Below are 288358 nucleotides of genomic sequence, written 5' to 3' on the forward strand. Positions count from 1 at the left end.
ACGCTTTTTTCGAGCTACGGAAGCCGATTTAGTTGCTACCGCTGTGGCTGTCTCAGCCAATGAATTCCCTGCAACGTGAACGCCATCACGCTGATGACTCAGTGAGTGTGTCACGTGAGTCTTTGGTAGTTCTTTTTGTAAAAGAGCTATTTGTTCCCAAAGCAGTTTTTGCTTTATTGTTGCATCTGTGTCATCTTTGTAACCGTTTTGAATCCATGTCTGCAAATCGTTGTTATATGATTTGACGCAGTAATATGAATCGGACACTATAAGTGTCGGGAATTCGCGATCCGCATTATCTAGCGCCATTTTCAATGCTATTATTTCAGTCTGTTGTTCTGAATTAGTTTCTACTGAGTGTGTTTTTGTTAATAGAGGTCTTAGTTTACCTCCGCGCCACACTTCTTTTGTAATCTCACATGTGGGGTTGTATGCTTGTTCTCCCCAAACGGAGGGTTGAGCATGTCCGTCTGTATAGATTACACAAGCGTATTGTCGTAAGGGCAGAATGTCGATAGGCAGAGGGAATGTTCTTTCATATTCTAGATTTTTCAATTCCTTTAGTTCTGGATCAAAGTAGTAGTATACTTTGTCCGTTGTGATTGAATTCACCCATTGTATCCATTCCGGATTCAATGTTGTTGTTGGTAAATTACAAGGTGTTGTTAGTGCCTCAAAGGCTGATTCTGCTGTTCTGACTGTGATATGTCTACCGTCCGCTTGATCTTTTTCTCTAGCTATTGCGGTTTGAACTGCATGAACAATGTTTTCTTTAATGCTGAATTTCTTTTCAGCTTCTGTGTACAAGTGTGATTTGAATGCAATTGGTACCTTTTCTCCCTCATTAGAGGTCAGGTATGTGAATCCGCATCTTCCTGGGATGACTCGAATCACAAGATTGCGTGTGTTATCAAGTGTTTCTAATTTTGTTTTAATTAACATGTCTGTTTGTAAGGATCTCAAAATTTCTGTGTGTATTTGAGTCCAATTGGTTCTTTTAAAATCTGGTTTTATTAGATCATAAAGGGGTTTGACCCTTTCTGCGTAATTTGCGATGTATGTTCTTCCGAAATTTAGGAAGCCTAGAATTGACTGTAGGTTTTTTAGTGTTCTAGGTGCTTGGAGTACGGCACATTTCTCTAGGAAATTGTCAGCCAGGCTTTTACCTTCACTTGATAATTCGTATCCTAAGAACTGGACTGTTAGATGGGCAATTCTGGATTTTTTAAAGTTGAATTTGTAACCCTCTGCTGCGAACCCAAGTATTATGGTGTTCACTCTCTTCAAGTGAGTATCCAAGTCATCATCTGTTAAGTATATGTCGTCGACATAAGATAATGCTTCGTCATCATATGTTTGTAGTAATTCTGTTACTCTCGCTGAGAATACCCCTGGGCTATTCTTGTACCCCTGGGCTAACCGACAGAATTGTTTTTGAGTGCCATTTATTGAGAATGCAGACAAATATCTGCTCTCTGGTGCTATGTTTTGACAAAAGAATCCATTAGAGATGTCTAATGTTGTTTTGTATTTTTTGCGCACTATGTTATTCATTAGTGCAGCACTATGCGAGTTTTGCACTGCAAAAGTTTTGCAACATGAGTTAAGGTGTCGATAATCCAAAACTAGACGATATGAATTGTCTGGTTTGGAGACCGGAAACAAAGGGTTGTTCATTTGTGAGGTGCAAGTTTCAATCACCCCCTGGTATTCTAATTGATCTAGGATTTCTTTTACCTGTTTTTTAGCTTCTTGCTTAATTGGGTACTGTCTTTGTGCAGTAGGTTGTGATTTTAACTGGATTTTGTGAGGAGGAGATTCCTCATCCCATCCTACATGATTTTTATATAAAGCAGGAGCTTGAGCTACTGCCCACTTTGTGGCAAGTGTGTATTTTTTATGAATTGGGATATGATTTGAGGAGGCAGGCATAATTATTTCTTCGCCATGAGGGCACTCCCTGACAAACTCTGGTGGCCAGTCTTTTTCAGCTAGAAGGATGTCATAGCCCTTGGAGAGATTATCCCAAAATAGTCCCCTTATTTTTCTAGTCTTATCCCCTTCTATACCTAAAGTTATTTCATATATTTTGTGAGGTTTGCTAACTCTGGTGTCTGCAGTTTCCACTTGAAGATATTCATTCGTGTCCACTGTCTCCAGATGATTCATAAGGACTTTGCGAGCTATGCTCACTTCTGCTGCGCTGTCTAGCATTGTCTGAGCCCATTCTCCGTTTTTCAGTTGTGTCCTCAGTATTCTCGGCATTGTTAACTACCTTGATACTGGCTACCTTCTTTTTTGGAAATTGTAATTTCTTTTTTAGATGAGCAGGTTCCTTGTCTTTGGACTTGGCGTGCTCTTCTCTTTGTTCTGATCGTCCTCTTCTTTCCGATTTCTGTGAGGAAGTCTGAAAAGATTGAGAGGGACGTGTATCAATGTCGTGATATCTATCAGGCTTCTTTATATTATCCCTATTTCTAAGGTTATATCTTTTCCCAGAGGGGTAACTTTGGGGTGACCTGTGTCTTTGGTTCGGAGATTTTTCTCTCCGCCGAGGAGACCTTCCTCTGGACTGGAATTTCTTTTCTTTAGGATTGGATTGTTTGTTTCCATCCAAGCTCTTTTTTTGTGATGTTGAATTATTATTAAAAAATATTTTTTCAGGACTTTCAATCAATTGTGGTTTTACTGGTATTCCACCTAAACTATCTCTACCTAGTTCCTCATAGGATTTTTCTATAATTCTGGCAATTTCAGCTGGTTGGTCTGCTATATCTGTCTCCTTTAACCTCTGGCGGATCGCCACGTTTGCTGCTTCTCCCTTTATGTTGGCTAATAATATAGCCGAGACCTGCTTGAAGTCTTTTAGTAATTTCATACCAAGAGTTAAAGCGGGTTCTGGACCGTATTCGTCTTGAATTTGTTTTAGCACATCTGGTATTACCGAAATGGATGGAACACCGTGCGTTTTTGTGTAAATGGAAGCAAAGACTGTACCCCAAGTGTCACAGTCCTCCACGTGTGGTGCGATTCCCATTGGAAGACAGATAGTCAGAATCCTGTGTTTTTCTAACGGGGTGGTGTCTGGAAACACCGCCTCTATTTGGGTGATTTTTTGTGCTAACCAGAATGGTATTTGTTCCCGTTTAGCTGGTACTTTACCTAGGCAGGATTGTATGTTCTGTGGTGTAATTTTATTTGTGTTCCCCTGGTGAGGGGTCAGCTGTGGAATTTTAATTGCTGGTTGAATTGTTGAAGTCCGCATCACATATTGGACTAATTGTCTATGTAATTTTATTAATTGTTTTAGCTGTGTTAAAAGCTCTGCTTGAGACATCCCATTGATGTCTGGATGTGGTGTGTATCCGGCTAGGACCGGCCACGTTGCTCCTGGTCTACCTAATGGACCGAGCCTGGTGATGTGATTATTATGTTTTAGGGCGCCATTAAATAAGAGCAGATGCTCTTGAAATTTAAGTGGTACTTCCACCTCCTCGAAAGGAGTGTACTCATTAGGAGGGTCCTCTGTTTTGTAATAGTGGAAGTACTTTGTTACAGCATTTGCTGCTGGAAAGTGTATCCATGAATAATATACCTCTGTCTGCCGATATTCGTGTGCCTCAATCACGAATATGACTGTGCCACCTCTAGGTGTCAGTCCATTTTCTATAAGTTTTAAAGTTATAGATTTCCTCTTGATGACCGGGATGAGTATTATATCCGGGTCTGTGTCTTGCAGTGCATTATCAGCACCTGCGAGTTCAGTTGCTATCCTAACTGTCTCTCTTTCGTCATCACTGTCTCCCATTTTACCGACAGGAACGTTATTTAGTTTGTTTGCAGATCAGGTTTCTTATGGAAACAAAGATTAGATGCACAATATTTTGGAACAGTGTATCCTTCAACGTTGACTAAACCAAGAACCATACATAGGAGTTTCCTCCTGCGAGGTCTGACGGATATTACCTTTTACCCACTCCAGACGTCTTTGGAGTATTATGGGAAAAGGGGTCTGAGTGAAAAAGCACGACTGAGTTACTCTAAATGTCTTACGTTAGTTTTATCGCCCTTCCAAACACGTTGGGCGCCATGTAGTGTAGTTCCTATTATCCCAATAGGCTCTGCGCATTGGAATAATACCTTCAATAGTATAGGCCTAGACCAGACGTTAACTAGGTCTACTACTGTCGATATTAGACTTAAAGTTTTGGGTTTGCCAGCTAGCTCAGAGTTCACTAGAAACTTTCTCGAATAGGCAAGGAGGAGTTGAACCTCCCTGGATAGACAAGAAGGGATTTAGTTTCTGACAACCATAGAACATGACAACTTTGCTCTCCCCTAATCAAGAGTGTATCTCTAGAGTCGTGTGAAAACAAAAGACGACTTATTTTACTCAGTCAGTACGTGCATTCTTAGTCTCACCAGATTGTAGAGAAAAGGAAGAGACGGGCGTGTTCAATAAAAGATTTATTTATTGATCAGTCTCTTTTCTCATACAAGAGAAATGGATCGATATTATTGCAATACTTATGGTTACGTAGACTGCATACAATAAAAGCAGAAGTATAAAATAATACTGTAAAAACATTGATATGGTTTCTAAGCCATATGAAGGTTTAAAATGAATAAAATGAATACATACACATTTACATTTGACTAATCGTACTCAACTGGTGTTTCTAACTACGCCTACTCCGTGTACCTGACCTAAGCCTAATACGTGGGCGGGAATAGAAAGTTACAGTTTAAGTTAAGTTTGTTTTGCCAAGTGACTGACTAAAGAATTCTCTGCAAGGGGTTATTCAGTTCTGTACCTGGAATCTAGGATGAATGAGGGATAGTATCTCTCGTCTCTGGTCTCGATATTCCAGGCTGCCTGCGAGGGCTACCCGGAAGCGCCGGAGCTGGATTTCTCGGCAGGAGAAAGCAGCGTCTCGTTCTCAGCGCGTCAGGAAAGGCGGGGCTGCGCCAGCGGGGTCTGCTCTGCTCTGGGCTTCGGCAAGTCTGGCTGCTCCGATCTCGTCACCACCGCGTGTGTTTGCATAGGGCAATATCGGTAATATTTATACCTTTAAGGTGCCGAGATTGACGTAAGGATGGACATAGATACGTCAATAAGGATGTCATACGACCTGGTCGTTAGCACATTCTTTTGCTGAAGTTCTCGGTGAAATCAAAACAATGGCCGCAGGGTTTTTCCCAGGTCTGTCATAGGTTTGATTTGTTTTGAGAACTCCGTATGCCTTATCAGGGGCTGGAGGAATATCGCTTGTCTAATTAGATGGCAAGCGTTATGACCTAATCAGATAACACGTTCCTGTGCCGTAGTGTGGCTTTATCAGATAACGGTTCCTGCATCATGGGGGTTTTCTGCCTCATGGGATGGCTGCTAGTTAACTTGTTAACCAGAATAGGGTCAGGAATAGGGGGATCGATACAGAACCTATAGGAATACATCACATGATAAGTGTGGTTCAGAGAATCAGATGATATGTGAAACGTGGGCATGCGTGCGAGCATGTTTGACTCGATCTCTGAGGCCTGATTGGTACATCAACCAGACAGTGGGTACACAAAAATTGTCTTAGCCTGTATCCCTTTCATGTTTGCCCCAAGTTTTGCATGTGACTCAACAGACCTGCCAAGCACAATTTGACATTGTAATGTCAAAAAGGATGCCCACAGCCCCCAAGCTGCATATTCTGTGGAGTTGAGAGGAGTCACCTATGCCCATTCAGGTCAGCCTATGATTTGCTCCTGGGAAGCATGTCAAACTTTTTTTATCAGTTATGCAATGCAAATCGCTACTAATCATTACTGCTGCAAAGCTAATGCAAATTAGCCTTCTAAAAGTTAAATTGCCTTCATATTTGTTAAAAATCCGACCTCATCATTGAATTGGAGATTTAATAACTATGAAAACTAGAGATTTCATTATTTTTCCAGTTGGTCCTATTCCTGAGAGACAGAATCATGATTTAATGTTGTTTTCCAGTGTTTCTCTAAGGGACAGCAAGCCTTCCGACAGTGAAAATAGCTTTCGAGTGCTAGATACAGTAAGCACACGTTAATTTTAAATTTCTCCATATACTACTTTTAAATACCATGCATCCTGCCTTGTGTAATACAAGGCCTACATAGGAATGACTTATTAATATTTAAAAGAAATTATTTACCTGTCAAAAGGGTTTATTTTGACAGGTCATGGTGCATGTCTTTCACTGTTACAGTCAGGCTAAAATGGAAGGCTAAACCCATGTTTGCACTTCCACTATAGTGGAAGGCACAAAAGGTGCCCCAGACCACTAGTGGCATTTAACTTCCAGGCCAAGAGTACATTTTGTAACATATACTAGTGACTTATAGGCAAGTTAAATATACCAATTAGGAGCAGCAGGCTTTGCACTGTAGTGTCAAAAAGGATGCCCACGGCCCCACCTGCATATTCTATGAAGTATATTGCTCAGGCACTGGTGGAACCCTTCATTTATGTTCATGAATCCTATCACTTAAAGGGAGTGAGGAAATGTCCAGGGTGGTAGTTATGCTTCCTGTATTTTGTAGTAAAAATAGGATAGTCGTACATCAACTGCATTCAGCATCAGCTTCGGTTTTGATCAGGAGGAGCTTTGATCAGGAGGTTACTAGAGAAAGGTTGCGCTAGATATCAATCCTCTGAAACATTCCATTGCATCCCATGTCCATGAGTAGTACACCCTAATTTTCTTATGGGAAGAAATTAGATTTTGAAATGCAAAAGGGGTTTTTCAATAATAACATGAAATGATGTGTAACAGTACAAAGGCAGACAATTTGTGCAACATCATCACTGGCATTTTACACATTGAAGTTAAACTTCAGCCAACCGATGTTTTTGATCAGAGTCACACAAATTATTTCCAGGGAAAAACACAACCCGAAATGTTTTTCCAAAGTTTCAATTGTTAAACAGGATGAACAATGTGTAATTCTTTTACACTATCCAAGAACAATCCCAGAATTTCTAAGGGGTTGGAGTCTGATATCAAAGGAATAGCATTAGTGAGAGCCTCAAATGTAAGGGAAGCCCCAGCCTCACCAACACTAAGAAATGATATGTTCACATAATTGATTCAATACTGTTTGTTTGTTTGTTTGTTTAAAATATTGAATCGATAAGGGTACAATGCCCATTCCTAGTATTTACACAGCCAGTGCAAATTAATTTCCATTGCGGGAGCTAAATATTGCAAACTGGTTTCCATTAGTGAATTAAAAATGACATCTTTGCCGTTTCTTGTGCAAATAATTGTACTTTTCTTACCACACACAAATAGCTAATTAATAGTGGCTATGGCACTTAAACTATAATACTTTATGCCGATAACGAAAAATTTCAAAAATTCAAGCAGCAAATTTGAATACACATTTCATTTCATAAGCAAATTAAATAAAAATGTATCTCTTCTACTTGGCCTAAGCAGAGCGCATCCATTCTCATTTCAGGAACAAAACAATACTGTTGTAACTTGACGTTTACAGTTATCCATGTTGCCTATTGGTATGAACCCTCCACCCCTCCCTTTCCCGCAGAGTGTTGTTACCCAAGGTGGAACGCTCGTTAGGAGCTCACCATAGAACGTTCAGTGAGGAGGCGATCGTGCCGAGGTCAGAACCTAATAAACCTCCTCTTCATCTTCATGCGTGTGAGAAGTTATTTGTGAGCAGTTCTAACAAAGTGGCGGCGAGGCTGCGCAGGGGGCAGTGTCTGACCTTCCCCTGTTTATTCAGCACGATCCGGAGAACCTTCCGTGCCCGAGGAGTGACATTGAATTGGAGCTCTGGCGGGCTGTGAATCCGGCAAAGTGACCCAAGGCTGGTAAGCGGTATCAGCGAAATATTTTGGCAAATTGAGACGTCAACTCAAGGCGTACTAAACGAAGGGTGCAGATATATAATGAGTTATCGATGATAATATGGGCACCGGACCGTTTTGGAAGTATTGCCGAGTGATGTAAATGGCTGGAAGGATAAATACGTAAAGTACGGAAGAGAAGGAATTAACGAATATTGAGGAAAATAGTGAGAGCTTAAACGTGGAAACTTGGAAATGAAAGAGACTGTTTTATAGGAAAAGCATGTTGACAGAAGTGCGAGAACTGAACTGTTGTCGAGTTCGCGCTACATGTTTTATGCGGTGGGTTCATACGCAGTTTTGACAGGTGCCCGCGCGTGTGACGGAAAGGGATCTCGCATTGCTTTGTCAGCGTTCTCTCAGTAGACCAGTGATCGTACCGGCACAGCGTGAGGAAGTGACAGCGTTTTTCCCTCAGCTGACTGAACGGGTGTGCGCTGCGTTCTTAGCGCTAGAGGGCGATTCGTCCCATCGAAGGTTTCTACGAGTAAGCCTTAGTGCGGGGCATTGATGCACATAAGAGCTGAGAAGGAGGTAAAGACCCTAAGGTGAAGGACAATTAAAGAGAAGGCGCAAGAGGAAGTCTACACTTTTAAGTCCGTAGTTGTGTCTGCGCTGATAGGCTCAGCATTGTGCAAATAAGAGCCTGCGTGCAAGGTACTTTTAACCTACTGCCCTGACAGGAACTTTTGAGTGAGGAAGGGTCAGGAAAGGACAAAGGACAGCGAAGCTGGAACGAAACACACAACAGGGTCACCGAAGTGATTGTAGGGGCATAGTTTGGAAGTGTATGGGTTCAAGGTGTTAAGAGTACATTCTGAATAACAAAGGAAAAAAAAAACAAGCATGGTAAATTGGTAATGTGAATTTGTAACTTCATTTATTTTCTCAGCCACATATTTAAGGTGAGAAACTTTTGTCTGCAAATAGCATTTGTAGAGGGTTTCCCACTAACTCCTTAGTTTTTCCAGTTTCTCAACAGTACATAACTTAAGCTACTGCCTAACTCACCCCTTTGTTTAACTATGGCATCTTCAATGACAATGTCACAGCCACCTCCATTCCTGAGTGAGGATGGTGAACCTCTCACCCCATGGAAAAATTGGGTGAACATATTTGAGTCATATTTAATCGCAATAGGTGGCAACAGATTCTCATCAGTGCGTAAACTTCACATATTGATACATAATTTAGGAAGACATGCAAGGGAAATTTATGACAATTTACCTGACACTATTATTGAAGTGGGAACTGAAGAGGGAGAAAGTGAGGGCCCCCCTGATGTTTTCAAAATAGCTCTGAAAAAGTTAGAGGCACAATTTGGCAAGTAAATCAATGTGGTGCTTGAACACCACAAATTTTTCTCAAGGTCACAAGGGAAAAATGAAAGGGTAGCTAATTATATTGCAGTGCTAAGAGGTTTGTCATCCACGTGCGATTTTGGAACCGTAACTGATTCTCTTATATGAGATCAGCTAGTGAGATGCACATCCGACAAAAAAATACAGGAGGAGTTACTAGCGGATGCACCTGATTTAAAACAGGCGGTAGACATAGCGAAAAGCAATGAGCACACAGCGTTCTGCATGAACGAAATGAAGGAATCTGTTGAGGTAAAGCAAGTTTGCGAAGGGGAAGTGTTGAAGGTAAATATGAAGGGAGATAAAAACAGAAGTGTACATGCAGGAAGTTCAAATCAGAAATCGGAGACACAAAAGTTTAAGTGTTACCGTTGTGGTAATCCAAATCACCTACCTAATAGTGTAAAGTGCCCTGCAAGAAGTGCTTTGTGTAGAACATGTAACAAACGTGGTCATTTTACTAAAGTGTGTCATGATGCGAAAAAGGACATAACTCATGTCATTCATGAAGAAGAGGTACAAAGGGGGGATATTGTGTTCCAAGTTAATGAACTTCTTGAAAGCTCTACTAGCAATTACCCTGAATGTAAAATTTTGCTTGACAATGTATCTTATGATGTTTATGCTGATTCATGCTCACCGTATACTCTCATAAGTGAAGAAACCTTCAAATGTAATTCAGGACATAGGGAGTATGTGTTATTACCTCCAGACATCAACCCAGGGGGATACAACAGGAATTCTATACCCTTGATTAGCATGCTGATTATGCAAATTAACTTCAAGGACCGGTTCACGGTTGGAAAGGTATATATAACAAAACAGGGCTCAAACTTATTAGGGTGGAAACATCAAAAAGACCTTGGTATTAAATTGGATCCTAATGCCTCAGAGCCGGTGTACTTGGTGGAACGACTTAGCATAGGTGCTGATGTGTGTGGAGAGTTTCCTGAGGTATTTTCGAAGGAACTAGGTTTGCTGAAGGGGTTCCTCTATAAAATAAAGTTGAAAAAACATTACAAACCATCGGTGCATAAGGCCAGATCGGTACCCTTGGTAGTGAGAGATTCCCTAAAGGAAGAATTGGAGAAGTTGGAGTCTTTGGGGGTAATTGAGAAGATTGAGAGTTCAGAGTGGCTCGCCCCCATTGTGGTCGCGGCCAAGGGGGGAGGAAAAGGCATTCGGTTATGTGTGGACCTCAGGGATCTCAATGCCAACATCTGGGTGGAGAGACATCCTCTCCCCAAGATAAATGAGATGCTCAGTGTCATACAGGGAGCCAAGTTTTTCAGCGTCCTAGACCTCTCAGCGGCTTATCATCAAGTTGCCCTACATCCAGAGTCCACACACCTGACTTCTTTTATAACACCATTTGGGGCATACCAGTACAACAGGATGCCATTCGGATTGGCATCCGCAGCTGCCGTATTCCAACGGATTATGCAGCACATACTAGATGGTCAAGGAAAAGTCTTGTGTTTCCAAGACGATATTTTGATTTATGGTGATTCAGAACTTGAACATAACGAGAACCTCAAAAATGTGTTGGAAAAACTGAGCAAGGCAGGTTTTACGACTCAAAAAGACAAGTGTAAAATTGGTGTCAAGTCCGTAACTTACTTAGGACACACCATTTCAGGAGAAGGAATCAAGCCCAAGTCTAGTCTGGTGGATTCTGTTGTTTTGGCCCCGGCTCCATCGAATAAAGACGAGCTTACATCCTTCTTAGGCTTAGTGGAATACATGACCAAATTCATAGAAAATGTTGCTGGTCACACAAATGCCATGAGAGAGCTTTTAAAGAGGGGTTCTCCTTTTGAGTGGAGTAGGGAGTGTCAACAAGAATTCCAGTATGTCAAGGCAGCTATCGCCAAGGCACCCACACTAGGCATGTTTGACCCAAATGCTAAAACTACCCTTACCACGGATGCTAGCATAAAGGGTTTGAGTGCATCCCTTACTCAAGTGGTGGATGGATGCGAGAAAATAATTGCATTCGCGTCTAGAGCTCTGAAAGAAGCAGAATCCAATTATTCCACAATCGAGAGGGAGTCTTTAGCGTGCTATTGAGCGATAAACCACTTCAAATTTTTCCTGTGGGGTATCCCTTTTACATTATGCACCGACCACAAACCCCTCATTCCACTATTTTCTACGAAAAACATTGAGAAGGCCACACCCCGCATCTCGAAGTGGGTTTTGGCATTGCAGGGTTACAATTTCACGATGTGTTATGTGGCAGGTGTTAAAAACACAATTGCTGACTGCATGTCAAGGTTACCCATACCTGGCGATGATGCAACATGCAGCCCACCTGATGAGGTCATTTTGTCCGTTGAATATCCTGCCATCAACAGGAAGGAGTGGGAGAAGGAAGCAGAGGAGGATCAGGTGTTGAGAGAGTTGAGAGTGATGATTGAGAAGGGGTGGCCCAGAACTTGCAACGAGCTGCCAGATGTTCTTAAACCTTTCTGGGTTGTGAGGAGTGAACTATCCCTCACAGGGGGCCAAGTGTATAGGGGAACGAGAATCATTCCCCCAGGTAGCATGAAAGAACGAGTGATTGACATCGCACATGAGGGACACCCAGGTCGAAGCATGACCAAGAGCAAAATCAGGCAACACTATTGGTTTCCCAAAATGGATTGGTTGGTTGAAAGTACAGTAAAAGAGTGTGTTCCCTGTGGGATGAGTGACAAATCTAAAGTGGTACAAAAAGCACCCCTTATCCCTGTGGTGGTGCCGTCTAAACCATGGGATAAGCTCGGCCTAGATATTATAGGTCCATTGAATCATCTCAGCATTTCCCAAAGATTTATGTTTGTCTTTATTGATTATCATTCCCATTAGATTACTACCAAACTTGTGCCCTCAATAACCACTTCAGACCTAATTGAGTTCCTTAAAGAAATATTTTCCAAAGGAGGAGTACCTAGTACCCTCGTAACGGACAATGGTGTTCAAATTACATCAGAGTTGATGAGAGAATTCTTAGAGGGTTTAGCCATTTCGCATGTGAAGACACCCTTCTACTGTCCCAAGGCCAACGGGATGGTGGAAAGAGCTAATAGAATGTTAAAAAACACTATCCAGATGGGTGTTACTATGCACGAACCAGTTGAGGAAACCATCAGGAAAACACTATGGTCATATCACTCTTCCCCGAATGCTGTGACTGGAGTGTCTCCTTTTGTGTCCCTCAAGGGGAAAAACCCAGGATCCAAACTCACCCCTAACTGGCTCAATGGGGGCAATCCGGTATGGGTGGACAGAGATTATACTATGAGAAAGGTGGTGCGACACCAAGAGGAGTACAAAACTAGATATGACCAGAAATGGGGAACCTACAGTAGGAGATTTCGTGAGGGACAGTGGGTGGTGATCAAAAAACCAGGTATTGGGCGTGCCAAGGTCTCCTCCTTCTCCAAACCATCGAGAATCAAGAGATTTGGCAGGAACTCTGTCGTTTTGGAGGATGGCAGCACTTGGAGCATGGACAATGTGAGTAGTTGCCCCAATGTGTGTGTACCTGTACCCGATTGTGATGAAATTCCAGAGGATGTACCATCCAGTGACCGTCTGCCCAGAGACTCTAGAATACGCCAGCCGCCACGGTGGCAGGAGGACTACATAAAATAGCATTTGGGTAAATATATGCCTCTTTCGGAGGAAATGTATACGGTAACTTTCTTTTGTTTTCTTACAGAGGGAGATGTGTTGTAACTTGACGTTTACAGTTATCCATGTTGCCTATTGGTATGAACCCTCCACCCCTCCCTTTCCCGCAGAGTGTTGTTACCCAAGGTGGAACGCTCGTTAGGAGCTCACCATTGAACGTTCAGTGAGGAGGCGATCGTGCTGAGGTCAGAACCTAGTAAACCTGCTCTTCATCTTCATGCGTGTGAGAAGTTATTTGTGAGCAGTTCTAACAAATACACATTGTTTTCAGTTACTGAATACAATCGTGCATGTTCTTTCTTATTGTTGAGCAGTAGGACGTGGATTTCGTTTGCTTCCTAATAGGTATTACTCTTCAAAAGAGAGAGAGAGAGAGAGAGAAAGAAAGAGAGAGAGAGAGAGAGAGAGAGAGAGAGAGAGAGAGAGAGAGAGAGAGAGAGAGAGAGAGAGAGAGAGAGGGGGAGAGAGAGTCAGTCCTAACCACTAGACCACCAGGAAAAACATTGCTTTTCATTGTAAACGGTGGTCAATGCTTTTAATTAAAGCATAAGCAATGTCCATTCATTCTTTATAGAGAGAAAAATAGTTTATTGTGCCCGTACTATGTGCTCAGTGCCCAGGTGTTTGTGTAGCAAAACACAGTAGCATTATGATTTACTCTTCGTTGTAGGTTGGGTCTCATTCCTGTATTTTCCACAATGTTTGCGATGGGCTGATAAAGACATTTTTTAAATGACTGCTGTTGGTGGCGGCTGAAGTTTTGCAAATGCTTTAAGCGCGAAAGATGCTGCCAAAGGCTGGCTCAGCAGGGTGGCACAGGGCATCGAGCCAGGCATGAACTAATACAAGAACTACTGCAGCAGCACAATAGCTGTTGAGTGCAGTGCAAGCAAAGCATATTCAAATGTGCTTACAGTAATCGAGAAACTAATGCGCAATCTTAGAGGGAAACGGGCAGTTAATTCTGCCATCACACTTTTAGTGGGATAGACATATGCAAGGCAAATGTGACAATCAATTTCAAAACTAAAGTTTTCAAGGACATAGAGGTTCAGGTGTACTAAGAGTTTGCGCAGGGTCGTGTCAGTAAAGTGTTGTGATTTACTTTATAGCGCAAAACTTGTTCTTGCACTGGATAGTAGCCCTAACTTAATACAAGGTAGCACTATCCATCCCCTTGTGCTGCTTTGCATCAAGGGGGTGTGCCATGAGTGGAATATGGCACTCCCATGCACCCACCTATGGATTTTGATACAAATCCCTATCAACTTTCATTGGTAGACAGGGATTTGCATCAAAAAAGTATGTTTAATTGTCTCCAAACTTTTCCAACTTTGCTCATGTGCTGTACTGTGCAGCAGACATACAAAGTAGGACAAATGTTAAACGTTGTCAAAGCATAGCATGTTGTGCGTAAGGCTACCAAAGGGAGTGTGCATTGGTATAAGACAGACTAAATTGCATCGGCGCTAGGGGAAAAAGCAACAGTGCCATATCTTAATAGATATGGCACCATTCTGCTCCCTCCCTTCCAAGCAACACAGTACAGTAACTCTGTTTGCTGTATTTCATTTCATGAAAGCATAGTACATCTGCCCCCCAGTTTAGATATTAGAAACAACCCTAGGCCAGACTAAATGGTGTAAATTGGTACAATGCAACTGTTGGGGGGAGGGCGGAAATATGGCGTTGGAGGGTTTGTTAATTTGCACATTTTAAAAGTGTATTAACCAAAAGTACAAATGTATATCTTGTATATGAGTTCTGGTCCTGGGATCTAATTGTTGAGTTCCCTTCAACACTTGACAAGCATAGTGATGGTTCTTCAAAGAATGAGGTAAGTATACTCTTAGTTTTACCGTCACCAAAGCATCCATGTCTCACTGATGGAGCGGTAATTTCTTCTGGTAATTTCTCAATGAAAAACCCTCATGCTACCTCTAATTTACCGCCCAAAAGGTGTTGGGCCCTTCACACCATGTATTACCTTCAGGAGACTTAAATAAACCTGAACAGTCAAAAATGCAATTTATTATTCAAGCCAATAAAGAGAGTTGTTGAGTATTTTAAAGGGTTTTATTTTCTAGTCAAAAGTTAATTTTTCTCTGACCCTTTATTCATTAGTAAAATATCAATCAGGTTACATAATTTGGAAAACAGGAAAAATATCAATAATACAGAACACATTACAGTCTGCATATAAGCATTACATGCAGTTATGAAAATGTGGCGCAAAATATCAGTCACAAGTCTTAAAGAGTTTCTAAGAAAAATTGTCTTGCAAAGCTAATCAATAATTAAATAGTTGGCAAAAATCTCCCATTAAGAGAAATAAATGCATAAAACAAATAAATCTTTTTAGACCTAATTAATTAGTCAAAACATAAACTTAAAGTTTAGCATCTAAATCTAAAGAGCCTTTCTATCTGTTGCTGCTCATGTGCATTTCTGTGTCTAAAGAGCAAAAAGGAGGGAGACAGCCCGCCCTTCACCAGACCTCAAAGGAATGTGGCCTGATGTGCCAAGATATGACGTGGAAGCAAGAAACCTCCCCCTGAATCTCCTCGGACGCCCAAGGCTGCACCCGTGACGATCTCGTACCTAACCCATAGGATGTCTGGCCTAATCTGTTCCTTCTCTCAAGAGCTCACACACCCCCCTAATGAGCCTAGAAGCCAGCTGAGATGAGAAAGCCAGCCCCCATCCAGAGAGGACAGTATTTATACCCTAATTATTGGCAGACTACACAAAGATGTAGCATCTTTCAGGAAAAGCTGTACGTGATTGGTCAGTCATGATGGCATGAGTTCACAATACCCTGACTCATTCTAAAATCCTGACTTTAACAGTTTTAACAAAAGAAGCATACATGAATAACTACATTTATAAACATTTGCAACATTTACTAAGAAAAATGTTTCATTCTAATTCTCCTTCCTTCCTTCCACAGCGTAGTCAGATGGACACGTTAACTAACACTGGTACATTGGCAGAATCACAAGAATGTACAGTTGAAGATGTCCTTCACTTCTTGTCATGAGGAAAGCTGCCACAGTCTGCGCATGCTCCCTTCTCTTTAATGCAAGCCATAGCCTTGCTGGATTCACAGGCAGCCATTTAATTGTAGGCCCCAAAAATAAAACAAACACAAAGATAATATTAATTTCATGTAAATCAGCCCATTATGTTTCCCTCCCTCATACTAATACCCCTTATAACGGTTTACCTAGCCAAGCTATTAGTGAAAAGCAGCTTTTCTATTATTTATGACAACATGCAAAATAAATGTGAAATGTGCAACATAACATTTTCATGCTTTAGTGTAAAATTTAAAAGCACACACAATTAATATAGTGCACACAGCAACATGCATTAGTGTTTTAGATAGCTTTTCGTGCAAAAAGCATTTAGTCCCCTGTTTAGTGTTTGGTGTATTAATAATTCACACACATTATAAAAAGAGGTGTTATTAACTGAAAATATTTATCAAAATATGCAACAAGTCAAAGTCATTTAAGACAGAAATATTGAATTTTAAATTGCATGGGATGGGCTGGGAAGAGAAAAACACATTCTATTAATCTTCAAAGCTAAAAAGGCCACTTTTCTCTAGACTGTAAAAAAACACAAGTTAATTCAGCAAAAGCATTTTCAGACTGAATAGGCCTCACTTTAATGTTTTTCATATGCCATGTTTTTAACCTGCACCAAAATGTGCGTGGCAATTTAAATGCAGCCTGTCTGAAGCACAAAAATAAAACAATGCCTGACTGCAGATGAAATCTGCTCCATCAATCCACCCTTCTGATGATTCAAATCATAATAAAATGATTTATAATTAATCACACATTTCATTTCACTAGTGACATTTCGTATTGCAAATGCTGAGCATATAACAATTTTTACTTCTATTTCTAAGGCAAACACAAGTCTGGTCTGCAATCAGATCATATATAGCCAAGCTCAAATGTTTTAGTGCAGAAATCTGTAAGTAGCTTCTTGGAACAGTTAGTCTTCTGTAAAATAATTAACTAAAATAATAAAAAGAGAATTCAATAGGACAGTTTCAGCATTTCTTTGCTCATTGTCATCAGCTTGTCATCAGTATGGCTCATACTTTCCATGCAAATTGGACTACTTAGGTGCTGAGAAACTCAGAGCACCATCAATCCTTTGCACTTTTTCAACCTAGACCTTTCACTCTTATTTTCACTTTGATCAGATTCAGATGTTTCACCACAGCACCTCTCAGATCAAAGCTGTTGCACCATCCATTATGCAGATCTTGTGTAGCAGCTGCAATCTGGTGAGAAACTGCACACTGTACATCAACCACACCTACACAGCAATGGCTAGTGTTCTCCTCAGTGTTTTCCACAAGTGCATTTGCATATGCATTTTAAAGCCACTTTGGTGATGCTGAAAAACAGTCTTTTACAAAAGGTAACTCAGTGCTGCCATTGTGTTGCTTTATTATGCTTGACACTTCAGACAGATAGCTACAATCCATTCCATGTCCAATCTGTTGTTCTGCACTCATTATCTTTAAGCCCACATTATGATCTGATTTCAGAGAAACTGGCAATCTATACCTGGGCATCAGTTTTTGCAATAACACATTTGTCACTTTGCAGTTGTCATTTTTCTCAAAAACAGTTCTGATACAACCCTGTTGTGCTGCTTCAAAAACATTTTCTTGAGCCTCTTTTAATTCAACTGTGAAGATTCCATTGAATGTATATGCTAACAGAACACAATTTTGTGCAACTGAATTAGCATTTCTCTCTCCCATGACAACAGTGACTCCTAATTGAGCAGATATACTGCATGTTATGGTAAGGGCAATCAATTTCGAATTTTGGGCTGGGGTAACTACTGAAAGCCATGAAGCTTTGACAACATAATGTATAAGGAGCACAGCATGTGCTGCTTTTAATGTGTCACCTTTCAAACATGGGCCATCTACAAAATGGACATTGTTGGGCTGACTCAGACATTCATCCTTAAAGTCTGAATTTGGCTTTATGCATATTTTCATGATATTTAGACACTCGTATTCAGTTTCATCATAATCCAATTCATTTGATGACATTTCTGTGAAGTTAGGGTCAAAGGTCATTGGGCAATACATCACAGACCTTTGAACACAGTCACCTTTTTCAATAGGCAATGAGAGAGCGCAGCCCTCCCTCTCACTGCAAATTGGTGTATTTTCTTTCATATAAACTTTCATTCCTAGTGCTGGGGCGCAACATTTTTTCTCTTTCAACTCTAGGAATGCTTTTGTGCAGTTGTCCAATGGAAGCGGATCAGACACACCTGAGTGTGTCAGCCTCAGTAAAGGCTTAGCCACTAGGGAAATGTTTAGTAACCACTGTCTACAGCAGCTAACCATTCCCAAAAATGTCCTGACTTCTTTCTGAATTTGAGGTGTATTCATCTTGGAAATCATTTCCACCCTCTCTGGTGACACCTTTCTACCTCCCTTTCCAATTTAGTGTCCCAGTCATTCATCTTCTTTTTGACAGTACTCCTGACTATTCTCATGCAATGGCACTGTGACATGACTTTTGCAAAAATTAATAAGTGTAAGCCATTCTTCAGCACATGGAATGTGAAAAAATATGTTGGCTGGATTCGGTACCACAGGACAACATGGAAAAAATATGCTTTTAATCTCCTGCACTATTCTGTTCTTTTCATTTATTTTCTGTGAATCTATGATCAGAAAGTTACACACACTTCTAATCAATTCCAGCAAAAATCCTTTTATTGGTAAAATTCCTGCAACTGATTGTGTTCCTGAATACATGTCATCTTGTTCAAATTTTAATAAGACATGCTCTGCACATTTTATTAATCTGGCATCTTTCTCTGTGAACTCTCTTATTTCTGTGTTTATTATTTTTTCCAAAACAGAAGGTAATATTTCAACTGTCTTTTCTGAAAATAATGCTACAGCTGTCTCTTGTTGGGCCATTTTAAAATGTACATCCTCATCAGGAATCTGAAAATGAACATTATCTGGTGTACAGTAATCTGTGCTACTTAATTTGCAAAATAATTGTTTTCCTGCTAGGCCTGAGTCACAGACAACAGTTTTGCAATTTTCCTCAAATGGGCCTAATTTTGGTGCAAATTCTTCTAACACTGGGTTTGTAATTTCTTTGTTTAAAACTCCTGCAACTAAATCTGGACTTTCCACTGCCTTCACAATGGAATTGGTAGATTCAGAATTGTGAGTGTTAAAACTCTCATTTGCAAACATAGTAACCTGTTGGACTGGGTTCTGTTTTTGTCTCTGGAAATAATTCACATTTGCTCTGGACAACCTATTTAAATTAATATTAGCATTTTCCATATTTTGTAGGACCATCTGTGCTTGAAAATGTCCTGCCATTGGTACCTGTTTCTGAACTGACATTTGCATTTGCTTAGCTGGCACATTTTGCATCTGCATTTCTACATGTTTTTGTGCATCATGTTTAAATTTATTTTTCTTCTTCCAATGCTCAAATCTGTTATAAAGATGGCAAAAGGACACATTTTCCAGCAGTACAACATCCATACCTGAATTTGCACTAACCAAAACACCTTTACTTCCATCCTGTGTTCTTTTAATCTGTACCCAATTAACATCCTTTGCTGGCACTCTGCCCTTCAGGAAAATAATCACTGCTATGTTTTTCTCCAGAACAACAGAAAATGATGGTGCATTCATGCAAACCCTTTTCACTGTCTCCTCACCTGGCATTTGCACAACTTTAGATTCAAACCACAATTTAGTCTGCATGGCAATGTAAAATAACATTTCCAAATTAATGTACAACTCTTTTAAAATTTCATCAAATCCATCAACTTGTCGGTACCACAGCATATGTCTGTCTCTTAATTGTGGGAATTTATTCAGAAATGCTGCAAGTTGAAGCAGCATGGCCGACAGGACGTGAGCTTTACCAGCTCCGTCCGAGGACCCACTAAATCCTGCATTAAAGATCCTTGCTGGACCCTCCAAAGGAGTGCTGATGGTCCGAATCCTCTCTTGATGAGCCTGGGACCCCTACAGTGCGGGGAGAACCTCCGGCGGCCCGGCAACGCCGCCGAAGACTGAAGCGGCGATCTAGGGGCTCCGCCTGCATCTACGCGAGACCGCGGACTGGGCCTGTGCGAGGGAGTAGCGGTGCATGCGGCCCGCTCGGAGAAGGTGTCCTGCGGATCCAGGGTTGATCGCGTCCGCGGCTGATCCCCCGGTTGTTGGCGAGGAGTGGCGAGTGTCCAGACAGGCTGGTGGAGGGCCCCTCCGAGGTCCGGTGACTCCCGCTAACCCGTGAGAGGGGTTGTGGTGCCCGCCCCTCCCCCCATCGATCCTCCGCTGCGCCGGAGCTCCCGGTTGCGGCGCGCAGCCCCGGGTGAGTGTTTTCCTGGTCCCTGGGGCCTTGCGGAACTATTGGAGTACTGGGGCAGTGTGGACGCCGTGGGCTCGGCGCTGGCCTGGCCGGAGCTGTTGGCCTGGGGCCTGCACGGAGCGCCCCTTCTGGTTTCCTTGCGGCTGTGGGGTCTGTGGCCTCCGCCCCCTCTACAGTGACTGTGGCGGCCTTTGCAAGTGGGGTCTGCGGTGGGGCCGGGACCTGCGGCGGTCTGCCGTGCTGACCTACGGGGGACCCTGACGGCTTGGCGCCACCCTCTGGACTACGCACCGTCTTGCCCGGCGGCCGGGGCGGCTGCCCCCCCACGTGGCAGTGGCATACGGCCTGTGGTGCCCCTGGCCCGTGCCTTACCCCTGGAAGCTCGAACATTGCACTGGTTGCGGGGGTAGCAGTTGGTTGGTTGTTCTAGACTTGATCACCGGAGATCCTCCCACCCGGCCCGGAGAGTGCGTCCTGAAGTGCTGGCTTCCACATTTCCCCCCCCCCCTTTTTTTCTTTCGTGGTGAGAGTCACCGCCTGGACCGTGTCTGCCTGCCGCCACCTGCTGAACTGTCCTTTCTTAGCTTTGTCGCTGGACCCTGTACCTGACCGGTGGGGCTCACCGTGACCTGGCCGGGACGCTTCGGGGGGGCTGACGTCCTGCCCGCCACGATGACGACCCGCAAGGATAGGACTGCGAAGTCCTCCCAGCCCAACACCATTGTGCAGTATACCACTCCACGGCTGCCGTCGCAGAGGATCACGAGGCAGACGGGACCGGAGGATGGGGGGGATGACCCGCATGAGCCTTCCCGGGCGGAGATCCGTAAGGCTATCCAGGGATCCCATTCTGCCTTGGAGAGGCAGATCGAGACTGTGTCGATAGATGTGAACCTCCTCCGGACGGATCTCCGCAAGGTGGCGGACAAGGTTTCGGATGCGGAGGGCAACATCGCGCAACTACAGACTGAAGTGGCTTCCTTGCAAAAATCGGTCACACACCTGACATCCGCTGCCCGCGCACTGGAGAGAAGGGCTGAGGATGCGGAGGGCAGGGCCTGTCGGAGTAACATCAGGGTCCTGGGCGTCCCGGAACGCCTTGAGGCGGGAAATGCTGAACGATTCCTGGAGACATGGATCCGAACCCACCTGTGCCCGACCGGCCTGTCCAGTGTCTTTGTCATTGAGAGGGAGCACAGGGCCCTGGTCCCCCCTCCACGCCCGGGCGATCCCCCTAGAGCCCTCATTGCAAAGATCCTGAACTATAAAGATCGTGATTGTATTCTGCGGGCCGCGAGGGAAAGGGAGTTCATCACCATTGAAAATAGCCGGATTTCCATCTATCCGGACTATACCCAACAGGTGCAGGAACAACGGAAGTCCTACCTGGGAGTGAAGCAGAAACTTCGGGACATGAAGCTCCAATACATGCTCCTTTACCCAGCCAAACTCAAGGTGCTCTCCCAGGGACGCGCTCACTTCTTCGAATCCCCGGCGGAGGTGTGGGAGTGGCTCGAGATACGAGGAGACGACCTACCCCCTGGTGAGCGAGGCGGCTCCCGTGAGACCTGGGGGACAAGGCCCCCGAGGCGCCGACGAGGCAGAGGGAGACGCAGATCTGGATCTCGGGGTTCTGCCGAGCCTTGGATTACCGTGGGGGAAGATGGAGCACTTCACGTGAGAGTGCCGTCGGCGGAAGCCGCTCCAGAGTCACCTGAGGCGCCTGCCCCTGGTGAGATCCTGGTCCCGGATACCTTGCAGGAAACTTTCCCAGACATACACCCCGCTCCTCCAGTGATCCCGGAAACTGCCCTCTCCGTAACACCTCCTGAGTGAGCTCTGTCATGAGGTACTGTCTTGTTAAAATGTTGTTGCCCTCGGAGGTTGGGTGGGCCTCCCTTCTTGGTTATTGTCAGACCACGGCTATCTGCCCGGCGCTGGGAACCCTGGTTGGTTGATTGTGCAGAGGATTGATGCTCCGTTGGACGGGGTGACATGACACGGGGTCCGAGAGTTTATGGAGTACCGTCGCCCAGCATTGAAACTGTTTTTCATGGACATTCCCGGAGACTGTCCTGGAACATTGGGTCCTCGGGGAGTTGGGGGGAGGGTGGGTGGTTTTGGTTGGTTGTGTGTGAGTGTGGGGTGAGTGGGTTGTATGGGGTGGCTGTGCACGTCCTGGCACTGGCAGGGGGAGGGCAAGGTAGCTTTTTTGGTTGTTGCTGTCCTTTTGCTCGCGGGTGGGGGTGGGGGGACTGTTTCTGACGGGGTGTTGAGCCCCACTGTTTTTGAATGGCGTTGGCACGGGGAAGGCGGGATAGAGTGGTTTCTTGTTGCACCATCCCTGCTCATGGGTGGGGGCGGGGGGGGGATTTTTTCAGGGGTTGTGTGGTTGGGGGCGATGTGGGGTTGGGGTGAGTTGTGGGGGGGATTTGTTTTTGGCATAGAGTGTACTGCGGTTCGCGCCCCTGGGAGGCTGCTTGCAGAGGTTGAACTTGGGTGCCCGGATGGGCAGGACCAAAGCTTATGGGATTCAAATTTTTAACCTGGAATGTGCGTGGCCTGGGTACTTGCTCCAAACGACACAGGGTGCAGTCCTTCCTTCGCCGCCATGGTGTTTCAGTGGCGTGTTTGCAGGAAACGCATATGAATGAGGAGGGTGCTCTTAAGTTGGCGAAGAAATGGAGGGGTCAGTTGTTCCATTCCTCCTTCTCTACCTATGCTAGGGGGGTCCTGATTTGGGTGGCACCCGGGGTTCCCCTGGCGGTTCAGTATGTCGAGGCGGATGTCGAGGGCAGATATATTCTTATACGAGTGAAGCTTGATGGGAAGGACTTCCTGCTGGTGAACTCTTATGCACCTAATATGGATGACCCGGGTTTCTTTACCAGCTTGCAGGAGCTTATAGTGTCAGACTTAGATGCTCCCCTCCTCTGGTTTGGAGATTTTAATTGTGTACTGGATCCACTATTGGACAGGCATCCCCCCGCGCGGGTGCGAAGCCTCGGATGACGGCACGTCTCCGGGAGGTGATGGATAATCTGGGTGCTGTCGATGTCTGGCGCCTCAGTAACCCGGGATTGAAGATTTACACTTGCTATACCCCCACGCACAACACACATAGTCGGCTCGACAGGGTCCTTGCTGCCAATCTTGGTGCGTCCCTTGTCTTATCGGTCACGCATCAGGCCCGGTTTTTATCCGACCACTCGCCCGTGACGTGTATGGTACAATGGGTGGACCGGTCCTCCCGTCCGAGGACCTGGCGGATGCCAGGGGATCTTTTACAAGATCCGGTGGGCCGGGACCATGTGGAGACGTCCCTGCGTAACTATCTAGACTTGAATTGGGGAGTGGGTGATGTTCCTTTTGCGATCAAATGGGATGCCCTGAAGGAAGAAGTGCATGTATGGGGCTGACATATGGTGTACGCAAACAACTGCTCCGTGAACTCACGTGTGCTGAGGAGCGCCTCAGCCGCTGCCAGTCCTTACCGGACCCGGATGGGCTGACCCTGGACTCTGAACGGACGGCCCGTGAGGGCGTTCATGATATCCTGGACCGGCTGGATAGATTCACTCTTGGCCGCTATCGACAACGTCTCCACCGTGAGGGGGACAAGTCGGGCCAATTGCTGGCCTGGATTCTCCGCAGGGAATCGGCCCCTGCACGGATCGTGGCACTGAGAAACCCCGCTGGGGACCTGGTGCACTCGGAACGAGACCTCCTTGTGGTGCTTCGTACCCATCTACAGAAGGTCTATACCGCCGACCCCCTGGTAACGGAGGCATCATATCAGCCATACCTCCGTGACTTGCCTCTTCAGGCCCTCTCTAAGGAGGATGCTGAGGAGATGGACGTTCCGCTGACGCTTCACGAGGTCAAGGTGGCGTTTGCCGCCCTGCCGAGGGCTAAGACACCGGGTGGCGACGGTTTCCCCCCGGAGTTTTACCAGGCATTTGCGGATACCCTCGCGCCTCACCTCCTGCAGGTTTACCATGAGGGATTGGAGCGAGGCATGCTCCCGCCCACCATGCAGCAGGGTGAAGTCTGCATGCTCTTGAAACCGGGTGGGGATAGCTGTGACCCCGCGGTCTACCGGCCAATTACTTTAATCAATACCGACGCGAAAATCCTTACTAAGATCTTGGCCACCCGGCTGGCGCCACATATGGCGCGCTTAGTTCATCATGATCAGTGCGGGTTCATCCCGGACCGCAATACCGCCATGAATCTCCGGCGCCTGAACCACGTTCTACATGAAGTGCGCAACAGGGAGGAGCCTCAGGTCCTGATCTCGATAGACCTGGCTAAAGCCTTCGATACAGTTTGTTGGGGGTACCTGTTTGAGGTGCTCCGGTTGGCGGGGGTGGGGCCCCTTTTCTGCGCCTGGATCCGTATTCTGTACAGTGCACCCACAGCCAGGGTCAGACTTGGAGCGGCCCGCTCGGAGGAGTGGCAGTTGGGCAGGGGCACTCGACAGGGGTGTCCCCTGTCTCCGCTCCTATTCGCTCTGGCGATTGAGCCCCTAGCGGTGTCACTCCGTGCGGAGATGGCGCCCTGGGGAATACGTGTAGGAGATGGGGTACACTTGGTCTCGCTTTACGCGGACGATGCGCTGTTCTATCTGACCTCCCCTCGGGAGTCGCTGCCGCTCCTGTTACGCCACCTAGAGCGCTTTGGTGCAGCTTCTGGGCTACGCCTTAATCCTGAGAAGTCCCTGATCTTTCCCCTTGCAGGCTGCGGTGAGGACCCCAGCGTGGGTTTCCCGCCCCTGGGACTGCGGTGGGAGATGGAGGCCTTCCGCTATCTGGGTGTCCAGGTGGCAGTCTCTGATGAACAGTTGCTTGCCCGGAACGCCGACCGTGTCCTTACTTCCCTACAACAATCTGTAGCCTTCTGGAATACGCTTCCGCTCTCTCTCATGGGACGGCTGGCCATCTCGAAGATGGTGATGCTGCCTAGAGTATTGTATATCCTTCAGAACACCCTCTGTCCTCTCCCCCCTCGTATTTTCCACAAGCTTAATACGATGCTCACCTCCCTGCTATGGGCGGGCAGGCGCAGCAGAGTTGCCTTGCGCACGGTGGTCGGACGCTGGGAGGAGGGGGGACTGGAAGCCCCGCGCTTTGATTTATATTATTACGCGGCCCAGCTTCTACCTGCTGCGCGCTGGTTCGCGGGTGCGGACAATTGGGAGTTGCGACTCCTGGCTGGTAGCGCGGATGAGAAGGCGTTGCAAGTGGCTCTAATGCGTTGCAGAGGAGCGGATGACGCGCTGCCGTACATTGTCCGACACACTGCGGGACTTTGGCAACGAGTTGTGGAGAGGGTGCTGAGACGGGCCCCTTTTCATAGAGAGCTACCAGTATGGATATTAGCACCGGTCACACTAATGGAGGAGCACATGTCATTTCGGGAATGGCGTGAGGGCGGCTGTGACACCTTGGCAGATCTGTATCCAGACGAGTCCTTCGTGACCCTGGAGAGAGCTACGGAGGCCTTCAGTCTTACTGGGGGTCAATACCTTCACTATAGAGGCCTGCAGGACATGGCGAGAGCAATCTGGCCACAGTTTCCTGAGGCGCCCCCGGTGTCCCATACTCTGCATATCCTGCTGTCGTGCGGCACAGGACGGAGACTGATAACGCTGTTATATACGGCATTGCGATGTGACTCGGCCCCCCCGATATCCCCGTCCTGGGCGGCGTGGGAGGCGGATCTAGGGGTTGCCTTAGACCCGGGACAGTGGAAGCGGATAGGGGCGCTTACCAAGAAGGTGTCGTGTAATGCACGTTTTAAACTGATCCATTTTAATTTCATGCACCGCACTTATGTAACCCCAGTTGGTTTGCACCGCATTGCTGCGGATAAATCGGATGCCTGTCCTAGGTGTGGTTCAGTCGGAGCTGGATTTCTCCATTTGGCCTGGGAGTGCCCACTGGTAGGAGACTTTTGAAGAGTAGTAGTGGTACATATCCGGAAGGTCACGAGTCTGAGTCTTGACCTAACCCCGCTCCATTGTTTGTTAGCCCTGGTCCCCAGACCTAGGAAGAGGAATCTGTCATATAAAATGCTACAGCTGCTCTTGGTACTGGCTAGAAGGAGGGTGGCTATTACCTGGATGGGGCAAAGGGCGCCAGATGTGACACTGTGGCTTCGCGATGTGGGGGAATGGACATTGGCTGAAGAAACGCACATGCAGCATACGCGTAGAGATGAACGGTTACCGGAGGACTTACTTGCATGGCGTATGATGTGCGCTGTGGGGTCGGCTGACAGCGACTCCGATGCAACTAGTGCAGCATTGTTCTCCTCCGAGGAATCAGGACCTGAGGAAGGGGCGGTGGGAGGGGGGGAGGGAGAGTGGGTGGTGGAGTAATACCCTGTTGACTGCGCACAAGTCACTTATTGTCAGTGTCTATACTAGCATTGTATCCCGAGGATTTAAATCTTGCATCTCCTGTTATATCTGCAACTGTTGGAGCCATACTAGGACTGTGAACTGTATACACCTGTATCTATCTATACTGATGCCAATTTTGGGGGGACTGTATTGTTTATTTTGCTGAAAAAATAAAGTTTAAAAAAAAAAGAAATGCTGCAAGTTCACTTTTATTCTGTGGCATATGAACATGCATTTCTCCCACCTTTTCTCTCAATGAGTAAGCAAAAGCTTCTCCCTCATTCTGCTTATTATATTTCTCAATTATATCTGGTGGCTTCTTTTCCTTATCCAGTTTCCTTGCTAGGTCTGGTGGTTTCTTTTTCTTCTCATGTTTTCTTGCCCATTTGTCTCCTAATTTCTCAAATCCATTGCATTTAAAATTATATTGTATTTCTGCAATGTGCAAATGCATTCCTGAAGGACACATTTTCTCATTTGCTTCATCATCCATGTGTACCCTAAAACTTTTCTGAAATGGAAAACTTCCTGAAACATCAGTTTCATATTTTTGAGCCAAATCTGTCAGTCCATTATGTGTAGTTAATGCACATGCAGCTGTTTCCTTAATCAGGGAAATTAATTCTTTTTCCTGACACTGGTTCACATTTTCATTATTTAAACAGTAAGGACTGTTATTTTCCCCATGTTCAAATGCTGAATTTAAAACACTTGGGGCCCGATGTAGGTAGCCCTTTACCGATCGGAATCGGCCGAAAATACCGATTTTCGGCCGTTTCCGATCGGTAAAGGGCCATGGAGATGTAGGGGCACATTTTCGGTAATTTTACCGATTCGTTATCATTACCGAATAGGTAAATTTACCGAATCGGTAATATAACCGATTCGGTAATGATAACGATTCGGTAAAATTACCGAAAATGTGATGTAGGTAGCCTATGTTCCGGCTGCACATGGCTTACAGAATCGGTATTTTACCATGGAATACAAATCCATGGTAAAAAACCGATTCCTGTGTACATGCACATCTGTGCATGTACACATGTGCCATGTGACAGACAGACGTGCCCTTAGGGCATGTCTGTGTGCCACATTGCACACATGGCCGTTTTGGGGGTGCTAGAGGGTGTCAAAGTGACACCCCCTGCACCCTTGTGAATTCCTTAAATACCGATTGGGTAAATACCGAATCGGTAATGCCTAATCATTCCTATGGGCTTCAAAGCCCATAGGAAAGAATGGGCATTACCGATTCGGTATTTACCAAATCGGTAATTAATGAATTGTTAAGGATTCGGTAACGAATCCAGATGTTGGGACCTACATCCCATTTACCGATTTTAAAATACCGAATCGGTAAGATTCGGTATTTCAAAATCGGTAAATGGGATTTACCTACATCGGGCCCTAAGCTGTTTCTCTTTTTCATGGTCTGTGTTAATATGTTCTCCCATGTTCTCTATATTTTTAGTCACTGCTGCTTCCTCAAAGCAGGTTTGAAAAATCCCATTTTCAATTACATTTATTTTATTCTGGGCTGCAGATGTTGTAAATACCATTTTTCTCTCACCTTTCAGTGCTTGGGGTAATTTCTGTTCAATAATCTGTGAATTCTGAGTTTCTGAAATAAACCCTGGCAAAATCACTGATTCTGCAGCTCTTTGAAACTTTTCAGTAGGGACCATATTAATTGGGACAGTCATCATTTTTCTAGGCATTATCTGTGCATCTGCAGTTTGCTATTCTTGGAATGAATCAGGCACATTTAAAGCAGTAACACCTGGAGGTATCACTGTCAGTTCTGAATCAACAGGTGATGGTTCAATCTGAAATTTCTGCACAGTTCTTTCAATCTGTATTTCTCTCTGTTCAACAGAAGCAGTAGCCCCTGTAGTATTTACTGGTGCACTATTTTCAGTATTTTTAATGGGATCCACATAAAGTGGTGGACACTTAGTTAACAATTCATCCATTATTTCATCCCCTGAATTATTATTTATTTGAAGCTCTTTTTCATCACAAATTTTCTTCTCCTGCATCTGGTGCTTTACCTTTTTATCTTCACTTGCTTTCTCTCTTGCTGTCTTTTCCCACAGGCTTAAGGCCTCAAATTGTGCAGCTATAGATGGTGTCTTTATTTCACATAACAGATCCCTTAATTTGTCAATAATTTGCAATTCAAAAGTACCATCTTTTGGAAACCTCAAAGCACCCTCTTTTTCAGTAATCTTGCACCATTGGTGAACCCACATACATGTATTGTGTCCCAAATTGGTAGACATAAAATGCACAGGTGTTCCTTCAGGAGCATCACCAATAAAAAACGAATTTTTCACTTTACCTCCTAACAGCTTCTTTAAACCTTCAAACCGTTTCATTTTTGCAATAGTTCAATGCAATTTCTTTTCTCCAAAGCTGTCAGTCTCAATTTCAGTCAGTTTTACTCCTACCACTGACCCTCCACAAAATCTTACTGCAATATTTTCTTAATCAATAACTCTATTAGTAACAACATACATACATTCGCTACTCTGTCTGTTGTGCTAAATAAAGGATAGATTTATATTCACTGCGAGTAACACATTCCGCTTACCCTTCACAAAGTAAGACCTTCTGTTTACTCTTCAAACACTACAGGTAAATCCCTTCCGCTTACCTTTCACTCAAGCTCAGAAGAACCTGCTACTCCTTTGGACTTATCCTTCAGGATATATCTTAGTCCAAAGTTTCACCAGTGAACCCTTTTGCTGTCAATCAAGCTCAGAAGAACCTGCTACTCCTTTAGCGTGACCCTTTCTAGGTGATATCAGACCAAAGTTTCACCAATCAATCAATCAATCAAGGACATTTATAGAGCGCACTACTTACCCGTAGGGTCTCAAGGCGCTTGGGGGGGGGGGGTGCCGTTACTGCTCGAACAGCCAGGTCTTGAGCTTCTTCCTGAAGGAGAGGTGGTCTTGGGTCAGGCGCAGGTCGGGAGGGAGGGCGTTCCAGGTCTTGGCGGCCAGGTAGGAGAAGGACCTTCCTCCTGTTGTCGCTCTTCGGATGCGGGGGACGGCGGCGAAGGCGTGGCTGGCTGATCGGAGGTGGCGTTTGGGAGCGTAGAAGTTGATACGGTTGTTGAGGTAGCTCGGGCCTTGATCGTGTAGGGCTTTGTGTGCGTGGGTGAGGAGACGGAAGGTGATTCTTTTGTTGACGGGGAGCCAATGCAGGTCTCTCAGATGTCCGGAGATGTGGCTGTTTCGTGGGATGTCGAGGATGAGTCTGGCTGAGGCGTTTTGGATCCGCTGGAGTCTCTTCTGGAGCTTGGCGGTGGTTCCGGCGTAGAGGGCGTTGCCGTAGTCCAGTCGGCTGGTGACGAGGGCCTGGGTGACAGTCTTCCTGGTCTCGGTGGGGATCCACCAGAAGATCTTCCGTAGCATGCGCAGGATGTTGAAGCATGACGAGGAGACGGCGTTGACTTGTCTGGTCATGGAGAGGGAGGAGTCCAGGATGAAGCCCAGGTTGAGTGCGTGGTCCGTCGGTTTGGGTGCGGTGCCCAGGGCGGGGGGCCACCAGGAGTCGTCCCAGGCGGAGGGCGAGGAGCCCAGGATGAGGACCTCCGTCTTGTCTGAGTTCAGTTTCAGGCGGCTGGTCGTCATCCACTCGGCTACATCTTTCATCCCTTCGTGCAGGTTGGCTCTGGCGGCGGCGGGGTCGTTGGTCAGGGAGAGGATCAGCTGGGTGTCGTCGGCGTAGGAGATTATGTTGAGGCTGTGTTGACGTGCGATGGCCGCGAGGGGGCTCATGTAGACGTTGAAGAGGGTGGGACTCAGCGAGGATCCTTGAGGGACGCCGCAGATGACTTCGGTGGCCTCTGACTTGTACGGTGGTAGGCGGACTCTCTGTGTTCTTCCGTCGAGGAAGGAGGTGATCCATTTCAGTGCCTTCTCCTGGATTCCGACGTTGCTGAGGCGCTGCACTAGGGTGCGGTGGCAGACAGTGTTGAATGCCGCGGAGAGGTCGAGGAGGATGAGGGCCGCTGTTTCTCCGTTGTCCATCAGGGCTCGGATGTCGTCGGTGGCAGCGATGAGGGCGGTCTCGGTGCTGTGGTTGGCTCGGAAGCCAGACTGTGAGGGGTCGAGGGATCCATTTGTCTCGAGGAAGGCGGCCAGCTGTTTGTTGACGGTCTTCTCGATGACTTTGGCCGGGAACGGGAGGAGCGAGATGGGCGGTAATTCTTGAGTTCGGTGGGGTCCGCTGTAGGTTTCTTGAGTAGAGCGCTGAGTTCGGCGTGCTTCCAGCTCTCAGGGAAGGTGGCGGTGTCGAAGGAGGTGTTGATAATGTCCCGCAGGTGGGGTGCGATGACAGCGTCGGCCTTGTTGAAGACGTGGTGAGGGCAGGGGTCGGTCGGAGATCCGGAGTGGACGGAGTTCATTGTGCGGACGGTGTCTTCGGTGCTGATCGAATTCCAGGCGCGGAGGGTGGTGGTGGGTGGTATTGCTGCGGTCGTGGCGTGCGTCGGTTGGATGCTGAAGCTGTTGTGTATGTCCGCGATCTTGTTGTGGAAGTAGGAGGCGAGGGAGTTGCAGAGGTCTTGCGAAGGGGTGATGTCGTTGTTTCCGGCGTTGGGGTTGGAGAGCTCTTTCACGATGTTGAAGAGTTCCTTGCAGTTGTGTGCGTTGTTGTCCAGCCGGTCCTTGTATGCAGTTTTCTTGGTGGCGCGGATCAGTTGGTGGTGCTTCCGGGTGGCAAGCTTGAGGGTGGTCATGTTGTCCAGTGTTGGTTCCCTTCTCCAGACTTTCTCGAGGGCTCGGCAGTTCTTCTTGGAGCTCTTGAGTTCGTCGGTGAACCATGGGGCTTTTTTGCTGCCGGGTCTGCTGGGCGGAATCCTCAGAGGGGCGAGTTCATCCGCGCAGTTGCTGATCCACTTTGTGAGGTTGTCGGCGGCCTGGCTGGGGTTCGCTGAGCTGGCAGGAGGGTGCTGGCTCAGGGAAGCGGTGAGCTGGTCGGCTGTGATCTTGTTCCAGCTTCTTCGGGCAACCTGTTGCTGGTGGTGGTGGATCGTCGTTCTTTTGAAGGTGAAGTGGACGCAGCTGTGGTCCGTCCAGTGGAGTCCTGTGGCGTGGCTGAAGGCGATGTCTTTGCTGGATGAGAAGACGGCGTCGAGTGTGTGTCCGGCTAGGTGGGTGGGGGTGGACACCAGCTGCTTGAGTCCGAGGTTGGCGAGGTTGTCGAGCAGGGTGATGGTGTTGCGGTCGCTGTTGTTCTCCAGGTGGAAGTTGAGGTCCCCCAGGAGGATGTAGTCAGCGGAGGGGAGGGCCAGCGGGCTGATGAAGTCGGCGATGTCCTCGCTGAATTGTGTGCGTGGTCCCGGGGGTCGGTAGATCAGGGTGCCTCTGAGGGTGGTCCTCGGGTCGGTGTGGATCTGGAAGTGCAGGTGTTCGGCGGTGGTTAGGGTGTCGTCGGTGTTGGTCGTGATGCGGATGGTGTCCCTGTGGATGATGGCGATGCCTCCTCCCGTCTGGTTGGCGGTGCGGTCCCTCCGGGTGATCTTGTAGCCCTCTGGGATGGCGATGGCGATGTCGGGCGCTGAGGAGGCGTTCATCCATGTTTCCGTGAGGAAGGCAACGTCTGGAGATGTGGTGTCGAGGAGGTTCCAGAGTTCGAAGGCGTGTCTGTGGACGGAGCGGGTGTTGAGCAGGATGCACTTGAGGTGATTGCTGCTGGTGTTCGGCTTGGTGGCTGCTGGTGCAGGGCAGGTCCGGATGCAGGTGAACTTGCAGGCGTGGCAGCTGAAGGGTCCGTGGGTGTGCTTCGGGGTGGCTTGGTGGCATCCGGGGATTCCGTCGGTGTTGAGTGCGATGAGTTCGGTGGCGCTGTAGGACAGTCGGGTCGTCTTCCGTCGGTGAGGGCCAGGGGTCCTGGCCCTGGGCGCGGTCCAGGCGCGGACGGGCGCAGACGGGCTTACCTTTTGCGCGCCTTCGGCGCACAATCGGCGCGCCCGCTGCGCGTTTGCACGGTCGCCATATATGGCGAAGTGCGAGGGAGGGCGGAGCAGCTGGGAGGCGGGAGCGGGGAGGGTACACAAAGAAAAAGGGGGCGTGGTCAGCGGCGGTGGCGGGAAGTGGGGAACGGGCAGGGATTACACGGGGGAGCGAGAAAACTGGAAACAGGGACAAAATGACTATTACAGGTACAACAAATTAACAACAATGACAATTAAACAGCAGTACACAATAATGCAGAGGGGCACACGGCAGGACAGCGGGGCACAGGAGCACAGACCACGCCGCTCGGGAAGGGGGCGTGGTCAGACGGCGGTAGCTGGAGCAACGAGGCAGGCAGGCGGGAGGTGCACGCAGTAGCCGGTGGCCGTGCGGCGCGGGGGGTGTCCTAGGAAGGTCACCAGCGAACTCTTTGCTATCAATTACTTACACAGAAAATAGTCCCTAATTTAACACTGCCAGCCCTACCTAGCTTCTCAGTGTTATTCCAACAGACGAGTAAACTCAGTGCAGTGTGGCTTCCATTTACCACCCGCTATTCCTTCCCGGGATTCCACAGGTGTGCATACCTGCGTGTTCCAGACAACATAGAACAAGACACTAACTTAACATGAAGAGTTAAAACATGTAATCAATAACCCAAAAAATTATGTCATATGAAATTACCAATGTAATCAATAACACCATCAATTCAAAATGAGCAAAATGTCACCAACAGTAAAAATCCTTACTATTTTCAACACTTCAAAAAACATGCAAGCATATTAATAACATTTCACAACCCTATTGATACTCACACCACTTCTTGCATCACCTGCCAGTACTGCTTTGCCAGTCTTCAGGTTCTAAGCATTGGAGTCAGGAATCAGGACTTGGACATTTATCTAACTTGGGCAATTATTTTACTTCCCTCTTAAGGTCAATGATCCATTAGTTGAGTAGTTGATGGTGAAATCAATAATCATTAATCACCAAACTAATCAATAATGATCATCCTCTGCTTACCAAAAACTGATGGAGCGGTAATTTCTTCTGGTAATTTCTCAATGAAAAACCCTCATGCTACCTCTAATTTACCGCTCAAAAGGTGTTGGGCCCTTCACACCATGTATTACCTTCAGGAGACTTAAATAAACCTGAACAGTCAAAAATGCAATTTATTATTCAAGCCAATAAAGAGAGTTGTTGAGTATTTTAAAGGGTTTTATTTTCTAGTCAAAAGTTAATTTTTCTCTGTCCCTTTATTCATTAGTAAAATATCAATCAGGTTACATAATTTGGAAAACAGGAAAAATATCAATAATACAGAACACATTACAGTCTGCATATAAGCATTACATGTAGTTATGAAAATGTGGCGCAAAATATCAGTCAAAATTCTTAAAGAGTTTCTAAGAAAAATTGTCTTGCAAAGCTAATCAATAATTAAATAGTTGGCAAAAATCTCCCATTAAGAGAAATAAATGCATAAAACAAATAAATCTTTTTAGACCTAATTAATTAGTCAAAACATAAACTTAAAGTTTAGCATCTAAATCTAAAGAGCCTTTCTATCTGTTGCTGCTCATGTGTATCTCTGTGTCTAAAGAGCAAAAAGGAGGGAGACAGCCCGCCCTTCACCAGACCTCAAAGGAATGTGGCCTGATGTGCCAAGATATGACGTGGAAGCAAGAAACCTCCCCCTGAATCTCCTTGGACGCCCAAGGCTGCACCTGTGACGATCTCGTACCTAACCCATAGGATGTCTGGCCTAATCTGTTCCTTCTCTCAAGAGCTCACACACCCCCCTAATGAGCCTAGAAGCCAGCTGAGATGAGAAAGCCAGCCCCCATCCAGAGAGGACAGTATTTATACCCTAATTATTGGCAGACTACACAAAGATGTAGCATCTTTCAGGAAAACCTGTACGTGATTGGTCAGTCATGATGGCATGAGTTCACAATACCCTGACTCATTCTAAAATCCTGACTTTACCAGTTTTAACAAAAGAAGCATACATGAATAACTACATTTATAAACATTTGCAACATTTACTAAGAAAAATGTTTCATTCTAATTCTCCTTCCTTCCTTCCACAGCGTAGTCAGATGGACACTTTAACTAACAATGGTACATTGGCAGAATCACAAGAATGTACAGTTGAAGATGTCCTTCACTTCTTGTCATGAGGAAAGCTGCCACAGTCTGCGCATGCTCCCTTCTCTTTAATGCAAGCCATAGCCTTGCTGGATTCACAGGCAGCCATTTAATTGTAGGCCCCAAAAATAAAACAAACACAAAGATAATATTAATTTCATGTAAATCAGCCCATTATGTTTCCCTCCCTCATACTAATACCCCTTATAACGGTTTACCTAGCCAAGCTATTAGTGAAAAGCAGCTTTTCTATTATTTATGACAACATGCAAAATAAATGTGAAATGTGCAACATAACATTTTCATGCTTTAGTGTAAAATTTAAAAGCACACACAATTAATATAGTGCACACAGCAACATGCATTAGTGTTTTAGATAGCTTTTCATGCAAAAAGCATTTAGTCCCCTGTGTAGTGTTTGGTGTATTATTAATTCACACACATTATAAAAAGAGGTGTTATTAACTGAAAATATTTATCAAAATATGCAACAAGTTAAAGTCCTTTAAGACAGAAATATTGAATTTTAGATTGCATGGGATGGGCTGGGAAGAGAAAAACACATTCTATTAATCTTCAAAGCTAAAAAGGCCACTTTTCTCTAGACTGTAAAAAAACACAAGTTAATTCAGCAAAAGCATTTTCAGACTGAATAGGCCTCACTTTAATGTTTTTCATGTGCCATGTTTTTAACCTGCACCAAAATGTGCGTGGCAATTTAAATGCAGCCTGTCTGAAGCACAAAAATAAAACAATGCCTGACTGCAGATAAAATCTGCTCCATCATCACCACATGTGTTTCTCCCCCTGCCCCAGATTGAAGTATCCTGGCTTATATCTCGTAATCCTAAAGAGTGCGGAGAACTGAACAAAGTAGAACCCAAAACATAATGCCAGTGAGGAATAAGGGGAGGAAGTGGAAAAACATACATATATGTCTTCTTCAATGAGTCCTCAGACTTCTTTCCTCCTCCCTCTTGGCAAAGCAGGCTTTAGCCCCACTCACTCATCACGCTAGCTACAACTCTACAGAGTTGTGGTAGGCTGCTGTGTCTTGTCTGCCTATGCCCACCACTTTTACCAACCAAGTCTTTCTTGGTCTCCTCTGTCTTCCTGTCATCACCAGACCTCTCTGCCTCCTCGTCATCTCAGTGGTTTAGGCCATCCTCGTCCTTTTCCTCCCAGCGATTAGCTTTCCTCTGCCCCCATTGGCATCGGCGTGCAGCATTCCAGAATGGAACCTGGAAGTCCATGGCACCTCGAACAGCCAACCCGCCTCCTTTTCCAGTTGCCCAGCCCGCCCTCCTTCTCTTGAGAGGAGAAGTCCATCATCAGTGTTTGAGGAATGCTTCCTGCCTGCCATCTTTCCTCAAGTTTGTCCTTTTTTTCTTTCAGGTGCCCTTAATCATGGTATGCGGAGGATGGAAAGTGGGAGCTGCCTTTGCGTTTACCAGGTAAACACATGATGCGGCAGGAAGTCCCTTCACAACAACTTTCCTCAAACACTTTCAACCACAAACACAGGAGACCATCCAACCCTCATCCACACCCTGAAGTCTTGAATGGAATTCACTGGCAATGTCTTTCACTGGTTCTCTTTGTACCTTTCCAATCAACACAAGGGGCCCTATAACAGATAGGGCACTTTTTTCCTGTTACCGCCATATCGAACCTTAAAGCAGGCGCGCCTGGTGCAAACAGTGAAAGTGCACCCTATTAGGAAGAATGTGCTGCCCTCAGGGCATCCGTAAAGTTGTGCTGTCCCAAGGCTGCACATTCTTGAGAACTACAGAACAGCTTTTTAAAAGCTGCTCTCTGTTTCTCTGTGCAGGCAACAACCTGCCTGCACTTTCAAGAGGGGAAAGAGATCCTCTTGCTGGAGAGTGCTGGAGAGTGCAGTGAGTAACTGCACCCACCTGCCAGGGGATGGCAGGTGGGGGGGATCCATGGGACCCCTTTCTCCCCTCCAGAGGGCGGCCTATAGGAGGTGCACTGAAAGTGCGCCACCTTTTTGTGGTGTACTTTTAGTGCGCCTCCTTTAGCATGTTGGCCTTTGCGCCCACGTCGGTAATAAGACGCGGGTGCAGAGGCAAAGAGATTCCCTCATTTGCATGGGGCCACACCCCCATGCAAATGAAGGAATGCCCTCTTTCAATAGCATTGCTATTACATGTTCACTGGTGCAATCTGTATCTTAATAATCGGCACAAGCACCTGCGCCCCTTCTGTAATACTAAAGTGCCCCAGGGGTACACAAAGTGCCCGCAAACGCCCATTGTAAACCCCGGGGCACTTCTGTAATTCAAGCCCAGGTTAGACGCATGGGCACCTCCAGGCCCACAATTGTGTTTAGGTACCAGTTATGTTTCTTCAATAGTTGGTCAACGTAAATGTTAGGTCCAAAATTGCACTCTATAGTAGCTGGGAAAAATAAACTGCCCACTTGATGTTGATATACACAGAGATGCTCTTTAGCACCAGTTCACACTCTGTATGAGTATGGCCCTTTGGGCCTCTAGCCCTAGTTCACTTTGGATATTCTTAGACATTTTACGGTGGTGGGAGCAAGGAAGAGACTGGTAAACCTTTGGCATCAAATCAATATTAGGGGCTGGATGATATGTAGTCGCTAGGCAATGCTAATGTTATTTAATCTGAAAAAGCCATGTGGCCTTGTTAGACCTGGCACCATTGGCGTGGGTCTCCCTTCCATTTTTGCTGTTGCCTCATGTATTTTTGCAGGTGTTAGATGCTTTGCTTTCAACTTGTGAAGGATCTCCAAGGGCTTGGAAAAGTGCTTGCCTCCTGCTGAAGTCTCAGGGACAACAGACATCACCCCCCAGCTCCCCAGAGTTCTTTTGGAAGTGCCTACTGCTGTTTTGGGCCTTCTGAGGAACTGCGTGTCGCAAGGAGCTGGAAGCGCGACTCAACTCGAGGAAGAGTGTCGCCGTCGCTGTGCCTGCCATCGCAACTCCGAGGGAGGGTGTCGCCGCTGGAACTGTCGCACTGCACCGCATCGAAGAGAAGCGTGCCGCAACGAAGAGGAAGCGTGTCGCCGTGACTGCTGCTGCCATCGCAACTCCGAAGGAGGGTGTCGCCGCTGTAGTTGTCGCACTGCACCGCATCAGGAGAAGAATCTCGCAACGAGGTCGGAGCGTGTCGCCATCGCTGTGCCTGCCGTCGCAACTCCGAAGGAGAGTGTCGCCGCTGGAACTGTCGCATTGCACCGCATTGACCAAGAGCACCTCACATCCCCGAGAAGCGTGCAGCCGTCGGAGCTGCTGCCGTCGCATCTTGGATGTCGCAGCTGTAGTTGTTACATCGAGCAGAAGCTTCATGCATCGTGGGAGAAGAGCCTCGCCGCTGGAGCTGTTGCCGTTGCATCGTAAGGGTGTCGCCGCTGCAGTCCACGCATCGAACCGAGAACTTCTTGCATCCCCAAGAAGCGTGCCTCATCTGGAAGATCTTCACGTCTTTATTTCTTTGTATTTGAACTTTGCCGCATTTCCCATCGCTGCGACATTGCTTGTCGTGGAAGCACAACGCAGCCTAAGGTAAGTTGACGCAGAGTGTCGCATCTCAGAACTGAACTGAACTAAGCTTAAATCTACCATCTTAAAGTAATAGTATTGTGTATTTTTGTTGTTTATGGTCTTGTGGTAACTCTATATAAAGTATACTTATTGTTGATATAAAACCTGTGTGGTGTCCATTTGTAGTGTTGTCACTGGGTTACTGTATATGGTCACAACTGCTTAACTTACAACGGCTCTGAAGTAAAGCCCTTCTGCTCCTGCCAAGCTACCAAGGGGGTGAGCAGGGGTTATTTTGGGAGTGTAATCCCCTTATCCTGACTAGAGGAGAGGGTCCCTATTTGTCACAAGTACCTAACTGTGCCAACTAGAGACCCCAAAATCTAACAGGCCTCATTCAGAGTTGTGTGGGTCAGTCGCCAAACTGCTGGTTTAAGGAAACGCGGTTGCTACCACAGCAGCATTGAGCACACGGGAAGGTAATTTGTAAGTGCTTAATGGATAAAATGACATGGCTGCTTTACTGTTGTTCCTTTGCACGCCCATATTGCTTTTTACTCCGTTAGCTCCGCCTCTTCATTAGTCCAGCCCTCTTTACCCATTCATTCCCATTGGTTCTGCTTCCTTCCTGCTTCTATCCCTTGACTAATGTGAGTCTTGGAAAAGAGCCTCTAAATTTAGGGGCGTTTTCACAGGACCCACATTTCAAATGTCTCTGAAGTACTGGGAAAATTCTTTCATGGACTCTTTGGTGTTTTCGCAATGCTACCATGGTTAACAAGATGGTCTCAAACAGAAATGTTATGCCAGTGAAGAATGCATCTTAGTGATGCCCTAAATTGGGTGGCCAGTTCAATGCCATTTTAGTTGGCCACATGTTTGCTCCTATCAGTAATATCAGTAGTGCCTCCAACACTTTTTCTGTCATCATGCAGGGTATTGAAGAAGTGGGGGTACAGGGCACCTGCTGTTTTTGGAGATGTCCTATTACTGCTCTCCTCTAAACCAGCCCCTTGCTTTTTTCTCCTGAGTATAGACAGTTTCCCAGTCCTAGAAAGCAGTGGCATACAACTTTTTTGTATTGTATTGTATTTTAATTGCATTTATATAGCACTTACTACCCTTATGAGGTGTTGAAGCGCTTTATGCCAGCCAGTAAGCTGCTCGGCAACCTTAAGACAGTCCAGTGGTCCTTAGTTATCATTTTTCTTTTTTAGGTTTGGCCCTGGGCGTTGCAACTGCGTAGCAGTTGCTCCGCCCACGGCGAAATCTCATGATCCTACATATGGGGCTTTGGTTCCGCCTCTGTCTCCCATTGGCTAGCTCCATAAATGGAGGCTAGCCATTGGGAGACAGAGGCTGTCAATCACGCTTTCCCCTGAAAACGCGATTCGGGGGCGTTTCTCGGTCTTTTTTTAAGTCCCGCCCCTTTGTCCTGGGCCGCGCTGTCATTGCCTGCCGGCCCGGGACACCCCCGTGACGTCATTCCCCGGGCCGCGCTGTGATTGGCTGGCCGGCCCGGGACCTGACTTGGTTTATACTGACATCCGTCTTGGAGGTGTTTAGATCGCGAGCTCTGATTTCAGTGCAGGAATTAAAAAAACAGACACAGGAACAACCCTAAGGAGAATTGCAGGCTGCCGCCTCAGGCGGCTGGGTTGACCCGTGGGAGGAGCTTTCGCGTTTTGGGGCGGCCCCCATTACGGAGTTGGGAAGATGGTGGGCGGGTTCTTGGCGGGGCGGACTTTGCACTCGGGGCGGGCATAAGCAGTGTGTTCTTGGGGCCGGCCTGACGTGTCTCTCCGGGATTGGCCTCCTCCTTCACCCATATACCCCGAGAAGGCCGCGGCCCTGCTTTCCAGCACGATCATCTTTTCCGAGCGGCAGTGGAGCCCGGCCTAAGTGAGTACAGACCCCTGGGAAAATCAAGGACTTGAGGTTTCCTCTCCGAAGGTCTTGGGTGGGTGGGGAGATAGATAAGAGGACTCCTCGGATAGAAAGAAGCGAAGGTCACTCCTCAGGACACGAGGGCAGGAGGGGATGATCAGATCAAAGGTTAGGCAGGCGATAAGATCGGGCACTTCGGCTGGTGTATCACGGTTTTGTTATGCTGGGCAGGGAGAAGGGGGATGTACATCCACGAGGCTTGGTCTTAGGACTTGGGACCGGGTCGAAAGGTCAAGTGTAGCCGGGGGGGCGGTTGTCAGCTGAGGGGAAGGGTGTTCTTGGGAGGAAATGGGGGGTGTGGGTCAAGTAGGAGGGCTACTTTTAGAGCGGGGTCACGCAGAGGGAGAGGGTCTTGTGGCCGATGCATGAGCAGTGCGCGCGGGGAGGGGTGCCGGGAATTTAACAAACGGGCAGAGAGGCCATGGTGCCTAAAATGGCTGTCGCGTACGTGTGTGCATGGGTCTATGCTGGCGGGATAACACAGTCAGTGTTTAGCGATATCCATTCTGCTTACAACAAGGGGTACAGTGAACACAAATGAACGCCGCTTATGTACATATACATTGCCATTTTCAACAGTCGCCGCTTTTTACATAAGCTAGTTCAGTTCTAAACAGTCGATACGATTGGCAGAATGCGGTACATACGATTTTACATTTGTTGGGTTATTCATACAAGTCTAGATATCGGCATAATACTTAATTCCGAAACATTATAGAATCAAGTTCAGCCTTTCTCTCCGGTGACATCAACATACAGTAAAAGTACTCTGATACCTTCGGGTCTTATCAGTGCAATAAGAGACTTTTGGAAACTAAATACATGAGTGACCGATGAAACATTTTTAAAAGCAATACAAAATGGTTGAGGGAGGAATTCAGTTTGATACAAGCAATTAGTCAAGGGGGTGAGTAGAAAGTTCAGGAAGGGGGGGTCTTCGTCACAATGTCTTTTTTTTAACAGAGTCCGTCTTCTTTTGTTGGCGCTGTTGAGCACCGGCGGTGGAGCTATAGGTCCAGCTCGGATTCATCCTTACACGTTGCAGGGTGCGATCAGTCCTCTGCTGTTAGATCACAGTCCTGTTTCCTAACTGATCTTTTTAGGGGTGCCTCATGCTGGGCACCTGCGTGTCTTTCTTCTTCCGTGGCAAAACCTTATTCTATAGTCAAAAGTTATGCGAAAAGGGTGATGTTGTTGAATAATCATGGGAAGAGAGGGAGGAGTGGGATCAGATCTCTGAGCACACCAAGGGACCAAAGGAGCAAAGGACGACGAGCAGGCAGGCCCATCAGTCGGGCTCAAAAGGGACGGGGACTTCAGGCACGAGTGGGTCAGCAAATCGAGGGCTTCAAGGCAGCCCTTTATTCCTTAATCTGCCGATTTTGAGAGTGGTGCCTCGTCCCGCGTCTCGTTGCTCTGTGGCTCCACCTTTGGCTGAGGTCACACGTGCTTCATGATCTGTGGCCAGGCTGTGCGTCACGTCCAGCTCCTCTCCTCCGGTGATTGTATCTTTGAATGGGTACAAAACAGGTTTTAGAAAAACTGGCAGGGGAAGACATTTATACATCTCAATTCCGTCCCCAATCCTAAGTAGGTGGGGGATAGGTTCATCGGTCACAGTCAGAAGTCATCACTTATGGATCATGTAGGAGGGCATTTCCACTGAATTCGGAAGCCTATTTGGCGTTCATTTGTGACGTACGTGGAGAGAAATCGGACTTTTATACACAGTGTATTATATCAAACTCGAAATCGAGTCCTTAGGTAGAGACTCGCCCTTTTTCTTTTAACCCAAGTACTGACAATCTTACATTTCCCTTCGGGGTCAGCTAACTCTTGCAAGCAGGGGTTATCATCATGAGAGGGGGGGGTTACACATGCTTTTCTTGGGGAGCGACCGTTAATCAAAGTTATCAATTACGCTTCGGGGGTAGCTGATAGGGAGCTGGTGTTAATCGGGAGAGGCGAGGACGCTTTGGACAGGGAGCTGGGGTCAATCGGGAGAAGCGAGGACGCTTTGGACATCCGCACTTAAGTGCAGAGGGGTGAGGTAATCTGGGCATTGGGAATTGTATTTCTAACGAACTGGAAAACAGAAGGCCATTGACGTTATAGTCCCCCTATAAAAAGGCCAGATTAGGGGACATCAGTCGTCTTACCTTTCCTTTCCTTCATTACCAACTCGGGTTCTATCGTTTTGCAGAAAGGAGAGGTAGTAATATGGCAAGTTACAATCGTTTTAGTTCCTGTCAATTTATGCCGAACACCTTTGTGTTCGAAAAGACCCAATTAGGTTTGTGCCGGGGGGGCACAACGTTACCATACAAGGAAGGAGGGAACAGGTGGACTTTAGAGAGAGAGAGAGAGAGAGAGAGAGAGAGAGAGAGAGAGAGAGAGAGAGAGAGAGAGAGAGAGAGAGAGAGAGAGAGAGAGAGAGAGAGACCGCACTCTAAATGGTCCATTCGGTACACGTATGACATGGAGAGAGAAAGAGAGAGAGAGACGTGTACAATAATGGGCCATTCAGTGCGCACACAACACAGAACGGCAGGGGTTAAGTAATACAGAAACACAGGCAAAGGGATGCCGTAGATCCATACATTACGTACACACAAACTCAGGCGGGGAAGACAGTACATGTATTATATACAAAAATCCAAGATAAGACATATAACCGTTATTGGCCATAATGATCTCTTCCTGTATGCTGCGCATCCTTAGGATCCTAAGCTCTTTTGACCCTTTTCTTTTCTTTTATTGTCAGCTGCCTTTACTGGTCTTTGTGGTTGTACACACTTACGCCTTGGGCAATCGGCCAAGAACTAACCTGGTCGGGCTAATGTGTTTCCAGGCTGAGGCAACAGTGGGTGTCAGTTGGGGGAACAATAGGGCAGCTTTGAGTTTCCGGTCCATGAGGGTGCGGAAAGGATGTAGTAATTTTTAAACACTGACAACATTCCTAGTCCTCCAAGCGGGGTGTACTAGGGTAAACCTCACCTCAGAATATTCTTTAAACTTTCCCTATTCAGTTATTTGTAGGATGCTTATTCATTTAGTGCACGTCATTTTTGGTTGTATTATTCGACGTGCCAAGCGAAGTCATATTTTGTATTTTTCGCTTCAGGCTGTCCTCCCAAGCGCTAAGTTCAGGGAGAGAAATAGCCACTGTTCGCTTGTCGTGTGTATGTATCATAATCGAACCCCTTTTTCCCATTTTTGTCCGCTAGATCACCATTTTCTTTTTCGTACCTTAGTCGACGTTCCGAGGTGACCTGCAGAAAGAGGGAAAAAGAAGGGGGGGCGGGGGCAGCATTTTAAAAACACATCAGCGCGCATAAACTCGAAAAGGCTTTTACTTACTACATACTCGGGCTATCTCCACTGGACGCGGTCCTTGCCAACTTGGCGTTTGAGCCCAGGTGGACCGTTTAGTGTGGGAGAGATGATTATCGGAAGCCTGTGGATAGCATAGGTCGCCCAAGTGTGGTACTACGGATCGTATGCAGGGAGGTCAGGTGGCACTCCTTCGGGGCGACTTAGGGGCAATTTTAGCACAATTTTCCTGATACAGGTAGCATATAAAGTATAGGCTAAATACCAGGGTCTTTTAGCGGTTGCTTTAGGCTGCACAAAAATATGCAAAGTACATACAACAAAAACCTGGACCATTCATATTTGCAATATTTCTGCGTGCTATACTTTTTAACCCTTAACTAATCGAGCTGAGCCATTTCACCTGTAATTCAGTTATATCGGAAAATAGTGGTCATTTATTCGAAACTTACCAATTTACGCGTGACAACTTCGTTTGCTTTTTTCCAAAAATCTTTAATAAGAATGTCGGTGCACAAATACGGGCCTACAACCCCGTGGGCCGGCCACGGAGCAGGCTGGAACTGTACATGTGGGGATACTTATTAGTGGAAAACCTAATGGAGTCGGTGGTCGTTGATTTCATAATAAAAAGTGCGACAGGTGCAATAAAATCATATCGAAACTTCAGTGTGAGCGAGTATCATAAGTGTTGAAATTCGAACTTTCAACAATCATGATGCGCCAAAACTTAACAACAATTCATTGTCCGAATGTTCAATCAGTACCCATCTCACTTCAATTCATTGTCCGAACACATAATCAGTACCCATCCCATATCAATTCATTGGTTTTTTTTGTTTTTTTTTAAACTGTATACATATTTCATGACACCAAGGTTGAGCAATCGGGGTACAGCAAGGAGTTGAAAGTTTCATTTGTACCAGCGCCATTTTGGGTGCAGCCAGGCAGATCTAGGCATAGTCAAAATCTCCACCAACTCGTGGTTGGCCTAGAGCCTCTTTCGGCAGTCCAAAAGTTCCGTTAAAGGGCAACAGAAAGGATCGGCAGTATGAACCATCAGTCAAAAAAGGGGGAGGGAGGCAACATTTTTTCCTACCGGGTCATACTGGGTTTTCACCGGAACTGATCCGAACTGTAGTCTGCAGGATTTTAGTCATTCAAATTGAGGCTGGCGTCAGCATGGGAGCGCCGACGTCCCGCGGCTACTTTTCATCGTTCCGCGGGCAATCATGGCAGTCATTCCCCATCGGGGGTGTCTGCGGGGGTCGGGGACCCCCGCGGCTCCTATAGAATCTTCAAAGTCGAGGAGAATTTTTTTATGATGGTGGGACTCGTTTCTTAATCAACAAGCAACTGGGCCATCTCTTCACGTTGGGCCCGCTCCAGCAGGATCGTCCGCCATTTTACGAGTGGGCGAACCCATGTCGGGTGAGTGGAGCATTGGGGGTGCCGCTGGGGGCCTCCACCTGGGGAGGTGGGAGAGGCTCGTTCGCGCCGCCTCTCCCTCCCAGCGCACCCCACGCCGTTTTCCTCGGCGCTAATATACATGATGGCCGGACCAGGCGATGAGAGAGGGGGGGGGTCGGAGGCATAGGCAAGACATCCCCCCCCCGGTGGCCTGCAAGGCGCCGCTTCAGGGCCGACCGGGGAGCTTCTACCAAGCCATGGCTGGACCAGCAGATGCGAGGGGGGGGGTCGGTGGCACGAGCAAGACATACCCCCCCCCAGTGTTGTCGCAGCCATTATTGAAGAAGTGGGGACGGCCGGACCCCGTCGGCCTCGGCTCTTCTTCGGGCCCACCTTACTCGATGACCTCCGGCCGACGGCTGGCAGCAGGACCCGCCTTACATGTGCCGAAGATCTCGTCTTCCGGATGGGCGTAGCCGTGATCCTGCTGCATTTCGGGAGTTTCCAGAGTGGGGGTAGGTATCTGTTGACTTGTATCTGTCTCATGTTACCGTTATTGGGGCGTGGCAGGCGGTGGGGCAGACATGTTTGGAGCAGTGAGGGGTGACGAAGCCTTGTTGCCTCGTGGCTGCCGTGATGTCAAGCTTGGCTTCTCTCACCATTTTCATGTTTCTTATTACGGGCTTATTTCTAACGTTTCTTATTTCTAGCGAAATCATGTGTTTTATCGTGAGCTATTTCTTTTTTTTTTCTAACGTTTTCCTATTTGCAGCAAAATCAAAAAACTCATCAGTGGCCTACTGATTTTGCTTTCTTATTTCTTTCTTCCCTTTTTATTCCTATCGTGTTTCATGCTAAAGTTTCTGTTAACAGGATACGGTGATTACTTCATTATTATTGCATATGTTCTTTTTATTAGGGGTGCCCTCTGATCAAGCCAGATGATCTACCTCTAATAAATGGTCCGGGTGGAACTAGTTTACCAATCAGTGGGGAGTAGATAGGCCCGAGAGATTACAGCGGAGGACAAAGGTCCGCATTACCTACCCTTCACTACTTGCAAAGATTAGACAAAATATTTCCTTTCTATGTTATTTGCGAACAGACAATACCTCAAAAGAACTATTCCTTGAACAATGAATGTCCAGACAATCAATCAATCAATGGGGAGAAAAACAGGCATGACGGATTACAACGGGGACAAAAGTCTGCATTACCTATCCTTCACTATCTGAAAAGGGGGGCAGAATATTTCTATTCTTCCCTGTTTGCAGACAGAGAATATCTCAAAGAGCAATAATCGATAAAAACCGATAACAAACAATCAGTGGGGAGAAAAATAGGCATGACGGATTACAATGGGGGACAAACGTCTGCATTACCTATCCTTAACTATTTGCAAAGAGAGAGGAACGTTCCTATTCATCGCTGTTTGCAAATAGAAAATGTCTCAAAGACAACCAATACTTCAAGTACAATCAATCAATCAATCAGATGGATAAAGCCATCCTACCAATCGGACGTAGAGACGTCCTACTTAATCTTACCCGGACCTGGACCGTGTGGGCAATTCTTCGCCTTCCTTTTTCCAGCGCCCAATCGTTCTCTTTCTCCATGTTTTTACCGCAGCATTCCTGTGGGATTCCAGTCAGGACAGTAGGTCACTTGAGAGAGGTCCGTTCAGAATTGGTGAAGTTCATTCAATCGGCAGCCGGACGAGGGCCCTCTCAAGGCAGGTATACTCCAATCGTTTAGATGTTCTCCCCATCGTCTGGACCTCTCTTACCGGACCTTATGTCGCTGATGGGCCCCACGTTGGGGCGCCAATTGTGGAAAAGTCAGACCATAACGCACCTGATGCCCAGGCTGCTGGCGCAGGACGCCTCTTAGTTCCCATCTCAAACAATTACAAAACAAAAAGAGACGGGCGCTGGAAGCAGGAAAACAAGAATAGAGTTTTATTTCTATGAGGAGAGCCTGTCATTTCGGACGCCCGCATGGGGTCTACAGGGTGTGCTCTCTCCCCCCTACCCACCACACACACACCAGTTTCTCTGAGGCTTCGTCTTTTATACACATGTTTATGATGCACAAACATTCCTTATTACAATAGAGACGCTTAGAAGTAGGAAAAGGCATGCTTGGAATCCCAGCTTCAGGCCTATTCCCATACCAGTCGCTCAGATGTCATCCTCCCCTCCTGAATGTAACAAGAGATTGTGATCTCTCAGCTGGACATTCCTACAGGACACGAGGGCAGGAGGGGATGATCAGATCAAAGGTTAGGCAGGCGATAAGATCGGGCACTTCGGCTGGTGTATCACGGTTTTGTTATGCTGGGCAGGGAGAAGGGGGATGTACATCCACGAGGCTTGGTCTTAGGACTTGGGACCGGGTCGAAAGGTCGAGTGTAGCCGGGGGGGGGGGGTTGTCAGCTGAGGGGAAGGGTGTTCTTGGGAGGAAATGGGGGGTGTGGGTCAAGTAGGAGGGCTACTTTTAGAGCGGGGTCACGCAGAGGGAGAGGGTCTTGTGGCCGATGCATGAGCAGTGCGCACGGGGAGGGGTGCCGGGAATTTAACAAGCGGGCAGAGAGGCCATGGTGCCTAAAATGGCTGTCGCGTACGTGTGTGCATGGGTCTATGCTGGCGGGATAACACAGTCAGTGTTTAGCGATATCCATTCTGCTTACAACAAGGGGTACAGTGAACACAAATGAACGCCGCTTATGTACATATACATTGCCATTTTCAACATGTGTCCCCGAAAGATGTGTTTATGGCGCTGTATGACTATGTAAACCTAGGGGAGCTGGCTGGTTAGGAATTCTTGTTTCGTCGACTGGGGAGATGTGGTACACTGAGCTATTCACCCCACAAGTTCACCTCCTCCCGCCGCCTGTGCAGGGATGGGACAGCAGGCCACGAAGGCTGCCACATCCCCTGATGAAGAACCTTGAGGGTGGAGTGTAGCGGTTCATAACTCTAGGCCCCCGCCGCCTCCTTACTCAAATGCTTGTGCCTTCGCCTCTAAAGGCAGAGTGCTACTGTTGCAGATGACACTACCTCCTAATCCAGCAACGCCCGTTGGGAATGGCCTCTCTCAGACTGAGACAAGTGCACCTCCACCGAACCTAGGTGACAGAACACTACTCCATGAAGGCTACGAGTGTTCCTTTCTCCACGAATGGCGTTCACAAATAGCGTTATAGGGGCATTTGACCTCCTGCTGAACACAGCACCGTTGTATTAAATTAGATCCGGGGTGTCTATTTCGACCTCTACATTCTCAAGTATTTTATGATATAGTTGTTGTTCTACACATGCCCACAGAAACTGCATCACTCGCATGGAGGGCCTATTTTTTTACCTACAATGCCTGGAAGCTCTCTCCTCATCCTCCATGGAAGTAGTCTTTGGTGCACACTAGCTGCTCACCCGAATACTAAATCACTATCTCTGGAAAAGTGCAAGTTCACTCCCCTTAGAGGGCCGACCCTGGGCTATTTTCGAACTCTTGGTAGGTTAGTGTCCATGTCAAAGTCTTTCATTACCGTCCCGGAAGCTTTTTTTTGTAGTTTAGATGTGGCTACAATTCTGATTGTGACCGGGAGACGGCTCTTCCTTTTTCCGCATTCTCTGACCATAGAGACATGATAATCGCGACTCCTTCCGTGTGCCAAGGTTCTTCCGCACAATTAATGCTCGTTAAATGCAGATACGAAGCTCCATGTAAAATGACTGGGCTTTTATGATAAACCGCCTGTCCCTCACCAGTAGGGGCACTAACCCCACCATCCCTCAATAAACCCTCAGATTGAAATCCCAGCTGGAGAGAATTACCGGGAGCGAGCTGCATTTCTCATACCCCTACGAATCCCAGAACAGTCTAATTGCATTTCAAAAGTCGACATCCTTGTTTCCTGGGCAATGCAGTCACTTTGTATAATAGGTTGACTTCCAAATGGCTGCACACCAACGATGTTCCTCTTCGTGCATTTTGTTTATGGCCCCTTCCGGCGCGGGGTTGCTACTTTTGTAATGTTTGTTCGCCGACACTCTTACAGCTGAACACGAGGGCTCCGGCTGGAAGGTGGTTTCACACTCCGGTACATTTACAACGGCTTTATCTTCTTCGAACACTTCTCTTTCCGCCACCACAAAGGACTCTGGGGGAGCTCTCGCACAACTGTTTATTTGTGGGAGCACTTCGGTGCCGTCTGTGTGACACGCTGGGCATGAGAGCCACGTTCATTGTCCTTCTTGCGGGGGTGGAATGGGCTGACTTCCATTGGAGGGAAGGCGGGTGTACTTGTTCATGCGCTGCTCTTGGGCGGCTCATACGGTGTGTCCTCGGGGTGTTGCACAAGTTTTCCATGCATACTCTTTTTATTAGGTTTTGCCTGGCTTCCCTGCCGCCTGGCTTCCCTGCCCCCTGGCTGCGCTTGCTTCCCTGGCTGCGCTTGCTTCCCTGCCCCCTGGCTGTGCTTGCTTCCCTGCCCCCTGGCTGTGCTTGCTTCCCTGGCTGCGCTTGCTTCCCTGCCCCCTGGCTGCGCTTGCTTCCCTGCCCCCTGGCTGCGCTTGCGTCCCTGCCCCCTGGCTGTGCTTGCTTCCCTGCTCCCTGGCTGTGCTTGCTTCCCTGCCCCCTGGCTGTGCTTGCTTCCCTGCCCCTGGCTGTGCTTGCTTCCCTGCCCCCTGGCTGTGCTTGCTTCCCTGCCCCCTGGCTGTGCTTGCTTCCCTGGCTGCGCTTGCTTCCCTGCCCCCTGGCTGTGCTTGCTTCCCTTCCTCCTTGTTGCGCTTGCTTCCCTTCCCCCTGGCTGTGCTTGCTTCCCTTCCCCCTGGCTGTGCTTGCTTCCCTTCCCCCTGGCTGTGCTTGCTTCCCTTCCCCCTGGCTGTGCTTGCTTCCCTGCCCCCTGGCTGTGCTTGCTTCCCTGCCCCCTGGCTGCGCTTGCTTCCCTTCCCCCTGGCTGTGCTTGCTTCCCTGGCTGCGCTTGCTTCCCTGCCCCCTGGCTGCGCTTGCTTCCCTGCCCCCTGGCTGTGCTTGCTTCCCTGCCCCCTGGCTGCGCTTGCTTCCCTTCCCCCTGGCTGTGCTTGCTTCCCTGGCTGCGCTTGCTTGCCTGTCCCCTGGCTGTGCTTGCTTGCCTGCCCCCTGGCTGTGCTTGCTTGCCTGCCCCCTCGCTGTGCTTGCTTGCCTGCCCCCTGGCTGTGCTTGCTTGCCTGCCCCCTCGCTGTGCTTGCTCTCCTGGGTGGGTGGGTGTGGCTCTGGGTGGGTGTGGCTGGCTGTGTGTGTGTGGCTGGCTGTGTGTGTGGCTCTGGGTGTCTGTGGCTCTGGGTGTGTGTGTGTTGTAGTAATTGCTGTCTGCTGAGCTCGTCCAGTAGGGTAAAATAGGTCTCACATTTGCGAGAGATTAAGCTATTGGCAATGTAAATGACAATGCCATTTATTTATCTGTTTTCAAAACAAAGACATAAACAAAAAAATTGTCATTTACAATGCCAATAGCTCTAACTTTTGAAAAGGCGAAACCGTTGCATTGTAAATGCTTGTTTTAAGAGTTTTATATAGCGCAAACTAGAACCAAGACATCGGGTATCAGAGCACTTTACATGAGCACCAGTTTTGTTACAGACGGACACATTCATTTTTGTTAGGCACTGGAAGATTAAGTGATTTGCCCAGAATCACAGGATGTTGAGCGTCGTTGCCGAGACTCGAACCCGGTTCCCCAACTTCAAGGTCGACCGCTCTAACCGCAATTGGGATCAGTCTTGAACTCTCAAAGAAACCATTACATCAATTTACTCCAGTTTCTTTGTAGAACATTAAATTAATAGCTGTCAGGTGTGATGATTAGTGGAGGTATGTGAGTTCATGCAGATGAGCTAGAGAATATTATGTATTATTACGGTTGCAGGGTGTGATTTGGATGAAATAGTCAGAGCCTGGACAAAAAGCCCATTTTAAACAGTATGAGGTGTACAAAGTAGGGGGGCGTGGTTTAGGCGCCGATGTAGGTGGAAGCGGGACTCCGGAGCTCCTCCGTGCCCGCCTCACACCGCCACATATCCTGAGCCCCGACTCGCGCTCCGTCCCCCCACGAGTGCTCAAGAGAGCATCAGGGACGCGCAGTGAGACTTTGGGGGTCTGGGGGCCTCTGCAACTACCCCTGCCGCACTCAGAGCGGTGGGCACGGCACCCGGCGATGGGAGCGCCTAAGATGGCGGCCGCCGTCCTGTAACGACGTGCCTGGCGCCGGAGCCTACGAGGCGGGGGAGAGCGCCCCTAATGCTGTGGTGGCTGTGGTCTACCGAAGTTGCCTCCGGAACGCAAACGGAGGTGAGGAGAGCTGGCGGACATCCTCGCGCACGGAGCTGCGGGGCAGAGGACGACCTCACTGCCTGACCCTAAGATGGCGCCGGCCGGGACACGAAGACCGGCTTGAAGAACTGACTGCGGAGTCTCTGGGTCCTTGAGGGACTCGGGGTCGGCGCAGAGCACCTGGTCCGCCCTACTGAGGGGACTCCTGAGGGACCCACACCGCAGGGGGGGTGTACAGCTCAAGAGTGTCGACAGAAAAGAGTGCAGGGGGTGAGAGGCTGGCTGCCCGCCCCTGCGACGCATTGGCGGAAGAGAGCGTCTACCTGCCCGGGGGCGCCCGAGACCAGTGCGCCGCATTAGCACTGGAGCCCGTAGGTGCACATCCGGCCTGAGCAATCTCGACGCGGGAACCTCGTCAGGTGCCCTGACCCGGGACTATTGTGCCCCACAACCCTGGTGGAGCGAGCCCCAGCACTTGGGTTACTGCACGGACTGGTCCCCACGGGGCGAGGGCCCAGAGATCGGAGTGGGCGAAGGTCGTGGGGCGGACCAGGGTCTGGAAGAGGCACGCGACACTAACTGCCCGCCAGGATGACACGCGGCAGCAGGAAGAAGGGCTTCGAGGCACTGAAGCTGGACGACCCGGGGCACCCAGAGGACGAAGTCCCGCCGGGGGCGGGGGCCGGGAGTCCATCCCGCCCGCGGGACCCCTCCCTGGGGGACATAATGCAGGCGATAGTGGCGTCGCGGGAGGCCCTTGAGAAACGCATGGACACCATTGGGTCGGACCTGTCTCTGCTAAGGGACGACCACAAAAAGCTGAAGGAGCGGGTAGCGACGACCGAGGGTACCCTGAAAAGTTTGCCAGGAGACGTGGCGGAGCTAAAGACGACCCTGGCGGAAATGGCGCAGAAGGTACGAGTGCTGGAGCTCCGAGCTGAGGACAGTGAAGGGCGCTCTCGGCGCAATAATCTTCGCCTTGTGGGGGTCCCCGAAAAAGCCGAGGGGCGAGACGCGGTCACCTACCTGGAGGGCTGGCTACGCTCAGAGGTGGCCCCGGAGGGACTTTCGTCGTTCTTTGCCATTGAACGGGCTCATAGAGTCCCTGCGCGTCCTCCCAAACCGGGGGCGCCTCCGCGACCGATCGTACTGCGTCTTCTGCACTTCAGGGACAGAGACCATATCCTGCGGAGAGTGAGAGACATCCCGGACCTGAGCATCGACAACAGTCGGATCATGATCTTTCCGGACTTCACCAGAGAGGTGCAAAAGCAGCGGGCCTCCTTCCTGGCGGTCAAGAGGAAACTGAGGTCGCTACAGCTGCCCTACGCTATGATGTTCCCGGCGCGGCTGCGGGTGGTCGCAGGAGAGCGCACCCACTTTTTCCTGACACCACAGGAGGCTTGGAGCTGGCTGGATTCAAGAGGGGCATCGGCAGAGGACCGCGCTACGAGGACCCCCCCCAGGAGACACGCGTCGGAGACGCCGCCGGCGGGACGACCTGGCTCCCCATCGGACTGGCAACAGGAACGCGCCAAGGCGGTGCAGGCAGTGGCGACCATTAGCCAGGGGGACGCCAGCCCTTCCAGTAGTGCTTCGGAGCAGTCGAAGGCCAGTGCTCCCAGCCCTGGCTCCAGCAGTGGGCATGAGTTGTCCGAGACAGACCTGCCGGTTGTGACTCCCCAGACTGCGGATGGTATCCTGGACTGAGATGGTTCGCAGGACATCGATCACATGAGTAAGGTACCGGGATATGTGGGCGGAGGAGGGCCGCTTCAGGACGCTATGCTGTGGGGTGCGTCTGCCCACTGGGACTTCTTACTGAGACCTTGGGGACGGGGAGAGTCGGGGGACATCTCCTGTTGGTTGCTGGGGGTAGTGGGGCGGGGGCGGGGGACTTCGGGCCTGTCTGGAGCCGGCATTGCCGCCACTCCAACCCTATTTTGTAATGATACGCTTTTTTGCTAACTATGTTTGGATGGGGTTTCCATGTTGGTTATCTGTCCGGGGGAGTGGGAGTTGGGGTAGGTTGATAGTACAAGTTGGGGGGGGACAAGGGGGGGGCCTAGGCGTGCTGGAGGGGTGGCTGAGAGGGGGATGGGGATATGGTGGTCTCTGCCATGGGATCCGACTTAGGCTACAAATGTCTCACATGGAACGTCAGAGGGATGCACTCGATGCATAGGCGTCATAAAATTCACTCCTATCTGGTCAGGCGGGGCATTCACATCGCCTTCCTTCAAGAAACACATCTGCTGGATAAGGAGGGGAGGGCTCTGCAGCGGCGTTGGAGGGGACAGGTCTTTCACACTGGCTACTCTGCCTATGCTCGGGGGGTGGCCATTTGGGTACGGGCGGGGGTACCCTTCCTGTGCACGCAACAGGTAATTGACCCGGAAGGGAGATACGTAATGGTGCGGGGCAAGCTGGACGGGAGGGACCTTAACCTGGGTTGTTTGTACGCCCCGAATGTAGACCAACCTGCTTTCCTCTCCCTTTTGTCCCACAAACTGGCTCAGTTCTTAATGGAGCCCTTGCTCCTGGGCGGCGATTTTAACAGCGTGGCCGACGTTACCCTGGACAGGTCCCACCCCCCCCTACAGATTGCACCAGCTGGTAGACTTGCACTTGCGCGCTCCGCCTGGCAACGACAGTGGGGTCTGGTTGACTCTTGGAGGGCTAACCACCCACTAGACAGGGACTACTCATTCTTCTCCGGCATTCACGAGCTACACGTCCGCATTGACGCCTTCCTGAGCTCCCAGGACGTGCACGCGGAAGTGAACCACAGTGAGTATCTCACACGCTCGATCTCGGACCATAACCCCCTCCTCGTGCGGCTGCGCTGGTCGCAGTTTCGCCCGAGGATCCCGGCTTGGAAACTACGTCCTGAGGCGCTGGATGACCAGCTCTTCCGGACCACAATTGCGTCAGGCATAGAGGGCTATTTTCAGGTGAATGCGGGCACGGCGGGTTCAGCTGTAACGGAATGGGACGCGTTCAAATCGGTGTTGCGAGGCCAATGCATAGCAACGGCGTCGGGAGTGCGGAAAACGCTTCTGGACGAAATTGGGAAGGAGGACGAGACCCTGCGGAGACTGGAGAGGGAAAGACCTGAGCGGCCGGACACTCACGGAGACCTGCTGGGGGCGCGAGAGGCGGTGGCGGCGGCGGTGGAGCGCCTCCGGTGCTTTGACTACAAAGCCTACCTCACACGAGCGCACTCGGAACGCGACAAATCGGGGGCCCTCCTGGCCTGGCTGGCCAACCCGGCCCGCCGGGGCAAGGTCATCCTTGAGCTCCGAGACCACACGGGAGCGGCGAGATTCGATCAGCAGGGGATCAACGCGTTGTTCTACGACTACTATACTGAACTATACCGCAGCAGGGTCCTCCCTTCGTTGGTGGAGTTCCAGACCTTTATGGAGGATCTGGACCTGCCGGTCCTAGGTGAGGAGGATGCGAAACGGATCGGGGACAAGATCGTGGAAAGAGAGGTACGGGTTGCCATTAAGAGTATGGCAAGGAATAAGACGCCGGGCACGGATGGATTCCCTGCGGAATTCTATCTCACCTACGTGGACCTCCTTGCGCCCCGACTGACGTGGCTGTACAATGAGTCGAGGCGATTGGGCTGTCTACCCGAGACCACGAGGGAGGCGTTGATTGTCCCCCTTCTGAAGCCGGGCAAGGAACCATGGGACAGATCGGCATACCGCCCACTGTCCATGCTTAACCTGGATTACAAGATCCTGAGCAAGATCTTGGCGGCGCGTTTGCTCCCTCACATGTCCAAACTGGTGCATGCGGACCAGTCGGGTTTCATCCCGGCCCGCAATACGGCGCTTAATGTGCGGCGACTCTTACATATACTGGAGGCCGACACTTATGATGGTGACGAGGCGGTGGTGTTCGCTGTCGATATGGAGAAGGCGTTTGACAGCTTGGAATGGCCTTACTTATTCCATGTATTACGAGCGTTGGGCCTTGGGGAAGGCTTCGTAGGTTGGACGAGACTGCTCTACCAAGAAGCGACGGCGAGAGTCAGGACAGGGAGGGTTATCTCTGAGATGTGCAGGGTGGGCAGGGGCACCCGTCAGGGATGCCCTCTTTCCCCCTTACTATTTGCCTTGGCTGTCGAACCCCTTGCAGCACGAGCCCGGCTGGGCCGGGCGTATCAGGGACTGGACGTCTATGGCCAAGTACACCACATAGCGTTATACGCAGATGATCTGCTGATGTTCCTGGCGGACTCGGCGAACTCTCTGCGTGGTGCTAAGACTCTCCTGCAGTCGCTGAGCAGTGTCTCCGGTCTTCGTGTGAACTGGGCGAAATCCCACCTATTTCCGACCCGCCCGCGGGGAGAGTGCCCGCAGGAAACGGAGGGCGTGACTTGGGTGGAGAGAGGCCTACGATACCTTGGCACCACGATCTTCCACGACAGGGCCGATATCCTTGAGGGGAATATCGGGTCGGCGATCAGGCATGCTAAAGGGAACTTCGACTTTTGGGGCACGCTCCCGCTATCACTCATGGGGAGGGTGGCGCTGCTCAAGATGGTGACCTTACCACGATTGCTCTACTTCTTCGGGACCCTCCCGATCTGGATCCCGGCGAGCTACTTTCGGCAACTGCGATCGATGGTCATCGGCTTTTTGTGGGGGGCAGGCAGGCGCAGGGTGGCTCACGCCACACTTCTCCGCCCTAGAGCGGATGGCGGGCTGGCACTGCCGGACTACGAGCTCTACTACTTGGCGGCACAGCTGCAGTGGCTGACGCAATGGGTAGCACGGGCCAGGAGAGGGACAGACGGATCGGGAGAACCGGCGGGTCCAGTCCAGGTGCTGTCGCGGATCGTACTGGGTCTACCGATGGGGGATTTCCACCTCACACAGGAGTTTGCGACGGCCCGGAAATGCTGGAACAGATATCGCCGGAGGTGTGGTATTGCGATTCCGTACGCACCTGAGATCCCTCTTGGGCTCTGCGGGGCACTTCCGCATGGGGGCTCGTGGCGCGGGCTAGAAGGATGGGATCAGCAGGGGCTGTCATCCATGGGTGACCTGTACGAAAACGGGGCGATGTTACTGTTGGACCCGGTCCTTTGGGCAGGTTTACCCCGTGACTTTTTGCTTTTTCCTAGCCTGTTTCTGGAACCTGGATTGGTGATTGTAGGCCTCTGCGCACTTTGTCACTGTGGTACAGTGTAAAGTGCGTGTGCTTTCTGTGTATGGATGGTGAGTGACCTGCCCTCCCATAGGAATGAATGGGGAATATGTATGCCCATGGTAGATTCCTGATGCATGGGGAGTGCAGGGTCGAGTTTGATATGTATAAACTCGTGAGAATGAATGCTGCAGAATGGTGTATGCGGCATGGCTGTATCTAGTCCAGAAGCGCCACTTTTAGAAGTTGGCATAATTGTGTAGTGAGTCTGCTAGCACGTGATTGGCTGATGGGCCTGGCCCGGGCATGCCTGGGCCTGTTGGTAGATGGACTGTCTGGTTTGAGTAGGACAGGGTCTGCAGGGTCTGCAGGGCCCCGGAGGAGGGGGTCTGAGTCAGCCATAGATGAAAGGCCCCTCTGCTGTCAGGGATGGGAGGAAAGAGCGTCTGGTGGTGCCGGGCTGTGCCTGCCGCCCACCCTGCTGGCTCTCCATCCTGGCGGCCTACTGTCACCTCTGGCCCTGAAGCTGTCAGGGAGACATAAACCAGAAACATTCCAGTACTCAGGGCCCCTTGCACGAAAGCTTCAAAGTACTTCAAAGGCATTTCTGTGTATAAGAAGGGACGGTGTCTCCTTCCAAAGGGTTCTTGTTTTACACTTGAATCTGCCAGGGGCTGCTGCTGCTTGAGCTTGGGGGGAATCCCTGGGTTCTGCCCAGCCCTGGGCACCTGATGGACCTTCCTGGACTCCTGGGGGACCCCCTGCCTTGCCTGGGCTGATGGGGGGACTTTTGCTTAGCCCGCTGAGACTCTCTGGGACCTTTGTGCAGCATGGTGGAGCTGCATTGCTGGAAGGACTTTGGGACTTTGTGTTCTAGCGCCTTGGAAGCGCTTTGGTGCTGGCAGCCCTGGAAGAGCGCTTTATTTTGATGATAGCGCTGAGGAGCGCTTTGCCCGCCTGGCGAGTTCCCACTTCGCTTATTCTTAGTGTTATTTAACTTCGGCTGCCCACGCCGTGATTGCCGCTGCCCGGGGGCCTAAAGGGGTCCAGGAGCCGCCGTCTGCCTGTGCGCTGCCGTGGACGAAGCCACGAAGGGGCCGCGACCTGATTGGCCGTCCCTCGGCAGGAGCCGCGCTCCGATTGGCCGAGGAAGCTACGCGTCACTGGGGGCTTGCCGAAGGAGCCGCGATGGGATTGGCCCATCGCTCGTGACCTGGGGAGATGAGGCGGAGGAGAAGCATGGCGGCGGGTCGGCCGGGCTCCCGTGATCTGAGGGAACCCGGCGGCCTCTGAAGAGGCGTGTGGTCGGCTTCTGGGGCTCCCGTGTGCAGAGGGAGCCCCGAGTGAAGGAGGAGCGGCAGGCGGAGACTTGCGGCGGGGGCGCGAGGCACATTGGCGGTGCCTGCCCCACCGCGAACGAAGGAGAGCCCCGCCCACTGCCGGTGAAGAGACCCGGTCCCAGGGAGGGAGACCGGGCGAAGAGGAGCCCCCGCCGAGAACAGCCCGGTGAGTCAAGAGGGCTGGGGGGGCTCCGTGATGCTGCTGCTCCGTGAGGGAGCAGATGGGTTCTCGTGGTGCCGGTCGAGGCACCAAGGAAGGGCGGCCCCGAATGGCAGTGGGTCGCCCCACCGTGAGCACAGAGCCCGCGAGGGGCTCTTGAGGGCCCGCATTGCTTCGCGTTGGTGCCGGTTTAGAGGCACTGCTTCAGGGCGGCCCCGGATGGCAGGGGGCCGCCCCAACGGTGTGTAAAGCCCGTTTGGCTCCAGAGAGGGCCATATTTGAGAGGGGGGGGGCTTCGGGGCATATTGTCGGTGCTCGTCCCCTCCTGCCCCCGAGTGTGAGGGCTAGAGTCCGGTGAGGCTCCTGGGGGCATCATTGTTTTAAGAGCCTGGGTGGCTCCAACGGTTGGCATGGTGCTTTAGAGCCTTTGTGGCTCCAACGTCTGGGGCATGTGTGATATGCCCAGAGCCTGTGTGGCTCCAGCAGTGGCGCAGTTGGCGCCTAAGGGCCAGTGAGGGCCCTGGCGCAAGTTTGTTGTTCTCCAGGTGCCCAGCACTTTGTGGGCACCTGCCACGTTTAGGCTTTTTGTACTTTGAGACTGGCACCCTGACTTTGGACTCAGGGCGTCTGAGCCCCAACAAGGCCGTTGGCCTAGGGACTGCCACAGGTAGTGGCTCATGTGATAGTATTTGCCTAATGTGAGTTTTGCGCATTGTGATGTGGTGCTAGGAAATGTAATGCATTTAGTATGATTACGCACCGTGATCTTACACCTCTGAATGTTTTTAGACACCATGTGATTCTTGCGCTATTGCTTTACTCTTGACACCTCTGAATGTGTAGGTTTATGCATCATGTGTCTTACTTTTCCTGCGCTGCACCTCTGAATGTTTAGTCATCATGTATCTTCTTGCGCTGCACCCTTGAATGTATTTTATTGCATCATGTGCTTTATTCTTAACACCTCTGAATGCTTTAGGCACCCTGTGTTTCTCTTTATTACTCCTCTGAATGTAGGTTATTGCATCATGGGTAATGTATTCTTTCTTAGACCCCTAAATGCTGTGTGATACTTAGGTGGTTCTTCTTTCTTAGTACAGGTGGTCCTAGTAAGGTCCGGGTCCCCTGCGTGACAGTCTCCCAAGGAGTTTAGGGTTGCGTAGGGGGTACTTACCTGTTCCCAGTAGTTACTGGATGTGATCTATAACTGTTACTTTGTGTTACAGTGAAGTTTATATACTTTTATTCTAATTTCTGACAAGTATTTCTATATCTGCAAAGTGTTGATTCAGACAGTGGCCCCTGTGGCCCTGTCTTGTAAATAATCCCTTGTGAATATTGCCGTGCCAGTTGGCACAATGTACATGTGTGATTTCTATCTGATATGTTTTGACAATACAAAAGTTATTTTAATATAACCTTGTGTGGAGTCTCTTTTGTGGTGTACCTAGTATGTTGTTGCTTTTGTGCGCTGACGCAAATGCTTTACACATCGCCTCCGAGTTTAGCCTAGACTGCCCGCGCCATGCTACCTAGAGGGCGAGCAGGGGTTATCTTGGCGTGTGACTTCCTTGCCCTGACTGGAATGGTGGTTTCTGCCTGGCTTTGGCATCAGCCTTAGCCTACCAGAAATAACCGGTTTCCAACAGTTACCCTTTGATCTCCTCCAGGACCGCTTTGGGTTGGCAGGCGGGGACTTCCTCCTTCATGCGGCCCTAACGGCGGCGATCCGCAGACACTGGAGAACGGGCATGTCGGAGCCACCATTGTCTCTGGGCTGCCAGTACATCGTGATGATGACAGGGACGGTCAAGGCTGTCGCGTGCCTGTCTCGTCGCATGGTCTCGGAATCTGTCGCTCCACTGCTGGCCTTGAAGGCGAAATGGGAGGCTGATTTGGCGATTGAGATCCCCGAGGAGGCATGGAAGGGAATACTGGAGGGGGCCCGAAATAGCACACGCAACGCAAGGTTCCAGCTGGTGCACTTTTATGTCCTGCATAGGGCCTACCTGACCCCTGATAAATTGCATACATACTTCCCGGCCCACCCGGCATCCTGCCCACGTTGCCCGGCAGATCCCGCCGACTTCCAACATATGTTCTGGTCGTGTCCCGAGCTGGGGCCCTTTTGGGAGGAAGTAGTGGAGGTTCTAAGGGAGGTGACGGAAAGGGACCTGCAACTCACCATGGCGCATTGCATACTACACTGGTTCCCACACACTTCAAAAAATAAAGTCACTAGCAAGTTTCTGGACTTGGGGCTTCTCCTGGCGAAGCGAGCCATCACGTCCCAATGGAAGGCGTCCCGGGGCCCTGTGATAGGGCGCTGGAGGTCTGAACTGCATAAGTGGGCTAGATGTGAGGGTGAGGTTCGCCTGCGAGCCGCGCTCAGGGCAGGCAACGACACAGCACTGGAGAGGGCCAGGGCGTGGGAGGGGATGGTCCTGGGACTCACTCTCGTGGACATGGAGGAGGAGGACTCCCCGGGACATAGTCCGGCTCCGGCGGAGCGCCCGTCCGACGGGGGGACGGTCTAGACCTGATTTGCTGCTTCCCTACCTTTGAGTTCCACTGTGAGGACTTACGAATGATAGCTGATAACTCCTGGTACTAAGTTCCGGATCTGGTCCTGTGATTGGGATTAAGATTCTGATTGGACGATACTCTGGCACGCCTGGGGGGGAGGGGGGTCTGGCTAGGGGTGGGAGGGCTATTAGGGGTGGTCCTGGGCGAGGGTGGAGGGGTAGTTGGGGTTGAGGGTGTTGTGGGAGAGGGGAGGGGGTTTGTTCAGGTTGGGTGACAAGAGGCTCTTGGGACAGGGAGTAGAGAATGTTAGGACCAAAAGCGGCCATGTTATTCCTCCTCCGATTGGTGGCTACGGGCATGTACTGAACGCCCCTGTTAAATTTTTCTTCCCAACGTGTTATTGCCGCTCGACCTCTGGGTTGTGAGCTGAATGGCTGTGTAATACTGGGGGGAGGGGCGACACACCTCAGGCGAACCAAGGAGAGACGATGGAACATGCTGTTTGATTATATGCTCTTGCTGCAATAAAAAAATATTTACAAAAAAAAAATGAGGTGTACAAAGTAGGCCAGGCCTAATGAGCACTTACAAAGGGCCTGATTTAGACTTTGGTGGCAAAGGTACTCCGTCGCAAATACAACAGAGTACCCTGTCTGCCAAACTGACGTCCATCCTCCTCAATTTGAGTCGGGCAGTCCATAAGTATTCCGTTGATGGAGGCCCTGTTGGGTCTGCCAATGGAATGCTTTCTCTGACGGCCAGACAGAGCAGGGACCGTTGGAGGAAGGACTTTACACCATCCGCCCTATTTATGGTAGACAGTGTGCAGATTTTTTTCCTGTCCATCACCTCCAAGAACAAAACATGGTGGTAAAGAACAAGAAAACGCAATAATGATCCCACTTAGAGAGTTTGTTTATGGAAAACCAAAAACATTTGAAAAGTGTGACTACCGCCCAACATGGCTGATAGTTCCATCAAACTTTTTATACATTGACAGTAACCACCCTTAGCCTAGATTTGTTGGGCAGGGTCCTCGAGATGGCTGAGGTACTGCCATCCCCCATCCTAACAGAGTCCCCTGTGTCCACCAAACTCTAATTCAGGGCCTAAGTTCGTACCTTTCAGAATTGACAAATATAAGCTTTTCTACCATTGAAGCACTTACGGCACCCAGCACGATGTGTAACCTGGCCCCATTTTCTTAATCTCCATTAAGCATATTTTCCTTTTAACTAACCTGTTTCACTGCATTCTTATTTTAAGATTGTTTGCAGGGCTTCCATTTAAGAAATCCTGCATCTATGGTTTGCACAAAATTCTTGTAATTCTTGTTAACTGCCAAAGACTGGTGACCAAAAGAAAACAATATTGTTCCTTGTTCAGAAATATCAACCTAAACATAGTGTTCTGGGTAAGGTAGGTCTGCTATCATGTAAAGGTCTTCTTTTTCATGTTTATCTGCAAAGCTTCTCCTCTCTTCACAGGTGCATGATTTCTATGAATTCTTAATATCGAGCCTGCAAAGGCCTCGAATCCACATGCACTGGCCTTTGTTACTTATATTTCTCGTCAGATGGCTTCTTCACTTTCATTCCTAGGTTAACCAAACTCCTCCTATTGTCACTCGTAAAAGGAGAATGAACTTTTAAGGTCTGGTTAAAGATAGCCTAATTGTTGGGAAGACCTCTAGTAATTAATTCTTCATCACAATTACAATAAGAAGGAGAGGGACAGAGAGAGATATGCACATTATGGAACATTGTTTGATAGTTTAAAATGAGTTAGATTCAATTATGACCTAGCAACGGTATATGAACATTTGAGTATATTATTGTATAGGGCTGCTAATTGGGAAGTACACCAAGCCGAAGTCTGGAGTTTTATATCTTTGTTTTGCAGATTTAAGCAGCACTTTTGATTTGGTTGACCATAATTTGCTTTGGTCAACACTGATTTCCCTAGGTGCACCCAGGCCAATAATAGGGTTTCTCTCCCATTTGAATGAGAATCTATCTAGCAAAGTTCGCTTCAGACAGCAAGGTGAGTGCTCACATACATTTAAAGTAGGGCAAGGCATTTGACAAGGTTGTGTGCTAGCCCCCTTACTGTTTTATTTATTTATTATTGGGTGGATACCCATTTGCAGGATATGCAAGCCGATGCTCCCCAGGCTGACGCCCATCCTATTCCAGTATTGTTATATGCTGACGATGCTGTTCTGCTGTCTAGGACCCCAGCCGGCTTGCAAAGATTAATTAATGTTTTGGAGAGTATATATCTTCTAAGAAAATGGTGATTAATAAATCCAAAACATTCACTATGGTTTGTGTGCCTGAGCATAAACAACCTGAAACTTTTTACATTGATACTAATCTGATTCTTACAGTAAATTCCTTTTGCTATTTGGGTGTTTTATTTACAGGTAACGGATCTTGGGTCCAACATATCATAAATATTAGAGTTAAAATGAGCAGGGTCTCTCAAGGGATTTTTAAATTTTCTTCCAAATTGGGTAGCCGCTCCATTAAGGATATGATTGAAATGTATAAGGCTAGAGGGGTGTCCACTGCTACTTACTTACGAGTATCCTATGGTTATCATATATTAATTTCTATTTTAGTAAGTTGTTTAACCTGCCCATATGGTCAGACCCTATCCAGGTGCTATCATTGACTGAGAGGATGATTTAAAATACTTTTTTCCAATACAAATCTGGACAGCGACTGGTTGCTAACGATACAAAATCCTCAGTCATCCTATATTTAAAAAATTATATAGAGGGAGATGGTTACAATTATTTATCTGGTGTAACAAGTCTGCAATACTGACACTTGGTGGCTTTTCCAACCATGAAGTCCTGCCCTTCTGATCAGACTCCATGTCCACGCGATGGACGAAGTAAGCAAAGTACAATGCACTTTTTACTGTTTTGTAAATTCTATCAGAATCTAAGGAGTTTTATCTAAAACCTATCTTTGTTAGACACAATATCCGATCATACAAAGCTGCTATGAAACTTTTGATTGCTCTACGTGGACCCTTTATGTGGCCCTTTTTATTCTGAATGCCATCTATGTATATCTTCCATTTCTGTAGGGATTTTAAAGTAATGATCTTTTTAGTCAATTACTGTTTTGTAATTAAAGCTTGTTCCTTTTCTAAGGACATATTATTCAGTATCTGCTCAGGTGCTAGAACACTTGAATGTACTCTTTCCCTTCATCTAAGGCCTTGTTTGTGATCCACTTAATCTGATAGTCACCACGTGCACACTACATGAGACACAGTCTATTTACATGAGCCGCGACTACTGCGTGCTAAGCGCGTATTCACACAGAGCGACTGCAGAGACCATGCTGGTGCAAGTATGTATGGATTGACCGCATACTACTGTACTTTTTCATTTCCTTTTCTTGTGAGATGGCCCGTTTACATTCAGTATTTGTTCCTTCACAGACATATCCAAGTCGGTTTTATTGCATACTTGACGACAGGTATGTTTTTTCCGCTGTTTCCATGCAAGGCACGTCTTAATGGATTTACATTACACTGTGGTGTTTTCCTTTATTCAAGCACACTGCCCTTCAATGGACACATTTTTACCCAGTTGGAGTACCTCCCTCACTATATTGTACCCCTCCACCACGGGTTGACACTGACAAGTACACTGTCTTGTCAGATGAGCCACTGCTATGTTTTGGACTACTCTTTGATGGCAGCCTCTTTTATAGCAATGTTTCAGATCATTATGCACATTCTATTTTATTCAGATTTGCTATATTACATTCATATCTCAAAAGAAGATGTAATTGCACTGCATATTATTATCTTTGATTTGTTGAATATTGTGATTCATTAGTCAATGTGAGAACATCATTTTAATTTCTTTACCCTTAGCATTTGTCTTTATGATTCAATTTTTCTAGTAGGTGTTTACTTTTTATGTCCTGAGAAAGACAGCTTCATATTGAAACTTTGGGGTCGAAACGTCAAAAAGTTTGTTGTTTACTTTAAGAAAGTATTGCCTTAGGTGGAACCCTGAATCATTGTGTTGTATGTATTGCTGCACACTTTAGTTCACCATTGTCACACCATCCAGTAACACTGCGTCATCCACAAAGAGCACCTATTTTTGATATAGTAAGTATCTGTTGAGACATTCATATCACATGTGAATGAGTATATCCTGTGTTTGCACAGGCTTGCGCACACAAGTATATGGGTATTTATTAAACAGCTGGTCTTTTTCTATCTGTTTGAGACCACTTGCATTTTTTTTAGCCTATGATGCAAAGGCTTCTTTTAACTTCCCCCGAGAGAACCATTTTGTACATTAAACTGCAATGAGAATGCAGGCACTTGGTATTCCGTAGAAAATGTCCCGCCCCTATAGTATATCTAAGACAAGGACTAAGGAAATGCGGTCACTCTGAGGCAGTTTAACACCACCAAAACTCTCAAAGAGGAGGCCAACCAAGGACGGTTTATAGTGAAGGCCCATTTGGTGGAATTCAGGTTAATAACATCATCAATTACATGGCTGATTTGGTGCAATGGCTTAATCCATGATTGTACTTTTTCAAGTACCTTTGTTGTCCTGTGAATATTGTCCTGTGGGACATGTAGACATTGACATTCGTACATTAGCCATACAACAGCATTAAATGTGCAAGACAGTGTGGATTGCATGAAGGTGTAACCACAGTATGCTTTTCAAGTCCACATATTGATTGTGAGGACGTTTAAATGTTTACAGTGGAACTGAAGCTGTGGAGCTGCTTTCAATGGTTGTGAAGTTGTCCTCTACATGTCACCTTCAGAAACATCAAGCTATTGAAAGGGATGCTGCAGCTGCACGAATGAGTAATGTCTGTGAAGATACAGAGGAATTGTGAGCACACCTGTAGCAGCCTCTTCTCCATACATGCCATCTGTGAAGACTTCCAGATGCTCACAGTGTCTTTAATGTCTCTCATGACATGCATTACCTGTCTCCATGCTGTGTAAAATGTGCTGCTGCACCTGTGATGGCACTGATGATGTCATTGGTGATTCCATCTGTGAGGTTGTGAACAGTGCATGGGGGCGTCAGAGTAGGGAGCCGGTTGGCTCTGTGAGTTAAGTGTTTATATGGGGCATGTTCTGGGGTGTGCATGTCACCTATATAATTCCCAGCAAGACCTTCTCAGCCTTCCATCCTCCCAAGGGTAGGACACTGTAGACCATTAGAGAGGGTAATCGCAACATCTAATATTTAACATTAATAAGATATGGAAAATTGTATGAAATACTCAAAAAACTAGGTTATTCAACTGGGGAATGAAGGTGACTTTCAGTTTTAGTATTCTAATCAGCCAACACTATTGGGCGCCCTATGTGTAGCACTCGAGGAGCTAGGTCTTAAGACAGCCAGCTTGTATGGTTTTAACCTGCACTTCTTGTGATACAGTGAAGAGGTTCCAGGCCTCAGTAGTCATATCTTGATTATGCCACTGAACTGATCACAAAAGAAATCATAGAATGAAATGAAATGAAATGCCTTTAATGTCTACCTGTGAACCTCAAAGATAATGCAAGTGACTAACCTTTTCTGAGAATAGGATGCCGTGATGATTGAAAGAATCCATCATGGGGGTATAAGACTCCTCACGGACTTATTGACAATTCTGGAAGGTGCCCCCAAGCTATTATGCCCCACCTGCCAATATTTTATACTTTCCCTTTTGAATTGTCTTTATGGATTCTACTTGCCAAAGCCTATGGAGGTATTATGGGCGGAGGTGTGAGAAGGAGAAATGCTGGCTTTGATATTGATTTTGCTGGCTGCACCATGCTTCAGGAATGGAACTTAACTGCTGCACAATATCAAGTATTTTGCATCCAATGTCTTCAATGGTGCACCCTTGGACTGAGGCCCATTCTTTGTGACTCAAGTGATAAATACTTTGCCGAACCAACGTTCAGTTAATCTCATGTATTTCATACTCCCAAGTAAATCGTTTTTTGAATGGGACTGAAGTGAAGTGTAAACGCTACATACAAAAAATGGTTGAAAGTAGGCAAATAAAAATAAGCTATTATATTGTTTGTTGTTGAATTTATTGTTCACAATACGCAACTAAAAAAAAGCAGAGAAAATTTCAAAGGCAAAAAAAAATCACATTTGTAACATCATAAACAGCAATGTATGTTTTCTGTTTTCCCTCGTTCATCTATGTAGGTAGCTTATTAGTGCTCAATGCTATTCGTAACATAGTCAGTTCTGACTTTTCACCCACAGAAAGCTGCATTCTGAGATAGTTCGTTTTGTTTTCACCGCTGTAGTCACTGGCTAAAAACGTCAGTCTTGGTGAAGGTGACACGCATGACATGGGGCTTGTTAAAGTCATGCGAGCGTGCACGGGTGTCTCTGCAGGTGCGTTTTGTAAGCCTCGAGGAGTGTCTCTGGAGTTCCTGCTGTTACATGACTCTGTGTATAAATCATGATCCCTTAAATATCGTATATATCTACAAACAGCCTCAAGCTCCTCGTAGGCAAATAATTTAGATGCACTCAAAAGAAATGCTGTACATGCCCTTTGTTGTCTTTTCAAATGCCAGGTGTATAAGTGCATCTTCCCTGTTCCTAATATTTCTTCATTGCGTTCTGGCATCAGCAGTGCTGCAGTTATGAAGAACACAATACCACACTGCCCAGAATCCAAACAAAAGACCTGGGTTGGATGAACTGCGCACACCGAAAGTGGGGTAACTTCAGGCATCTTTTACATCCCCCTGTAGCCATCTACTGTATATCGATGTGTATCTCTGTTCCAGAACAGCATGTGCACACACAGTACATCACCACTCAGAGCTCCGATGCTGCATAAAGCCTTGTGCTCTTGAGCTGTCCATCACACAGGGGACCTCAATGCACAATGCCCATTGCTCACATCGTAAACCGAACCTGGTTCTCCCCAGAAGTCCTTCACTGTTGTTTTACAAGTGCATAAACTGGTCTCTCCTCCCGTGCATCACCCTGCGCCCCTTATGTGCATCACCTTTAGCCCCCTGCAGCCAATGAACCTCTGCTCTTTTGATGCATATCACGAGACTCATGCTGCATAGGGTGACGTATGACTGTGGGTCTGTGTGTGTACTGTTGTTTGTGTCTGTGCATGAGCGCCAGCATGTTTGTTATTCGCTTTTTTAAGTCGGTACATGCGTTCATGCTCTATGTCGGTCTGCAGGTAGTATGCCTCTGGGTACATGCAACTAAGTATGCCAAAGCCAACCCTCTTCACTTTGCCAATGTTTGTTTATTGGTTGTCTTGAAATATTGGTGCAAAGAAGCTAGAACAAGCATTGGAAATGCAATAGGTCTCGCATTAGAAAAGTTGTAGCTATTGGTCTTGTAAATGACAAATATTTTATTTATTTGTTGGTTTTTAAAATAGCTAAATTGATAGCTTTGTCATTTACAACACCAATAGTTATAATTTTCGCGAATGTGACACCTATAGCATTTGGAATTCAACATGTTTTGTATTTACGTGACTTAGATGGCAGCTCTGGTCGTTAGGCCACATCATTAGAGAGCAGGAGAGTGCAGCAGGGGAGAGAAGCACAGCAATGCAATAGGTCTCGCATTAGGTAAGTTTGAGCTATTGGTATTGTAAAGGACACATTTTTTATTTATGTGCTTGTTTTGAAAATAGCGAAATTAATAGCTTTGTTATTTACAATGCCAATAGTTTTATCTTTTGCAAATGTGACAATTATTGTAACACAATATGTGTTGTAGCACTGAGTGATGTGAGGGTGAGGGGTGTGAGGGTGAGGGGGTGTGAGGGTGAGGGTGAGTGAGGGCGTGTGAGGGTGAGGGTGTGTGAGGGTGTGAGGGTGAGGGTGTGTGAGGGTGAGTGAGGGTGTGTGAGGGTGTGTGAGGGTGAGTGAGGGTGTGTTAGGGGGTGAGGGTTAGGGGGTGTGAGGGTGAGGGTGACTGAGGGTGTGTGAGGGTGAGGGGATGAGAGTAAGGGTGTGTGAGGGTGAGGGGGGTGATGGTGAGAGGGTGCGAGGGTGAGGGGGGTGAGGGTGTGTGAGGGTGTGTGAGGGCGAGGTTGTGTGAGGGTGAGGGTGTGAGGCTGAGTGAGGGTGAGAGGGTTGTGAGGGGGTGTGAGGGTGAGTGAGGGTGTGTGAGGATGAGGGGTGAGGATGAGTGAGGGTGTGTGAGGGTGTGTGAGGGTGAGGGGGATGAGGGTGAGGAGATGTGAGGGTGAGGAGGTGTGAGGGTGTGAGGGTGATGGGGTGAGGGTGTGAGGGTGTGAGGGTGAGTGAGGGTGAGATGGTGTGAGGGTGAGTGAGGGTGAGATGGTGTGAGGGTGAGTGAGGGTGAGATGGTGTGAGGCAGAGGGGGTGTGTGAGGGTGAGGGGCTGTAGAAGCAAAAAAGGCAGCCATCTGGAACCTTCCAGATGATGTAAGAGCTGCGCCGATAAAAATAGGGGTATATATTTCCCCACTGACTCCTATTAAAACAGTTAATTTTAGGCGGGAGAGAGCATAAATAAAGCCATTGTTTGCTTTGAAACTCGGGAATAACCTGTCTGACTCGGGTCTGTTGAACGGTGCTGCTTTTGCAAGATAAGGGTGCATGGGTAGGAAGTAACTTGCCCAGAATCACAGTTTAGTGTAGAGGGAAGCCGAGATTACAACTCTTCTTACGTAGCTCAGAGTATGTGTCGAAACTACTCTAGGCGCATCTGGAATCTATAGCCCGATCCCACTGCCCCGGATTTGGGATCATGCGGCACTGCCATTAAATGTGAGCAGTAAACCGGATCGGCTTCCTGGAGTTGTTTACCTAGACAAGTGTGTGCGACAAGCACAGTAAATGCACAAGCGGGTATTGTAATAGCGGGTTGCTTGTTAATGTTATCAGCACGGGACGGGGCTGTGCAGTGAACAGAAGGGATACTGGGGTGTATTCACTTTGAGGTTGGTTGGAGGCTGTGGAGACTGTCTGTCGGAGATATGGAGAGGTTTGTTAATTGGGGCTTTGAGCGAGTAGCCTTCATTTTGGAGAGATTTCTGTTCATGTTCCAGCACCTGGAGGTGCTTCACGGATCGGACTGGTTGGTGGAGGCGAGCCTGTCGGCAGTGGAAGCGGGAGATTTTGGTTCAAATATATTTGTTCACACTTGACTTCGCAGCACCGTGTGACCCTGAGCAATCACTAGCACCATGTGACCCTGAGCAATCACTAGCGCCGTGTGACCCTGAGCAGTCACTAGCACCGTGTGACCCTGAGCAGTCACTAGCACCGTGTGACCCTGAGCAAGCACCGTGTGACCCTGAGCAGTCACTAGCACCGTGTGACCCTGAGCAGTCACTAGCACCGTGTGACCCTGAGCAGTCACTAGCGCCGTGTGACCCTGAGCAATCACTAGCGCCGTGTGACCCTGAGCAATCACTAGCGCCGTGTGAACCTGAGCAATCACTTTATCTTTGTCTCACAAACAAATCTGTCAATCTAGAGATTCGAGAACAAAGCACGACCAGGCATAAAGCACCACATTGTCCCTTTACAGTCGCAATGTACGTCTATTCGTTTTCGTATACCAGTGCTGGTGTTAACAGTAATCTGAAGTGTATCTGTAATGGCTGCCAGGCTCTGGATATATATATATATATTTAATAATGCCTGGCTTAGCAGGGCCTTTTCCCGGATGAGTCTTCTGCACTTAGTCATTGCACAGAGGTGGGTGTGTCTTAATGCTGGTAGGATGGGGCGGACTCCGTTACTGGTTACGAAGGACGCCTTGATTCTTGGATTGCACTGTATTCCCTGGGAAGAGTATCCCTAGACCCTGCCTGCACTGCACGAGAAGAGAGTTCCAGGCTCTTAAAACAAGACGAAGGGCATTGCTGTGGGGAGGGGGGAGGAGAAATGCGACACGGTGGGCAGGGGAGGGGGCAGAGCGGGGAGAGCGGCATGAGGGTGTGAAGCAGCAGGGGCCTTTGAGCTTCACTTCAAAGGTGTGGGAGGAGTGCGGCTGAGGCAGAGCGCACGCTGGGGGAAGCTTGTGGGGCGGAGCGGGAAGATCTGCTGGGGAACAGATGGCGATTTGATGATGTGCACGCGCATTTTAGGTCAATGCGCTTGCGCATTGACCTAAAAGCACACGAGCACAGCACCAAATCGCCAGTTGGGTAAAGTCTGTTTAACGGCATGCGCGCTAGCGGTTTTCCCGCTGCGCGCTGCGATTTCAAAAATCGCGCGTTACGTGACAAGGTCAGCTCGTCATCCGCGTAGCGCATGTTACGCCCATGACGAGCTGACCTTGTCATTAGCGCCGATGGGGTTAAGTCCCTATAGTCTCGCTCTGCTCAATGCGCATGCGCATTGAGAGGCGAGACCTAAAAATGAAGCATCGTCTAGGAAAGTATATTACACAGCCACAGGAGGGCAGCGTTGGATATAGAATGGTAGTTTCATGGCCTGGGAGAAGTTAAAATACCAGCGCTCCTTTCAAATCACAAGTTTCTCTATCATGCGCTCGGTAGTAAACTGTATTCTTCTTTATGAATGATTACTATGGTGAATTTCGTGGGAGGGGGGGGAGTTGAAACAACGAATTTTAATGGAGCATTGTTAGGGCCCGTTTTTGAGGTGGTAAGTTTCTGCGACAGTTTTTAGTGTTTAAAAAAAATAAAAATACCAATTCGTCTGCCTCCACATTCGCATTTAATGGCTCAGATGACATTTTGATGTAACAATTGAAATTCTTAATGTTTTGGTCCATTAGGCTGTAATTTTGTCCTGAATTTCCCCTTTGTACATTTTGTCCCGAGCATCTCAATTTATTCTAAAAAGTGCTTGGAAGTTGATTTTACAGATATGCACATGTGCACAAGAAAGCACATTGGATATTTTGAAGGACGTGGACACAAACATGTTCTTTATTCGGCAGAAGTAGATGCGGTATCAAGACCCTGGGGTATGGGGTGGACGTCACATGGGACACCTGGAGAAATCACTTTTGCAAAAGAAACTTTGAAACTTTGCAAAAATGCGGAAGAATATGTCTTTGTCTCCAAAGACATTGCTCGAAGACATGGATTCTTTTTCTGCCACAAACAGCCCAGCAAAGTTGTAGATATAGGTTCTCAAAATCGGGTCAAGAAGCAGAAAAGTCGGGCTTGTCAGGTCCTCTTCAAGAAATTGCAATGTTCAGTTATAGCGCCCCCTCCGGCGGATTGGGTTCTTGCAGGTCCTGATGAAAACCGGATGACTTTCTGGACAATAATAAACATGTAGACCACCCAGATGCAGAGGCACAATTGATGCTCTGTTCTATCCCCTTTGTTTTTAATTTGCTAAGGCTGCCTTTAAATAAATATTATTATCGTATCACCCTTAGCCAACTTCAAATTTTTTTCAGGGTCCCCACGACACTGGGAACCTGTCGCTTAGTAAAACCAAAGTGCTCCCTTCTAAAGTGGGGTTGAGCCCACGCGGTGGTTGTGATTATACCCGGTGATGAAGCATTCCAGACTGCATAGTGTGGGTGAGGGCCCTTCTAAACAAGGAATGAATTCCTTGGCATTTTAGGTTAGAAATAGGAGTGTGGAAATCCTATCTGGATTAGCAGGTATCCTCTTTAGTAAAGGTACCAGGGGAAGACGAGGTACCCGCCCCAACACACTCCTCACTTCTCCCTCTATTTTGGACTGGAGTCTAACTAGGAAGGCTAATTTTAAACAAATGCAATTTAATATTATACACAACCACTTTCCTTTCCCAAGTGTTCCTTAACAACACGTGCGGAACAACGAATGCGTCTGAACCATGTATTCTATTTAAAGCGCAAACCGTTACGACGACTCACCTTAAGGGGGCACAGGACTTTAGAATAGTATAATTTACAGTTCAAACTCCAGTCTCTGCAACAGTAGGAAAAGCATTGGACTTTAAAGTCCAACACCGCTTTACCAAACACATGTCGCTGTAACAACTTGAGTTGTAAATGGAATGCATGGTTCAGATGCATTCATATTTTGGCATTTGCTGTTTCCCGCTAGCAAAGGCTACATGGACCAAGTCTGATGAAACTGGGAGTATGTTTATGAGGTCTGTTTCCACCCCCAAAGAAAAAAGAACTAGTAACAGATTCCTAGATCTGGAAATGCAGTCAGTCAGAAGGCAAATAACAATGACATAGAAATCTGTGAGGTGCCAAAACTCTTGCTAATGGTGGTCTGACATGCTAAAATGGGCGTAACTTGAGAACATGATTTTACACCAAGAAATTAAGACAGGGGTATGGCCTGGAATGAGATATTGAACACAACAAAGAATTTATATACTGGACAGTACTTAGCTCTATTAAAGTAACTGAATAAGGAGGGAATACAGTGCTTAATTTGTGCCGGTGTTTGCCAATGTTCAACACCAGCACTTACTTTTTGGCAGCTGCACATATATGACAGCCCACCACATGGCGGTGTTGTCAGTCTATTTTTAAAAATGCTCAGACGCAGTGGGGCTTAATAATGTGACATATCATTAAAAGTAATATCAGTGTGCCCAGCCCAATCATATACCTTGAGGTAACCTAGTATAGTTCAGATTATCATATTTATAGGGGGGTGATGATTAGTAGGTGGCATATTTGGCAGCTTTAGCAGGACCTGTAGGTGGTGGTGGCTGCACTAACCTCTAACCAAGTCCTGGCACGTATTTATTTTTGCAAATTAAGCACTTCACCAAAGAAATTATAAATATAAGTGTGAATCGTCATGCCAGGTCTCGAACCTTTGACCCGCTGATCATTACTTGTTTTTATATCACTATCCATATTAATGCTGTCTCTACCACAGAGTCACAGCAAAAGCGGCTGCCACACACATAAAGCTATAAAATGGAGGTTTTCTTTATAAACCACCAGTTAGAAGCGGGTGGTTTATAAATGTGGTGGTTGGCAACACACAATAAATTCAAGCTTCCATAAATAAGTGGGAAGGGAATAAAGTGCGCGGAAACTGCATTCAGAAGATTGGCATTTTACCACACTCCCCCCCCACCCCCCATTTTTACTTCAAGAAATCTAGATTTTAAAGTTCAAAAGGAACTCTATTGTTGTGCAAGAGTAAGCAGTGTATAAGTAAATATGTGACTCCTATCCGCAATTCATCATCATAATCACTGTGTGTTTTGCACAAAAAAAGATAGGGGTAGTAAGTAATATCGTGCACCCCCACTATGACCTACTTATGACCTCACATATCAAAAGACACACAATTGACACACAATTGATTGACGGAATGCAGAACAAATCAAAACATTCACCCCCAGTCAAGAGATCTGGGTTAAATCCATCATTCTTTTGCTCATCATGCCACCCCAGTTTAGACCTGGCCCTATGCAAATCAGTCTTGACCCTGTGCCTCATGGGAACAGTCCAACTCGAACTGCCAAGCCAGGTCCTCCCTGGACCGGAAACAAGCATATGACATCACTCATGACATGTTCTATGACATCACTGATTACATCATCCAATGAGTGTTCTAGTTTATTTTACAGTTTACATTGTGGTGGGTAACTACCATATTCTTTTTCTACGTCATTTTGAACAGCTTGGGTGTCAGTGTTTACAAAATGCATATTCTCTTAATGCACCATAGCTGTGTAAAGTTACTGAACATATCATAAATGTTTGCAATCAAGAGTAACTATGTGTGCAAGTAACAGTTGACTGTTGCTCCACACAACGTTTTGGTTCTGCAGAAAAAGTTTCCAACAGGAGAAAGATGATAATTTACGCATAACATAGAAGACTGTGTGCACCAGTACTAACCTATGTATGCATGCTTGTTTTGATCAGAGATGGGCTCTCTGTGAAGTTTTCTCCACAGTATGAAGGGTGCAGGTTGTATGATCTTTAGCACCTTCAGATCTTGGTTATTTTGAACAAATAGTCTTTTTTCTGACAATTGTTCCATAGAATGGACACTGTTCTTAGTAGACTCTATGAATACCCTGTGGTGTATTTCTCATGAAAGTTTCACTGTTTGCAAATAGTGTGGTACAGAATGAACTCTCTCCATAAATTAAACACTGTTTACAGTACTCAGTTCTCTACTGATATCAGCTATTTTTTCTTTATGTAGGTGAATGTGTGTGTCAGGGGTTTGATACAGATAAAAGATGTCTGTAGTAGGGCATTTGTTTTGGAATTGGCATTCACTGTTTTGGTTTTCTCAGAATAGTTGTAGACAGGTTGAACACCATTGTCAATGAGGGTTTCCTATATATCTGTGGCTAGTTGTTATAGTGAACTACGCTACTTGTGAAGCCATAGCAATTTATACAGCAATATGCGGGAAAAGGACATTTTGTCATCAATGATGTCATTTGAGATGTCATCAGTGATGTCATAAGTGATGTTGTGGAATATGTCATGGGTGATGTCATATGTGAGGTCATAAGCAATGCATGGCAGGGGCACAAGTTCTAGGTATCGCTGCTAACAATAACTGGTGAATTTCTGTGTTTTATTTTTTTAGTTCAAAACAATAATGTTGACACTGACAAATTCACCTAACTATAATGTTACTTTAGTCTTTGGTTGTTTCAGAGAATTTCTAAGGTGTTGTTTAAACAAAGACAGATCTTCTTATCCCACCTAACTATAACGTTACTTTAACCTTTGTTTTTATCAGTGAATTTCACCTATTTTTTTAAGTAAAGTAATTATTTTAGTGAGTGTATGTATGGTAGAATGACTTGATAATATATGTTGTGTTCCAACATTATTTTAGTAACAAGATATGGTTCACAGTTTGCAAAATCTTTGTAAAATGTGTGTGCACATTAAACAGATAAATATTCAATAGAAAATGGTTTATTCAATCAATCAATTCGTATTTGTAAAGCACTGCTTATCACCCGTGAGGGTATCCAGGCGCTGGGGGTAGCTGTTCCTGCGTCTGGTCAATTGAGCAGCCAGGTTTTGATCCCACTTCTGAACTCCTGCAGGAATGGAGAGGTCGGGAGGTAGTGTGGAAGGCCATTCCAGGTCTAGGTGGCCAGGTGGGAGAAGAAACAGCCGCTGCTCCTGCTTTGGTGGAAGCTGAGCATGTGAGCTGGGGAGAGGTATGTGGAGAAATGCTATCAGATGGGTTGTTGGAAGTTCAGGCTGTGGTCAAGGTAGGCTGGTTCTTCATTGTGCATGTCTTTGTAGGCATAGGTCAGCATTTTGAACTGGCACCTCTTGTGGACAGGTATCCAGTGGAGTGTTCTGAGATTAGGGATGATATGACCCTGGCTGCTGCGTTCTGGATGGTCTGAAGTCTGTTCAGCAGCAGAGAGGTGACCCCAATGTAGCGGGTGTTGCCATAGTCCATGGGGCTAGTGACGGGGGCCTGAGTCACGGTGTGTCTGGTACTGATGGGGAGACACTTGAAGACTTTTCAGAGCATGCCCAGTTATTGTAACTCTGATATCAGAACATTTCGCCAGCAATCTTTTTTTGAAGTGTAATTACTCTTGCAATGATGAGTGTCGGTAGTAGGGTGTGTAGAGGGACTGATCTCTATGCTGAGACCTCTCTCTGTAATGAAGGGTGTGCATAGAAGGGTGTGGATAGGGTTTGGCCTTTCCTTTTAAACCTCTCTCTCAGATGACAGGTGTGCGTGGTAGGATTTAGGGAGGGGGTGGCCTATCTGCTGAGACCTCTCTCTGTAACGATAGGGGTGCATAGTAGGGTGTGGGGAGGGACTGACCTCTCCTTCCAGACCTCTCTCTCTCTCAGATGATGGGTGTGCACAGTAGGGAGTGTGGAAGGACTGGCTTCTCTGCTGTGACTTCTCTCTGCAATGATAGGTGTGCGTATAAGGGTGTAGGGAGGATCTGGGCTCTCCTTTCAGACCTCTCTCTAAGATGACCGTTGTACGTAATAGGGTGTGTGGAGGGATTGGTCACTCTGCTAAGCTCTCCCTTTCTGTAATATTTGTGGGCTAATATGGTGTGGGGATGGGACTGCCCTTTCCTTTTAGACCTCTCTCTGAAATGACAGGTGTGCGTAGTAGGGTGTGTGGAGGGGCTGGCCTCTACAGTACGAAGGGTCCATAGCAGAGTGTATTCAAACATCACCTACTCCTTCCTTCTTTTCACAATTCCACAAGAGTCTTGTGAGATTGTAATATATATAAATAAAAAAGATGTAACCTTGTAATCATCACAGTGATTATCTCATATACACTACCCCTCAAATACAAGGACCACAATTTGCATTCCTACTAATGGAGTGTACTGAGAACTCATCTACTCCTTTTTTACTACTATAAAAGTGGTGCAGCATGCTACATCCTTTGTTTTTCTTCTGCCTCACTGCTTAGTACTGTTACTCTCAACAACAAATGAATGAGTGGTGGACTAGCCAGTACTCAGGGTGTATCATTCTGGAATTACTTGCCCAGGGGCATCCGAGTCACAGTGAAGCACTTTTAATTCAGGAATCTGTTGAAAACTAACTGCTCATAACAAAAAACAAAAGAATCAAAAAATCTAATAATGTCATCTATGTTTCCTGCACCAAGAATCAAAATTCTGGGGAATGCAAACTCTATAAAACATTCATAAAATCATAACAAGAAAGGCCACACACACAGCCAGAGGAGAGAAAGTGGCATGAGTGTGCGTCATCTGATTTACAACAAATATATGGAATTCATTAAATCACTGCAGAGTCAAGAAGTTAACAACATATTTGTAGAGCCAATTAGCCAGGTATCCAAGATATTGAAGAGTTCTATAGTATGTGCCTCCCTCTGCCTCCTCAAGGTGACATACTATTTCTTTGCTGTAGTAATGCACAGTTATATCCTAGAGTAAATCCGATTGGCTGCTGTGTCACAAAACTACTGATATTTCATGAAATAGCACACCTTTCTCCACAGACTGTGGCAAAGTCAGCTGAGATACAGGTAATATCACAAGACATGATCAAGGTCTTACGTGCAGTGAGGTGGTACCTAATAATGGCTTCAGAGTGCCAAATTATACAACCGCACAATAATGTTGAATGATGAATTTGGTCAGTAAATATGGCTAACAATCTCCAATCAATATAAGGTCACGTTAAGCAATTATGTCTTCCTGTATATAGTAGATCACATCAATTAGGAGTTCAAAACTTCAATTTAATTAGTAAAAGTACAATATATGATGAAATAAAACAAAAACTATTTCTCAAATTGGAATACCATTTTTCTTTTTATGTATAAACATGACACTGTGTCCCTTTATATTAATAGTTAATTTCAAATAGACAAACAACATTTCTCAAATAAAAAATGGGAGTATTAAAATACTAGACTGCTCACATGATGACACCATGGTATTCAGAGGTAGTTCAGAAGCAAAATGTGCTCACAACATAAAGGATTTGTATAATCTGGCTTGTACTGTTGGATAGTGTTTCCCTCTAGCCTTCCTCAGCCAGACATTTTCACAATCTTTTTTGCAATTTTTCTGTTTGTTATTGTGTTTTCTTTTTAGGAACGTTTTTTGTTTTTCAAATGTCTATATCTGGGAGAAATTGTTTAACGGCTTGTGGTTTTCACTGCTATTCCAAATCATTCTCTTGTTCCTGCAGTTGTGATTCTAATCTTCATTACAACACCTTCTCCAAGTGATATAAAGTTTACTTGACTCTTGTTGAGAATGTGGTATATCATAAATAACACAAATGGTCTTAGTCTTCTTGAAACCATATCACCTTAAAATTCTATTTGATTGTGACACTCTCCGCATCAAAGTCCATATTTTCATTGAAGAGATGTCCTTTCAAGATTGTGGAATATAGAACTTCTAAATACTGGCTTTGGATTGTGGCCTTGCTTCGTAACACCATCTGTTCTGGAGATCAATGTCTTCTTAGAACATTCCGTCTTATTCCTTCCCACCATAAATCCAATGCGATTGGTACCCATTGAAATCTGAAAGAATATAAGATAAGTGTATTATCAATTATTCTCAATACTATCTTTATTAGAGTATACTTTTTCAATAGGAATAACAAAAACATAGCTAGCGTACTACACCTCACTTAATTTCTGGTTACTAGACCCACTTGTTCTATGACTTTGATGTAAGCATAATAGGCTTGACATTTTATGAAACACACAGGGAAAATTAAAATGTCATGGTTGTAGTACTATCAACTGGTTCAGGTTTAAGTAAGTGCTCAGTGAATCTCGGAAATTATATTCATCTGTCATGTTTCAAAATTCTTAAAATCTTTAGGTTCTTCAAATCAGTATTTAGAGACACCTCCTTCAAAAGACTGTAACCACCAGTATTGATTTGACCACTCAGTCTGACCTTCCTTTTAAATCCTGTGACATTTCTGTGGCACTTAAAGAGTAATGAGCGTTTGGTTATTGATCTGTGGCTTATTATGCAATACAAAAATAGATGGATTTCCTGTGCCAGTTAAAAGCTACATTTCAGCTGATTTTAGTACTTGTCTCCCATCTAGACATCCATGGTTCTTATGTTTTTTTTTTTTTTTTAATAATTTTTATTGCAGTCATGCCTGTACAGGCCCATACATGCGCAAGTAGTTTCATAAAATGAGCAGATATACAATATAAATTGGTGGTCAGTACACAGCCGTTATGCCCACAACCCGGGGGTCGGGCGGCGTTGATATCTCTGCGCTCACATGCCCGACGTCCAGATCAAAGGAGTAATCGGTGTCCTGATCGTGTGCATGACTACTTTTACAGTCCTACTTAACTTATGCGCTTACCCCCAACTCCCACCCCCGCGCAAAAACCTAGAACTCCCCCCCCAACCCACCCTAGTCACCACCACCCATCTAAGGCACTTATAGCGTTCATTCCTGGAGTACCAGTGCCTGTCCTCCTGTGTATCTGATGCTCTCGGGGACTCAGCTAGTCTCTGCCTCCCTTCCTGCCTCGGGGGCCTCTTCCTCCTCATCTGCCTCGTTGTCCCGGAGTGCCTGCACCGTTACTTCCCAAGCGGTCGCCGTATCTGCCGCTGTCCGGCTAGGGGACCTACGCGCAATCTGGTATCTATATGAGCTGTCAGCCGCCGCCCACTTCAAGAATTCCCGCCGCCACCTCCGCGGAGTTGGCCCCAACCTCGCCTTCCAGTTCCTAGTGATCTCCCTCTTAGCCACCATCGAAGGCTTTTTCGATGTCAACCGAAAGGACCAATTCCGTCCCAGCTCCGCTGTCCAACCCGTCCATGAGGCGGACAAGCCTTCTAATGTTGATTGTGGTGTTGCGTGTTGGTATAAAACCATTCTGGTCCTCGTGCACGAGGTCCGTCATGTGTGGCAGGAGCCTCGCTGCCAGTATGGAGCTCAGGATCTTATAGTCTGCGGTGAGCATAGAGAGTGGTCGATAGGACGCTGGGTCACTACTCTCTCTGCCGGGCTTCAGTAGTGGGACCACCAATGCCTCCCGCATTGACTGCGGTAGTTGGCCCGCTGCCTAGGCCTCTTTATAGATGGTCAACAGTCGTGGGGCCAGGATATCTAGATATTTGCCATAGAATTCTATGGGGAGCCCGTCTATTCCCGGCGACTTGTTTCGTGCCATGCGTCGCACCGCCGACCTGATCTCCCCTAACTCAATGTCCGAGCCCAGGTCTTTCGCCTGCTCTGCCTCTAGCCGTCGCAGAGGAAGACCCGTCAAGAAGGGTTCTGCCAGGCCCGGCCGGTCTCCTGGGGTACTTTTATATAGGCCCTCATAATACTCCCGGAAGCCGTCAACTATGCCCAACTGAGTGTGCCGTACTACACCCGACGTATCCCTCAGTTGGAGTATGGGAGTGTACCGTCTAGTGGGGTTCGAAAGCCACGCCAGGAGGGTGCCCGCCTTGTCGCCGTCCACATGGGAGCGCAGCACATACCTCTTGAAGTCAAAGGCTCGAAGCCTCTCCACCTCAACCGCTACCGCCTCCCTAGCCGCGCAGAGTGTCTCCTGGAGTTCAGGGTGTCCGGGCCGCTCCCTTTCCGCTTCTCTCAGCCTAGTATCCGCCTTAGCCAGATCGCCCAGCAATACTCTTCGCACACCTACATAGTCTTTGATGCAGACACCCCTCACCACTACCTTAAAGGCGTTCCATTCCATCGCCCTGGAGGACGCCGTCCCTTCATTTTCCGCGAAATATGAGGCCACCCCCTCCGCCAGGGCCGCCTCGAATATGGGGTCTTCTAAGGTCTCAGGCCGTAGTTTCCAGATCGGGATCCTGGGTTTCCCCGCCACCCAAGCCAGCCGGATCAGGAGTGGATTATGGTCAGAGATCGTTCTCGACAGGTACTCCGATCCCGTGACGCATGGCAGCACCCCCCGGGAGCAGAGTATCGTGTCCAAACGGACATGCAAGTCGTGCAGTCCGGAGAAGAATGAGTAATCCCGGTCAGCCGGGTGTTGCCCTCTCCAGACATCCGTCAGTTCCCAACTCTCTTGCCACTCCCTTCTACCTCTAGATAGCCTGTGTACCGGGGAATCGTGCAGGGGGGGGTGGGACCTATCCTACAAAGGGTCCGTAATGGAGTTGAAGTCACCCCCCATCAGGACCGGACCCGCCAGGGAGTGAGCCAGCGTTCCTGACAGTGTCGCGAGGAAAGCCAGCTGGTCCGAATTCGGGGCATAAACGCTAGCTAAGACCACATCTCTACCTTCCAGCTTCCCCTCCGCCACCACATACCTCCCTTCCTGGTCTACCCATTGGCGCATGAGCTGGAAAGGTGTGCCTGCTCTAATCCAGATTAGGACCCCCCTAGCATATGCCGAGTAGCTGGTATGAAAAACCTGTCCCCGCCACCTTTTCTGCAGCGCTGCCCCCTCCTGCTGTGTAAGATGCGTCTCCTGCAGCATGGCAATGTGCACTCCCCTCCGCACTAAATAGGCATGTACCTTGTGTCTGCGCTGCATAGTGTGTAGGCCCCGCACATTCCAGGTAATACAGTTCAAGTTATTCACATTAGCCATTGTCCCAGCGATCTGATCGACACATTTCCTCCAGTTCCCGCCCTTCAATGGTGGTGATGCCCCCCCTTAACAAAACAAAACATCTCAACAGTCCTACCCGTGGTGTACCCAGGGTCAAAAACTTCAAAAAGGGTAAACAATCCCCAACTGTGGAACCCCCCCCCCTCCCCCAGAATAGGCCCCAATACCAAGATATCAGTCCCCATCCAAACTCCCACACCTGATCGACCCAGGTCGTAACTACACAGCCGTAGCCGTGGGTGCCTTAAGGGCCTACGGAGTGCGGCCTTGTCCAGAGGGGGCTGCGCCGCCTAGCTCCTCGCTCCCTCCCCAATTCCCCATGTCCTCCCTGCTACGAGTGCCCCGGTGTGCCCCGGCGCCCACTATATACTTAGGCATGGGTCCCCCTCCCAGCTACCCAAACATTACCCATAGTCTTCCGCCAGCAGTTCAGACATTCAGGATCTCGTCCGCCGTCTGCGGTGTCACCAGCGGCCCTCCAGTCCGATGAATCTCAGAAAGGTCCGATTCTGAGCCGGAGGCCGATACAAGAGCGTCCGAGTCCATGGCCCCCCCAGAACCGGGGCCCTCCGCCTGACTCAGCTTTCCCACTTCCAGTAGTGCGGCCTGCCGTTCTGCCTCGGTCTGGGAGGCCGTTGGTCCCATCTTCCCCTGCCCTCGTTTCCTCAGCCTCCTCGACCTCCGCGGCCGCTGTGGCGAGCGCCCCCGCTCCTTCTCCCGCTCCTCCCGTGCTCTGGCGCCGTCCGTCCCAGCCTTGTATGTCTCCCACCAGTCCCAGGCCTCTGCTGATGTGTTAAAGAAGCTCGCCTTGTCGTCCACCACCACCCGGAGCCTGGCTGGGAAAAGCAACGAGTAGGCAATCCCCTCATTCCGCAACTCCTTTTTGATTGTAAGGAAGGAGGCCCGCTGCTTCTGTGTCTCGAAGGTGAAATCCGGGAAAAGCGTGACCCTGCTGTTCGCAATCTGGAAGGGGCCAGCCTCCCGAGCTCTCCGCAGGAGCAAGTCCCTATCCTTGTGATGAAGCAACTTGGCTATGATCGGCCTGGGTGGGAGCCCGGGCTTGGGAGGCCCTGAGGGGACTCTATGTGCACGCTCCAGTGTGAAGAAGGAGGAGAGCCCTTCCGGCGCCACCACTGTTTTCATCCATTCCTCCATGTAGGCAACCATGTCCCTCGCTCCCTCCGTCTCTGGTACGCCCACGATCCGCACATTGCTGCGCCGGCTTCTATTTTCCGCGTCCTCCGCCCGCCTTTCCAGGGTGCGTATGCGGTCCAGGGCTTCCGTTAGCTTCCCTTCCATCACCTTGTGAGCCGGCGCCAGGTCCTTGATCACCGTTTCAGCGTCCTTGACCCTGTCTTTCAATTTGTCGTGGTCCGCCCGGAGCAAGCCCAGTCCCGACGCCACTTGCGCAATATCGTTGTGGAGCGCGTCTCGAGTGACCGTTATGGCTTCCAGTATCCGGTCCTGTAAACTCTGCAGGTCCGTCTGCCCGGTGGGGCCCCCCTCCGCCGCATCAGACGGCTCAGCCTCCTCCGCCTTCGTCCTCGGCTTCCCCATTGTGGCTGACTTCGTCCTGCTCGGCCTGCCTGGTTGGCTGAGACCCCCCCTGGGCCCCGGTCTCACGGCCTGTCCCTGTACGCTATGGGGTCGCGCTTTCACAGATGTCGCACCCCAGCAGTGGCGCCTGTCGTGGTTCTCGGCCCCCGGGGGCTGCGGATGTTCGTTCTTTCTTCCCTCGGGCCTCAGCCACGTGGCCGGCTCCTGTGCGCCACGGGATCCCACTGCTCTGTTGCCGCACTCCAGAAGCAGCGCCTGCCGTGCAGTTCGCCCCCTGGGGGACTATGGTATACCGTCTCCCCTCTCCTGGGCTAGCAGCTCAAGTGTGGCGCGCTATCGGGAGTTTGGCGCTGTCGGGGGACCGCTGCTGGCCCGCAGGGCGTCTCCGCTACGTCTCCAACCACCATTCGCTCAGTCGCGGCGGGGGGGCAACGAGAAAAAGGAGGTGGGGGGGCGGGGGGGGCCCCGGGCCGTGCTGCAGTAGTTCCCGTACCTCGTGGCCCACCTCTCAGGGCTGCCCCCGCTCACCCGCCATCAAGTTCAGTGCCCAGGGCTGGGTCGGAGGTCGTCACTCCGCTCTCCAGGCTAATGAAGCCGCCTGGGAGCTCCGCCTGCAGTGACGTACCTGGCGGCCCTGTTTCCTAGCGGTCGCGGTCGCCGCGCACCGCAGCCGAGGGTTAAGGAGCTCCTCCCGCTGCGGGGGGTATCGCCGTTGGGACCGTCTCAGACAGCGGCCGCGCCCCCACCATGTGCTCCGGGTGTGTGGACCGCTGCGCCGCCCTCGGTCAGTCAAGGCTCCGTCGCGGCCGCCATCTTGCACGCCGCCGTCTCTCCCTTCACTCAGGCGGCCGCTGTGACCGGCGGTCGATCTCGGCGCTGCAGCGCCGCCAGCAGCTCAGGTCTCGCCCGGCCAGTCTCCTTCAGGTCCGCCACCGGCTCCGGGGCACTTGCGGGTTCTCTGGCCCCGTTTTCAGGAGTATTGTGGGGAAGGAGGCACGGAGCTCCGGGCTCACGCCGCCATCTCCCTCGGCGCTCAAGCCACGCCCCCTCCATGGTTCTTATGGTATGGTCATTTTATTTTGTCTATTGATAAAAGCCTGAATTGCAAAAGTATATCTAGCTCAATTTATAATTGAGGTGAAGTATGATATGCTGCACCAGTAAGGACATGGCTACTTCTGTGGACGGATGACGTCAAATGCAGAGTGCGTTAACAATGAGAATTGTGGGACAAGGAAGGCAGTGGGACTGAGGGAGCATACCAGTGCAGAGTGACCCATTTGCTGTGTGAGTAAAACCCCCTACTCCCAGAACCAATGGAAAAATAATGTTGATCTTAGCAGAAAAGTAGATCAGAAATAGAAGATGGATGGACTTTTTCTCTTTAAGGAAAATCCTGAAAGACACATAAATTCCCCCAAAATAACAAGACCTATCCACTTCCATAAACAAGTCTTCTGGCAGTGCTCCAAAAATACAATGGAACATACAGCTTCTAAGTAAGAAGTTTAACAAATGTCAAAAGCCTGTTGTGAGAATCGAGAAGAAATAGGAAAGGTATGTGGGGGAGGGGGGAGGCTTTAACAAAAACCGACAGATGGCATCTTCAAAAACTAAAAAAAAGCAGCAGTGCGAAAACATGTTGATAGAAAGACAGGAAAGCAAAAGACACACAACTGATGGACAGAATGCAGAACAAATCAAACCATTCACCCTCAGTCAAGAGATCTGGGTTAAATCCATCATTCTTTTGCTCACCCTGCCACCCCAGTTCAGACCTGACCATATGCAAATCAGTCTTGACTCTGTGCCTCATGGGAACAGTCCAGTCCAAACTGCCAAGCCAGGTCCTCCCTGGACTGGAAACAAGCATTCTAGGACCGGTTTCAGGGTAACACCCCCCCATCAGCCAGGCTAGCTTGAATCCAAAGTTAGCCCTAGTGGGACGGTATGCCCAGACTTGGGTCCTGTGCTCTCAAAGCTACTGGAGTCAAGCTATCCTGGCTGGTGAGGGCTGATAGCCCGAAACCGGTCCTAGGATGCTTGTTTCCAGTCCAGGGAGGACCTGGCCTGGTAGTTCAGGCTGGACTGTTCCCATTGGATGCAGGGTCAAGACTGATTTGCATATGGCTGGGTCCAAACTGGAATGGCATGGAGAGCAAAAAAACGATGGACTTAGGCCCAGATCTCTGTACTGGGGTGAATGTATGACATTGTTCTGCATTCTGTCCATCAATTGTACTTTTTGCATTTGTCACCCCGAGTGGGACGGGTTTGCCCAGACGTGGGTCCCGTGCTCTCCATGCCACTGGAGTCAAGCTATCCTGGCTGATGAGGGCTGAAAGCCCGAAACCGGTCCTAGGATGCTTGTTTCCAGTCCAGGGAGGACCTGGCCTGGCAGTTTGGCTGGACTGTTCCCATTGGGCGCAGGGTCAAGACTGATTTGCATATGGCTGGGTCCAAACTGGAATGGCATGGTGAGCAGAAAACGATGGATTTAGGCCCAGATCTCTGTACTGGTGTAAATGTATGACATTGTTCTGCATTCTGTCCATCAATTGTTCTTTTTGCATTTGTCAACCCGAGTGGGACGGGTATGCCCAGACGTGGATCCCATGCTCTCCATGCCACTGGAGTCAAGCTATCCTGGTTGATGAGGGCTGAAAGCCCGAAACCAGTCCTAGGATGCTTGTTTCCAGTCCAGGGAGGACCTGGCCTGGCAGTTCGGGCTTTACTGTTCCCATTGGGTGCAGGGTCAAGACTGATTTGAATTTAGGAAAGTTTCTTGGCTGACATCTAGAATGAGGCTTGTGGGAAACTTCTCTATCAGTCGGTTGTTTCCTTTTGCAGAACTAAACTGTCCATTTGATGATTTAAAAAAAAAAAATTATGATGGATAGTGCAGTTGTCCATCTTTTCTTGCTGTCCTGTGCTTGTTCGTCACATAGGATATACTGCTTTTTAGGTTTCGTCTAGGCAGAGCTTGCACGGTCTCTTTTAGACATGCTGTATTCAGGATATGCATAAAACACAGTTGATGGACAGAATGTAGAACAATGTCATACATTCACCCCAGTACAAGGATCTGGGCCTAAATCCATTGTTTTTTTGCACTCCACACCACCCTGGGTTAGACGATGAATTTAGGCCCAGATCCTTGTACTGGGGTGAATGTATGACATTGTTCTACATTCTGTCCATCAACTGTGTTTTTTGCAATTTTCACCCCAAGTGTGCTGGGGATGCTCAGACGTGAGTCCTAGGCTCTCCACACCACTGGAGTCAAGCTATCCAGGCTGATGAAGTCTGATAGCCAGAAACCGGTCCTTGGATGCTTGATTCTGGTCTGGGAAAGACATGGCTTGGTAGTTCGGACTGGACTGTTCCCATGAGGCACAGGGTCAGAGCTGATTTGCATATAGCCAGTGTCTAACCCAGGGTGGTGTGGAGTGCAAAAAAACGATGGATTTAGGCCCAGATCCTTGTACTGGGGTGAATGTATGACATTGTTCTACATTCTGTCCATCAACTGTGTTTTTTGCAATTTTCACCCCGAGTGTGCTGGGGATGCTCAGACATGAGTCCCAGGCTCTCCACACCACTGGAGTCAAGCTATCCAGGCTGATGAAGGCTGATAGCCAGAAACCGGTCCTTGGATGCTTGATTCCGGTCTGGGAAAGACATGGCTTGGTAGTTCGGACTGGACTGTTCCCATGAGGCACAGGGTCAGAGCTGATTTGCATATAGCCAGTGTCTAACCCAGGGTGGTGTGGAGTGCAAAAAAACGATGGATTTAGGCCCAGATCCTTGTACTGGGGTGAATGTATGACATTGTTCTACATTCTGTCCATCAACTGTGTTTTTTGCAGTATTCAGGATATGGGCATGATGATCCGTCCATCTTTTCAATTGGCTCCTGTCACTGTCCTTTGTAAATAGTGGGTTTTCCTTGGTCAATAGGCTTAGTAGTCCCTCCTTAGCACCACCTTTTCATTTCTTGTACCCTCCCATGAGGACACCCCCTGTTACATATGTTATTATTCGGTTAGTTTTAATTACAGCCTCCAAGCACTATTTTCCCACATGGCTTTTTCAATGATTTGAACTGCAAAAACAACACCCACAAATTACAGTAACAAGCATTCATCACATAGATGCAAAAAAATGAAATATTTTATTTAATTCACAAATAAATCTACATTTTAGTTTTAATGGAAAGATTGGAGCTTTTCTAAATTCAAATGAGACCAGACATCATTCATAATGTAATCTGTTTGATACACTTAAACTGCTCCTACAAATCAATCTGAGAATACTAACTTATTTTTTAGCCTCCACTTTCAAACTCCTTCCATTAAGAGAATATTTTCAGATTTTTAACTTTACATTTTGCTTCTTTATTTATATACACTTTATTGATCGTTAATATTGTTTAATTTTCTAACTGGTCGCTGACCCCCTGACTACGCTATGCAGACCACCAGAGGTCCTCAGAACACAGATTAAGAGCCACTGCTCTAAGGTGTGCCTTTGAGGGACAGTGAGTTATATTTACCTTTGACCCTCAGCAGCACCTCTGCCTCTTGGCTAGCTCCGCGGTACTCAAATATAACATGCATACAGACACACGTCTGGACAAAACTGAATATGCACCAATGGTTGATATGGAGAACTGTAGTAGCCGACTCTGCCAATTCACACCAACATTGGAAACATGCAATTAAGTCTTTCTGATGTGTACGATTGTGATACAATAAAGCATATGTGTGCCATGTTCTATGAACGCAAGATATTCTACATAATGTGTTTTGTTGGATAACAGGCCATCCTGTGGGAGAGAAACATGGGCAGAGCCAATCTGCAAGGTGACTGTAAGCATATTGATATACAACTATGAGGCATATCCTGCTCTCTTGTATGTGTGATTGTACAGTGTTGAATGAGTGCAGTAGAGTGTTTGTGTGAGCAGTGCCCTGGCAGAGAATGTACATCTGCGTCTGAGCACAGTGATAACTATAAGACCTTTCTGCGCTGGAAGTGTCTAGTAAATTCTGGCAAAGTAAAATGCTCATCTTATCCATGTTTATTGCTCCTATTGAAAATGTGTTAAAACTTGTCAAAGTCTGTGCCAATATTTTGACACACACTTGATCTTGAAGAAGTCGCAGCAATCATTCGGGATGCTTATTACCAAAGGTTTTTTTTTTAATGTTTTCTGGTCCCTCTGTAGAGGAATATATGACGTTACATCGCGGTGTTTACACCGCGATACTTTTACAACGCAGGCATTACAAGGCAAGTCATTATAACGACTTGCATTGGAGGGCGCTGGATTTAGGATAGTATGATTTACTATTCCAACTCCAGTCTACATACAGTAGGGAAGGTGTTGGCATAGTAAATCATACTATTCCTTAGGTCAGAGCGCCATCTACTGAAAGTCATTGTAATGACTTTCGTTGTAATACCGCGTTGTAAAGGTATTGCGGTGTAAACACCGCAATGTAACCGATGTTTCCCGTACAACCAGAGGTTTTATAGAGGGTTTTATGGATAGGTAGTGGTTCGCATTACAGCGGCCACTACCTAGCCATGCCGAATCGGGAGTTGGGGATCCGGGTTCAAGTCTCAGAGTCGGCGCAACATCCTGTGATTTTGCGCAAATCACTTCTCCCAGTGCCCATGGACAGCCCCTGCATACCCTCACGGGTGATAAGCTACGCTATATAAATCTACAAACTTAAAATTAGCGTGAGAATTCTGGTAATGACATTACTGAATCAGTTATAAGTCAGCACAGCATCTACAAACAAGGCATGCTTTTACTGAACATCTTCAATATCTATACTCATCAGTTTGGAATTAAATTCATCCAGAAGACTACAGTCAAGCCAGTCAAAAGTCTTTTCTTGGCATTCAGACTCCATAATCCCCAGTACTTAAAATTGTTTAAGCTTGTCAACTACCTTTTCCTAACATTGTCTAAAGCTAGCAATGCTGTATCTAAAAATTCCATTGTCATCTGAAAAAATAAGTCTGCCCCCCCCCCACCCTCCGCTTTTGAACGGTGGGGCACATTTAAATCAAATGTATTTAATATACAGTTAATTAAAAGCATTACAAAATGAAATAAATACATTCCTTCCCCACTAACCCTTTCCGAATGTCCTCCTTGTTGGCCTATGTGGGGTACATTGATGAAGGCTGGGAGCTGAAAAGTTGGTTTTTGATGAAAATGTTAAATAGGTTTGTGAAAAAATATGGTTTAGCCTTCAAAATTACCTTGATATAATTCTGGTTGATTTGAGTTATTGCAACACATAGAAGTTGTGCTGGAAACCCTCCAAAACACTGCCCAACCGACTGTAAAATAAAGCAACATGCATTAGTGGGAGGAAGGGATTGCTGCAACATAACATAACCCGACTGTATCGCTCTGAAACTAACTAAGGCATGGTGCAAAGTGTCATATAAATCCTAGAACTAGGCAAGGAATCTTCAGGAGGGTGGGAGCACCCTGCCTCATATCCCAGCACCCTCTCTACTGATGATGGAATGAATCCAGAAACATGTGTCTAGAGTTACACAGCACAGGCTGCATCAACCAGGGTGACAAATGAAAGACTACTACTGAAGTGTTATCATTCACTGAATTTACCATGATGCATTAGGGCAAACTGAGTGCTGGGATGTGGGGCAGTGTGCTCTCACCCTCCTTCTGTAAGGAATTTACAGGCCCAGCCAAGGTAGCGGTGTGGAAGTAAGCCTACTATAAAGTAATAGAAAGTCAGCAGTAGTTAGGCTGTAAATACTTCAGTATTCAAACTGACTTAATAAAATCTTTCATACCTAGGATATTCCCTGAAGATTGATTATTCTATGCAACGACTGTGCTTTTTTGGAAAGGAAATAAATACCTTGAACACAATCCTGCACCTAGTTCTTCCCCAATTCTCTTTATTCGGAGCTCCATCAGCTTGGAAAGAAGAACCTCTAGATGAAAGGTCTGTCACAGAATGAGGTCCTTAATGTGACACACAAAAGGAAGAGAGTACAATTTTCTGTCTGAATGTCAGGTCCAAATGCTCTTTGGCTCAGTTTCTCCCTGCCTATGCAACATTCCTCAGGTATACTTCTTCAGGAGGACCAATGGATTGGGGCTTGACAGCTCTAGTAACAGTGGTTGCTGGTGCTCACTCCCCCCAAATCCTCTATCATGACAGGTGTGACTAAAGGCCAGAAAAGGATTATATCAAAACCCTCTGATGTCCTGAATACAAAGCCCTATATCTGAATTGCTAAACCGAGGACAACTGTGGGGAAGCATATACCCCCTACAAGCATCCCAATTTAGCATTTTTCAAACTCCACAATGTTTCTCCCAAACACAGACATGACCATCAATTTCCAGGTCTCAGCGCGACTTTCCCACTACTAGTAGTTCTTTCCAGCATATCACTATTTCTTACCATACTTAGATTTTATGAAGACTCCCAAGGTTTATCCTGGACCAAAACCCAAAATGAGTGTGTAGTTGTTTAGCTGTCAGCGCCCTTCGTGTGTAGGTCTTGTTTCTGTTCTGAGTGCTTGCTTATAGTAGCACACATGCACCACCTATAGCAACATCAGCAATACTTGTGTCTGTGCCGTGTTGAACATTACCAAAAGACATTGCTGCCACTGTTCCACAGTCCTTTCTCAGTTTGATGCTGAGCTGCCATGGATCCATGGGTGGCTTGCACCAAACAGTGTGGACTGAGAAGAACAGCAAACAACCTGCAGTGGCACAGGGAGGATGCAAGCACTGGACAACCAGAGAAGGCCCTGGGAAAGGATGCAAGAAGACATAATTGCCAGTCTTTCTAGGTGCAATTGGTACTTATACTAGCACTGGCACTGCTACTGCTGTTGCGACCATTGAGAGTCCCCAGACTATGAAACTATATGACTTTTAGGCTCATCCCTCCTCTGCTTGTTGACTGTTTTTCCATGTATTGCACTGAAAGTCAGAACCAGATCCAGCAAGATTTGAGATTTTGAGGAAGAGGATGAAGATGCTGAGATGAACTTGGTTGCTTCTGCCAGTTCCTGGGATGGGCATACCCTCGAGGGTAAAAAGAGATCACGCAGAGCCAACCACTGCTACTGCCAGATCACAATTCCTAGAGGTGATGAGGAGGCTATTCAAGACCAGTGGTAGCCAGTAATTTTACCAGAGAATGAGGTGGGGGGGGGGGGCAGGGGCAGGGGCGGTGCTCACACGCACCCATACACCTCACTCACACCCATTCCTTCACACACACACACACACACACACACACCTGTTCACAACACTCACTAACAAATACACATACATACACGCATGCACCTTACAAAAAATAACACAAAATAGGAGGATTGTGACTGCTGCCTTCCCTCATTGGCTGGCTTTAGGTCAGCCAATGAGGGAAGGCAGCAGTCCCAAGCCTCAGAGCTCCCAGGAGGGTTGGGACTGCTGCCTTCCCTCATTGGCTGAGGGAAGGAAGGAGTCCCAATCTCATCACAGAGTGGGATGGGGTCAGTGAGACTGCTGACCCCTCACATGAGATGTCACTGAGTGACACTAAGCCCTGGGCACTTCAGGGCTTAAAAATGAAGTGCCCAGGTCCAACGTAATCGGTGATGCCCCGTTCATCATGAAAGGAAGGACCTCAAGTCACTTTAGCCAGGCGCCTCAAGTCACTTTTGCCAGGTTGAGGAAATCACACCCACAGTTCTGTGAAATCCCCTGCCTGGTAAAGTTCAGCTCAGGCAGCCAGGAGCATGCGCATTTAGGGCATGTCTAGTTCCTTTCTGCCTGACCTGAACCAAAAGAGTGTCTGTCAGCCTGGCCTTTCCTTGTTCAGCCTGACAGAAATTCTTCTTTCCTGGAATGCCCCAAACGGACGGGCTGTTGCTGTAAAAAAAATAGTAATAATTAATGGCAAATGATAGTCTGGTTGAGGCACTGTGAGCGGGCATCTATGTGGATATCTGCAGTGGACAACATGGATGGTGGCGCAGTACACGATAATGTTAGAACTGCCCAAGTGTTTCAGGAATATTATAAAGTTCTGTATACAAGATAAATATCTCTCTAGTCTAGTTCCTTCCGCCCAGAGGATGATGCTGATATCTTCTCCAGTATCCTGATGGCTTCTTGAGTGTTTGAGCCCTTCCCATATTCCTTAATTCAAAAATACAACATTTGAGATCTTACACTGGAAGAGACTGAAACAGCTATTGGTCATGTTCTGTCTAGTAAACCCTTGGCTCTAATGGTCTCCCAGAGGAAATATTCAAGTGTTTATGGGACAATATTGGTCCAAAGCTTCTATTGCTGCTGCAGGCAGTGCGGGTTGAGGGACGTTTGCCATCGTTAGGCTGATACATAAGCACTGTAACCCATTTGTTTCTTAACAATGATACAGACCCATCTCCCTTTTAACCATAAAAGTCAAAATTCTTGCTGCAGCATATCTCATTCAGAGCCTTAGGGAATATGTTCACATCACCTGCTTCCTGATGGAACTCCATTGGTTCACTTTGCTGGCTGGTATATCTGTATAACTCCCTGCAAATCTACCAAGACCAGCAACTATGACTATCTGGCTCACACGATTTACCATCTCTGGTAACCTGAAGCGAGGACTTCATTAGATTGGAGAAAAGAAGTGTAAAAAAGAAAAAAAACACAACAGGACATTTCTGTCTATGCAGCCAGGATCTAGAGCCACATGCCAGTATCCATAAGGACTGCCCAACACTGCTCCAATTTTGCAAAGATTTGGAGATGCATCTCTTTAAATAACACTACTTTAAAAAGCAGTAAGTGGTCCATTGTTTACAGAAACCCACTACTCTCCAATCGCTCGTTGAATGTATCCTTGCCTTTGTCCAAAAACAATACATACATAAATGTATATAATAGGGAATAAAGACAGCTGCTTGGTCAAGCCAGACCTAAACAAGTATTAACAATGGCAAGTGGGCTTTGTGTTGCACACCAGCCTTTTTGACTTTACCAGTGCTTGTTTTATTTTGTCGTAGTTTTGGCAAAACTATATTGCTGGTGAAGCTGTAGGGTACCCATCAATCTACAAAATGGGTGAACAAAAAAATAACCACACATTGGCATTGTTGTCCCTGACTCTGTAGGTGGGTGTTTTGTGTGCGGACGTGCCGAGAGAATACCTCACTAATAATGAATGTAGCCAGGGGCTGAATTGGGCTGACCCTTTAACCCATGCTGCAGTGGTTAGAAGAAAACTGTGAGTGACGCAATAACAGACTAATGGATTAAGAGAACTGGCTGAATGCCACTATAAGTATATTGTACGTACAATGTTAGTAAAATCAAAGTCTTGCTCAGGGAAGAGGAAACAAGCATTACCATGCCAATGGGTTTGGTTTGCGTGCCTGCAATATCAAAGTGGGCGCATGGTGGCAGCATATTACCATGCATGTAATGTTAAGAAGCTGAAAAATACCGAGCTCTATCACTGCTAACATAATAAGTGAAAAGCAGTAGATATATCCATTGTTTGCCGTGCCCTTAAGTGTATGAACCCATTAGCAGGGCAAAAACAGCTAAAGTTGTCTGTAACCAGACGCTCAGGAGCAGCTTTGGGGGCAGTCCCTTGTAAAGAAAAAGTAAAAAACGGGAAGGAAGAAAAAAATGAACAGCTCAATGGAACAGAAGGTGCAACACTGCCATCTACTGGGGGAATGGAAAACAAAATTAATATTGGATGCAACCAAAATTGTTCTATATTAATAAGCAAAGATTGGAAAAAAACATTAAAAAAGATCCAAAAATAATTACTATGGGATAATTATGCGAGATTAATGTCAGGGTAATGACTGGATCCAAAATAGTCACATGGTGCCCTCTCTACTCTCTTGTATCTTTTTCAAGCGATCTCTCCTATTCCCTCAGTTCTTTTAAACAAATACATTAATTACAGCTTCTTTTATTTGGAAGTCACAGACCTCAAGGTGACTGAAGCTTGACTCGGGAGTTGATTTAAAGATGGTATTATTTTTGGCCTCGTGCTCTATTGACATTTCACAATTTTTGGCCTATTTCTTGTTTTCCTTGGCCCCACCAAGATCGGCCATTTTTACCAGGTCTAGAGGGCCCCTTCGGGGCACAGCTTCCAATATGGCCACCAAACCAGAAATCGAGAAGCGCAAGACAAAGACGCAGGTCCGCGTGGGACATACCCAGACCAACGTCATGGACCGATACACCCAACCGATGGGAACCTCCGGTGGTACCGGCCGTATTCTTGACGACCCCAGGGCAGACTAGACCGCGCCTACGGATGTCTCTCTTCGTGAAGTCATGAGTGCCATCACGGGTATGCAGGCCTCTTTGGGACAGCAATAAGAGGCTCTTGCATCTAAAATCGACACTGTGGCCGTGGATGTCACGCTGATTAGAGCGGACTTGGCCAAAACTAATGAGAGGGTGAAGGCGTTGGATTTGAAGACCTCCAGCCTGATCACTGATGTTACGGACGCACAGACTGAGATCGGCAACCTGAGATCATCACACGACTTGATGGCCCGTCGGCTTGAGGAGCATGAAAACAGGGCCAGGCGCAATAACGTGCGACTCATTGGTGTGCCGGAAAATCCTGAGAACTCTGCTGTCGACCTCCTCGTGGAGGACCTGGTCCTGAACCATCTAGCTCCCGCCGGACTCAGCAAATTATTTGCGGTCGAGCGTGCATACCGTTTCCAGGGCGGGAAGGTAAAGCCGGGTGCCCCCCCGAGACCAATTGTTGCTAGGCTTTTTCATTTTCGAGATAGAGACGCTATTCTCCAAGCCTCTCGGGAGCATGGCCCCTTGAAGTTCGATAATACCACCGTGAACTTTTATCCGGACTTTACTCCTCAGGTCCAGAGACAGAGACTGGGGTTTCAGGGGGTGAAGAAGCGGCTGCGAGATCTGGGCCTCAAGTACGCTATGTTGTTTCCGGCCCGGCTGCGGATCGAATATGAGGAACGAACCTTCTTCTTTGACCGTCCGGACAGTGTCAGTGACTGGCTTGATTCCTTGCCGAAAAGGGATGATCAATCTGAGCACCCCAGTGGCGCCGAGAGGGGCACGCCAGATCAAGAGCGACATTATGGTTCCCGACGTCTGCTCTTTCTAATCGTTTGTCAGCTGAGTTTCGCTATTTGTTCTTTTTACTATTGTTTTTTGATGGGTCCAAGGGTGGCGGGGGTGTAAGGGACTCTTCCTCCTCCGGGGTTCTTCGTGTAGACTAGTTTCATGATTGGGCGACAGGCACACTGCAAGTTGGGGTGGTTTCCAGTTCGAATACAGGGGTGCAGGGTGGGGGGTGTTGTAACAGGTTCTCGTTGGGGGGTGGGGGTGGGGGTGGGGATTGTTTGTTTCTTTGTTTCCTTCACATGGCATCGTATTGTTGCTTAGCTCCGTCTCCTGCGGGGCTTCATGAGGGCGGGGCTCTGGTCCTTTCTCGGGATGGGGGTAGTGAGTTGAGACTGCTGTCCTGGAATGTCAATGGTTTGGGAGACAGAATAAAACGAGGGGTTGTGCTGCAGTTCCTTCGACGCCACTCCCCTGATATTGTTCTACTGCAAGAAACGCATTTAATTGGCAATGCTTGCCAGGCGTTGAATAGACGTGGATATCGACTAGTCGCACATGCCGGATTCACCTCTGGCTCCAGAGGGGTGGGCATTCTGATCAGGTCCTCTCTCGCCCTGGAAATTGACGAGATAATGCTCGATGACAGGGGTCGCTATGCTGCGCTCTCTGGGAGATGGGAGGGTAAGACGCTTTCCGTAGTCACCTTCTATGTCCCTCCGGGCCTACAGGCCACCACCTTTGCTGACCTCGGGCGGCTTCTACTGGGGCTACCTGAAGGTTTTCTGATTCTTGGCGGGGATTTTATCTCTGTGGTTTCCGGCACTTCTGATCGTTACCCCCCTCGGGACTTACCTAGATCACAAATGTGGCTCAGTGAGCTGATCGAAACCTTTGGGCTAACGGATGGTTGGAGACTCATGCATCCCACACAGTTACAATACGCGTTCCACTCCGGGGCCCATGGTAGCCTTTCCAGACTAGATTATTTCCTCATGCCTGCAGCGCAATCGTCCTCCATCAGGGAGATCCGTCACCTTCCTAGGGGCATTTCTGATCATTCCCCCCTGTGGTTCAGTGTTGAGGCTGGAGTGGGTAGCGAGGGTAGAGTTGCTCCCATAAATCCGTGGTACTTTCGGTATCCTAAGACCCGCTCCGAGCTGGTAAAGGCTATTGGCTGTTACTTTAATGAAAATGTGGGGTCTGTTTCTTCTTCTATCTCATTGTGGGAGGCTTTCAAGACTGTGGTTCGTGGGCATTCATTGTCATTGATTGCTGCTGCCAAAAAGTAAATACGAAGAACTTGTACGCCTCGAATCTGAAATAGCTGTGCTTGAGAGCAATCTCAATGGTGATGTTACCCGTGCTACACTGCATTCCCTTATTTTGAAACAGGCCGATTATAGAGCCCTTGTGACTGACGTTGCGAAAGTCATGAATAGAGAGCAGCAAGGTAGAATATATGATGTGGGTGACAAAGCGGGTAAGCTGATTGCATGGTTGGACAAGAAAGAGCGAATGAATCGGGTCGTGCCTGTGATTGAGAGGTCGACTGGTGAACGTGTTTCTGACCCAGTGGGTATTGTTGGGTGTTTTGTGGATCATTTTCGGATGGTGTATACCTCGGTCAGTGAAAGGGATGAACATGACTCTCGGCTGTTGCTGCGCGATATTGCCTTGCCCTGCCTCTTCGATGAGGATAGGGCCTTAATGGATGCGCCTATCACGGTAGACGAGGTCGCAGCTTCCACCTGTGCCCTCCGGTCAGGTAAGGCCATGGGCCCCAACGGTTTGCCCATTGAGCTCTATAAGCTGCGGCCTGACAAAACGGCGCCTCACTTAAGGGACACGTTCCTTGAGGCTCTTGATTCTGGTGTCCTCTCAGTCGATCAGCGTCTGGCTACCATCGTTGTAATTCACAAGGAGGGTAAACCACGTGATCGTTGTGCTTCGTATAGGCCCATTTCATTACTCAATGCCGAACCCAAAATACGTGCTAAATTGTTAGCCACTCGATTGTTTAAGGTGATTGGTGACTTAATTTATCCGGATCAATCTGGTTTTATTCCGAACCGGAACACCGCCCTTAATCTTCGGAGGCTCCATGGAGTTCTCGCGAGAGCTGGGACTCTGACTGAGCCGGCCATTTTAGCTTCCCTTGATGCCACTATGGCTTTTGATACCATAGAATGGCCGTATCTTTGGGCTGCTCTCACTAAGTTTGGGTTCGGTCCGACATTCATTGCCTGGGTGAAGCTTCTATATGAAAGGCCGCTGGCCCAGGTGGTTGTTAACGGGAGGGTCTCCAGCACTTTCACACTCGGGCGAGGTACTCGACAGGGCTGCCCATTGTCCCCATTGCTTTTTGCCCTTGCTTTGGAACCGCTAGCTGAGTGGCTTCGCTGGGAGACCTCGCTGAAGGGCATTCGGTGGACACCCGACTTTGAGGACCGAATCTCACTATATGCGGATGAAATCCTCCTTTACCTCATGTTCCCTCGGAAGTCCCTTAATGTGCTTTTTGATGTTCTGACCTCCTTCGGGAAGAACTCGGGTCTTGTCATCAATTGGACCAAGTCCTGTGTCTATGTTTTGGCCGGCGAGCTCCCTTCATTGCCCCGTAGATTCCCGATTCAGTTGGCTACGTCCGGCTTTAAGTATTTGGGTATTTATGTTTCCTTGGATCCTACCGTTCGATACGACCATAACCTTCAAGCCCCTCTTCAGCGGCTCAAGCTTGACGTTGTACGATGGCGCCGGCTGCCTCTGTCACCCTTGGGACGTGCTGCTCTCTTCAAGATGATGTCGCTACCCAGATTTTTATATGCACTCCAGAACTCCTTTGATCCTATTCCTCCTGGCTACTTTCATGAAGTGGAGGGCCTTCAGAGATGGCTGATTTGGGATGGGCGTGCGTGCATTGCCCTCTCCAAACTCACTCTTCCATGGTACGATGGCGGCATTGCCCTCCCAGACATCAGACGTTATTATTGGGCCTCCCAGCTGAGTGCGGTCAATCATGCAACGTATGCATCCGGTCTAACGCCAGCTTTTGCAATGGATAAGTATCTTTTGCCAGGTGGGAATTTCAACAGGGCACTATACTCTAAGGGACCCTATAAGACTCTGGCTGGACCCACTAAAATTGCTGTGCGAGTGTGGCGTGATGCAAATGCTGCTCTGGGATGGGGTGATAGATTGTCCCGTGCAACTCCGTTGTATGATTCAGATGGTTTGGGCAATTTGTGGAGGACGAAAGGTTTTGATAAATGGGACATGATTGGTATAAGCAAGGTTGACGATCTTTGGTCTAAAGGGAATGTTAAGACTTTTGAGGCGCTTAAGATTGACTATGAGCTTGACGACAAGGAATTTTTTCGGTACGTTCAGGTACGGCACGCCTTGTTGTCTGTCTTCCCCAAGGGGACGGAGGTCCCTGAATCCTCGCCTCTCGAGGACCGTATCCTTGACGGCTACGTACCTGATAGCACAATTTCACTGATCTATAAAAAGCTCATCAACAACAGAGTCGACTTGCTTGTGCGCCTCAGGGCCTTATGGACTGCTGACGGGTTGGAGTTGGACGATGAGGACTGGCAAATGGCCGTGTCCTCTCCCAAGGAGGTGGCCATCCCTGCCCACCTTCGGTTTGTCCAGCTCAAGATCCTTCATCGCGTGTATGTTACTGGTCCGCGTCTGGTACGAATGGGGTACTCTGTGGATGGTCTGTGTAAACGTGGGTGCGGTATGATTGGTACCTTCCTCCATATACTGTGGGAATGCCCTGAGGTGGCTGCGTTTTGGTCCCGAGTACATACCACCATGGAAAGGGTCACTGGGGTTACACTCCTGCCTGAGGCCAGACGCTGTCTCCTTAATGTATGGGAACCGAATGATTATAACACGGCGCAGATCTGTTGGGCAACCCTCGGTAACATGATTGCGAAAAGGGACATTGCGCAGTTATGGGGTTCCCACAGACTGCCCACAATATCGGCTTGGAAGGAAAACATGGACTGGTGCATGTTCAGAGAAAAGACGGTGTACTTGTCACGGGGCAGACCTAAGAAATGGAATAGAATTTGGTCTCAATGGAATGCTTATCGTGGGAATGTATGTACTCCCCCTCAAGACTTTACTCTTAAAATCCCCTTGTCTCCCTAGATGGCATTCCAGGTCCTCCCACCTTAACTAAATATATCGCGCGGTTTCCTCGCTGCCGCCCCTCAACCCGGAATTGATGTTTGAAATATTGTATGCATATGCTATGGAATTAATCCCCGTCCCCTCATGTTTCCCGGAAATGAATATCTGCCTTGTGAAGTGTATAATGTTATTTGTTGTTTGATTTTCAATAAAATTTACAAAAAAAAAAAAAAGAGGGTATTATTGGGCTGTAATAGGAACGCAGCCTAGCTCCGCTGTGAACTCTGTGAGATGTCTTTGGGGATGGATGCAACCCTACGGCTAGAGCAGTCGACTTTGCACCTTGGGAACCCAGGTTCAAGTCTCGGCGACGACGCTCAACATCCTGTGATTCTGGGCAAATCAAAATGAATGTGTCTTTCTGTAACGAAACTGGTGCTCGTGTAAAGGGCTTTGATATGTTACTTCGAAACCTAGATCTCTTCTCTATGTAATGGAAACCCTATCGGAAAAACATGTCTGCATAAGTTTAATCAATTGAAGCATTAAAAAATATATCTGCCTCAAAACTCGTGAGGTCTTGTTTGGAATTACTTACCCCAAGGATTTTTAAGCACCATATTTTAATTCCTTTTCACCTCGAAGGCAATCCATTGTTCTCAGGGAGTATGACTGACACTGCGGCGCACCAATGGGAATGGAGTGGTGTCGCGACACCTTCACTTGATCTTCGACAATAGTCACTTTGTCAAACTGAAGAGACTTCAAAGTAAGTTTAATATCCCAAACCTATTTTTAAAAATATTTACAACTTTGCTTTTTATCCTACCACGCGTTGTTGGGTCAACCGCATGTGTCGCTGTCTTGCGAGTTGAATTCTTGAGCTGTCAGTTCACAAAAACGAATTACTTCACGAGATTTCAAGACCATTCTCTTGACAACTAAGACCCTCGTTACACGATAAGGACTACACTTGCTCGGATCTGAGTTACAAGTCGTGTGATAATTATCACTTCTATGTGGTTTCTCCATGAAAGTTTTATTGGGCAAAAGGTATAGAAAAAATGGAAAATAGAATTCGGTGTATTAAAAACTTATTCTGCATGTTATGCCTTATTTTCCTGTTGAAAACTATTAATAGGTGGAATTTACCACATGTGGGAAATAAGTCACCCGGGAATAATGGTATGTACCATATGTGGTAAATTCACCATATTAGCACTGGAAAAATGGGTATGTACCATATATGTGGTAAATTCATCAAACTATTCAGTCCAATTTGTAATCAGGGCCTTAGATTACCTTGGAAACAAACTGTTTGAGCATTTAGGTATCAATGTGGCTAGAGCACAAATTCCCAACTCCACTAATTTATGACTGCAGCAACACGCCACCTTGTGTGTGGTTTCTCCTACACTCATATGAGACTGTGTAATGGAACAGAACTACAGTAAAATGCTCAGAACAGATACAATCTTGAAAAGTCAGTCTACTACATATGTGAACTCATTGCAAAGTAACTTCTGTGGTGGAGTAATAAGAAAAATAACATTTTCTAGACAGTCACTTTCATAACACTTGGTTCCTTGGGATTGGGCAGTCCTTCTGGCTATCTTGAACCATCAATCCTTTATGATTGACTGTCGCTTTCTTTAATTGGCAAATGCGTTGAAAGGTGACAAGGCATCCTGGATCGGCCATTTGTTTTCTGAAGTATTCCCCCTTAAGTAAGCAGCAAAATATTGTTGTCAGAATATTGTGTTCCAAATATTGTTTATAAAAATATTGCCCCATTAGAGATACTAATAGAAGAGCTACATTTTTGTAAAATGGTATTTAGGGCATAATATATATCCCAGATATTCGTTCTGTAGATGATACTCTGACATGCAAGCCTGTTACACTGCCAAGCAACATCTTAGGTAGGAGACGATGAGAACTTGTAATCTATAGAAACTGTTTCCTCTTCCGCGATATGTCAATGATTGACTCTCAACCAGTTGACAACAGAATCCGAAAGGATGTGAACTGCGAATGAGCAGTCTGGGGTCCAGATTTCTATTAGCCATGGTCTAACAATTTATTTCTGTAGTGTCGCTTTCTCGCTCACTCCCTCTGGGACTATCAATCCCTGGCACAAAGGAGACAAGTTAATAAAACTACTGGTGGCTCCAAGTTCACATGAGCAGTTCCTTGGGGCAGCGAGATACCAAGGATGTCTTTAATCACAAGCATGATGGCCCTTGGAAAAGACCCTAGCATGAAAGAACTCCAGCTAATTCAAGAACAGTAAGAACCTTATTTATTCATTTGTGCAGCACCAACAACATGCTGCTGATGCCCAAGCTTGCCATCCTTTGAACCCCAAAAGCAGGGACCAAGTCCCAGAAAAATAGGTGAGGAATAATGGCAGAAGAAGGGCTGTCGAAACCTTATTGCGCCCTCCGTTACAGTCATAGGTAAGGTAAAAATGGAGCAATATGTTTTATATATGGGTCACCGTGCATATTTTCATATATAAACCATGTGCCCTGGGCTAAGAGCTTTATGATTATGTTTTGCTTTTATTGGTGCCCTGAAGAGGCCTTATGGCTATTCGGCCACTATAAAAAAAAAAAGGTATCACACTGAATAGAAAAGTGAAAGAAATATTTAAGTTATTTTACTAATGTGACTCACATGCACGTTTGCCATCTATTGAGGAGTTGAATCAAAAGGATATTTTAAAACAAGGGTTATCCTTGTTTGACACATTTTAAAAGGGCGGCTTTTCCTAAAAATAAATTAAATATTCAATCTTAATGTTATAATGCTTAGGTGTTAAAGCTATGAGACAAGAGAGATGGCTTTGAATTGTAGTCTTACATTTCTATAATACATAGGATTCTGCAACCCTGTATTAAAAGGTTCTCTAATTTCATAATCGATGACTTGTAATGCACTCAATCGCTGATTATAAAGAAATAAAGAATTCACATCAGATGTCAACTGTAATAACCTATTCAAGTCGATTTCTGACATCACAATGCCTGCTGACAGAGCCAGCAGCCGAGGTGAAAGGCAGGTCATGGACCGACTTTTCAAAGCAGCAGTTTAAACAGCGAAAACGAACAGTTGTTTTCTTTCGAGTTGTGCAATTACAATCTGAAAGGGGAGATTTCTGCCAACATGTTTATTTTTAACACTTCTAAGGTAGTTATGGAAAAGTTAGAATGTTTCTGTATGTTTCTACTTTGCATTTCTATATAATGACTGGTTTTAAACCGCTTCTAATATATTTTTGCAACACTTATCTAGCAGCTTTTTTCATGTGTTTAGTTTTACACTAGAGAGCCTGTGATTCTATTTTCATCCTTCATATTTGCAAACATGCTCTCTTATATGAAGATCTAGGCACCAATGATTTAAGTGGTTTGTAAGAAAGCTGATGGTGTGACCATGTATTATAAGGAATAAAATACCCCCTGCAATACAATATAATGTTATGTTATGTTAATTATTTCTTCTATAGCGCTCGGCTACTCCAAGGAGCATCCCGGCGCTTTGGCGAAGAATATCTGCAGGTAGAAGGGCAACATAACAGCTGAAACGAAGACTAAAAGAGAGAAAAAAAAATGTATTTAATAAAAAGCCATGTTTTCAAGCCCTTCCTAAAAACAAGAAGGCTGGTAGCCTGTCTCAGGGACAGTGGTAGTTCGTTCCAAGCCCGCGGGGCCAGATAGCAGAACGAACGGCCTCCCATTCTGACGCGCCTAATGGCAGGAACAGTCATTTTGGAGAGACAAGTTGACCTCAGGGCCCTGCTAGGTTGGTAAAAAGAAGGAGTAGTTTCTGTCCTGTAACTCCAGTTCTGTAGTAGGGGTATCTCTGTTATAGTCATAATCTAGTGAATAGTCCCGCCCATGTGCGTGGACCCCGGAGCAATCAAAAATAATCTCTTACAGTGTCAAAAAATGCAGAAAATGCATAGACACTTAAGAGAGAATTTAAAGACAGATAATGCAGCCAAAAGGCTACACTGTCCAGTACTTCAACTAGAAATTCCACCATAAAATCCACAAAACAGCAAAGCCTGTACAGATTTCCCTTGCTTAACAGCAAAATCCCTCAGGAATGATAGAGAGAAGAACCTGGACAGACAAGCCCCATAGGCTGCCATTATGTGGCTTAATTAGGATACTGCGCCTTTAAGGAACCTTCCAGAACCTTCTCTCAGTATCCCAGAATGCATAGCAGGTCCAACTTAGCCTCAGTTCTTTTCGAAGGCGTAGAAAACGCCAGACCTGTAGCATTATGATCATGAACAACACTCCACCGGGGAGGCGGGAGGGCGCTTATGACTATAACAGAGATACCCCTACTACAGAACTGGAGTTACAGGACAGAAACTACTCCTTCTGTAGTAGGGGATCTCTGTGTATAGTCATAATCTAGTGAATAGAATGGCAAGCCCATCCCCACACCAAGCGGCGGTGGAGAGTAAAATAACGCCACTACTGTGCGAACAGATTCCGCAGCGAAGCCTGCCCAACCTGAGCGTCTGCCCTGGCATCAGAGTCCAGGCAGTAATGCTTAGCAAAGGTATGGACCGACTTCCAAGTGGCCGCCTTGCAGATCTCTGCAATGGGAACATTACGGAGCATAGCTGTCGTAGCAGCCTTGCCCCTGGTGGAATGAGCCTTAGGTTTGCCCCCTAAGGTCTTATTAGCTTTGCAGTAACACAACTGAATGCAGGACACAATCCACCTAGAGATGGACTGTTTAGAGGTAGCAAGACCCGTCCTGACTGAGCCATAATTGATGAACAATTGGTCTGACCTACGAATATCTTTAGTCTTATCAAGATAAAACTTCAGCACCCTCCGCACATCCAGGGAATGTAAAGACCTTTCCGCCGGAGAGGAAGGGTTCTGAAAGAACGTAGGCAAAGTGATAGTCTGATTGATATGAAAATCAGAAACAACCTTGGGAAGAAACTTAGGGTGAGTACGCATAACAACTTTAGCATTATGAAATACAGTATAAGGTTCTTGGCAACACAATGCCTGAATCTCACTCACCCTGCGGGCCGATGTAATGGCCACGAGGAACGCCGCCTTCCAGGACAGGTGCTGCAACGAAGCCTTATGAATGGGTTCAAAAGGCTCCTTCATCAACCTGGACAGCACCACATTCAAGTCCCATGAAGGCGAAGGAAGCCTGACAGGAGGGAACACTTTCTTCAAGCCTTCCAAAAAATCTTTGATCACAGGGATCTGGAAAAAGGAAGTCTGTGAAGGTCCTTTCCTGTAGGCAGTCAAAGCAGCCAGATGAACCTTAATGGAATGGACATTAAGGCCCGACTGCGCCAGATGAAGCAGATATGGAAGGATGACATCCTCCTTGCATGACGTAGGGTCATAGTTCTTAGACTTGCACCAGATGCAAAACCTCTTCCACTTGTAAGCATAGGAAGTCCTAGTGGAAGGTCGCTTAGCCTCCTTCAGTATGCCCATACAATCCTCTGGGAGATTCAGATGGCCATATTGTACTATTTCAGGAGCCATGCCGCCAAACTCAAAGACGAGAGGTTGGGGTGCACCATCCGCCCCCCGAACTTCGTGAGAAGGTCCGGCCTGCACGGCAGCTTCATGTGAGGAAGGAGAGATCGGTGAAGTAGGTCCGTGAACCACCACTGTCTGGGCCATTCCGGGGCAATCAGAATCATCCTCGCCCTGGAGTGAGACAACTTGATGAGAACCGCCGGAATCAGGGGAATTGGTGGAAAAGCGTACAGAAAGCTGTTCGACCAGTTGATCCATAACGCGTTCCCCAGCGTCCCTGGCTGGTAGTACCTGGAGGCGAAGCCTCGGCATTTGCTGTTTTCGGCGGTGGCGAACAGATCTACGTCTGGAGTTCCCCACCTTGCGAAGACTTCTCCCAGTACTTCGTCGTTTATGACCCATTCGTGGTTTTCCTGCACGATTCTGCTCAGTTCGTCTGCCTGAACATTCTGCACACCTGGCAGATGGGTGGCCGTAATCGACAGTCCTCGAGCCAGAAGCCAGTGCCAGATCGCCTGCGCCTCCTGCGACAGAGTGCGCGATCTCGAGCCCCCCTGCTTGTTGAGGTAATACATCGTCGTCGTGTTGTCCGTCTGAACAAGCAGAGAGTCGGTCTGAAAGGACGGATGAAAGGCCTTCAGTGCCAAGTGAACAGCTCTCAGTTCCAGGAAATTGATGTGGTACGTGGACTCCGTCGGGGACCACGTCCCTTGAATTTGCAGGTCTCCGGAATGCGCCCCCCAACCTTGGAGAGACGCATCCGTCACGATGGTCTGCGTGGGAATGTCCTTGTGGAAGGGAACGCCTCTGAGGAGATTCTCCTTCGAGCACCACCACTTCAGAGACTGAAGAGCATGTAGAGACAGTCGTATCCTGTCGTCCCAAGAACCTCTCCTCTGGTCCCACTGATCCTCCAAGCACTCCTGCAGAGGTCTCATCTGTAGCCGTGCGTGAGGAGTGAGAAAGATGCAAGAGGCCATCGATCCCAGTAGAGAAGACACCGTCCTCACAGTCGTAGACGGAGTTTTCATGAGAGCCTGAGCCTTCCGAACGAGTGATAAACGTCGCTCTTCCGAAGGAGACACGCTTGCTGACAGCGTATTGATGGAGGCCCCCAAGTACTGGATGCACTGCACCGGAATCGGGACCGACTTGGACATGTTGATGTGCAACCCCAGCTTGTTCAAGAGAACGCACGTCTTCTGGAAGTGTGCTTGAGCTTCCGAGAAGGAGGAGGCTTTGATCAACCAATCGTCCAGGTACGGGTAGACAAACACCTTGTTCTTCCTCAGGTGCGCCGCTACCACTGCCATACATTTTGAGAATGTCCTGGGTGCAGACTTCAGTCCGAAGGGTAGCACCGTGTACTGATAGTGATTGGTGCCGACTTGAAAGCGCAGAAATTTTCTGTGTTTGCATGCAATGGGCACGTGGAAGTATGCGTCCTGTAGATCTATGGCACACATCCAGTCTCCTCGTTGCAGCTGAGGGTAGATCTGATGCAACGACAGCATGCGAAACTTTTCTCTGCGAATCCACTTGTTTGCCTGCCGCAAATCCAGAATGGGCCTGAACTCGTTTTTGTCCTTCTTGCGGACAAGAAAGAACCGAGAGTACAGACCTCTTCCTCTTTGAGACAGAGGTATGTCTTCGATCGCCCTTTTCCTTAGCAGAACGTCCGCCTCCGCCTGAAGCTCGTGCAGTTGATACTGCGAGCTGACGGGAGGAATCGATGGAGGAGGGCTGGTGAAACGTAGACTGTATCCATTGCAAACAATATTCAGCACCCACTTGTCCTGAGTAATTTTTTCTCCACTCTGCCAGAAAAAATTGAACGCTTCCCCCCACCGGAGCGGGTAACGGACGAGGGGGAAGTAACAGCTCAGGGACGGGACCCGGCCGGGCCCTTGGTCGCGGTAGAGGACTGTTGACGACCTCTACCACCCTGTCGCTTCTGGAAGGGCCGCCTGTACTGCTGCTGCTGCTGCTGCTGTTGATGTTGTCCAGCAGACTGCCCCCTTCCACGACCCTGCGACCCAAACCGACGTTGGTACTGCCGGAAGGGTTTCTTTTCCTTGGGCTTCTCCAAGCCCACTGCCGTCAGGGTCTCCGCTTCGGCCTTCATCCTGGCCATCTCATCATCCGCGTGTTTCCCGAAGAGGGTATCTCCGGAAAACGGGAGATTCGCCACGCGTTGCTGTGCTTCCGGTTTCAATGACGTCAACCTGAGCCAAGCATGGCGTCTCTGGTGAATCCCGTGGCAATACCCGTGCGCGGACAGCAATGATATGTCCGCTGCGGCGCCGATGGCCTGATTAGAGACCAGCATCCCCTCCTTGACGATCTCCACAAAGTCCTCCTTGCGGTCTCGAGGGACGAGGTCTGCGAACTGCTCCATCGAGTCCCACAGGGACCGGTCGTAACGTCCCAGCAAAGCCGAGTCACTGGCGGCCTTCATGGACGAGGCGGATGTCCCACACGCCTTGCGACCAGCAGAATCGATCCACCGGCTCTCCTTGTCCGGAGGCACCGTGGACGCAGGGGAGGTGGCATGAAGCTTCCGAGCAGCAGTCACGATGACTGAATCCGGTACCGGGTCCTTCCTCAAGAAGGCTGGGTCTGAGTCCGGAGCCCTGTACTTTTTTAGGATCCTGGAAGGCACAGATTTCACCGTTGCCGGCGTCAGGAATAGCTGTTCGGCGGGCTCAAGGAGCCCCGGCACCAGAGGTAACAGGGGGCGAGACAAGTGCCTTTTGTGTAAAGTCTCAAATATCACCGAGGTAGAAGCCGTAGGTGCTTCAACCTCAATGCCCAACTTCGCCGCACCACGCAGGAGAACCTCCTGAAATGTGCTTATATCGTCTATCGGAGACACCCTAGTCTCCGGCGAACGGACAGCGTGGGCGAGTAGGAACGGGTCCCAGATGGAGAACGTGACCTGGACCGACGTCTCTTGTGATGACGCCTGGATCGTGAGGAAGATCCACGGCCACTCCTTGATCTGTCCCGTCTCCCCGAGCGAGACCTCGACCTCTTGGGCCTCGGACGCTCCTTCGGCCTCCCAGGGTCAGGAGCTCTAGGCTTCTTAGGAGTCTTCTTCGGAGGCGTCGGAAACTTAGGCATCGACACCGCCCTCGGTGGGATCGGGGGTGGAGGAGCAACCGGACGCGGGTCCCGCGGAGCCGGCTTCGGAGGCGGGGTAGGGGCCTTCGGAGGAGGACCCTTCGGCACAGAAGGCCGCGGAGGAGGTGTAGACGGCTTCATCGGAGTATCCACCCCGGAATGCGCCGGTCCCGGCGAGCCACCATCTCTTCCAGAGCGTGGGGAGCCCCCCACAGTCCTGGGCCTGTCCTTAGGACCTCCAGACGTTGAAGACCGGTGTCCAGACGACGACCGATGTCCCCTCGACGTCGAACGGTCCTTCGGCGTCGACCGAATCACACTTCTCGACGTCGAACCGTGTCTCCGTCTCGACGTCGACCCCGACCAGATCGACGAGCCACGAAACCTCGACGACGGGCGATGGTGCCTCGACGGCGACCTCGACCTCTTCGCCGTCCTCGACGTCGACTTCTTGGATCGCTTCGACGTCGACCCTTTGGACCTTCTCGACGTCGACCTCTCTGACCTTCTCGACGTCGATCTCCGTGACCGTCTCGACGTCGGTCTTTTGGAATGCTTCGACGTCGACCTCTTCGGCGCCGGAGACGCCTTCCGTCTCGACGGCGACCTCGACGACGAGGATCCCCTCGACGACGATGTCCTCGACGGCGACCGGCGGTGTCGCCTCGACGGCGAGCGCCGACGCCGGGCCCTCCGATGTCGACCACTCGACGCCGACAGCGACGACGAGGATATCGACACCGGCTTCGACGGCGGCCGGAACACGTTCCTCGACGTCGACGGGCGACGTTTTCTCGACCCAGAGCCCTGGGGAGACCTGGAACTGGCCGTTGACCGTCCCCTCGACGTCGTGGTCAGCGCAACTGACCCAGACGGAGACCTTGGGCGAGGGCTGGTCTTCCTGCCCCTGGGGAGCCCCCCAGAGGCCTCAGCATGGGTAGAAGGAGCCCCTCCTGACCCACCTCGTGCCTTCAACTTTCTCTCCTCAAGTCCCTGAAGCCTGATTTTCTTCCTCTCCTTCAGGGTTCTTCCAGAGAAGCTTCTGCAGATCACACACTCCTCAGGAATGTGGGAAGAGGGAAGGCAGAGAATACAGACCTCATGGGAGTCTGACCTGGCCTTCTTTCTTGAGCACTCAGGGCATTTATCGAATAATGCAGGCATTATGGACAAACAAAGAGTGCAGAAACACAGAAAGAAAGTCACCAAAGTACTTTAAAAGTACCAAAATTCGAAATCAGTGTAAAACACCAACAAAAACCCTTGAAAAGGGAGAGCTCAATGCTCCAGGGTCCTGCTTGCAGGAGCCGGAAAAAAGAACTGAGGCTAAGTTGGACCTGCTATGCATTCTGGGATACTGAGAGAAGGTTCTGGAAGGTTCCTTAAAGGCGCAGTATCCTAATTAAGCCACATAATGGCAGCCTATGGGGCTTGTCTGTCCAGGTTCTTCTCTCTATCATTCCTGAGGGATTTTGCTGTTAAGCAAGGGAAATCTGTACAGGCTTTGCTGTTTTGTGGATTTTATGGTGGAATTTCTAGTTGAAGTACTGGACAGTGTAGCCTTTTGGCTGCATTATCTGTCTTTAAATTCTCTCTTAAGTGTCTATGCATTTTCTGCATTTTTTGACACTGTAAGAGATTATTTTTGATTGCTCCGGGGTCCACGCACATGGGCGGGACTATTCACTAGATTATGACTATACACAGAGATCCCCTACTACAGAAAGGCGTTTCCCGATATACTTGGGACCTACGCCATGTAGAGCTTTGAAAGCCAATGTCAGGCTTTTGAAGAGGATCCTCTTAGGAGTAGGTGGCCAATGCAAGGTGTTAAGTAATACAGTGGCACCTGCTCTTCTCGGGAGTCCATAGATGGCTCGGGCTGCCGAGTTCTGTACTACTTGCAAACGGGTCAGAAGATACTTCGGTAGACCCAAAAAAAGAGCGTTTGCGTAGTCTAGTCGTGATCCAATCAAGGCCTGAACAATTATTTTCCTATGGTGAAGTGACACCAAAGGAAGGAACTTTCTCAGCATCCGCAGAATGCCGAAGCACTTCCCAGAAAGGCACGAGATATGTGGCCCAAAGGACAGATCACTGTCCACTATCACTCCAAGGTTCTTAGCCTTGAAGGGTACACTGTCAGGTGGAAACATATCCTGTGGCCACCAGGATTTCCAGTTTGGCTCGGGAGCGCATCCAAAGAAGAGCAGCTCAGACTTGTCGGAGTTGCACTTCAAGCCATGACGCCTAAACCACTCAAAAACCGCACCTAGACATTCCCTGATCCGTGTGCCATCAAACATCCCGCCCCTGTCACATGTGAACAGGAGCTGGGTATCATCGGCATAGGATATGATCTGGGCGCCAAAGGACTCCGCCACCACCGCCAGAGGGGCCATAAAGATGTTAAAGAGCATGGGGCTAAGAATGGAACCCTGTGGGACCCCCACCTCTAGCGGTGCCATATCAGCGGAGAAAGGGGGCGCCCAGATCGTTTGCCGGCGGCCGGCCAGAAAGGATTTGAACCAGTTCAACACCGTTCCACAAAGGCCACATTCCCAGAGTCTTAAAAGGAGGCCCTCGTGGGGAACGGTGTCGAACGCCGCCGACAAATCAAGCATGACTAACATGGCCTTTCCCCCAGAGTCGAGCACCTCCCTGATGGCGTCAGTGACCTCGAGTAGGGCCGTCTCCGTGCTAAAATTAGCACGGAAACCAGATTGCGATGCGTGCAAAAGGTCGTTTCCCTCGATGAAACTGGAAATCGATCTATGCACGTATCTCTCGGTCACTTTCGCCAATGCAGGGAGAAGGGAGATTGGCCTGTAGTTTGCATGAATGAGGGGATCTAGGGCAGGTTTTTTGAGCAGTGGTAGAATCATGGTGCGCTTCCATGCCTGCGGAACCACACCTGTGGACAGGGAGGAGTTCAGAAGAGGGTTCAGCAAAGCATTTAGAGCTGGAGCCACTTTTCCCAGGCATTTAGCCGGGCACAGGTCCAGCGGCGAGCCAGATTTCAAACCTGACAGAAGATCCAAAGATGTGTTAAGACACATAGGGGGAAATTCATAGAGAAAAGGGCCCTGACCCTCCAGAGAGGATGAAAAGGGTGAAGAACTCAGATCCATCTGTGGGCAAGAATAAGAAAGGGAGGCCTGAATTTTTTTGACAAAGAAGGTGGCTAGTTTTTTTATCCAGGGTTCTGAGTGTGTATGAGTAGGGGTACACATGACAGGAGATGTGAAAATCCTGAACCACTTTAAAAATCTCTTTGCAAGTATTCTCAGCCTCATCAATTCGGCGCTCTAGATAAGTCTTTTTTTCTGCCCAGATCAGCTTATGGTAGGCTCTGGTTACCGCTCTAAATTTCAGTCTTTCTGTCGGGTCGTAGACTCGCCTCCAAGCTCTCTCAGCCTTCTTACAATTCTGCCGTAGCATCCTCAACTGGGGAGTAAACTACGGGGCCGACGCCCTTCTCTCACCTGATTTAGACTTCTTCTCGGGGACTAAGATCTCAAATCTGGCCATCAGCCATTTTTGGAAGAGAACAAGATTCTCCTCCAGGTTGCCCAAAAGAGGACATGGAAAACTTATGAGAGCCTCAGATAGCATATCCGCCGAGAGCAAATGAAAAGGTCGCGACGTCCGCTTGGCATCTGTTTTAGGTCTCACCCATGTGAGGGCGGTAGAGAGCAAAAAAAAAGTAATTAAAAAGTGTTCAGACCATAATACTGGCCGTAAAGGAAATACACTGATAGGTTTCGTGGAAAAAACCTGGTCCAAGGTATGGCCTTTGTTGTGGGTTGGTCCTTGTATGAACGGAAACAACCCTAACGGGGGCCGTAATGTCAGCAAGTTTCATGGCATCAGTGTCAAGTTTGTTGTCTATGTGAACATTGAGATCCCCGAGTAGGATACAGTGTTCTGATCTAAGACATGGAACTGAAAGTGCTACTTGTAGTTCATCAAAAAAAGGCCCAGTGGGTCCCGGCGCTCTATACAAAAGAATCCCAGTGCAAGCCTGAAGGGGAGAGAGGTGAAAGGTGAAACCAAGGGCTTCGCATCCCTGAATGTTCTCTACCGGAAAGGTCGAGCAGGGAATGTTTTTATTCACAATAAGCGCTACTCCTCCTCCTCTGCCCAATACTCTATCCTTCCTGAAGATGTTATAGTCAGGAGGGATGGCATTTGCCAGGTCAGGGGCAGAGCTGTCGCCCAGCCAGGTCTCTGTAAGGAATAGACATGATACATTAGAATTCTGCAACAGGTTCCAGATATTAAGGGAATGGCAGTTCAGAGACCTGGTATTGAGAAGGAGACACTGAAGGTGAGCAGAAGTATTAGCCTGCGAGGGTCCATTGGGGTCCGAAAGACGCCAACCACACTCCGAGCAGCCTTTTCTGAGAGCCCGGCCGCCAGGGAAAATATGATGGCAAAGGCCTCGAGGGAGGCGTAGAGTAAGAAGATCTGTCGAAGTATAAGTAATCATACTTACAAACAGCACAGAAGTGCGACCAAAGGGATAGAAACCAGCCGTCCTGCCCTGTCCGCCACCGAGACGCTGACGAGCGCAGACGGGCAGGACTCTGGCGCGACTCAGGCGCAGGGAAGGCCCACTCCCGGCGCGTCACCGCTGCGCGTTGAAGAAAGTGGAGCTTTAAGTAGGCCGGCGCTGCCTGTAGGTCCAAGCGCCGAGACCCGCACCAAGGTGGCGGCGTCTGGCTTCAAAAGCTGTTCCAATATGGCGCTCCCACACCTCCCCAGAACCTGACCCGCAAAATAGCGGTGGGTATGGATGTTTTTATAGTGCAGGTGAGGGGCCGCTGCGGCACTGTTTTAAAAAACAGGGTAAAAGCAACTAAAGATGCAAAGTAAATACAAAAACAGGAGATTTTAAAAATACAGCAGAAGCGCTCGAGAAACGCGCGACTATCATGCAGCAGCAGCGCTATGCAGCCACTCTGCCTGAGGACACCTTTTCCAGGCTGCCCCCGCTTCTAGTTCCGCCTTAAGTAGGCCGGCGCTGCCTGTAGGTCCAAGCGCCGAGACCCGCCGCAAGGTGGAGGCGTCTGGCTTCAAAAGCGGTTCCAATATGGCGCTCCCACACCTCCCCAGAACCTGACCCGCAAAATAGCGGTGGGTATGGATGTTTTTATAGTGCAGGTGAGGGGCCGCTGCGGCACTGTTTTAAAAAACAGGGTAAAAGCAACTAAAGATGCAAAGTAAATACAAAAACAGGAGATTTTAAAAATACAGCAGAAGCGATCGAGAAACGCGCGACTATCCTGCAGCAGCAGCGCTATGCAGCCACTCTGCCTGAGGACATATTGCAAATCACCTTAGAGTTCCCCAATCATATAAAGCAACTCGTCCTTCGGCCTCGGTCCTCTATATAAATATGGGACTCTTCGGTGATTTACAATATCCTTATAATGTATGGTAGGGGGTACTTTATCCCATATCTAACATGCCACTTCAGCCCTCGTTAGGAATTCTGATCACTCTTTCTCACCTTGTCTTTCTGAAAGAGTGCACCTGGCCATGCACGAGTCTCACATACGCTCAGCCAGCGAGCAATGGGAACAGTCCTGGCCTAACCCTTAAGCACTTACATTTCTGGTGTGGCCCAAGCACCACAAGCTTTTACAACCAGGCTCATATCCCTGAGACAATCTTCCATATTTTCTGGGTATTTCAGGCGTTTCTTTTTTTTTTTTACACTTTTTTCTCAGCTACTCTTACAATCTTAGCCATATTGATTTCTTTATGACTCCAACACATAAATTGACGAAAGTGATGCACTGACTAGGTTTTTGTAAACATTATGAAACTTGACTGCATTTGTGCTGCAGCTGAACTCAAACGGTTATATGTTCTTACAACGCATTCCGTTGCAACGCATGCCTTTACCACGCATGCGTTACAACGGAATGGTTTTTCAACGCATAACTTTTTCCTCTAATTCTTGCGTGGTGACGTCATACGTCGTTAAGAAGAAACCGAAGTTTCTTTCCGTTTCCTCTTAAACGACGACGATTGCCTGCACATTCTGACGTGATTTCAGGTGAGGTTTTTATTTGGGGGGGAGAGCCCCCCAAAGGCCTCCTTGTTTATTTTGAACCTTTACCACATATGCCTTTACTACATACCTCGTAGTAAAGGTATGCGTGGTAAAGGCTTTCGTGTTAACCACGCATGCGTTGTAATGCATGCGTGGTTAATGTATTCGTGGAAACGGCCGCGCTGTAATGGCCGATTCCCAACTCAAACATGTATGTGGTGAACGGGCAGCCACGCTGCAAGGCAGACAGTAGCTGTGCTGGCTCCGGAATCAGTACATAGACTTTACACTGGAGAACGCGGATGCTACCATCTGGTAAGATCTTCACACAGTGTATATGGAGGCTGGGATTTGAAAAGGGGTGTGTTGGGAGCGTTAATGTTGTACTTAAACAGCCTGCTGTTACCAAATATAACTTCTTGTTCCTTGCCCATGGGACAGAAGGTCCCCTGTTCAAGCATTCTGGCGTATAGAGGCGAGAGCTGCTCTCCAGACTCATCCTGCTATAACCCGAAGAACATAAAATATTCCTACTGTCCGGCACATAACACTGCCCTGTTCCACTGCCTGCAACTCCTCTGTACACCATGCCTCCCTGTTCTACAGTCCCACCTGCCCCATAGCCCGACTGTTTCTGTCATCGCTGTGCCACATCCTTCCATGCCCTGCACCTGAGCCATGCCTGTCCGGGGACCCAGACAGCGCTCATTCCTCACTGTCCCTCATGCTTAACTATCCCACATCCTTCGAGTGGCGGCTCCTCCGCTAAGGCAGAGGAGCGTCACCCCACTGCTTTTCAAAAGTGCAAGAAAGAAAATTATAACACAATCTTATTATCATTTTGTTTTTCATTGCGAGCCACGTAAGGGCGGGGCTGTCAGGGCAGGGAGGGGGGAATACGTGCACTTAAAGGCGCAAACATTGATGCACACTTAGCATGTTTTCCACCTGGTTGTATTGCACAGCCTGAGTGGAGAACATGCACAGGCTCCCACTCCTTGTCTGATCGCCGAACCAGGTCACTCAGACCAATTACGACGCTGCGGTCATGCTGGTGACAGTATCGTGATTGGCTTAGGGGTGCCTATGTGCTTCTGTCTTTCGGGAGGAGAGACGAAGGAAGAGAGGCAGTGGAGAGATAAGTATATATTTTTTTCACCCGCCACCCCTGTTCCAGCTGCCACTGCATCCTTCTATGGCCTGGACCAACCCCTGTACCTGAACCATGACTGTCCTGGAGCCCTGGTTGCCCCTGATGCTACTCTGCCCCATCCTTCCATGCCCGGCACCATCCCCTGTAACTGAGCTCTGACCGTCCCAGAGCCTAAACTGCCTCTCATACATCACTGACCCACTACCTACCATGCCTGTACCATCCCCTGTACCTGAGGCCTGACTGTCCCCGGAGCCCCTACTGCCCCTCATTCTTCACTGTACCATATCCTTCTATGCCCTGCATCTGAGCCCTGACTGTTCAGAAACTCTGTAAAGAGAACATGATGGTGAGAATGCAGAACAATGTCATACATTCACCCCAATACAGAGATCTGGGCCTAAATCTATCGTTGTTTTGCTCACCATGCCATTCCAGTTGGGACCCAGCCATATGAAAATCAGTCTTGACCCAGCACCCAATGGGAACAGTCCAGCCCAAACTCCCAGGCCAGGTCCTCCCTGGACTGGAAACAAGCATCCAAGGACCGGTTTCGGGCTGTCAGCCCTCATCAGCCAGGATAGCTTGATTCCAGTGGCATGGAGAGCACAGGACCGATGGCTGGGCAGACCCGTCCCACTCGGGGTGACAAATGCAAAAAGAACAATTGATGGACAGAACACTGTCATACATACACCCCAGTACAGATATCTGAGCTTAAATCCATCGTTTTTTTTGCTCACCACGCCATTCCAGTTTGGACCCAGCCATATGCAATTCAGTCAACCCTGCTCCCAATGGGAACAGTCCAGTCCGAACTGCCAGGCCTGGTCCTCCCTGTACCAGAGGCTTGACTGTCCCAGAGCTCTGACTGCCCCTCTTTCTTCACTGTCCCACATCCTTCCATGTCCTGCATCTGAGTCCTGACTGTCCACAAGCTCCGATTGCAGCAGCGCTTTACTGTCTCACATCCTTCCAGGCCCTGCACCAATACCTGAGCTCTCACTGTCCTACAGCCCTGACTGCCCATAATTCCTCAATGTCCCAAATCCTTCGATGCCCTTTTCCATTACCTGTACCTGAGCCCTGACAATCCCGGAGCCCTGCCTGCCCTCATTAATCACTGTCCCATAACCTTCCATACCCTGCACTATCCTCTGTACCTAAGCCCTGAGTGTCCTGGAGCCCTGACTGCCCCTGGTGCTTCACTGTCCAACATCATTCAATGCCCTGTACCTCAGCTCTGACTGTCCAGGAGCCTCATCTGCTCTCGTTCTTTACTGGCTCACATCCTTCTATGTCCTGCACCGGAGCCCTGACTGTCCAGAATGCTTCACTGTCCCACATTTTACCATGCCCTGCACGTTCCCTTCTACCTGAGCTCTCACTGTCCTAGAGCCCTAACTGCCCCCAACTCCTCACTGTCATACATCCTTCCATCCCCTTCACCTGGTCTGGTGGCTTGAGGACTAATGCGTAAACTGTAGTGGCCTGTGTTCAAACTCATGGTCACAGGTTCAAATCCCGGTATGTCCACTCAGCCTTTCAAACTTCTGAGGAGGATAAAATGAGTACCATTGAGTTGTGTAACAATAAACATCGGTTGTTCAGTGCCAAGATACCCTTGGGTGATTGTGCGCTTTAAAAATGCACCTTATGTGATATTATTCCATGTACCTGAACCCTGACTGTCCCGGAGCCCCGACCACTCCTCATTCTTCTTTGCCCCAAATCCTTCCATGTGCTCCACCTGCCAGAGAGCCCTGACTTTCTTCCACCCTCGACAGCCCTCAACCCCCACTGCCCTACAGCTCTAAATGGCCCAGAGTTCACGATGACCCAACAACACGGATGAGCCACAGCCCCAATTCTCTCAACTCCCGCTTCCCCACAGCTTCATATCCCTTCACATACCTACGGTCCACCTCACACACACCCTCCACCTTCCGCTACCACCACCACCACCACCACCATCACCACCACATCTCTACCTACAGGACCTGCGGACCCCGGATGTATTCGAAGCTGAGTTAGAAAAGGGGAACGGTAACCATGCTGTATCTTAAAACCATCCAAGTGTGTAACGCCCCAGCCACTGGGGGTCCGCCAATGTCACATAGGACGTCATTTATTTCTACAAGCCTTCTCACCCAGTGACTCGTCTCTTAATAAACATAAATTATTACACCCTTTCCTGTATTTTCATTTGGTTTGGCTAGATAGGGATACCCTCCTTTCCTATAGAGACACGGAAGGGATAGCCCCCTTTTACCTGGATTTATATTCTGACCATAGAACCCCTGGTAGAATGCATTCAGTGAGATACCCTGGCTTGTGGAGTGGTTCAGGGGGCACATGACCACCACAAGTCACGTCGACCAGGGGCTTGAAGTGTGGCGGGTCTTACCAGTGCTCAGAACCAGAAGTAATTAAAAACAGGCAATCACATGGGTTCATTCCGGTCCTATATTCACGCCCTTAACTTTACAAGTAAAATACATTCTTGCTTGATAACGTGTGTGCAAGACCCCATCAGGATAATCCTAGTGAATGGTGCAGTCCGTGTTACCTTTCTAAAGTTTTACTTCATGTTCATGGTATATGTGCTTCTGTATTTTTATTTTTCATGTAGCATACGAGTCTTGTACAGAGCATCTGCAAACTGGGCTAATGCTGATAGAGACACTTCAGAGACAGGGTGAAGAAAAAGGTGTAAGCGACTAATATGGAGAGATGGAGCTCAGCGGGCGCGCCGCTGGCGCACCTAAGGCAAGCCCGTCTGAGCCCGTCCGTGCCTGGACCGCGCCTAAAACCAGGACCCCTGGACACCACGACGCCCGACACCGCTACGATGCCAGAACCCTCCACGCACTCAACACCGGACGATCACACACCTGCTTCCTGGCCGCGCCGAAGCGCACCCACGGAGCTTTCACCTGCCGGAACTGCAGCTTCACAAGCATCCACCTCACCATGCTGCCGACCAGGAAAGAACCCAACCACCTCAGATGCATCCTTCTCAACACCTGCTCCGCCCGAAAACATGCCGTTGAACTCTGGGACCTACTCGACTCAACCTCCCCAGACATCGCCTTCCTGACGGAGACCTGGCTAAACCCCGCCTTGGCACCCGACAGAGCCATAGCCGTCCCGGAAGGCTACAAGATCACCCGTAAGGACCGCACCAACAGAGCGGGAGGAGGAATCGCCATCGTCCACAGGAACACTCTCAGAGTCTCGACCAACACCAACGACACCCTCAGCACTGTCGAACACCTGCACTTCCAGATCCACACCGACCCCAACACCACCTTCAGAGGAACCCTCATCTACAGACCACCCGGACCCCGACCACAGTTCAGCGACTCCATCGCCGACTTTGTCAGCACACAAATCCTCGCCTCCATGGACTACATCCTACTCGGGGACCTGAACTTCCACCTCGAGAACAATGACGACACCAACTCCACCACCCTGATCGACAACCTAGCCAACCTCGGACTCAGACAACTCGTCACAACACCCACCCACTCCGCCGGTCACACGCTTGACCCCATCTTCTCCGCAAGTCCCCACGTCTCCTTCAACCATACCACCGAACTCCACTGGACTGACCACCGCTGCATCCACTTCACCTTCAAGAAACCCACCAAGCATCACCGCACCCAACAGATGCCTCACCGCTGCTGGAGCAAAGTCACTGAAGACCAGCTAACCACCACCCTCGCCCAGAGCCTACCCGCCGGCCATACTGACCCTACACCGCCGCCCGCAACCTCAGACAGTGGATCAACAACTGCACCAACACCCTCGCCCCAATCAAGAAACCCTCCAACAATCATACCAACAAGAAAGCCAGCTGGTTCACTGAAGACCTCCGGGCCTCCAAGCAAACCTGCCGAAAGCTGGAGAAGATCTGGCTCCGTGAACGAACACCGGACAGCCACGCCGCCCACAAGAATGCTACCCGCAGACACCATCACATCATCAGATCCGCCAAAAGGGCCTCCTTCAAAGACCGCCTAGACAACAACGCGCACAACAGGAAAGAGCTCTTCAACATCGTGAAGGAACTCTCCAACCCCAGCTCCTACACCAACGACGTCCCACCCTCGCAAGACCTGTGCGACTCGTTGGCCACCTTCTTCCACCGCAAGATCACAGACATTCATGACAGTTTCAACGCCACGACCGCCCTGACAACCACTGAGACCTCCGCCCCAACGACCACCATCTGCACCAACCGCCTGCTCTACTGGACCAACATCAACGACGATGACACCATCAAGATCATGAACACCATCCACTCTGGATCTCCGTAAGATCCATGCCCAGACCACATCTTCAACAAAGCCAGCACATCCATCGCACCCCATCTCCGGAAAGTCATTAACACCTCCTTCGAGACAGCAACCTTCCCGGAGAGCTGGAAGCACGCCGAGATCAACGCCTTACACAAGAAACCCAAGGCAGACCCCAAGGACCTCAAGAACTTCTGGCCCATCTCCCTGCTCCCGGCAACGGTCACCGAGAAGACCGTCAACGAACAACTGACCCGCTACCTCGAGGAGAACATCATCCTGGACCCTTCCCAGTCCGGGTTCCGCAGCAACCACAGCACCGAGACTGCCCTCATCGCCGCCACCGATGACATCAAGTCCCTGCTGGACAACGGAGAAACGGCGGCCCTCATCCTTCTGGACCTGTCAGCCGCCTTCGACACGGTCTGTCACCACACACTACGAACACGCCTACACAACGCTGGGATCCAAGAGAAGGTCCTGTACTGGACCGCCTCCTTCCTCTCCGGCAGAACACAGAGCGTCCGCCTTCCCCCCTTCCGCTCCGAAGCCACTGAGATCATCTGCGGCGTACCCCAGGGCTCATCCCTCAGCCCAACCCTGTTTAACATCTACATGGCACCGCTCGCCCACGTCCCCTGTCGGCACGACCTCAACATCCTCTCCTACACCGATGACACCCAGCTGATACTCTCCCTCACCAAGGACCCCCACACCGCCAAATCCAACCTTCACGAAGGAATGAAGGCCGTTGCTGAATGGATTAGGAACAGCCGACTGAAGCTGAACTCGGACAAGACAGAGGTCCTCATCCTCGGATCCAACCCTTCGGTCTGGGACGACTCCTGGTGGCCGACCACACTGGGAACCGCTCCAACACCCACCGACCACGCACCCAACCTAGGGATCAACTCCACCATCTCCATGACTAAACAGGTCAACGCCGTCTCCTCCTCCTGCTTCAACACCCTCCGCATGCTCCGTAGGGTCTACAGTGGATCCCCACTGAAACGAGAACAGTCACCGAGGCCCTTGTCAGCAGCAGGTTGGACTATGGAAACGCCCTCTACGCAGGAGCCTCGGACAAACTCCTGAGACGGCTCCAACGCATCCAGAACGCCTCTGCACGCCTGATCCTCGACATCCCTCACCGCAGCCACTTCACACCCCACCTGAGAGACCTGCACTGGCTCCCGGTCAACAAGAGGATAACCTTCAAGCTCCTCACCCACGCACACAAGGCACTCCACAACACCGGACCAACATACCTCAACAGACGACTCAGCTTCTACACCCCCACCCGCCAGCTCCGCTGCGCCGACCTCGCCCTTGCTACAGTCCCCCGCTTCCGAAGAGCAACCTCAGGCGGCAGATCGTTCTCCCACCTCGCCGCCAAGACCTGGCACACCCTCCCTATTCATCTACGGCAGACCCAAGACCGGATGACCTTCAGAAAACTCCCCAAGACCTGGCTTTTCGAGCAGTAGCAGCATTCCCCACCCTAGCGCCTTGAGACCCTCACGGGTGAGTAGTGCGCTTTACAAATTATATGATTGATTGATTGATTGATGTAGAGAAAAGTGATGTGAACAGAAGAATGGGAGCTGAGACTCATGTGTCTATCAGTGAATACAAATCAGTACTAACAAGCACTGGTAACACCAATAGGGTTTTCTTGTTTTAGGTGTAGGTGTAATAAATGTGGATACACTAACAGAATATACGCATCAAAGCGCTAAAGACTAGCCATCTAACACAGGCCACACACACATTTATATGGCCAGGTCTCTTGGAAAGGATTCCTTGATACAGGGTTATTGGCGCCCCCATTTATAGACACCTTCACCTTTTGTATCCCACTGAAATCAGTGGCCCTATAGGAGGCTAGCATAAACAGAAACTTCAGATTTTGGTAAGATAGTTAGTGTGTTTCTCCAAATTAAGTTGTAAGTAAAAAAATATTTTGAACTTTTGAAAAATGTTGAAGTGCATGTATCCTGGCATCATAAAATTACTTCACCGTTCACTCAGTTAGTAACTGCTGGGAGCCCACCATAAGGAGCTACACTCTACCTTTATTTAGACCCAGACGGGTTTCCAATTTCAGGCTTGGACCTGGTTGATAATGGAATTTAGTTAAACGGTATCCAGCTCAACGTTTTTACAAAAAAGTAAAATGATTTGAGTTTCATCCACATATTAATGGAAACCCACGCCCCTTGACACTATAAGAGCATGTAGGCGTTTAACATACACATTGAACACTATCGGTGAAAGAGCAAGTCTTAGGGCACCTCATATCCCATCTTTACAGAAGAGGCCCCCCCTACCTATGCTCTTAACCTGTCTGAAACATTATTCACGAACAATACAAGCAATTTCATCAATCCCCATCACCAACTCCAAAATCTCCTACAATACATAATTATCAATTATGTGTAAGGCAATGGAAAGGTCCAGTAGTTTAAGTATTGCTGCTTTACCCCATCAGATACCTCTAATAGATGCTCCCAAACTTCGAGCAGCATCTAAATCCTGATTGCCTAAAGTTTGTGAAATTCAGTGTAAGAAGGGATTTGGTTTGGTATGATGGAAGGTGACGATAGGGACCTCATCCTTTAATGACGGAAACTGTTTGCTCTTGGGGCCTTTTTCTGGTGATTTGATGTTGCCTCTTCAGATAGCCTGTCTGATCTTAAGGACTTTTGGCCTTATTTAGAGTTGGAAGACTCGGATCCTGCGTCACAAATAGGACAGCTGCCTCCTCTACTTTGTTAACAAGTGCATTATAGATGCTGGCTCTGATAATGCAGCTAATGGAACATTGTGGCAAGATGACGTATAGAACGTTGTGATAGGAATGTTAGAATGTAGAATGAGTAGAACTTAGAATGCGAAGGGGAGATAGGAATGTGCTTAAGGTTCTAACAGTAAACGGTATGTCAGTTGCTGCCAGAACGTTACGAGAAGAGGACTTAACTGGCTGTGCTGCGCCGTGGGCGCTGAAGGATACAATAAACCTTTACATTCTTGGTATGAAGTTGGGCTACTTACTTCATATTGGCGACGATTTGAAGTTGTAGTCGTTGCGCCCACCGACCCCACAAGCATTTTGCTGCTTTGTGAGGACCAGCTGTTTTCCAAGCTGACTCAAGGTTTGGCCATGCTGACCTTGGTATTTTCCTGCTCACATCAAGCTGGAAGCGGCAACAGTGCCTGTGCCGTTTGTGAGTAATTTTGCACCGCTCGGAAGTTCCTGGTAGGCTGCTTTTATTTAACGGCACACATCGGCCGTATCGGCGTGCGTCGATTACCTCGAGGCATATGCTCGCGCTTTGCTCTGTACATTCGTTGACATCATGGAGGCCTCTGCTTGCAAGGTGCATTACTGCAAAACCATGGCTACCTCTGGTACCGCGTGACATTTCTGCCATCGAGCCGCACTACACATGGCAGCCATCTTGCTTTGTGCACCGTAGCAGACCCAAGTGTCGGAGCGTCCGGCTGGAGTTTTTAAGCTGAATCTTCCGTTCTAAGTCATCAAGTTTTGTCAGTCTGCACCTCCGGTGACAGGAACGCCTACATTTTAACAAATATCTTCAATATTTGATATTATTATTGAGACGATGTTCTTCACGTTAATAGGCACACTGCAAGCAAGCAAGAAGGACCTAGTTATTACTTATGCTTGTCTCCAGTACGGTGTTGGGCACACCTGAGATACATTAAGAGCAGTATGTTTATATAGTTACCACATTCTGTCATTCATTATTAATTGTTGTCATTTTTAATCATTATTTAACAGTATGACTTTGCAGGCGTTGCCACACCAGTTTGTCCAACCACCACCTTTTCTACAGCAGCCTGGTAAAGCATCAAGTAAGTAGAAGCGGTGGTTTAAATGATTTCAGAATGATGTAGTTACGGTGGATGCTACTAGATACTCTTCAGCAAGGAAATTAGCTTTATTATATGGTAGTCTTGGGCATGCTGCTCAAGAAGTGTTTGATAATTGGGCTGTAGGAACACTGATACGAGCTGAGGCAGGCAATAGTGATGAAGAGACCGCTCAACATGAAGAAGCGATTGAGAGAATACGCAAGCGTTATTGTGAAGAACCCAGTATTTTACTTGAGAGACACAAATTTGTAAAACGAAAGCAGAACATAGATCAGAGTGTGGAAGAGTAGGTTTGAGAATACTTGCGGAAACATGTGATTTTGGGGCAAATATTGATGACCAATTCGTTTTTAATTGTTATTCACATAAGATTCAGGAGATATTATTGGCGTGTAGAAACTTGACCTTTATGGAAGTTATAGAGCTAGCAAAAAGAATTGATCGTTGTATGATTTCCTATAAAGCTTTGAATAATGTGGTTCCTGTGAATCTAGGAAACACTAACGTTGTGCAGAGGTGACAAGACACCTGTCAAAGTGAACAGTACTATAGAACTTGTTGAAGAAACAGCTTTAGAAAAGACAAGTAATGTATTTTCAACAGTAGAATGTAATTCTATAATAGATTCTAAAGTTATGAAAGGACCTTTGGTGGACACCAAGATTGCTGACTTTACCTTGCAGGTTATAGTGGACTCCGGTTCTCCCATAACCATATTGAGAGATTGTTCATTCTTGGATGTCTTGGGTGATAAGCATCAAGCTCATTCCTGCTGATATAATTCCTAAATCTTTTACTGAGAAAGACATTGATATGAATTGTTACTTTCATACCAAAGTGGAATGCCTGTGTAGATTTACCTCCACCAAAGTTCACGTTGCTGTTAAAGGGAAGAACATCATTGGGTGGAAATATTTAGCTAGGATGGGCCTATATTTGGTTCCCGGGTCTGAAGATCCAGTGAGAGTGGGTGAGTAGACGTGGATTAAAGATCACATTAATGAGCAAGCAGCTAGCATTGAGGCAATATCTCAAAACATTTTTAGAAAATGTGTGGATATGTTCCAGGAGAAAGTTGGTTTTGACAAAGGGTTTGAGCATCACATTAAGCACAAACCAGATGTTCACCCAGTTGTCCATAAGGTTCGTAAAATTCAGCATTGGTTAGCAAGTTTAGGTGAGGCAGAGGTTTTTCCCTGATAGACTTGCACACTGCGTATCACCAAATTGCTCTGACACCAGCTTCAAAGGAACTCACAACCATTTATCACACAATTTGAAGCCTTTGAGTATTGAAGACTTCCATTTGGGCTGCCATCAGCGGCAAAAGTCTTCCAAAAGCTTATAGACAAATTATTTGGTGATATGCAGGAAGTACAGGCCTATAAGGATAACATCCTGATATTTGCATAAGATACACAAATCATAATTGCATTTTGAATAGTTTATAAAGCACTGTCAGAAACTGGCATGACAATAAGAAAGAAAATGCCAATTTGGAGTGCAAAAGTTAGAATATTTGGGTCAGATTATACAGTTATCTGGAATAATGCCCATGTTTTCACTGAAAAGAGCTACACAAGAGGCTAAAGCAGTGAAGGACAGGGATAGTTTGAGGAAATTCCTAGGCCTTGCGGTGTATTATGCCAGATTTCTACAAGGATACTCTTGTAAGGTGGAACCATTGAGAATGCTGTTGAGGAAAGGAGTGAAGTTTGTATGGACTGCAGAATTGGAAGAGGTGTTTAGTGAGGTGAAGAGAATCCTTATTGAGGTGTCTGCATTGAAACCGTATAAGGTTGTGCGCAAATGCGCAATCACCATTGATGCCAGTTTAACTGATCTTGGAGCAGTCCTAAGCCAACGGGTTATGGAAAGGAACAAACAATTGGTTTTTCATCTAGGACAATTCAACAATCATAGAGGTACTACAGTACCATAGAAAGAGAGGCATTGGTTGCCATATGAGCAGTACACAAATTCAAAGTGTACATTTGGGGATGCAGATTTGACTTGTTTACGTACCATAACCCACTTGTGCGTATACTCAGAGGTAAAGGGTCCAGTAACACTTCTGTGAGGTTGATAAGATTAGTATCCAAACTTCAGGAGTACAATTTTGTAGTCAAACATCTTTCAGGGAGCAACAATTTCCAAGCTGATTGCTTATCACGGATGTCATTGCATGATAACGAGAGTGAAATAATTGAGAACACGGAATGTGTGGTTGAAGTTTTGGATGCAATTTGTGAGTGTGATGGCAAGAAAATGGAAGAGATGTGGATGGAGGAGACTCAGTCTTATGCAAACTTGTCCAAGGTTATGCAGTACGTTGTGCAAGGCTGGCTTGAGATGAGCTGTTTACCCACTGATCTGAAAACATTTTGTAAAATCTCAAATGAACTATCAGTAGTTAATGGAATAATTATGCGAGGGGAGGTATTCGTTCCACCAGAAGATTTGAGACATGAGCTGATCATATTAGCTCATCAAGGACAACCAGGAATTTCCAAAACATGTAAAAGAATTAAACAATTTTATTGTTGGCCATCTTTAAAGAGCAATGTGAAGTGTGTGATTGACACATGTCCTGATTGTTTTATCTCTGACAAACATTGGAAGGCGAAGGACGCTCCTTTACAACTGGTTCATTTCCTTCTTGTGCATGGGATAAAATTAGTTTGGACTTCCCAGGTCCATTTACCCTATTGCATTGTAAAATGAGATATTTCATTGTCTTAATAGATTTTCATTCACAGTGGATTTACCATTCGTTTATTGAGTCAGGCAGTACTAATACTGTCATTACATTCTTGGAAAATGTGTTTAAGTTAGAGGGGTCTCAGAAAAAGATTGTAACTGCTAATGGGACTCACCTTGTATCTGAGCGCATAAAGACATGTTTTAAATACTATGACATTAGACATCACAAAGTTGCTTTGTATTCACCTAGTTCTAATGGTTTAGTAGAAAGAGCTTCTATATTTCTGAAAGAGGGAATACAAACAGATCTCGCCTCAGACCAAGATGTGAGAACATATTTGAGTGACAAAGTGTGGATTATAATATTCCCCACGGCACCACAGATGAAGTACCTTTCACTTTATTAAGAGGTCTCAAGGTTCACATGAGCCTATTTCCGAGTTGGTTGAAAAGTAGAGCAGGCGGTGAGCAAAGATTACCGGCTAGTGAAAGCATTTCACGTTCAGTTGCTTTGAAAACAGCTAAGATTAAACAGCGTTTTGACGAGAAACATTATTACTATGACAAGGATTTCAATCTAGATGATTGGGTTTTGGCTAAAAGAAATTGTCAAGAAAGGACAGTCCAAGTTTACTGTACCAGTCCAAATTGTAAAAGTCAAAAAAGGGTCAATTTTATTAGAAGGGAAAGGTTGGTGGAAGAGAAGACAACTGGTAAAAATTCCTCCCACACAGGATATTATCAAAAATGGGAGATGGGCAGACTTTGTTGCAACCACAAGAAGTAATGGATAGTCGTGGTGTTGAAGTTCATCTGCGGGTAACAACTGCCAATAAGGTCTCCAGCTGTGTAATTTCTCGTTCACGAAAGATAAGAATTCCACCCGAATTTAAAGATTATGTATTATACTAAAATGTTAATTTTATTTGTTGGAAGGTGGAAGGTGTGGTAAGATGACATATAGAACATTGAGACAAGAATGTTGGAATGTAGAATGTGTAGAACGTAGAATGTGAAGGAGAGATAGGAATGTTCCTAAGGTTTTCGCAGTAACCGGTATGTCAGTTGCTGCCAGGACGTTAGGAGAAGAGGATGTAAATGGCTGTGCTGTTTCGTGGGCACTGAAGGTTACAATAAACCTGTACATTCTACAATTTGTATATAGTCTGGCTACTTACTACAGATATTCGCCATGTTTTAATGGAGTATCCCGTCGGCCAAATTTAAAAATATCTTAAAAAAATACTTGTAGCACTTGGGATCTTTTCTCAGTAATCTCTATTGATTCTTGACAGAGAATCACTTGACCAACTTCTGTGAGAAAACAGAATAATTTCTTTATTCAATTAATAACCTGCATCCAACATTCTGCTCACATGGTACTTTTTTTGCATTCTCTGTGGCGGATCTATATTATGCTCCGGTTTTAATGCCAACCGTTCTGTCATCTTTCCACTTGGTTTTCAGACACTTAACCTTGGTGGCTCTGAGCTTCCTTTAAATTATAAGATATGCTCAATACCAGTTTTGAGGAGTTCTAGCTCTCTCCCTGGCTAAACATGCTTCCAATGAGTCAACGGAGGCATTTTGACAAGAGAACACCAACACAAGTGTTGCAACTCTTCGCTGTAACTACCATAAGCAACCTGTAGAATGGCGGTAGGTTCCTAATTTTCAACACTATCAGAAGCTATGGTCACTTAGCCCAGTGAAATTTATCATAACCTAAAGTCTGTGACTACCACAATCTGTGGCTAGATTTACCAGCAACTCTTTTTATGTGCTCCATTGCTTTATGGGTCCAACACTCTTTGTGTGGTACCAGTTCAAGGCTGAACTCTAAAAAAAAAAATAGCACTTTGGTCCCTTGATCACTGTAACTTAATGCAGTCTACTAGAAAAACACTTGGTTTATGCATTGCAGTTTTACTTAAGCCTTCCTTTCAGGAATCAGCAGTGCACATAGGTACCATCTTGAATATCAGTTCTCAGGAAGGTGAAGGATTCTCCCATCTTTATTTCTACTGCTTACTCACCAAGGGTTCTGTTATCATTCCAATCTGATATGAGTGTCCCTCTCTCTGAATGACTCTGGTGCAGGAGATGTCCCCAAATGGGACATTTAAGATCATAAGCCCGGTAAGGTCCATCTCCCTGATAAAGGTTTATTAGCTTTCTTGTTGGGCAATTGCAGTGCCACTTGGTTGCTAGGTTCTGCTAATGAGGAATTCGTAACAATGTGCAGGTTCCTGGGCTTTTGCAATGGAACCTTTGATTTTACTGCATCCATGCCACCGTGGTACCAGTTCTGTGAGGAATATTACACTGCTTACCTCTGTGCAGTACCTTTTCTGTGAGAGAGGGAAGTTCAATTGTTAAGACTCTTGGTACTAGTTCTGTGTGTGAGGGAAGCTTGCCCAGATGATGCTCAAGTGGTACCTGTTCCGCTGTTGCTGCGTTGTATCTGATCTGTGAGTGACGACACCTGGCACCACTGACACCAGTGTTGTGCCTTCTTGGAGAGTGAGGGAAGCTTTCACTGCTGATGTTAACTCTTTAACAGTTGTCTTACGAAGATATGTTTGCTGTGCTGATGCAGCTCTGAAGGATGCAACTTGGACTACTGAGACCAAGCTGTAACAGCACTGTTACCATGGGCTGCCTGCCTTCTGATGCCCACAATATACCTATGTTGGAAATAAATAAATCTTGCACTGCTGAGGTCATGCTGTACCAGTTCTGTGAGGGTGGAAACTTGCAGTAGTGATACTTTGCTATACCTGTTGGTCTCTGCCAACTGGTTATACAACAAGGTGGTACACTTCGATACTATCTGCTTCATTTTTAGGTCTCAGCTAATTTATTGTTTCCAATACATAACATATACTTAGAGTGACTTTTTGTCAGTACCCTGGTAGCGATTGGTGGGTTTGTTGTCTATCTCTATGGTCTGTTATTTATTCAATGCTTTCTCTTCCAATTCTTGTGTTTGTCCCACCCAGGAGCAATTCAGTCTCAAAGTGTTCTGATAGGGTGAGTTATATCCTTCCACTGAAGACTTGAGGGGACTTTTTTATTTTGCATTCAGCACTGGTTTTACACTTTTTTTTAAATTGTTCTTCATTACTGTACCGTGGCCATGCCATATTACAATGATACATTAACAATGTCCACCACGTGAAGTAGTAGCGACAACAATAGTGTGGTTCTGTCTCAATTCACCACAGACCATAATAGGGTAATGCATATGTTAGCACATACCCGGGTCTGGGACATAAGCTAAACGGAGGGTGTCACACCAGAAGGGAGGCTGTAGAGATCCTTAGAGCAGGGGATGACCAACAGATTTCTGACACAAGTACAGCCAGTGTGGTGCTCTGTTTAGGGCAGCACCAAAGAACATGCATTCCATTAGTGAGAGACAACTATGCTCACCTAAATTGCTTTTTCCAAACCTGCTGCCCACACCATACACAACAACTTCCAGGTCCCTGGGTTGGACTGATGTTCAGTGCGGTGTGGATCAGGATAGAGATTGACTACTTTACCTCTATTAGACCGCCAAAAGTATGCAGACTGAAATGTAAATAGTCAAAATGTCACCACTCACAATATCTGACATTCTAAACAACAAATGCCTACCCTGTGGGTTGATCCAAAACGTGACTGGCAATTCAAACACACCAATGGCTGCAGGAGACTGCACATTGTTTCATTCTATGCATGTTGTTTTTGAGGTGATCCAGCATGTGAATGACCCCCGACAAAGCAAACACTGAAAGGGGCTAACCAAAGATTCCTTTAGGTATTTTTAGGTTTGGCCACAGACTACCTTTGTTGTTTGGGTGACCACAAGGCAGCGCACAACTATATACATACAGTCAGGGGCTTTGAGTCAGCACCTCCAGTCAATTAATGTCTTGGACAAACCCACTTTAGGTACTGGCTTGCTGAGTGTTTGATCACGCTACAGCTCTTCAAGGATGTGCATATTTTGTTTTGCAACTGTAACTGAAATGCTGATTGGAAAGCGTAGCATGGTATAAGCCTCTACATACTCAAATCATGGAGTTTATAGGGAGTTATCACAGCTCATACAGCATAGTATGCAGGGGTAGTGTGGCAGTGAGGTCAGAGACAATATGTTGTCTGAGTGCTTCGCAGCCAAGCATTGTGTCAATCTGTTGTGTGTGTTTACCTGAATCAATGGTTCAGGACAGGCTCAGCAACTTATGTTGTACACGCCCATCATTGTCCTTGCACCACAAGAGATCGCCCTTGGGGTTCGGAAGACACAGCTCAAGTCACACAGGAGCCAGTTGCCTATGCAGTGTGCACCAAACCATACTAGCCTGAATCCACTGTTCTGCCTCTCCGCTGTGATGTCACCAAGCCTGCATCTTGGTCGAATTACACTTCCAGCCATGATAACGTGAAGCTGCTAATTAATGAGGCATCCAACACTGTCCCTCATTTAGAGGCATCCACAGTTTGCCCACAGCCAGCTGCTACGAAAAGGGAAAAGTCAGCACATATCTAATAGTCAGGTCAGAGATGGTGCAAAACTACTGGGGGCTCCTACTCCTCGCACGTCAATGTTAGACGGAGTCCAGGATGGGGGTGCTCCTTGGGCAGGGTGATGCTGCTGCTGTATGTAGTCTGCATGTTCAGTCACATCTCCAGTCTTAGGCCCCTCTTTCTTTCCTCAGCCAAAGGGAGAAGCAGTTTAGCATCAACCCGTACAGAGCAGCCGCACAGATTTTCCTGTGGTCTTTCCCCAAGTCTCTTTCAATCGCGACTCACTCCTGAATTCAACGACTTGTCATCCACAATTCCTCATGCACACCAATCAAAGAAGACATTTTCAGATATAAGCCCTCTCAGGTTATGATTTAGTACCAGAAGGGGAAAGCTGGGAGGGAGCAGGAATTCCTCCAGGTTTCCATGTGAAAAAGAGGCTGCGTAATGGCGGGAGGCCAATGCCCACTTGCCGTCACCGCCTGCAGGGAGAATGCCAAAGCTATGTTGCTGCGAGTGAGACATTTTCTCAGAAGGGGGTCTGGTGCAGAGTCTGCCCTCTAGAAAATGTTTCCCATGGCACTTTCCATAGTTTAAAACCTATGTCATTCATTTACACAGTGGCGGCCCTTCCATTAGGGCGGTGGAGAGCCGCCATCACGCTGAAATAAAACTAATTTTAAACCCATTTTATTTTAATCCCATGGACCTGCCCCCCAGGACTCGGACGAGTCTTGGGGGTGGGACCAGGGGATGACACTGCTGGTGGGGGAGTGGTAGTGCACTCACTTCACTGCGCATGAGGGTTTGGCTGGCCATCTCATGCTGGCCAAACCGTCATGCGCAGTGTAGGTCTCTCCCCCAAGCTGCGTTGCAGGGGCGTTGTAGGGGCTGGGGAGAGCAGGCATAAGCTCCCAGTGTGTCTGGGAGCGCAAGTTTCCAGCACTGAGGCAAATTCCGACGCTGCTTTCATGCAGCGTCAGGATTGGCGGAAGTGCAGCCTGGGAGCCTGTGCCCAGAAGCAGGAAGAGAGCGATGTGGGAGACGGCAGCCTTGGTGACAGTGTTCGGTCCGATATATATATATTTTTTTAACCCCTAACCTTCCCCCCTCCCCTCATCCCCCCCGCCACTTTGACAGGAGACAGGCCACTACTACGTTTACAACAGAATCAAAATTACAGTTGACACAATAGTGGCTGTTGGTCTGTAAAGGTGCCAGTGATTGGATGAACATATAGTAAGAACACCTTTATGCCACAGTGACAGGCACGGTCAGAAACTCACACTGCCTTCACCTTCAAATCTAGTAGAGCTTTCAGTGCTGCCGCCATGACCAGCCATCCACTTCATGAACTCAACCAGCAATAACAAACATGCCAATAATGCTGTATAAATTGGTCAGGAGGAGTCTCACACTGTTTACACAGCACTATGGGCTGTCAAAAAGTGCCCAGGTCCCCTCAACTGAATGCCGGTAGGGCACACCATCACAAATTAAACACTGGACAAAAGGTTTGCAACCTTCTGATCGTGTTTGGGCTCGATCTCCTGCAGCTTTGATCACTCTCCACTTAAAACCCATGTCATTGGTCACCAGCCCTGCCAAGTGTGACATCTTTGTTACATAGTGCATTTTGATGAAATCCCTGCACCATTCTTGACCAGTCACTCAAATCAGCTCAGACAGCTGATAGCATGTTGCAACAAGCGTTTGCAATGCAATAGGTCTCGCTTTTACGTGCGTTTTAGCTCTTGGCATTGTAAATCACAGTAACTTTTATTTATGTTTTGGTTTATAAAATGAAAATAAGAGATATTGTCATTTACAATGCCAATAGCTTATACTCGCGTAAAAGCGAGACCTAGTGCATTGCAAATGCTTGTTTAGTGTACCCTCAGGGACATAATTATAATGGTCTACTAAAATGCAACCACTTAGATGTAACTATTGAATTCATATCTAATTTAAGCAAAAATCTAAATAACATGGCTAGGATAATCTTAGTGATAGAACGCTGCTTCATTTAAGCCGCATCATTTTCCACCTTTTCTGGGTTGATATTTAGAAAGTCGCAGTAAATCCATGAACTAGTGGAAAACGGTATCCATGTCTGTTTATTGTGTCTGCTGCTGTACCATTTCATTAATAAAAGTTGAATTCAGGAACATGGGCCCCTAATAGACCTGTCCACGATGTGAGGTCATTGCTTATCCGTGCCAGGGCAAACTTAAAAGCGAGAGTGGATAGAAAATTTTGGTACCATATTGTCCTGTTCTGTAGTGTCTGGAGCCAGCCAGGGTTTGGGCCAATATCAGCACGGGCCGAGAGAGGCCTATCTTTCTTTTTGCTCATTACACAACAATGAGTAAATAAACACAGTCGCTTGTGCAGACTGAGCTGTCAGTTAAATTACACGGCAGAATGTCCCAGTGTCACTGCGTTGCTCCTATATCTTTACCTACAGCTTCTGCCTCTCTTGCGCCCGGGGTGATTTCAGCCCCATTTGTCTAACTTTAAACTCGGGCCGGTCGCTAGCAGGGGTCAGGCCTGCTATGTTAACCTGTGCAGTTCCTTACCCTTGCTCTGTGCTGCTACAAAGCACTACTGCAGACAACCAATGTTATTCTTACGAGGAACGAAATCCAAGAGGCTCTTTAATCAGGGGCATTCTGAGTCAGGACGGTACAAATCCCCTGAGTCCCCCTCCTTGAGGTTAGCTAAAGAGTTTGTTATGGCTTTGTGATAAGGATCGGCAACCACTGAAAGATAAGCCACGAACACCACCATTTTGTGCCTGACCTGACCTGCATTATGCTACGGTGTGAAAGGATGTGCTTGTCAAGGGAGTACCAGCCTCAGGAGCCCGGCATTCTCATGTTCCTTTCCCGGAAGAAGGGGGGGCTTGGAGTAAGGGAGGACTCTGTGGGATTTGCAAAGGAAGGCGACAGCGTCCTCTGTGTGTGTGGGGGGGGGGGGATTACGAAAATAACGAGACACATGATAACATCCACAGAAAAATAAACCCACGAACATAAACTGAAAGCTAAGAGGAGAACACATGAACTGAAAGCTAAGAGGAGACGCCATGCACGTGCACACCACCTGTCTGTGCGCACACGTGGTTTGTCTACCTTCGCAAACCAAAGCGACAACAATAGTCTCGCCATGGCGAAGCAGCACATGCGCTGCATTCGCTAGGCGAGGCCTACAAAGGATGCCTGTTGTCAGTGTGCTCACCTCCAAGCTGCCAATACTTCTGAGGCAAAGCTGCCAATCACCTCACAGAGGACCACATGCACCCTGTCATAACCAACTGTCCATGAAGCAGCATGTTGTGAAAGTCTCAGCCACCTGTACTACTATCATACGGTGGCTGAGAAAAATAGCATGGATGCTTCCGCCAGACACCCAAAGAACTGTGGTCCAGGCTTTAGTAACCTCCAGGTTAGACTACGGTAACGTGCTCCTCCTTGGGGCTAGCAAGGAGGTAACACATAAACTACAGGTGGTGCAAAACATGGCAGCTCGCCTGCTCTGCAACCTGCCCAGAACTGCCTCTGCCACCGTTTCCCTGCGCAGCCTTCACTGGCTGCGCATTGAATCAAGAGCAAAATTCAAAGCCCTCTGCTATATGCACCGGATTAAAACAGGCAACTCCCCCCTCTACCTCTCCACTTTGGTTCACCCGTATTGTCCAGTGCGCACCCTCAGATCCTCCTCTCTTGGCACCTTCTCCGTGCCCCGTTTCAAACGCACCAGAGTTGGTGGTCGCTCCTTCTCCTATCTGGCGCCATCACTCTGGAACACACTCCCCATCTCTTTGCGCTTTGAAACTTGCTACCTGAAATTCAGGAAGGGCCTGAAAACCTGGCTGTTCTCTGCTTAATCTTCTCCCATCTTTTGTCTCCCTGCTTCTTTTCCTCTGTCAGCGCCGGGAAACCCCTGGGTATCTGTGCGCTCTACAAACCCAAATATAATAATAATAATGGTCCAGCCCCGGTTATGCTATCATTCCCCACAAACTCAAGACCTGCTACTTCAAGCACATCATGAAGAAACAATAGCTCAAAGCAACAGTCTCAGCTAGTGACCGATCAATCTCCAATGGTCCCTTTGTAAGCAAGCCTCTCAAAAGAGTGCCCTTCAGCCAGGTCACCAGTTTTTTGCCGAAAACAATATACTTTTGATCGCCACACTGCTGGCTGACCTGGCCAAAGAGCACAAATGACTCTGATCTACGTCTAGGATGATTAAGTCCACAGTCAGCTGAAATGGAGCGCCCACCATATTAACACTGGACCTGTGGGCCACCTTTCATATTCTCTTTCACCCAATGCTACGTCAGAGGCTTACATTTTTTTGCTGCAAGGGACCCTCCTAAACTGGATCTCCTATCCTACTCGCCATTTTAGCATCACTCACTCCACTGGGACAGAAGGATGGGCCAGCACTGTCCGGACTCAGATGCTGCTGGAGTAAAGATTCACAAATTGACTTTACTGACAGACTGGGGTCGGGTTTTGAGCCCTATGCCGCAAATTTCAAGGAATAGGGGCCTAAAATAGTTACAGTTTAATTGCGTCCACCACATACACTTGACCCCTTCCCCGTTACACAGGATGTTTGGCACTGTGTCGCATAAATGTCCCTAAAGCAGTTCAGATCACACTGATTTTTTCCACATGACATCGCAGTTCACAACACTGCACGCTTTCTGGACTGAAGCTTGCAACTGCATCACACAATGGGTAGACACCTTATCAACACCCCGAACACATGCCAGTTGGGCCTAATGCCCCGTCTCAAGACGGACAAGGCCAGGAGTAAATGTATAGCCTAGGCATTTGCCTTGGCACGGCGAGTAATCACGATGCACTGGAAAGCAGCCCCTTCAATGCTGACAGTGGCCTAGAAGCTTGGACTCCGTTTCAGGCAGAGGACGGATTTGATGCACCAGCTCTGCTACTGAGCCAAAAAGGGTAAACAGATCACAGGGTGGGACGTAATAACGTTGTTGATGGAGCAAGACTGCCTTGCTGCCGCAATGATCCCAGGCAGCTCGATCTTGCTTTCGGGAGCCCCGCATGGGCCTGCAACAGCGATGCCTGCAGGTGGTAGAGCTGGATCTAAACTGGGGTGGCATGGTGAGCAAAAGAACGATGGATTCCGGGAGTGAATGTTTGATTTGTTCCGCAATTCGCCCATCATTTGTGTGTATTTTGCTTTCACGTCCTAAGTGTGCCGGGTATGCCGAGACGTGGGTCCCAGGCTCACTGTAACACTGGATTCAAGCTAGCCTGGTTGATATGGGGTGATACCCCGAAACCTGTCCCAGGATGCTTGTTTCAGGTCCAGGGAGGACCTGGCTTGGCAGTTCGGGCTGGACTGTTCCCATCAGGGGCAGCATCAAGTCTGGTTTACATATGGCTGGGTCTAAACTGGGGTGACATGGTGAGCAAAAGAGCAATGGATTTAACCCAGATCTCTTGACTGGGGGTGAATGTTTGATTTGTTCTGCATTCCGTCCATAATATGTGTGTCTTTGACACCTGGGCCACTGGCAGCGTTATCCGATTTCTCCCCTCTGCCCCCCACTGACTATGACATGTGCTGGACCCATCCCAGATCCCATACATCAAGATCAGTGGTTTGCACATGTGTTGAACTCATGTTTCCTGTGAACCCTGCCTATTGCATTTATTGTTCACTACTGTATGAAACACTGTATCCTGCATTTATTATGCACATGATCCTACCCGTGGTTGTTCTTGGTATGCAACACTTTCAATAAAGAGCAATTTAAAAGAACAAAAGCATCATCTCATTCCTACCCTTCTCTTCACCTCCTGTGTCACCCAATTTTGATGTCCAAACAAGGTTCAAACATCTCTCCACTCCTTCAATCTAAGCTGTTACAAGTATGCAGACACCAAGACTGCCCTCAAGCTCCATAGTCCCATAGACCTGCAGACTCTTCTAACTAACCTATTGCTTCCAAGATCTTCACCTGTGATTACTGGGAAAATTACCACACTACAACCACAAAACTTCAAGAACTTGGAGACACGCCTTTCCCTAAACAATTTTTTGTTTTGGTGCCCTTTCTTTATACATGTAACTCACATTCTACTTGCTACTTGTGTTGCTGAAATGAGTAAACATAATTAGCACACCAAGAGCTCTGTACCTTAAAGCTACAAATAAGACCATGGTATTGCCGCTTCTAATGTACCGTGTGCCGAACAAAAGAGAAAGTTGAGGAATTTAGGATATGACGCTGGGTAGACCGATCTGGTGAGGTTAAGATGCACTGTCATGCGCGTAAGACCTGTACGCGGATGACACTCAACTCTACTTGGAAGCCACTTCGATCGCTGACATTCACAGACTTAATGCCACACTCATGGAGGTTCAACACTGGCTCTCAGCCAACCACCTCAAACTGAACGAAGATAAAACGGAAGTTCTCTTAATCTCGAACAAAGATGAAAACCCACAAATAGTGGAATGGCTCAAAGCCTTAAATGCCCTCAATGTCTCTCTTACTCCAACGGACTCAGCAAAATCACTAGGAATCACTCTCGACCCCAAACTGGACATGAAGAAGCATATCTCTAAAACCGCCAAAAGCGCGTTCATGAACTTGAAACTTCTCTACAAAATTAAACCCTTCCTCCCCCCCAAAGATCTGAAACATGCCACCCAGGCACTCGTGCTCTCAAGAATTGACTATGGCATTGCTGTACTGACTGGAACAGCCAAGTCACACCTGGGACCCCTCAACTTCACCCTCAACGCTGCCGCAAGAATGATCACAGGAACAAAGAAATTTGACCACATCTCCCCGGCGCTCAAAGAACTCAAATGGCTTCCGATTGACCAACGAGCTAACTTCCGCACAGCCTGCCTCACACATAAAGCCTTGCATACAGGCATACCTGAATACCTGGCCTCTAAACTCAAAAGGGCTGGACAATACAGAAACCTCAGAAGCTCCAACACACTCCTGCTCATCCCGCTGAAATCACAGAAACGCAAGACCTCTAATAAATCCTTTGCGGGGAACGCTCCCAGGATTTGGAACTCCATCCCCCCACATATCAGAACGACCGCCTCCTTCCCACAATTCAAAACGCTACTCAAAGCCCTCTTCCTTGAACGCTCCGGTGCTTAAAGAGAAGCCCATCTCCCAACAGCAGAAATCCGATTCCTCTACGGTACTCAAATCTAACCGATCCACCCCCGAACTCCGTCTCTTATTACGTTATTATTGCTGTTGTTTTGTTGGTGTACAGGCTTTATTCCCCTCCTATCGTCTCCGATTCTTGTATTATTTGCTTATTGCCTTGATTGCATTTCTCTATTTGCTGTGAAGCGCTCTGATACCCCCGGGTCCAGCTAGCACTATACAAAACTTCAATAAATAAATAAAAATAAATAAATAAAGATGCATATCACACTCCTAGAAGTGCTGCAAAACTGTAATCATTGCTTTTGTAGTACAGAGCAGCTGAAGATCTATTGAACTGAAGTGGTAACCCTCAGAAGATGGAACAGATTTTAGTGACCTGTAGCCAAGGGCAATGTGAGCGTTCCGGATAAGAGCTACATTATTACGCATCGCAATTCTGATTGGCCTGGCCGCATGTTGGGTGAATAAGCCTCCTAGAGGCAACAACCAATTTTAGGAATATGGATCGATAACTAAAACACTGCAAAAGTTACTAGGAAAGGGGAAATCAAGCCTTCCATACCTAGAGTCATTAATTTGTTAATTATGCAGGGAGATGGGAACATGACTGGGTCCTTATTATTTTTAGTAATCACAAAGGTCCACCTCGGAGAGGTTTATTGTGCATCCTGTTGGTGTTGGAATACACATGATGTGTTAAAATACCCCTCACACACCAAAAGGGCCCTTGGTGTCATGCTTCATCATTGGGGTCTTCCCGCTCGTCTACCGAACGGGGCAGTGCTGCGACAAGCGACTACGCTGGAGCACCTTTTGAGTGAAGGTGCTATGTGAGTGAGTGGGAGTGAGTGTCAGTAGGGTCAGGGGTGATATGGTGATATTTAAAAAATACCTGGCCTAGTGTAAAGAAAAAGTATTTATTAAGCACTGGCTGGTATTATTAAAAAACGTGATGTCGGAAAGATTAAGCTGGTTAGTGTGCTAGCTTTCCTGTGCGGGTCAACATGTTTCGGGGCACCATGCCCCTTCGTCAGGACCGGGGTCAGATCCCCCTGTCACTCACTAGATGTTTTGCCACAGTGCGTGTACGTACCCTAAACTGTAAGGTAGTAATTTTTATCAATGTGTATTTATATTTTATACACCCTAGCTAGTACTGGTATGCTTGGTTGTATGCTAGGTTGGTAGGGGATCAATGCCCCATGAGCCAAAACTGAACAGATGGGTAATTGGAGGTCCAATAAACCTCCAGCCTCGTGGTGCTTCCTCCTCTGTTCGTGGCTTCCATGAAGGCTGAGGCTGGAGGTTTATTGGACCTCCAATTACCCATCTGGTCAGTTTTGGCTCATGGGGCATTGATTTAGCGTGCTATTTTAAAAAAGTTGATTTTAAAAACTGTATTACTTGATTTTACTTGTGTGATTTGTGAAATTTGCACTCTGCTCACCTTGGTTGTTGGAATTGCCGCTCAGCCGAGTGAGGCGCTGAAGCAGGCACCAGGCAACCGCCGCGACCTCCCGGGCTCCGCCCACCGAGTTAGGCCACGCCCCCTCCCTATATCTAGGCGCGCCCTGTGACCAGCGCTGCCTAGACAGAGCTCTTGAGGCGGAAAGCCGAGAGCCAGGAATTACCGTGCTATTTTAAAAAAGTTGATTTTAAAAACTGTATTACTTGATTTTACTTGTGTGATTTGTGAAATTTGCACTCTGCTCACCTTGGTTGTTGGAATTGCCGCTCAGCAGAGTGAGGCGCTGAAGCAGGCAGCAGGCAACCGCCGCGACCTCCCGGGCTCCGCCCACCGAGTTAGGCCACGCCCCTCTTTTTTTGAATTTCAAGAATGTGCTGTTTCCGGAGGCGCAGCGGACGGGCGCAGCGGGCGCGCCGGCGGTGCGCCGAAGGCGCGCCAAAGGCAAGCCCGTCTGCGCCCGTCCGCGACCAGACGGGACCAGGGGCCACAACCCCTGCCTCTCCTACCCCCCAGGGCAGGACTTATAGCGCGACAGCCCTACACAGATTAGGAGGAACTGTCGCTGGCCGGTGCACACATATATATGCCCCTATAGAGCTTCCCCTCCGCTGCCCAGACTGTAATCACTCCTTCCGGAATACCCCGCTGGCCTCAGCTCAGAAATACAGCATGTATGCACTAAACTGCCGATCACTGCCTAAGCACTGCACACAAATTGCTATGCTGCTTGAGGAGTACAAACCAGACGTGCTCTTTTTAACAGAAACGTGGCTCACGGCTCACTCGGAGCCTGATATAGTTGCAGCCTTATCAACTGGCTATCACATTCTCAGACTCGACAGACCGGAAGGGAGAGGGGGTGGTCTGGCCATCATTACAAAGGACCAGTACCACTGCCGCACGACAACAGATACCATCCCGGGCTGTGAGAGTCTGGAATTCTGCATAGAGCTCAACGCTAATAATTCCTTCTCAGGTACCTTGATTTATCGCCCCCCGAGTCTGCAAAATCATTTCTTAGAGCTCTCCCAGAGATCTTAGCAAAAAGAATTTTATTGACGGCCAATTACACAATGTTGGGAGATCTCAACCTGCATTTTAACTCGCCATCAGACTATACCGCCACAGAGTTATTAGATGACCTTGGAGCCCTCCAACTGGTCCAGCTGGTTACTGCCCCGACTCACGGAAAAGGCAACCTCCTGGACCCTATCTTTAGTAACTGTTTGGATTTAATTACGGATCAACCCATCCCCCTTCCATGGTCAGACCATTTTCTGGTCCCGTTTACCTGGGTCACCCATAAAGTCCCCCAGCCAACCCCTCAAACTACAATGAGGAGAAACTGGTCAAAACTCCCTGTGGAACCATGGAGACGTGAGTTAGACTCCACTCGCCCGTTACCCTGCCCAGACCCCAATGTGGCATACGATAACTATGTAAGCTGGATCGTAAAATCCTTAGATCCACTCCTGCCTCTCCGTAAGTCATCTTCAAAGCGAGTGCAGAAATCAGCCCCCTGGTTTTCTGACTCGCTAAGAGAGCTGAAACGCCTCTGCAGACAACGAGAGAGAGCTTGGCGCTTAGACTTCCTCCCGGAAAAAAAGGTATCTTATAGAGAGGCGATCAGAATTTATAGAGAAGGGGTCAGGACAGCCCAGGCACTCTACTATTCCGACAAAATCTTGGAATCCAAATCTAAGCCCAAAGAAATTTTTAATATAATAAAGCAATGTACCAACGTCGTCACTGCCCCTCCTCCGATCAAGACCCAGGAGCAATGCAATGAACTGGCGGAATTTTTCTACAATAAGGTATTAAATATATATTCTACCTTTCCAGTCATGGCCTCAAATCATGAGGCGACTGAGTCATTCCCCTCGGAAAATTCCCCCCCCCCCAAGGCCAGCCTACTCTTGAGACTACGCTTGATCATTTCCCCCTCCTGGACCTGGACACTCTCAACAAAGTGGCACGCCAAGTAAAGTCGGGCTCCCCCCGTGATCCAGCCCCTCCAGGAATCTTGATGCAGGCAGGTGAAGTCACCCTCCCTGTAATCCTGGAACTACTAAACCTGTCCTTATCCACATGCACAGTCCCCATTGCTTGGAAGCAAGCCATGGTTCGGGCGCTTCTAAAAAAACCTAGCCTAGACCCTGATGACCACTCCAATTACCGCCCCATCTCACTCCTTCCGTGGGCTGGCAAGGTGTTGGAGAAATACATAAATGCCCTGCTGGGCCAGTTCCTGGAGAATCATTCCCTACTTCACACGTCCCAAACAGGTTTTAGACCAAAACATGGGACTGAAACTGCCTTGTTAGCAGTCGCCGAAGAATCTCGAAGGATACTGGATCAGGGAGGATCAGTGGCAGTGATCCTCCTTGATCTAAGCGCTGCCTTCGATACGGTCAGCCATGCCACTCTGCTGAACCGGCTCCAGGACATCGGAATCTCGGGAGATGCATTAAGGTGGTTCAGTTCCTTTTTAGCTGACAGATCTTTTCAGATCTTTGATGGCGACACAACATCTACCAGCAGGCCACTCAGCTGTGGAGTACCGCAGGGCTCGTCTTTGAGCCCTGTACTATTTAACGTATACATGAAACCTCTGGCTGGGGTAGTCGAACCGTACGGCATTAAGATCGTGTCGTACGCCGACGATACCCAGCTAGTGGTTTCATTGGCCCAAGAGAACAACAGGCAACCCTCGACTGGCCTGCTGAACTGTCTGGAGAACGTGAGGGAATGGATGACCAACTCCTCCCTCAAGCTGAATGGAGGAAAAACAGAGCTCATGCTCCTAGGTCCAGCTTCACCAGTACCCTTTACCTCCTTGTGGCCCGATGGTCTAGGCGCACCCCCTACTCCCAAGGATAGTGTGAAGAGCCTGGGAGTATGGCTTGACAACAAGCTCTCTTTCTCTACTCAGGCCACCAAGCTGTCTGCCACCTGTTTTGGCCTACTTAGATCACTGAGGAAGGTTCTTCCACTTCTGCCCCTAGATGCCAAGAAGGTGGCGGTACAAGGCCTCATCCAGTCCCGTCTGGACTCAAATAATGCTCTTTACCTAGGGGCACCCGAGATGACCCTTCGGAAGCTTCAGGTGGTACAAAATTGTGCGGCACGTACCATACTCCAGATTCCACGATCCCAGTCGGCCAGACATGGCCTGAAAAGCCTACACTGGCTGCCAGTGAGGCAGAGAGTGGCTTTCAAGGCACTGTGCATTACGCATCGGGCCTTTTGGAAGACCGGTCCAGCAATCAACAACAGTCTGGTCACCCCCTATCACCCTAACAGGAACCTCCGGTCCACGGGTGCCTTTCTGGCAGTTGTCCCTAGAGTGAAGAGAGCTAGGTCGGGAGGTAGGCTGTTCTCGCTGAACGCTGCCAAGCTTTGGAATGCCCTTCCCCTCACTCTTCGGTCTACACCCGACCTGCTCTCATTCCGTAAGAAGCTGAAAACAATCTTATTTGCTAAATCCCCCTAGTTCCTGCATCCTCGGCCTCGTCACATCTCTGTTTAATCTCAGCGCTTGGACGCCTCTGGGCAGCAATCGCGCTCAATAAATCGATAAATAAATAAAATAAATAAAAAACTGGGAGAATGCTGAAGCCCAGATTGGACAATTGATGTAGGAGGGGCTTGGTGGTGTATCAGATAGGATTTCCAAGAAGTGGGTTTGTAAGTGGGACACCCATGAATAGCGCTAGTGGTTTATCACTGAGAAACTAGTCAGGGTGCTCTTGAGAGATCACCAGAATGTAAGATGATAGGGCAGCAAATCAAGTAGTGCTCTTTATCTCTGCCTGTCTGTTTGAAAGAAGATTTGTCATTGAATATTAAACCAACAACGATCATGTATTATTTGCAAGGTCTTCAGAAAACCATATTTTTTTCTGTCTATATTTATTTTTAAATCTGGGAAAAACTGAATAGTTCTTTATTTGAGCTATTTTCAATTATGTCGATCATGATCGTGTTGCAAACCGACAGAAGTTCAAAAGGGTCAGTTTTCCAGCAACGTTTTCAGTAGTTGAAGGAGTGCATGTGCTCATACTACAATGCATCGTATAGGTGATCTTTTAGCACTAAAACCGATCATTCATCCATTTGCAGCAGGCCCCTTATAAGCTATACTAGTTTAGGCCTTGTTTTTATTAAAAGCCCTACTATGATGACCTTATGTATTTTATGCTCTATTTTTGACAGTTGTTTTCCTCCTTGGAAAGGTCACTATTCAGGACGTCTGTTTTTCATTCCATTATCACTTCTTACAGATTGCAATCACCACCATCTTCCACTATGTATGTTGAAGAGATTACATGTGTCTTCAAATATTTTCCTTTGCAATCTCTGGAAAATGTTGTCCACCTGCTGATCACTTTTCAAATCATGTTTCAATCATTCCCTATTCACTCTGATATTCACCGTTAATAATCTATTCGGATCGCCCAATCACCTTCAAACTTTTATTGTGAAACCTAGGATTTACTTTAGGTTTCGCCCGATACTATTCCATCCACCCTTTTTTTCTAGTCTTGCATTTCTTGCTCAATTTGCTACCCATACTGCTGATTCTGCTACCAATATTTGTTCTTCTTCTGTACTTAACACACTCAATACTCTTGATCCTGCTCGTCCATGTAAACTCCCAGGAAAGCCCAGCAATCATCTGTTACCTTCTCTCTGTCTGTTAAGCTTCGTAAAGCAGTGTCTATGGCATTAGCATAACTTTACAATTCTTCTTCAGTCCTTTTTTCTATTTTATGCCTTTTACAATCAAGCTTGAAAAGTTAAAAGGGAGGACTATTTTTATTCCTTTATTCATTTTTCTAGTTCTTGCCCATTTTCTACTTTAAAATATCTTTTGCCTCAATCGGCTGATCATTTTCTTTCCTTTATCTCTCGATCTTCTCTGGTAAATATTTCCCTGCTTACTTTGTCTCTACAATTGCCGTTATTTTGGTCTTATTTCTTTCCTTTTCATATCGTTCTCTTCTGAGTTAATCTGAATAGCTTCTAGTTAAAGAAAAAGGTAGATTAAAAATCTGGTACTCCAATTACTTTGAGAGGGGGGAGAGGTTGACCTTCAAAGATTGCGTATGCTGTGACCACAGCCAGAGAACCCTCCGCCTTCCCTTGCACAATCATCTTGGAAGTTGGTTCGTGGTGCCTGGAAAAGGAAGCCCAAAGTTGTGCTCTTGCCCAGCGGGGCAGGGGGGGTGGGTAAGGGCAAGAAAGTAGGGAGCCATTGGGTGTTTTATTGCCTGATCATAGCCTGTAGCTGGATCAACGCAGCCAGGCCTTGGAGTAGAGGCAGAGTGGGGCCTCTGCAGTCCAAGTGCATTGAGACCTGGGGCTTGATCGGTATGGATGGCTAATGACACCACCCAAATGGTGGCAGAGCAGATTAATTTCTGGGCACCTCATCAAGACCGAAGCAATCTGTCTGGCCACCAGTGAAAATTAATTTGTTTCATGACATCTTCCAAATGATGCACGCAAAGTATACCAACCAGGTGGAAGAGACTTTTGCTGTCACAGTTGATTCATTTGGTACTGCTTCAAACCGATGTTAGAAGAGAAATGTCTACCTGAGTATAATCAAAGGTTTAAAGGCTACCAGGACCCTCTGCTTTCTTGAACCGAAAACGTATTGTGTTTTCTCTTTCAGGTGGGTTGGGTCTTGCGGAACTGTTGGGGTAGTGATAATGCTCTTTTTATGGGCCCAGTTGGTCACTATAGCTGTAGAAGAACCTACCAGATGCTACAATCCTGTCGTGGATTCCTTGGTACTGCTGGCACTAAGTCTAGCACTGCCAGATATGGTAGTCACTCTACATTGAAGTAAAAGTGGCGCTGCTAAGCTGGATAGTACTATTGAGCCACAGAAAATGGGAACGCAACCATGGACAGGTGAAACTCAATGTTGCCAAGAGACTCACAAGTGCCTCAAACAATGACCTGGCTGTTGAGTAGACAATGAAGCGTCCTCACTGGAGCTTTCTGCAATATCCAATGTGCATCCTCCTCTTCTAAACATGAAACTGAGCCTTTTCACTTACAATGGCAAAACTAACTCCATGATGTAGTAAATGGATCACATGAATGTAAAGTGTGATAATCGGAGCGCTCAAATAGACATGACAGATCACGGATTCTCAGGCACACAACATGAAACTTCAACTCACTATAAAAAGCGACTGAAGATGGAGAGGGTTCGAGAGCTTATTTCATTAAAACAAAGAAAGATAAGGTCCTGGTACAACAATATTTGAATAGTCAGGGTTTCACATACTATGGACACAGGTTGCATAGACAATTTTGCGGAGCACTTGCTAGTAACTCTTTTTAGCAAAGCAAGTTTCGCGCTTATATTCAATGTAGAGTGTTTGCATCAATCATTGGGGCCAAGCACTTTGGACAAGCTAATCATTGTGCACATGCTAAACTAAATGGACTGGGATATTGTTGTTCGACTAGCCCGACAGAAGAAGGGACTAATCTAGTCTGTTGCTTAAATTTCCCTTTTACTCAAACCGCCCAGGAGAGCTTTCTTGAATATCAAGAAAAATCTCCAGGAATTCACGATCCTATATGCTGTGCTCTACCCGGCCCACCTGAAAGTCATACTTTAGAGAGAAACTCGTATGTTAAATGATCCTCAGTATTTCTGAAGAAGATGGGAATAGGGAGAACACTCTTAGAATCTGGCAGTGGCTAAACAGAGACACAGTGCCAGTGATTGGGATTTACCAAATGATTTGGCCTTATAGTTTTGTTTGTTTGCAACTGCTATTTATTGTCTTATATGTTGATTCATCTGCTTATGTCCATGTTGCTTGTATTATTACCAAGTGGGAAATTTAGTAACAGTGCTGCACGGGTGGGACTTCCTGTTACGGAAGTTAGCAGGCAGATATTGGACTGAATGGTATAACCAGGCTTACCCGTTTTAAGTTTTTAGTCATTGTGATTTCCGGTGGAGTATTTTCAGTGTTTTTCAGTATTTGTATAACTTGTAAAAATTAGTCAGCGTGTTTACTTTATTTGAATAAATCAAATTAAAGGGACAGTGTTTTTTCAGTGTAACAGGACTTTCGCTTTTAATTACTTCATTCCTTCTCCTTACCTCCTCAATGTGATGCTTTACTTGAATAGCCTCTTCTGTGCAACTTGTCATTATTTCTCTCACCTCCCGGACGGTCTTGTTTCCCAACACTCAAACTCGTCTTCCCAGCAGATCAGTCCACCCAATGCCAAGAATCTGCATGACTACAGATATGTTTGCACCTCATTAAGATTTGGTTGCTGTAGATAAAGCGTTACAGGTAGGCATTTAGCACACATGCTTGCTGCTCTTTTCTTTAGTCAAATGGCAGCAATCAGCTGAAAGATGATTTTCTACTCACGACTTGAGCTATATCTTGTGAGGCTTTCCTTGCTCCATTACTGCAAGCCACTGTTATCTTTACTACTCTTGGTCTCAAGATATGAAGAAAGAAATGGGATAATAAATGTATTTTACGGTTTGATCTGGCACTGTGCCTGCTCTCGCTTGTCACAGGAGAAAAGACTGCTAATGAGCTAATAATATATTATGCATAGTGTGTGCCAGATGGTATGTTACCTTTATAACGCAACTTTTACAACGCACTACCATTACAACAAAACTTTTACAACGCAAAAACTATTACAACGCATGTATTTACAACGCATGTTTTTACAACGTAGGTACCTTTACAACGCATACCATTACAACGTAAGTATTGGTAAGTATATAATTATAATTAAAATGTTATATGTTTGGGTTTTTTTAAGGGGTATATTTAGGGTTCAGGGTCAGTTTTGGGTTTTTGGGTAAAGGGGTATTTTTAGGGTTCAGTGTGAGCTTTACGTTTTTGGGTAAAGGGGTATTTTTAGGGTTCAGGGTCAGTTTTCAGTTTTTGGGTAAAGGGGTATTTTTAGGGTTCAGGGTCAGTTTTAGGTTTTTGGGTAAAGGGGTATTTTTAGGGTTCAGGGTCAGTTTTGGGTTTTTGGATAAAGGGGTATTTTTAGGGTTCAGGGTCAGTTTTGGGTTTTTGGGGTACAGGGGTACAGGGTAAAAATAAAGTAAAATTAAATTTAAATTAAATTAAGTAAATTAAATTAAATTAAATTACATTAAATATTAATTTCAATTAATTTACAATTAAAAAATTAATATATGCTTACCAATACTTACGTTGTAATGGTATGCGTTGTAAAGGTACCTGCGTTGTAAAAACATGCGTTGTAAATGCATGCGTTGTAATAGTATTTGCGTTGTAAAAATTTCGTTGTAAAGGTATGCGTTGTAAAAGTATGCGTTATAACGTCATACATCCGTGCCAGATGCATTGTAGTGACAGAGAACTGTGCTGCTGTTTGAAAAACCTATGGTAGGAAAGAAACTTCATAACCTGCAGGTGGCCCTAGGTCATTCGCCTATGTAGGGAACACTGTGAATTGAGTAGACATAGGAGATCAGCTGCTACTAAAAGTAGGAAGATCACATAGCAAATCGGTGTTTGTTCGTGAATCTATTCTTTATATTGTTTACTGTGCAAGTGCATCTTGTGTTTACTTGGTCAGTCAGAGGACCGCTAAGCAAGGATTTCTGAAAGGCCCTAAACTGAAAGCAGTGCCAGTGCTGCTGTGTCCCCTTTTAAAGCATGGGAGACTTACACTAGCTATTTTACCTTTGGCTTCTGTGCAGATGTTGTCCTACATGTATATGTTCTCTGTGGGACGAACAAACACAACTAAATAAGCAGTCATTAAATGAAGAACACCAATTCTAGAGAGCTAAAGCCAGATGGGGTGGGTCATGAGCCCAAAATGAGATGGTGGGGGTTGGTAGAGGGTCCTGGGGCCCAGAAAACGTGGGCAGGGTCCCAATGGCATTTTGGGAGGTTTACCATGGGCCCAAGTGCAGTATTCACCACAGAAAAGAGTTTAGAGATAAAGTAGTGAGTAGGAAATTAGCGTAGAACCGCGTTACTGATCACTATTCACCAAGATGAGATGACCTCCTACTCCCTAATGGTTTGGTGCTTGCTTCTTATTAGCACATCACTACTTTTATATTTGCCCCTTGTGTGGATTGTCAGGCAGTGCAGCATGACCATGTGACTTAAACATGCCAACGCCAATGTTGCACGAATGGATTGGGAGCGGTACTGGCTGCCTCATGTGTTCAGCCCATTTGGATAGTTCTATATGCTCTAGCGGCCTGCTGTTGAGCCATAGCAGATGTGGGGAGAGATGTGGCGCCGCGGCCAGGGCGACTGACACTGGATGCTGGGGATCACGGTTCGATCCCTGGCTCCGGCGGCAGGGGTCTTCCCAGCACCATGCGACTCAGGGCAATAGTTTGCTTAATCTTCCCAACGGCCCCCAGCCCCGGGATACACCTTCGGGGGGGATTTGTGAGCTATACAAGTACTGGATTATTTTACATTTATAGCAAATTCTCATGCGTTTTCCATGCTGGCTATGGAAGGTAGCGTGAGACGGAAGGTGCAGGCAGGTATAAAGCGGTGCTTTCTCAACTGGAATGTCTGGCCTACACAATTCTCAGATATATAGGTCTCTCTGGTAAGAAGAGCAAATATCCCTCTACCTCAAGAGAGCCAGGTGTCCGAGGCAAATGGAGGCAGTATTGTGGGCAGATTTATCTTTCTGGGGTATTTTGCATTCTTTTCCACCAGTTATACAGAGGTGGTTGTGTATCAGGAGGGGTACTCCATTGCAGCATTTGAAATCAATGATGAAAGTTGCTATTTACATGTGTATGGTTTCCTCTGGAACAAGCACATTACAACAGTCAACACATACGGACAGAACTCAGATCGTCCTTCATATTTTTATTTCAAGAGGTCATGACAATGTAACCCAACCAGGACCTGCACTGTACTCTGGTGTAGGAATTTCAACTTAATCCCGGATCCTAAACTAGATAGATCAAGAAATGTCTATGCCTTCAACTGCAGCCAAATGCTTGTTCAGTTGATGTATCAATACAAATTGGTGAACATAGGCAGTACTTGATATGCCACTGAAAAATCCTTCATGTTATTTTCCTCGGTGCATCACTCGTCACCTAAAATAGATCAGTTTGAGGACCATGAACTTAAGTAATTGGGTCTTAAGGTTTCCGTATCTGGCAAGACCATACTCTGACCACTACCCCAGTGGTACAAATGTAGTTGCCCCCAGTCTGCCGCTCTAGATTTCCTAGTGGGGCTCTGCTGGATGTAGGATTCCGGGAGGACCGGAGTGGCTCCAGGAGAATTTTAAGAATAAAGCGGTCCCAGTAGCTAGCTTTGCTGTAGTTTGGGGTGGCTGTAAAGTGTTCATCCAGAGCAATCATGTGTCTAAGCATTATGTGATTCTGAGACAGGCAGTCTGGGGACCAGCGCGCATAAAGGAGGACACAGGTAAGTAGGTTTATGATGCAGATGGCATCAGTATGATTTTTTATTTGCAACTTTGTGCCTCCCGCTGCCAGTGACAATTGAACAATACCATACAAGCACCACACGTGCATGGCTGGTAAATGATAACTAAAAGAAATTAGGATCACTATTGCAAAAATTAGGGCCACAATCAACAGCATGTCAAAGGGACACTTGGGTAGTGATGTTCAATTGTACAAGCCATACATAGTATTCCTCCACCCCCCCTACCCCCAACGGCATCCAGATATACCAGGAAGCCGTTAATTCGGACTTTCTACTGCCTTCAGATAATCACCTGAAACAAGATAAGTTGATTACATCTGGTAACTCCAATAGGCTGTTATGCCTAGTCATTATGGGCAAAAAAGAATTCTGGTCAAAAAAATTGCCTAGTTTTACTGGATAATTCTGGCTTTATATTGGCCCACTACACATCAAGAAACCTTTGCAGTCTTTTCTATCCTTCATTAGCTCTGTCAGAAAATGAATGCTGAGGAGGTCTTACTTGACACGACTCAAGCATTCAACTCCGTGAAATAAAACTTTCTATTTAGGACACTTCATATGATGCAAGTAAGGCTTTAAAAAAGAGAAACTGTTATGCTTGCAGCCCAGCGACATGTGTTAAGTTGAATGGCCTAGAGACGCTACTCTGATACATATGGATACACGGCAGGCTTGCCCCCGATTGCAGATTAATTGCCTTGGTCATTCAGGCACAGGCCATCTTATTCACAAGCTCCATACTCATCGTATGCATTCATTATAAATGGATCACATTGTGCTTTAGGTTAAACCTTTCTTCCATTAACTAGGAGGTCCTCATATTTGAAAATGTGAGTAGCCTAGTTATGAACTGGGCTAAAATCGGTGACATTCCACTTCACTACGACAACTGAGCAGTGTGGATTGGACGATCCTTTGATGTGGCGTGGAGCTGCTACTTGTTAACTGTGTGTCCAGGTGCACCAGGATGCACACATGTTTAATGAAGGAAAACTATAAAGTAGTACACTATAAAATTACTGATCAGGTGAACTAGTCATTTATTGTTCCCTTGTGGGACGCGTTATCCTAATGAAGATATTGTATGATCCTTTGATGTGGCGTGGAGCTGCTACTTGTTAACTTTGTGTCCAGGTGCACCAGGATGCACACGTGAAGGAAAACTATAAAGTAGTACACTATAAAATTTACCGGAGTCCCAGTTCATGTCTTTATAGACTCTGCGGGACAGGGCATCTTGTACTCCCTAAACATTTTTTGGGGTTGTACACAATACATTATGAAGCAAATTACCATGTTTTCCTTAGGAATTTTGCTTTACTCATACTAAGAGCATCTCTCCTAACAGTATGCATTGCATTTTGTACTTCAAAACTCCTTCAAATAATCATCTATACTTCTAAGGGTTTCAGCGATATAGTGTTAGAGGTTCAGAGAGCTTGCAAAGGATGCAGTTTCCATGAAACAGATTTTCTTCGTCCAGCTTAGAGATCTACGTATATTGCTGACTAATGGTGTAAGAATTTGGCCAACTTTGTCATTGTAAAGCTGAATTTGCAACCTTGCACCTAATTGGCATTACTGTGATATGAAATTTGGTCATTATGAGGGAGTGGATTCATTGTGCTTCTCGTCAACTGGCTGAAAAGGCATGTTGGGGGTGTGAACCAAGTCCCAGACTGTGACTTGTTAAGTGATTCCCATCTTCTGTACTCATGCCTTCATATTCTAGACCAAGAGCTATTTGTCAGCCTTTGGATGTGTAACTGTCACCACGTTAAGACATGGCAAATGCTGGGTAACACCTGATGTTCCTGCTTCTGGAGCAGCACATTGACCAGGGAGGATGAGTCAGCAGCAGGGGATTTGCAGCTAGCTTACTGGCAGTCAGATTGTTTCATAAGTGCGGTTTCTACTGTAGCACCAGGACTATTTAATTCAATCAATATCACATGGTGTGTGCCTTGTTTAATTGTATTAAAGAGCTATGACTTTCTAATTATGTTATGTCTGACTACTGTAGCTGATGGCAGAGATGACCATGTGTGTTGCATTAATTTTTTTTTCAATTAAGTTTGGGGGGTGACTTAATTAAGACTTCAAACATTGACGTTTCTAACTTTATTTCTAGAGCACAAATATGATAGATAGCCTCGTCTTCAGATCCTTTACTATCCTTGCGTTTATCTCATCTCTCCATTTTGTTTACATTTTCCCTGATCACATTTTCTTTACTTGGTCTATTGTTATTTTACCCTTCCCTAAATAGCCTAATTGATGGAAATAACCATTCTTTATACTGCGCGATTTTTGGCTTGACTGTTAATGCTGGTTATAGAGCTCTGTGCACCTCACCCCTGCTAAACGCGATAAAAGGGCTTGTGCTCCCCCTTTCCACATGAAACTGCGATACCCCTTATTGGCAAATTTAACTTACTTAAAAGTCCCTAGTATATAGTACCCAAAGCATACCCAGGGCCTGTTAGTTACAGGTCATCAGTGGGCAGCAACGACCATAGTGCCACCTGCTGCAGTGACAATGCAAACAACTGCACACCTGTCATGTGTAGCCTAGCTGTGCAGGTTATAATTGCACATTTGACCTAATAAAATAAATCACTTTGACAGTCCTAATCCTTCCTTTTAAATATTAATAAGTCACCTCTAAATAGTCCTACAGTCCATAATGCAGGGTGCATGGTACTCAAAATTAGGACATGTAGAAGCTTAATGTAAAATGTCCTTAGCGTGAAAAGGTTTAAAGAGCCATTTTCACTGTAGTAGGGTTACTATTCCATAGGAAAATGTTGGGATACCATATTAAATGTAATGTTGCTATATCCCGCTAGTAAACAGCTAGAAAGCTCTTGTTTAGACTTTTTGAAATCTTTATTGCAAACTCAATTTACTGTTGAAGTCAGATTTGTAGTAAATATTTTGTAAAGTATACTTTTAGAAAAGTTACCAATTCTCTGCCTAAAGCCTCCAGAGGTTTACTTGCATGAGCTGCAACTCTCACCTAGGAGCGGAATAGCTCTAATGATGTGGTGTGAACTTGATCCCCAGAGCTGAGACAAAGGAAATGGGTGTGGCGAAGTGCTCTGTTCTCTAGTAGGCTGACCATCTGCGTTGTGCTCAGGAACTTAATTAACTTTAAAGAGGCCTATCCTGTCACAGATAGATGCAACTAACACCTGGGACAGACCCTTCTTTTGTCCGTCCAGTCATCCAGGCACCAATCCCATTGTGAGATAAGATAAACCCCCCCTCCAAACCTCCCCCCAAGGATTCGACCGTCCCATAGATGAGGTGTTGCACATTTCCCAGGCCATACCTCTAGAGTGGGCACAGGAGCTCTTCACAGGGAAGAACCCCCATTTGTTAGAAAGTGGACAGGAGCTGCCCACAGGCTGGTGCCAGGTGTGTGGCGCCCACAGTCTCCTCTTCACAAAACAGTTTAGACCTGTAAAAGAACTGAAAAGGATTGGACCATCTGTCTATGACCAGAGAGACATCTCGTACTCAGATCAAAGTAGTGAGCTTCAAAGGCCATAAGACTGACTTCCTGTCCAATCTACAGGGACATAAGAGCTACTATTCTCTAGTTGGCCAGTTCCACCTGGACCTTTCCAGTCCCCTGTTACTGGCCTCTGCATGAGTGAGCTTTGACCCCCTGGTTCTGTCCCCATGGTCCTGGATCCTTGGCTGGTGTTAACATGTACTCCTCCTACAGTTGCCTGAAACCTGGGACTTAGGAACCTTTTGGCTTCTAAGACCTCTGGAGGGCAAGTATCAACCTGCCAAGTCGGTCTGAAAAAGGTGTGTTGCCGCCTGGCCAAAGATCCAGATTGCTCCCGCTTGGAACTTTTCTATAGCAGCACATCTGAATCTGCATAAAATCACAGACATGGTATCCAACTTCGTGGAGCGCTCTTCAGCTACAGCCTGCAGCTTTGCCCGGATCGAAGAATACAAGCTTCAAAAAAGCATTAATCATCACCGGGCAAAGGCATGAAAAGCATCTGGCGGGAAAGGGACCTTCTCATGCCAAAATCAAAATTTTTTCACTCTCAGCTTTCCCACCAAAAGTCAACAGTGTCACCAAGAACTTGGTCAGCGCTATCTGACTATGTGGAGCCCTCTTTGCTGCCCTGACCAGCTGAGTATGTTTGACTTCCATCTCAGAGACCAAGTCTGAAGGTAGACATCCAACTGGGTCGAACATGGTTTCTGTACCCAACCTGCATTCCACTGCGGTCTGCCTTAACTTGTGCCTAGGGACCGGTCAAGCGCAACAAGATGACAGCGATTGTTGCTTATGGCTTTTTGATGCAATTTGAATCTTAAACTTGAAAAATTCATAACTCCAGTGTCCCTTATTGGATGTTTGTTGTTTTAATGTATATATATTTATTAAAAATTACTCTATTTTTCTAAATTAGTTTGCGATTTTTCTTGTGTTGTTTTGACTTTATTAGTGTTTGAGTACTGCATAAACACTTTACACTTTGCCTCTCAGTTAAGCCTGCCTGCTTAGGGGTTGAGCTCAGATTAACTGATTTTTATGGTCAACTCTGATCAGGAATGCTGTAATTTGTTTAAAGTAGATATTCACCCATCTCAAGTAATACATCAATTTTGTGCAGTAATGGAATTACTTTATTGAGAGAAAAAACCTTCTATGAAGGCCTCACACTACCTTCTAACCAGCACCTTTTTTCTCTCTTGACAATCTGTCTGAAATGTGAGTCTCTTTTTCCTCCCAGGGCACTCCACTTAGACTGCCTTGCTTTCTGTGCATTTATTTCTTTTTTTTTCTTTTTTTTTATTAATCATCATCTGTACATAATTTCATGATTTAGTTATACACAGAGTGAGTACTCCGTCAAGATTTCTTGTCAAACAAAAATAAACAAATGTAAAAAGGAGTGGGAGACGCGAAGCAGGAAATCAATATTTACAAAATTATATAGGGATTTCAGATAGCCTAGATAGGTGATCCAGCCTCTTGCCCGCCAAATGTATTCTAAGCTGTTGATGCTAGCCTTAGCTTCCTTCCATCCTCTCTTTCCACTCTATCATTGGGGTCCAGATACGTTTCCCCAGTTGTTTTGCTTTCCGACCCTTCTTCTCATACAGTGCTTTCTCAAAACTATACATAGCTAATAGCCGTGAGATCCATTGCTGAAATGTTGGAGGATTTGGATCTTTCCATAAACAAGCTATACATATCCTGCTACTAGCCATCCCTAGAAAAATAAATTCTTGGTGATCTGTAGGGACACCCTCCTTTACAACGCCCAGTACCATTACTTCATTGGTTAAACTTATAGAAATCCCCATTGCCCTATTCAAAAATTGTTCTAAAGAATTTTTAAATAGGTCCAGGCTTGGGCAGGAGGAAAACATGTGTATTGTGTCAGCTTCAATACTTTGGCATCGTGGGCAGGTTATACCACTTGTTCCCCCCCAGCAAGCTATTCTATGTGGAGTATAATAAAGCTCATGGATAGTTTTAAAGTATTGTGCTTGAAGGTTTGCTACCTTTAATACTGTGTTTCCTAGCTGGAGCGAGGTTTCATACTCGCTCCCTTCTAGATTCAATTTTCTTCTCCATTTCTCAGAGGTTTTCCCTCGATCATCTTCTGAGTGCTGGCTCAGTTCTTCATATATGTATGAAATTGTACATCCCTCATCGCTCCGTACTTGTTCCATGACTTCTTCTCTATTAACTACCATACTTCCCCCTTGTTTTTTTATTAAGACAGACCTGATCTGCAGATACTTAAAGAAGTCTCTGCGCTCTAATTATATAAGTGCTGTGCCTTATCAAAAGTAATTATACCAGTGGAGTCTGTAAAATCCCCTATAGTCTTAATGCCAAGCGCATCCCACCGTTTCATTACTTTGTCATGAAACACCGTCGGCAATGAAGGATTGTTGAATAGGGGAGTGTAGTAATTCATCCTGCCGGTACCTAGCCTTTTCCGGACCGAGGTCCATACTGCCACCGCAGCCCCAAGTGTCTTAAATGTAACTTTCTTATAATAATTTGCCTCGCTATACGTTAAAAGCCATCCTTTTGCCACAGTTGTTATGAGCTCATATATGTCCGGAGTGCTCTCGCTGCCTCTCCACTTATCTTCGGTTGTGCCCCCCAAAAGACCTCTTGCATATTGAAGTACTGCTGCCCAATAGTATAGCCTAAAATCTGGTACTGTCAGACCGCCTCGCTCTTTTGACAAAGACATACATTTTATGGCTCCTTGTGTTCTGCCTTTTGCCCAGATAAAGCGATTCGCAACTCCCTCCATCTCTTTAAACCAATTACCCTTGAACTTTAGTGGGATCGTCCTAAAAAGATATAGCAGTTTTGGGAGGAACAGCATTTTTATTATGTTGCAACGGCCAATTATTGTCAAATGTAAATTATTCATTTTATCTAGATCTTTCCTTGCTTTCTTAAGCACTGGGGCAATATTCTTCTCTACTAGATTCGTTAGATTTGGGGTTATCATTATTCCCAAATAAACCGCTGTGTCTATCACCCTTTGATCTACCATTGTAATCTTCTTATTAGCCACGATTTGTGTCTTCCCTTGATTTAATTTATATCCAGATAAGGCCCCAAAAATATCCGCCTCTTTTTCCATTTCCAACAATGCAGACGTTGGTTCGGGTGAAGTAATCGCCAGATCATCAGCGTATCCAAGGATTTTTGTCTCATACCCATTTAATATTATCGGCAAGATATTTCTATTGCGGTCTATTCTCCTTATAAAGGAGTCAATATAGAAGGCGAAGAGAAGCGGGGAGCAGGGACAACCCTGGCGGGACCCTCGCCCGATGTTTATTGCTCCGCTTACCGCGCCCATTACCCTGAGTCTAATCTTAGGATTTGTATATAATGCTTGTAAGGCCCTTATGCACCCTTTGCCGACATTTACCTTCTCTAGCACTAACCATAGGAAGCCCCACGAGACCCTATCAAAGGCCTTTTCCGCATCTAATAAAATAAGAGCCATAGGGTCTCGTGAGGCTGCCACACCATCAAAGAGTGTGCAGACTCTTCTAATGTGGTCAGCAGTACCCCTACCTGGGATAAACCCATGTTGCCTGGGCGAGATTATCTTCCCTATCTTAGCACTCAGCCGACCTGCTAATATCTTTGAGTAGATTTTGGTATCACTGTTCATTACACGGATTGGTCTGTAGGAGCTCGGTTGCGTAGGGGACTTGTTTTTCTTCAAAAATACCACCATTGTAGCTTCTCCCCAAGATATTGGTGGTGCTGCGCCCTTTTGAACTTGGGTCAGGAGATTATGTAAATCCCCCTGTATTACCGGGAGGAATTTTTTTTATAGAACTCAAGTGGGATGAGGTCAGGACCCACCGCCTTGCCGGCAGGTAAATCATTGACCGCTCTCTGTATTTCCTCGATGGAAAAACTCGTCTCCATATCCTCTTTTTTAAATTTTTCCATAGCTGCCGATTCCAGATACTGCTCTATTTCTTCTCTGGGCGCCTCCCTATCTGCGTTGTATAATTCTTGATAGAAATCTTGAAATATCAAGCAAATCTCATTAGGTGTGGTAGCTTTGACCCCTGTATTTGATATTATCTCTGAAATATCCCCTCTTGTGGCCACTTGCCTAGTTCCGATTGCTAATAAGCGCCCGACTTGCTCGCTGTACTCATATTGCTCTTGTTTCTAGGCTAGGAATTTTCCAGCCGCTTTAGAGGCGATTGAGTCCCCTACCGCTGCCTTAGCTAGGGCTAGTTTCTGCAATATCTTTATTAGTGTCCTCTTTGCGACTGATGGCCTTAAATAAATCTTCCTCCAGTGTAGTGACTACTCTCATCTTCTCCTCCATCCCCGCCTTCTCTGCCTTATTGCGCCTGATGGCATAACTCAGAGTTTCTCCCCTTATACCTGCTTTCAATGCGTCCCACACTGTCCCTAGTTGTGCCGACCCTCTATTTATTTCTAGAAACTCTCTAAGCCACCTTTCCATATGTGTGACATAATTCCTGTCTTCTAGCAAGGCTCTCTCAAATGACCAATTAGTAAGTTGTGCCTGATTGTTTGGAACTTCTACATCTAATATTAGGGGATTATGATCAGACATAACCCATGGCAACCTATTTATTTTAGAGAGTGTTATCAATGTGGGCGAGACTAAAAAGTAATCTAGTCGAGCTCTGGCCTTGTGTGGGGCTGAATAATATGTGCTACCTCCCCCAACTGAGTTCTGTTGTTCCCACATATCTATGAGGCCGTTATCCTTCATTATTTGGATTAGGGCTTTATGGCTTTTTCTCTTTCGACCTTTAAATCTGTCCGGGTCATCTTTCCAGAGGCCATTAAGCCCGTTAATATTTAAATCCCCACACATTATTATTGGGAGAGGCCAAGATGCCACCCGGATTATTGACTCGATTGAAAACTTCCGGATCATCGGTTGTGGGTGCATATATAGAGCATAGAGTGAAATTCCATCCCTGTACCTGACATTCTATCCAAGCCCATCGCCATATTTGTCTGCTAGTTATTTTTTTACTGTGAGCACCTTGGCTCGTGCTCGTGTCGTGGTCCCTTGCGTAGTATATGTTAAAAGTTGGTAGCCCAACTGTTCCAATAGGGACTTACGGGAGGCCTCAACGTGTGTCTCTTGCAGACATATTATATCTGCGCGTACTGTTCTCAAATACTCTTTCAAATCCCTGCGTTTCCTTGCATCATTCAATCCACATATATTTAGTGTAGCAATCCGCATGTAATTTGATCAGATTCCCCTTCATTTCTCCCGTACGCCTCACTCTGATTTACATTGTAAACTGATGATGATAATTTTCTCTCTCTTTTTACCCCCCAACCCAACCCTAAGTCCCCCCCTTCGCGGGCCCCTTTCCCCCGATTTCCCTCACCCACCAAAAAAGGCAGGCAGACTCGAGGTCTCTGTGATGGAGCCTGGCAGTCGACCTCTAGCTGCCGAGCTTCTACATAAATATATTCCTTCCTTTAAGGTGTGTTTATCTCCAAATCACCCTCCTGAATTCACCCTCTGAATCAATAGTTCCTGCATTAAGTGTTTTACTGTAATGACTTCCCTTCCCCTCCAACACCCCACTCTACTCTATTCTACTCCTTTTAGCTAACCATATTTGCCATACCGTTTCGTAAACATATCAGTGTCAATATCAATATCCATATCAGTAATAATGGCTCGATAGAACCTCTCCCTTCTCATTCTCCCGGGGCTTAAGCATTTCCATTTCTGTTTCATGATTTCAGTGTGTCCATATAGGCTTTAGCTTGAATTTCAGATTGAAATACTCTGGTAGTGTTTTTATGGATGATCTTGAGTCTTGCCGGATTCATGAGATACGCCTGAAGACCCATTTGCCGACAGGGTTCTATCAATTCTCTCAGTCGCCAGCGTCTTTCGACAGTGTGATGGCAAAAATCAGGGGTGGTGAAGAATGTCTGGTTGTCATAAGATCGTTTAGCATTCGGGCGAGCCTTGGAATATACCTCCTCTCTCAACAGATAGTTCCCAAAATATATCAATATTGCTCTTGGTCTCGATACTCCGTCCTGTGGTCTGGTGTGTGTCTTCTTGAGGGCTAGTGGGAATCTATGAACTCTCTGCATTTCTTTTTCCCACTCCCACTAGCTTGGTTCCGGGAAGGCTCCTCTCATTAATTTCAACACAAAGGCCCCGATATCGTCCCCTTCCGCCCCTTCTTCTATTCCCAGGACCCTAAGATTATTTCGTCTCCGACGATTCTCCATGTCCTCCAGTTTCCATTGTATATCCGAATACTGTTTGTCGTAAGAATTAGTCTAGCTGAATCCGTAGCCTGACAGTCCTCCAGCTGGCTTGTGCGCTCTTCCAATTGTGCCATCATAGTATTTGCATCAGTACAAATTTTTGCCACCTTCCTCACGGCTCGTTGTAAATTTTTTGTAGCCAGCCTATACTTTTTCCCCTCTGACCTTGTCTCCTCCTGGAGTTGCTTTATAGAGTCCAATATAGAGTCCAATATAGAGTCCAATATTGTTCGTAATGAGGGGGCTTCCTCATCTGTCCTTGTTACTCACTGTACCATGGGCTCTGGATACACATTCCTGGTGGCGGAATAATCCCAATTTAGAGCTACATCTGAGTGAGTGAGCTCTACTAGCCCTAGGCTGATCTGCTTTTTCCTGGGAAAGAGAGTCCCTTTGTCTCCTTGTTAGCCTTTTTTTTTCTTATGACCGTATCTTTATCTTTTGATCCGGCCCCAACCCCCGGCTCCGAGCTAATAGCTGTGCTAGCCCGTGATACACTTTCACTGCCCTCCGTCTCAGCTTCTGAGGGGGTGGGTTTTGATCCATCCGTTACTGAGTAAAAGTTATCTCCAATTTCTTGAGTGTCCTCGGCCCCACTGATTCCACTACTGGCAGCGGCCTCCTGGACTAAGACATTCGTAATCCTCTGACCCTCACTTAAGAGCTCTTCAGATGCTGCTTTAAAACCCGGCTCCATTATAATCTGTTGGGCTGGCAGTTCTTGAATTTGTTCTGAATTTTGAGCAGCAGGACCCCCCACTCCTTTCTCTGAGCTAGCTTCCATAGACTCGAGATCTATTTCTATATCTGTATCTGTATCTCCCCATTCTGCTCCTGGGGTGATTATTTTTGATCCTAGTTCAGAGGGGACTGCAGTGGGGTCTTCTATGATTAGGGTCTCTTGGGTGGCAGCTTCCTCCCCCTTTGGGCTGTGCTATCTTTGTCGGGAGTTAATGTGCTATTTTTTGCCTGGTCTGTCTGTTTAGCTGGGGGGAAAAAAGTTAGCAATACTCTTTGGACCGCCATTGTTTTCTTCTCCTGGCTTAAGTCCTCGCCCCCTTGTATTGCTCCATGTCCCTGTATCATTCCCCTTTCTTGCATCAGCCGGCTCACCTGAGGTATTCTTGGCGCCCTGTCCCAGCTCTTTTTCCAGGTCTCTCGCTTGTGTGGCTGTCTTTTGGGGCGCCCCCCCTTGCTCTGGATCAAGGATCTTCCCCCGACCTCCACGAGCGTTCTTTGGTGCCATCCTATTAATCTTTGGAGTTTCAGACGCAGCCGCCAATTCAGCCGCAAGCTCAGCTTCCACAGCTCTCGGCGTTGAGCGAGGTGCTGATGGTTCTCTGCTGTCAAGACTCTGAGCTCCGTTGCCCTGACTGCGGCTGTCTCCGCCTCCTGCTCCACCTCCGCGAACTCAGCCGTCTCTCTCTCAATGCTCTCGCAGCTCCACCAGTGCTGCTAACACCGTGTGCAGGATCGCCGAGATCAGCCTCTCCACGGCCACGAAAAAATCCTCACCGCCGCCGTCTATCATCAGGTTTGTGTTTCCCGAAAATCCTATCGAGATTTAACACATTTGACACAGCTTATCTCTTTCACCCTCTCGGCATCTAGCGCGATCTAGCCGCCGCCGTCAGCCAGACGCCATCTTGCATTTATTTCTTTACAGATTCTGGCCATCACAACCTTTTTCTATACTGCTGATTTCGCATCTTTCCACTTCTTTTGACCGTGTTAGTCAATCCTATTGAGAGGTTTTTAGCAATTCAGATTCAGTTCTTTTCTCCTTTTCTTTCTAATTTCTGGGGCATTTTTTCTGGGGCAGTCTTCTTCTACCTTACTGATGCAGTGTTCTTCACTGTTCTGTGTTTGGTCCCTATTTCTCTCACCGACTCATAGTATATCCTCTTTCTAGATCATTGACAGAAGTCTACTCTCCATTTCCAATATTCATGCTTTCCTTCCACCCATCTCTAATCCACTGAAACACATGTAGCCCCTTCTATCCGGTCTAAACATCTTGAAGAGTGAAATCTAGTTCATCCCTGCATGAAATTCCTTTCTTCCCCACTTATGATTAGGGCTCCCGGTTTTATGGTTTTTTTTTTTTTTACATTTCCGTCTGTATTTATCCATATTTTTTTTGGGCCATTTTATCTGTATTTATCCATATTTATTTTGTGTATTGTGTATAAATGACGTTGTAAAACTGTTATGTTATGTTATTCGGAATTTGTCAAGCGCACCCAGAGGTTTCATGGCGCTAATGTTGAGGAGAGATGACAATCAGTGACCTAACCGGACGCTTGCTTGAATAACCAGGTCTTCAGTGCACCCCTGAATTCCATGAGATCAGTGCATCTCCGGAGTGACAAGGGAAAGGAATTCCAGATCTTTGGAGCCAAATGGGCAAATCGACATCCACCAAGACGTTTCCTTTTGAAGGAGGGCAGAGTGAGGAGAGACAAGTGGGCGGCGCGAAGATTGCGGGTCGGCTCATGTTTGGTTATAAGTTTATTAATAAACTTAGGGCTTTTACCGTGGAGAGCCTTGAAGGCCAGGCAGCCTACCTTAAATGTTACCCGTTGGATTATGGGTAGCCAGTGAAGGGTGGTCAGTAGTGGTTTTGCCGAACTCCTACCATTACTTTTGAAGATTAATCTGGCCGCCTGATTTTGCACGATTTGCAGGCGTTTAGTCAGTACCAGGGGAAGGCCTAAATAGATGGAGTTAGAAAAATCTAATCGGGAAAGGACTAAGGCGATCACCACCTGAATGAGCGCAGGGTGCGTGAGTAAATGAGCGATTTTCTTAATCTTACGTAGCTGGAAGAGGCTGGACGAGATCACCGCTCCAACCTGGCTTTTTAAAGAGAGATCAGAGTTGATGGTGATCCCTAGGCTTTTCACCGATGGAGAGGGAGACGGAGGAGATCCCATTGATGACGGCCAGAATTGAGGGCCCCAGCTGATTGAACTTTTACCCGGGAGTACAAGCTCGGTCTTTCCGGGATTGAGTTTTAAGTGATTCAGCTCCATCCACCCTTGGATGTGCAGCATGGTCGCCTGAAATTCCTTGGCGGAGTCAATTGAGTCTAATTTATTTATTTATTTAGCTGTTTTATAACGCGCTCTGTTACTACCAGAGTATCCTGGCGCGGAAGAAGAAAAACAAGCAGGTGGCCAAAGAAAACAAAGAATTTAAAATAATCTAATAAGCATGTCCAAAAAGATGAGTTTTCAGTGCCTTCTTAAAAGGTACAAAATTCTGAATTGATCTTAAGAACAAAGGCAGAGCGTTTCAGGCCGAAGGCGCAAGAACAGTAATTGACTGGCCTCCAAGGCGCACTCGCCGAAAGCGAGGAACGCTCAGCAAATTACAATCCGCTGAGCGTAAAGGGAAAATGGGAAAATTAACTGCAGGTCGTCCGCATAGTTGTGGATTGTGACCCTTCTGTTTTTTAAAGAGTGTAGTAGGGGTTTGAGGTACAGATTGAACAGGAGTGGGGACAATGATGAACCTTGCGGGACGCCGCAGGTGGTGGACAATTTAGGCGCTGTGAAGTTCCCAAGCTTGACTGCCTGGGATCGGTCACTCAAAAAGGACTTCACCCAGCAGAGGGCCGCGCCTTGTAGGCCGGCTTGTTCGACACGGTGTGATCCACCGTGTCGAACGCTGCCGACAGGTCCAGGAGCACCAAGGCCTGATGTATGCCCCTATCGGCATTAAACCTCATTGTGTCCAGGACAGCGTGGCTCACTGCCTCGGTAGAGTGAGCCTGGCGAAAGCCGGCCTGGTTTGGCTCCAGATAGTCAGAGGTCTCTATAAAGTTAGAGATACAGCTGGTCACATGGGCTTCTAGGATCTTTGCACCAAAAGGGAGGAGGGATATGGGCCGATAGTTCGACAGATTTGATGGATCGGCACTTATTTTGTATAATTTTCAATTTCACTATGAATTGTTTTCAAGTATATGGTTTGTGCTTACTTGTCTTGTTAGTTTCCTTAGTCTATCATCTAGCTCAGAATTTACGTTCAGCGGGACAAGGATTCTTCTTCCCGCTCCAGCTCCTTCTTCCAGTTATTGCTGGTGTTAAAAAGATATCTTAACAGTCACCTGTTCAGGCTTCATATTCCATGCTAGAGTAATTGAATGTCCTGTCTTCTTACTGTCATACTCGATTTGCTTCTTCCTGAAATGTATACACTTTTTTGTACCAGTGCTTGGGAGGAAAGTGATTCAAAAATTAAATAAATAAAATACTTGCCAGAAAAATTAAATGAGGAGCGAGGCATACGGGTGGGGTAAGTGTGGATTAATGCAGGACTTCACTACATACAGCTTATTTCTTTGGTCCCATTTTAATGCGGGCCTATTCCCACGTGTTGTGGAGGAACGATACATCCTATCAGAGTTGCTATCCTAAAACCTCTGGATACCCACAAAAAATGGCATATGTTTAACATCCTGATGCACAGATCTGAATTCTGTAGAATTTCAAAATCACAAATGCACTTCTAAACATTCATCTACATCGTTTTCCACGACTGTAAATTTAGGTATAGGGATGACAAAGTGGCATTGCATGGAATGAGTGCCATACACTAGGGAGTCAACACCCAAAAATTATGACTTTTAAGGTATTCACAAATATTTAGCAGGTAGTTTTCCACTCTGAAAAAGTGTTAAAACTGCTATAGCCAAGAGCACAACAAGTGACTTTACAGGGTGAGAGAGTGAATTGATCCTCCCATATTGCTCAGTGGTATTGCATAAAAGCACATTTCCACCCGCTTTCACCTAACGGAGTACATTTTCCAATGTTTAGCACGTCCAGAAATCAAGGACTATGGAAGATTTCTACGAAATGCTTCTGAAAACCCAAAAGATCTGATATCTCCTACAAACACAGGAATTACCCCCTACAGGCTTCTTTGTAGCCTGACTTTCTTAATTCAGGCCCTGCTGTGTTCTCTTGCCTAAGCCTGCTTATTGTGAGTGAGGGGTGGAAGTGAGTCGTAATTAAAGAGAAGCGTTGCAATATCCACAACAAATAAAGGAACTGTGGCATATCCTAAATTCAGGTAAAGAGGGATCACAGTTAAACACAATTCTAATCTACCTGTAATATCATATTGCTGTATACACTGAACTTTTTTGCTAGTAAAACTAAAACTGCATAAGGATAACATTATAGAATTCTACATAGTGCTTGTAAAAGGAAAGAGACATCCTTTCGTACACTGCATGCGGCAGAGCAAGAGTACAATATCTCAGTTCTACAGTCACAAATAATGACCCGATCTAGGTGATCGTACTCTTGCCCAGAAGCAAAATTATTTTTAACTAGCGCATGAAGGTAGGCCCTTTGGTTTATGTCAAAACATTAAATAAACCATGGGGTCTATTTGGATGGCGAGAGGCCCTGTCCGACCTCCTCCTCCCCCACGCTAGCCACCGCCGGGGTGATCCGCCCGCCATCCATGCCTGAATAACCCCCCCCCCCCGCCATATTAGGATGGCTGGGGGGTCCGCGGCGGACGGTAAGACCATCCGCCACTTTTACGCCCGTCGACGAGTTGACCAGGTGGAAAAGGGGCTTGATATGGTGGTGATGTCTGCAAGACAACGCCATCCATATTAACATGCGGGCGGAAAGCAGCCTTTTCATGGCAGCTTTGCCGTCATGGAAAGGCGTGCGGTTTTCGCTGTTGGGGGCCAGTAGCAGGCCCCCAGGATGTTGTGGGGTGGGGGGTGCACATACCCTCCTGCATTGGCATGGACAAGGTGGCAGGCACTGCGCAGTGCCTGTTACCTTATGCATGCCAATGCACAACGTGCATTCCCAACATTGTGGCAGGCGGTGCTGTGAGCATCGCCTGCCACAATGCTGGGAATGTGGGGATGCCGCCGTGGCATCCTAATTGCAGGTGCGGGCCGCCACACCCCTGGGGGACGGTCCTGCATACCGTTACGGTGGCGGGCGGACAGAATAGACTCCAAAGTGTTTAAAAAAGTAATTGTCAAAAGTGAACAAGTCTTATTCATCTAACTACAGTGAAAGGTCATACTCATGTAGCTAGAAAACAGCAGTACTTTGTGTTTTGATCAAAGGTGCTTACAGTTTATTTTTATATTGCACTCATTACCCGAATGGGTCACTGGGAGCTATTGGCATACTTGCATGTGCAGTTGCAACACTGTCAAATTTTCTGACATAAGTCGTATAGTAACAAGTGCAGAGCAGCTCATTGAGCAACAATGGAAAAGAGGATTACTAAAACGGTCATGTGTTCCTAACGCTTATAAGAATATAGCATACAGAGCATGAAAATCACACATATTTTATGGTCATGTACGTGTTCTCCATTTCAACCATACTAAAACAGCACTTCCTTTCAAGGCCACAATCCAATATAGAAGAGCACATAATACAAAGGCAGGTGCACACAGCCCTTGTGACTACAGTTTGAGATTAAAGGCTACTTAATTAAAACTCAAACTGTAAAGGATTCACAACATATTTCTTGGCAGCTACTTACCTGCAGTTTTTGCCATAAAATATTAAGTATTAGCGAGTGAAATATGTGCCCATTCAGTAATGCACATCAACACCGTAAACCCTATTACAGAACACACAAGAAGCTTAGTAAAGCGGGTACACACGCTGGTGCTCACAAAATACCCAGGCGCCTAACTTATTCAATATATGCTCATTCAAGCTTCAAAAGTGATGAGTAGGCAACAGGAAAGACACTTTGACAATCTTTTATTGTGAAATATTGGATATAGAAAAAATGTACAAAAAGTAAATAGTTAGATGTTTGCAAGTACAGTATTTCGGGAATCTATACATGTATACATATGGTAAAATTAACAGCTTCTTTGTACAATGCATTTTGAGACAAATATACATGTGATCTAGAAATGACTGCAATGTACATTAGCATAAAATACACAAACAACGTGAGCCTTAACAGCTCAGTGGCCAATGCAAACTAAAATTCCTAAGCAAACATGAAAATGATACAGTGCAACCAGCTCCTTGCATGTACACAAAAACATATGTTGTCTGTTTGATGCTCATGAGCATCAAGAGACCACAATGTTCAGATTCAAAGTTACAACTTTATACAATTAAGCTGGAAGCAAATGAGAATTGGGGGGGATAAAGATCGGATCATTAGGATTGAATACTGTGAAGCCCCTAAAAGATTTTAGTTTTGGTACTATGGTGCTCAAAATCAATTTAAGACCTCTTTGATGAAGCAATTTTAAATAAATGTTACCATGTCAGTTTATAACAAGGGACAGTCCGTTTACTATCGTAAAAAAAATAATAATAAAATCTTTTCAGCATGAATGATTTGTGAAATAACTCCAAATTGTACTGTGCTGTCATCAAGACAGCAATGCATGAGCCAGATAACCAAGACATATAAAAGTAGACAAACAAGAAAGCATATCAGCTTTTAACAAAAGATGGCTGACAATAGTCACTTGTCTTAATACAAGCACTGCATTATAAGAAAGCAAGTAGCGGTGTGTGTGTGATACAAAACTCAACTTCAGCATATACTAGCATGATAACAAAAAAAAATGTACAGACTAGGTAAAGCAACAACCTCAACAATGGCTCTAGAAAAATCCCAAGAGTTTATAGTTGAACTGCTGGTTTATTTTGCCACGAAAGTGTCAGAAATTGTAACTTAAATCAGGATGCAATTACACGGAAGACTTCAGTATTTAAAAAAATTGATAGCATATTTAAGTTCTTTTGGTATATTTCAGTACACCAAAGTAATATAACTTCTGACAATGTGACTTGCTTTTGACATTTTAAGAATGCATTTTAACCGTCAAACCAAATATTATTTAGAACAGGCAGGTGGTATGTCATGTGAAATAATTTGGCCTTTTTATCAATGATGACATGGAACAACCACATTTCAAAAATACTAGTGGCATCGGTATGAAATGTACTAATGAGGCAGAAAGATACTAAATCAATCGTGATCTTCATAGCACCCAACATCAAATCCACAAGATAGTCTACATTGCAAAAGCATGTGCCTGTAAAACGTGTGGACTTGCCCATTACTTCCGAAGAGGAAGTGTAAAGAAAGAAACATTATCTCCTCTATGAAATATACTCTGCTCTTTAGCATTAAATGATCTTGGGGTCATGCCCAGCAAATCAAATCTAAAAGTTTAAGGCCTTGTTTGAGAAAAATTACCAAGATACAAGCTACAGAGAGCTATTGGATGATGATAAAAGCTAAATCTCTATTAACATAGCAATTTCAAAAGAAACGTTAATAGTCTGGTCTCGAGATTAAATTATCCCGGCTGAACCCACATTAGGTGGGGATGAGCAGGTCAACATTTGCAGATTCTTAAATAAACTTTTTTTAGCAAAGTACTGTAAAGTCACTTGGTGGCACTTCAGATCCAGTATAAAACACAATAGTGCCATATACATCTCAATCAGTGATCAACGAGTCGGTCTGACTAGCAAGGAAGGGCCATCTGGTCTGTAGAATATGATCGGTTTGATAGAAAAACACTATTGCAGCAACTAAATAACTGGGGGAGCTACTTATCAATGATCACCTATTCCCTGTTTTAAAAGCACCCATCAAAGACCGCTTGTCTCCCTGGATGGGTTAGTCCCAAATGGAAGCTAATGGTTCAGCAAATACAAATAATGAATGACATTTTCAAAGGTGCAGATGTTTCTAGTTTATGTGAATGCTGCCTCAAGGGCAGTTCGATGATTCAGAACCAAATAAATTGAAACCCTGATGGACTAACACCGTATGTGGTTAGTTGGAGCTTAATTTGAAAGTATGAAAATAATTAACAGGGTATAGCTACTCAGTTTTGAAGATACACTACATTGGGCATGTGAAAGACTAACTGCAGTGGTCAACGGATCGTGAAGCTGGAGCGGATAGGGCTTCTCTACATTTAGAGGCTATAGGACCGCATTTTCTTCACCAGAGAATCACACATTTGCATTCATGCCAGTTGGCTGTGGAAGCACCTGCAATGCAGAATTCGCATTGTTACAGGTGAAGGAACTAGTTGGAGCAGAATGCCACTGATAATGTTATAGTGTATTGGTTTCTTTGAGCACCGAGTCATGATGGGTACATAGCTTGTCTGTAAATATTTGCAAAAAAAGACTGATTCCCAAATAGGAGGAACTTCTAACTTAAAACACTCCACTTTATTTCGCTAGAATCAGTCATTCAAAACTGCATGTGCAGGGTTCTTAATTGCTGCTCCAAAGCTTGAGTCTTGTACCTCAAGAGGTTCAGAATACACAATGTTCTGTGCTTTAACTCCCAACGCAAGGATTCCTTTTTGAGCTTACTGCACCCCTCTCAGCATATTTTATGTTGTGCTAACTATGTTCATTATAGTGCCATCTTACTACAGCTTTATGTTTTAATGCAAATGACTAGCAATTAACCAGTTAATGGAAGCCAGTGTTATTGTTGACTGAACTAAAGCAGTGAAGTGGTGCCTAAATGAACAGAAACATAGCTTGGTAAAGTACATATAAGAACATAAAAAATGGTGAGTTTAGGAAGGCTGAATCACAAGGCAAACACTGCTGTAATCTCATTCATACATCCATACAGAAAGTTTATGTCTGGCAACGGGCATTAAAGGACAACACAACCAGGTACCATGTTTACCAACCTGGGCATAACTAAGCTCCTGCTCATTCAGCACTGCCAGGGAAAAACTAGTAATAAAAGAGTGACTCAACAATCTGATTTGGAGTTCTGCAATCTTGGTTCACCCACGCTGCAGGTTTATCTAAACACAACAGGACAGCATTTGCAGTTACTTGGTAAGTGGTGGTGTAAAGCTCATAAAGCAGAGTATCAAAGAAGAGTAACTCAAATATGTAAAATCTTAAAGAAAACAATATGCATGTCTGAAATGAAGGTGCTATAACTACACTCAGGCAGAGAGCAGACACCAGAGCATAATGCTCATCTTTCGATGTTTACATGCGAAAGAGAACTTGCTAATAAAATGGAAAGACGTATGTTTCAATTATTAACAGACAACCCAATACGAAGATAAAAAAAGAGCACATTGGTAAGAACTGCACAATGTAACATTAGTGTGCATTCACTTTTTTCAGTACAAGGTTTCATGAAATTCATTGCAAACAGCTATCTTTGCGACATTCAATAGTTGCTAAGAAAACCAACACTATATGAAAACAGGGGGTAACTGAAAAAACAAAAACAGATCGGCATGGTGATAAGATAAACTGAAATGACCACAGACAATTTGCAAAATACCCCGGGTTCCTACATTACACAAGATGTCAGATTCCGAAGTAGCCTTCATACATGTAGAACCATCAGTGTATTCTCGGATCACCTCAAAATTAACACTTGATCACCATTTTTCAAATAAATTAATCAGTAACCATGCACTTGAAAAGATAAACCAAAGGGAGACACCAGAAAGATTCAAACTGCAGCAGTAAGCGTATAACTATATTGTGCACTAAGAAGCCCTGCACACAATATTAGTTTACCAAGATGACAGCTAAACAAAACCAAGCCAGCAACCTATATTGCATTGGAACTAATGTAAGTCAATCCTAATTCAAACTATGCTCAAAACCTTTTCTAGTAGTTTGATCGTTTGCTCAGATACATGCTTCATTTACTTTAAAACCGAAAAATTCCCATGTTTTAAAACACAAAATATTTACAGTTGGACTAAAAGCCAATAAATAAAAAGGTAAACTGAGAAAAAGGCACTTGCAAGTAAAAACCTACAGCTGCTTTTACATAAAACCTTTCACCCACGGGCTCTGTACAACACATGTCAAACCCCTCAATAACTGATATAGGAACTAACATGCTAAAACCCTCATTGGTTTATAACTTTACATAGGTTCTGAAGTTTGGCTCCTTAACACAAAAGCACCGCCATTAGACTCATACATGTACATTATTGTAATAAATTAAAACAAATATGTACTTTTTGTTAAAGAGCAACATGAAAATACAAATCATTAAAGCAGGTCATTTTATAATGTTAAAAGCTATGTAGCACTTTTTGAACACGCCAAAAATTGGACAACATTTATTGCATTTTTTTATATAGAATACTATTTTAGTATGCTTGCTCTCAAATGTTTTAATACAGTTTCAGGAACACGTGCTCCTAATGTAAAAACATATATAACCTCCAAGCCAGCTGAAGTTTTGTCCTTATAAAGCTGCATATTACGGGGAGTGCAGGACAGGGTGCAGACTAAATCCAGGATGCAAGTCTTCACAAAACAATTTAAGGGCTTCACAGAATCTCTCAACTTACACTGAACAAACACTAATGGAAGTGAATGTTGTGGTTTCTCAAGTCAGTATGCTTCCACTTTTATCAAACTTCTTGCCCTTGGACAGCCCTGCAACTTGCTTCAGAAGTTCTCGGATTTTTATCTGAAAGAAAAAAAATAATGAAAGAACAATTTAAACATGTTTGTCAATATAATTTCAATACAATTAGAACACTGACAAACCTATATATTCTGAGGCATCAAGTATGTATACATTTGACAAAGGTTATGAGATTTAAAACAAATTAATTTTGCCTACTAGATAAAGATACCAACTGCAGGTAGCAAAAAATTATTAACATATGAGCGGGCAACCATTACACTACTACTGATGAGTAGGCATCATGGCAGGGGAATTTCTGTAGTTAGTTTGCAAACAAAACAAAATAAAAATGATTTAATTAAAAACAAGCAGCTGCTAACTATAATCACGTGATATATGTAGTTCTTCAGGATCAATGCTTTAACCATTAACGCAACACTCCCTGCTTCCTTTGAGGAGGATCTGTAGAAGGCAAAGTGCATACATAACCTCAATCGCGGACACTTAGCCTCATCAGTAATCTTGAGGTTTACTACAGGTGCCAGGAAAAGGAATACAATATCTCACGTTTTTGCACGATATAGGCCTGATTCTGTCGAATGTCTCTGGTTGTTAACTAGACAATTCAGTGGGATCCAAATCTCTTGGTAAGTAGCCAGTAAAACATACAAAAATAATGTAGTCACAGTCTCAAATAAAATTGGCACTAAGCAGCAGACGCCAATAAGTGGATTGTTTGATCATGCAGTAGATCAAGATTTTATTACAAGGCCGGAGGCTACCATTATGCATTATACCTTTAATGCCACTCCTCACAGCACTTGAAACATTACATCAGAAAACTAAACACAAACTAGAATACAATATTCATAGCATATAAGAAATCTATGCACAGAGCCATCCTCCTCTTTAAAATGCCACTCGCAGATAAGTAGCTTTCTGTTTTATATACTCTATGTTATCGTTACTGATTTACTTGACTTTTCCATTTAGTTTGGTTTCTAATCTATGAAAACACCTACCTTTTTAGAATTATTTTGGTTTATCTTACATTAGATTTGGTGCCTTTTTCTTTTTATGCAGGGTTTTAAAGACAATCTGCCCCCATGTAGCGAGTCTTGCTGCCTTGATCGCGGACCGTGGGGTCTGATCCTCGGGTGCCGCAACCTGCCTATCGAGAGTGCCACTGTTTGGAGATGGCGAATTGAGGATCCCCTACGCAGTCTGCACTGTTCCAAGGCGCACAGGCAGCCGATTTCGGGGCTACCCCTCTCTAGGCTGGACCCACCTGACGTGTCTTGAAGGGCAGGGCTTCGAGGAACGTGTTTATCAACGGATGAGCCATGAATGCATGCCGTCAAATTTGATTGGGCTGAGTCATTTATTATCATTATATTAGGATGCAATTGAGAGATACTAGAACGTGTCACGTAGGCAGTTTCAGTATCTCCACGAACAGCTGACCGGCCGGCACATTAAACACTTCTCTCTCTTGTCTATTACGGACCATCAATTGGTTTGCCTAGCTCCCCTAGTTAATACATATGGCTCCATAGTAGATTTATGTATAATATGAGCCCTTTAAAGACCTTGATCTATTATCCACAGCAGCCCACCCCCCCTTTTCTAGAGCCCCGCTTCAATTCTGTCATGCCCGATAAGGAGAAACAATTTTTTGAGATGGCAGATGGGAAATTTAATGAGGATATCATAAAAAAAAAATTAATACAACACGAAATGCGTACCTGCATACACAAAGCCATTGACCAAGTCATGAGTAAGAAAGAAATAACCGGGGCTCTAATAACAAGTAGTGGTCTATTTCGGAGGGAGACTCCAATACTGGGGGGTAAAGGAGGTAAGAAAAGAAGGAAGTGCAAACACATTGAGGAAGGGTTCATGCCCTTAAAGAGGATGGCAGATTGAAGCACCTCAAAAAGGATGAGCGGTCCAAGTACCTCAAAAGGGAATGGTGTCCTATTCGGCATGAAAGTGAGAAGTGTCTGATGCAGCACAATGGAATTTGGTGACCATAGAGCCACAAAAATCTAGGACACTCAAGAAATTGAGTCTGTGGAAGAGGAGCTCCAGGGTGATGAGGAGCTGTTAGAGTATGTACTTGATCTCGATCAAGGGGATATTGATGGGGATGATCTCTTCACTGAGAACGAGGCTCATATCTTTAAAAACGTAGTCAAGAACCCTCTAGGAGAAGAGATGTTCTTGCCATACTATGTTAAGCATCCCAGAAGTGCAGAGTGGTGGACCCTTGAACCTGTGGGCAGTTTCACGAAGAGGTAGATCAGGAATTTACTGAAAAAGGAAGTGAGGAATGTTGTTAAAGATAAATATTTACTGCCTTTCATTCATGACAAAGTGTGTCTTACACTGAACTTGGACCCAGAATGAATTACCTTTCTCTTCAAGATGGCCAAAGATATTGGGATTTGAGAGGTTCTTCAAACTATGTCACAATCACCTCTTCGACATGGTCGTCAACTGCTGAGAGATGGTAGGCAGTCCTGATGAAAATCAACCCCAACCTGGGGATCTAGCAGAGAAAGAAGCCTCAGAAAATCCTACGGGCCAACTCTACTGCAAAGATATGGTCAAGTCCCTGGGCAAATACTTCGCAACTTTCAGTACCCATGACAAAGCCCAGTACAATATGCGTAGGGTCTTCAGTCCAGGTGTTTTTAGCCGGGCCGGCAGAAGGGGGGTTCATACCAGCCAGGGCTTCTAAAGGTACCAGTTCTCTAACTATAGACATAAAGGCTAAAGCAGAGACTATGAAGCTGGTGAGGCTCGACCTATCTACAAAGAGGAAGTTATCAATGCGCGAGAGGAAATAAACCTCAAGGTGAAAGTCCTTCTGGATACTAGGGTGAATACAATGTTTCCGCCTCAACATTTTTCCATGTCTAGAAAACCATTACTTGGGATTCATGGGTATTAAAAACCGTCCGGGGTTTCAGACAGACCCCCCAGGATATTGCGGCATAGATTTGCAAATTTAGCGGCACACAAATTAAAATTTAGCGGCATTATTGCGGCACTTTATTTTACTCAATCATTCCTTTTCAGTCTTAAATTAATGGAAACTGTTTCAGCAGAGTATTCCACTTTCAAATAGGCATGTTTAAAGTATTTGAGAGTATTTGTTTGCTATGCTAAGTCCCAAGACATGTAATGGCTGGCAGCAAAAAACAAATTTGCATCTCTTAAGCACCTGTGAAGAGATAACAAGCTGTGTTCTTTTGTTTCCCCTCCGCTGTATTTGCATTCAAGTGAGGTTCCAGGCCAAGTCAAGACAGGATTCTCGATCAAAATGACACGCCTGATCAGTGCTTAATTTGAGTTGGTGGTTTCCGGTGCTCGGCGCAGCACTTAATTTTCAACACCGCACTTAGTCTGCCACTTGGTGGCGCTACTCATCTAATGTGGAGATGAGCAGAATAACGTTGGTTTATGAATGCAATATACATTACAAATTATTAATTCCTGCCTCCCCAGCCGTTCCTTTATTTTTGGGGACTTGGAATGATCTGAACTGTGGCAATTTTAGGCGAGAGATATGGTTAGTAGTTGTTTTGGCAGCGATGGCAGGGGTGATGGGTGGTGCAAGTTGCAGTGGCCTCCTGGTCATGGCCCTGGCACTTATTATTTTAGAAATTAAGCACAGCGTCTGATGGCCCCTTAACTTGGCCTTTATCTTTGACACGGCTGTAGGTGACAATTAAAACAAGCACTGGCGTTGCCAATAGGTCTCGCAGTAGGAAAGTTGGAGCTATTGGTTTTGTAAATGACAAAGCCCTTTATGTTTTTAAAATGAAAAAAAAAAAAAGGCATTGTTATTTGCAATTGTAATAGCTCAAACTCTCGTGAATGCGAGACCTATTGCATTGCAAATGCTTGTTTAAAACTGCATTGTCATAAAACGTTTCAGATGCGTGTGCTTGCTTATAAATGTTAGAGGCACATAATAGAAGCTGCACTGACACTTTGTCAAAGACCACATGAATAAAAGTGCTGTAAAAGCGTCCATTTAGATTGAGAGTACAGGAGAAAAACTAACTAATAAACTTGTTTCTTCAGCTAAACAAACGCGTTTTAAAACAATGCATGCACGTGCTTATACTTCGGCAAACACTAGATGAGTAAAAGCGCTGTAAAAAATTTTTTAGATTGCGAGTACAGAGAAAAAAAGTAACTAATATACCTGTTTCCTTCAACTAAACAAACGTGCTTTAAATCAATGCATGCTCGTGCTTTTTGCCGGAAACTGTCATAGGGCGGGACTTCCGTTCTCTAATAGAAGCTTGCGCTCACGGAATGCTAAGCTAAAGAAGCAGTCGTGATACAGAAGTCTAATGCTCGAGAGTTAGCTCAGTGGCTGTGGCTTAAGTGTAAATGTGAACATATGTTTTCGGCGTAGGAAGTATGTTCTGTGCACTGGTATATGCATAGGAAAAGGGCGCGTGTTTGCTCCTATGTGTGAAGGCTAGGTGTATGCAGGCGCGCGTGAAAGCTGTGGCCGGAGGGAAGCCGGATGGGGGCGGGAGAGCCTGGTGGGGGGCGGGAATGCGAGCGAGGGGAGGAGAATGGAGGGGGAGGCAAGACAGAGGCAAGGAGTGTGGCAAATGGCCGGAGGGAAGCCGGATGGGGCGGGAGAGCGTACGAGAGAAGCACACAAGGGAGACATGGGGGAAGCTGAGTAAAAGCGCTGTAAAAACATTTTTTAGATTGAGAGTACAGAGAAAAAAGTGAACTAATATACCTGTTTCCTTCAACTAAACAAACGTGCTTTAAATCAATGCATGCTTGTGCTTTTTGCCGGAAACTGTCATAGGGCGGGACTTCCAGAGAAAAAAAGTAACTAATATACCGGTTTCCTTCAACTAAACAAACGTGCTTTAAATCAATGCATGCTCGTGCTTTTTGCCGGAAACTGTCATAGGGCGGGACTTCCAGAGAAAAAAAGTAACTAATATACCGGTTTCCTTCAACTAAACAAACATGCTTTAAATCAATGCATGCTCTTGCTTTATGCCGGAAACTGTCATAGGGCGGGACTTCCGTTCTCTAATAGAAGCTTGCGCTCACGGAATGCTAAGCTAAAGAAGCAGTCGTGATACAGAAGTCTAATGCTCGAGAGTTAGCTCAGTGGCTGCGGCTTAAGTGTAAATGTGAACATATGTTTTCGGCGTAGGAAGTATGTTCTGTGCACTGGTATATGCATAGGAAAAGGGCGCGTGTTTGCTCCTATGTGTGAAGGCTATGTGTATGCAGGCGCGCGTGAAAGCTGTGGCCGGAGGGAAGCCGGATGGGGGCGGGAGAGCCTGGTGGGGGGCGGGAATGCGAACGAGGGGAGGAGAATGGAGGGGGAGGCAAGGAGTGTGGCAAATGGCCGGAGGGAAGCCGGATGGGGGCGGGAGAGCCTACGAGAGAAGCACACAAGGGAGACATGGAAGAAGCTGGTAATTAGGGGAGGAGAAGCCGCAGAGCGCACGCTGGGCGAAGCCCTTTGATGTGCTGTGCGGCCGTGAATGCGCGTGCTTGTTTGGTCACGTGATTCACGTGAACTTAATGAAAACCGCAGCGCAAGAAGCCCTTGGTTTGACGAGGATTTCGAGCACTTGAATTCTCGCTCCGCTCAATGCGCTTGCGCGCATTGATAGGTCGCGAGACCTAAAAACCTTGCTGCCTGCACATTGTTGCTGAGACACTGCATTGGAGGAGCTGAGCGAGGCCTAGTGAAGGCACACTGGATCACTGCACTGGAGGAGCTGGAGTGAGACCTAGTGATGGCACACTAGATCCCTGCATTGGAGGAGCTGGAGTGAGACCTAGTGATGGCACACTGGATCCCTGCACTGGAGGAGCTGGAGTGAGACCTAGTGATGGCACACTGGAGGAGCTGAAGCGAGACCTAGTGAAGGCACACTGGATCCCTGCACTGGAGGAGCTGGAGTGAGACCTGGTGATGGCACACTGGATCCCTGCACTGGAGGAGCTTGAGTGAGACCTAGTGAAGGCACACTGGATCACTGCATTGGAGACTACAGTTGAGCTGAAGAGAGCGGACACACTTGATCAATGCACTGGAATCCACAGTTGAGCCGAAGAGAGCCATTTTCTTGGCACACTGGATCACTGCACTGGAGGGGCTGAAGTGAGACCTAGGGAAGGCACATGAGATTCGCCTGCTCAGTCCTAATGAAGAAAATTGTCACAACTGGAAATCTCAACTTTCAGTTAGGAAGAGATTCATGAGTGCCGTTGAGGGTCAGGGTTAGCGAAGCAGAATGAGGGGAGAAATGTTGCCAGTTTAGCTTCAGCTACCACTAAGAGAGGCACACAAAATTGGAGTCTGCAAGTCTGTATTGCCTGCAAGCACAGACAGCAAAAATAATGAGGGCTGCTGGGCAGTTTCTTAGCATAATGAAGTGCTCGTCTGACCGTGTTGTTTTTCAAATTGTGCACACAAGTTCCAGAGGATAAAAATACAAATCAGTAATTGGTATAAGTGCACAATTAAATAAACCATCCCATATATAGCACATTATTCAAGGAAAAGGAAATAATAGGAGGGGGAGCAGGCAAATGTTTTCATGTATTAAGGTATTAATCCAGGTTGTTTTCCTTATTTAGTATTCGGTATACTGTGCACATTCTTGCATATGGTTTCCGTTTCCCACAAATTCACATATTTTCTTTTATTGTGTGTGAATAACATTCACCTGTTCGTGCTGTCCCCAGATCCACGTCCTCAAACTTAATTTGATTTTTCAACTTTTCTTAAATCTGTATTTTTTAAACTCAGCTTTGTGGAAAGTAAGGGTTTCCATTTTCTAGCATTTTACATCAAACAAGAGGCTCTCTGCAGTGTCAAATGGGCAATCCATCCATTCGCTGACTTTGATGGATTTGGGGAGGCAACAGAAGGCAAACGGCGCGCGACATCTGGTTTCACCGGCTCCGTGGGGAAGTTCGACCTTTAACACACAGAGGAGAGACAAACACTACTGGAGTAAAAGAAACACTTTTTTTATGTAATATATGTAATTTAACACCTTAATTTCTTTGCTGAATTCAGATCCTCCTCCTCCACTATCAAAAGCATCAGCGTTTTGTTTACATGCAAGGAAGAGGCCAGCGTTCTATTGAGCACCACGTTCACATTCTGACACAGAATGGCTATTTTATGGCTGTAGGCCGGCACAGCACGTAGTGACGTGTGCGCACAGCCAATACAAAGGCACAATCTTTTGCCTTTCTTCCCGGAAACCTAATTTCGCAGCCAAAATAGTAAATATTGCGGCCATCGCGGCAATCAGCTGATTTCGAGATTTTTCCGTGAATCGCGAAATGCTGGAGGGTCTGTTCAGAATAGATTTCATGGAAAAGCCCCTCTGAAGTTATCCCTCAAAGGGAGCTGAACTTGAATGCAGATCAACAGAAAGTAGTAGACAAGGAGATAAAATCCATATTGGTGGAAGGGGCAATTGCAGAAGTAAATATAGAGAGCAGAGTGTTAGTAAGTACTTTTCCTGGTAGGGAAGAAAGACAAGGGATGACGACCTGTTATACACCTAAGGGAAATAAACCGATTTCTGGTGTACAGTGAAGAGATCCATTTATTAAGAGACATGTTGCTGAAGAACGACTGGTTGTTGAAGTTGGATCTTAAAGCCTACTTTACACTCCCCATGGCATGGGCGTGCCAACCTTAACTTCAATTCATCTGGCGGGGGTCAATTTTACCGATTCTTCTCACTCCCTTTTGGCCTTTCTTCAGCACCATGGCGCTTTACCAAGGTAATGAGAGCTGTAGCTTCCTACCTGAGACAAAGAGGCATCCGAATGATCACTTATCAGGACGATATTCTGATCATGTCCCAAAGCCAATCTCAAGTTTTGAGGGACTTGGGCAGGGTCATGTCCCTTCTGGAAAGTTTAGGTTTCATAGTGAACAAGGAAAAATCCATTTGTGTCCTTTCGCGCGCTCATGAGTTTTTAGGGTTCACAACAGTCAATGTGGTTCTCCTCCTTCCCTTAAAGAAGATAACCAAGATTTGGAAAGAAATTAGATGTTCTCAAACAGGAGTCTTTAACTCGGAGGGAGCTAGCAAGACTTTTAGGTCTACTGTCCTCCTCCATTAAAGCAAATTTTCCTGGACCCTGACAGTATCAAGCTATACAAAGGAAAGGGCCTTTCAGGGAGGATTATGGAACGAGGACAAGATATCTCTAAATCAGAAACCGAAGATGGAAATGGGGTGGTGGTTGGAGAATTTAGATGCCTGAAATTGCCAGGCAAGCCTTTGGAGAAGACGGTTGGAAGGGCGATGTTACCCGACTCGTAGATCCACCCCTACGATCATCACACATGTAGAAAGTGGATGAAGATTGAGGATTGATACAGGCGAGCTGCCCATTTATGTGCTTAGAGTTTCTACATTTTGATATAGAAACACCGGTTTTTACCACCGTCAAAAAGGGAAGACGTGGGTCTCTCTTATACATCGGCTAGACTACGTGGGAGGACACATATCCCCCAAGTTATTGTACCAATTTTAAGAAGTGCTTTGGAGCCCCAAGGCGTCCCGCTTATTTTTAATACTTTGGAGGACTAATCACCTTGTATTGATCGTGTCAGAATCCAGTAGTGTTTGGAGCCCTAAGGAGCCCCACTCAAAAAATACTTAAAGTGTGAAAAAATTGTTTCCTGAACCACCCGAGTGACTTCGTGAGGATTACCTGGTGTTTTGTTAATTGAAAGAGAACAGTTTATAAACCTTGTCCTGAAGAAGGTGGCTTACAGTTATAAAAGGGCCATCGAAACGTTTTGACGTACTATATGGTGTTACATCCAAGAATCTGATAGGGTGGCGAATATATGAAATGATTTGTGGACAACCATAAGACATTATCATAATGAATTCTATGTGGAGTAACGAATTAATGATGTGTTTATGATTATACACTGTTGTTTGTTCTCTTATATCTGTTATTTTTTATATTGTCAACACATTGGTGTTTTTTAATTTTTAAATTGTATTTGTATAAATTTGTTCACGAACGATTTTTAAATTACTGTGCAAACTACATTGAGTGTATTAAAATTTGTTTACTTTTGCATATCAGTTGTTTTTGAGTATTGTTCTACATAATGGACTACTGGGGCCCTGGATGAATCTTCTTTGTGTTGTTTTTGGTGATACTATAGTTGCTGTGGACATATGTGGTTGAGTGAAGATTCATTAATATTACTGAAATTTGTTTTTTATTTTTACCTGTGGTACCCCTTCTCTTGGGTGTGGGGTCGCTCCCATTCTCTTTTCAGAGCAATATTTGGAAGTTGACCGGATTTAATTCTAGAGTCGGATGCAAGTCTAACTGTTTGGGTTGTACGCTTGGGTGTACAAGACACTGGAGGATTGTGCTCAACCACAAAGAGGTCATATCACAAACTATTTTGAATTGATAAATCGCCTAGGAGGAACAAGATCCTTAGACCTGTCAGATTTAGCCAAGAAACGACAGCTATTTTGCGTAGAACGCAAAATCAGCTTGAGAGCAGAGTATTTTCCTGGGAGGACAAATGTAACTGCTGACTGAATTTCAAGGTTTTTAAGGGATTACAGCAATCGGAAACTAAGCAAGGAATTTTTCAAAAAAACATCTCAGGTTTGGGGTCCTCTGGAGATAAATCTATTTGCAAGCAGACTGACATTTCAACTGAAGAAGTGCTACAGTTGGATGGCAGACCCGGGAGCTCAAGCTGTGAATGCATTCCTTCAGAGTTGGAAAGGGTTCTATGCTTATGCGTTCCTACCCTTTGCAATGATTCAGAGGGTCCTTCGGAAAGTGAGAAAGAAGAGAGACTAACTTATTCGGATAACTCCGTTTTGGGCTGAACAGGCATGGGTTTCATGGAGCTCACTTGTGTCATTTTTTTTTCTCCCTGCAGTAGAGGGTCTGCTAAAAGACGTAGATGAAGAGGAAAATCCTCTGGTGCACACAGGGACTTTGAGCCTTCTGTATGGAAAGTAGCATGGGATCTACAGAGAGGTCAGGCCTTTCTGTAAGAGCTGAGGAGCTCCTTGAGGAATCTTGGGCTCCAGGAACCGGTTACAGGTAAAAGGGAATTTGAAAGACCTGCGTACCTAGGTGCAGAGAAAGGGACTTTGAGTCTATGGGGGGTCCTATAGTTGAGGTTGTTAACTTTCCGGAGAAACAGTTCAATAGGAGGCCACCGAAACATGAAGCCTTGTGGGGGGGTCAATTTGGTTCTTCTCATGGCCAGGTAATAGATATTTAGATCTGAAGAGACTTTCTATTAAACTGGCTTCCTGGCTCGGTCTAATCTCCTGTTGGACATTAAGGCTTTGGAGGTAAGAAACAGATTTGATGATCCCTCTGGGGTAACTTGATATTACTAAAAGAACGAAAACTATGTCCCATACCATTACCATCTTTTATCCAAGATTTGACTCTTGCAGGACATTGAATATAGTGGAATGCATAAAGGAATAGGATTCCTGAATAATTGAGTTTTCACCTAATGGTACCAAATAACTATTTATTTAAATTGTTAAACCCTTTAAAGCGGTTACCACAACAACTATTGCAAGGTGGGTGAAATGTACTATGCAGGAGGCTGGTGACAATTTACAGAAATGTCACCCTCATTCTATGAGAGGTGCTATGACTAGTCAAGCCTTTTGGAAAGGTGGAAGTCTGGAGGACATCATGAGAGCTGCTAATTGGCCAAATGCTACCATGTTTGCTAAACATTATTGTAAACCAATTGAGCACATATACAATGTAGTCTTAGAGGGCTACCAATATGCATAATAGTAGCCTCCGGTCTTGTAATGAAATAGCGATTCTCCAAATTAAATTCCAAGACAATCTGAATTTCATTAAAGACACAGGGGCTAACATGATCCCGCTCTCCTGTCCCAGTGTGTTGGGATACATTTCTTAAAGCATAAAAAAAAATTAAAACATTTTTTGACAAAGAGTAATTGTTAGACCTGTCTGGGTTTTTTTCGTAGTCCCTCCAAATTAATATTTATTTTGTCCCCTTTTTGCCCCTCATACCCTTAATAATTTTTGTGTCTACTAGTTTTTATAGGTGTTGGCCAAGGGGATAGGTGTTCTTTTTCCTCTCATAGTCTTTCACCTCAGGCCCAGAGGCCTATTCTGTCAGGGAAAGTTGGAACCACACAAAATGGTGGATACCAACTGCCTTAACTGCCAAACTCAGAACTTGCCCATAGCCTAGCATAGGGCGTTCCAGAACCTTCTGGTCCATTCTGGACCACTGAGGGGCAGCCTATATAAGGCGGAATGCGGGGCAGCCATTTTGTCTACCTGTGAGAGTCAGCTGGAGGACAGGCTATCTTGGAAGGTGGGGAGAGACTAGTGCGAGGGTTGATCTCCTGATCTGGGAAGCAGCCTAATTAATCCACTCCTCTACTCCTCCTTTAGGATCCTTGTCTTGTCCCCGCTGTGGATGTTTAAGGGAGACCCTGGGCGCCTGACTGACCCCTAGCTTGGAAATAGTGGGGTGGGAACAGGAGAAGGAGACTGTGGCGCTGCGAAGCGCAGTCCTCTGCCCAGTGAAAGAGACTCATGAAGAATAACCCTCATCCCTAGACACCAGCCTCCATCCAGACTTGAATAGTAAAAGGACTTTGAGAAGTGGGGAAGAGGGAGCTGAGGTACAAAATCAAACCAGCGCTGTTCCTACCTTCCTGGGTGCTGGGGAAGGCTTGTGCCCTTGTGTCCTGAGAGGCCCTGGCCGGACATGCAGTCGGCCGATCCCTGGATTTCCTGGTGAAGGGTGCCGGGTTCTCTGAGGTAGCGCCGCCTCAACTGTGAGCGGGACCCCTGTGGTACTGATCGCGCACTGAGATAGCGCCCCCCCCCCGGGATCCACTGAGCCTGAGAAGCCTTGCGAGGCTTCCCTTTGTGAGCGGGACCCCAGGGGCGCCTTCCGCGCTTCTGTCGCGTTGCTGAGTAACGTCCCGGTTATCAGGGGAAAGCCAGGGCGAGACGCTACTGAAAGGCGCCTTCACGCATGCCCAAACCGCTTCTGTCATTCCCTCAGGAGGGGCCTAGGACCGAGCAGGCCCGTGGGTAGTGTGTCCTTCCTAAGAGCGGGCGCAGTGAAAGGAGGCACCGGAGCGAGCGCTTCTGCGCATGTCTGAGGGATTAGCGGCCCTGCCGATCCACGCGGAGGAAGAGCACCGGCTGCCGCCAGAGTGAGTGTCCCGCCCTTTTCCCTCTTCTCTCGCGCCACGCAAAGGAGCTGGCAGGGAGAGGGAGCGTAGGGACTCGGTGGCTCTCTGGGGGGTATTGTGTCATCGGCCCTGCCCTCCGCTCGAGTGCCAAAGCAGAGGAGCTGGCCCGAGTAAGGAGAGAGAGCAGGGGAGCTTCAAAAGAGCCTTTTGCCACATTCGATTGCTTGGCCACCTCGGTGGTGAATTTCCCCCCTGCTTCTGACACAGAAAAGGACCCAGCAACGTTGTGGATACAAGTAAGGAGGTGGATTGAAGGGGGAAGTGGCGCTAGTGCCTACAGTGGAGCAAAGTAGACACTGGTCGTTCTCATCCCTTTTTAATACAGGTTGGGGAGTAGCACGAAGGAACCTGCTGGTAAAGTGAAGGAATTAATTCCTCATGGAGATTGCTGGTTTATAACTGAACTTCTGGTTAAACTGGAATTCCTCATTGAAGTCAAATCTGGTTAATGCTGGGATCTGATTACATGCATTGTTAATGATAAATACTGAGAATAAGTTAACATCCCTGAAAGTAGAGCTACTGTTGACATGACATCTAAATGTAATGAAAGATACTATTGATGTGGATTTTAATGCCAGTTAACCCTGCTAAAAAGATTGCTATTAATCCCATGACATCTGCTTTTGCTTATACTGAGTGGTAATTTTCTCTCCCAAGACTTTAGCGGATTGTTATTTCACTGGATTGATTGTAAGGTACTGAACTGTGAATCCTAAAGTATAAGAGAACAGAATATATATTATTTTTATAAAGCAGTACTTATTTTCCTATACTTTGGTGTAGTGTTGTTTTTGTGTGCTATTGCGTGGATTTACTATTGGGCGGTTTGCAACCTCACACTGTGCCTCTAGAATTGTATGTCTTACCCCTAGGCCAGGCTACCCTAGGTGACCTGACATCCCAGGTTCCAACAGTAATTTAGAAGGCATTTAGTAACTGACAAGTGTAATTACTGAAATAGAAGTTTTCTTCACGCTTCAAGCTTGTATGAATCGAACTTTTAACAATTCTTTTTCCTTTCAGTTAACAACTAGTATTTCAGTTCTTCTAAGGAGTTTTGCATTGGCTAACTTCTTACTCTTTGTTCATTCATAATAGAGGAAGCAAGTTTTGCACTTCAAAGAGAAGGATAGTTCTGTGCAAGAGTTATATGCTGTGAATGTTTTATTCTAGATTGTTTTTATTTTTATGATGTAATGTTCTTTCAAGTGCTGTGATGAGTGGCATTAGCCTCCGTGTCTTAACTAAAATGGATATTCTCTTGGGATTTAATTTGGAGAATCACTATTCTCATTTGCGTAAACCTTTTGAAAGTATATATAAAAATGCATATGCAGAAATGGCAAAATATACTTACATTTTAGAAAATCCGTTGCCAGCAGCAAATATATTGATAGTTATCCCAAAACAAAGAAATATGAATACACAGAATATGCTGTAGATGGTATATGATACCGTATAGATTGAATGGGATTGAAGATGGTGCCACTGTAGTATCTGGCGACCCGTTTCACATTTAGTTGAGCTACTCCAAGGTCAAGAGTAGATGTAAAGATACTTGGTGACATTATATAGTTGGTAAAGGGTTATTTCTCACATTGACCGATCTTAATGGAACCAAAATTCAAAATATAAGGCAGTACTGTGCTATGATTTTGGTCAGCTGATTTTACAATTAACATCCGAGTATGTTCCAATAGTGCAGCAGGGCATGTCATACAACTCTTTCCCAATATCTGTTGGTTTCACTGTATAATACAGCAGATATGTAAGACATTTTCAATAACAAAAGTTGACTGTGTAAGATACAGCAGCATACGGACTACTATTTTCCCCAATGGTGAAAATTATATGGCGAACGCTGCTACTCAGTCCAGGAATGCTTGGCATTAGGTTGAAAGCCTTAAACCTCCTGGACATTTGGAACTCGATTACAAAAGCTTGAGCAATCTTTTAACAAATCAGTTTAAGACCAGTAGTTGGTACGAAAGTGGTCTGCACTCATTTAGACCCCTGTCCTTTCTTCTCCTATATGTGTTTTATGGTATGCAATGTTTTTTCAATAAGGTGTAAACACAGTCATGACTTTATATGGAAGAATACAAGGTCAATTGTCAGCGGTTAAGCTTATTTTTAACTTTCTGTCACAGATTTTCCGTCACAGATTACAAAGGGTAGCGAGAATGGCTGTGGAGGCAAGAACGGACAATGAAAGAGTGAAAGAAAGGCAGCAGTTTAATTACATTTGTCCAGCTTGAGTTATTTCTCCCACTTGCATTATGTTGGTATTATTCACACAATGTGCACTAAACATTTAATAAACTGAACAAAACTAACTAAAAAAGGCATCTCATCTACAAATTCAATGGCAACTAATTCCATTCATTTAGAAGAAAGCACTTTCTGAAAGTGTTCTTCTACAAATCTAACTGGTTCAAGCTGGCCACACAAGAAGACCAATAAACAAGCTCCATCAGCCATAAAACTGGAATGAAGGCCAAAACTAAGTTTTTTCCATTATGCCATCCCTTACCTGAAGCAGTTCAACAGATTCCTTATGAGCCTTTTCCAAAGTGTTCATCTTTGTCCTCAGATTAGATTCCTGGTATTGGAAGTCTGCCTTTAACTCAGTCAGCTGTGAACACACAAAATTCCTCGGATAAGCCCACTAAACATCTCAAAATAACGTAATTACTTCTGTGAGCACTGACATTTTACATCACTTCTTCTACAAACACATAAAATATCAGTTCTTCTTTGTCACTGCTTTTTGTTACAGAGATATAACCACTGCAGTACTTGAAAGGTTGTCTTATATGAACTATTCAGCAAGATATTGTTAATCAGTGGTGTGATAAATGTGGATTCAGTTCTGACCCGTCCCTTTCAGAGGCCGACTATTCTCATGAAGTGGTGTGGTGGACTCAGAAAAAGGATTCCGTCTCTTCCAAGGCAGAAAAAAAGGAGCCTTCCCTCTTCAATCACATAGTATTGGCCCTGGCTATCGTAAATAGGTCACTGAATTCTCCAGATGGCCTATTTGCCCAATGTTTCATTATATTGCAGGGTACACCAGCTAATGTGTTTGTTTTTTTAGCCAGTTAAGTAAGGAAATCCGATGTTTTAGTCTTTATTTTGACCAGAATGGTCATAAAAGACAAGAAATATTTACATAATCACATAATACATATATAAAATCCATTTCACATCAACACTATACAAATACAAGTTAAAAGACAACAAAAACATCTGCTAAAAAAGTGAATATAGTTCCCTTGCAAAAGTTTAAAAACCCCTATACAGATATACAAATACAAAATATTTATGAATATATGTAAAACAGTGTGTAACCGAACTAGAAAACTAAGCAGAAGACAGAGCGTTAGTAAATACTGTCGCAGTCTGCTTGATTTCGGTCTTTTGGCTTATTTTCCAGGCCCATCCCAAAAACTTTGCTATAGCAATCACAGTTGCCTCTTGGGTGCTAGTCTTTAGTAATCTTAGTGTGGTATCTCTCAGCCTAGTACCAAGATTCTGACAAATTGGTTTGAGCCACTTTCTCCGTGCAGAACAATATGCTTGACAAGCAAAAAATATATGGGGGATGGTTTCATGCTTACTCTGGCAAAATTGACATTTGCTATCTGGGGAAGGGTGCCAGGACTTGGTGAAAACTTTGGTTGGCAACGTTCCTATACGGAACTGAAAATAACATTTTCTATCAACAGGCTTAGTTATAAAATCTTCATATAGTGGTTCCAGCTTGTGAACCAAGAAGGTACTGTTCAATGATGGCGATCTGGAAGAACTCAAATACCAAGCTCCAAGAAGAACTGCAGAGCCCTCGAGAAAGCCTGGAGAAGGGGACCAACACCGGACAACATGACCACCCTCAAGCTTGCCACCCGGAAGCACCACCAACTAATCCGCGCCACCAAGAAAACTGCATTCAAGGACCGGCTGGACATCAACGCACACAACTGCAAGGAACTCTTCAACATCGTGAAAGAGCTCTCCAGCCCCAACGCCGGAAACAACGACATCACCCCGTCGCAAGACCTCTGCAACTCCCTCGCCTCCTACTTCCACAACAAGATCGCGGACATACACAACAGCTTCAGCACTCAACTGACGCACGCCACGACCGAACCACCGCCCCCCACCACCACCCTCCGCGCCTGGACTCCGATCTGCACCGAAGACACCGTGCGCATGATGAACTCCATCCACTCCGGATCCCCATCCGACCCCTGCCCTCACCACGTCTTCAACAAGGCCGACGCTGTCATCGCACCCCACCTGCGGGACATCATCAACACATCCTTCGACACCGCCACCTTCCCGGAGAGCTGGAAGCACGCCGAACTCAGCGCCCTACTCAAGAAACCTACAGCGGACCCCACCGAACTCAGGAATTACCGCCCCATCTCGCTCCTCCCGTTTCCAGCCAAAGTCATCGAGAAGACCGTCAACAAACAGCTGGCCGCCTTCCTCGAGACAAATGGATCCCTTGACCCCTCACAGTCTGGCTTCCATGCCAACCACAGCACCGAGACCGCCCTCATCGCCGCCACCGATGACATCCGAACCCTGATGGACAACGGAGAAACAGCGGCCCTCATCCTCCTAGACCTCTCCGCGGCATTCGACACTGTCTGCCATCGCACCCTAGTGCAGCGCCTCAGCAACGTCGGAATCCAGGAGAAGGCACTGGAATGGATCATCTCCTTCCTCGACGGAAGAACACAGAGAGTCCGTCTACCACCGTACAAGTCAGAGGCCACCGAAGTCATCTGCGGCGTCCCTCAAGGATCCTCGCTGAGCCCCACCCTCTTCAACGTCTACATGAGCCCCCTCGCGGCCATCGCACGCCAACACAACCTCAACATCATCTCCTACGCCGACGACACCCAGCTGATCCTCTCCCTGACCAACGACCCCGCCGCCGCCAGAGCCGACCTCCACGAAGGGATGAAAGAAGTAGCCGAGTGGATGACGACCAGCCGCCTGAAACTGAACTCAGACAAGACGGAAGTCCTCATCCTGGGCTCCTCGCCCTCCGCCTGGGACGACTCCTGGTGGCCCCCCGCCCTGGGCACCGCACCCAAACCGACAGACCACGCACGCAACCTGGGCTTCATCCTGGACTCCTCCCTCTCCATGACCAGACAAGTCAACGCCGTCTCCGCATCCTGCTTTAACATCCTGCGCATGCTACGGAAGATCTTCCGGTGGATCCCCACCGAGACCAGGAAGACGGTCACCCAGGCCCTCGTCACCAGCCGACTGGACTACGGCAACGCCCTCTACGCCGGAACCACCGCCAAGCTCCAGAAGAGACTCCAGCGGATCCAGAACGCCTCAGCCAGACTGATCCTCGACATCCCCCGACGCAGCCACATCTCAGGACATCTGAGAGACCTGCACTGGCTCCCCGTCAACAAGAGAATCACCTTCCGTCTCCTCACCCACGCACACAAAGCCCTACACGACCAAGGCCCGAGCTACCTCAACAACCGCCTCAACTTCTACGCCCCCAAACGCCACCTCCGATCGACCAACCACGCCCTCGCCGCCGTCCCCCGCATCCGAAGAGCGACAACAGGAAGGTCCTTCTCCTACCTGGCCGCCAAGACCTGGAACTCCCTCCCTCCCGACCTGCGCCTGACCCAAGACCACCTCTCCTTCAGGAAGAAGCTCAAGACCTGGCTGTTCGAGCAGTAGCAGCGCCCCCCCCCCCCCCAAGCGCCTTGAGACCCTCCGGGTAAGTAGTGCGCTCTACAAATGTCTTTGATTGATTGATTGATTGATAGATCTAATCATAGTCCAGTACGCATCTTTAAATACTTTTTGGGAAGGAAAAGTATTATGTGCTGGGTCCTCACAAGATGTCTCATGCCCATGTCCAGCAGGGGTTTTTTGACCTGTTGTAGCCATCTGATCTAAGGAGGAAATCCATTTAGAACACATTCTCAGCCGCAATGAATTAGAAACTGCATTTTTCTGCCTTATTCAATCTGAAATACATTTGCTGAATAAGTAAAAAGGCTGAAGCGTGGTCCCTAAACATTTTACACCTCCCCATTTAGAACACCAGTAAAAGAAAGAGTGTCTGACCTACATAAGGGTTTTATACCAGCTTAATTAGTAGTCAAAGACTGGAGTAGAAAGAAATGCATGCCTACTGGAACCCACAAGCAATAAGCACTAAATCTGCTTAGAAGCAGCACACTTAACAATTGGGATTTGGTAGGAAATTGTAGTTTCACAATATCTGTATAATGGGAACCTAGCCAAAGACAGTATAATTTTGTACAGGGTTAACGACAATGATATGGTCAATGCGTATTTCTTTCCATTTAGCTTTCCATTTACCAGTTTACTGAAATCAATATTCCAGCTAAGTCTGCATTAGTTCTTTCAAAATGTAAGCATGCAAAATAAACAATAAAATATATACCTTTTTATCCTTTTCCAAAATGGTTAGATCTCTTTGTTGCAGAAGACGCTTCAAGGATAGCACTTCCTCCTTCAACTGACTTATAAGAACGAAGTTGTCGGTACCACCAGTATCCGTTGACTGATTCATTGAGCTACTAATGAGACAAATATATTTCAGGGACCAATGCAAATGGACACAAGAGACATTCACATTTCTACTTGTCAAGAATTCAAATCTCCTCTTGACATACTACGGTTACATTTAAGGGATCCTGCCGATGAAAATAAAAAAATGAGACTGAATGAGTGCCAACAGGAAGTGCCTCATTGTGAAGGATTTACTGGGAAAGAACAGGTTGAAAAGGTGTCAGTCAAAGATTTCACTTGGTTTTGGGAACAGGCTTCACTGACCTCAAATCGAGACCGGTGTAAACGTATTTAACTGCAGTTTTGTCAGCAAAGAAACTCACTGATTCATTCAGTTTCCTTTTTTGCCAGTTCCTAAACCTATCCTGCATATTTTGTCTGCTGGCAAAGTCATACACATTTTAGAGGGACCTGAAAGTTACTCCTCACTGTAGCAAGTGAAAAAACTTTGTGAGGGTGTGAAAGGCTGAATGTTTTGAAAAGGTGCTGACACTAAGGTTCAGGAATAAGAATTGAGGGATTGTGGACAAAACTCAAACCCTAGATTTGAGAGTTCCAAGGTTCCCACCAACTATGGGATGCAGACAAAGTTTATTTGCTTTTCCAAAGTAGTCCCAAGCCCCATATTCACCAGTTCCACAAAAAGGCAGTTTTGGCACAGACACCACCTGCTTTCCTGCCAATATTCCAACAATAGCAAAACCCCAGAGGAGACCAAATAGGCCAGGAACCAAGCTTTGGATAATAACAGCGATTAATACTCGAGGACTTAATTCACATAAGCTAATGTCAAGAACACCTGTCTCTCCATCCATAGTACACTGTTCCAGAACTACTGCAGTATCTCTATTCTTAACATTGGGTGCTTTGTAATTTTTTATTTCCCCAACAGTTTGGGATAATATGTACTTCAAAGGTAACTAAATACTTCACAGTAGCAAAGGTTCAGCAATGTAAGACACTTGGCAACAAGTGCAGAATGACCATGGATGTGGCTAATCAAGGTTTCCCTGAGGTTTCAGGGACTGGAGAGTCAATAATACAGATAGACAGCGGACTATCTCCACGTTAGCCCATAGTTTCAGTGAGAGTATTAGGCCGTGACCTCCAGCAAGAGCGACTATTAACTGTAAACATTGGTTTTATTTTTGAAGAAAAACAAGCTGGTAGAAACCTGTTCTGGGGAAGCGTTTTCCAAACCATAATTTCCAATAAATTAAAAAAAATTCATGACATTCAAAAGTTGACAAACCCAAATGGCAGAAAGATTTCCATTGCAAAAAATCCTCTGAAGCTGTATTCTGTTATCACACATATTCAGTTTGTAATTTACAGTGAGGACAGGGGAAGATGATAATGGAAACTCGTACCCTACCTACCGGCTCCACTATCTCCAACTTACTCAGGGTATACTGAAAGATCCTTTCCCGCCCTTCTTTTCCTCTCACCTCCTCAAATCATACCTCAGTACCCCTAGTTTCACTTTCCCCCACACTAGAACGCCTACAAATATCCTAGTACCTTTTTACCTTCATGGTTATTAGTCTTGCTTCTAATGCTGAGGGTTGTATGTTCTTACAACGAACTCCGTTGTAACGCATGCCTTTACCACGCATGCGTTACAACAGAATGCTATTTTCACGCTTATCCTTCTCCACGTATTTTTCCGTGGTGACGTCATACGTAGTAAATAAGAAACGGCCGTTTCCTTCCTCTAAGATGCCGATTGCCTGCACATCTCGACTAAAGGTTAGTGGGTTTTTTTGGGGGGTGGAAGTCCCCCACCCACCCCCCTTTTTTTTTTTTAAATGTACCCTTTACCACACATGCCTTTACTACGTACCTCGTAGTAAACGTATGCGTGGTAAAGGCTTTCGTTGTAACCACGCATGCGTTGTAATGCATGCGTGGTTAAGGTTTTCGTTGAAACGGCAGCGTTGTAGTGGCAGTTTCCCAATGCTGAGCAGTATTCTACTAATGCCATTTGCCAGTGCCCCAGGCCTTTGAACACCTACTCAACTTGCTATTATGTAATTTACAAAGCAACGACTTCTCTGGCCCTTTTTTCTTCAACCATCGCCAAACAATGCTTCACTCAATTTCTTTTTTTAAACTCATCATACACTGCCAATTATAAACCATTTAAAAAAAGGTTAGTTTGATTTTCTTTCAAACTAAAGATTATGTGCAGAGTGCAAGTTGATGTAAACCCTCCTTGTGTTGTCAATTTTTGTTTTCCATAAAATTAAACTTTTCAACTGAGCATAGCAGAATCATATGAGATAGATGAAAAAATAAAGTTCACCACTTACACTCTTCTTTACACTCAAAGATTAAATAAATCACAAATGGAGCAGGTGTTCAGGGTTTAAGGCAAGGGACATTGACAGCACAGTTGGGGAGGGTGGACCAGTTCCTGGATATCATGAAAAGCAGGACAACATTTATTCTGGTGACTGGCAGCATTCAAAACATATCTAGAAAACCAGTCCATGGTAACCTTTCAACAAACCAAGCCAATAAATGGTGTGGTACAAATAATTTAGATTGCAAGCAAAATCCACGAGTGTGGTTGTCTCTTCCCCTCGGATGGGGAAAATGGACTGGAGCTACGTTTGTATACGTGTCAGATTGTCACTAATCTCTTCAGCGGGGAGAACCTACCATCATAATGGAGTAATGGTCTTCATATCCATGGCATGGCAAGTGGCCGGCTGGATCTTTGTTAAAAGGATAGAGAGTTCCCATAGGGAAAATTGAGGTGTGACTCCAGGCAGGAGCGGGTTACCACCAGTGAATCCTCTAACATTTGACGTCTCATAGGATCACTGGTTGGTTTCGTATATATATATATATATATATATATATATATATATATATATATTTATTTATATCATGAAAATAGTCTTTTTTTATTTGAGCACTGTGAGCAGCAGCACTGATATGAAGGCTCTGAAGAAAGCCACAACACCTCTGTTGAGGGTTATAGGCTGACATGTCAACCACATTGATACTAAAAAGCAGGTTTAATTACTTTCACAGTGCCCTGTTTTTTAATCCTGGCCCAGAGATACTCAAATAAAGATAGTTACAAGGCCTGTAGCTAGTTTTAATCATCTCACTTGCTCTGTTGCCCTCCCCACCCTGAACTCACCATACCATAGTACATCTCTCTTTTTGAAAAACATCCCAGAGCTTCTCCCGCTCAGTGAGAGGGTTGTAGCCCGTACCATGACTAGGCATCGTGGTAGGAGGAGGTTCTCAATGATGAAGCATGCCACCTGGGTGAGGGAATCTGTCCTTTAAAATGGTCACTCCACCCTTGTTACTTTCCCAGCTATGACAGCAACATTGATAGACCCAAGGTTTCTTTTTGTGGTTCATATGTTGAGTAGAGGAGTAAACCCTTGCAGGTCTTTAAATCTCCTCTGGCCCTCCTGTGTGTTATAGTAATGGTCTTTAAACCTTGAAAGGCAGAGCTCCCCTACCTTGAGCACAATGTTAATCTGTAAGGTTCCCCTCAACATCGGAAGTGTGAGGGAGATACAGGGCGGGTAAAATAATGAAGTGCTGTCAAGTGCAGATTGCACTGAGTGAAGCTTACTGAAGTGAGTATAATGGGAACTGTACTGAGCAGGGGGAGGACAAAGGAGGCCTTCCTCTTATCTTCCATGCATTGTTATATTCTCTTGCAACCAACTTTCTCCTGTTAGTGCTTCCATGGCTTCTCTCCTGTCACAGCTCCCCCTAGCATTAAGACACTCATTTCCCTGCTCATGTCTCCCATAATTGACCCTCCTATCACTATCCACTTCTCCCATCACTGCCAACCCATTCCTGGTGGTGTGCCCTTCTCGTCAGTGTCCCGTCATTGTCTTCTCTAGACTAAGACCAGCTCTCTCAGCAGATACCATTTTCTTAGCGCTTTACATCATAGATTCCTTAGCAAAGTAAATCATACCTACTCTTCTGTGGCTCCATTCACTCCCCACCTCCATGTTCTTGCTCCTCTCTCCTACCAATGCCTCATTTTTATTACTTCTAACTTCTCCGGACATTAACAACTTTTCTATTTCATCTCCTAATATCACTACACTCGTTTGCATCACCAAAAGGTGGTGGGGCAGAAAAGGCCCAACATATCTTTGACTCAACGTCAGCACGGGCAGCCCATCATAAAGCCCATGTGGCATTATGCTTGCCCAGTGCCTCTACCTCCCTAAACCCCAGATTCATGAGTTGCAGACTATGCACTTACTTGAAACTTATAAGAGCTGCAACACGTTATCCCCTCCTGCTACCTCAACTCAATCCTTGCCACTGAAATCTGCTCTGGTAGCAAAACTCTTTCCAGTACAAGCACAATTGCCTATGAAAAGAAGCCAGAAACAAGTTTAACCCATACAACGACAATAATACAGCTGTTAATCTTTGCCTGGTTCTTTGGCATGAATATGCTGCCTAGCTCCCCTTTAAACACTATGCATTGTGCTTAATAGTTGCCGCCAACTTGCCCAGTATAAAGTAGACAATTTAAATACAGACCACTGTTTCCTATTCTTACACCGATGCTGCCTCTGGGTTGCAAAATGGTTGTTTTTCAGCTCATGTTGCATGATTTGCTCAAAATGCAAGTGGGAAAATCTTTCTCAGCAGGCTCACATATAAAATGTTACTTTCAGGCAGAAGATGTCATTTTTCGCACATTACAGTTAACTTCCAACCCTCTCTCGCCCAGTCCCCTGCCAAAAATGGCAATTTAGTTATAAGTGTTTAGTACGCCTTTGCTGCTTTTAAAGAATGCAAAAACAGCAGCCTTTTTACAGTGTGTAATCCAAAGAAACAAAACTCCACAACCGACACAACAGTTAAGAAAAAAAAAGGACAACTAGTTACCTATCTCCATTTGATGGCTTGGTTTCCAATTTCGGTTTTTTCTTTGGAGTTTCATTCTGAACAGAAGATGTTATGTGGCTGCAAGAAGAAAGAAAACTAGTTTACTTGTAGTAAGACATTTTATTTTATTCTAAGTAAAAATAATCATCTAACCTCTTACAACTCAAAACAAAAGTATCAATTAAGGACGGAAGAAAAGCACAAAAAAAAAAAAATTGGCAGCTCAGGTGCGTGCGCAAAATGCAAACTGCAGTAATATCCTCCACAAAATAAAATGTGTTTTTTCTTGAAACTCTTCCTTTCTTGTGTCAAAATAAATGTTAAAAACAGATGGGAAGGTGGCCGAGTCAGTTGGTAAAAAAGGGGAGCTGTAAGATTAGGACTATAACACGAGATGCTACCACGTAGCTTCCATCCTAAATCTAGGTTGCTTTCCCACCACTCTAAGAAAGGTTACGAAGCAACCAAAAAGCCAGCCAGGATGAAATAGTGAATGAGCCAAACCCTGTTTGACACTCCTGGCTTCTTTGAAATTTGTGGAGGTGTTTAGTAATCGAGATAAACCTGATGGAAGGCACAATATATTATTGAAGACCACACCTCTCACACGGCCCGGATCCTTGCCCCTCCAGAATGATAACAGAGTGCAAGGAATCAGACACTGCTTACAGCCAACTACTGGAAAGGAGAAGCATGGATAACACCTCTTTAAAAAGCTCCCACTTGTGATGGGGAAAGGAATCAGTATTTTGAGTCTGTCCATCAAAATATCCTGAACATTAGCACGAGACCAGTAGTAGTTGCTTTTATTAAAATACAACATCCACACTTTACGGCCAGCTTGCACAGCAGCATGTGAAGGACCCTGCCCTCTTGCTGCTATAGAAGATGGGAAGACAGATGCTCATGCCCAGAAGTTCCCAATCTGGAGGCACTGGGATGACCAGGCCCATTTGTTCTTGATCTTTTTCAAAACTCTGGGCACAGGGGCGTACAGAAGTATTGTGTTGTATTCCAGACAGAATGCAACTCCGAAAAGTTTTCTTGTGGAAACTCAAATGCACAAAACCACCAACATTATGGCTCAACGGTGATAAAAAGATTTACCAGGATGCTCACCACTGCTGGAAGATGCCCTGCAACATCTCGGTATATAGATACCACTTGTGATCTGCCAGATGCTGTCAGCTCAGCTCCTTACTCTGGCATTCAGAAGCCTGCTAGATGCGTCAGGGTCAGATGCCCCAGTGCTCCCACCAAACAAAGGTGCCTGCTAATCAGACTCAATTGAGCAGCACTATAAAGGCCTTACAAGCCTATTGATCCAGTAGGCACCATTTTGATAATTTTACAGTTTCAAATTAATCATACTTAAAAATTACCCAATCTAATCTTTGACAAAGACACCACAATTTGAAGGAGAAGAGAAAAAGTGCGGCTGCCATTCCGGTTTGTTCTCCAGGGATGCATGTAAAATGCCAAATGGACATGGACACATTAATGCATTTCTATTTGGTATACCGAAATAAAATAGGGTTTGTCAAGCACCACTTCCATTTGCCACACCAATTGGTGAAGCACAAGCAAAGAATGAATGCACTGTCAAGCCAGACCTAAAAATCAATGTAAGTTAATGACTGCCCTCCTCCATTCTTTGCTTCTGTTAGAGCCATCACACAACACTTATCTAACACCCGACCAAATAAGGAAGCAAGAAAGGTAATGCGGAGCCTCAAGACATCATTACGAACAAATCAATGACTCAACGGTTAAACACATCCCTAACATTCCATTGGTACATCAAAGTATTGCAGCCGCTTTAACTTGGCGACAACAGAAAAAAACGTATGCCAGGCCATTTTATAGAAGGGGGCTAAGAATGACAGTGATTGAACTGCAAAAGAACAGACTGGACAAGAAACTGATATTTTACCCAAGACCAAGCTGATAGACCTGCAGCGTATAAACATACTGGGTCTTGCCATGAAATATAACCCAGGAATTCAAAAGATTTTTCCCTGCCCGAAGCAGTATCAGTGCCACGTGTTTTAGGGGATGAATCTTTGATGGAAGTAGTTCAAACATTTACAGAAAAGGTTAGGATTACTGATGAGAACAAGTACTCTAGCATATGAAAACTTTCAACATCGTAAACACTTCAAGAGGGTTCTATGAAAGACTAGAGAACGTTAACATCAGAAGGAAAAACATTCAGAGTTGTTAATCCATCCCCTAGAAATAGGATCCTAGCAATTCCACATACCCTGGTTCCTAAGGTCCACAGCAAATTCTTTATAGCGACTTCTTTAGGCAGTAGGGGATAATCAAAGAAGATTATGCAGTCACGCTTTCAACTGTTAATGTTTGTTCTGTTTTTTTATGTGCCCCATATGGCAACTGAACCATCAATGCCACAGCTTTTAGCAGAGTTTGATGCACCACTGATAATTTTAAAAAGTTCTTGGACGAGTCCAAAGAAAGCAAACGTATCATACATCCCCCATTCAGAGTTCAGGCTTTAAAACAAACAAAGAGACTGCCTTGACCCAATCAAAGGGACCAGATGAATAAGAGAAAAGAATACGAATTGGAGCTGAAAACGAGTAGGATGGAAATCCGTTTGCACCACTGCATGTAACTCATGCAAGGGAAGATGGTGCTTGGTATAGAGTAAATGGGCACACTTATCAACAGTTCTAGAACAGACAGCAAATATGAGGAACCCATTTGCAGAGCCAGGAGATACCCCAGAAAGACAATAAAGAATTGGCATAAATGGTAGGAGTATTACATAATGAGGCTATGTGATTTAGGTTAAATGAATATATGAAAATATGACGAGGAGGTATAATCTGGATGTGCACCACTAGGACGGTAAAATGATGCTGGGACTAATTGTTTTATTTGTCTACCTAAAATAAATACCATTGATTTATTTTTTTTAAAAGGCCAGATATCAAGTATAGATATCAAAATGTGTACTACCGAATGGCAATTTAGACAAAGCAACAAATTAGAAAGATGTTAGTCTTCATTTCAACAAAAGTAAAATGCATGATATAATCAATCTTTCTCCCAGAAAAGAAGTAAAATACGTTTTTAATTCTGTAAAAGTCAGTCTTTGTGAGCAAAAGAGGTTCAGGGAGGTTCACAAGGAAGCATTAAATTAGTTTAGAAATCAACCATGCCACAGGCCACATAATAAAGTTATAAGCCACCTGTACAGGTTCGCATCCTTCCAACAGGCAAAATGCATTAAGCAATGTATTTTACTACTGCTATTGCCCCTGAACAGAAGGCCGAGGCACCACTACAGCCGCACAACAAAGCACAGTTTGCATTTTTCAACTGCTTGAAATTAACCAATGTATTCAACAAACGAGAGAAACAATGCAACTCAGACTGCATAGGCTGATCAGTATTAAACTGATTATATAGAATGAGAAATAATCTCTCAAACCCGAGGCCATTTCTTTAAACCATCTGACGTATTGCCGCACATGCCATTCCGTTCACGAAATACAGATCAGAATAGCAGGAAAATATTCGACACCAACTGCCTAGTGGAATTTTTGTAAAAAGAATAATGCATACTCTATCGATAATTCGCACCCACTGAACAAAACCTCCCGAGGCAAATAACGAAGCACACAAAACGACAAGCAAGGCAACTGCATCAAACCTGGAACAAGCACCCCAGGATCAAGGAAGACGACGTTTGAAGCCCCTTACTGGGTAAGGAAAAATGAAAAGACAGACTGACTTATGCCAGCAGATACACTAAAAGGTTGCAGGTAGGGATACAGAACATGGTCAACCAGTTAGGCTACATTAAATATCAAAGACAATTTGTGCACCACACTGTGTGCGTGTGGTGCAGTGAATTACGAATAGGAAAGCTGGGTTGTGAGTGCTGGGTTGTTATCAAAGGGAAGTGGTACGCCAAATTAACTCATTTCATCTGTTTACATTTATTTACAATTTTGGTAGTTGTGTTTACCTTTGTTTCCATTCTGGCTCGGGACTTAGGCTGCTTCTGAAAAAGAGTGAATTTGTAACGTTAGTTTTTTTTTTTGGCTATTTCGAAACTTAATAAAACTATGTATGGGCAAAAGTACCCCACGATACAGCAAGTCTTCAAGGTAGTCTGAGAGACCACATAGAGGAATGAGGCTGAAGATTAAAACATTTTTTAACTAACTGCTGCAGCATTCTATCGTTCGTATTGTATAATAAACCTGTAGCCCTAAATATATCCTTGCTGCCGTTTACTTTTCATTTTAGAAGATCGATCTGTAGTACAAAAAACTGTTCTAATTTTCTTGTTTAAACTGCAACTTCAATTGTAATCATAGACCTGCCTTTAACCTCGGCTGCTGGCTCTGGCAGGAGGCATTATGACCTCACAACTTAACTGTAATAACTTATTACAATTAAAGTTCCGCTATGTGATTTCATTATTAAAAGTCACAACTCGACTGCAATAAGCAAATTAAAGACAGTTTTTACATACATACATGCATTACATACAAATATTAAAAGCCAGCCAAAACTCCACACATCTGGGAAACAATGGCTAACAATAAAGTATTTGGACTGCTAATTACTGTAATGTAGGGAAAGTTAGATTTTGACAGTAAGTGGCTGTTCGTCAAGGTAAGGAAACAGTTAATTACCTGTAGCTGCAGTGCTTAAGCACTGTATTCTTTTAGAGATTAAGAAGATATATAGGTTTGGTGTTAGTAAGGCCTTTTGATTTTACTGTCATTTTATGTATAATATGCTTATTTAAACAGAAGGCCTTGTTTGGACTTTGTGTCATTAAGATTTTTCTTCTGCCTACTACAGCAGATTGTATGGAGTAGGTCAGCTTACCTCGGCCACTGGCATTTTGCCCTTTCACAAATCCCACATCCACAATTTAAAAAAAGGTGCCAGAGGCTACTATGGCAATGTGTGCTTCTTGAGACCCAAAAAATAAATAAATAAACAACATTTAAAGCATTTTTTTAGACTGATGAAGGCCCAGCAGCTGTCCCAACAATAGTCTTGCAAAAACAATCACAAAACAGGCATTGACAAAGCCAAAAGGGTGGACAACAACACAGGAACTATTTGCGTTACCAATGCTGGTTTTCAAATACTATCGACCATGAGCCCTGGAACTCTTACACTCACTTTTGGAAAATAAATAACTCCACACTATTTCTTTTCAGAACATCCCTACAATGGCAGCCTATCAGTGTTACCTTGCAGAGCCACCATAAATTCTTTCATTAGTAATACCATGAGGAGAACATTAACTGCAGTGTTTTTTTTCTAAATCAACAAATGGCTGCTAAGAGACCCTTGGTGCATATTTTTTAAGGCAGGATCCAGAGAACAAGAAGAGAAAACATCATCCGACAATACTTGGTTCAGTGCCTCTTTTATGGCATAGGAAAAGGATTTTTTTGCTGTATCCCATACAATAAATTGTAGCTTCTTTAAGGATTTTCCCAGTGTCTTGGCTCAACCCGTAAGACACTAAAACCTTGTCTATTTAGCAGCACTATTGGCTAACCTTAATTGGGAACACTATGAGTGCATGGATTCCTCCTCAGAGAAAATAAGTTGGTTTGTGAACTATGGAAAACCCATCATTTATGTGACATAAGAATTGTTCTGTCGCAGAAAAAGATTGCAAGCGTCAAGAAACAATTGTATCAGGTCAATTAAAAGCGCCTCCAACCTTGGTAACCTGCTAAGGAAAGACTGGATGCAAAACTTTGGTATTTTCAAATATCTGCACCCAAACATATTGAGCCGAGAAGTTTTCACATCTTGTAAACGCTCTGTATCGTGACCTACTTCTCTGTTTGTGTTCAGAGAGCATACAGAAGAAATACACTATGGGGCTGATTTACACTTTGGAGGAGAGGGCACAATTTCGTTCAAAGCAAAGTTCTGCCCTCCTCATATAGAGATGTACAGAACTCGAGTATATAGACGCCAGAGTCTACTCCATCTCCTCCACCTAAACACACCAACGATGTCCTTAAGTAAGGGCAGTCGGATGTTTGGCCATGTGTCAGTCACATTTATATAGAGTGGGCTAACACCTGGCCAGTTTTCACGCTAGTTAGCAAAGGCAGTGAAAACTACAAAATTACTCCCATGCCAAGGAAGAAATCTCCTATGTCGAAGGGGTATTTGTTCGTTCCCCCCTGGTAGAAAAATCCCACTTTGGGGTTTTCATTTTTAAATGAAATACAAAATTGAAAGTCTGATGGGCGGCTGCTCCATCATGTTGATGGAGCTGTCCATCAAACTTTTAATGCATTTACTGAACCCACTCTGGCGACGGTTCCTGAAATGTAAGAGGTGTCCACTGGGTGGCCGACGTCTCTTAATTTGCAAGTGGATTAACTACCTCTCCATGGCGGGAATTACATTTTCCGCCATGGCGACGGTACTAAATCAGTCTGCCAAACTCCAAATCAGGCCGTATCTCAGATTGCAATAGTTTTGCATAGGAAATCCCAGCCAAATGCAAGGAAAGGGTAAAGTGGGTACATCTAGGAATGATGCAATGCTGTAGGATTAAGACTATAAACAGTTCACCCTTTGAATGCCACTGCTGTCGTTAGCCACCATAAGCCTAAATTAGAAAAAAAATATTCAGACTACCTTCACTTGATTCTTTTTCAATTAGAAAATTAACTGTATAGTTAATTAATGTAAATTGGCCACAAATTTTGCTTTACATGTCCCTCATAAATGAGGGCCTGTCTTATCATGGCTTCCAACTCTTTTCTTGTCTCAAATCAAGAGCTGTCCCAAAACAACCCATGGTTTGACAGAAGAAAGTGGGTCTATTTATTTAATAGTCAACACTCATTAAAAACCTATTTACATATATTTAACCCTCCCTTAGTGTGGAAATACAGAGCATTATAAAAATCTTGGGGCTGAAATAGCCTAAAGTGTTATGATCAGCCCCTGATTATAATCTACAACTCACATTAGCTTAACAGAAATTGCTAGCAGGAGCTATATATAGCTTGTCACAGCAACCACTGCCACCAAACTAAATGAACAAATCAGTCTCCAAATAAGATTACAAGTGCCAGGGCTGTGTTAAACCCAGAGCTAAATGGCTTGAATTAACCACTTTGGCACCTTGCATAAATAAATATTCATATATTTTTCAGGCCTGTGTGTATATATTATTTACAGCAATAGCAATTGCGCATATAGTAGATGACTTCGCCCATAAGAAGACTGTTTTGTATGGCAAATTGGTGCTATTTAAAGCCCTGCGTGAAGTTTCCCAAAGGTGTTTATTCTCCGTGGAACTTTATGCCAGTTTTATTTTTTAAATAGACTGGTTGGCAATGGATAAGGAATAGAAGTGGGAAGCTACAGTTACAAGTGAAGGAATCCCAACAGCTGTGCTTCCCATTCGATATTACACAGCAAATTGTGAGTTAGCGCAGAGTAAAAATAACTGAACAGATTCACATTTGTGGTAGGAAGGCAGAACTTTGCCCACCTTAAAATCCTATTGTGGTTTGGTGTAAATGTGTACAGTAATTCTCGAAATATTAAAGAAACTTAAATAGCAGTGGTTTGACAGCTTGCATCTCAAACCAGGTTCAGGGCTAATAATAAAAAATCCCATCAGCATGTGCGAGTTTCGAGAACCATGTGTTTCTCAAATAAATACATTCTTATTGCTTCTTTGGAGGACCGCGCATTTAGTTCCAGCTGCCATTACAAGGCTGCAGAGCCAGCTGTGTTTGCTCGGTTCTTGAACCCTAAGCATGCTCTAGCTAGCAGGTGCAGGAGAAAGGGCAATCTGGAACTGATCTAAATTCAATGTAATCAATAATACAATCAAGGGAAAAGGAAACATACCCAGCTCACTCGCATGTTCAGACACAGTACTTGTGGAGCTAGTGGCCAACAGTAGCTCTTGGAAAACTCAACCCACAGCCCATCCCTAGTTGAGGCTATTTAATCTCCTAAACTTCATAACTTTGCACTATTCTGATAATGTAGCTATGTGACTAGGGTCTGTGAGAAGAGACCTTCTCTGTCTATTTTACAGCAGGATATCTTACAGATTTGACCAGCTAAATTTACCTTGTAATGTGATGTCTTAATGTTGTAGATTTTAAAGTTTAATTGTTACAGCTTTTATTTATAAGTTGGAACAATACATTTCAAAGAGAAAATACCTTCTCAAGTAACTTCTACTCCCACCTTAGCTAATCACCACATTTCAGCTTTCGTTCACGATGTCCGATCACTCTGGAACCTCCCTTTTTAGTGTACTACTGTTGTACTGTAATTTGGCCAGTTCTCTTACTGCAGATAAGCGTTCCTTTCTCTTTTCCACTATCTCCATGAATTTCACTAGAACCATAATATCCTAATAATACAAATGACATACATGATGGTAAAAGACCCCAAAAGCTCTTTTTCTGCCAATTCTTGGATGATAGCAATGTTATGCCTTAGATAATCACTCCTCTTTTGGTGACAAATCTTGAGTTAGTGAACAGGTTTAATTGTTCCTAGCCTTTACAGTTCGATTACAACAGCATTTCATCTACTCCTCTCATCACCCCCTGAAGGGCAGGCTGGCACATACACCAATGAATTTCCTCACTGCTGTCAATAAACTCATATGCTACCACATCCATCATTCCACCTCGGTCTGCTATGGAATCAACTTCCTTGTTATCAGTTTGTCCAGTTAATCCAAATGTGTTAGTCACCCAAACATCTCTAGAGGTCTATGCATCAAATCTAGTATTCCCTCTCTTCCGGCCAGCTCCAGTGGCTGTTCACTTTTCATTTCCAGGGCGTATGCCTAGAAAACCACAACCCATGGCTCTCCAACTCAGTCCTGAATAGTGTTTAAATCCAAATAATGCGCCACAATGCTATGATGCCACAACTTGAAGGGGGAGGTGCATGCTAAACCCTTGCCTTCTGCATTATCAGGTAGCACAGACTGTACATATTCTAGATGTGATTCCTGAGTAACTGATCAAGTTTAACTGTCCTAAGAACGCCCTTTATTACCTTTTCTTGCATATCCTTCTCTTCCATACAAATGAATGGCTCACGTTTCATACTATCAGTTTCTATTCTATCTTCAGTACTTGTTTGTTCAAGTGAAACTGAGTACTTGGCCTGGATAAAACTGTTCAGCCAACCTGAAAACGTGGCCTATTATATCTAACTAATCATGGACATTTTGCTATAACTAGAGGTCCACTTTGTCAGTCAACTACTTTGACTAACTTGGCTGGGTAAAGCATCAAATTCTAAAGTTGTAGCTCCATTAATCTCTTTTTAATTCTTAACAGGATCTACCTGCTTTTTGGACTTGGACTATATTATCCAGGAATATGTCCGCTCAAATGACCTTATTAATCAGATCCTTATTGTGATACCTGTGCTGTTCATCTGCTTAGAAAATGTAAATCGCTGTCTAGAACAAGAGCTAAGGGGTGCCCACATCAGTGCAAAAGTACATAGTTTTATTACACACAACATGAAATCTGAGCAATAAACAGAAACCACGTGGGTAATTAAATTTCCCCAACCTTTGCTAAAGCCAAAATAAGAGATCATTGGCACCTACACGTAAAAAGATAAAAACACAACTGGTCATCTACTTTTTTTTTTAACTGTGCCCTATAATGCACATAATTAGAAAAAATGTGATGGCTTTACATTTCCAGATCCAAGAATGACATCAAGGGAACAAAAACAGCAATGTAATGTTTAAGATATCAGCACAACCAAAGATCTCACTTTGATAACGGTGAAAAATCCATGTTCAGAATACCTCTACGTTGCGAAATGTCACCAAATTAAACCAATAATCTATCCCACAATGCTTTTAGAGAACAACAATCCATAGTCAGCAAACAAAAAGTCAAAGAGTGTTGATTTCGCAAGGGTCCTTAAACTCTTGCCTTTTCTGCCACTCCTTTGAAACACATCACAGAACTCATTAAATACAGATAGATAGCTGTAACAATAACAGATGTCACACAGTGCTCATTTAGTCAGGGTAGAAAGTATACAGAAATAATTCTTGTTCAAAGACTGGTGTTAGCACAGTACACACCCTTGCTACGTGTAAGAGCAATCATGGTGTTGCTATAAAGAATAACAGGCACAGAATCTTTAAACAGTACACCGGGACACAAACAATTATTATTAATAATGCTTGAGGACACATAACCAGAAACGTCAGTCTATAAGTCTAAAGTCATGTCGTATATTTTTGTCTTTACTGTGTTTACACGCTTCCAACCAAGTATATGATCATTAGCTGACATGTGTTATGTCCCCAGTATGACTTTTTCAAGGCATGCAATTACAAACTCTATTCCTTACTCCTTTATTAATAATACGTGAAGTAAGACGATATAGCTGCCGGAGTATGAGTTTCTTAAAGGTGATCCTTCCTGTGGCCTATTTGACTGTTAAATACTGCCTAATAACAAATGCAGTCGCCCTCATCTGTTGGTCCTCAATATTTGATGGGCCTACATTTTATTTTGTATAGGACAGGACAGGGCTTATCAGGGCTCTCTAGGCCGGTGCCACTCATGACTGAATAGCTGCACCATTTCACTGTGAGCTTGACAAATATCGAAGACAAACTGAAAAGGACGACTGCATTTGTTGAAAGGAAGAATGTAACAGTTGCCTTAAAAAAAATTACATCGGGGACGAAACACAGGTCATTGTTATTTATACAAATTGACGGAGTGATCCAGCATATTGTTTTAACAGCACAGAACACATAAAAAGGGGAAGAAAGAAATATGGCAAACGCATGAAAGGAATGAGTTCTGATATGAAATGCTAAAATATGTGACACGTGGGAAGTAAAATAGTAGTCTTGTAAAGTAAAAAATTATTGAAACTGAGGCAGCTGGTTCTTCAACCACACCACCTCCTTACTGGGAGAGCAATAATTAATCGATTTCTGTTTATATCAGTAAAATACATCTGATCTAGGAAAAACAGACTCAGTTTGATCAATAAAGACGCCTTTAACAACATGAGGTGTTCTCAGTGGGTTGTAGGAGGACTGGACCATTGCCATCAGATAACCCGTTTTAAGAAGGTGTACGAGACCAGGTGTGTCAGGGCCAAGGAGGTCATTAAGTTATAACATAATGTTGTTACTACCACATTGAAAGATCACCATCTAAACACTATAAACCGAAATAAATCACTTGAAGCCAGAAAAAAACACAAGTGCAGTCATACATATTTGCCAGGGAATGCCTTGTGTGCATTGCTGATTAACCCAACCCCGCATTCAATGAGAAATATACTAGCATGATAAGGAAAACATCAGAATGCATAAATCCACATTCCCTTAGGAACTTTTATGTTGACACCCACACGCAAAACACAAGGTACTTACTTGTGGTGGTGGTGGCTACCACTGTGCCGGTGGTGGTGGTGATGGTGGTGGTGATGGTGATGTTTATGAGGGGGTGGATCTTTCTCAGGTAGTGGAGCGGCCGTAGAATTTGAATGGCCAGAACCTAAGCTCTTACGCTGATCTTTAGTCTTCTGAAGAACTCGCTTGTAAGACAGCGTACAAAGCCAACATAATAACTTTCCATCGACCTTTTCAAAAGAGAATACAGAATTAAGTTGCACGCACACAAAAAATCTTAAGAGTTAAAAGGACATCCAGGACCCTACAGGTCATCTGGAAATCTGCTTTTGAAATGTAGCCACTAATTGACTTTTCTCTCTGCTGAACAGTCAAGAACGAAAAGCAACAATTGCAATTAATCAATGCCCCCTCAAAAAAGTTTCCTCGTTTAAAAAAGGGACAGAAAGCAGCTGGGATGCTGTGTTCTCTAAGCCTAATAATTGTACAAATGCAATGGAAACAACAAACCCCCTATGATGGGTTATTTCTGAAAATTTAGGCTGACCAAGCGTCTGGGGGTTGTAGAACACCATTTTTATTCGGTGGTAATAAAGCAGCATATTTACATAAATTGCTTTCCTATATTACAATATGCTCAGTGAGTTTGCATATTTATATGGTGCAATCTCTGGATTTTGTTCAGTAAATTCAAATTTTCAAAAAAAGTACAAACTTTCCAAACTAGGTACAAAACATAGGCAACCTACCTTCCTTCTTCCCTCCTCTTTGCGATCGAAAGCGCACTGTTGCTTGCACTGTTCACAAGTCTGAGGGGGCCCATATTTCTTCTCCGAATTGGTGCAACGCTGGCACTTGGTGCCAATAAAGGCTGCTATTATGTTACAATACTGACATGGCTTAGGCTGGAGGAAAAGAAAGAAAAAATAAAAACAGAACAATTGAGCAGAATACCAACCGACTGGAAAAGGGCACAGCTTTGTAAAATTAGATCAATGCTGTTACACAGCCCAAGCATGTTAGAAAAGTGTTTGCACCTGGGCAGGCTGCTACAAAGAATGAAAGAATATCACATGCCAGTGACTACAAAGCAATGTAGAGGTTTTAGAAGGAGAAACGATAGAATCCAGTTTTAGCCATCTGTTGTATTCAAGCACATTACACTTACACAAGAAAACATGGTCAGACGGTCTTAAAACGAGTGAATAAAACGTAATGCCGTTTCTTCGTGGCCTATTTTTCTATTTCTAGAAATGTAAAAAAACATCTTTGCATAGGGAAGGTGTAAAATAAGGGATTCATTCAGCAAATGCTTCAGACCATTAAATGTGAGAACAGGGAGATGAATAATCATCACATAAAAATACCATCTGCCTGGGAGGACGGCATTTTCTCCAAGTAATCCTTCGGCATTCTTATGAACGGAAAAAAGAGCACGCTTAACCATGCAGAAAAGGTTCCGTTGGGCACAGAGGATCTGTATGGTGCATACACATGGTGTGAGAATTCTGCAATTCTTCTCACGTCGGTTGGACAAGGTCAGGGGTGGTCTCTCAACCCCATTCTTTTGGGACGGTCACAGGCTACCTGTCCTGCCTTGTACATTCTATTGTCATATGATATTTTTATTGCATAGTACTTAAATAAAACAAGTTGATTGGTACACACAGTAAAACCGAGAATAAGGTTAGCATTCAGGTACAGCGGACTCTTGGACATGGAAGACAGCTGTGTTTGTTTTGTACAACTAGAATCCAGCATTCTCCTGGACAATAATGTAGGTCCAAGCTACAGTATGTTTCAAAGTCTAGCCAAAAAGAAAAAAAAAAACACTTTTCACGGTTCGCATATTTTCTGGAATTTGTGGGGGCATTCCCTACTTTAAAAAAAACACCTTCTTTGCCTCCGTACATTGGACTACGTCCATACACAACTTGTCTCATGTTCAGTGCTGTATTTTTCCACATTCTCCTGCTATGCTCCATTTGGCTACTGCCAAGCCTTAAGACCAGAGTTCATTTTCCATGGACTAGTTCAACATCGCTGGGGATAGTCTGGATCATAAACTGTGGCTTTAGTAGGACCTCCATCTCTAAACACAATAGACAGGGCATCCTGCACCTCTGTCCAAAACGTTTGGATGACTCTGCATCTCCAAACAGTGTGAAGGAGATGCAGACATTTGGCATCAGACACAAGCTTAATTTTTTGTATTCTAATCATGTATGTTCTGTAAAGTATTTTCAGCTTGATGAGATTACAGGCTGGTTTGGATGGCTATTTCCATGGGGCATACTAAGGCTGCCTCCCAAGTCTTCATGTGCCCAGGTCCGCCTCCATTTGCCCTTAAAGATGAATGTGTGTTCTCAGGTAACGTAACTGGTGCTATGTAAAGCGCTCTGATACCCGATTAGGTTCGGGTCTAGTTCGCGCTATATAAAACTCTGCAAAAAAAACAAGTATTTGCAATGCAATAGGTCTCGCATTTACGCAAGTTTGAGCTATTGGCATTGTAAATGACAATGACTTTTATTTATGTTTTTAAAACCTAAATACAATACATTCTCATTTACAATGCCAATAGCTTAAAGTATTGCAAATGGGAGACCTATTGCATTAAAAATGCTTGTTTAATTATGCGAATAGTGAATAATATTGTTCACTGTTAGTGTTCTATAAAATGGAGTATATTAGCTAGAATATGAACCGATCTGGAAGCTAAGGGAAGTAAAACCAGTGGCGCCAGCAAACTGTGTGCACCATGTATGTGGAGGGGGGGGATGGAGAGAGTGGGTCGAAGCAAGAGGAAGGCCTGCAGGCGGGGACGACTCTGCGATTGGTCCTCCAAGTGAGATCCTGAGCGGCGATGGTATGATGCAGTCTGCAGCTCGAGTGAACATTGAAATGTGAGTATAATACTGTATGAGCAGAGAAACACATATCCAAAGGGGGGCTTTTGATGTGGCAGAGGTGAAAAACATTGTGTACTCCCTGGGCGTGGGAAGTGTGGGGGACGCAGGGGATATGTCCCCCCACCCCTAGATTTTGGAGGGGGGACGAGGAACCACAATCATTTCCCCTCTCCCTTGCGAGATTAGCGGGATTATAGTTTTCACCATTGTTTATCATCTTCCTGAAACGGTCAGCCAAAAACTCAAGTTACAGCCAGGTCAAAGGTGGTTTCTCATGCTCCAGTTAAGTCTATACCCAAATACCTGAATCCATCTCTTTTTAGTTTAATGTTCCACCACTGCACCTGCTCTGGGTTCCATTTCTTTAGAACCATCACAGTGGTTTCGACCAGTTGGTCCTACAGCCAGAGTATTCTTGTTCTGTGAAAACTGGCACATCACAGCTTACTCCATTAGTCTTCTCTTATTAAAACCAAGTACCCAGCCAAGACTTGCCAGCCGCCGGGATGGTGGTGTTCATCATGAGCTCCCGGTAGCAGGTTCTTTCGGTGCTTTGGACATCGGAGAGGATTTGGGGAGAAGAGCTTCTGGACATTCCTGGTTACCAAGGAAAACGGTGAGAAAAGAGCACTGTGCAGTCAGGTGTAACTGCAGAGCAGCACACACTCTGGGGAGATAAATTGAGAGCACTGTGGTGAGCGCTCCCATACAGCCTGTTGGCAAGGTGCTAGAGGTGGCAACCTCATTTGCAAGCCCTTTCCAGACAATGGGAGGTCAGACGAGATGAACTGAAGTGCAGAGGCATAGCTAGAGCTTGTGGCGCTCGGGGCTATCCTTCAGATTGCCGCCCCCCTGGGGGGTGCTGGGGAAAAAGGACACCGAGCACCTGAAAGACGTCAGAGAGACACATAATATTGCCACTCATAGTTACCTCGATCATGGAAGTTACATGCACATACATGACCCGGTCTAGGGCTAGACAGCCCCTATTCCCAAAATAGTGTCGCCTGGGGCGGACCGCCCCCACCTAGCTATGCCGCTGAAGGAAAAGCAGACGGAAACCCAAAACCTACATCAGTTCTACCTACTCTTTTTGTGACATCTCACTCATAACATCACAGCTTGTGCAGGACCCTTGTCCCCTGTCCCCTATCTGCCCCGTCCATGACCTCAGCAATGTCTGCAGACCGGTTCACCACACTGGGTTTGAGCACGATTCCCCTGTCAGCACCTTCAGGATACTACAGGTGAGTCCAATGCACCTGATCACAAGACTAACTTGAGTTCTGCAGTTGAGCAGTACCAGGCCGGATGAGGGGGGAGAGTGTTATGAGGGGCAGTAAATTAAAAACGAAGCTGGAAGGACAAAATATGTTTATTCTGTCCCAAGTTTCTATTGTCTTTACCTTCAGGTAAAAGCATATAAAACAAAGGCACACTGTATGTTTAAAGATAAATCCAAGTTAAAGTAATTGGTAGGAAATGCATTTGTTTGCATTATGATATTTTATTGATTAATTCAGTCATTACAGATGAGTGTAACCAGACAGTAAAAGGAATAGATTCCTGGTGGTGGTGGGTAAGGAGTGGTGGTTAACGGCTTCTGTATCCAAAGCAGTCTTGTTGAATGGTCACCTAATTCTGTTTCCTAGGAAATAGTCTATGGTTAATGAAAGGCACTGGACAAACACTGCCCTTAATGTCAATTTGAACCAGGACTGTTCAAACTCTGTTATTTGGCATCATGCAAGGACTAATCACCTTCAGGGGCATCATATAGGTCCTGGAAGTTCTTCTGACATTCCGCAGTCCTAATCAGCTTCTAAGGCTGCTTCCTAATCAGTTGCAGGCTTTTGGGCTGCTCAACCATGCCATCCTCAAGCTCAGCAATATGGCATTTATTACTGTCTACTCTTCAAATCTGTATAGGCAGTTTTGCAGAAAGTTTACCTGGGAGGTGAGGCGCTTACCGTGCAGATGGGCATTTGAGGTAAACAGGAAGTGAATATACCAGTAAGTCTTTGTTAACCAAGGGCTGGTATTAACAAAGTGGCATAACACAACTGTGGAGTACTGTGGCGCACTGCCAATAATTGCAGATTTTAATAGGAACGTGGTCTTGTGCATTTCTGTGGAGAGATTGGTAAAAAGGGGAAGGGGTTAACCAAAAGAAATTGATAACATTCTATGGATTTAAGTAAGGGAATATGATTCATCTAAGCTGAGCACATAGTTTTCCAACGCCCTTTTTGTTAGATCACCTATAAGCGCTAAGAGGTGGTTAAAGCGAAAGACGGGCTCCGTTAAAGACAATGCTTCAAGTCATGTATTTCTGACCCGTCTGGAAGATAGGGATGTGTTTCTCACATATCTTTGCAAGGACGTGGTTGACGAAAGTGTATATTACTGTCATCTAGAATAATCAACACAATTATTGGTGTTTCATCTGACCTTACAATTAAAATAAATAAAAAGTGTTTAAAAATCTTCAGCTAACTTGGCATGAGGTCCGAATGGAGTCAGACACAGGCTGTAAGTGACTGCTAAACTGCATCTAGAGCAGCCAGCTGAAGATACTAGGCGCTGCTAGTTTAAAAGGCAAGAACATTTTTTTAACTGTCTAAACGAGACATCTGTATTTATTTTTTTAAATATGAAGCTTGTCAGTTTGTGATGGTAGCAGCGAGTATCACTTCCTGTGAGGAAGGTAACAAACCAGAGAATTTATTAACAGCATCCAAGTACTTCAATGATCACCGAGAGTGCCACACAAAAGCGTGGCTTGCAAAAACAATTTCAGGTTTAAGAACCTTGATAGGAATGCATGCATTTACTTTGTCTTGCATTTCTTTAATCAGTTTGCAACCAATTCACTTGAGAAATGCAATTACTTCACTCCTGGCGAGCGGAATTCAGCACTGCCCAGCCTCCTCGTAACCCACTGACTCCTGGGGCAAACCATGCCGCCCGGGCATGATTCATTTCATGTTCAAAGGCGCAGTTTCACAATTGTGTGCCCTGGGCTGCGGAGGCCAGTGCGATCCTTGGGGTTGCATCCGGTCGCAGGAACACATTTTTTAAAAGGATTCCTGTGTGGTGTGAGGCGCGCTCATTGCGGAAGCCTTCCACAACTTCCATTTTCTCTCAGGCACTGCTGACGTCGCATCGGGCAGCAGCAGGGAGGCACGTGACATGCGGTGCTGCTGCGCAGGCTCGCACTACACACGGCAGCCGTGGGGTACTGGCCCGTTATGGTGACCTTTATAATGTACTTGGGTACACTGACGGACAGTGAGTGTCCCTAAATAAATTATAAAGGCCACCACAACGGGCAGGCCGGCGCCCTAAATTAGTGCCGCCTGGGGCAGACCCCCCCCCACATCCCCCTAGCTACGCGGCTGCTGAAGTGGCTAACTATGAAATGTCACCACGGAATCAGTGTAGCTTATTAATACGAGATGTTTGATACCAAACATCTCTAGTTTCAGTGAAGCCATCATGTAGTTGAGGAACTCGTAAACACCAGTGTCCAGCAAATTTACTAAAAAATGACTTCCCTGTTCACCTGAAATACCTAAGAATCTACGTAGACATCACAGGGGCCTATCTGCTCACGCGGGTATGTCCACACATGTAGTAAAGTGCACCCTGACTTAGGGCTGTAAGGCCTGCTGCAGGGGTGACTTACCTATACTGCATGCAGTATCTGCATGCACGGTACAAAAGGGGGTGGTAAAAAAGGGGGTGGTGATGGACGGAGTTTCTGCATGCACAGCACACAGTAGTTGTGCCGTGTCGTGTCTTCACTTTCTCTGCACCATGGCATACAGCCTGCAATGGCAGTTTGCATGTTGATGCCCCTCTTTAGCTTCCCTGCCCTGGAAACCAGGGGTACCATTTACTAGGGATTTAAAGGGAGGCTAAAGGTTTTGCCAATTGCAGGGAACAATTGTACATCTTTAAGGAAAGGCATCTGGGACTGGGGACCTGGATAGCAGGAACCCAGGGCACTTCTGTCAAAATGGCATCAGATAACTGCAAAAAAAAAAAAAAAAAAAAAGAAGAAGGTGACCATGTCCAAAAGGGTTACTTTCCTACACAAAGTGCTTGACGACTTGCAGAGAGTTGCCCAGCTGAGAGTTCTGGAGTTCCCTTCTTTAGCCTTGCATTGGTAAATGAAGGAGGTGATTTAAATGTTGATGAACCATGGGGAGACATGGAATAATGAGGGTATCCAGTTATAAATACCCCCACAAAATGGCATGAAAAGCTATGAGGGACAGTTATGGTGGCTCTAAAAATCGGCACATCACACCCTAAGAGGGTCAGTGCAATATAAGGAACTAGGCAATGTGGGAGGGGTCAGCATCCTATTTATACTCTTGCCTGCACTCTGAGGTGCTGCTTAAGAGAGAAAAAAAGAAAAGATCTCCAGTGGATTCTAGAGCTACACTTCACTCCCCTGCGAAACTCATGGTGGTCAATATCTTCACATGTACGAGCCTGCTAGGGAATTAGTGCAGGTTACGTGCCACAGCACATTTTACAATTAACCTTGCTTAGCAACTGCTGAGACCAACATTTCAAAAACTGTTTAAATGTAGACAAATAAATAAAATCAAGACTAACAAATAATTACAATTTAAAAGGCACACTTATTTCACAGACCATAAGAATATTAGAAACTCACCGTGCCAAACTGCTTTACGTTTTGAGCACACTTTTTGCATATTGTGTTTGTTTTGCTAAGAGGGAAAATAAAGGATATGATTAACCAGACAAATCATATTTAGCAGATTAATAAAAACATGCATTGGCAAAACCATTAGTTCTGGCCCTGGCCAGCTGGTAAAAGGATTAATTATTTTATTTTTTAAAGAAGGTGCCCAAAAAGAAGAAAATAAGACTCATGGCCTACCTAAATAACATGGCCACCATATGCTTGCATTCAAAATTTTAAATATAAATTAATTGAAGTTAATATAAAAAAAATCAAATAAAAGAGTACATTTGATCAAAGCAATGGTGATCTGGGTCTTGGGAGTCATTGTTAGATCAGGAGGAGTTGACAGTGGTACACAGTTTAACCTAAGTGACTGTGGAAGACTTGAAAATGTAGGTGTGTTTGTTCTCGATATATCTCCCCCCTCATGCAATGCAAACTTGTCACTGAAGAGAAAGGGACTATTTTAAGTGGATGTTAAATAAGGTGCACTGGCTCTATGCACTACCTTCAATGTGAAGGAGCCAATGGATAAAGTTGGCAGACATACTGCCCCATCCTGTATCCTGTGGTGGACGCAAACAAAATGAGAAAGACATTTTAACAAACCAGTGAATGAAAAAGCTAACCAAAAGCCCCTCTATGTATTAAATATGAAGCTTTTGAAAAATAATAATCTGGTGAGATGGCTAGAATGGTCTCAAAGGGCAGAAATAATAATAAAAAGTAGCATTCACATCACCTGCAGCATTCTCGAAATGGAGACTAGCCGGGTAGACTTTAGTCAAAATTAATAGTAAGGAACTGTTTTGAAGCTACACTTGCCCTACAAAGAAAAATAGTATTTTGCAACTGCTGAAAAAGCAAAATACATCAAAAGACAGTCAGATCCTTCTTGCTGCTTTAAAAATAAGAGAGGACATTTACCAGTGCTCTGATCGAGGCCTTATTGCTTCACTCTGAAGTTATCAGTGAGCTAACCAAGACAAAGACAAACAATCTACACAGTGAGCTTCAAGAAAGTTGCTGCAATATGGTGAACTGTAGTTAATAGCGAGGTAGGCCAATCTCAGTAAGCATCTAATAATGTATAAGATTATCCAAATAATCCGTTTTCAAGCCATAGCTCAAAGGTGCCACAGATTAGTAATGCTTATGTTATGAGGATGTGGTTGTAAAAAAGTAACAGCTCAAATTAGATCTTCAAGAAACAGCTCCATAAAGAAAATTCTTTAAAATGAAGAGTGAACTCTATTTGTACACACAACTATCACATTTACATGAACAAAGGCTATGTGCACCTCTCAGACGTCCCCATCGCAATCCCCCAGGAATTTTGAGACCATTAAGTACTGTACAAAAAATATGCCTTTTTAAACAACAATCAAAATAGATAAGTAGTTGGAACTTAAGTATACAAAAAAAAGACATAATTTCACTGCTCTACATAAAAGTTAAACCCAGGACTTAAAGACTACTTTTGTTTTAAGACAGTCAAACTAAATTTGAGGTGATTTATATAAATATATATATACACACACACACACACACACACACATTAACTGACTAATGCACGCTTTCCTTAATTGTGAGGCAGATCACTGTACAAGTGTATGCAATGACAAAAGAGTTAAGTTCCTAATTTCTTTATCAAGCATTTCAAAGCGCTAGTACAAACATTTTCCTTTTGCAGAGGTAAAAATTGCATTTGCCTAGAAAAAGGAAGCCCCCCCCCCCCCAAAAAAAAACTGATTTGAGGTTTGTGACAGTTAACATCAATGTACCATGGAAATCTGCGCACCCAACGGGGAACTGAAGTGTAGCGATGACTTATCAGGAAGCCTTACCTCTCCTGCTGAAACTCCGATCTGCAGTATGTACACTTTACTATAGGATGTGCTATACGGCATTCCTGAGAACACAAAAAGAAAAACATGAGTACCGGTTCTTGGTTCATTTGCACTAGTAGCGTTCCACCAAGAAACACTTTAAAAGAGTAACAGTTCAGTATATGAGCATTTATCTGCTGTTGGTTACACAAACCAATCAGAGGAGGAGAATTAAACACGGGAGTGTTGACAAGTAATGCATATACCACCAACTAATGTCTGACAGACTGCTTCATTGACTGTGGTGAATGGTTCAGCGGTGGTCATAGCTTGAAGAGGCATTGGTGCCTTACTTACTAAACAGCTGGAAAGATTGATGGTCCAAAAGTAAAGCATGTCACTGCATGCCAGTAAGGAAGCATGAAGGAGCACAAAAAGACTAGCGGAAGAGGAGTTAATGGCTATCATTGTCAGGGTAGTAAATCTACCAGTGACATCCTAGCTTTGTAGCAGTACAACGAGGAGGATCATATGGAGACAGTTAAAAAGCTGGGGTGGATGTCAATTAAAGTTGCCACAGTAAATGAAGGAATGCAGTAGAAATAATTTGCCTTGCAGCAGTCTACAATGTTAATGAAAATACCACCATCATGGGATAGAATACAAGGTTATTAACACAGGAAGTCATATAGATGGAACAAAAAGGAGAAAGCATAAGGAATAAAAAGTGAGGGATACTGAACACTAATTGACTTCCGATTTGGCTCATGTTGTGCCTAAAATGATTTCACGACATGAATGCCAAGTGCTGACATCGGCGGTAGCAGTAATGATCTGGGTATTTGCTCAGAGATTAGCATAATCTGGTCATTTTCATCAAGGCTCGAAAAATTCACTCGCATTGTTGAGAAAGATTTATTCAGGACGAGCTATTTTTAGGGACTACTTGCCCTTTCCAAAGAGTTGAAAATCCTTTAACTTCAGGGATGACAAACTGAATTTTGACCTCTGAGCAAATGCAACAAGATAATATTTAAAGGCATCTTTATTGCTCACAAAGCGAAAGAGCACTGAAAATGCCATTACATCTTGTTATCTTGTCACATTTGCTGGCTTTCAAAGACAGAGGTCAAAAGTTAGCTTATTACATTTACTTTTCTTTCTGTGACTTAAGTCAGAGGATTTTGTGAACTTTGTGACAATTGAACCATGCAATCAAAACATGTTAAATGAAAGGCTGTTAGATGTCAGGCTTTTTTCTAACAACACTGAAATAGCTAAGTGAACTGTTCAAACATTTTAAATATATTTCACTAGTTATTAAGACTCATTTTTGTAATTCTGTGGTGAAAAAAAATATTTTTATAGGATCAAAACAAATTAGAACACTTTTGCTGAACCCCAATTTCCTGGAAATTGTTTATGCGCTCAGTTGATTATTAAAGTTACTAGACCTGCAGGTCTAGTAATATTTTTATGATTTTTCGAACCCTGTTCATTTAACAGAAGTGAAAGTTGTTTTGCCAAAAGTATAATTACATTTAAATTACTTTTCAACCCATGAACGGTTATGATGCTGAAACTGTTGTAACTATATTTCAGAATTAAAACACTGATCTTTGGGTCTGCACCAGTACGATAAGATGTGCAAGAAAACACTTTACTCAAACTCTCTACTTTTATTACGGGGATCAGCAAAACTTTTATTACGGGGATCAGCAAAACTTCAATGCTTATCTATGTACAGTCCAGGAAAGTAAAAAAATAAATAAATAAAAACACGATCCATAGTTTGCAGTGGCACAAAGAGCACTTAAAATGGTGCAGGCAATTTCAGAAAGAACAGCTCTTATGTAACAACGCGAAGCCCCATAGACACAGTACAGCTAAAACAGTTTGATACGTTAGACCTTTTGATTCCTGTTCCTTTAGTATATTTTTTGTTATTTTTTAAGTTGAAGTTTTCCATTGTCTGTACTTTTTGCCAACCTAACGATTTTGAATGCAAAACTTGCCTACCTTTGCTGCACTATTTCATCGACTAAATGCAGTATTGGACTCAGAATTGTTTTGAGACTGAAATAAAAGTGTTGTTAAAAAAAATCTGCTCTGCCTCTAGTGGTAATGTATATGAAGAAAAACAGTGTGATGAAATAATTGTTTTACTTTCTCCACAGATACAATTTTTATTTGGAAATGTTGGTGTACTTCGAATGGCACAACCATTCGAAGTACACTACGAATGGTTGTGCCAGTTTTGGAAGAGTACCCTACGTGTATTGAACGGAGTTCCTGGTGTCAAAATTATGGAATTGTCACGTAATTTGTTTATTTCCTTATTATGCGAATGATTTTCATGATATAAACTTTTGTCTTCTGATTTAAAAGCAATTGTATCTTGAACCTTCAAATTTGTGTGTAGCGAGTCAATGTTGTATTGGGGGTATACTTTATGTAATGGGAATGTCTGTAATTAGTGTACTTCTGTAGGTGTTACGTTTACTTTTGGATGCTATGTTTTGACGGTTCTGTTGCCCTGGTTTCTGCTGTTGCTCATTGAGCATTCCAACTTGGATTGTTCGACTGGACAGCGGGGTTTCAACCGGTTCCTGCCTGCTCTTCCTGTGCAATCATTCTGGATATCTACTTTACTGAAAATAAACTCCTTTGGAATATCTGGCGGTCTTTATGTGCTTGTTAGTCATTAAGAACATAGCACTCCTAAATGTAGTTTTAGACTCTAAATTATTGTACGCGATAGTCAACTACCACTTAGGGTGCCCTTTTGGCGGTGGAAATTTTTTGTTTCGTAATTTTTTTATTAAGAAAAAATGATTGTTTGCCTTGACCCTGTTCCAATACCATTACTCTGTCACACAAGATGAGCGTCACTGAAGTATGTGTCAGATATTTATAAGTAAAAACACGAACCCTCACGCTCGTATTCCCTGCGCCCTCATTCTTGAAGAATGGACGATATATCCTGAACACCAACGGTCAAGGCTAGAAGAAAGCTCTTGAACCTGAACAGCCCAAGCAGAATATGCCACAATCGCACACCTTGACTGTTAACAAAAAAAAGTATGAAGCATCCTGGGTTATACAAGTCTTTTCTGACTTCAAGATAGAGTGCAAGGGTTCTTGTTTCTCTTTGTACATTATGAGGGTCACGCTTTGAAGACCCCATGTGACAGCTACACCAGCGTAATACAAATTCACAAAGAACTTCCTATGCACGTGGGGCCAATTAGTCAGTCAAATAATACCCTTGTCCTTGCGAGAGTAACTATATAGAAGGAAGCCAGTCTTTTGGCTTTGTATATATTTATTCTGTCATGGTTTTTGCATAATGTTATTGCTGGTGAAGCTGCCGAGCCCTTAAAAATTTCAGGCAAAAAATAAAATCACTTACTACTACAGTAGTCCCGGTAACCTAAGGGAACTACTGTTGAGTGTGGATGTACCTCTTGTGAAAACAAGGTTACCCACAGTAAAGTTAACCAATGGCCGAAGTGAGATGACCCACTGCCCCATGGTGTTAGCGGGAGAAAGAAGAGGGCTGGCTGACAGCCCCTGTAAGAATATTGTGTGTGTAACCCTAATACATTCAAATCCCCTACCTCGAAAGAAAAAATGTGTTATTTCCTACCATTACTTTGAAAAAAACTCTAATGTAGACATACCAAGAGATCTGTTAAAAGACCAAACGACTGCATGGGCTGTGGGTGGCATAAACTGCATAAATGTATAAGTAACTAAAGGAAAGAGTGCACAATACATTCGCATGCCAAAACAAAAGTACGACTCCAAACCCCAGCAACAATAGTTAGCAGGCTTTGACTATTTCCTGTGGGCGGGGCTACAAATCTGCCAATGACGCACACCGGCCGGCTTCTGTAATTAACAAACACCAAGCTTCCGCCTCGGCAAGAAGGTCAGCTTTGCATAGAGGCATGCTTCTGGCAGGCAGGCAGGCAGGCAGGTAACTCTGCCAGAGCCCCCGCGAGCTAGCCTCTGCATTTCACCTCAAGGTGACAAGTGCTCCTGGGTCCCGCCCTGAAGACAAGTCCGCTGAGGTGCCGGGACGGTTCTTGCACAACACCAGCAGCGAGCCCGGTGACTCAGCGGCAACCAGGGAGGGGATCAACCCAGAGCGAGCACAGCGTTTGGCCACACGAAAGGACGTAAAAACAGATTAGTGTTAAGGATCTGGGTTCTGAACATAACATGATCCCACGGGCCTGACTCTCCAGTCGCGTAAACACGTACCTTACAGAGCTGTTGGCCTTGGGATAGCTCCTCGAAGGGGTAGCGCTGGTGACACTTGGTGCACGCATACAGGGCAGAGGCCATCCTGCGGCCGAGTAGACGCCGCGCTGCTCAGGTGCTGGACACCGGCGATGCTCGAAGTCCGCACACCCGCGCCTCCGAGAGTCTGCTCCGCACTCTGCCGGCCTTTAGAGCTCTCGGACTCCCAACCCTCGGCCGGTCCCTGCTCTGCTCAGTGGCTGGTCTCGGTGCGGCTCTGGGGTCCCGCGCCTCGGAGGAAGCTGTCCGTCTGTTCCCGGTGTTTTGAGACGGTCTCCTCCTCTACTGCTCTAGTGATCGTACTGCCGTCACTCGGCCCTCGCCAGGAAACCCGGATGCAAACAGGCCCGCACAAAGGCTGCGTTTAGCCACCCAATGGGGGTTGTCGCACGTCTGGCGCGAAAGGGGGTTTGAATCCGCTCTGCCAATGGAAAGGTGCGCAGGCGGCTCGGCTACCATTGGAGCAGCGACAAGGTCAATGGAAGCCCGTGCTTCCTGCAGCCTCGCGACGCCTCGCACGTCACAGAAGGCGCAGCGTTCTAGTCTGATTCGAGCGGGTAGCCTGAACGTATGGTGCCCCTGCTTGGACACCTACAGTGAACGTTCTTATTTTGTTTGGCAAGATGCTAACTTGCAAGCTAAAGTAGGCAAGGTGCCAACCGTATGATATTGGCAGTGCATGTTTTTATACGTAATGTTAGTGAGATATTATTAAGATGAAACCGGACCTAGGTAGGTTTTACAATTTCATTTATTTAGGTCTTCTTATACAACACACCGGCAGGAGCAACTGTGCACGGCAGCCAGTTCAATCTCTAAACTCTGTCAACTGTCAAACTGAGTAGCAGCTGGCATTCTAGAACTCCAGCTGATGTCACAGAGGTTAGCGCGAGGGGGGAAACGGGAGCCTACAAGGGACACTGTAAATAAATGATTAGAGACAACTCAACACATCTCCTTCCCAAAGGAAGTTAACAATAGAACAGGGGGTGAGGCGAGAACAGTGGTGGTAGGTAGCATCACCCCCATAGGTAGTTGCACACAAAGTCTTTGAACTTGCTTGGCATGGCCACAGTACATCCGCATCTACTGGTGGTGGTTTCTGCAATGGTGGTACCACATTCAGACTCCAGTTCTTCAGAAAATTCATTACTTTCTGCTCCGGATGCGTCAGTAGGTTTGCCGCTGCTGAGATCTCTGTTTTACCCAATGGAATCTATTTGCTCCTGATTTAGAGGAGCGCTGTCAACCTCGTTTTGGGGGAACCATGTCCCTTACTCTCTGCCCCCTCTTCTTCCAACACATCTCCATACAGCCAATCAAAGTTCATATGTCTGTAATAGTCCCTACAAACTCCCTCCTCCGCTGGTTTGTTTGTTTCTAACCGCTCTTTTTTTCCGTTTTCTATGTTGTCCTTCCTCTCACATTTAGATAGTGAAGATGCATGCCACACTTTCCCATCGCTGAGGAAGGCTGAATTGCAAAATAATTTTTCCACAACCAATGGTTGGGTGAACCTCTATATCCTTTCTCAATGTGCCCACTTCTTTTAACCCTCACTCTATCTCCTACTTGGATGGTTAGGGGTTTGCATCCGTGTTTTGTGTCATAACGTTTATTGTATGTCTTCTGTGCTTCTTGTACGTTCTTCCTGACCTCCTCTGCCGACCAATTAGCCTTCCTACTTGTCTTAAGCCACCCGACATTGTACTTGGACAGTGCTGTTCTTCCTCTCATCTTTTCAAATGGGCTGATACCTGTGCTTTCCCTTGATGTTATTCTGTATGCCCAAATCATTTTCTTTACCTCCATTTTCCAACTCTGCTCGTTGTTGTTTGCTAGTTATATAGTTCCTTTCAACACTCTGTTAAATCTTTCCACCTCTCCGTTACCTGCTGGGTGGTATACGGATGTGGTTTTATGTGTAATACCATTTCTATCAATGAACTTTTTGAAGGCAACAGATGTGAATTGTCTGCCATTGTCACTTACGACAGTTTTAGGGATGCCTTCTCTCGTAAACACTCAGTCGAGGAACTTGACAATGTCGTTTGCTTTAACTTTATGGAGTATGTTGACCTCCGGCCATTTCGACAAATGGTCCACCAAAAGCTCGATAGACACTTGATCTCCTTGACATCGTATTGGGCCCATGATATCTATGTACACTCTCCCAAGGTATCTCCGGGCAAGGCAAAGGTGGTTTAAGTGTGATTGGGATTATTCAGAGTTTTCACATTGTGCACAGGTCCTGACTCTCCTCTCAATTTCCAAATCACACCCTGGCCACCAGTACCAACATTTTATTCTCTGTTTTGTCTTATTGATACCCATATGTCCTATGTGGCATATGTCCAGAATTTTTTTTTTAGTGTCTCGGGGGTATTACCTTTCCCTGCCTTAAAATTAGTCCACCTCCCACAGATAATTCGTTCCTGAGTTCCCAGTACGGTCTCAGTTTGTTTTTAATATGTTTTTTGCTCGGCCAACTATTGATAATATGTTTGTTTATTTCTTGTATCACTTCATCCTGTTCATATTCCTTTACCCGTTCATCTCTACGAATGCTTGGAAATTCTTCGCTAATGTTTGCCACGCAGAACTCATCTTCTTTACATTCCTCCTCCTCACTTCCTGGTAGGGGTAAACGGCTGAGAAAATATGCCACTACGTTTCTAGCACCTGGAAGATACTGTACATCGTAGTTCTAGTACAATAACCTGACTGACAATCTTGCTAATCTAGGAAAAGCATTATACATTCCCTTCACAGTCAACTCTTTTGTCAGAGGTTTGTGATCACACCTTAGAGTCACTCTTTTTCCCCAAATATATTGGCGAAAATGCTCCAAACCCCATACATACGCAAGTGCCTCACGCTCAATCACCTAGTATTTCTCCTTGGTGGGGGTGAGTGAACGTGATGAAAAGGCAACTGTCAATTCCTTTCCTTCTGGCCCAATTTGCGTAAGCACAGCGCCTATACCTTTTCCACTCGCGTCTGTTTTGACTACGCTCTTTAGATCTGGGTCAAATCCTTGTAGGGGTGGAGCTTCGCAAACTTCTCTTTTCAAGTCTACAAATGCCTTGTTGCAACATACGGACCATACAAATTTGTTTTTACTTTTAAGTAATTGTCTAATTTCATATGTTTTTTTGTTGAGAAATTCCTTACGAATTTTGCATAAAATTCTACTAGCCCTAAGAAGGCTCTCAATTCTTCCCTTGTTTGTGGTACAGGAGCATCCTCAGTGGCCTAAACTAACCCTCTCTTTGGTTTTATACCTTCTGGTGTAATTTCATGCCCCAGGTATGCCACTGTTTTTTCCGCAAACTTGCATTTAGCATACTCTGCAGTCAATCCATATTCTTCTAGACTTTTGATTACCTTTGATAGTTTTTGATCATGGTCTGTTTGTTTTTTTCCCATTACAAGGATGTCATCTTGAAAGATGAGCACGCTTTTGACATCCTTAAAAATCTCATGCATGAGACTTTGAAATTGTGCCGCTGCCGAAGCCAGGCCAAAAGGTACTCTTTTAAACCTATAACACCCGAACAGTAATATGAAGCTGGTTAGGCCCCTGCTGTCCGCGTGTAATGGAACCTGGTGGTATGCGGCAGTCAAGTCTACTGTTGAAAATACCTTCATACCTTTTGTCAATGACAGCATTTCGTTTATTTCCAGTAGTGGGTACTGGACAACCAAGATGTTTTTGTTTAGGTCGCGCAAGTCAATACATAATCTTAACTTACCATTGGGCTTGTGTGCAACCACCAATGGCGCAAACCTTTCCGATGATTCCGTCGGCTCAATGATGTTCGCCTCAAGTAGCACCTTCAACTGTGTCTTGACCTCCTCCCTTAAAGTGAAAGGTATGTGTCTTACCTTGTAAACACATGTTACAGCATCTTCTTTCAGTTTTATTTTATGTTGAAATCCTTTAAGTCTTCCGATGGTGCCAATGAAAACCTTAGGAAACCTGCTTCCCATATCAGTATTGAGTCTCTTTTCCTGATGAGTTAATAATACAGGCTCTGCACTGTTAGGGTTTAGCGTAATACCTAACCTGCCTTGGTCCTTCCATACTAATACAGAAGGTCCCTTAGCAACCACATATAGTTTCCTGGTTGTTTCTCTGTTCTTAAATTTAAATTTCAGTTCCCTGTACCCCACTAGTTCGATAGGCTCTCCTGTGAATGTCTTCAACGTTATGTCTGGAGATTCCATTCTATGTCCTAGTGCATTTTGAAACTTCTCTCTCCATACCTTTCTATTAACAGTAGTACATGGAGATCTGAATCTGCAACAATTTACATTTTTACCCCTCCAATAGCAATTTGCATATGGGCTTCTTTTTCTTTTCCGTCTCTTTACCTTGCTATGTTATATTAACACAGGATAGATAGGAAGTTCAAGCCTAGTCCAAATGAGAACATGATGCTTAAAAAAGATAATTAATTTATAAAAACCAGAAAATTTTGCAGTTACGTCGAAGATTCTGAGCAAGTCACAAATACATTTGTGTATGGTTCAGCAATTTCTAAAGCTTCTATTTGATAAAGAGAAATCTAACAGCGGCCTACCAGTGAATATGGCAGCATGATATGTTTTGCACATTTTGACTTCATTTTACAATATGATTTCATGTTAACGTCTGAGGCAAATTATCAGATTTGTTAATACATTTTTAATTCAAAACGGTACCTTTTACAGGGGTATAGCCCAAGAATCTTAACGAAGCATGTAGATATGTGGCTGATACATTTGGACTAGAGTGATGCATCTTATAAATTCATGAAGCGAACTATGCTTTAAAGAGAAAATAACTCTTTAGGCAGCAAGATGTTTACGTTTTAACTCCGACTTATTAGCATTAACTTTTCTCTATGTGCATGTAATAAACATAGTGCATTACTGTTAGAAACGGGGGTCTCTATTTGCAGAGGTTTGCACCCTGTCCAAGTAGGGTCCCTTATTCCAGTGCATAAAGACCGTCCCTGAGTAACTAAATACGTTTGGAGAAGAATCCAGGGAATGATACGAATAACAAAAATCAACATAAACATCTCCAAAATCTAAATATAGAAACAGTACATTTATGATATAGTGATACCATATGTCAGATCAGTTTGGTTTGTAATTTATTAATCATAAATATGCAAATTTGTTTTATATATTTTGACCTATAAAAAAGTGATTTTATACACCACATTTGTGAGTTCCACATACTTAGAAAGACCTATAAACCATATAAATGCACTGAAAACGGGGACAGAAAAAAACGAACTACCTGACATGTTCAGAAAAAAAGAATTGCATACATTTCTACTTTAAAAAAAATCAACATATCAAAGCCATGAACTACAAAAAAGTCATGGGGTCCTATAGAATACTTCATATTGTAATAACAGTTGCAATGTTAGTAAGTCTGTAAATGTATTTAGTAAAACAAAACTATATGTATACAGAGGTGCGCCGACGCACGTTTTGGAAGTTACAAGTTGGTGTGAGAGAGTAGTGCAACCTTCATCAGGGCGCTGTCTATGTATTTAACTCTGTGTCAGCTGCCATCCAATCTGTACTTATTTAAAAGCAATTCAAGCATAAGGGTCTCACAAAAATCTTACAAATACTGGTCTGAAATATTAATGTAGGTAAACTATAAATACAGAGGGTTAGGGATAACTGAAGAAGAATGCCCAAGATAAAAAGACCCAATGTGCTCATGTTTATGAAGAATCAAAAGACCCACATGCGAAAGGAATAATAATGAAGAAACCTTATAGAAAAACTGAAGTGGAGAATACAAGTGATGTGAGTGAGAATATACAAACAGAAATGTAAGTGTGAGTGGAGGAGGAAGGTGATGTCTTTGATATGTTGATTTTTTTTCCAAAAGTATAAATGTATGTGATTGATTTTCTGAGCTTGTCATGTAGTTCGTGTATTTATATGGTTTATGTCTTTCTATGTATGTGGAGCTCACAAATGTTATGCATAAAATCATCTTTTTATATGTCAAATTACATAAAACAAATGTGCATATTTATGATGAGTAAATTATAAACCAAACTGGTCTGACATACGGTATCTCGATTTCATAAACAACTGTTTCTATATATCAGTCAGTCAATTAATCTTTATTTCGATCAAAAGATCATAAAAGATACATAGTAACCATCCTAAACATTTCTTAAAAACACTGTACAAGGTGCACTAATAATAAATACAAATATAAAAATTAAAAAAACTGTACAACATTAAAAAGAGTTAAGTACTGTACATAAATCATTTCCTTCTACAGATAAGATCTTCTCCTTCGCCGCGTGGCGTCAATAAAGCGTGAAACTGAGAATACGACTGGGGCAGAAGTATTACTCTTAAGTATTCTGAGAGCCTCTTTATAATGTCTGAATCCCAAGTTTTAACAGAGTTGGGTAAGCCAACGTTGCCATATGGATTTGTAAGTCGGGCAAAAAAAAGAAAACATGGGCCTCAGATTCTTCATTTGCCCCGCACGCTGGACATTCTATCGTTTTGGTAGTCGACCATTTGTTGGCGAAGTTCCTTACCGGAAGTGTTCCATATCTAAATTGAAGATAATATTTCCTCGCTGTAGGAGGGAAGATTTCATCTAAGAATGGTTCCACTATATAAGCATCTTTAAGATTAAGAAACTGAACTGTAAGTGGGCCCAGAGAAGAATTACCAAGGGTGGCCTCTAGTCTATTATTGCGGTCCAACTTGATCAATTCAAGATGAGACAGCTGGGCGCAAACAACAAGAGGATTATACCAGAGGCCAGGCAAGTCTAATCTCAGACATTCCTTTTTTATAAAAACAAGCCCAGGTATTTTCTCTGACCCAGGAAGAATTAATACATCTTCCAAAGCTGTTCTAAAATGAAATAGTTCAGGGGTCACCCACAACCTGCGCCAATAAACAATGGGGCGTAAAAGCAACTTCCTCTTCTAAAGGTCTTATGCCCAGGTCCATTCTCAACGGGGTGATGGGAGTACTAGATGGGAGGGCTAACAAAGATCTTAGGAATTGGTTTTCGGTCTTACTAATACCACCCACCTGGCAATGGCCCCACAATTCAGCTCCATATAGGATTGCTCCCCTGGCTTGGGCTTTATGGATTTCAATAATCGATGCTACTGGCTTAGAAGAGGACTCTCGGTCTAATTTTAAAATACCACCCGTAATCTGGGCTAGTCTCAGTTTAGCCTTTGCCAATTGAGGGACCCAGTCCATTTTGTCCGTAAGAGTGATACCCAGGTAGTCAAAAACAGTGACCCTGTCCAAAGCTATGCCATTCAAAGAGGGATTGGGACAGCGGGTCTTAGTTGGATTGCAGACCATGAATTTGGTTTTCTGAGTATTGATCTCCAACCCCCTTATATGACAAAAGTTCGCAAAGCTATCCAGGGCACGTTGAATTCCCATGGGAGATTTTGACAACAGAAGAGTGTCGTCTGCAAACATTAATGCCACCACCTGTTCTCTCATTTTTGGGGCGTCAATGTCTTTTACACCTTTAAGGTGGGCAATCAAAGCATTAATGAAGAGACAAAATAAAGTAGGTGCCAGTACGCACCCTTGTCTGACTCCTCTATTGACTGGGATTTTAGATGTAAGACTGCCCCATTTACCACTCCTGACTTGGGCAAAGTTGTCTGAATGGAGTCTCCTAATGATGTTAAGGAGATCAATAGGTACCCCCATGTCCTCCAAAACATCCCACAAGATTTTACGGGGCACCAGATCAAAGGCAGTTTTGAGGTCGACGAAGATTAAGTAGAGGCTGCCACCCTCTACTCTTACGGTCTTTCAGTAAAGTAGTTGGAGCCTTAATAGCTGGTCGATCGTGGACGTCTTTTCCCTAAAACCCGCCTTAAAGGGACTGAGAATCTGCCGTTCTTCCATCCAATTCTGGAGCCGATCAAGAATGATACGTGAGAATAATTTTTGGCTCACATCAATCGGACTGATCGGACGATAATTGAGGGGAACCTTTTTTGAAGACTGGTATAATCTCGGCTCCAACCCATGTGGCAGGTAATTTGGCGCCCTGTAAAATAGCATTAAATAGCAGATAGAGGTAAGGGACCCATATCCCAGTTTGCTCTTTATAAAGGTCGCCGGGGATTTTATCAAGGCCAGGCGCCTTACCTACTGGGAGCCTATTTATAGCTACCTCTATCTCCTTCAGACTTATTTTGGACTCTAAAGATTCATAGGTGGTGGAATAATCCCGATACCTGATAGGGAGCAGGTTTTGGGGTGATAACTGATCTGAAGGTTCAACTAGAAGGATTTCTTCGGCCGGGGCAGCATACAGGTTTTGATAATGGTCCACCCAGCTCTCTGGTGCAATATTAGGAGCAGAAACAATTTGCCCTTCCTTGGTACCAGAACGGACTATGGACCAAAATTTTCTCAGTTCCCTACTGCCTAATGCATTTTTTATATCATCCCATTTAGTATATTCCCACATCTGTTTGGCCTCAGACTGCAGATTCTGATACTCGAAACCCTCTTGATTTTAATTAGTGGTCGATTCGAGGCTTTAATTGCAGCCAAGAGAGCCCCCTTTGCTTTCCTACAGTTAGAATCATACCAGGTGTTGATCTTCTTCTTACTCCTGGCTTTTCCCATTAATGGGTTGAGGAGTAAGGAGAGGGAGGCAACTAGGGCCGCGTGCGTAATAAAAATTTGTTCTGCAGATAGGTGAAGAGGAGTTTAATTGGGTCACTGTACAACCCAAATGAGAGGCAATAGAAATAGTCAGGCCCCCAAACGGTCTTCCCCTTATGCCAAATTACTGACAGATAAGTAGCCCGGCCTGAAAAGATTTTCCCGGCCCATGTCTCCTGAAAAAGACAGATTTCAAACGTATCTATAAGCAGACCCCAATCAGGGCAGGCCAATTTATTGGTAAGCCCTGCCACATTCCAAGACAGAATAGAGATTTTAGCATCACCTGTCGAGGACCCACCACAATTTTCAATAAAGCTCATATTACCCAGGACTAGGCCATCAGAGGGACAATCACTCTTGTGGAGTTCACAATTAATGATTTCCTTCTCCAAAGTTTGGACAATGGGACAAACATAAGGTGTCGAATGGTAACCCTCTGAACTACCAAGCTCCGTTACGTCTAAGGTATTAGTTTTTTATTGGGTGGCCCTATTTTGACAGTTGAAATCTGGCCCTGGATTTGTAGGGATCAAACACTGATTGAAGGATTTTTCCAAAGACCTGATAGAGAATTTAGCTGTATTTAAATCCCGCCCCAACAATCAATCGACATCCTCCAAAAGGGCATACCGATTGGATATTGGAATACTATAGAGCAATGGATTTGGATATGTAGTGGTGGGTACAAAACAACAGGGCTTGGCCCATCTATCAAGGTCAGCTAGGCGGAGGGGAAGACCTGCCCTCCTTGGACTTGGGTAGAAAAAATCCAAGGTAAGGGCTCTAATGGGCACAGAGTGATTGGTAGCAAAAGGGGGTAGCACCACTAATCTTTGGATGGTATATGGATGCCTAAAGTTAATGATCACCTCCAGCAATAGTCTTCGGAGTAGGGCCCACCCACGCTACCCTCCTTACCATCAAGATTTCACCTGCCTTATCGTACGTAAACTGCTTAATTTTCACCAGCCAGAACAGAATCTTATTACCGAGTTCAAGCTGGGATTCTTTAAGGCCTTCCTTGAGTTCTGGGATTCCTTTCAAAATAATTACGTAAGGGAAAGCCTCGGGGGGGGGAAGATTGATTGTAGGGAGAAAGGATTGCTGGATCACACCACTCCCCCCCCCGCGTTCTCCTCTGCAGAGGGTGGACCACTAGACTCACCCCCCATTGGATTTTTTCCCGAAAGAGTATGTCGGGCCAACAGCGGTTTCAACAATCTGGAATTATTCCTCATGGCTCCTTGGGGAGCTGATAGAGGTGCAGGTCCTTGGCCATAGTATGGCAACCCTCTATCACCAGTTAAATTAATAATTTCGGAGCTAGGGGGAACCTGTTTTTGGGGCATTTTAGCAGCATTGGGTGACTCGGTTACCAAACTCAGGAGTGGGTCCGGAAATCTAGACGGGCCAGCATTAAGTCTACTAGTAGTTGGGTTAGCAGTAACTTCTTTGTTAAATAATATCTGTGGGGTATTTATAGGGGTTGGAAAATTTTGAAGGTGCAAGAGAATGGGGGCAATCTCTTCTCTTACCATCGTTCTGCACTGGGACAGCAAGTCTGCCACTAAAGCTTTGGCCCAGGGCGGGTAGGTCATAACTTCTGGGTTTTTATTAGCATTAACTAGGGGATTACTATTTTTCTTTGACTTAACAGGACCTCTGCCAAGCCCACCCTTAGATTTTTTCCCTTTAGGACCCCGATTACTACCCAGGATTCTCTTCTTTGGCAGCCGGGCAGTGGATGGTTGGCCCTCTGGTCTAGAGGCCGTAGTTAATGAGGTATTGTGGTCATTTAAGTCCAAATCCATTTTTGCACTCCCATTCAGTTCAAATGAGTTCATTGAGTCAATAGGGGGAGGAGAAGTCAATGGAAAACAATCAGGTGTAATTGAAAGACGTCTTTCAGTTAGTTCAATTTCAGTGGTGACCACACCAATCGCCTTTTGAAGCATTAAGTCTATTGCTGTAGGGGGGCGTGGCTTGGCTGCAGAGCGGAATGGCTGCCTGAAACCGCAGCTCCGCCGATCGAGCTAATTAAACCGTCATTTATCAGTGATTCTGGTGTGGAATCTCGGACCCCAAGACCCCAGGAGCAAGCGCGAAGACATAAGGACTGCCTGGCGAAAATTTGGGATCCGTAACGTGAGCCGGCAAGCAGAAATCACAGGCTGGCCGCGAGCGGAATAGAGGCCTGGCGAACTGGCGGAAGCCGGGAGCTGGCGTGAGTCCACAGCCCGGGGGAGAGCAGCGCTACGCCGCGGACGGGCGGACTGCCAGACGGGTGGGTCCTGCGGCCGCGGACCACCGGCGCGACCCAGACCGCCGGAGATACCGGCGGACTGGGGCATATGCAGCGCTACAATAGACGTGCAGAAGGAGAGCTGAAACAAGCGGAGAAGACCCTGCGCTGCATCGCGCTCCGAGGAATCAGACGAGCCACTGAAGATACGCGGTAAGAACACGAGCTGCGGTCTGGGGTGGCTGCTGGCGTGCGGTCTGGGCTGGACCCAAGCAGGTGGGCGCTATCTGCTGTAGAGCCCTGCACTTACCCAAACACTACATTTACGCTGGGGCATCGAGACTGTACCGGTCCCTAGGTGGTGAGACATCGGGCGGCCATGTTGGCTGAAGCAGTGTAGCTGTCCGCGAGTGCACACAAGTTGCCAACCCCATGCGGGATAATACTTGAAGCCTACAGCATACGAACTGAGGTTTTAACACAAATGGTGACCTGATACACTGTGGCACCCAGGTGACCAGAGGCGGGGTCTGCTGCGGAGCGGAGCACTTGCTCACGGAGCCTGGGAACGGAGAAAAAAAAGGCACAAACGTCCATTTTGTCCTTCACCCGTTCCGACGCAGAAACATACTGGGAAGGTCTGTGTGACATCTGGCGTAATAGGGATCTGCAACATTGGGAGCGGTGAGGAAAGTTACGAGCTACTGAGCAGAGGACCGCCTGAGACAGGAGGCCGCCCCAGGGACACATCACAGATGCGTATACATAGGTGGAGGTGCCGTGTTACGCGGACGAAGTGGAGAATAGCCCTGCTTGCGGTGGGATGCACAAGCCATTGCTGTTGGAATATATCGGCGACATAGTGTGCAGAGTCCTTTGAAGAGGCGAGATCCTGGCTGTATACTGTTGAGGCACGGTCACACCTACCTAAAAGCTGCGTCAATAAGCGACAATGGGCAAGCCGGACACGAGGCAGCCGAGACTCACCTTTGACAAAACTAAACAGAAAACTGCTGGACAAGAACAACAAGAGGATGAAGCGTCAAAGGAAGACCAGAGAGACTTGCAGGCAGTGGACATAACATCCATGTTTCAGGAATTGAAAACAAGCCTGCAGGGCATAGATCACAAGATGGACGACTTGGCCACCCGCATGGACAGCATCACCAAACGAATGGACAAACAGGAGGGGAGAGTAGGGGTGCTAGAAACGCGAGTGACTGAAACAGAAGAAAGTCAAACTGACATGGACAAAAAAATACGTGGCATGGACAAAGTGCTGGTGCTAATCCAACAAAAGAACGAGGATTTGGAGGCACGCTCGAGGCGCAACAATGTCCGAATCACGGGCGTGGCGGAATCAACAGATATTACCAGCATGGAACTGTATGTCGGGATGATGATGAAAGATCTTTTTGGAGCGGGGCTTTCACAGATGTTCCTGGTGGAAAGGGCACACAGAACACTTGGACCCAAACCCAAACCGGGTGCACCACCCAGGCCCATTATAGCGCGCGTCTTGAACTATAGAGACCGAGACACGATATTGCGCATGGCAAGAGATATGAAGGATCTGCAGTATAAGGGCAATCGCATTCAATATACCCGGATTTCGCCATGCAGGTTCAGGCAGCTAGGAGGGAATTCGTACCGGCGAAGAAGATATTCCAGCAAATAGGCACTAAATATTCGCTAATCTATCCTGCGAAACTTAGATTGCAGGGCCCAGCCAGACCATCTTTATTTGTGGACGCAAAAGCTGCTTTGTAATATGCGAAACAACTGGCAAGAGATCAAAAAAATCAGGCACACTCTGAGGAACCGGAAGCGCAGGAGAGACTAAGTGACGTTGAGTAAATACTGGAGGTGCGGTTCAGAAATTGCACTGTGACTCAACTGTGACCGCCTGCAGGTGTCCAGAATGCCTGACTGGAATACTGAGGGTTCGCCATGTGCAGATAAATTACCACGCTCATGTACGTGCCTGGGGGTGGGGGGTCCTTGAGAGGTCACACCCAGGCTAGCGCTCAATCACCCTGGCAAAAGTACAGGGTTAGTAGGAGACCAACCTGCGTACCCCAGGGGATGATTCCCATTGCTTTGTTACTGAAGAAGATTTTTGATGATGTTTTGGTAGTTGGGGGGGAGTGTAGGGGGGACTTGCACAACCTAATTGGGGGGTTGGAGCGGGTGGGGACTGCGATGACTTAAGGTTGGGATGTTATGATGTTTTATGTTTGTTCTTAAACGACAAGTCGTATGAAGCGAGTGATTGCGCTGCGTTGGATGCCGGAAAGCCCGGGTTGCCTGGCCGGCAACGACATCGTGCAATGTACTATGGTTGGTTAGACATGCTGCAGCCGGGGAAATTGTTGGTATGTGCCATACTATTCACATGGAGGCAGGAATATGGGAAGTTGTATGGATATGATACGATTTGGGGAACATATATCTCACTAATGCAGACGTGAAGCAAATAAAATGTCTAACGTGGAATGTGAGAGGCATGAATGATAGACGAAAGTCTAGGTTGGTGCAAGCTCTCTTACTCAGAAAGGATATAGACATATGCTTCCTGCAAGAGACTCACCTGACTGCCAATGCCGTACACTTGCTTAGACACAATAGATGGGGTGAGATTGTACATGCGTCATACTCTAACTACTCACGTTGGGTGGCGATAATGGTAAAACGGGGTCTACAATGGAAAACATTTGAGGAAGTCAAAGACGATGAAGGCAGATTCATACTGTTGGTGGGGACGTTGTGTGGCATGAGAATAGTGTTGGTGAATGTCTATGGCCCTAATGACAACAACAACTCAGATTTCTATTGTGATCTATGGCATAAGATTCAGACTCGTGGCCTGGCCGCTATTATGTGGGGTGGTGATTACAATGTTGTGCTGTCGGACACCATGGACAGACAGGGGGCAGTCAGAGAACACCACCCTAGGGCAGCAGAAGCGCTGGGTGATATCATAACTGATGCACAATTGGTAGATTCATGGAGGGCGTTATACCCCGGGACCCGGGAGGGTACATGCTTCACGTTACATAGAGCTGCATGGTCCAGACTGGACTATTGGCTTCTGTCCAGGGACATCCACGCCTTAACAATTGAGGTAACACACCTGCCACGGTCCCTGTCTGATCATGCCCCGGTCTGTCTGACACTGTCTACTCCATCACAATATGTCCAACCGTTCAGTTGGAGATTTCCTTCCCGGGCACTTCGAGATCAGGTATTCAAGCAAGAGCTGAGAGAAAAGTTGGAGGAGTACTTTGAGCTCAATGAAGGCTCAGTGGATTCCCCAGGCACACTATGGGAGGCTTGCAAGGTGGTGACGAGAGGGTACTGCATGTCACTGAAAACTGGGGTACTCAGATCAATAAGGGACACCTTAAGTAATTTAGAGGCGGAACTAGCTGCGCTCGAATCCATACTAACTGAAGCGCCAACAGATAGGGTTTGTGCTGATTTCAGAGTGAAACTTAATCAATACCAGGAAGAGGCGGACAGGGAAGTGGCGTATCTGGCCAAAGATAGTCAGGCTAGACGATATGGTGAGGGCGACCAGGCTGGGCGGACACTGGCAAACATGCTTCGAGCGCCAAGAGGGATGGACTATGTCTTGGAACTCAGGGATGAGGGAGGCGACACGGTCAGGGAGCCTCATGCCATTCTTAATGTCATGACTGAATACTACAAGACACTATACACTTACAGGGTGACGCCAGATGACCAGGACCTAACAGATTATCTGGACACCATAGCGTTAGCGTGGTTTAACGATGGGGCCAGACAGTATATGGATTTACCGTTCACACAAGATGACATAAGAGCAATAATAGCTAGCCTGCCACCAGGTAAAGCACCAGGCCCGACGGGCTAACGGCAGACTTCTATAAAGAATATACGGACATCCTGGTACCCAGACTGCACAGGGTCTTTGAGGAAGCAGTTGAATCAGGCATGCTCCCACAGTCGATGCGCGAGGAGATGATAATCGCACTGCTTAAACCTGTAAGGACCCCACTAACCCAGATTCCTATCGCCCACTTTCGCTAATAAATATAGATGCCAAAATATATGCGAAGTTGCTTGCAGACCGCCTTAAATACATGTTGCCGCAAATAGCGCTCTCCGATCAATCAGGATTTGTACTGGAGAGATCCACTTCACATACCTTGAGGGTACTGTTTAGGCTCCTGCACTACCTAGACCCTAAGGTGCAAGCCGCAGCCGCATTATTGGATGCGACGAAAGCATTTGACTCTCTTGAGTGGAAGTTTCTGCTTATACTTTTTACCCGTATGGGATTCAGTCCGCTGTTCGCTAAACGAATCAGCATACTATACAACAACCTGACCGCTAGAGTACGGGTAAATGGACAGATCTCTGCTCCTATCCCTATTACCAGAGGGACTAGACAAGGGTGTCCACTGTCACCATTGTTGTTCGCTATTGCAACCGAACCACTTGCAGCACGCATGCGTCAACATCATACTCAGCGAAGCATTGGCTTTACATCGCGCGGCCTGCTCATATCCATGTACGCCGACGATGTCACCATATACATGATGAATCCGGCAGAGAACTTTGACCCGCTGATGAGAGGTGATACGTTACAGTGGGCTCACTGGTATAAACATAAACTGGTCAAAATCAACAATGCTGCCATTAATGGACGGTACAAATAAATGTCACACTGAATTCCCAATAGCTTGGGTTACGGATGAAGTCAAATACCTAGGAATTAAAATAAGCCGCTCTATCCAGGATATTTGGCTGTCGAATTTCGGGGTGGCAATGGATTGGCTTGAGAGCAAAGTGAAGAAATGGAAGACACTGCCACTGACGGGCCGCATAGCTATCACAAAAATGGTGGTGGTCCCCAAATTTCTTTATTTATTTATAAACATACCCTTGCCCTTAACTATGGCGTTTTTTCGCCACCTTAGGACTGCTATAATCTAACTGGTCTGGGCGGGCAGGCAGCCTAGAGTGGCCTGGAATCTTCTTACACTTCCATTCCACCACGGAGATCTGGCAGCCCCGGATTTTGAGCTGTATGCATATAGTGCGCAGGCCCAATACCTGCATTACTGGCAACAACCGATCCCTTACCAGCCTCACGTGGCAATAGCGACTGACACACCCTGCCCCCTAAAGGCAGCGGCGTACAGGAAATACAAACGGTCACAAGAGGACATCGATACTGTAGAGGTGGTGCGATGGGCGTGGTCGGGTATCGCAAAAAGAGCGGGTGTAAAGGAACTATATGCACCGAGCATGCCATTGGAGGGTAACCCACTGCTGGGGCCTCTGACGGACGCGGCAGTGATACGGAGGGCGCATGAATGTGGCCTGAAAGTAGCAGGCGACCTGTACCCAGATGACATTTTCATTACACTACAAAATATGATTGCGTCGTCCAAACCGACGGCCTCAGAATTACTACTATACTATCAGCTGAGGGCGGCATGCAAACACAGGTACCCTGTGTTCCCTGAGGCCCACCATCGCTGGCGGCTCTGGAGGACATACTCTCGAATAACTCCTCGCATAAGTTTATAACACGCATCTATAGGGCTACACAAAATGCAACACCTGTTCCTCACATTGACTCAAGGGTGCATTGGGAGGCAGAAGCAGGCATTAGTATTACAGAAAAACAATGGACATTTTGCTGCACACAACTTGAACACCTCTCGCCCAATTATAGATTGCGGCTTATACATTTCAACTATTTACACCGAACGTACTGCACACCCAAACAGCTATTTAAAATGGGTCTGCAGGCGGATGCATCTTGCTGGAGATGTGGCGAGAAGGAGGCTACGTTCTATCATCTAGCTTGGGTATGTGGACCAATACACAGATTTTGGGAGATAGTCTTCCGTAACATAGGGCAGATAGTGGAAACACCTATAGGCCCAGACCCGCTAGTGGCACTCCTGGGATTTGTAATGCAGGTACCAAGTGCATCCCGGAGGCTAGTAGCCATTCTGCTGTTGCTGGCCAAGCGACAAATAGCGATTCACTGGAAGCAAAGGGCTCCGCCGAAAATATCAAGTTGTGTAAAATCTGCAATGTACTGTATGGACCAATTGACTGCCTACTGGGACATGATGCCGCTGCGCTCAAGGCCGGCAGACATATGGCAACCATTGGTGGACTGGCTGGCTGGGGCGGAGGGGAATGACAGTGACTGAGGAGTGCAGAAGGGGTTGGACTGAGGAGTGTGAGTGTGTGGATCACAGTGCGTGACCAGCCATACTGAAAAGCGGACCAATGAAGATATATTCATGTACATTCATTCGGAGCACTGCTCGCTGTTTTACGACACTCGCTTACAGTTGTTTCTCTTGCTTACTAAGTTATGTACAAATGATATGGACCTGCACAAGTGTACGTCATGTATCAGTATGGGCGAAGTAACGCTACGAAAATAAGCTGCCTGCCTCCGGGTTGTTGGCTAAATAGCAGTGTACACATTGATGAGAACAATAAAGGTTTTAAAAAATCAAAATTAAAAAAAGTCTATTGCTGTAGGGACCAGAGGTGACGGGGGATTTGCTTTGGGAACAGAACGTCTCACAGCGCATGCGCGTTTCCCTTGCGCACGGGTGGGGGGAATTGGTGGAGCCATTTCTAAGAATATTAGTGCATGCAGCAACAAAGAGGGCAGTAAGGGATCACCGTACCTTTAGATCCAACCGATATGGCGGGATGCCGGGGCTCCAAAAATTAGAGGGATTGCCCAGCCCAGTCTACTCCGGTCGATGACGGGCAAGGACGGGCCCGCCCGCGCGCGTCCCGCGCTGTGAAGCAGCGCCGCCTATGAGGGCCTGTGGCGCCCTCTGTTGACGTATTCGGCGTGCGCCCTCGCAAAGGCCCCTGGGGGATGTAGTCTGCCAATGCCGTTTCCTTCACGGCAGGGATGGCGGCGTCGCAGCAGGTCGGTGTCTTACTCCCTCGCTTTGAAAGCAGCAGGGGGCCAGGGAGCACGAGACACATTGGCCGTTTCCCTCACGGTAATTTCGGTGGTGATGGCAGCCTTCTATATATAGATTTTGGAGAAGTTTATGTGGATTTCTGTTACTGGGACCCTTATTCTAGTCAGTGTAAGGGAGTCGCACAACTAAGATAATCCTTACTCACCCCCTTGGCAGCTTGGCACGAGCAGTTTGGCTTATCTCGGAGGCAACGTGTAAAGCATTTGTACAAACAGACACAGTAACACAGCGAACACGCTACAAATGGACAGCACACCAGTTTAAAAAATAACCAATATTTATCTGGATAAAAAAGACCAAAACAACAAAAATCCAAAATACACATATCAAGATATCACTTTAAAAATGTAAAAAAATAATTTAGTCCATAAGAAACTATTGATGCGTGTATTAAGCTGGCTCTATGTACTATACCAAAATAAGGTATTTTGTGCACATAGTCCAGAGGATCCCAGTGGGGCTAACGGGGCCTTCGGTCAAGGACTGCTTACAAGCAGGCCACTTGGTTAGGGAGAAAAGTTCCTGGGGTTAGGATCAGCACTGTAGGGGCCAACAATCAGCACATGAGCTGCACCACCAGTGGCACATGTGCAGCTGGGTACAGAGTGCCAAGGCAACGTTGGGGACCCTGTTCATTCCAATGGAGATCTAAGGTTCTGCAAAGACGTTGCAGGCTTTGGCAGGGAGGCTTCCTGAAGGCGACCACCAATTTGAAAGTTAAGTTGGGATCTTGGGGATGCCTGGACACCTTCAGTCAGACCACCCAGGGCCGTCGGACGTCGGTTGCAGGGGTGTTTCTTGGCGTCGGGATCTTCTTACCACCTCCAGTTGCGGTGTAGTGTAGTTCCTATATTCCCAATAGGCTCTGCGCATTGGAATAACATATACTATAATTTAAACGTAGGACTGAGGTCGACTAGGTCTCTATTGTATATATTAGACTTAATTGTGAGTGCCAGCTAGCTCAGAGTTCACTAGAAACTTTCTCTAATTCACAAGAAGGGATTAGTTTCTGACAACCGCATAAACATGACAACTTTGTTTCCCAAGAATAAGAAATCAATCTCTAGAGTCGCGGAAACAATAGATAACTTTTTTTACTCGGTCAATCATGCATGCTTCGTTTCACCAGAGGGGCTGAGAAAATAGAGAGATGGGCTTTTTCAATAAAAAGTATTTATTGAACAGTCTTCTTTTTCAAGCATAAGAAATGTACTGCTACAATCGTAATACTGGTTATAAAGTACAAGGCATATAATATGAAAAGTATTATAAAGTAGTACTGTAAAAGCATGATCTGGTTATAAGCCATAAATTGCCTAAAACATATAAAATACATACAGTGATAAAATAATGACTAAAAGTACTGAACTGGTGCTTCTAACATACGCCTACCCTGGTGTACCTAACCTAAGTCTACTACAAGGGAGGAAGTAAGTGAGGAGTAGCTTAAGTTTAGTATTTCTCTGCCAAGAGTCTGTCCAAGAATTCTCTAAGGGTTTAATCAGCTCCGTACCTTGGTTTAGAATGAAGGAGGTCTTGTATCTCTATCTCAGGACTCGATTTCCCAGCAACCCGCAAGGGTAACCTGGAAACACTGGAGCTGGATTTCTCAGCAGGAGAAAAGACAGCGTCTCTCAGTGCGTCAGCTGGAGGGTCGGCTTCCTTCGGCACTTGCTGCTGCAGGGCGTCGGGCAAGTAGTGAGTCGATTTGCTCCAACCCCCCGTGTATTTGTCTGGGCAAATCTAGGCATATTTATACTTTGAAGGTGCCGAGTATGACGTGTGATTGGACTTAATAACGTCATCAGACTCAGGTCTTCGAAAAGTCCATGATTTCCTAGATAAAGTAGTATTCAGGCAAGGGGAAGTCCCTAGCTGCTGAAGGCGGGTTTCTCTAAGAAATCGTTGTTGATTCTTGGAATTTAGTGGAAGTAGCCATGCCGTATTTGGGCTGCATAGGCTCAGTCTAAATATGGTAATGATTTCTATGCCTATATAAGGATCGAACAATCTATACCTTTATAAGGGCCTGAATCAGGAAAAATTACACTAGAGTCCTAGATTCATTTACAACACCCACTCCACGATTTTAAGTTCAATACAACGAAACGTAGAAGCACTGACATATCTAATGCTAGTGTTTACAATCTCACCCAAAGTACAATGTACAAATTTGCATTTGAAAAGGCTTGTTTTAAATGTAACAAGTATAGAATAAACATTTCTTTATAGACATGAAGATTTTATACATTCCATCATTTGTAAAATACAAAATTATATTCATGAAACGTCTCTGAACTTTTACAGAAAGTAAAAAAATAATTTATTTTCGAGATCATCCCAAAGTATAATATCTAAACCGTTTTTTTCTGAAGAATTAGGCCAAATATTGTTATTTATAGGCTATAAAATGGAAATCTTGTTCTCTATGAATAGTTCTACTTTAAGCAAATTATTCGGTGCCAAGTTCTATTTTGGAAAAAGTTCAAATTGGTACATGGTTTGTTTTAAAAATTAAAGGCCGAATTTCAGAGTTCATGGAACGCCGTGTAAATAAATAAAAAGTTATTTTGGAGTCATGAGAAAACATCAGATCGTCTAGGCTGGCAAAGAAACCATCTACCGTAGTAGGTGAAAGTGGAACCACTTCAGTTAGCAGATCAAAAGTGCAGAAGTGTGGATCATCGCCGTCAGCGTTTGATGCATTAGCAATGTCCGCAGTAGATGGTACCTGTATGCCTGTAGTGTCCCGTATCTCACCCTCAGTTATACTTGCCGGTGAGACCTCAATGAATGCCGTCATCAGAATAGGCAGCCGTTGGAGCAACACGATGCATGAGTCGTTACTGGACCTAGCAAAGCGCCAACATCCGATGGCAGTACTGATGGAAGTGTAAGACAAATGTCCAACACGCATTCCTGTCCGCAAAGCAGGCATCGTAGAACAGGTAAGATGCAATCTTGCCAGATTCGTCTGAACGATAGAAACCAGGTTGTGTTCAGATCTCTTAAACGAGCCAAACCAAGAATCTGTGAAATTCTCTCACGATACCTCATGGCAAGGAGGCATTGTTCCATGGTAGTCTGGGTGACGCTGGTAACCGGACTTGCCATATCGGAGCAGAAGGAATAAAAACAGAATTCCTGCTACGAGTCCCAAGATGAGACGCAGGCCGCCGAACACAGAGTGCACGAAATTTGGAAAAATGACGAGGACTGCTGTAAATGGGGTTAAAAGTCCCGAAAAATCGTCTTAAATACATGTGCGATGACACTGGTATCGGACATATTTAAGATTTGACTTAACATTTCTGCGAAATGTACTGGGCAGTTTGTTGATAATAATGCATGTATCTCTGCAGAAGTCCTTGCAACTTGCAGATCATACGTTTCTCTAGACGAGGTCAGTGGCACATTTTTTTGTAAAAGAATGACTTTCATTCTGCTTAAAGTATCAATTCGTATAGAAGAGATATTCAGTGAAGGCCATAATGCCGTCCCCCTGTCTGTCTTGTGCGTTGGATACAATACTTGCATACAACAAGTGACCATGGACGGAACACTGACTAGATACGCTTTTCCTGGCAACATGCCTCAACAGCTGTGGTCGTTGAGCACAACGTAACTGTCATTGGATAGCTGCCTGAAAATTGGTTCTATCACTGCGGAGGGTGTACCGTGCAGGTGGCAAGAGAGGTTATTTGCAGAACCTTCGCAGGCTCCGTGTAAATTAATACCTTTGCACAAAAGTGTACCACTTAGTGAGTTCTTCCAATTTTTACCACTAAGGAATACCTCCATTCCCCCATTTCAACATTTGTGTGCGTATGGTAAAGTCCAGGTCGACTTAATGTACTCTTTACTCAACCTTTCATACAGGCCTGCTGGTATATGCTGTAGACAATACTGAAATTGGAAAATCGTCACTGGTATCGTGATGGTGCCATGTATTATCCATTCAATGACAGGCTTCTCAGAAACTGTCAATGGTAATCTTACCAGTTTTTCAATGCTCAGCACCATATAGTCTGCTCCTTTTTGTGCCAAAGAGATTTGTTTATCTGTAAGGTTAAACACAGTAAACAATGACGTGGTATTGATTAAATGCCATGGCACGTAGCCTGAACGGAGATTTTGCAACGTCCAGCCTAGCAGCATTATAGAACGTAATTGAGACTGGCCATGTTGTAACATTAGAAAGTCTTGCTCTATTATGTCAATTGCAGATGATACGATGCTGTCCAAAGAATACATTCTGGAGGACATTGTCCACTACAGAGAGCCTTTTCTCTAAATTAATACGATCAATTTCTCGTATTCTTTCTGCAGTTTCTATTTGTGTTATTTTCCAAGCTTCATTTTACGCAGCGTATATACCAGCGTATATGAAACGGTTTTGATGTGGTTTGCGAGGCCCCATTATGAAATCTCGCAAATCATTGCCTTCTTTAAGTAAAGATAAGTGTTGTTTGATTTCAGGAAGTGTAGATTTTTGTAGCAACTCAAGGCATAGCTTTCCTGCACTGTAAGTAGTTACTATCCCTGGATGTTGTCTCTGGGAGTATCTTGGATCTGGCCTATACACTGTGAACCCTTGAGTTTTGTTCAGGAATCTATCTTGACAGTTATTTGTGTCTGTGGGCGAGATTAACCATTTTTTCCAATCAGGATTAGTTCTGTTCTGTTTTAAAATATAGGGTACGTCTACCTCCTCTTCTGTAGTATCATCACTGTCAGATGTAGGCTTAGGTATAGACGGTTTGTTTAAATCTTTTATCTTAGCCAGGCCAAGACAAGAAGTTTGTTGAACAGTGCCATTTAAAAACATTATTTGTTCTGGTATAATGCAGGCTCTGAACAGGGCTTCTAAACCTTGCACCTGCCAGTCTTTCGTGCCCCAGACAGTTTTTGTCTCAATGTTGTCTTTCCAAAAGTCAAAACCTAATGTAGACAGCTGAGCATAAAAGTTTGCAGAATACATTTGTTTAGTATTGGTCAACATTGTTTTCATTCCTGTCTTATTCTCATTTTTAAAAGAAAACGTTTCTGGATTTGTAACATTTAACCCTGAGAAGTACGAAAACTTTTCTTAAAATTGTTTTGAGCTGCCCTTTGGCGGCGTTCGATAATGTTCCCATTGATTGTAAGTAAAAACATTCCTAGGGCTTGCATATTTATGCAAATAATGGTGACCATAATGATTAAAACAATACATTTGTTCATAATCTGATGACCCTTCTAAGTATTCATGTTCTGTGAATTTAGCTGACATTTCTAAATCTGTCATTATGTGATTAACAGTTTCAAAATCCCAATCATCAGAAAATGTGCTGGGTGAGACAAAGTCACTCAAAGAAACCTTGAACTGGTGTGGAATCTTCAGCAGCTCCACAGAGCCATAGATGTCATAATCAGTTCTGTCCCATGCTATACCACTAAACTCCATATTAACAGGCCCATCAATCCTACCACTCGTCGAGGTTGCTCGGGCAAAACTCCTGCCAACAATCACCTATTCAGAAAAGGGGGTGGTGATGGACAGAGCATCTGAGTTAAACAGAACACTCATACCCAGTCAAAAGATCAGGGCTTGATCAATCACCGTTTTTTAGCTCACTGCACCATCCCAGTTCAGAACCTGGCTACATGCAAATTAGTCTGTCCCTGGCCCAGTGCATCATGGGAACAGGGCAGACCAAACTACCAAGCCAATTCTTTACTGGAAAGGAAACAAGCGTCCGGGGACCGGTTTCTGGCATTGCAGCCGTCTTCGGCCCGGCTTGCTTGAATCCTAATGGTGCAGGGAGCAAGGGACTCACATCTGAGCATACCCTGCCACTCCTATAGTGGCCAAAACGATTCAGAAAAGGGGGTGGTGATGGACAGAGCATCTGAGTTAAACAGAACACTCATACCCAGTCAAAAGATCAGGGCTTGATCCATCACCGTTTTTTAGCTCACTGCACCAGCCCAGTTCAGAACCTGGCTACATGCAAATTAGTCTGTCCCTGGCCCAGTGCATCATGGGAACAGGGCAGACCAAACTACCAAGCCAATTCTTTACTGGAAAGGAAACAAGCTTCCGGGGACCGGTTTCTGGCATTGCAGCCGTCTTCGGCCCGGCTTGCTTGAATCCTAATGGTGCAGTGAGCAAGGGACTCACATCTGAGCATACCCTGCCACTCCTATAGTGGCCAAAACGATTCAGAAAAGGGGGTGGTGATGGACAGAGCATCTGAGTTAAACAGAACACTCATACCCAGTCAAAAGATCAGGGCTTGATCCATCACCGTTTTTTAGCTCACTGCACCATCCCAGTTCAGAACCTGGCTACATGCAAATTAGTCTGTCCCTGGCCCAGGGCATCATGGGAACAGGGCAGACCAAACTACCAAGCCAATTCTTTACTGGAAAGGAAACAAGCTTCCGGGGACCGGTTTCTGGCATTGCAGCCGTCTTCGGCCCGGCTTGCTTGAATCCTAATGGTGCAGTGAGCAAGGGACTCACATCTGAGCATACCCTGCCACTCCTATAGTGGCCAAAACGATTCAGAAAAGGGGGTGGTGATGGACAGAGCATCTGAGTTGAACAGAACACTCATACCCAGTCAAAAGATCAGGGCTTGATCCATCACCGTTTTTTAGCTCACTGCACCATCCCAGTTCAGAACCTGGCTACATGCAAAATAGTCTGTCCCTGGCCCAGTGCATCATGGGAACAGGGCAGACCAAACTACCAAGCCAATTCTTTACTGGAAAGGAAACAAGCTTCCGGGGACCGGTTTCTGGCATTGCAGCCGTCTTTGGCCCGGCTTGCTTGAATCCTAATGGTGCAGTGAGCAAGGGACTCACATCTGAGCATACCCTGCCACTCCTATAGTGGCCAAAACGATTCAGAAAAGGGGGTGGTGATGGACAGAGCATCTGAGTTAAACAGAACACTCATACCCAGTCAAAAGATCAGGGCTTGATCCATCACCGTTTTTTAGTGGCAGGGTATGCTCAGACATGAGTCCCTTGCTCATTTATTGTGTTTTCTTTTGTAGTGAGGCTTTCCTGCTACCCGATTGACATGGAAAAAAGAAAGGCCATGGAAGGTGGGGGGGGTATCCATAATTAAAAAAGCTAAGAGGGTTCCCCATGCGGCAACAAACTGCGTGCTGACTAGAATAGAAGAAATAGTCAACGACTGTGAAGAGGTGCTGGGTCGTAATAGTACCAATGCGGCCCCTGGTGACACTTGTCAACTTGATGAGGCTCTCTCTCTGGTCCAAGAAAGAGTTATCCCCTCTATGTTTATTAAACAAAACCCCCTTAAGTGCCTTACGAGCAAAGATCATAGCCCAGCAGTGTCCTGCAAGGAGGGTCTTGACCCAAATCTCATTATCAATCTAACTACAACAGTTGACCCCCCCAGGGACCCAGACCAGGATCATGTTTCAATTACCCAGGTGCCATGTTCAAACAGGTTTGCAGCGCTTGAACATGAAACAGATGGCATGACTGTACTATCACCGTGGGGACCTAATGAGAACATAACCGTGGGAAGTGAGCATGGTTGTGCTATGTGTGGGTCTACTAAGAGGGAATTACTTGATATAATTAGAGAGTTGGAAAAGGGCATGGCATTCCTAAGAGATAGGGTTGAGGGTTTAATGGCCGGACGGGATGGTCCACATGTAGGCCCCGCTCCATCCCTCTCCCGTGGGCCCAATAAGACGGCTACAAGTGTTAGAACAGAGTTCCTCTGGGGCGCTCCCACCAGTCTCCCCCCCCCTTAGCAGGTCACCGACCACAGGGCTCTATGGGTCCAAACAAAATCCCATCTGACGTCAGAACATATGCTGATTCTGTGACATCTAGGGATCATAAGGGTCGACCCTTTGGGCCAGGCCTCTTTCAGTGCAGGCCCTCACTGCCTGGCCTCCCCTAAATTAGCCCCGAGTAAGTTAGTCACTAGCTCAAGATCACTGGGTGACTTTAAGAAGTGCGAAAATAATCTTCAGAGAGTATATATGACGACGGTACCAAGACTCGCTAGGGAGGGGGGCTTTGAAAATAGTGAGTCTATCCACAACAAAGCTATACACTGGTTGAGACATACAAAGGGATGTAGATCCATCATACGGGAGGACATGGCAAAAGTGAGGAGGGTAACAATGGTAGACTCCAAGACCGACTGCATTGAGATACAGTTTTTTGACCCTCTGATTGCAGAGAATCTATTGGCATTAGAATTTAGAACATCCCCGCCAGAGCATTCCTCTATCCAGATACGATGTTTCCCGCTTTGGTCAGTGGCCCGGGAGACGAGGGATTCTGGGCTGAGTTCAGTCGATTGACTAGAGGGCACTAGGCCATTCGACTTTTCCCCGGTCTTCGAGGGCTATATACCGAGAGACAGTGATGCGGGTCCTGGTTCGTTTGTGTTAGGAGGAGAAGCAATGGAGACGATAGAAATCAATCCCGAGCCATTAGCAAGAAAAGATGACCCCGCCAACAAAGATGCAGGGGTGATTCAGCTCCTCTCCTGGAACATAGCAGGGTTACAAAAAAAACTAGCTCTTCCAGAATGTAATGACTTTATTGGCAAATATGCCATCTGCTTGTTCCAGGAGACGTGGAGCTTGGTCCCCCTGCATATACCGGGGTACTCCACCTACTTCATCCCGGCGACTAGCTCAGGGAAAGGACGTCCTTCGGGGGGGCTTCTTGCATGGATCAATATCAGGTTGAACTGGTCCATATCCAAACATAATACCCCGTCCCAGGACATTTTGCATTTGTCTATTGGAGGCGACAAAGATGCCGCACACCTGGAGATCTTTAATATTTACGCTAGGGGGTCCCCTGGTGCTCAAGCAACATCCACTTTAACAGCTTTAGAGCTAGAATTGTCTGCTATTGATACCAATGCGGGGATCATTGTTGCAGGTGATTTCAACTGCACTTTTGAACCCCTGAGTGAAGAAGACATCCTGGGTACTAGAGAGGAGGACAACAATTGGGCTATTCCAACACTCAGTGTAGAGCCAATAAAGAAATGGACTCAAAGAGCCATTCAAATCAATGCCCTGACCTTTAAGTATAATCTAAGGGCAGCCAATGGCAGGACCTGCTCTGACCATGATGGAGCTAATACATTCAATAGGATTAGTTCTCCCTCCCGTATCGACTATATATTGCTGGATTTACGTCTGTGGGCTGACCTTATTGATATGGAAGTTATCCCAAGCATTGAAAGTGACCACAACCCCTTGTCCATGCAACTTAAAAGTAAGGAGGTCAACACACATATTGTGAGGGCTAATACTACGCTGTTGTTAACAAGGGAGGTAGTACCATCCAATTGTAATCGACGCCTTAGGTGGCACATGGTCGCAAACCAGGGCGAGAGACTTGCAAACATTGGGGACCTTATTGAGCAGAGGATCCTGGTGTGATGTATTCCTATAGGTACTGTATCGATTCCCCTATTCCTGACCCTGGTCTGGTTAATAATTAACTAGCAGCCATCTAACGGTGCAAAAACCATTATCTGATTAAGCCACACCACGGCACAGAAGCGCGTTATCTGATTAGGTCATAACGCATGCCATCTAATTAGACAAGCGATATTCCTCCAGCCCCTGATAAGGCATACGGAGTTCTCAAAACAAATCAAACCTACAGCGACCTGGGAAATTCCCATAGCCATTGTTTTGATTTCACGGAGAACTTCAGCAAAAGAATGTGCGAACGAGCCCGTTCATGTGACATCCTTATTGACGTATATATGTCCATCCTTACGTCAATCTCGGCACCTTTCAGGTATAAATATTACTGACATTGCCTTAAGCAAACACATGCGGTGGTGACGAGATCGGAGCAGCGAGACGTGCCGAGGAGCCCAGCAGAGAGCGAAGCCCACAGGCGCTGCCCCGCCTTCCTGACGCGCTGAGAACGAGACGCTGCCTTTCTCCTGCTGAGAAATCCAGCTCCGGCGCTTCCAAGCAGCCCTCGCAGGCAGCTGGAATATCAAGACCTGGGATAAGAGATACCAGTCCTCCATCATTCTAGATCTCAGGTACAGAACTGAATAACCCCTTGCAGAGAATTCTCGAATCAGTCCCTTGGCAAACAAACTTAACTTAAACTGCTACTTATCTACTCCCGCCCACGTATTAGGCTTAGGTCAGGTACACTGGGGTAGGCGTGGTTAGAAGCACCAGTTGAGTATGATTAGTCAAATGTATATATGTATGTATCTATTTTATCCATTTTAAAGTATCATATGGCTTAGAAACCATATCAATGCTTTTACAGTATTATTTTATAATTCTGTCTTTACTGTATGCACTTTACTTAACTATAAGTATTACAATAGTAGCGATTCATTTCTCTTGTATGAGAAAGGAGACTGATCAATAAATAACATCTTTTATTGAACACGCCCGTCTCTTCCTTTTCTCTACAATCTGGTGAAACTAAGAATGCACTGAACTGACTGAGTAAAATAAGTTGTCTATTGTTTTCACACGACTCTAGAGATACACTCTTGATTAGGGGAGAGCAAAGTTGTCATGTTCTATGGTTGTCAGAAACTAAATCCCTTCTTGTCTATCCAGGGAGGTTAAAATCCTCCTTGCCTATTCGAGAAAGTTTCTAGTGAACTCTGAGCTAGCTGGCTAACACAAAACTTTAAGTCTAATATCGTCGGTAGAAGACCTAGTTAACCTCTGCCCTAGGTCTATACTATTGAAGATATTATTCCAATGCGCAGAGCTGATTGGGATAATAGGAACTACACTACATGGCGCCCAACCGTTTGGATAGGCTGTGGTATATAAATAAATAATACCGGATCTAGGTTTGACTAGGCATAGCAATAACAGATAGCTCAATAAATAAGAGTCAAGATTCGAGGTAGTAGGAGTTTGCAGGTTTAATACAGCATAAGGACAGGAACAGGACAACCTGCACAGGAATAGGATGGCAGCGCTTGACAGGGGGGCCCCGACAGCTGCCGGGCAGGATCTGGGATGAGCGCGCTAACATTTAATAACAATACACGAACATATATACTAAAAACAGTTGCATTACAATACATACGATAGGCGGAGCAGTAGGTGTGGTCAATAGCAGTCGTGAAAGATAAGGGTGAAAATGGGTGTAACAGGGGCGTATACATAGACATGTGATGCAAACGTAACAGAATATGTCATAAATGGGGTGGAGACATGGAGGGGGCTACCTAAGGAGCCGGGACCTCTAGCCTAATGGTGCGCGCAAACTGACAATGACGTGTTACTAGGAGAAGCTGGGGGCTATGAACTCTGTGCTAGGAGCAGAGACTGAAGTCTGGAGAGTCAGGGCGACATGTACCTAAACAGTATCTAGTATCTGATGTTTAGAGAACATGTTGATATAAACTAAGAGTCAGGAGGGGAGAGGCTAACGGACTCCAAGACTGGAGCATGCATTATTCTACATGTAGTGCGTGATGAAGAATATTAAATGACCATTAAATGCAGTATTTCTCTTACATGGAGACGTAAAGGCTAGACAATGACGGAAACTATTGATGCGATTCAGTAGCTTAGGAATGCAGAGAAGGAGGGCTGGACTGATAACTAGAATCATAACATACTCTTGGCAGACTCGTAGACAGAGCCAGGCCAAGCCGGGCACTGTGAGGCAGGAAGTAAGTGAAGGGTCGAGGATACAGGTGGGGGCTGTATCGCTCTTCAGCGAGGGCTCAGGAGACGGGGGGTGAAATCTGGTGTCCAGGCCCTTTTGAGGCCTAGGAACGGGGACTTTACAATGAAATAACGTGCATACTGAGAAACGTGGCAACGTGACTTTACATAGGCCTGATATTCGTAGTAGTCACGAGAACTGGAAACTGGCATACTAGAGATGGACACAACTGTAATTGCGTCTTTAATCGAACACGGGGAATACATATGCATATTAATCATGCACACATAACATAAGATGAAGGACGCGTAGGGACACAGAACATGGCAAAATTTACTTTTCCACATTCCCTCCTTGTCACTACGTTTCCATCAGGAAACATCAATATTCATGATACCATCTATCATTTCATACAGTATCATTTGCTCGTCTCGAATTTTCTTGGAACGGGATTTAGAACGGGGCTTGGGACTAGGAATACAAGAGGTAGCACAAATGCCGCAAATCGCAGGGCCACATTGTATACAGAGGCAGCAACTGAATATGATTGCTACTGTAATACCTAGAAAGGACAAGACTTTCCATCCCCAGGCGGAAATTATATTCCAGAACCAACCGGACCATGTCCAGGTGCCTGGATCTTGGTGTAACAGATGGGCAATTTTATGAAGTCTGGTTATAGCTGAATAAACAGACGGCGCGTTATTAGGAATGAAAATGCAGCAACTAGATCCGATGACTCTACATGCCCCGCCCCTATCGGCCAGTATGACGTCAAGGACGAGACGATTTTGGAGCACGACAAATCTCATAGCAGATTGCTCTTCAGTTAAATTACCTAGGGCAGAGGCAGTCTCATTCACTACGGCTTCGAGGGTTCTGGTTAACCTACGAATTAACTTACTATTCTGGATAGGTCCTATAAAGAAGAAGAAACCTCTATTGAAATCTGTATATTGTTCTAGAGCAGTTTCAGTATAATCGACAATCGGGGACTCCCTTCTATGTCTAATGTGTACTAGACGTGTGTTTCTGTGATAATCAGATGGAGCTAGGAAAACAGGTGGCAGTAGGAAGGCAATGTAACAGGTTCCCTCCCAATCGAGGGGCAGACGAACATATGCAGTTTGACCACAAATAAAATAAGAATGACGTGAAGCTTTGAAAATAGATTTCCCACTGTCACTATATTTGACAATAGTAGTACAATCACTATGTCCTACATGTATGGAACCATAATTTCTAACACATAATTCGCCTTTGACTGGTAGTACTGAAATAGCAGGTAAGTCTGGAGTAGTATCAGACTGAACATTCAGGACCATGAAATTCGAAGAATAATTTCCTAAATTGTAAACTTCGTTTTCGAGATCTAACCCTGTTCTGTGGGGAAGACCTTGCTTGTCTGGGAAACATGTACTGTTAAGAAAAGACATATCTGTTGAGGATGATGTTAACGTGGACCATGCTCCACACGAACCATTATGTGAAAAGGGATACGGAAAGAGTGGTAGAACTCCCTTCGGTGTCTGGAAAGGGGGGAGTCGACCACACACCCAACAATTAGTGGCATTGCTGGTCTGGTGTGAATAATGTAACATGCGGATAAAAGAGTTATTACGCATAGCAAGACGATATGAGAGTTCATGAGGAGGCAGATCACTAAACGCGTGCTCTACTGTAACATTAGAAGACTTATTTACATGAGAAACTGGAAAATACAGATAAAATGCATAACTGGTGCAGGAAATCATAACACTGAGAAATAATATGAAACTTAGAAAAACGATACATCGGATTGAGTTTTGACTAACTCTCTCACTATGGGGGTCTATTTTATACATGTCAGAAACCGGTCTAACCGTTTCACCTAGGGGAGGACTTAGACAATCAAACTAGCTGACTTATTTTACTAGACCTTAACTTAAGCTTATACTCCTGTTGCGGAGTTTTCTCTAACAGGGAAGGGTTCGTAGCAATGTCTTTTGCGGGACAGTCCTTAAGAATAGTACTTTGGCAGTCTTTTAAATGCTCGGAAATGTTCTTTGAAACTGGTTTCAATCCATAAAATTTTTTGATGTGCGAAAGATGCACCCAGCCTTTTCGTCCCTCCAACTTCACGGCTGTACGGGTGGCCAAGAGGACCTGTCGGGGCTCCTTCCAGCGAGGCTCCAGCGGACTTGAACGATCAAAGTTTCGCACTAGGACCATGGATCCGGGAACGATTTCATGCGGTGCCACCTCGGTATTGTCTGGAAATGCGGCGGCAACCTGTGAACGACAAGAGTTGAGGGCAGACATCAAGGAAGCTAGGTAATCTGTCAGCATATTACTTGAAACATCGGTAATACTTCGAGGTCTAGGTGTACCCCACATGTTAGGGGGGCGGCCGAATACGACCTCGTACGGGGACAGACCTGATCTGGAATGTGCGACCATGCACATGTAGAACAGAGCAACTGGCAGAGCTACTAGCCAGTCCACACCTTTCTCTTGACAAACTTTTGCAATTCGGATTTTCAGGGTCTGATTATGTCTCTCTACGAGACCAGCTGCTTCAGGATGGCGTACACAATGGAACTTCCACTGGTACCCTAACAATAGGGAAACGTGCTTCATCAACTCAGATGAGAATGGCTGGCCGTTATCAGAATATACGACTCTAGGGAGTCCATAACGGGGGAAGAACTCACGAACCAACTGCTTAGCAGTGGTCGCGGCTGTGTAATCTGGGACTGGATATGCCTCTGTCCACCTGGACAAAGCGCATACAACTACAAGGACATACTTGAAACCTCGACATCGCTCCATCTGAATATAATCCATCTGGAGGACTTCAAAAGGGTGGTCAGGAGGTTGGAATCCACCTTGTTCCACCGGCACACTTTTACCTGGATTAAACTGGCAACATATCATACAGGTACGGACTTTCTGCTTGGCTGCAGCTCGTAAATGCTTGTTGAACCAAATGTTCTGGATACTATCTAACATAGCTTTTTCTCCTAAATGTGCTGGACTATGTGCGGTATTGATAATGACTTGAACCATAGAGTCGGGGAGAAACCATGTGGTTCTACCCTTCGTTAACCATCCTTGATCTGTCTGGACCCCTCCTTGTTCGGACCATTTCTTGATTTCATCGGGAGTAGCATGTAACTGGATATCTATGACATCTTGAGTAGGGTCTTTAACTGTCATACAGATAGTCGGATCTGGAGTATGTGTCTGTGTTGGCTTAACTGAAATGTCTGGAGTCTGTGCTATAAGCTTGGCTGTGCGATCTGCTAGATCATTACCTTGGGAAATAGTGTCAGTAACTTTCATATGTGCTTTGCATTTCATGATAGCAATAGATGTCGGTAAGTGTATAGCATCTAACAGAGCCTGAATAAGGAGACCATGCTGAATCTTGGTTCCATGAGAAGTCATGAAACCTCTCTCCTGCCAGAGCACTCCAAAGTCGTGTACGACTCCAAATGCGTAACGTGAGTCTGTGTAAACATTAACTTTCAGATTCTTGGCGTGTATGCAGGCTTGTGTCAGAGCAACTAGCTCTGCTGCTTGAGCAGACAGGGTGTCAATACGGTGTGTTTCAATAACTTCAGTGTCAGTAGTCACTGCATACGCGGCTACTAGTTCTCCTGTACTTGTTCTCATACATGAACCATCCACATAAAGTGTCAGGTCTGGATCTGGTAATGGAATATCTGTCAGATCTTGTCTTGGTTTTGTCGTAATGTTGACTACTTCCACACAGTCGTGTGTGGCAGGATTTGAATTAACTGACGGTAACAGTGTAGCAGGATTTAGAACGTTGCAGCGTCTGATTTCTATGTGTGGCTGGAACAGTGTCAATTCATAACCTGTTAAACATGCAATTGTCAAGTGCTGAGTCTGTGTTCGGTTTAAAAGAACTTCCACGGAGTGTGGAACTTGTACTGTCAGGGAGTGTCCTAACAATATGGAATCACTTTGTCTGATAGCTAGTGCTGTGGCTGCAACTGACTTGAGGCACGCAGGCAGAGCCTGGGCTACAGGATCTAATGTGCTCGAAAAATAAGCACAGGGCTTGTATTGTACTGCTTGATCTTGTGTAAGAACAGATAATGCTGTACCTTCGCGTTCTGTGACGAAAAGTGTAAAAGGCTTACTGTAGTTCGGTGTTGCTAGAACTGGAGCTTGACATAAAGCTTTCTTTAACTCATTGAAACTAAGTGTATGTTCAGATGTCCAAGGGAGGACAGTCGATACGGCTGCCTCCTGTGTCGTTAACTGTATCAGTGGTTTAGCTAGAAATGCATACTGAGGAATCCATTGTCTGCAATAAGAAGTAAGGCCGATAAAAGCACGTACCTCCTTCTGGGTCTTGGGCTGAGGAAGACTCGCTATTAACTGGATACGGTCTGGTGTCAACTGCCTACCCCTCTTGGACAGTAAGTGGCCTAAATAGATCACTTGCTGGACACAGAATTGAAGCTTAGAAGGGGACACCTTGTGCCCCATCTCGGCTAGGAAATACAAGACTGTAAGGGATGCTCGCTCGCAAGCACGTTCAGAACGGGCTGTGATCAGTAGATCATCGACATACTGGAGTAGGGCAGTGTCAGTTGGCATGTGAATGTTGTCCAGTTGTCTCTTAAGTGCTTGACTGTAAATACTAGGACTTTCTGTGAAACCTTGAGGAGCGCGTGTGAACATATAGCTCCTTCCATTTAAACAAAATCCGAAAAGAAACTGGCTGTCTGGATGAATGGGGACACTGAAAAACGCGTTCTTGAGGTCTATGACTGTGAAAAATGAAGCTTCTGAATCAATGGCTGTCAATAGGGAAGAGATATCTGGGACAACTGGGTACTGGGGAATAATACATTTATTGAGTTCTCGTAGGTCAATCACTAATCGATATACTGGGGGTGCATTCGGATCAGTACGTTTCATGACAGGAATGATCGGAGAATTACATACATTGGAGTCAGTTTCTACAACTACTCCTTGAGCGATGAGCTCGTCAATCATTTTGGATAAGGCTGCTACAGCCTCAGGTGGCAATCTGTACTGTCTGATTCGTGGTAACACTACACCTGGCTTGAGAGTCACACGATGGGGTGTGATTTGCATATAACCAACATCAGTTGGACCTTGCGCCCATAGATGCTGCGGAACATTAGACAATCTCGGATCAAAATCTCGTAATACATAGTGACCCTTGAAGTCACGTAGGAACAATCGTATTCCCTCTGGGGAACAGCAAATAACTGCACCTAATTCTTTCAGTGTTTTAATGCCCAACAAATTTTCTGGACAGGACTTAGTAAGTAACAGATCAGTAGTGCGGGACAATGGACCTACTTCTAGAGTAACTGGCTTTGATATTTCATTTACAATAGGTTTTCCTGAAAATCCAAGGGAAACATTTCTAGAGCCTGAGAGTGGAGCCCCTGGAACTTCGGCGTGACTGATGGTGGTCCTACTTGCCCCTGTATCAATCAAAAACTTTCTGTCTTTCCCTAGTACTTGACTATGAACATAGGGACCCTCTTGATCTACAGGTATCTCGATGAGAGGCAAGCCTACCTCCCTCTCTAGGCTGTTTCATGAATATGGCTGATACTCTGGATACTCGGACTGTGCATACTGGTACATCTGCTGTGTAACATGCTGTGTTGCAGCAATAGGCTGCGGTGCTGTAACTGTCTGTTGTGCATTCTGTGGTTGAGGAGTCTGTGTAACTTGTTCTTGTCTAGGCGGACGTGGTCTTTCTTTAGTCTTACCGGTAGCTATGTTGTGTTTCAGAACTGCACACTCGTTTATAAAATGACCTGGCTGTTTGCAATAATTGCAGTTTCCTTTAACGGGAGCTGCAGGGTGACTGGCTTGATTCGGACCCCTCTTCTGACTGTCTTGAGGAACAGATTGTGCAACTAGTACTTTCATTTTCGTGTCTTTCATACGTTTTCTCTCGTGTTCTTGCTCTTCTCTGATTCTATTCTGGTGATATTGAAGCATCTGTAACATCTGGGACGGGGTACTAGCTTGCCAGGTACTTTCGACTTTCAAAACTCGATTCTTAACTTGTGGACTTGAATTCTCGACTAATTTAGTAACAAAAAGATGAGGGTATGACTCGCTACTTGTCTTGAGGCCACTGTTTATACTAAAACATTTCTCGAATCTAGAATAAAAATCACTAGTGTCTTCGTCTTGTTTCTGTTTACAGGCTGAGATTGCATCCCAGTCTTCCTTTTTAGTGGCTAATAATCTTGGCAAAACTTGTATTAACAGTTCTGGTAATTCTTTACATTTTTCTCCTAGACCGGTACCTGGTACTCGTATCTTATCTTCAGCTTCTAGAACTGCCCAATCGATCTTTTTCTCTCCCACCTCCCAATCTTTTTCCTTGAGTTTTTCGTATACCCCTGCGGGCAATAAGACTTTTAACATTTTAATTATATCTGGATACGTGTATTCTCCCATACGGAGCATGTCTTTTAATTCTCGGTGGAACCCTGCTGGATCTTTGTCATGACAGGGAATTAACTTTTTCATCTCTAAGAGTTCCATCTTTGTAATCGGAGTGTAAACAAACACTCGTTGCATTTCACCATCTGTTGTCCTAACTGGGTGTACTTCTCGTAACGGATTCTGTCTGTCTATGTAAAAGGGTTTACTTTCTGGGGGTGAGACATGAACAAAATGCGGGTTCAAAAACGTACTATATTTGTGGCGCTGTTCTAGAATGACACTAATTAAATCGGTACCTAAACCTTTCCATCTATACTGGAGTAACTCGTTCAGGACATCGTGTAACGGACCTGGATCAGAATGATGCTCCGCAGTAATTCTGGCGTTGTAGCACACCAAAGAGACATTCGGTCTCTTTGGTGGGGCCCGATGATGAAGCATGTCATCACTAGGTGGTGAGTGAGGGCCTTCTTTAACATCCCAGTGAGGGTGTTCTGATGCTCCTGTGATTGGCTCAGTCCTCTCTACATGGACACTCTTCTTTTGTTTATGAAATACTGACCGGGGAACTAGAGTGTCCCCATACTCTCCCTGTCTCTCTTCTTGTAATACGTATCTGCAATATTATTAGCCAACATAAAGGGAGAAGCAGCAAATCTGGCGATTCGCCAGAGGTTAAAAGAGACAAATATAGCAGACCAACCATCTGAAATTGCCAGAATCATAGAAAAATCCTATGAAGAACTAGGAAGAGATAGTTTGGGTGGAATACCAGTGAAACCTCAACTAGTTGAAAGTCCTGAAAAGGTATTTATAAAAAATAATTTAAACACTCAAAAAAAGAGCTGGGATGGAAATAAACAATCCAATCCTAAAGAAAAAAGATTCCAGTCCAGAGGAAGGTCTCCTCGGCGGAGAGAAAGATCTCCTGATCAAGGATGCAAGTCTCCCCAAAGGGAGCCCTCTGTGAAAAAATACAACCTTAGAAATAGGGATAATATAAAAAAACCTGATAGATATCAAGATATTGATACACGTACCTCTTAATCTTTTCAGACTTCCTCGCAGAAATCGGAAAGAAGAGGACGATCAGAACACAGGGAAGAGCACGTCAAGTCCAAAGACAAAGAACCTGCTCATCAGAATAAAAAATTACAATTTCCAAAAAAGAAGGTAGCCAGTATTAAAGTAATTAACAATGCAGAGAATACTGAGGACACAGCTGAAAAACGGAGAATGGGCTCAGACAATGCTAGACAGCGCAGCAGAAGTGAGCATAGCTCGCAAAGTCCTTATGAATCATCTGGAGACAGTGGACACGAATGAATACATTCAGGTGGAAACTGCAGATACCAGAGTTAGCAAACCTCATAAAATATATGAAATAACATTGCGTATAGAAGGGGATAAGACTAGAAAAATAAGGGGTCTATTTTGGGATAATCTCTCCAAGGGCTATGACATCCTTCTAGCTGAACAAGACTGGCCTCCAGAGTTTGTCAGGGAGTGCCCACATGGCGAAGAAATAATTATGCCTGCCTTCTCAAACCATATTCCAATTCATAAAAAAATATACACTTGCAAGAAAGTGGGCAGTAGCTCAAGCCCCTGCCTTATATAAAAATCACGTGGGATGGGATGAGGACTCTCCTCCTCACAAAACCCAGTTAAAATCACAACCTACTGCACAGAGGCAGTACCCGATTAAGCAAGAAGCTAAAAAACAGGTAAAAGAGATCCTAGATCAACTTGAATACCAGGGGGTGATTGAAACTTGCACCTCACAAATGAACAACCCTTTGTTTCCTGTCTCCAAGCCAGACCATTCATATCGTCTTGTTTTGGACTACAGACACCTTAACTCATGTTGCAAAACATTTGCGGTACAAAACTCGCATAGTGCTGCACTAATGAATAACATAGTGCGCAAAAAATACAAAACAACCTTAGACATTTCTAATGGATTCTTTTGTCAAAATATAGCACCAGAGAGCAGATATTTGACGGCGTTCTCAATAAATGGCACGCAAAAAAATTTCTGCTGTTTGCCCCAGGGGTTCAAGAACAGCCCAGGATTATTCTCAGCGAGAGTAACTGAATTACTACAACATATGATGACAAGGCATTATCTTATGTCGACGACATCTATCTAACAGATGATGACTTGGATACTCACTTGAAGAGAGTGAACACCATAATACTTGGGTTCGCAGCAGAGGGTTACAAATTCAACTTTAAAAAGTCAAGAATTGCCCATCTAACAGTCCTGTTTTTAGGATATGAACTATCAAGTGAAGGCAAAAGCTTGGCTGACAATTTCCTAGAGAAATGTGCTGTAATCCAAGCACCTAGAACACTGAAAAACTTACAATCAATTCTAGGCTTCCTAAATTTCGGAAGAACATACATTATAAATTATGCAGAGAGAATTAAAACTCTCTATGATCTAATAGAACCAGATTTAAAAAAAATCAATTGGACTCAAAAACACACAGAAATTTTGAGATCCTTACAAACAGATATGTTAGTTAAAACACAACTACAAACACGTGACAACACACGCAACCTTGTGATTCGAGTCATCCCAGGAAGATGCGGATTCACATACCTGACCTCTAATGAGGGAGAGAAGGTACCAATAGCATACAAATCACATTTGTACACAGAAGCTGAAAAAAGGTTCAGCATTAAGGAAAGCATTGTTCATGCGGTTCAAACAGCTGTATCAAAAGAAAAATGCCAAGCAGACGGTAGACAGGTTACAGTCAGAACAGCAGAATCAGCTTTTGAGGCATTAACAACACCATGTAATTTACCGACAACTGCACTGAATCCAGAATGGATACAATGGGTAAATTCTGTCGCTACAGACAAAGTAAAATACTATTTTGACCCAGAAATGAAGGAATTAAAATTTCTAAAATATGAAAGAGAATACCCTCTGCCAATCGACATTCTGCCTTTACGACAGTACGCCTGTGTAATATATACAGACGGACATGCTCAACCCTCAGTTTGGGGAGAGCTGGCTTACAACGCCACGTGCGAAATTGTAAAAGAAGTGTGGCGCGGAGGCAAATTAAGACCTCTACTTACAAAAACACACTCAGTAGAAAATAATTCAGAACAACAAACTGAAATAATGGCATTAAAAATGGCGCTAGATAATGCCGATCGCGAATTCCCGACACTTATTGTGTGCGATTCGTATTACTGCGTCAAATCATACAATAACGATTTGCAGAAATGGATTCAAAATGGTTACAGAGATGACACAGGTGCCACAATAAAGCAGAAAGCGCTTTGGGAACAATTAGTTCTTTTAAAGAAAGAACTACCAAAAACTCACGTGATACATTCACTGAGTCATCAGTGTGATGGCGTTCACGTTGCAGGGAATTCATTGACTGAGACAGCCACAGCGGTAGCAACTAAACCGGCCACCGTAGCTACAAAAAAGCGTACAGTAAAACACATTGACGGTGAAACTGTGCTGGTGGTGAAAACGTCATCAAAAGGCGACTGCTCAGCGCTACCGATCAATTATCCACTCAATTATACATACATAATCGATGCAAACTCAGTCCCTTTTGCTCGAATCCCTGGAGTGGGGGATAGAGTAATTCCAAACATGGACAGGAGAGGCTTGTTAATAGCAGACGCACATATGGGTGAGGGTCTCGGACACCTTAAGCTAAAAGATTCTCTGGAAGAATTACAATCAGTGTACTGGTGGCCAGGCATGAGCCTGCATCATCACATTTTTGTAAAAAACTGCCCAGACTGCAATAGAGATCGCAGTGGCGAGCGAGGAGGACTATTGCCATGGCACTTCGCTCCAGAAAAACAACAACAATAAGAATGTACCCATCACGGAAAAGCGTTATATTAACATAAGAAGACTAATTTTCACTTATGATGTAGACCCCAGCGCTCGGCTGACGTCTGGACTGTTATACAAGGATTTGCAAGTCTATAATGGCATATACGCTAGGAGCATGCTACGTTTTGAATAATGTGTTCCTTTTAGCCCTCAGGCTTAAAGGGAAGCATGACCAAATGAGCATAGCATAGCGGGACTCTTCTCACTTCCTTCCTGAGGGATACAGGATGGTATAAAGAAAAAACCAAGACATAAAGCAATCTATAACGGAAAAGGTATTAGGTTCGGGAGCTGGGTGGGTCAAACATTTAATAAGTGTCCAACGTAGTCTAAATAACCTGCCAAGGAATTCTCTGAAAGGGTTCAGTCCGTACGAACTATTGTTCGGGACTAGAATGATGATCCAAGATCTTGATAGTCAGACTTCAGTGGTTAAAGACAAAAGCTTTGATATCAAAGATCGTTTGGCTATTTTACAGGACTTAAATGAAACAAGAAAAGACCTGAGCAACATAAAGTTGAAACAACAGCCAACAACCACTGAAGAGAAACCACCTGTCCCAGCAAGGCCTGTCTGGATTCCAAAAGTCGGGGATCTAGTCAGAGAGAAGATCGCGGTAAAGAAGGAATTTGGGCCTTCTTACAGAAAAGCAGTTCCTGTCTTGTCTGTCAACGGGACAAGATCAGTAGTACTACCGCCCCTTGCTGGTAAAAAGGAGAACCGAGTTGTATCCATCGACCTGGTTAAACCACAATCATGTGGCCGATAACAAACAGTAGGCCAAGTGGACTCCCAAGAAGTAGCAGAACACCAATGTTTGCTACGAATACAGAGGCTCAAACTGGAAGACTGATCACATTTGGAAAAACTACAGTGAATCAACAAGGACTATGCAACAAAGCAATGGAACTTGAACCTCTTAAAACCCAATTTAAAACTTTTCATCAAGAAACAACAACCTATGATGATGTAACTGCAGACTTTGCTAATGAAACAAAGCAAAATCCAAAAACAATTGGAACAATTGACAGAACAGCATCCGGCTACTTCATCAACTTCGATGATTCATCTGAAGACCTGAGTGAAGCAAAGAAACAGCCATCAACAAAAACTTTTAAAGACAAAGCCAAGGAACTTTTTCAACAGCTGAAAGAAACCTATCTGATTTCTCCATGGATTGAGTTTTGGGTGGCCTTCGGTGCATTTATCCTCATTCTTTGGCTCATCATGGTACTATGCTTGGGACATTTCATTGAAGGAAAATATGCTAAAATGGACACAGCAAGCCAGAAAATCAACTTGGTCCTTACACCACACACATCTTCACACATCGAGAAAAGAGAACTTTCTTCAGTGAACTTCACAGCCAATCCTATTCCAGGCGGTGTAGCATGGGACAAAACTGATTATGAAATCTATGGTCCGGTTGAAATCCTGAAGTATCCACACCAATTCAAGATCTCATTGAGTGACTTTGTAAAACCGAGCTCCTTTGCTGATGATTGGGACTTTGAAAGCATTAATGATATGATGTCTGATCTTGTGATGTCTGCTAAATTTACAGAACATGATTATTTGCAGGGTTCGTCTAATTATGATCAGATGTTCTGCTACAACCACTATGGTAACCATTATCTACATAAATCTGCTCAACCTAGAAATGTTTTAAATTATAACCAATGGGAACATTGTGCTACTCCTCCAAAAGACAGCTCAAAAACATTTTATGATAAATATTCATACTTTTCAGGGTTTAACACAAGTAATGCAGAAACATTTTATTTCAAATTGTCAAATAAGACAGGTATGAAGACCATGCTTACAAACACAAAATTGATATATTCTGATTCATTCTTTGAACAAATGAATACATTTGGGTTTGATTTCTGGAACAATAATATTGAAGCAAAAACTGTTTGGGGTACAAGAGATTGGCAAGTACAAGGTATAGAATCATTGTTTAGAGCCTGCATGATCCCAGAACAAATTATATTCTTGAATGATACTATTCAACAAACTACCTGTCTTGGCTTAGCCAAAATCAAAGATTTGAACAAACCGTCTATTCCAAAGCCAACAATGAACAGTAATAGCTCTATAGATGATGAGATAGACGTAAACCATATATTAAACCAAAACAGAACACATCCTGAATGGAAAAAATGGTTGATCTGGCCCACAGATACAAATAACTGTCAAGACAGATTCCTGAACAAAAAACAGGGGTTCACATTGACTAGGCCAGACCCTAGATATTCCCAAAGACAACATCCAGGGATAGTAACCACCTACAGCGTGGGCAAGCTCTGCCTTCAATGGCTACAAACGTCCACACTGGCTGAAATTAAGCAACACCTGACTTTACTTACAGAAGGTGCTGACTTGCGTGATTTCATATTGGGACCACGCAAACAGCGTCAAAAACGTTTCATAGCGGCCTCTATATATGCAGCTTATAACGAAGTTTGGAAAGTAACTCAAATTGAGACAGCAGAAAAAATACGGGAAATTGACCGTATTAATTTGGAAAAATCACTTTCTGTGGTGGACAATGGGTTAATGACTCTGTCCTCCAGAATATATTCTCTGGACAGCATTGTGTCTTCAGCAATCGATATATAATATCGCAAGACTTACTGATGTTACAACACGGTCAGTCCCAATTGCGTTCTATTGTACAGCTTGGCTGGACGTTACAAAATTTGCGTTCTGGCTATGTGCCTTGGCGTTTAATCAACACAACGTCATTATTTAATATCTTTAACCTTACTGATAAACAAATCAGTTTGGCACAGAAGGGTGCTGACTATACAATTCTGAGCATTGAAAAACTTGAGAGATTACCATTGAGAATGTCAGAACGACCTGTCATTGAATGGATAATACATGGAATAATAAATATTCCGATAACTACTTTCCAGTTTCAATTCTGCCAAAAATATATACAGGCAGGCCAGTATGAAAGGTTGGGTAAAGGGTACATTAAGCCAATATGGAACTTGCCCTATACACACGAATGTGTCAGTAATAAAGGCCAGAAAGTGTTTCTCAGTGGCAATAATTGTGCAAGATCACTAAGTGGTACACTTCTGTGTCAGGGTATTAGCTTGCATGGAGCCTGTGAAGGGACTTCAAATAACCTTTCATGTTACCAGCTAGGCACACCTGCAACACAAATAGAACCATTCTTTAGGAGACTCTCGAACGGGAGTTACATTCTTATAGTGAATCGCAGATGTTGTAGTTTGCTGCCCGGAAAACCTTATCTCATAACCGTGACTAGGAAGGTCATGTGCTGTGAACGAGTATTGTTCCCGAACGATTCTCCAGACAGGGAGGCAAGGTTATGGCCCGATTTGAAAATTGCTTCTATTCGAATAGATACTTTAAGCAGAATGAAGACTGTGCTCCTACAGACGCCGACCAGGCTCACGTCATCAAAAGAAACGTATGATCTCCAAGTTGCAAGGACAACAGAAGAGATTCATTCATTATTATCAACTAATTCCCCCATACATTTCGCAGAAATACTGAACGAAATCTTAAACATTTCTGATACCACTGGTGTCTCCAGTGTATTTAAAGCAGTGTTTTCGGGTGCTTTAACTCCATTCAAAGCCATCCTGGGTATTTTTCCAGACTTTGTCCATTCCATTTTTGGCGGACTTCCACTCCTTTTGGGACTAGTAGCGGGTATTCTATTTTTGATCCTGTTATTTCGCTATGGCAAACCATGTCACAGACAAAACACCTGCGACAAGGGAAGAAATGATCCTAGCCATTGGCTACCGGGACCGGGTAACTAAAATCCTTGGACTATCCCGGCTTAGAGACCTGAACATGACTTGGTCTCTTTCATTTAGACCAATGTGGCAAAGTTGTGTTATGCCTGTATTAAGGTGCTTGCTATGCGGTGAAGAATGCGTGTTGGACACCTGTCTGGCACTACAATCGGATATGCCAATGGACGCAGATACCTTGTTGGGTCCGGTAACGGCTCATGCATTGTGCTGTCCCCAGCGGCTACCAATCCTGATGACGGCATTCGTGGAGACTTCACCACTACGATTGAGGGGTAGTGAAGCACAAGATAAAAGCAACATCGATCAGGTACGACCTTCAGTCAGCTATGCTGATCAAAACATCATTGGAGGCAATCATGCTCAGGCTCATGAATGCATGGTAACAACCTTTTCCGAATTAGTGGAACTTACGCAAGAAGCTGTTGACAGTTTTTTCAACAGTCTAAATGATATGATGTTTTCACCAGAGCAGCAGGAATAACTTTGAGCAAACTAGCACTCGGAGTTCCCTACATCCTGAATTTGGCCTTCAACATTTAAAAAGCGATATGAAAAATTTTTCTCATCAGTTTTTCTGACTGCAAGAACCTTTTTTCCCAATTCAAAAATATTTACGATTTTTGGGACACTTATCTTCTGCTTAAAGTAGACATTATTCTTAGAGAACTAAATTTCTATTTTAAGTAGTCACGAGACATTCGCTATCCTCTAGCACTATTATACATAACTTTATGATTGTGATGAAATGGTCTCGCACTTTTTTTTCTGTATTAAGAGCCATTTCATGTGTGGTTTTCGCATTTATTCATGCTGAATTTAGAAATATGCGTTATATGTTTAGCATTATTAGACTGCTTGTGCATATAGTACACGTGATAGTACATGTGATTATGTTTCAAAATTTTCAGAATACATATGAAAGTATTTTGGGGTGGTACGATATACACAAATGCTACTGGTTTCACTATGCCTAGATTTGTAAATATGGACATAGTCTACGTGGAGTGGGTGTGATGTATTCCTATAGGTACTGTATCGATTCCCCTATTCCTGACCCTGGTCTGGTTAATAATTAACTAGCAGCCATCTAACGGTGCAAAAACCGTTATCTGATTAAGCCACACCACGGCACAGAAGCGCGTTATCTGATTAGGTCATAACGCATGCCATCTAATTAGACAAGCGATATTCCTCCAGCCCCTGATAAGGCATACGGAGTTCTCAAAACAAATCAAACCTACAGCGACCTGGGAAATTCCCATAGCCATTGTTTTGATTTCACGGAGAACTTCAGCAAAAGAATGTGCGAACGAGCCCGTTCATATGACATCCTTATTGACGTATATATGTCCATCCTTACGTCAATCTCGGCACCTTTCAGGTATAAATATTACCGACATTGCCTTAAGCAAACACATGCGGTGGTGACGAGATCGGAGCAGCGAGACGTGCCGAGGAGCCCAGCAGAGAGCGAAGCCCACAGGCGCTGCCCCGCCTTCCTGACGCGCTGAGAACGAGACGCTGCCTTTCTCCTGCTGAGAAATCCAGCTCCGGCGCTTCCAAGCAGCCCTCGCAGGCAGCTGGAATATCAAGACCTGGGATAAGAGATACCAGCCCTCCATCATTCTAGATCTCAGGTACAGAACTGAATAACCCCTTGCAGAGAATTCTCGAATCAGTCCCTTGGCAAACAAACTTAACTTAAACTGCTACTTATCTACTCCCGCCCACGTATTAGGCTTAGGTCAGGTACACTGGGGTAGGCGTGGTTAGAAGCACCAGTTGAGTATGATTAGTCAAATGTATATATGTATGTATCTATTTTATCCATTTTAAAGTATCATATGGCTTAGAAACCATATCAATGCTTTTACAGTATTATTTTATAATTCTGTCTTTACTGTATGCACTTTACTTAACTATAAGTATTACAATAGTAGCGATTCATTTCTCTTGTATGAGAAAGGAGACTGATCAATAAATAACATCTTTTATTGAACACGCCCGTCTCTTCCTTTTCTCTACAATCTGGTGAAACTAAGAATGCACTGAACTGACTGAGTAAAATAAGTTGTCTATTGTTTTCACACGACTCTAGAGATACACTCTTGATTAGGGGAGAGCAAAGTTGTCATGTTCTATGGTTGTCAGAAACTAAATCCCTTCTTGTCTATCCAGGGAGGTTAAAATCCTCCTTGCCTATTCGAGAAAGTTTCTAGTGAACTCTGAGCTAGCTGGCAAACACAAAACTTTAAGTCTAATATCGTCGGTAGAAGACCTAGTTAACCTCTGCCCTAGGTCTATACTATTGAAGATATTATTCCAATGCGCAGAGCCTATTGGGATAATAGGAACTACACTACACTGGATCTCGATCTACTTGTTACCATCTCTGCAGATTCCGAGGTTTCTAAGTTCCCTGGGCTCTACCAAGAAACGATTGGTAAGCTGGGAGAGTTCTTTCGTAAAAAAGACAATAGGGACCGGAAATCCCACAATCCACAATCGACCAATCTGTGGTACACTGCTACATGCAGGGATAAAAGACAGGATCTTTCTGTGGCCCTTAGGGTAAAAGATCAGTTCAAAATCAGCCTAGCTAGAAAGATCTATTCTAGGACAATAGACCAAGCAAAGCGCGTGTGGGAAGAATCACACTGGCAAGAGCTCAAATCCGCTGCACAGCTGAAGGAGTCTACCACTTTTTGGGAGCTTATTAATATAGGCACGAGGCGGGGAGCAGATCTGCTTCCCAACCATATTACAGGTCGCCAATGGTTTGACCATTTCCAGGGCTTGTATTCTGGAGGTTTAGAGAGTGTATCCTCGGACCAAGGGACCCAGCTATCTTCCATAGTGACCCTGGATGATGGGGAACTATTTGGGCTCAATGAGGTGTCATCGGCCATTGCAAGCATAGCGCCAGGTAAGGCGGCGGGTCCTGATGGCATCTCTGGCTATCTACTCCATGATCAACGGAGATGGACGTTTTTCATCCTCCGGGTAATGAACCTCATTGCAGGCGGCCATCCTGTCCCGGATTCTTGGAAGGGCGCTGAGGTAGTGACCATCTTCAAGAAGGGGGAGAGGGAGGACCCTGCCAACTACAGGCCGATTAGTTTAATCGATGTAGTACAGAAAGTGGTAGGCAGGGTCCTCCTCACGAGGCTAAGGTTGTGGATGGAGGAGGAGAATGTCCTCTCCCTTTTTCAAGCAGGATTTAGGCAGGAGGTTGGCACGATGGATCAGGTCTTCAGATTTTACACGATCTATTGGAAATCTGAGATTATAGAGAAGGGCAGCCTATATTTGGCATTTATTGACTTAAGAACGGCTCCGACCTGGTCCCTCGTGCCAAGCTTTGGCAGGTACTGTCTGACCTAGGCATTCCCCATCTGATTCTGGACTTTATCAAACGCTTACATGAGGGGAATTATGCCAGAATCAGGTGGGGATGCCAGGGTGACCTGACAGAAAGGGTAGCGGTAGAGAGAGGGGTACACCAGGGTTGTGTTTTGGCCCGACTTTGTTCTCCCTCTTTGTCAATGGGGTGGTAGACCATTTGAGGGAGGACCCAGCCGACGCCCCAACCCTGGCAGGGGAGAAATCCCCCACGTTGCTCTTTGCGGACGATACCCTCCTGATTTCAAAAAGTCCAATGGGACTCCAAAAACTACTGGATCGGTTTAGCCAATTTTGTGATTCCAGGGGCCTATGTATTAATACATCTAAAACTAAGCTCATGGTACTGGCTCCATCTAAACGATTCAGGAACACCATCAAGTTGAATGGCTCCCCATTAGAATTAGTCTATGCTTTCGACTATCTGGGTGTACGGGTCAACAACTCGATGAGGTGGAGTTCCCACCTGTCAAAAATGCTGCTTAACCACAAATGAGTCTCGGGGACAATTGCAAGACACCAGAGACTTTCACATAGCAGGCCAGTAGCCCCTGCCATCAAGGTGTATGAGGGAAAAGCCCTGCCTTCGTCCCTTTACGGGGCGGAACTTTGCGGATTCGAGAACACCGTGGACCTAGTGAGATCCGAAAACAAGTTCTTTAGGGATCTGGTCTCACTTCCTCCATCAACCCCATTAGTTCCGCTCTGCCATGATTTTGGGAAACACCCAATTAATGAAATAGCTAGGCTGTGCCCCCTTTTATTTTGGGTGCGCCTGAGAAGGACCCCCGAATTGTCAACCTATGCTTCTGCCCTGAGCGAACTAGTACGTCTAGACACAGCCCACAAGATCACCTGGATAGTCAAATTGAAGCAGTTGGTGGGGGACATTGGACTGGCGGAGGCATGGGAAAGCCAGACTCCGCCGCCAAAACAGGCAGTAAAGAAAGCTTATTGGGAGTGGGTCATAACAGAAGCCACTACAAAATCCAAGTGGGGCACCTTGATGGAGCAATTCCTAGACCACAAGCCCACCGCTAGACTGGAGCCCTTTCTCGATTTCATCGAATCCCCGAGAGATAGGGCACTGTATCTGAAGTTGAGGCATGGAACACTCCCACTCAATGACTTTACGGTAGGGTGGAATACTTGTGATGCGAAAGGTAGTAAGTGCCCCGCCTGTGCTTCTCCCACAGAATCTATTCCACACTTTCTTTTTGCCTGTCCGGCGTACAAACTCCCGAGAAGAAAATGGCTCAAACCTGTATGTACCAATCTGGGAGCAAGGAACTATAGGGAGGTGTTGCGCATTTTAAAATCCGATACATCCTCCCCTAGTACAATCTGTGGGACAGCTAAATTTCTGGGCTGCGCCTGGTTAACCAGAAGTAAGCTATTGAAGGCTAATGCAGTTAAAAAACAGGATCAATAGTAAGGTCTCACCTTGATATATGGATTCTATGTTATATGAATTGTTTTTAATCTGTATAGATTTTATGCTATTTTTACATTTTGTATAACTTGTTTTTATCATTACGATTGTGTTTTATCGAGCTATTGTATGACATTGAGACACCGTTCCTTTTTAGGTCGAAGCCTGCGTTGCAGCGCATGCGCTGCTGCAGGCAAAGAGATATTGTGAGGAGGGGATTTCAGTATGGCGTGAAGCCACGCCCCTTTTTTCCATTGGCAGGCCTCTCGAAACGGAGGCCTGCCATTGGAAAAAGCTCCTGTTTAGCAGATTTGTCTGCTCTGGATCCCGCCTCTCGAGGACTCCATGACCTGCCTTACGGTAGCACGACAATATTTTTAGAAATATTGCCTTGGGAACCATGAGGCTGGTCAGGGAGTCCTGAAGGGGCGGGATTCAGTATCCTGTTCCCGCCCCTTTTTTTTGTGTGCGTGCACTTTTCGTCATTGTTGCCTCGTTCTCCTTGGTGGAAGGAGGCATTGTAGTGTACGCAAATGAGGGCTTTCACGGCCGCGCAGCTTTACTGCCGCGCGGCCAATGCTTGTTTTTAAAATGCAGATGATCCTTTCACGGTCGTGCAGCTTTACTGCTGCGCTGCCAATGCTTGTTTATTACTTTAATGAGCGCGGTGTCTGCTAGGGACACCGCGCTCACTTTATTTAGTTTAGGGACACCGCTCTCTGTTTGGGAGCACTGTGGCAGACGGGAAGTTACAAGAACGTACAGTGACGAGAATTTCTAGTGAATGCGATGGTAGTAGGACGGGCGCTTACGGGTTTCGGCACAGCACAGCTCTTCCCAGGCTCTTCAGGGATAAAGCGTAAGGTAAACAGCAAGCATTTCCCCACTTGTGCTGCTGCCCGGTGTTCGAGAGACAACGCCGCTGGTGTGAGAGAGCCCGGCACCGCAGCGCGACCAGCTGCCTTCACGTTCTCCTTTCCTGTTTAGCCAGTTTTGGTCGATCCCCGAGTTGCGGCGAGGAGAAGGAGCGCTGCATGCATGTTTTGCGGGGTGGAGCAGCGACGTCAGAGGTAGAAGAGAGGGGCAGCTGAATGACAGTCCCTGGAACACATGGCTGTAGAAGTCGCAGGTTCGATACTACAATGAGGTAAAAAGCGGTTTTGTTGGGAATTATGAGCTGCCATTGGGTGTTAATTCATTTTGCAGTTGTAAGCGTGAATACAAAAACAAAACAAACAAGCATTTGCAATGCATAAGGTCTCGCATTAGGAAAGTTTGAGCTATTGGTATTGTAAATGACACATTTTTTATATATGTGTTGGTTTTGAAAATAGCAAAAATAATAGCTTTGTCATTTACAATGCCAATAGTTATAACTTGTGACACCTATAGCATTTGTAATGCAATATGTGTTGTATTCACGTGACTTAGATGTATTGATATTACAAACAACAATGGCTTTGAATTTTTTTAATAATTAATACTTAAATAAAAGTTATTGTAATTTATAATAGCAATAGCCTAAACTTTTGTAAATAACTTTTGTGAAGAATATGTTCAGTGTGTTTTATTGTGACGAAAATCCAAGAACAGAAGTGAAATACTAACCTCTTTTTGTGACATTTGTAATAAAGCTTGAAACATTGAGAGATCATATTTGACCCAGTTGTTGTTGAATGGTTGCACAGATTGATGCTGTGGTGGCGCTGAGTGATGTTGTGGTGGCGACTAGTGATGCTGTGGCATTCAATGATCCTGTGGTAGCGCATAGTGATGTTGTGGTGCCCCTTAGTGATGCTGTGGTGGTGCTGAGTGATGCTGTGGTGATGCGATAGAGTGAGTAGGATAGATAGATAGAGTGAGGGCGATAGATAGGAGTGAGGGCGATAGATAGCTAGACAGATAGATAGAGTGATGGTGATCAGTATCTAAATAAATAGATAGAATGAGGGCGATAGGTAGATAGATAGAGTGAGGGCGATAGATAGATAGCGTGAGGGCGATAGATAGATAGCGTGAGGGCGATAGATAGAGTGAGGGTGTTAGATAGATCGATAGATAGATAGATCGATAGATAGAGTGAGGGTGTTAGATAGATCGATAGATAGATAGATCGATAGAGGGAGATGGATAGAGTGAGGGCGATAGATAGATAGTGAGGGCAATAGCAAGATAGATAGAGTGAGGGCAATAGCAAGATAGAGTGAGGGCGATAGATAGAGTGAGGGCGATAGAGTGAGGGCGATAGATATAGTGAGGGCGATAGATTGATAGATTGATAGATAGAGTGAGGGCGATTAGATAGAGTGAGGGCGATAGATAGAGTGAGGGCGATAGATAGAGTGTGGGCGATAGATAGAGTGAGGGCGATAGAGTGAAGGCGATTAGATAGAGTGAGGCCGATAGATAGAGTGAGGGCGATAGATAGACAGATAGAGTGAGGGCGATAGATAGATAGTTGTGTGTGGTTGTGGTTGTGTGTGCGTGGTTGTGTGTGTGTGTGTGGTGTGTGTTATGCTTTGTTTTGCTATGTTTTGTTATGCTATGCTTTGTTGTGTTTGGTATGCTATGCTATGTTTTGCTAGGCTATATGTTTTGTTTTGTTTTGTTATGCTGTGTTTTGTTATGTTATGCTATGTTTTGTTGTGTTTTGTTAGGCTATGCTATGCTTGGTTAGGCTATGCTCTATGCTTGGTTAGGCTATGCTCTATGCTTGGTTAGGCTATGCTCTATGCTTGGTTAGGCTATGCTCTATGCTTGGTCAGGCTATGCTCTATGCTTGGTTAGGTTATGCTCTATGCTTGGTTAGGTTATGCTCTATGCTTGGTTAGTAGTGAGTTACAACGGGGTAGACCCTAAGAACTCCTTGACCTAGGTCAATTAGATAGGTACAAGTATAGGTGGTCGGAGTCTAATACGTAAAATAGGAATAATCTCAAAATAACACTTATTCTTCTAGATGAAAAATTAACATTCTATCAAAGGCATCAATGTAGCTCAACAGAAGAAAAAACGTCAATGTGTTCAGTGCATATTTATTTAGCACATTTTATAGTTATGAACTGCAGTGGGGGTGAAAGTGGGGACCGGGTAAAGGTGGTGTGACTGAGTTAAAATCACAGTGAAGAATGAAAAAGCCTTTACAGCCTATATACAGATCTAAGGGTTCCAAAAAAAATCTCAAATATAGGTTCCGTATTTATACATTATTTAGTCCTATGTTTGGAAGAGTGAACAGTAACAATAGTCGACGTTTCGACCCCTGACAGGTACGGGTGATTCAGAACGTCGTATGTTTCTAATTTTCCGCAGCGATTGTCCGTCTATTTCCTCTCCTCCAGCTCAGACAGCCAGAGGAGAGGGAATAGACGGACAATCGCTGCGGAAAATTAGAAACATACGACGTTCCACCACGGACCGGCTGGTCCAGTGGACAACAATTCCATGCATCCTGAATGAAAAGCTCCCAACCTCTCGCACCAGGAAGGAACCTTGGAAGGTCCCCAGGCTGCAGGCCCAAACGGGCCTCATGCGAAGCGCTCCTGTTATACCCCTACGTCCTGATGAAGACCCCATCCTGAGGTTCTGAATCACCCGTACCTTTACCCGGTCCCCACTTTCACCCCCACTTACCCATCCCTTCTAAATACCCTTTCTCTATGCACCTTGAGCGCATTGATACACTTTTGAATTTACTTATTCTATAGAAATGTGTTGTCGCTGATATTGTCAATGCATTAATTGCAATATTATCCTACCATTGAGGACCAAATTTATGCAGTTCATAACTATAAAATGTGCTAAATAAATATGCACTGAACACATTGACGTTTTTTCTTCTGTTGAGCTACATTGATGCCTTTGATAGAATGTTAATTTTTCATCTAGAAGAATAAGTGTTATTTTGAGATTATTCCTATTTTACGTATTAGACTCCGACCACCTATACTTGTACCTATGCTTGGTTAGGTTATGCTCTATGCTTGGTTAGGTTATGCTCCATGCTTGGTTAGGTTAGGTTATGCGCTATGCTTGGTTAGGTTAGGTTATGCGCTATGCTTGGTTAGGTTATGCGCTATGCGCCATGTTATGCGCTATGTTATGCGCTATGCGCTATGTTATGCGCTATGCGTTATGCGCTATGTTATGCGCTATGTTATGCGCTATGCGTTATGCGCTATGTTATGCGCTATGTTATGCGCTATGCGCTATGTTATGCGCTATGTGCTATGTTATGCGCTATGTTATGCGCTATGCGTTATGTTATGCGCTATGTTATGCGCTATGTTATGCGCTATGTTATGCGCTATGCGTTATGTTATGCGCTATGTTATGCGCTATGTTATGCGCTATGTTATGCGCTATGTTATGCGCTATGTTATGCGCTATGTTGTGCGCTATGTTGTGCGCTATGTTGTGCACTATATTGTGCGCTATGTTGTGCGCTATGTTGTGCGCTATGTTGTGCGCTATGTTGTGCGCTATGTTGTGCGATATGCGCTATGTTATGCGCTATGCGCTATGCTATGCGCTATGTTATGCGCTATGCTATGCGCTATGTTATGCTCTATGTTATGCGCTATGTTATGCGCTATGTTATGCGCTATGCTATGCGCTATGTTATGCGCTATGCTATGCGCTATGTTATGCGCTATGTTATGCGCTATGCTATGCGCTATGTTATGCGCTATGTTATGCGCTATGTTATGCGCTATGTTATGCGCTATGCGCTATGTTATGCGCTATGTTATGCGCTATGCGCTATGTTATGCGCTATGCGCTATGTTATGCGCTATGCTATGCGCTATGTTATGCGCTATGTTATGCGCTATGTTATGCACTATGTTATGCGCTATGCGCTATGTTATGCGCTATGTTATGCGCTATGCGCTATGTTATGCGCTATGCGCTATGTTATGCGCTATGCGCTATGTTATGCGCTATGTTATGCGCTATGTTATGCGCTATGTTATGCGCTATGTTATGCGCTATGCGCTGCGCTTTATGCGCTATGTTATGCGCTATGTTATGCGCTGTTATGCGCTATGCGCTATGTTATGCGCTATGCGCTATGTTATGCGCTATGCGCTATGTTATGCTCTATGCGCTGCGCTTTATGCGCTATGTTATGCGCTATGTTATGCGCTATGCGCTGCGCTTTATGCGCTATGTTATGCGCTATGTTATGCGCTATGCGCTGCGCTTTATGCGCTATGTTATGCGCTGTTATGCGTTATGCGCTGTTATGCGCTATGCGCTGCGTTATGCGCTATGTTATGCGCTATGCGCTGCGCTTTATGCGCTGCGCTTTATGCGCTATGTTATGCGCTATGTTATGCGCTATGCGTTGTTATGCGCTATGTTATGCGCTATGCGCTATGTTATGCGCTATGCGTTGTTATGCGCTATGTTATACGCTATGCGCTATGTTATGCGCTATGCGTTGTTATGCGCTATGTTATGTGCTATGTTATGCGCTATGTTATGCGCTATGTTGTGCGCTATGTTGTGCGCTATGTTGTGTGCTATGTTGTGCGCTATGTTGTGCGCTATGTTGTGCGCTATGCTGTGCGCTATGTTATGCGCTATGTTATGCGCTATGTTATGCGCTATGTTATGCGCTATGCGCTATGTTATGCGCTATGTTATGCGCTATGCACTATGTTATGCGCTATGCGCTATGTGTTGCGCTATGTTATGCGCTATGCGCTATGTGTTGCGCTATGTGTTGCGCTATGTTATGCTCTATGTTATGCGCTATGTTATGCGCTATGTGATGCGCTATGCGCTGTTATGCGCTATGCGCTGTTATGCGCTATGCGCTGTTATGCGCTATGTTATGCGCTATGCGCTATGTTATGTGCTATGCGCTGTTATGCGCTATGTTATGCGCTATGCGCTATGTTATGCGCTATGTTATGCGCTATGTTATGCGCTATGTTATGCGCTATGCTATGCGCTATGTTATGCGCTATGTTATGCGCTATGTTATGCGCTGTTATGCGCTATGTTATGCGCTATGCTATGCGCTATGCTATGCGCTATGTTATGCGCTATGCTATGCGCTATGCGCTATGTTATGCGCAATGCTATGCGCTATGCGCTATGTTATGCGCTATGTTATGCGCTATGTTATGCGCTATGTTATGCGCTATGTAATGCGCTATGTAATGCGCTATGTAATGCGCTATGTTATGCGCTATGCTATGCGCTACGTTATGCGCTATGCTATGCGCTATGTTATGCGCTATGCGCTATGTTATGCGCTATGTTATGCACTATGTTATGCGCTATGTTATGCGCTATGTTATGCGCTATGCTATGCGCTATGCTATGCGCTATGCTATGCGCTATGCTATGCGCTATGTTATGCGCTATGTTATGCGCTGTGCTATGCGTTATGCTATGCGCTATGTTATGCGCTATGTTATGCGCTATGTTATGCGCTATGCTATGCGCTATGTTATGCGCTATGCGCTATGTTATGCGCTATGCGCTATGTTATGCGCTATGCGCTATGTTATGCGCTATGTTATGCGCTATGTTATTCGCTATGTTATGCGCTATGCGCTATGTTATGTGCTATGTTCTGCGCTATGCGCTATGTTATGCACTATGTTCTGCGCTATGCGCTATGTTATGCGCTATGTTATGCGCTATGTGCTATGTCTTGCGCTATGTTATGCGCTATGCGCTATGTTATGCGCTATGTTATGCGCTATGTTGCGCTATGTTATGCGCTATGTTGCGCTATGTTATGCTGTGTTTTGCTATCCTATGCTTTGCTGTGTTTGCTATCCTATGCTTTGCTGTGTTTTGCTATCCTATGCTTTGCTGTGCTTTGCTATCCTATGCTTTGCTGTGTTTTGCTATCCTATGCTTTGCTGTGTTTTGCTATCCTATGCTTTGCTGTGTTATGCTTTGCTGTGTTTTGTTATGCTATGTTTTGTTGTTTTACTATGATATGCTATGTTTTGCTATGCTATGTTTTGTTTTGCTATCCTATGCTTTGTTTTGCTATGTTTTGTTATGTTCTGCTGTTTTGTTCTGCTGTTTTGTTGTGTTATGTTATGCTATGCTATGTTTTGTTTTGTTATGCTATTCTATGTTTTGCTATGCTATACTATTCTATGTTTTGCTATTCTATGTTTTGTTTTAAGTTATGTTATGCTATGTTTTGCTATGCTATCCTATGCTTTGTTTTGCTATGTTTTGTTATGTTCTGCTGTTTTGTTCTGCTGTTTTGTTGTGTTATGTTATGCTATGCTATGGTTTGTTTTGTTTTACTATGCTATGTTTTGTTTTGCTATTCTTTGTTATGTTATGCTATGTTTTGTTTTGTTATGCTATTCTATGTTATGCTATGGTTTGTTTTGTTATGCTATTCTATGTTTTGCTGTGTTTTGTAATGCTATGGTTTGTTGTGTTATGTTATGTTTTGTTGTTTTACTATGATATGCTATGTTTTGCTATGCTATGTTTTGTTTTGCTATCCTATGCTTTGTTTTGCTATGTTTTGTTATGTTCTGCTGTTTTGTTCTGCTGTTTTGTTGTGTTATGTTATGCTATGCTATGTTTTGTTTTACTATGCTATGTTTTGTTTTGCTATTCTTTGTTATGTTATGCTATGGTTTGTTTTGTTATGCTATTCTATGTTTTGCTGTGTTATGCTATGTTTTGTTATGCTATGTTTTGTTATGCTATGTTTTGTTATGCTATGTTTTGTTATGCTATGATTTGTTATGCTATGATTTGTTATGCTATGTTTTGTTATGCTATGTTTTGTTCTGCTATGTTTTGTTCTGCTATGTTTTGTTGTGTTATGTTATGCTATGTTTTGTTGTTTTACTATGATATGCTTTGTTTTGCTATGCTTTGTTTTGGTATGCTATGGTGTTTTGTGGTGTTTTGTTATGCTATGCTTTGTTGTGTTTTGCTATGCTATGTTTTGTTGTGTTTTGCTATCCTATGCTTTGTTTTGTTATGCTGTGCTTTTGCTATCCTATGCTTTTGTTTGTTATGCTATGCTATGCTGTGTTTCGTTATGCTATGCTACGTTTTGTTATGCTATGCTGGTAAGGGTATGTGAGGGTGTGTGTGTGAGTGAGGGGGTGAGGGTGTGTGAGGGTGAGGGGGTGTGAGGGTGAGAGGGTGAGGGGGTGTGAGGGTGAGAGGGTGAGGGGGTGAGGGGGGGGGTGAGGGTGAGGGGGGTGAGGGGTGTGAGGGTGAGGGTGAGGGGGTGTGAGGGTGAGGGTGTGTGAAGGTGAGGGGGTGTGAGGGTGAGGGTGTGAGAGTGTGTGAGGGTGTGTGAGGGTGAGTGAGGGTGGGTGAGGGTGTGTGAGGGTATGTGAGGGGTGTGAGGGGTGTGAGGGTGAGTGTGTGAGGGTGAGTGTGCGAGGGTGAGTGGGTGAGAGTGTGTGAGGGTGAGGGGGTGTGAGGGTGAGGGGTGTGAGGGTGAGGGGTGTGAGGCAGTGTGAGGGTGAGGCAGTGTGAGGGTGAGGGTGAGGGGGTGTAAGGGTGAGGGGGTGTGAGGGTGAGGGGGTGAGTGAGGGTGGGGGGGTGTGAAGGTGAGGGGTGTGAGGGGGTGAGGGGGTGTGAGGGTGAGAGGGTGTGAGGGTGAGAGGATGAGAGGGTGTGAGGGTGTGAGGGTGTGAGGGTGAGAGGGTGAGAGGGTGTGAGGGTGTGAGGGTGAGAGGGTGTGAGGGGGTGTGGGTGTGTGAGGGTGAGAGGGTGAGTGAGGGTGTGTGAGGGTGAGGGTGTGTGAGTGAGGGGGTGTGAGGGTGAGGAGGTGTGTGAGGGGTCAGGGGGTGTGAGGGGGTGAGGGCGAGTGAGGGGGTGAGGGCATGAGGGTGAGTGTCTCCAATGAATGTCGCTGCTTCGCCTTCTTTGAAAATGTTCAGTGCTGCAAATAGAGCATGCCGCCCTAATTATCACAGCATGAGGCCCCAAAGTGATGATAATCACAGCATGCAGAGAGGCACCCCACGCTGCTGGAGCACTCAACTGCGCATTAATTATAGTTGAGTGCTCCAGCAGCCTGAGGCACCTGTTGAAATGCTGTGATAAGTGGGTCTCATGCTGTGATAATTGTTGCGGCGCCTGAGGAAGTGGAGACTCCTGCTGGGATAATTGGTCTTGTGGGCTCGGGAAGTAGAGTTTCATGCTGGGATAATTGGTCTGGCGGCGCTTGCGGTGCCTGACGTCCAACAAACGTGCACAAGCTGCTCAACCTTGAAGCGCGTTCACAGACCTGGGTCGGCTCGTGCCCAGGTCTGTATCGGGCTCGTTCACAGCTGTTACTCCCTTGACAGGGATGAAGGCGGCTATAAGTCTCGTTGGCGGCAGCGCTTCGCGCTGCAACGCCAGCGAGACCTAAAAATGTCGGAATACGAAAGAAAAAAAACCAGGCCTGTATGGGCCGTGAAACCGTGCATATGTTAGTATCAGTTTAATGCTTAGTGGTGCCACGTGGTCTGTTGTATTTTTCAGGTAGGCACTATATTCTTCTTGTCATGGTGGGAGTGCTAAATGCAATTGATCGTTTACGAAAATACCAACAAAGTTAAAAGGTCAAACATAAATGAGAGCGGAAGATATTACTGCTTCCAATTTAATCTTTGCTACTAAAGCAGCCTTGCAGTCCTCACTGTCGAGCGCTCTATTTTAATTGCAAATATGAGCATTTGGAGAGAGGCAACCAAATGTCTTTTGGCAGACAATGTTATATCAGGTTGTTGTAACTATGTGTTAGCAGACAGGCCCTCTTGGATAACTAGGGGGAACACCAGGGCAATAAGTGTTGATTAAAGGCAGGTTCCTCTCGCTGCTCAGGAAGATTTCTAGGAGTGCACTCTTTCAACCAGGTGATACGTCACTGGCATTTTGTATCCGTTATCAGCCGGTCCAACACGAGTTATGCTGATAACTGTAGGGGCAATGCAATTCAGAATTTGTCACTGATACTTATAAGCACGGGAGTTTATTCAGATACATTTCTCCTACAATTGCAGTAAACTGGATTCGCCAGTTACTAAAATATTTTTATTATGCCCTCTCCGTCCATACAGACTCAGACATGTATATTAACTCCCAGCTACTGGGCCATTCCTTAAGTTCAGCACTGGGTTCTAGTTCTAGACGCGATACATGAGGGAACTACGAGCGGGAGGCCCAGGTTACAGTGCAGTGAACAGGAAAGCACACTTAATGAAAATAACTTTGGCCTGCCTGTAGTGTTGTAGACTTTGCTGCTTATAACTGACTTCCTGTATGTAGCACAAGGCACCCGAAATAGGGTAAACAGCAGACATTTTACATGTGTGTAACCCTAGAGTTGCAGCCTCAAATCTAGCTTTAAAGGCAGCCTAAATGCCGTGCATCCCACTGTCCTAGAGCCTGCAGTGCATGCACGGAAAAAGCGGGCCCGCGAAGATCGGGAACACACAGGAGACGGTAGGGTGATCAGTGTCGGTCTTTATTTGTATGCATGCATTACAGTGGTATCAGTATGGCGCGCTCGTGGTCCCCTGACCTCTCACGCTCAGGTCCTGCAGGCGAGTGATCCCTGACCCCCGCCCCTTGACCGGATGTGGTGTCCGGTGTCCCTGTCCCCCTGACCCTGAGCCCCAGGGTCCTAGTGCCATCATGTGGGCACGACATCTCCCCCCTTGTTGCAAACAAAGTTTCTTGCCACTTGTCCTCGTGACTCATGATGATGATCGGAGAGAGAGAGAGAGAGAGAGAGAGAGAGAGAGAGAGAGATGTGTGTAGTGATAGTCCCCTCACATCTCTTCGATCAGTCTCTTGGTCTTTTTACATTCTCGCCTTGGTCGCTGTTCTCCGAAGACGGGTGATGGATCTTCCTGCCAAATCTCTTTGGTCGGTTCGTTCTTTGGCGTGTCTCCTTCTTCTTCCGTTTTCACCTCTTTAAAGTGGGAGCTGTTTCTTGTGATCTGGTGTTGGCCAGCAGCGGCCGTGATCATGGGCCCGTTCACTTTCACCACCTTCAGCGGATCCTTTGCGAACGCGCTGTCTGACTTCCTCACCTGCCGCTGTTTCACGAGCACCATGTCCCCTTCCTCTAACTTGTGAGGCGTGGCATGCCTTTTTTGATCGGCGTATTCTTTCATTTTTGCTTTCTGTCCCTTGTCTCTGATGGCGACTTCTTTCTGTTCTGCTTTTTCTCCTTCCTTCATCTGCGACCGTCTTGTTCTGCTCACTCGCCCTAGTACCAGTTCAGCGGGGCACTTCTCCGTGTAACTGTGTGGTGTGTTCCGATAGTCCCTGAGTACCTGGCACAGGGCTTGTCCGATCGAAATTTGGGTCAGTTTTGCTCTTTGCACCGCCTTTTTGATGGTCCCCATGAACCGCTCAGCCATCCCATTTGCTTGTGGCCACAGTGGCGTTATTCGTCTGTGACGTATGACTAGGTACGCCATGAATCTTTTGAATTCTTCGCCTGAGAAGGGTGGGCCATTGTCTGTTTTCAATGTCTGTGGCGAGCCCCATGCTGCAAAAATGTCATCTAACACCGGTAGCGTTGCGTTCGCCGATGTTGATGACACTGTCTTTACTAGGGGGAATCTTGAGTACTCGTCTATCACAACCAGAAAATAGCTTCCTGTTTCTAGCGGCCCGTAGAAGTCTGCTGCCAGCTCGGTCCACACCGCCTGTGGTAGCGGGGACATTTGCAGGGGTTCTGGTTTTGACGGTGGTCCTGTTATTTGACATACGTGGCACTTTGTCACCATCTCTTCCACCATGCTGTCAAGTCCCGGGAACCACACTTTTTCCCGCAGCATCTTTTTAGTGGCTACCATGCCCCGGTGTGACTCGTGTGCCAAATCCACTGTTCTTCTTCTTGCGTTTGGGGCATCACTATTCTCGTGCCTCTCATTATTGTCCCGTTTTCGCATTCAGACAGCTCCTCATTTATGTTTTTAAATGCCAGCAGTTCTTCTTTGTCTATTCCCCTTCCTACGCACATGTGGTTGTTTACGTGTCTCCATCGTTGTGCCCTGTTGATCCTCATTGCCTCCTGCATGGTGGCGTCCTGTTTCGTTTCTTGATTTAGTTCACTCTCTGTTATTGTCGCCGGTGTACTGAGTTTCAGTGCAAAGTTCAGGTACTCTTCTGCCATTGTTATCGCTTGTGAGTTTGCGGCAGGGGGTGCCTTGACACATAGTCTGCTGGGTTTTGCTCTTTTCCTGGCTTGTGAATAATTTTAAAATTGTAGTCCATGAGCCTGATTCCCCACCTTTCTATTCTTGGCGGTATCTTTGCATTCGGGTTGCCATAGATTGTTATCAAAGCCTGATGGTCAGTCACGATCGTGAACGGTTTTCCGTATACGAACATGTGGTAATGTTCAAAGGCCCACACCACTGCCAGGCTCTCTTTTTCGGGCTGTGAATATCCTTTCTCAACGCCTGTCAGACTCTTGCTGCCGTACGCAACGATGTGTCTTGGGGAATCTCTCCCGGGCTGATGTTGTGCTAAAATTGCTCCCAGCCCCACAGGGCTTGCATCCACTGTCAGCTCTGTGCATAACTTCGGGTCGAAGTAGGCCAAATGATCCACTGCTGTCACCACCCTTCTTATCTCTTCGAACCCTTTGTCACACTCGCTGGTCCACTGAAAATGTTGTCCTTGTTTCGTCAGCTCTCTCAGTGGCGCGCTGACGGTGGCGAAATCTTTAATGTAGCGTGCACAGTAACTTGCTAGCTCTAGAAACGATCTCACTTTCCTAAGCCTTCTATCAGTTTGGGATATACTTTTAGAATGTTTGTTTTTCTTTCCGACATCTTATACGTCATTTCCATCAGCCCCATTACTTGTGCCGTGACGTTGCTCAACAAGCATGGCGCTGGGATGTCTCCTTTGAGCACGTGTATCTGCTCCGTTAGCCTTTGATCCTTGTATCGTAATTCCTCCTTAAATTTCCCCAGGTTGATCACTGGTCGCTTTGCCCCCCATGTGAATACTTTCACTCGGGATGGCTTCAGAGTCGGCTTCACTTTCATCTTCTCATATTCAGAGACGCACATGATATTGCACGTTGCGCCACTGTCCAACACAAAAGTGGTATCGTGTGGCCCCATTTTGATTGTTACGGACTCCGTTTTCTTTATTTTTTTTTTGTCCACCAGGCATATTATTTCGTCACACTCTTCTTCATCTTCTTCTGAGTCTGTGTTAACCTCTGTCATGAGGTATAGCGGCTACGTTTTCTCTTCTTCTTCCTCGTCCCCTGATTCTGCGGACGAACACCTCACTCCTATCTCGACATGCCTGATGTGTCTGCGCGTCGGCATCCTTCCTCTACTCGTGTGCTGCATCGCGCTAAGCGCTCTACGTGCTGTGCTACTATTTTTAATTGCCCTATTTGACGATTTTTGTTATCCTTAGTTGCATTATTCCTTGCTTTTAACTGGGACTTTATTATTCCCCCTTACCTGCACTCTAATTGGCTCCCCACCGCTGTTTGGCGGGTCCGGTGTCTTGGGTGGGATTCTGCTTGAGCGCCATCTTGGAGTGGTGTGCACTCTGTTTGGGTGACATTGTCGAGCGCTCTAGCGCTCCGGCTGAGGCGAGGGACGCCTATTTAAAGCTCCCTTAACCGTGCAGCGGGCGCGCCTTCGCGTAGCCTGAGTCGTGCCAGAGTCCTGCCCGTCTGCGCCCGTCAGCGCTAAGGCAGCGCGGGCCGTGGCAGGACCTTATGCCTGCTGGTGGTTAGGATGTCTTTACCTATTATCAGGTACCACAGGGATGATCTGCTGGCTATTCGGGGATTGATCACTGCCTGTGCTCTCCCCCCAGTGTCACCGATTTGCGGCCCTTATTGCTGCACCTGTGGCGGTTGGTCAGTGACCTCCCCTTCTCGCATCGGATCCTTAGATGTACCATCCCGGCAGAATTGCGTGTCAGGAGTGCGTGATTTAACCATCTGGAACTTGAATGTCAGGTCCCTGGTAAAACACCACTTGGAGATTTTCGACCTTCTTTCTAACGAGTCTCCTGATGTGCTGTTTTTGACCGAAACCTGGTTGCAGGACTCAGATCTCTCTATCCTTAACTTAGCCTTCCCCCCTGATTATGCGGTGTTTACTCTTAATCGGGGTTCTAGAGGGGGTGGAATTTCGATGGCGGTCAAGCTGTGCTACCCTTGTGAATGAAAGGATCTAAAGCTTTCAGGGTGTGAATGTGCCCGTTTTAAAATCGCTTTTAACCACCATTTTACCTTCTCGGGCCTCTTAATATATCGACCTCCGGGCTGCGATGCTGCCTTTAGGGCCGCTCTCCCGGATTTTATTAGCACGGAGGCTCTAGGCTGTGCTAATTTTAATGTCCTTGGTGACCTCAATTTACATCTTGATAGCTCGCCTTGCCCGCTATCCGGACTTTTTTGGCCGATTTAGAAGCCTTACAGCTTTTACAGCTAGTGACTTTCCCGACTCATCGAGATGGGCATACACTTGACCCACTCTTTACTAATTTAGAGGGTATAAAAATTTGCTGCCCTAGTCAGCTGATCTGGACTGACCACATGTTGGTGAAAATGACTGTCCCTATGTCGGAACCCCTTTTTATATCCCAGATTAAAACTACCCTTACACGACATTGGAACAAACTAAAATTAGAGGATTTTTACCTTCTATTGGAGAAATCTCCCCTGGGACCTTTCACTAATGTTGACGGGGGCTATGACTCTTTTTGCGAGTGGATCTCTCGCGCCCTTGACTCTTTGATCCTGCTGGTCTGGTCTAAACGCTGTTCTAAAGACCATAGTCCTTGGTATGATAGCACTTTAGCCTCCCTTAAGAGAGCTTGTAGGCAGACGGAAAGACGCTGGAGAAAATCTTTTGATCCTGCGCTCAAAGCCTGCTACTCTGTCAAAACGAAATTATACCATAGAGCGGTCTGCAGAGCTCGGGCAGCTTATTACGCTCAGGAGTTTCTGAACAGCCCCAATCCCTCTAAATTGATATTCAAGGTAGTAAAAGATCTCATGGCCAAAAGGGGCACTGCAGCAGAAATTTGCTTGGACTTCCATTGTGAAAGCTTGGCATCTTTTTTCATCGAAAAAGTGCAGGTGATTTATCGCACATTTCCGACTGATCTGCTGAATTTAGAACCTGTCAGCTGCTCTATTGATGGAAGTGTGGGCCTTGACACTCTGCCTCCTCTGTCTATGGAGGCATTCGATCTGCTAAGCCAGAAAATTAAGTCAGGTTCCCCTGCGGACCCACTTAAACCGGTTCAGCTTAGAACTATGCTGCCGCTGTGCCGTACCCCAGTGCTATCTCATATCAACCTGTCTTTGTCCTCAGGCACTGTGCCCATCAGGTGGAAACAGGCTGTAGTCACGCCAATCTTGAAGAAGGCTACCCTGGATCCTCTTAAAACTGAGAACTACCACCCCATTTCTTTGTTGCCTTGGGCCACTAAAGTTGCCGAGGCCCATGTGAATGGCATCCTGGCAGACCATCTCGCCAGAGCTATCATCTTAGACCCCACCCAAAATGGGTTTCGTGCGGGCCACAGCACGGAGACTGCCCTACTTTCCATGGTTGAACACCTGCGCTCCGTGCTGGATACTGGTCGGACTGCGGCTCACCTGCTACTAGATCTGAGTGCCGCATTCGATACGGTGTCGCACGGGATTTTACTCCAGCGACTCGAGGAAGTGGGAGTCAGTGGGTCTGCTCTGTGCTGGTTTCGGTCTTTCCTCGCGGATAGATCGTTCCAGGTTGCTATTCCACCTGGCAAATCTAAATCATACCCGTTGACATTGGATGAATGTGAACTGTCTCCAATTGAACACTAAGAAGACAGAGGTTATGGTGGTGGGAAAGCAGGCGGGGCTGTGGAATGACAACTGGTGGTCTTCGGAACTGGGGCTGACCCCTTCTCCGGTAATGGAGATAAAAGATCTTGGGGTCTGGCTTGACCCGGCACTCAGTTTCACTTGCCATACCAAGAGGGTGGCAGCCTCTTGCTATGGCATAATCAGAGGTCTTAGGCCAATACTCAAATTTTTTGATGCTCCCACCAGACAGCTGGTGGTTCAGGCATCAGTGCTTTCCCGGCTGGATTATGCCAGTTCGCTTTTGGCGGGGATCAATCAGGCCGAACTCTCTTGACTACAGCGAGTGCAAAATGCTGCAGCCAGAGTGGTGGTAGGGCTGCCCAGACGATGCCCAGTTTCTAAAACACTGCACTCGCTTCACTGGCTTCCTGTAAGCCAGAGGATTAAATTCAAGGTGCTTTGTTTGGCATTTAAAATCCTGAAAGGTATATCTCCTCAAATTCTGGCGAATCTCTTAACTCCTTACGTCCCTTCGCGATCCTTGAGATCTTTGGGCCAGAACTTGATGGTAGTCCCACGCTCAGGCTGAGTAGAACTGGCCGTTCCTTTCGGGTGTTGGCCGCGAAGTGGTGGAACTCCCTTCCCTTTGAGATCCGGGCAATATATGACCTACTTCAATTTAGGCGTGCCATTAAAACTCTTTTGTTTGTCTAAAAATCCCGACTGCTTCTCTTTTTTAGTGATGTTGTGTTGTGTTTACCTTCTCAGAGCGCCAGGACGCCCCTTCGCTGGGGCAGCTGTGCGCTGTACAAAATAAATAACATAACATAACATAACATAACTTGTTCTTCCACGGTGATTCCTAAACTGTGCCCCTTGACATACACTTGCGTAATGGTCTTGTCCGTTGCATTTTCGGCACGTCTGGCTAAATGCTGGGCATGGGCCACCTCGGTGTGGGAACTCTAGTCCGCATCTGTAGCACGTTCCTTCTTGTTGCTTCCTCCCTGTCTGGCCGCCTCTGTCTTGTCTCCAGTTTCCTGTTTTGTTGTTGTTGCTCGCCATCCGATTAATTTGTTCTCCACCTCTTCCTTTGCCACGTTCCATTTCTTTCGCGTGTGCTGTTGCTCGCGCCTCTGCCCTCCCTAGTGCGAGGATATTCTCCAACGTTATCGGTTCTTTCAGTATTCTGGTTCGGAATTCTATGTCCCGACAGCCTGCGATGATCAGTAGCCTTATGGCATGCTCGTTATCAAACTTGTCAAATGCACAGTGAGTCACTAGTTTCCTCAACTTCGTTGCGAAATCGTCTAGTGATTCCTCAGCCTGTTGGAAGGCGATCATGAAACTATAACTCTCGAAATCGACATTTCTTTGCGGATCAAACTTGTCCGTCAGGCACTTTGTTAACTTGGCATAGGTGTCAATGTCCGCAGATGGCAGTGTCACCAACAGATCCTCGACCTCATCGCCCACATAGTTTAGGAACAGTCCTCGTTTCTTGGCCGCTGTGACATCTGTTGCGTCAGCATAATTTTCAAAACTCCGGAGCCATTTCTCCCATCTTATCCCTGTTTGCGGTTCAGACAGGCTGAATGGCAGTGGTCTTCTGTATTGCGCACTTGGTTTCGGGTCTGCCATTTCTCCTTGCTTTCCTTTATTTTCTTTGTTTCTTTCTTTGTGCCTTTATTCTCTACTTCTTTTGTCTCTTACCTTGTTCTCCTTTATTGTCTTCTCCTTGTTTATGCCCTTAATTCTCTTTCATTTGTGCCCCTTTTATTTTCTACTTGGTTTCCTTTGTTCTGTGGCCTTTATTGTCTTTATTTCTTTCTTTTTGCATTTATTCTTTTCTTCTCTTGTCTTTTCCTTGCTTTTGCCTGTGCTTGTTGTGCACTTCTGCCTTTCTGCCTTGAAAATAGGCTCTTTCCTGGGCAGATCGATTTTTCCTGGCCTTAAAATGGCCACCGAGCCAATCTCGCTTCTGATTGGCTTATTTGCCTGGTTTCAAGATGGCCGCCGATAGTCACGCGGTACTTCGCAGCCAATAGAAATGCTGCCTGACTCCAAAATGGCCGCCAAGCCTTTCTCGCTCGCCTATTGGCTCTCTCGCCTGCCCCTAAGATGGCCGCCGAGACTCTCGCGAGAGCTCGCGGCAAATCTCTCTTCAATTTCGCGCTTTCGTGCACAGCGCTTACCGGGGCAGGCAGTCTTTCCTTGCAGCGGCCGGGGGTGGGCTCCCGCGCCACTGCGCTCCGTCTTCTCGTCGCTTTCTCCTTCTGGGCACGCCGAGATCTTGTTCACCGGTCTCGGAGACGATTGATCCTTTCCGACGAGGTGCACACAAACTTCACGCTGGTCGATGTCGCCGCCTTCGCCGCCAGTTGTCGCGTCGCGAAGATCGGGAACACACAGGAGAGGGTAGGGTGATCAGTGTCAGTCTTTATTTGTATGCATGCATTACAGTAGTATCAGTATGGTGCGCTCGTGGTCCCCTGACCTCTCACGCTCAGGTCCTGCAGGCGAGTGATCCCTGACCCCCGCCCCTTGACCGGATGTGGTGTCCGGTGTCCCTGTCCCCCTGACCCTGAGCCCCAGGGTCCTAGTGCCATCATGTGGGCATGACAGGCACTATGGGATAGAGTGGGTCAGCAAAGTAGTTTGGTCTTTCAAAGTCGTGCAGCTAGTTGGCCAGACTGGGAAGGCATGAGCAGAGCCCTCAAAAGGACCCTCTCCCTTGCCACCACTGCCACTTCTCCTGCAATGTCAGAACCAACGCAGCCTCCAATCAGACTCTAACAACCCTCCAAAGAACACAGCTCCACTGTGCTCTACTCGGCGTCCGGTTTCTCGAAAAGCACGCCTTGGAGGTCAGGGACACATTAACCACACTCGCTCCGGGTGAGAGATTATATAGCCGAACTACAAACTTCTGAAAATGGGATGGCGGTAGTTCAGGCAGCTGTCCAGGCGGAAATTATTTCCTTCTAATACGTTATAATTCGTTATCTACAGCGGTCCGCATGTTTTTATAGTCTTGTGTACAAATGATTATTCAACACCTTATGTGAAATGCGAAGGCTGCAGAGGCTGTGTGCTGTACAGGCTGTGAGGGGTGCAGAAGTTACAAGAGGCTGTGTGTTGTGCAGATTGTGAGGGGGTGCAGGGGTTGTGTGTTGTGTAGATTGTGATGGTGTTGCAGGGGCTGTGAGTTTGGCAGATTATGGGGTGGCTAAATGGGCTGTGTGTCGTGTGGATTGTGATAGTGTTGCAGTAGATGTGTGGTGTGCAAATTGTGATGGGGCTACGGAGGCTGTGTGTTCAGATTATGGTGTGGCTACAGGGGCTTTGTGTTTTGTAGATTAATGTAGGACTGCGTGTTGTGTAGATTGTGAGGATGTTGCAGGGGCTGTCTGTTCTGCAGAAAGAGATGGGGCTGTGTGTTTAGATTGGAACTGGGTTTGAAAATCTTGTGTTCTGCAGCTTGTCGTGGTGAATTCAGCAGCTGCAAGAGTTGTGTTGAACAGATTTTGACGCGATACAGAGGATGCAAGGGTTGTGTTGAGCAGATTGTGATGGGCTACAGAGGATGCAAGGTTTGTTTTGAACAGATTGTGATGGGATACAGAGGATGCAGGGGTTGTGTTGAACTGATTGTGATGGGATACAGAGGATGCAAGGGTTGCAGGTTGCATAGTTTGGATGGTAAATTCAGGGGCTGAAGGGG

At 45.7% G+C, this 288358-nt stretch overlaps 1 protein-coding gene across 5 annotated transcripts; it reads right to left on the reverse strand.

Annotated features, from left to right (window-relative positions):
- Positions 1 to 74134: 74134 nt before the first annotated feature.
- FAM76B (family with sequence similarity 76 member B) lies at positions 74135 to 220672 on the reverse strand. 5 transcript variants are annotated; one of them, XR_013599802.1, is made up of 12 exons: positions 220154 to 220525; positions 215903 to 215967; positions 214023 to 214077; positions 207170 to 207325; positions 206442 to 206650; positions 198993 to 199028; positions 194993 to 195070; positions 189969 to 190104; positions 186042 to 186143; positions 171130 to 171251; positions 89472 to 89552; positions 77763 to 78581 (listed from the first exon to the last, which is right to left on the reverse strand). XR_013599802.1 is itself a non-coding variant. In XM_078656981.1 (11 exons), exons 1-10 carry the CDS (start codon positions 220235 to 220237, stop codon positions 171168 to 171170), a joined length of 1005 nt encoding a protein of 334 aa, XP_078513107.1. In that variant the 5' UTR covers positions 220238 to 220672; the 3' UTR covers positions 74135 to 78581; positions 171130 to 171167. The 5 variants fall into 5 exon arrangements, 4 of the variants coding, with proteins under 4 accessions (XP_078513107.1, XP_078513108.1, XP_078513106.1 ...); XM_078656981.1 differs by lacking the exon at positions 89472 to 89552 and having other exon boundaries at positions 74135 to 78581; positions 220154 to 220672; XM_078656982.1 differs by lacking the exons at positions 77763 to 78581; positions 89472 to 89552 and adding an exon at positions 166521 to 169599.
- Positions 220673 to 288358: the final 67686 nt, after the last annotated feature.

The sequence above is a fragment of the Lissotriton helveticus genome, chromosome 8 (genome assembly GCF_964261635.1).
Source record: "Lissotriton helveticus chromosome 8, aLisHel1.1, whole genome shotgun sequence".
Taxonomy (NCBI): Eukaryota; Metazoa; Chordata; class Amphibia; order Caudata; family Salamandridae; genus Lissotriton; species Lissotriton helveticus.

Excerpts from the sequence above, each read along its gene's own strand:
- FAM76B (XM_078656981.1), bottom strand. The coding sequence starts at position 220,237 with ATGGCCTCTGCCCTGTATGCGTGCACCAAGTGTCACCAGCGCTACCCC. Across the intron at positions 207,326-214,022 it reads ACGTAAAGCAGTTTGGCACG|CCTAAGCCATGTCAGTATTG; the intron begins GTGAGTTTCTAA and ends CTTTTCCTCCAG. Across the intron at positions 195,071-198,992 it reads GAGCCAGAATGGAAACAAAG|CCACATAACATCTTCTGTTC; the intron begins GTAAACACAACT and ends TTCTTCTTGCAG.